At 44.0% G+C, this 288358-nt stretch overlaps 2 protein-coding genes across 3 annotated transcripts in view; both read left to right on the top strand.

The window, feature by feature from the left end:
• Positions 1 to 37138, top strand: part of CPNE4 (copine 4) — a 662462-nt gene extending 625324 nt beyond the window's left edge. For both annotated transcript variants that reach the window (XM_073569453.1, XM_073569446.1), the window contains one exon: positions 35473 to 37138. In XM_073569453.1, coding sequence (XP_073425554.1) covers positions 35473 to 35604 — 132 coding nt within the window. In that variant the 3' untranslated portion in view covers positions 35605 to 37138. The remainder of the gene's footprint in view (positions 1 to 35472) is intronic.
• Positions 37139 to 117179: 80041 nt separating this feature from the next.
• MRPL3 (mitochondrial ribosomal protein L3) lies at positions 117180 to 270405 on the top strand. The gene is made up of 10 exons (XM_073569428.1): positions 117180 to 117451; positions 119385 to 119566; positions 151745 to 151836; positions 179007 to 179105; positions 181331 to 181430; positions 190309 to 190369; positions 242138 to 242246; positions 246190 to 246267; positions 246380 to 246457; positions 269972 to 270405. The coding sequence occupies exons 1-10, from the start codon at positions 117375 to 117377 to the stop codon at positions 270119 to 270121; spliced, it is 1026 nt and encodes a 341-aa protein (XP_073425529.1). The 5' UTR covers positions 117180 to 117374; the 3' UTR covers positions 270122 to 270405.
• Positions 270406 to 288358: the final 17953 nt, after the last annotated feature.

The following is a 288358-nucleotide window of genomic DNA, read 5'->3' as shown; positions in this document are numbered from 1 at the left end:
TTCGTTGATATAACAGTGGGATTCCCTGACTGCTGTGGCCTTGCAACGACACCTCAACATTTGCTGCTGTGCTAACCGGTGTGCTTACAGTGGGGGAAACAATGTAGCGTTGCTGACTACCTTCGTTGTGATCAGTTGCACATGTGGCACTTGAGGTTTGGTGTTGTGTCCACGCTTGCAAGTGCATGCTGGTTAAATGTCTAAGCATGCAACTGGTATTCAAATTTTTCAGATTTTTCCCTCGGCACTTCTTACAGATAACCTTGGCCTGATCATGAGGATTTTGTTCAAAAAACTGCCACACTGCACTCTTCCTACTTTGGCAGACATTTTGCGGCCTAGCACGCTGTGATCTTTTGACCCTCTGGACAAGCTGTCCAGCAACTCTTTTGATGTTTGGAACCTGTCTTTGGAGTGCTCCGGGCCTGCCAGATAACAGCTGTTGCGATGTCGATGTCTGCTGTGGATGCTCCTCATCTGAGCTATTGGAAGCAGCACCCTCTTCCCCCAATGGATGCCAATCTGGGTCAACAACTGGGTCATCCATCACCTCCTCTTCTATGTCATGTGCACCTTTCTCTGTGTCACCGTGTATGGTGGTATAGTGTGCGGGAAGGGGCACCTGAGTCTCATCAGGGTCAAAATCTGGCTCTGTACACTGCAAGGACAATGTATTGCTCTGAGTGAATGTACCAGCAGAATCATCCATCAGCGGCTGTGCATCAGTGCACTCCATGTCAGATTCATCTTGGCCTGGGTAATTCACCATTTGACTTGATAATCCAGGCATGGTATGTGAAAACAGCTCCATGGAGTAATCAGTAGTGTGGCCTGCGTCATCCTTCAATCTTGGTTGGGGTGAAGGACACAAGGAAAGGTGTGGTTCATGAACATGAGCCTCCAATGACGACTCAGTGCTTTTACTTTTTACAACTGAAGAAGAGGAGGCGATAGAGCTGGAGGCTGAGTCAGCAATGTAAGACAAAACTTTTTCCTGATGCTCTGCCTTTAAAAGCGGTTTGCCAACTCCTAGAAAACTAAGCGTTCGAGGCCTTATGTAGACAGACGATGACGCAGGGTCAGCACCTCCTGCATTTGGTCCTATTTTGCTCTTGCCACTACCATCAGATCCACCACCAACACCATCATTACCAGCTGCCAACCCCCGCCCAATTCCACGGCCTCTTCCACCAGCCTTCCTCATTTTTGGTAGAAATGTAGACAAAATCCAACAAACTATATAGTAATGTAAAACAAGGTACAAGGTGTCTATAGGACAGGGGAGTTTTAGAATTTCTGCACACACTTGTGGACAGTGGACACTTGTGGATTGTGTGCGGCCCACTGATATCTGAGCGCTATGTGACACGCTCGATGGCACAGCTGCCTGTGACCAAAGTGACGAGAGGATAATGGAGATTTTGAATCTCTGCGTACACTTGTGGACAGTGGACACTTGTGGATTGTGTGCGGCACACTGATATCTGAGCGCTATGTGACACGCTCAATGGCACAGCTGCCTGTGACCAAAGTGACGAGAGGATAATGGAGATTTTGAATCTCTGCGTACACTTTTGGACACTGGACACTTATGGATTGTGTGCGGCCCACTGATATCTGAGCGCTATGTGACACGCTCGATGGCACAGCTGCCTGTGACCAAAGTGACAAGAGGATAATGGAGATTTTGAATCTCTGCGTACACTTGTGGACAGTGGACACTTGTGGATTGTGTGCGGCCCACTGATATCTGAGCGCTATGTGACACGCTCGATGGCACAGCTGCCTTTGACCAAAGTGACGAGAGGATAATGGAGATTTTGAATCTCTGCGTACACTTGTGGACAGTGGACATTTGTGGATTGTGTGCGGCCCACTGATATGAGCGCTATGTGACACGCTCGATGGCACAGCTGCCTGTGACCAAAGTGACGAGAGGATAATGGAGATTTTGAATCTCTGCGTACACTTTTGGACACTGGACACTTGTGGATTGTGTGCGGCCCACTGATATCTGAGCGCTATGTGACACGCTCAATGGCACAGCTGCCTGTGACCAAAGTGACGAGAGGATAATGGAGATTTTGAATCTCTGCGTACACTTTTGGACACTGGACACTTGTGGATTGTGTGCGGCCCACTGATATCTGAGCGCTATGTGACACGCTCGATGGCACAGCTGCCTGTGACCAAAGTGACGAGAGGATAAGGGAGATTGGATTGCTTTTTAAAAAGCAGTTTGCGGAGCAGTGGGTAAACAGCAATGCCAGCGTGTCAGGAAGCCTTAGAAGGCAGCCCAACAACCAACACCACTGATACACCACAATATAGCCTCCCCTTGCACTGCACACACAGTGACTTGTGTGTTGTGCAGGCCAAATCGCTAGCAGCAGAAGCAGTTTTTTTGTCTTCTTCCCTGCCTAATGCTCTCCCTACAGAATCAGCAGCAACCTCTCCCTATACTAAGATCGGCAGAAGTAAGATGGCGGTCGGCGTGCACGCCCTTTTATACCCCCTGTGACGACCACCAAAGCAAGCCAATCACTTGCATGCCCTTCTGAAAGATGGTGGTGACCCGTGCCTATGTCATCACGTTGCCCACAGTGTCCGTGGATCCTGATTGGCTGAAAAAGAGCGCAAAACAAACTTTTGAAACGCGACTTTGGCGCGTAAGTCGCCGACCTCGTGGCCGACCCCATCCTAGGGTCGGGTTTCGTTTCATGAAACCCGACTTTGCCAAAAGTCGGCGACTTTTGAATTTTTTCGACCCTTTTCGCTCAACTCTAGTGGCAAGTTCAAAGTCTGCTCCTGCATATAGATGACTGGAATAGAGATGCTGATGACTGTGTTGTCAGCGCTAACCATCTTAGTAGTCATTTCGAAACTGTGCAGAAGGGTGCAGAGGTCCTTAATCTGTCCCCACTCTGTAAAAATGATATGCGCCACCTTCTTACCGCATTGGCCCAGGCTATAAGACATGTCATACTGCATGAGCGCTCAATGCTGTTGGCACAGTTGCTGCTAACATGTGCAGAGTGGAATTCCACTGTGTCGGCACATCACATATCAACCTGTTAACTGGCATTGACAAAGACCTCTGTATCGATGCAAGTCAATGACCAGAGGGGTGCAAATGGCGGAAATGAGCACACAGCTTACATTATTTCTGGAGCAGCTCACCCAGGCCAGGATAGTGGCAAAGAAAACACTTTACCACCAGGTTGAGGAAGTGAACCATGCAAGGCACGTGTGAGAGGTTACATTGCCGTAGGGCCGCCACCAGGTTTGCACAGTTACCGGACACGGCCTTCCCTGGATGGAGGTTCAGCGGAGACAGCCATTGATCAAACTCAGACTGGAGAGCTGTCGACAACTCTTCAGCTGTATGACTGCGATCTCCAAGGCATATCAATTTTAATATTGGCTGATTGTGGTGAGCCCTGGCTGCGCAGTACGGAGGTGTTGGGGATTCGTTCTGCACTGTTGGAACGAGTGTCTCATTAAGGCAGAGGTTGAGGGTAGAGGTGGAGGCCCTAGAGGAGATAGAGGAGGCAGAAGCAGTGGAGAGAAGTGCTAAATGTAGAGGTTTGTCCTGCAAGCCTTGGGGATTCCAAGACTTCTGGAGCAGTGCCTGTCCCCACAGCCACCAGAGTCACCAAGTGCCCAGTCAACGAGACGTAATGCCCTGGGCCATGCTTACTCATTCAAGTGTATGTGGTGATATGCACCCTGGCAGACAGAGATTTAGTCTCTGAAAGAGTGATGGTGTCTGCGACATGCTGGTGTAGCGCAGGCACAGCTTTCTTAGAAAAGTAATTTCGACTGGGCAATTGATACTGGGGGACTATGACGGTCATCACCTTTCGGAAACCATCTGTATCTACCAGGCGGAAAGGCAGCATTTCTGTTTCCAATAGATTGGAGATGGTAGAGTTTAACCTCTTCGCTTTGTCATATGTAGGAGGAAACAATCTTTTACGTGACCACAACTATGGATCCGCGTGCTGACAGCAGTGCTGAGAGAGGGCTGAGTACGGTGAACCAGACAATCTGCTGGACCATGAGAGAGATGCAGGCGGAGATGTTACAGTGGATTGAGAAACTTGTGGTGTGCTCACTCTCTGAGATCGGTCAAAAACAGCAGGCATGTTTGCTTCCATTACAGCTGATGACAGCTCTCAGTTAGCGTGACTGGAGTGGGTAACGATCCCGAGGTTCTGCAGTCGAAGACCTGCGTCACCATAGTTGGCATAGTAACAATGGAGGAGGAAGAAGCAGCAGATGCGATTGATGGAGAGGCTGATGGTATTGATATTCAGTTCATACATGTAGTAGTCAAATTATTGCACTTTTTCCTCGACTGTTTTTTTTTTGCAGTTAGATTACGTAAGTTTTTTGCCACCCCTGCGCGCTGCAGACCCACAGATGCTGCTGGTCACAGGCACAGTTGTCGCTGAAGATGCATTGCTCGTCGTGGCTGCATAACTACATGTCTGCGATGTACGGTGCAACGTAACCTCCTCGTCTTCCTCCTCAGATGACCTACTCAGCTGTGTCACTCTATGTTCACGCCAACTGGGATCTAACACCTCATCATGATCATCCTCTGTGTTATCACATTCCTCGCCCTTGGAGTCACCCTCTTCCTGTTCTTGCCCTGACAGCACAGTACAGTCCGCGTGAGCCTCAGATATCTGAGTCTCATCGGCATCACCTCCCCCAGGGGCTAACGTCTGATGACGAGGGACAGGATGCTGTTCAGACCTTACTTCGTCCTGCCCTGGATCCAATCTAAAAAATTTTGGGCACAGGTGCAGATTAAAATTAGATTTTAAACTCTGCCCCTCTTCTGCAAACAGCTGAATTTCAAAGACAGTAAATTCCAAGTTGAAATATGGCTTGATGTATCATGCTAGTCACAAAAAAAGAATTGTTTGAGTGTGGATAAGGCTTGTATGACAAAGAAGTTATGCTACAAACAATTTGAAAGTCAGTTCCCCTACTGTATGACACTAGAAACAGAAGGATTTTTTGGTGGCCTCTGGATCAGGCCTCTATAAAATACTAGCTGCTACAAACAATTTGAAAGTCAGGTCCCTTATTGTATGACACTAGGAACAGAAGGATTTTTTTGTGGCCTCTGGATCAGGCCTCTATAACACACTACATGCTACAAACAATTTGAAAGTCAGTTCCCTTACTGTATGACACTAGGAACAGAAGGATTTTTTGTGGCCTATGGGTCAGACCTCTATAACACACTACATGCTACAAACTATTTGAAAGTCAGTTCCCCTACTATATGACACTAGAAACAGAAGAATTTTTGTGACCTATGGATCAGGCCTCTACAGCTTAATTTCAAACCAATGAAATGACAAAGCGTGATACGGAGGGTGTCTAACTTTTTGCAACAGAAAAAATTATATTTTTTTTAATGTGCCTTAGGTCTGTAGACAGATTCATATCACCACAGCACTAAACGACAAGGTGGCATATAGCAGGCTGTTTCACATTTAGCTAGTGAAAAAATATTAATTAGAATGCTATATTCATGCATTGAGCACAATAGAAGCAGTGCACAGCACACTTGTAGGACATGTGCCCTGCTGGTCTGTGGACCTCAGTAATGGCAAAAAAAAGTGCTGGAAGGTAAATTTAACAGCTACGCTGGACACTAGCTAGCTACACTATCTGACTGATATACATCCGCCTAACTAGCTAAAATCTTGCAACTAACAGTGCCAGCGTCAGGTGCCGCCTCTCTGCGCTTGTTACAGTGTCAAAATGGTGCTAAAACAAGATGTCCACTATTTATATGGAGACATGTGATTTCAGCAGCCACTGACACAAGCTGTTGTGTCAGGACATTGTGGGTGTTTCATGCGCCCTGATTGGCAAGCCACAATGTGCACACATAAAGTTAGGGGAAAAAAATGACTTTTTACAAGAACGCCAGGCCTCTGAACTCTGAAATCCCCCTCCCTTTATCAAACACGTGCCAAACGCTCATGGTACACCACTATTATCATTGCTAAAGTGCTGAAAATACTTTTGTGGCAACGCAAATATTTTCCTGCACTTTTACCAAATGCTAGAGAAAATCAAAAAAATGTCCTCAAGGACTGGGAAAAGCCATTAAGTGCAAACATATATTCCCATTAAAACATCAATTTTAATAGATATTGGCTAAAAATTCACCAACCCAGTGTAATAAATAACACAAGCAAAAAAACACAATAACCTGTCCAAAATCCCTACAATAGCCTGCTGTCCCTTCCTGACATTGGAGGTTGGCACCCTAAAAAGATACGATTTTTTGGCGCCCCCACTCCGCGGCAGCTATCCCAAGCTAACCCTGTTTGCACCTAATGATCTATAGGTTGGAAAACAATGGGCATAGTAAAGGGCAATAAAATGGCCCACTCATCCGGACACCTCACATCACTGGCACTGCTAGGTTCCTCATTAGGGCCAGTGATAGACAGCAGGCTATTGTAGGGATTTTGGACAGGTTATTGTGTTTTTTCGCATTGTGTTACTTTTACCAAATGCTACCAATTTTTTCCGATTTTATAAATTTTGCTTATGTTTCCAATCACGAATCCGAATGTGCCATATTCGTGTCGAATTTATGTTTGGCGATCATTTTCCGAACAAATTTACTCATCACTAGTTATTAGTCTACTAGGCTATTTACTCAACAGTCACTTTAAATCACTTTAGCTGGCATGTGTCGGGTAGGTTGGATTATCAGTGTTCTTTAATAAATTTAGACCAACAATGCAGTAGCAGATGGGGATTTAATTGGGAAAATATGAAGACTTATTTATTATTATTATTACACTACTTATACTATGAGCTGATACTGATAGAAAACCTCTTTAGCTTTGACCATATATGCTAAAGTGCCTATAGACATACAAATACTGTCTGGACAATCATTCATACAACAAAGGCCCTCTCTGTATGCCATTTGTATTTGCCTGTCAGTACATCACTAGCAAGCAGAAATATACAGGAGATTGTAGTTTATTACTAAAGTGTACAAAAGATCACAAAGACAAAAGGACTAACAAACAATAAGAAATAATTAAAGCTTATTATGAAACAAAACAGCTTTAAATAAAAAATAATAAGTATTTTCCCTGGGACAGTGGTGTTGGTAAGCCAAACCTCCAACTCCGAGTCCTCAATTTACCTGAATCCCCACTCCATCTCCACGACTCCGACTCCACAGCACTGCTTCACTACTGAGCATGCACATAAAGTGCAGCACAGATTCATCTCTACAGCACTGCCTCACTACTGAGCATGTACATAAAGTGCAGCACAGATTCATCTCCACAGCACTGCCTCACTACTGAGCATGTACATAAAGTGCAGCACAGATTCATCTCCACAGTCCTGCCTCACTACTGAGTATGTGCATAAAGTGTAACACAGATTCATCTCCACAGTCCTGCCTCACTACTGAGCATGTACATAAAGTGCAGCACAGATTCATCTCCATAGCACTGGTCACTACTGAGCCTGTTCATAAAGTGCAGCACAGATTCATCTCCACAGCACTGCCTCACTACTGAGCATGTACATAAAGTGCAGCACAGATTCATCTCCACAGCACTGCCTCACTACTGAGCATGTACATAAAGTGCAGCACAGATTCATCTCCACAGCACTGCCTCACTACTGAGCATGTGCATAAATTTCAGCACAGATTCATCTCCACAGCCCTGCCTCACTACTGAGCCTGTACATAAAGTGCAGCAGACTTATCTCCACAGCACTGCCTCACTACTGAGCATGTACATAATGTGCAGCACAGATTCATCTCCACAGCACTGCCTCACTACTGAGCATGTACATAAAGTGCAGCACAGATTCATCTTCACAGCAATGCCTCACTACTGAGCATGTACATAAAGCGCAGCACAGATTCATCTCCACAGCACTGCCTCACTACTGAGCATGTACATAAAGTGCAGCACAGATTCATCTCCACAGCACTGCCTCACTACTGAGCATGTACATAAAGTGCAGCACAGATTCATCTCCACAGCACTGGTCACTACTGAGCATGTGCATAAATTTCAGCACAGATTCAGCTCCACAGCACTGCCTCACTACTGAGCATGTACATAAAGTGCAGCACAGATTCATCTCTACAGCCCTGCCTCACTACTGAGCCTGTACATAAAGTGCAGCACAGATTCATCTCCACAGCACTGCCTCACTACTGAGCATGTAAGTGTAGCACAGATTCATCTCCACAGCACTGCCTCACTACTGAGCATGTGCATAAAGTGTAACACAGATTCATCTCCACAGAACTGCCTCACTACTGAGCCTGTACATAAAGTGCAGCACAGATTCATCTCCACAGCACTGGTCACTACTGAGCATGTGCATAAATTTCAGCACAGATTCATCTCCACAGCACTGCCTCACTACTGAGCATGTACATAAAGTTTAACACAGATTCATCTCCACAGCACTGCCTCACTACTGAGCATGTACATAAAGTGCAGCACAGATTCATCTCCACAGCATTGCATCACTACTGAGCAAGTACATAAAGTGCAGCACAGATTAATCTCCACAGCACTGGTCACTACTGAGCCTGTTCATAAAGTGCAGCACAGATTCATCTCCACAGCACTGCCTCACTACTGAGCATGTGCATAAAGTGCAGCACAGATTCATCTCCACAGCACTGCCTCACTACTGAGCATGTACATAAAGTGCAGCACAGATTCATCTCCACAGCACTGCCTCACTACTGAGCATGTACATAAAGTGCCGCACAGATTCATCTCCACAGCACTGCCTCACTACTGACCATGTACATAAAGTGCAGCACAGATTCATCTCCACAGCAATGCCTCACTACTGAGCATGTACATAAAGCACAGCACAGATTCATCTCCACAGCACTGCCTCACTACTGAGCATGTACATAAAGCACAGCACAGATTCATCTCCACAGCACTGCCTCACTACTGAGCATGTACATAAAGTGCAGCACAGATTCATCTTCACAGCAATGCCTCACTACTGAGCATGTACATAAAGCGCAGCACAGATTCATCTCCACAGCACTGCCTCACTACTGAGGATGTACATAAAGTGCAGCACAGATTCATCTCCACAGCACTGCCTCACTACTGAGCATGTACATAAAGTGCAGCACAGATTCATCTCCACAGCACTGGTCACTACTGAGCATGTGCATAAATTTCAGCACAGATTCAGCTCCACAGCACTGCCTCACTACTGAGCATGTACATAAAGTGCAGCACAGATTCATCTCTACAGCCCTGCCTCACTACTGAGCCTGTACATAAAGTGCAGCACAGATTCATCTCCACAGCACTGCCTCACTACTGAGCATGTAAGTGTAGCACAGATTCATCTCCACAGCACTGCCTCACTACTGAGCATGTGCATAAAGTGTAACACAGATTCATCTCCACAGAACTGCCTCACTACTGAGCCTGTACATAAAGTGCAGCACAGATTCATCTCCACAGCACTGGTCACTACTGAGCATGTGCATAAATTTCAGCACAGATTCATCTCCACAGCACTGCCTCACTACTGAGCATGTACATAAAGTTTAACACAGATTCATCTCCACAGCACTGCCTCACTACTGAGCATGTACATAAAGTGCAGCACAGATTCATCTCCACAGCATTGCATCACTACTGAGCAAGTACATAAAGTGCAGCACAGATTAATCTCCACAGCACTGGTCACTACTGAGCCTGTTCATAAAGTGCAGCACAGATTCATCTCCACAGCACTGCCTCACTACTGAGCATGTGCATAAAGTGCAGCACAGATTCATCTCCACAGCACTGCCTCACTACTGAGCATGTACATAAAGTGCAGCACAGATTCATCTCCACAGCACTGCCTCACTACTGAGCATGTACATAAAGTGCCGCACAGATTCATCTCCACAGCACTGCCTCACTACTGAGCATGTACATAAAGTGCAGCACAGATTCATCTCCACAGCACTGCCTCACTACTGAGCATGTACATAAAGCACAGCACAGATTCATCTCCACAGCACTGCCTCACTACTGAGCATGTACATAAAGCACAGCAGATTCATCTCCACAGCACTGCCTCACTACTGAGCATGTGCATAAAGTGCAGCACAGATTCATCTCCACAGCACTGCCTCACTACTGAGCATGTACATAAAGTGCAGCACAGATTCATCTCCACAGCACTGCCTCACTACTGAGCCTGTACATAAAGTGCAGCACAGATTCATCTCCACAGCACTGCCTCACTACTGAGCCTGTACAGAAAGTGCAGCACAGATTCATCTCCACAGCACTGCCTCACTACTGAGCATGTACATAAAGTGCAGCACAGATTCTAAAAGCCGAGATACTTAGATCAGGAACAGAACAGACATTTAAAGGACATTTCATAACTTTCACAAATTCTTAAGAAAACATTTACAGCACATTCTGCATTGTACCACTATACCCAATGTATTATATATTTTAGGAGTTGAAGTTGGTCTATTTTATACTGACTCCTGCTCCATCAAAAGGGACACTGACTCCACAGCCTTGATTTTCCCCATTAGAAATCTGTATGTAGCACTAGAATTGTAAAATACATACATATGTATACAACTTATATATGTATATATTGTAGGGATTCACGCTCCCAGGTAGGCAGTAGGTTGTGTTCACACATGCACTGTATAATTATATCAAAACAGTGTGATGTTTATTTTTTCACTGGTAAAGTATAGGAGTAACCCCGGCACACTAATAACATGAAAGTAAAGTCTTCTCAACGACAGTCTTTAATTGTTGTGATTTTATTGATTGTGAAAAAAAGGGTGGTGTTACAATCCAAAAAAGGGTGGTGTTACAATCCAACGTTTCAGCTCTACATCTCGAGCTTTCATCAGGGATATGACTACAATATATACAATAAAAGAACAAAAATCAATAAATAAACTTTATAAAGTATTATAAAACCAAAAATCTAGTGATAGGTGATACATAAGGTGGGGACAGTGTCATACATCCTTTGTGAAGGTGTGTATGGATCTATAATGTGAGGCCAATGAGTATGTATTGTGGTGTGATACGGTGAACATGTGAGAGGTTGAACAGAGGAATAGAGTGAAGGTGTAAGGAGTTGAAAAGCATGAATGTGTAGGTAGTGTTGAGAAAGGGCCCTTTCTCAACACTACCTACACATTCATGCTTTTCAACTCCTTACACCTTCACTCTATTCCTCTGTTCAACCTCTCACATGTTCACCGTATCACACCACAATACATACTCATTGGCCTCACATTATAGATCCATACACACCTTCACAAAGGATGTATGACACTGTCCCCACCTTATGTATCACCTATCACTAGATTTTTGGTTTTATAATACTTTATAAAGTTTATTTATTGATTTTTGTTCTTTTATTGTATATATTGTAGTCATATCCCTGATGAAAGCTCGAGATGTAGAGCTGAAACGTTGGATTGTAACACCACCCTTTTTTGGATTGTAACACCACCCTTTTTTTCACAATCAATAAAATCACAACAATTAAAGACTGTCGTTGAGAAGACTTTACTTTCATGTTATTAGTGTGCCGGGGTTACTCCTATACTTTAGTCTTGTTTTTTTTCCCAGAGCACCTAAGTTGGGGTTTGAGCCTGTCATATCTACTTTATATTTTTTCACTGGTTGCACAGTACCAAACAAAACCATAAATATAAATCCCTAGCCTTGTCAATGTACTAACAACATAGACTCTGGGCTACTCAGGCATGGTTGATCTATTCCCAATCTAGTCTAACAAAGCAATTATCATCCATAGCAACAATTGATAATTGCAGTTTGATGCACATGACTTGTTCAGACTATTCTCAGAGAGAGATTCTGGCTTGTCTCTCTTCAGCTTCAACACAAATCCACTCTGGTCAGCTTCCCAGGCGTCCGGGCTAGCAGCGGATACTGCGTCCAGGTCTACACGCCCAGGCACTACACCTGCACGCGTCCTATGTAACCTGACCCATCAATACAAGCCTAGCAAAACGCCAACAGTGCTGCATGAAACCTGCTCTTCTAATACAAGCCTGATAAAGCAACAACAGGCATTAACCTGTACTAACCAGGCATATATTCCTACAGGCACAGAGCCTCAGAAATTCAATCTCCATGACCAACATTAATTTCTCCTTGATTTACCAGAGCACAATACCTCTCATAGACGGTGGGATAATGCAGTAGCTTCCAAACCACTGCCTCATAATAGGACCTTACACAGTTTTTCATTCTACCCTCATTATATACAGCAGTCGGCAGACTGACGAAGGCCAATTGTAGGCCGAAACGTCTATTGTGACTGCCAAAATAAAAACCTTGTCTTGAAAAGGATCATTCAGTTGAGTGCCAAGTTACTTTATTATTCACTTTGGTCTGGGTAACCTACTTGTGCACCCTGTAGTAGTGCCACGCTATACTTTACACAGTCGCTGGTAAGTGTCACACACAGCGATCTCGCTGGTGAGATCGCTGTTGCATCACAAAACTTGTGACTCAGCAGCGATCTCGCTAGCGATATCGCTGTGTGTGACGGGGGACTTTGGTTTCTGGTATTTTTGGTCAGATCTGCAATGGAAGCTCTGATTGGAACCTCCAGAACTGATCCTGTGTAAACAAAACCTAACCTTATTATCACTAAGTGATTACATATTACAAGGACTCATGCAGAGAACCATATTTTTGGTCCAAGTGAAAACTACAAAACTTTGGATCGCACTCGGACCAATGTTTTTCTATTGGGCTGTAAACATGTCCGATTTCTTTTCTCGGACCAAGCTGGCCCAAGGAAAAAATTGCAGCATGTCCAAGTTTGATCCGATTATCAGATCGCACTTGTCCACGCAACCAATGAGTTTGTGGAAAACATCGGACTGCACTTGGATAACATCTGAGTGCAGTCCGATTTTCACAGACTGGAAAAGATGGAGAATTTTTTTTCCACCATCTTCTCCTCATCCAAGAAAATCTGATCACTCTGTGATCATACTCTGAACAAAAACTGAGTTTGATCAGAGTGGGATTTTCAAACTTGACCCAATTCAATCTGATCAGAGATTATATGCTCGTGTGATCCTAATCCAAAGGTACATGATTACAAGTTGGATGCTGGAGACAAGATCAGTATTAAGGGCCTGTCACACTAAGCGATATCGCTAGCAATATCGCTATAACGTCACTGGTTTTTGTGACGTTATAGCGATATCGCTAGCGATATAGCTATCTCTGATACTTACCTCCGACCGGCTCCCCCGCTGGTTATCGCTGATCGCACGAGAACGTCCAGGACCGTTGCTCGTCGTCAGCTTCCTGCTGGGCTTCCTGCTGTGACGACGAGCGACGTGTGGATGCGGGTGGGAGGACGTCAGGATCGCCTCGTCTGACAGGTAAGTAGCGACCCCCGACCCCAGCGATGTCACTGGTGAGATCTGCCTGTGTAGCAGCTCACTAGCGACCACTTAGCGATGTACCAGCGATCCTGACCGCGTCATATCGCTGGTCGGGATCGCTGGTACATCGCTAAGTGTGACAGTACCTTTACTGTTGGCATTGGTAATAATTAGATTATTTTTGCTACAATATGCTGATGTTTTTCACAGAAAAAGGGTACGAAGCCATGGAAACTCCAGTCAAAACCACCTGAATTTGACCATTACAACTTCAGCTCTTCATCTAAAATCACCCCAGTGTTACTATATATCACATAGATGTCACAGTGTTCTAGCTTCTGTTATATATCTAGATTGATTAAAATACTAAGTACATTAGCTCCCTGGAGGAATTTGCTTGTCCAAGGCCATCCCATAATTACATTGGTCATTCTTCAATAAAACAAAGCATATCGGATTCAATTAGTCTTATATTAATATCACAAAAATGACCAGGCTATACTGTGCCCATTGAATATGAGAATGGATAAGGCACTGCATCCCCTTTCTCTTTCAAGTATTTTAATTAAAAATGGTCTACAAATCTTCAAATTAACTCTGTTTATCTTTTCACATCCATGATGATTGCTGTTTAGTCATGGATAACCTCATTCGATTCACAAACTAGATGTTTACATTTTATATTCAATATAATCTGCAGTTGTGCTTTATCTATAGAAAAGCCTTGTAGTTTAGAACAATTAATATGGATGAAAATGTATTTATTCAAATATTAGATATTATCCCTCAAGCGCTGGAACAGAATTTTCATTTCTTCTCATGCAATATAAATATTGACAAGAAGATAATAATTATTTATTTTCTATCAGGTTTCTAATCAGTGTTACATATCAAGATGCTTAGAAAAAGTTCTAATTATTTTCCACTTTGTATAATTTCTAGGTTACTAAAAGCTCATGAGGTAGATATATTATCAAGAACTTGAAGATGATATCACCAGGGCCCTTCACCAGGAAAACTAAGGGTGGTAATGACTGTTTCGCTATAGGGTCTTCTGGGCATGGCTTAAACATCTAAAGTAGTGGCTATTTCCATTTTGCTAACACTCAATGATATCATTAGCGTCATTTATTTCAATTAACTCTTCCTTCAAGCAACAAGCCAGTAAGGGTCTATGAGGATGATTAGAAGGGTAGTAAATACCCATTCTCATCTAGTAAATTATGGTAATTGTTTTATCTGGTAGTGAAGCAGGATAGTTTACATATAGGTTGGTAAAGAGGGTCCCACAAAAGTTCTTAGCTAACATTTTGATGACAACATAAAAGACCACTGTCATGTAACAGTGAGCCCAACATTAAGTCTTTAGCCTGCAAGGCGAAGCGTTGTACAGCAACCACTGCCCAGGAACACTTCACCAGCACAAGGAGTGACCCAAGTGCCCCACAGCATCCATGATGTCAGGCAAAGTCCCCATGGCTCCGAGTCACACCACCTGACAGGCAAAGCAATAATGGCATAACACCAAGTGAAAAGAACTAAAAACCCACCTTCCACGTGGTCTCAGACTAAAGGCTAAGAGCAAAGTAGGCAACATCCCTTATGAAGTCTTCTGCTAATTCAAAAACACCTAGACCAAATAGAAGGATAGCTGGTACCAGGTGAAGCAAAAAATGATGGGATACACTATGCGGTATAACATGAGCGTAGAAAAAGACATGCACCGCGCATCCAAATATTAGACATTGAGCTACTGTAGCTAAGCAAAACTTGTAAAACCGAAAATGTGGGTCTTAGAGGGTTTTTTTTTTTCAGGAGATCACTGCAAAATTTCCAACAAAAATAAAGTGCTCAAAGTGAACAACTCCTCCATATTTCCAGATGTTTAGTGATGACTGATCTCTATTGGTATAAGGGTATGTGAAATTTCATTATTTCAGTGTACTCAGTAAGGAAGGAGGTAGATTGTAATTTTTTGGTATCTTTACTCTCAAGTGTCTAGTGGAAGGAAAGGTTCATTCCATAATTGCATGAATGCTTAGGATAGACTTAGGATAGAAAGATTGACTTGTTTATTGAGTAACACTAAAAACACAAATCCAGCAAGTTTGCTCCACTGATTTATAAGACAAAATATATGAAATTTTACCTATATTGAAAACAACTCCCCACACTAACCTTTAAAGCAATACTAGCTGCATTGCATTCTAAGTTTATCCTTAGGGTCATAGTAAAACCTGCTTCTGATATGATATAGATTAAAGTGTATCTATTGGCTAATATCACCCTTCAAAAACTCAGAAACACACTAGGGCTGCACTTTTACAGCTTGTGGACTGCGATGACCTTATTTGTTTTCACATATGATGCAAAGACAAGTCTCTCTAGTGATTCAGTATTGTGGATCTAAGATCTTATTTGGCAATAACTCTCTTACTGTTCAGGAAATTATTAGTTCTACACATTTTTTGCCAATCGAATAGAATATAGACTTTAGTATCTATTCTGTGCTACTAATTATATGATATCAGTACAATATAATTATAAAACTATATTGTATTGGTGGTATACCAACACAAAGTAGCAAGTATTTTTGAAGTGTAAAGGAAATGAAACATGGTTTTCTAAATATTTTCACAAATCTGACCAGAGCATCTTTTTTTCCACATGCCAGCTGTGTTCCCTACAAGGCATGTGGAAGAAAGAGCTCTGGTCAGATGAATCAAAGTAGAACTTTTTGGGATAAGTGCAAAATGCTAAATGTGGAGGAATACTAACACTACACATTACCCTGAAACACCATCCCCACCATCTAACATGGTGGTGGCAGCAGCATCCTGTAGGGATGCTTTTCTTGAGCAGGGACAGATAAGCTGGTCAGAGTTGCTGGGAAGATGGATAGAGCTAAATATAGGGCAATTTTGGAGGAAAATCTGACTTGAGACTGGGGCATATATCCACCATCCAGCAGGACAGCAACCTTAAACATACTGCAAGAGCTACAGTGGAATGGTTTAGATTAAAGCATATTCATGAGTTTCAATGGCCCTGTCAAAGTCCAGATCAAAATCCCATTGTGAATCTGTGGCAAGACATGAAAATTGCTGTTCACAGACACTTTCCATCCAATCTCACTGAGCTAGAGCTAGTTTGCAACAGCTAGTAGAGACATACCCGCAAAAGACTTACGGCAGTATTTGCAGCAAAAGGTCATCCTAAAAAGGGTTTTCTAAGAGATACTATACTGGAGTATCTGGAAAAGAATAACCTCATGACCCAATATCAACATGGGTTTACGAGGAACCGTTCCTGTCAGACTAATCTGATAAGCTTTTATGAAGAGGTAAGTACCGGACTGGACCGAGGGAATTCAGTGGACGTGGTGTACATGGACTTTTCAAAAGCTTTTGATACGCTGCCACATAAAAGGTTGATACATAAAATGAGAACAATGGGGATAGGGGAAAATATGTGTAAGTGGGTTAAGAGCTGGCTCAGGGATAGGAAACAAAGGGTGGTTATTAATGGAGCACACTCGGACTGGGTCACGGTTAGCAGTGGGGTACCACAGGGGTCAGTTTTGGGCCCGCTTCTTTTTATCATATTTATTAGTGACCTTGTAGGGGGCATAGAGAGTAGAATTTCAATATTTGCAGATGGCACTAAACTCTGCAGGGTAATCAATACAGAGGAGGACAATTTTATATTACAGGAGGATTTATGTAAACTAGAAGCTTGGGCTGATAAATGGCAAATGAGCTTTAATGGGGATAAATGTAAGGTCATGCACTTGGGTAGAACGAACAAAATGTATAATTATGTGCTTAATTGTAAAACACTGGGCAAAACTGTCACTGAAAAAGACCTGGGTGTATGGGTGGACGACAAACTCACATTTAGTGGCCAGTGTCAGGCAGCTGCTGCAAAGGCAAATAAAATAATGGGATGCATTAAAAGAGGCATAGATGCTCATGAGGAGAACATAATTTTACCTCTATATAAGTCACTAGTGCGACTACACTTAGACACTTAGAATACTGTGTACAGTTCTGGTCTCCGGTGTATAAGAAAGACATAGCTGAACTGGAGCAGGTGCAGAGAAGAGCGAACAAGGTTATTAGGGAACTAGGGGGTCTGCAATACCAAGACAGGTTATTACACTTGGGGTTATTTAGTTTGGAAAATCGAAGGCTTAAGGTACTGTCACACTAAGCGATATCGCTAGCAATATCGCTATAACTTGTGACATAGCGATATTGCTAGCGATATCGCTGTGTGTGATACTTACCTACAACCCGCTCCCCCACTGGTTATCGCTGATCGCGCGAGAACGTTCAGGACTGTTTCTCGTCGTCAGCTTCCTGCGGCGCTTCCTGTGGAGAGACAAGCGACGAGCGTGGAGCCGGGTGGGAGGACGCAGGATCGCCTAGTGTGACAGGTAAGTAGCGACCCCCGTCCCCAGCGATGTCGCTGGTGAGATCTGCCTGTGTGGCAGCTCACTAGCGACCACTTAGCGATGTACCAGTGATCCTGACCGCGTCATATCGCTGGTCGGGATCGCTGGTACATCGCTAAGTGTGACAGTACCTTTAGGGGTGATCTTATTACAATGTATAAATATATGCGGGGACAATACAAAGACCTTTTTAATAATCTTTTTACTCTTAGACCTGTGACGGGGACAAGGGGGCATCCTCTACGTCTGGAGGAAAGAAGGTTTAAGCATACTCACAGACACGGATTCTTTACTGTAAGAGCAGTGAGACTATGGAACTCTCTGCCATATGATGTTGTAATGAGTGATTCCCTACTAAAATTTAAGAAGGGACTGGATGCCTTTCTTGGAAATTATAATATTACAGGGTATATACACTAGTTTCCTTAATATTGCGTTGATCCAGGGAGCTAGTCTGATTGCCGTATCTGGAGTCAGGAAGGAATTTTTTTCCCCAATGTGAAGCGTACTGTTTGCCACATGGGTTTTTTTTTGCCTTCCTCTGGATCAACATGTTAGGGCGAGTTAGGATAGGATATGGGTTGAACTAGATGGACTTAAAGTCTTCCTTCAACCTTAATAACTATGTTACTATGTAATATACAAGTGCTTCTCACAAAATTAGATCATCATCAAAAAGTCAATTTATTTCAGTTCTTCAATAATAAAAAAAGGAAACTCATTATATAGAGTTATTACAAACAGAGTGATCTATTTCAAGTGTTTATTTCTGTTAATGTTGATGATCATTGCTTACAGCCAATGAAAACCCAAAAGTCAATATCTCAGTAAATTAGAATACTTTATAGCACCAGCTTGAAAAAAGATTTTAGAATCTGAAATGTTGGCCTACTGAAATGTATGTTCAATAAATGCACTCAGTACTTGGTCGGGTCTCCTTTTGCATCAATTACTGCATCAGGGAAAGAGTCCTGAGGAGATAATTTGCATATTCCCAGTGCCTTCTGGGATAAGTGAAGAGTCTCCGCTGGATTTTGGCCGCTGCAGCTAAAAAGAGGAAATCGGTAAACCAGAGGAAGAGTCCTGAGGAATCATAGAATCATAGAATCGTAGAGTTGGAAGGGACCTCCTGGGCCATCTGGTCCAACCCCCTGCTCAAAGCAGGATTCGCTAAATCATCCCAGACAGATGTCTGTCCAGCCTCTGTTTGAAGACTTCCATTGAAGGAGAGCTCACCACTTCTTGTGGCAGCCTGTTCCACTCATTGATCACTCTAACTGTCAAAAAGTTTTTTCGAATATCTAATCTGTGTCTCCTACTCAGTTTCATTCCATTGCTTCTAGTCTTTCCTTGTGCAAATGAGAATAAAGAAGATCCTTCTACAATGTGACAGCCGTTGAAATATTTGTAGACAGCTATTAAGTGTCCTCTCAGGCTGTGTGCACACGCTGCGGATTTTGCTGCGGTTCCGCAGCGGTTTTGGCCGCTGCGGACCCGCAGCAGTTTTTGCTGCGGTGTACAGTACCATGATTCCCTATGGGAATCAAAAACCGCAATGCAGACGGTGCGGAATTTTCCACGCGGATTATCTGCGGTTTTCAATCCGCAGAAAGAATTGACATGTCAATTCTTTCTGCGGATTCTCCTGCGGTTTGCCATCTCCTCCATTTGAGGAGATGGAAAACCGCAGGGCAAAACCGCAGAGCAATCCGCAGGAAAAACCGCAGGTCTTTTGACCTGCGGTTTCACCTGCGGATTTTACAAAATCCGCGCGGATGAATCCGCACCTAATCCGCAGCGTGTGCACACAGCCTCAGTCTTCTCTTTTGCAAGCTAAACATTCCCAAATCATGCAACCTTTCCTCATAAGACATTGTTTGCAGACCGGTCACCATTCTGGTCGCTCTTTTCTGAACTTGCTCCAGTTTGTTGATGTCTTTTTAAAATGTGGTGCCCAAAACTGGACACAATATTCCAGATGAGGTCTGACCAAAGAGTAGAGGGCAATAATGACTTCACATGATCTAGACTGTATGCTTCTGTTAATACATCCTAAAATTGCATTTGCCTTTTTTGCTGCTGCATCACACTGTTGACTCATATTCATTCTGTGATCTATTAGTATACCCAAGTCTTTTTCACATGTGCTGTTGCTTAGCCCTATTCCTCCCATTCTGTATATGCTTTTTTCATTTTTATTGTTCAGATGTAGTACTTTGCATTTTTGTCTCTGTTAAAAACCATTCTGTTAGTTGCTGCCCACTGCTCCAGTTTATATCTTTTTGAATCCTCTCTCTTCTCTAGTATTAGCTATCCCTCCTAGCTTTGTGTCATCAGCAAATTTAATCAGTTTACCCACAATTCCTTCATCTAAATCATTGATAAAGATGTAGAACAATACAGTGCCCAGGACAGAGCCCTGTGGTACCCCACTTGAGACATTCTTCCAACTGGATGTGCAGCCATTTACGACCACTCTTTGGGTCTGATCACTAAGCCAGTTATGAATCCACCTAACAGTTGCCTTGTCCATTCCATACCTAGTCATTTTTTCACTCTGAACAGCCAGCTTCTTTAGCAATGACCTTTTGAGACTTACCCTCCTTGAGGAGTGTGTCAATGACTGCCTTCTGGACATCTGTCAAGTCAGCAGTCTTCCCCATGATTGTGGAGCCTATTGAATCAAAATAAGGGACCTTTTAAATGCTTAGGAGGCCTTTGCAGGTGTATTATTCTAATTTACTGAGATAATGACTTTTTCGGTTTTCATTGGCTGTAAGCCATAATCATCAACATTAACAGAAATAAACACTTGAAATAGATCACTCCGTTTGTATTCACTCTATATAATGAGTTTCGCTTTTTGTATTGTAAAAGTGAAATAAATTAACTTTTTCATGATATTCTAATTTTGGGAGAAGCACCTGTATTTCTAAAAGTGCTATTGACATGAAATTCTCACCAGATGTCAATAACCCATTCAATCCACATAGGCAAAAACACAAAGAAATCAAACCATTGATGTAAATAAATTAAGTTGTGTAGTAATGAGAAATGACACAGGAAAAAAGTACACATGAAGCAAGAGAAGTGACACCAGCAGAAGTCATGACACCAGCAGAATTCTATCAGTAATTAGAAAGAAATCCGACCACTTAGTGAAAATAATATCTTCTGGTTAAACTGATGGCCTATAGAAAGGTGTCTCATTATCAAGGTGCCACACAAGAAACATCTCATGATGGGTAAAACCAATGAGCTGCCTCAATACCTTATTGTTGCAAATCTTACTGATGGCACTGAAAAAAGAATTTATAAGCTACTGATGGTTCCAGTGACCACTGTTGGGCTGATAAACCGGAGATGGAAAAAACATAATTTCACCAAAAACTGGCCACGACCAGATTCTCCCATCGAGATTTCAGACAGAGATGTGAAAAGAATTATCATAAGAGATATTCAAGAACCAAGACCCATCTATGGAGAGCTAAAGAAAAGCCTGGAATCAGTAGGTACAATTGTTACAAAGAAACCAATAAGTAATGCACTCAACCCCCATAGCCTGTGTGCACCCTCACCACACAAGGCTCCAAAAAGGAACAAAAAGCATGTTCAAGTGCATTTAAAGTTTGCTCATCAACATTTAGACAAACCTGTGAAATACTGGGAGAATATAGTCTAGTCAGATGAGACCAAAATGTATCTGTTTGGATGCCATAATACACAGCATGTTAAAATACCATACTAACAGTGAAGCTTTGAGGTGGGAACATCATGATGAGGGGCTGTTTTTCAGCATATGGCACTGACAAACTTCAAGTAATTGAAGCATGGTTGAATGGACAAATATACCCACACATTCTTGATAAAAATCTGTTGCCATCTACCAGGATGATGAAGGTAAAACAAGGGTAGACATTTCAGAAAGACAATGATCCCAAACACAAAGCTAAAACTCTCAATTGGTTTCAGAGAAAGAAAATAAAGTTGGTAGAATGGCTCAGACAATCACCTGACCTGAATCCAATAGAGAATTTATGGAATGAACTAAAGCTCAAAATTTCATAGAAGGAGCCCATGGAACCTTCAGGATTTGAAGAGTATTTATGTGGAAGAATGGACCAAAATCAAACCTGAGCAATGCATGCGACTAGTTTCTCATTGCTGGAGGCGTCTTGAAGCTGTCATCACAAACAAAGGCTTTTGTACAAAGAATTAAATACATTTCAGTAATTGTATTTGATACTTTTTCCGTGTTATTTATCATTATTAAATATAACTTAATTTACGAACATCTATAGTTTGATTTCTTCGCCTGTGTGGATTGGACGGGTTACGATGAAAAATGAAAAATCCATAATAGGGGACATATCACCCTCACATTGAACTTATTGGATTAATTGGGGCTGTGGGAGACAGGGCTGTGGAGTCGGTAAGCCAAACCTCCGACTCCAACTCCTCAATTCCCATGACACCGACTCTGACTCCATGACTCCGACGCCCTCATATATGGCTCATGTTTAAGTGATAAATTTACTGTAGTAAAGTGGTAATATCAGGCTTTTAATCTTTATTATGATACAATAATCAAGCCATTTAGATACAGAGTGGGCCATTTATATGGATACACCTAAATAAAATGGTACTGGTGATAGTTTTCTTGCGTAGGGTGTCTTGAATTGACATCTGCTGCAATGACCCAGTTACTGCGTTCATCAGACATCAACACAATTTCTATCCGCTCCTCACGTGATAACCTCCGCGACATGTCAATGGCTGTAAACAAAGAGAAACTTGTAAATAACTCATGAAAAAATAAAGTTATGTTAAAACCAAGTATGCCATTATTTTTTTGTGAAATTCTCAATAAGTTTTTTGTGTCACATGACCCTCTTCCCATTAAAAAAAATGAAGTTAGATACAAAATGGCCGACTTCAAAATGGCCACCATGGTCACCACCCATCTTGAAAACTTTTCCCCCTCCCATATACTAATGTGCCACAAACAGGAAGTTGATATCACCAAACATTCCCATTTTATTTAGGTGTATCCATATAAATGACCCACCCTGTAGAACATAAAACATATTTATTGGAATACAACTTTAGAACAAAAAACTTTGCATATTTACAATTTATTATACACTCTGCAGTAAGTGGAAAAAAGTTTTCAACAAAAACATACTGAATAGCTTTTGTGCAGTCTATGAATTTGTTCTGAGAAATAGTATCGCCTCCATCAGATCCTTCTTTATAGATTACCTCAAATCTGACCTAATAATTTTAGGCTAGAGAACAACCTCTCTACACTAACTTGGGTTGGTGGCAAAGCAGTAACCACATGGGCACCATCGCTAACAATTTCAGGCTATAAAAGATTTCCCTCGTGCACAGTCAGTTTTGATGAACGATTGAACTCTCCTAATTCTTTCAGAGCAAGTGAAAAATTTTGCTGGAATGTGGTCACTGTTTTCTATGGGAGTGAAATATTTTTCCCTGCAGCTACTCTTTGCCTGCTCTATGTCGTCCAAATACTTGTCAAAATCAAACTCCTCATCTGACGAGGATGAAGGAATGGTAGCAGCAGCACTGGCAGGACCCGAGTCCTCTTGCTTTTGGCCATCCTGTAGCCCACTCATCCTAACTGCTACCTCAATCAGAGCTTCTTTTTTACTTTCCAAAAACAGTGTCTCTCTCCATTTCATTGAAGCAGCAATGCCATCTGCGATTAAACCTCCTCTTTGGGACAGGCAAAACAACAAGTTCTTCCACTCCTTTATAAAAATGCCAAGATTTAAATCCTCAGCTTGTAACTTTTTAGTCACTGTAAATAGGTGATTAAGTAATTTCTTCATTTCAGCCAACTGTGTCCATTGACCTTCATATAGTGTTACCTGAGGGTTGGCTATATCTACAAGGAAGGGTTTCAGCACAAGCAATTGCTCAGTCACTAAATAGGTGCTGCTCCACCGAGTGGCTTGATCCACAATTGCCCGTTTTCCAGCACGTCCCTTCAAGATTGAATCAATTTTAGGGGTTCTGGCAGCAATAGCCAATTTCCTCACTTTGCTAATCAAAGTTCAAGCATGTCTCTCTTGCAGACTATCTTTTATTGCCAGCTGCAGTGTGTGCACAACACAGCGCATGTGCTGAATAGGAAAGGGGTGTGAAGCAGCTTCAACAAGATTATCTAATTGTAAAGAATCATTTTGCTGTTCTTCTGTAGAATCTGTTCCTCTGTTATGGTAACAGGACTGTGGCCTTTCATCTCCAACATACTGAATGTGAAATGTTCTTCTAGCTGCTGTTCACCTTCATTATTCTTATTCATCAATTGTACTTATCATGTTTGAAGCATTATCAGTTACTATAGCAAGAACCTGTTCATTTTTGAGTTCATAATCTTGAAGAACTTTTTCCACTAAGGTCTGGAGAAACTGGCTACTGTGATGAGTTTTAGTATATTTTACCTCCAGTGTCTTAGTAACAATTTTTTGTTGTCACAAACATATCGAACTTTGATAGCAAAATAGTTCACTCTGTGACGTGTGCAGGCATCCATTTTAAGAATACAAAGTGTCTCTTGAGAGTCTTTTTAAGATCTTCCTTTTGGTTTCGTCAGTCACTAATTTTCTAATACTTTCTTTTTCCAGAGAAACACCAAGTTTGCGGGCCATTTCTCCATTAAGAGCTGTAAAAGCTGGTCATGCAAATAATTATAATGGTACACAGTCCTTCACAACAAGCTGTATTAGCTGTCTTTTAAACACAACTGCTGTGATTATTACAGTAGTCACTTACAAAATATCTTTTTCAGTCACAGCTTTGTAAACTTCTGGGTGGCAGCGTTGTAAATGTCTTTTTAGATTGTAAGCTCTTGAAGGAGCAATTTTACCACTGCCTGAGTATGCACTGATTTTGGCATAATAATAATAATCTTTATTTTTTATATAGCGCTAACATATTCCACAGCGCTGCTTTACAGTTTGCACACATTTTCATCACTGTCCCGGATGGGGCTCACAATCGAAATTCCCTATCAGTGTGGGAGGAAACTGTAGTGCCCAAAGGAAACCCACGCAAACACGGGGAGAACATACAAACTCCTTGCAGATGTTGTCCTTGGTGGGATTCAAACCACTGAGCCACCGTGCTGCCCTTGGCATCACAGCATTTGTTTTCATCTGGGTCACTTATACACTGACACACAAAATGTTTATTATCTTGTGTCATTGTGAAATGCTCAAATGCAGCTGACCTCATAAGTTGCTTCTTAGACATTTTGTAATTATGTAAATTAGCTCTCAAAATAATTTTGTCCTGTAAGAAAAACAAAGTATATTGTAATTCTTGCAAGAATAGGGAATCATGTATAAGTTGGGATAGAAATAAAACAATCTTTGCATAAATCAATAGGACAGATCATAAGTATAAACTTTGTAAAATGTGTTGTTAAATAGCTTTACTCTGAACTTTCAATGTCAAGGCTTGTCTCAGCAGGGTACAGCTCACTAAATGCGTCACATCATATTTCTTCACAGTCTATGAAGAGGGGAGGAGGGAGGGAGCATGTTTGTGCTGAATCACTTTCCACACACACAAACACATTTGTGGTCAAAAGTATTGACACCCCTGCAATTTTGTCAGATAATACTCAGTTTCTTCCTGAAAATGATTGCAAACACAAATTCTTTGGTATTATTATCTTCATTTAATTTGTCTTAAATGAAAAAACACAAAAGAGAATGAAGCAAAACATTGATCATTTCACACAAAACTCCAAAAATGGGCCAGACAAAAGTATTCGCACCCTCAGCCTAATACTTGGTTGCACAACCTTTAGCCAAAATAACTGCGACCAACCGCTTCCGGTAACCATCAATGAGTTTCTTACAATGCTCTGCTGGAATTTTAGACCATTCTTCTTTGGCAAACTGCTCCAGGTCCCTGATATTAGAAGGGTGCCTTTTCCAAACAGCCATTTTTAGATCTTTCCACAGGTGTTCTATGGGATTCAGGTCTGGACTCATTGCTGGCCACCTTAGAAGTCTCCAGTGCTTTCTCTCAAACCATTTTCTAGTGCTTTTTGAAGTGTGTTTTGGGTCATTGTCCTGCTGGAAGACCCATGACCTCTGAGGGAGACCCAGCTTTCTCACACTGGGCCCTACATTATGCTGCAAAATTTGTTGGTAGTCTTCAGACTTCATAATGCCATGCATACGGTCAAGCAGTCCAGTGCCAGTGGCAGCAAAGCAACCCCAAAACATCAGGGAACCACCATGTTTGACTGTAGGGACCGTGTTTTTTTCTTTGAATGCCTTTTTTTCTCCTGTAAACTCTATGTTGATGTCTTTGCCCAAAAAGCTCTACTTTTGTCTCATCTGACCAGAGAACATTCTTCCAAAACGTTTTAGGCTTTTTCAGGTAAGTTTTGGCAAACTCCAGCCTGGCTTTTTTTATGTCTCGGGGTAAGAAGTGGGGTCTTCCTGGGTCTCCTACCATACAGTCCCTTTTCATTCAGATGCCGACGGATAGTACGGGTTGACACTGTTGTACCCTCGGACTGCAGGGCAGCTTGAACTTGTTTGGATGTTAGTCGAGGTTCTTTATCCAACATCCGCACAATCTTGCGTTGAAATCTCTTGTCATTTTTTCTTTTCTGCCCACATCTAGGGAGGTTAGCCACAGTGCCATGGGCTTTAAACTTCTTGATGACACTGCGCACGGTAGACACAGGAACATTCAGGTCTTTGGAGATGGACTTGTAGCCTTGAGATTGCTCATGCTTCCTCACAATTTGGTTTCTCAAGTCCTCAGACAGTTCTTTGGTCTTCTTTCTTTTCTCCATGCTCAATGTGGTACACACAAGGACACAGGACAGAGGTTGAGTCAACTTTAATCCATGTCAACTGGCTGCAAGTGTGATTTAGTTATTGCCAACACCTGTTAGGTGCCAAAGGTAAGTTACAGTTGCTGTTAATTACACAAATTAGAGAAGCATCACATGATTTTTCGAACAGTGCCAATACTTTTGTCCACCCTCTTTTTTATGTTTGGTGTGGAATTATATTCAATTTGGCTTTAGGACAATTCTTTTTATTTTTTCATTTAAGACAAATTAAATGAAGATAATAATACCAAAGAATTTGTGTTTGCAATCATTTTCAGGAATAAACTGAGTATTATTTGACAAAATTGCAGGGGTGTCAATACTTTTGGCCACAACTGTATATAAGTCCTCGTCGATCCTGTTACTATTTTTCTGAATTTGAGATGTTAGAAAACATTTTTCCCCTTATATTCTAAGTATAGTGAGTATAATTCATCAGAACAGCTAATGTCTCCAAACATGAGCTAAGAGGAAAAACAAACTAAAACATCAAGCAGAGACAACATATACTGGGCTATTGATTTATGCAGTTTATTGGAAGTTTAGATATGCTTTAGGAAGCACTTACCTTCTTTAATCCTGCTTTCCTGTTCACTCCAGAAATTCTGAGATGAATGTAGGCTTTTCTTCCCTGTTCGTTTATTTTTTCCCCTTATCTGTAGAGAAGGAGCTTCACTACTTATCATGAATATAAACTGCAGTACAGATTCATCTCAGCTAAAAGTCTAGACCTTAGATCAGGAATAGGGCAGACATTAATAGGACATTTCACAACTTTCCCAAATTCTTATGAAAATTTTTTCCCCACAAACTGCATTGAACTACTGTACCCAATTTATTATATATTTTAGGAGTCAGAGTCAGCCCATTTTATAACAACTCCAACTCCGACTCCACCAAATGGGCTTCGACTTCACAGCCCTGGTGGGAGAACTAATTATAATTAGGAAAATAAGAGACCTGACACACAAACCTCCTTTGAAATGGGGACATCCTGCAGTGACCAGGTTATTAAAATAGGAATATCTGCTTGGTAACTTCATACCAAAATTGTAAAAGGGCTTCCTCTGATCAAAAGGTTTTCTTTTTGTGGTCAGTAATGAATATTGAGATTTGCATTCATCCTATATGTATCGGAGATATGTTTTCACCATTGTAGAAAAGGGAAGAAGGGAACACATTCACGCACATCACCGTAAGCCGATTATAATCCTTCCAACTCAATAACAGTCTGATGGATGATGCTATCAAGGCCATGTTTAATCTTTATATACAGGTAAAATCACAATAACAAACATGACAATATCTACTGCCTGGGACCTCAAGGGTTGAAGATATCCTGAAAGTTAGGGATTTCATATAATTCTGGAGGTCCTAGCACATCCCACAACCAGCCCCCACATGAGCTCACGAAAGGGATAAACCAAAACCATTATTACGCGCCCCGACGCTCACCTGGGGTCCTCCTCCTCCCGGTGCACCCCTTCTTCATCCTCACGCCGTGCCCTGTCTGGCTTTGCAGGGTCACGGCGCGTCAGAGGCACGCACATGCGCACTCGCTCGTTTCTGACCGCGGGGCATCCTGGGAGCACGTGACCCGGTTGCTCCGCCCCAACATGGCGGCGCCCACCGGGTATTTCTGTCTGGCGTCTTGAGTGGTAAGACGCCTGTTTGTCTTTCTCTGTGGCGCTTAGCGTTCCTGCGCAGCGTCGCCCCGACTCTCAGGTCCCCCCGCTCTCCTAGTCTGCGCTCTGCTCACCGCTCCATAGCCCCGTCTGGGTCCCCCGCTCAGTTCCCTCTGCTGCCTCCCGTGCCTGTCCCTCGCCTGGTCCTCCCCTGCTGCTGTCTTCGGTAGCCCCTTAGCTAGGGTTCCGTCTGTACCCCTAGGTTAGTTCCCCCTAACCTTCCTTCCTTCTTCCTTCCAGCGTTCCTGCTCCGGCTCCGTCCTGATCGGTCCTGGTTCCCTACGTTCTGTTCCCTCCTGCTCCGGGTCTACTCTAGTCAGTATCCTTTGGTCTTTCCCTCTGTACACTCCCTGGGTCGTCCCTTTGGTTCCGGCTGTCGTGGTCTCACCCCCTTGGGCCTGCCCCTAACACTCCCTGTATAGGGGGTGGTCATCACCTGGGCCGCTCGCCCTCAGGGGCTCTGGAGCCACAACCCAGAGGGTCCACTCTCGGGTTCCTACTCAGAACCCTCACAGAACAAACAGGCCAAGGACCCCGCTGGAGCCGCTGTGGCTCAAAAGGAGTTGCTGTTTTTGCGGGAGAATCAAACTCGTATCATGGCTTTCTTGAAATCCATGGATTCTCGTCTTTCCGGGCTCCAGTCCTCTGACCCTGGGAATGCCTCCCAACTGGCTGGACTGCAGCAGGAACTGGCCCAGCAAAGAGATACCCAGACCCATATCCTCAGTTATATGGCCTCCATAGATGACCGCCTACTCTCCTTACAGTCGGCCGCTGCAGCCCCCGTTCCAGCCCAGGCACCTCACCCGCCACCCCGTTTAGCTAAGCCGCCCCGCTATAACGGGGATCCCAAGCTGTGCCGAGGTTTCCTGAATCAGTGCCGCCTCCATTTCGAACTCCTGCCCCTGCAATATCCCACTGAGCGGGCTAAGGTGGCTTTTATTGTCTCCCACCTTGAGGGAGACGCTTTAGCGTGGGTTAACCCCCTCTGGGAACGTGATGATCCGGTAGTCTCCCAGCTAAGTACCTTCTTCGAGACGTTTCGTCGAGTGTTCGACGAGCCGGGTCGCCTGGCCTCTACTACGGAATCTTTATTTAACCTCCACCAAGGGTCCCAAACCGTGGGTCAGTATGCCATCCGATTCCGAACCTTATCTTCTGATTTGGGATGGAATAACGAGGCCTTGGTAGGGGCCTTTTGGCGAGGCCTCGCGGGTCGAATTAAGGATGAGTTAGCTGGGCGTGATACTCCCACTGCCTTAGAAGATCTCATTTCGCTAGCCACACGTATTGACCTTCGGTTCCAGGAACGTGCTCGCGAGAAAAGACTTCCCCGTGCTTCCCCAACCATCCGCGGTCTACCCTGTCTCCGGCCCGGAATATCCGCTTCTGCTTCCATGCCTGAACCCATGCAAGTAGACTGGCTTAAGGTATCTGGACAATGCCGGGAGGAAAGACGCACTCACGGTCTCTGCTTCTACTGTGGTAGTGACTCCCATCTGGTCCGTACCTGCCCGGAACGTCCGGAAAACTCCTCCGCCTAGGTCAGGTAAGAGAGGCCTCCCTAGGTGTGTATGATACCTCTCTACCCCTCACTCTGTCTGTCTTGTTGCACGTTGGTGGAAAACGTTTTTCTCTGGCAGCCTATGTGGATTCCGGCGCAGCGGGAAATTTTATTAGGCTCAAAGAGGTCCTTAAATTTTCGGTCCCGGTCAAGACCTTAGAAACTCCACAGATCCTTGCCTCCGTGGACGGTAAACCTCTCCAAGAGACCATTACCCTGGTCACCCATGAGGTAGAACTCCAGGTAGGGGCCCTACACAAAGAGAGGATTGCCTTTTATGTCCTAGCGGGCATCTCTCACCCTATCCTTCTAGGCCTTCCCTGGTTACGTGCCCACGGCCCTACCTTAGACTGGCATAAGGGTAATATCCTGCGCTGGGGGGAGTCCTGTGGGTCTAGGTGTCTGCTGCCGGTGCGTCCCGTGGGTGGTTCTCCTTCCCCCTCCTTACCCTCCGGGTTGCCCATTGCTTACAGCTCTTTTTCGGATGTTTTTGACAAGAGGGAGGCCGAGAACCTTCCGCCTCACCGACCCTATGATTGCCCCATCGAGCTCGTCCCTGGAGCCACCCCTCCGCGGGGTAGGATTTATCCGCTCTCGCCAGCAGAGACGCAAGCCATGTCGGAATACGTTCAAGAGAACTTAGCCAAGGGTTTCATACGGAAGTCTTCCTCTCCTGCGGGCGCAGGTTTCTTTTTTGTCAAGAAGAAGGACGGGTCGCTCCGCCCGTGCATTGATTACAGAGGTCTGAACAGCATCACGATTAAGAACAAGTACCCGTTACCCCTCATCCCCGAACTCTTTGATCGCCTGAGAGGGGCACAAATATTTACCAAACTTAATCTTCGAGGAGCCTATAACTTGGTCCGAATTCGTGCTGGGGATGAGTGGAAGACCGCGTTCAACACCCGTGACGGTCACTATGAATACCTGGTGATGCCGTTTGGCCTCTGTAACGCACCAGCGGTATTCCAGGAGCTCGTTAACGATATTTTTAGGGATCTCCTTTACTCCTGTGTCGTGGTTTATCTTGACGACATTCTCGTCTTCTCTCCAGATCTCTCCACCCATCGACGAGATGTACGGCAAGTGTTGCAGCGTCTAAGGGAGAACCACCTATTTGCCAAGTTGGAGAAATGTGCCTTCGAACAACCGTCTCTGCCGTTCCTTGGGTATATCGTTTCGAAGTCTGGATTGAGGATGGATCCCGAGAAAGTGTCCACGATCCTGGCCTGGCCCCGTCCCCTTGGTCTCAAAGCCATTCAACGCTTTCTCGGCTTTGCTAACTATTATAGGCAATTCGGTCCTCATTTTTCCACCATAACCAAGCCCATCTCTGCTCTCGTGCGCAAAGGAGCCAATCCCCGCCTCTGGCCTCCCGAGGCAGAAGACGCCTTTCAAACTCTGAAAAGAGAATTCGCTACAGCGCCCATTCTCCACCGTCCTGATGCCGAGAGACCCTTCATTCTCGAGGTCGACGCATCTTCCGTGGGAGCGGGGGTGGTTCTCCTGCAAAGAACCTCCTCTGGCCGGACTGTCACCTGTGGTTTTTTCTCTAAAGCCTTTTCTCCCCCCGAACGCAATTACTCCATTGGGGACAAGGAACTACTGGCAATCAAACTGGCTTTAGAGGAATGGCGTTACCTTCTCGAAGGAGCTGTCCATCCCTTCACGATATTTACCGACCACAAGAATTTGGCCTATGTTCAGTCTGCCCAAAGGCTCAATCCTCGGCAAGCCCGATGGTCCTTATTTTTTGGACGCTTTGATTTCGAGCTCCGCTTTCGTCCGGGTAATAAGAACATCAGAGCTGATGCCCTATCAAGATCATTTCTCCTGACCGATGAAGAGGAGAGCCCCGCTCACATCATCGATCCAGCAAAGATCGTCACCCTAGCCCCTCTAAGTTTGGTCAACCCTCCACCAGGCAAGACCTTGGTATTGGACCATGACAGAGTAAGGGTTCTGCACTGGGGACACTCTTCTAAGGTCGCCGGGCATGTCGGAGCCAAGAGGACTCTATCCCTCATCTCCCGCCATTATTGGTGGCCTTCACTCCTCCAGGACGTCCTGGAATTTACCGCTTCTTGCTCATCCTGCGCCCGGAATAAGATTCCACGACAGCTACCCTCTGGTCTCTTACATCCTTTGCCGGTTCCATCAGTTCCCTGGAGCCACATCACCATGGATTTCGTCACGGATCTACCTCCATCTTCCGGCTGCTCTGTCATTTTGGTGGTGGTAGATCGTTTTTCCAAAATGGCTCATTTCATCCCGCTACCTGGTCTGCCTTCTGCGCCCGAGTTGGCGAAGATCTTCGTGCATCATGTTTTCCGACTTCATGGTTTTCCCCAGCACATCGTGTCTGACCGTGGTGTTCAATTCAGCTCTCGTTTCTGGAGGGCTCTAGCTCAATGGGGTAGTCGTGGATTTCTCCTCCGCCTATCATCCACAATCCAACGGCCAAGTGGAGCGAATCAATCAAGTGTTAACCACTTATCTTCGACATTTTTCTAATGCACACCAAAGTAACTGGGTCTCACTGCTTCCCTGGGCGGAATTTGCTCACAACAATCACCCCAACGAGTCCTCTTCCAAATCTCCCTTTTTTGTAGTTTTTGGGCAGCATCCGGGCATTCCCCTTCCCGTGTCCCCCACCTCGGGCGTGCCGGCGGCGGACTCCTTGTCCTCAGAATTCTCTAAAATTTGGGAGGAGACTAAAAGGTCCCTTGAGAGAGCTAGCGATCGGATGAAAAGATACGCCGACAAGAGGCGCCTGGACACCCCTCCTTATCATCCAGGCGATAAGGTCTGGCTGTCCTCGCGCTTCCTCCGACTTAAAATCCCCTCTTATAAGTTAGGTCCACGTTACGTTGGCCCCTTTGAGGTTTTGAGTCGCATCAATGATGTAACCTATAAACTAAAATTGCCTGCCTCCCTGCGGATTCCCAACACTTTCCATGTCTCACTTCTCAAACCCGCAGTGTTTAATCGCTTTCAGCCAGCCTCGTCCCACGCTCCGCAACCTAGCTCCGCTGGGGACATCTTTGATGTCAGGGACATCCTGGCAAAGAGGACTGTCTGGGGTAGAACCTTCTTTCTGGTAGATTGGGAAGGATTCGGTCCTGAGGAAAGGTCATGGGAGCCCCGGGAGAACATCAATGCTCCTCATATCATGAGAAGGTTTCTATCCCGCCTGAAGAAGGAGGGGAGTAAGAGAGGGGGTACTATTACGCGCCCCGACGCTCACCTGGGGTCCTCCTCCTCCCGGTGCACCCCTTCTTCATCCTCGCGCCATGCCCTGTCTGGCTTTGCAGGGTCACGGTGCGTCAGAGGCACGCACATGCGCACTCGCTCGTTTCTGACAGCAGGGCATCCTGGGAGCACGTGACCCGGTGGCTCCGCCCCAACATGGCGGCGCCCACCGGGTATTTCTGTCTGGCGTCTTGAGTGGTAAGACGCCTGTTTGTCTTTCTCTGTGGCGCTTAGCGTTCCTGCGCAGCGTCGCCCCGACTCTCAGGTCCCCCCGCTCTCCTAGTCTGCGCTCTGCTCACCGCTCCATAGCCCCGTCTGGGTCCCCCGCTCAGTTCCCTCTGCTGCCTCCCGTGCCTGTCCCTCGCCTGGTCCTCCCCTGCTGCTGTCTTCGGTAGCCCCTTAGCTAGGGTTCCGTCTGTACCCCTAGGTTAGTTCCCCCTAACCTTCCTTCCTTCTTCTTTCCAGCGTTCCTGCTCCGGCTCCGTCCTGATCGGTCCTGGTTCCCTACGTTCTGTTCCCTCCTGCTCCGGGTCTACTCTAGTCAGTATCCTTTGGTCTTTCCCTCTGTACACTCCCTGGGTCGTCCCTTTGGTTCCGGCTGTCGTGGTCTCACCCCTCTTGGGCCTGCCCCTAACACTCCCTGTATAGGGGGTGGTCATCACCTGGGCTGCTCGCCCTCGGGGGCTCTGGAGCCACGACCCAGAGGGTCCACTCTCGGGTTCCTACTCAGAACCCTAACAACCATAAAGATAAGATCCATACCTGCAACATCAGGTTTAGTAATTCTATTTCGTTATTCCTTTTTTATGTTACATAATTGTATATACCATATTGTTTTGTTCACATTTTGTATCAACTTTATATATTTTTTTATAAATACCGCCTACCTTTCAATGATAAGATATATAAAATGTTATAGCTTCTGTTGCTCTTGCTCTGTAAACTGCACTCCTGAAACCATATACTACTTGTAACCGGTGTTCAGTTGGCCTGTATAAATGATTGGTGGTGGCAGCTAACCAGCTAGTAATGGAAGGTACTGCAGCTTCGCCCATACCTTGTCTGTCAGTTGCGTAATTTTCCTGGGAACTCTCAGATGCTGGCAGCCATTACACACAGCCACTTCACATGCTGTTAGCCAGGAAGCCCCATCTCAGCGGGACCTTCCACACTGGACCAACCGGGTCCCAGCATTCACCACATGTGACCTATCCTGGCCACCATATATGGTCCGTAGCCACGCCCACCAGATCACATGGCTATGACCTCATCATAGGTCCTTCACACTCTCATACACTCTACCATAGTGTTCTAAACACACCCCCTAGGTGGGTTTGTAGGTAACTAGGCTTGCCCGTCTCCCTAGTTACCTGGAGACTTCTCCCTGACACATTGACACAGCACCTCAGCCGTATCACTGCTGCTCAACACACGCGTCAGTCTCCATCTCAAGGCCACCCACCTTGAGATACATAACGGTCCTTCCATATTCTGCCACTCATCCTATGTCTTGGGACATCCATACAGCGCCCCCTAGCGGACACAGTGGTCATTACACCACAATATACACACACACTTACTGACTGAAACAAAGCAAAGTCAATAAAGTGGCAGATTTTATAATTACAGAACACAAACGTGTGAATATATATCCATAATAAACATGTTTATCATAAGCAGTTGTTAAATTATTTTCTGAAGGGGATTATCTAAGGAAAAATTATTTTGGTATATGTACATTGATGTCCAATAAGTCAGCGTTTGACCTTTGTGACCCCTTATGATTAAAATGAAATGGCATGGATACTAGGAAAGGACTTTGCCATTTCTCATCCTCATGACCCCGCTGAGCTCGACCTTGTTGTCAGTGGTCCACAGAAAGTTCTTGCCATTTTTCTGTGAGATTTGGATATGACTGTGAAGATGAAACCTGACATAGTCTTGTGTCATAGTCACCTTGGGTTCATAGGTTGTGAATTTCATTATGAGCAATTTTCTCTGCATTCTGAAATCTATCTTGGGATAGGATGTTATGCTTGTGCTTTTGATACCTTCACTCCCATCTACAATTTAAGTGTATATATTGTTAATAAAATAAAATTACAGACTGAAACGGTTTTGTCCTTTGTTTTTTTATCGTAGGCTTCTCCAGCTGCTCTTGCAAAAAGTGTTTTGGCTGAAGTTCCAAACCAAGTTGTGGACTATTACAATGGCAAAGGGATCAAACCAAAATGCGCGTCTGAATACGAGTCTTCCAGAACACTAGGACCTTGAACTTCTTTGCATACTTTTACGTCTGAAAAAACAATAATCATTATCATAAAAATATATAGCACGTTTTAGTGATTTTTAACTTACCAACTTATTTTTTCTTGCATGTATTGCTGGAGGCTTGGATCAGCATAGCAATTGTATTGTTAAAAACTTTTTATGGAAACAAAAAAAAAAGTGGAGCATGTTGTCTGAAAAATGGTTGTTTCTGTTTTTTTATACAGATTTGTTGAAATTTTGCTAAATTTCTTATCATATTTACACTCTAAAAACCTTTTGAAGTACATCTTGAAAGCTCATAGATACTACACCATTTTTATCTGCTGGGAAACAAATCTTTTTTCTTTGTTAGACTGTAAGTCCATGGTGTTTTGCATGTCAGAAAATACAATTCCGATTTTACAGATTCTTTTAAATTACCTCTTGATACAAGTCGCCTACTTTAAATTTTGTAGCCATTTTAAAAATACAGAAATGTGGTGTTTTGTAAAAGGAGTTGATGTTTATAACAGCAAGTCCAGACAGATTTTTAATATGATAAACTCATTATTATTTCTATAGCGGTCTAATCTAATGATTAACATTGTAACACAGGTTATCGTATTTACATAGTCACAATGATTGAAAGATTTCAAGGTATAACTTAGCTCTTTAGAAAATGTATTCTGACAGCCCTGATGTTGGTAGACCATATATTTCTCAGTTCTGCCTCACAGATCTTCTTGTATTGTTTTGGAAATACTCTGTAAAGCACATTTCAGCTCAAAGATAGCTAACATCTGAAGTAAAATGTCAGCTCAAGACAAAAAAGCACAAAATGAAGCTATTTATATATTAAAATTCTAGTTTACAATTTAGTGTTTTAAGTTCCTTAAGGAGCACTCAAGCCAAGATACTTTTATACTGACATCATACTGTATATTTATCTGCAGTACATCTGGATACTATTTGCAGCACTGGTGGACACAGACAGAAAAGAGCCTTTTGCAGTCTCATAGCTTGACAAAATGCAAAGCTCCATCTGCTTTGGTGGTGGAAATGGACCCCCTTCTTGAGCCCCTGCGCGGTCGCACAAGTTGCATCAACGGCATGTCCACCCCTGGTCAGCAGTATACAGTATATAGTAGACAGAATACATAACATAAGGATTTTGAAGCAGGGTTCTTTAGAAATGGAGGCTGCTATTTACCCATGGCTAAGACTTATGTTCTTCTGTAACTGGATTGTGAGATTGTGGCAAGTCTTGCACTAATACGTAGATAGTAAAATGATTTGCCCTATCATTAGGATGGGCTTTTTTAAGAAAAAAAAGAACTTGCTATAGATTAAAATAACAACCTAATGGAAACATTCTATCCTTGATCATTGACAGTCTATATTAGATAACTTTATATTATAGAGGTACAGTAATTGTGGTTGGTGTAATTTACGCAGTCAAGTGATCCTATGTTGTGTAACATTATACTTTAACATTTCTTATCACTGCTTATACAATACCTCTGCAGTAGTGATTAGCGAGTATGCTCGTTACTCACATTTTCCGAGCAAGCTCGGGTGTTCTCTGAGTATCTTGGGAATGCTCGTAGATTATGTTTGTGTCTCCACAGCTGCATGATTTGCGGCTGCTAGACAACCTGAATACATGTGGGGATTTCCTAACAAACAGGAAATCCATGCTTGTATTCAGGTTGCCTAACAGCCGCAACTGATGCAGCTGCAGAGACACAAACATAATCTACGAGAACGCCCAAGATACTCGGAGAACACCTGAGCATGCACTGAAAACTCGAGTAACGAGCACACTCTCTCATCACTACTTTGCAGAAGCACATGGCAATCAGCATACAATCACGTTATCATGATGGCATATTTCAAGGCTGAAACCCATTTTTATGTACTGATAACTACTCAGTTAAAGTAGTATTCCCATCGTATTGTTGGAATATTCCTAGTTTTTTTATAACCCCTCAGAATAAAGGGGGTTTCAGCTCTATTGTAGTATTTATTTCTAAATGTTGCTTTTACAGCAGTACTACAGGCCACTTAGCTGTGCAGAAAACTGCAGCAGTCCCCAAGGAGGATACCAGTCCTGTGATCCCTTCTTTCCCCAAGGAGGATACCAGTGCTGTGACCCCTTCTTTCCCCAAGGAGGATACCAGTGCTGTGACCCCTTCTTTCCCCAAGGAGGATACGAGTCCTGCGATCCCTTCTTTCCCCAAGGAGGATACGAGTCCTGCGATCCCTTCTTTCCCCAAGGTGGATACCAGTGCTGTGACCCCTTCTTTCCCCATTGAGAATACCAGTGCTGTGACCCCTTCTTTCCCCAAGGAGGATACCAGTGCTGTGATCCCTTCTTTCCCCAAGGAGGATACCAGTGCTGTGATCCCTTCTTTCCCCAAGGAGGATACCAGTGCTGTGATCCCTTCTTTCCCCAAGGAGGATACCAGTGCTGTGATCCCTTCTTTCCCCAAGGAGGATACCAGTGCTGTGACCCCTTCTTTCCCCAAGGAGGATACCAGTGCTGTGATCCCTTTTTTTCCCCAAGGAGGATACCAGTGCTGTGATCCCTTCTTTCCCCAAGAAGGATACCAGTGCTGTGATACCTTCTTTCCCCAAGAAGGATACCAGTGCTGTGATACCTTCTTTCCCCAAGGAGGATACCAGTGCTGTGACCCCTTCTTTTGCCAAGGAGGATACCAGTGCTGTGATCCCCTCTTTCCTCAAGGAAGAAAATTTGTAATTTTTGGGGGGATTTACCTTCAGTATCTGTTTCGTCTACTAGTTTGTAATGTACCCCCGCTATGATGGCTGTTCTTCATTAGGGGGAATCTGTAGATGCTTTCCTAGCACATTTTAATGTGAAATGTTGCATTGATAAAGGGGCATTCATTGAAATAAGTCCAGACAGGACCTTTACTTAAACTCCTGTATCTCACTAATTTGTTTACTGGAGATACAATTTTGGCAGTTCTATATAACTATTTTTCATTTTTGTTTCTTTACACCCACTCTACAATGACACAGAGTTTGCTCTTCTACATATCAGAATTTTGTTCATGGCAGGACGGTAATGTTCATCTTATCAATCTCTCATGTTGTTATACCTGAGAATGGACCTGATGTCTGCCCTATCTTAAAGATTTACTGTCTGTCAGCAAGTTCCTCTGATTGTTTCTTCTCAGTAGGAATATAAATGACATGCGATGTAAGGTGTATGGAGCTATGTGTACCTAGTTCTTGCTGTGCTTTGGCATGCTGAATTCTTATGTTTGATATTAATATTGCACTATTTAGGCTTTTGTACTATGTTGCTCCAGCTTTCCAAGCTCTATGTAGTGTGATTCTTGTGGTGAACTATGCAGAGGGCAGCTGGTGACTGACAATAATCAGTATGACTGTGTAAACACTTTTATATATCTAGAGATTTGCGTAGGTGAAATGGATGGGTTTTCTCTTTGTATAATTAAATGTTGTTAGAGATTCATGTAAAAGTTTACAGTCCCTGGAATCTAGGCATAAAAAATGTAACCTAGAACATATCATGGAAGGCAGCTAGTTCATTTTCTTTGACTGTAAATTTAATTTTTGCAAATTTCAAAAGGTAAAATAACTTATCAATTATGTCACCAGAACTCTATTTCCATGGACAGAGTGCTTGTTACATCCTGCTGGCCTTTGCAGGAGAGTATAGGTAGTCGATAGACATGGCCAAAAACATTTACACCACCCTTGTCCATTTTCCAATCAGAGCAGGATAGTGCAAACTTCTCCAGCTGGCACTTTAATGCCAGCTTCATGGGTGTCTTGCGATTCCTGCTGAGGAGCAGAGCTCTGGTCCATCTGCCATGGAGTACCTAAGTTGATGCAGGACAGGGTAGTGAAAATCTTTTTGCTTATCTCTAATGTTTGACCTTTGGATACATGACCCCGGCAGCACACAGTTTGCTGAAATAGCAGTTGAGGGAAGAAAGGAAGTCCTTCAATTATTATCAACCATGTCAAGTAGGCCACTCCTAGCAGAATCCACTATTGTACAAGTGTACTTGAGGCACAGCAATGTTAACAACAAGCTTTTGTTGCAGAAATGGTCATGACTGTCTATGTATGCCATAGCTGTACGGAAAGACAATGACCGCATATCCAAAAATCATTGATCTAATGCCACTAGGGAAAAATTTGCAAAACTGAACATGAGGTTCATCATTTGATATTCTGATCAGATCGTATGATCATATGAAGCCCACTGCCATGTCACTGCAAATCTCTCATTGGGTCCCTCATCCGTATTTTTCGCTTTATAAGACGCTCCGGATTATAAGACGCACCACAAATTTTGAGGAGAAAAATAGGAAAAACGTTTTTTTTTATAAAATGGTGGTGCCTCTTATAATCAAGGTGTCTTATTGCCTACCGGGGGTGGTGGGTGCGGTGAAGTGGGGTCCCAGGGTCGCTGCTGGAGGAGGCAGGAGTGGGGTGATGCTGCAGGAAGGGATGAGAGGGTGCTCCGATGTGCAGCGCGCTGCCAGGGGGCTCGTGCTGCTACCAGGGGGGCTCGCGCTGCTGCCAGGGGGGCTGTACTGCTGCCAGGGGGGTCTGTGCTGCTGCCAGGGGGGCTCATTCTGCTACCAGGGGGCTCATGCTGCTACCAGGGGGGCCTGCACTGCTGCCAGGGGGGCTGTACTGCTGCCAGGGGGGCTCATGGTGCTACCAGGGGGGCCTGCACTGCTGCCAGGGGGGCTGTACTGCTGCCAGGGGGGACTCCTCATGCTGCTACCAGGAGGGGCCTGCACTGCTGCCAGGGGGGCTGTACTGCTGCCAGGGGGGGCTCATGCTGCTACCAGGGGGGCTTGTGCTGCTGCCAGGGAAGCTGTATTGCTGCCAGGGGGTCTGTGCAGCAGCCCAGGGCTCTGCCCACATTTACCGGGTGTCCGTCGGCGCTGTGGGTGTCTCCGGGTGCCCAGCCGCGTCTCCACGTGCCCAGCGGTGTCTCCAGTTCCAATCCCGGGGCTCTGGCGACATTTTGTGACAGGCCAGAGCCCCGGGGCTCCCTCTCGGTTCCCTCTGTTTTGGCTCCGGAAATATGGCGGCCGCCGCTGGGGGCGGCTCATACGCTGATGGTGATCTCGGGACTGAGATCTCGAGAGATGAGATTTCAGCGCTGAGATCTCGAGAGATGAGATTTCAGCACTGAGATCTCATCTCTCGAGATCTGTCCCGAGATCACCATCAGCGCATGTGCCGCCGCCATATTGCCGGAGCCAAAGCAGAGGGAACCGAGAGGGAGCCCTGGGGCTCTGGCCTGTCGCAAAATGTCGCCAGAGCCCCGGGATTGGAACCGGAGACACCGCTGGGTACGTGGAGACACGGCTGGGCAACCGGAGACACCCACAGCGCCACCGGACAGCCGGACACCCTTGCGGCCTACACCCGGTAATGTATATCCTCTTTGTAAAACGCACCCCCATTTTCCCCCCAAGTTTGGGGAAAAAAAGTGTGTCTTACAAAGCGGAAAATACGGTAAATGGTGTGGTGCTGCATGTGGATCACAGCCAAAGTGACAATGAACCAGATGCGACCCGATGCCCCACAGCACCCATGCTGCAAGGCAAAGCCCCATGTCACCAGGCCACATGGCCCCACAGACAGGCCAAGCAGCACCAACACAAAAAACCTCACCTTCCACATATTCTCAAACTATGAGCTGGGATCAAAAAGAGGCAGAACCCCAATTGCTCTCTCCTGCTAATTTAAAATAACCTGGGTCAAACAGCAGTGTTGGTAGTAGCTTTGGCTATATATGCTTTTGCACTGAATTTTTGATTGTTCATTTGCATCCTAAGTGAAAAATTAAGTTATCTTTTTAAATGGTCATAATAAAAAAATCCCAAAAATGTTGCTGCTGCAGAGTAGTTTACTTAGCTAGTCTGCAAAGTCTGATACAAAAGCTCCTACCCTGGCTCTGGCGACTTTTTCTCTGTTCTTCCTCCATTCTCTTTGTATTAAACATACCAGCGGGGAGAAGCTGGAGAGAGTACTTACAAATCAGATTGGAGAAAGGGAACAAGGCATTCATTTTAATAGGGAGGTAACTCAATCAGATATTAAATAGGGAGGAGGAACACCTGATCCTCCATGAGCTGTAGAAGGGGAAATCACTCCAGGAATGAAGCTGTGCTTATACATATGACAACAGTATCATGGAAACAAAGACCTCACATTCGACGTATATTAATGAAAGGTAAAAACATCTACAAGAAAAATTATGAACAGGTGCAAACTGCATCAAGGGGTCTGAAAATGAATGAAGGATTAAAGACTGTTGTAATATATCTAAAGATTATGGTTTCTATGTTAAGGTGTCCATAAAAGTGAAAGTCTTTTGGGCAAGCTGCTATCATGCTTTTACCAGTCATACATGTATGTTATGGACCAGTACTTGTAAGGATTTACTTTCTGCCTTTCCCTCTGTTATAAAAACATTTTCTGCGATCATTGTTTTTGGAGATATAATATTTTTATAACATTTTTGTGGGTAATACCTTTAGGCTCGCTTGAAAATAAATACCGAACCTAAAACAAGCAATAGTTTTCTGTTGTAAATAAGCAGTGTGCAACATGAGGCTAGGTGTCTTGTTGTGATAGTTTTTTTTTTTTAAAACACAAATTTTATTTCAAATTTTCATAGACATTGCTTCATTTCACATGACAAGTCATTTTTCCAATAAACAGACAATAACTCAGCCTATCATCCTCCCTTCCTACCCTCCCTTAAACAAACCCTCTTCCTCTTACATTTTCAATGATCTCCCCTAGCAACTTCGCACACATGTTATGTCTAGACCACTTGTGAAACACAGATTGCAAGCATCACCTCTGTAAAATATCACCACACATTTTTCCTTTTTAACTCCTGTCCCTACCAGGACCTTACACCTCGCCTTAATTAGCCAACTTCAGATTCCCCAAATTGTTTTGGATGTCTTCCAGTAGGTACCATTCAGTATATTTAAAGGGCCCTACTATTCTCCTTATTTCCTCTTCATCACATTGTCTTACTATAAAAAGCCTCCATTTTTTAAAGAATTTACCCGTCAGACCCTCCTTGTTCCTTTCCGCCTCCAGCTGTTCGATTCTGAGTAAAGATTTAATCTGTCCCATCACCTCTTCCATCGACGGCACACTTCCCTCAAGCCATTTGGACAGTAGAGCCCTCTTACCTATCATAGCCACCCCATGAAACAATTTTGGTAATTTGGGCCTCTGTTCCTCTCCTCCTCTTACTACCTGTCCCTTGTTCCTATAATGAAAGATCCACAGCAATGGATCCATTTCAATTTCCACACTCCCCACTATTTGCATAAATGATTGCAATCCTTTCCAGAATTTCTGGCTCTCTGGGCATTGCCAGATCCCATGGAACAGGTCTGTTTTTGGCAATTTACATTTGGGGCACTGAGTCACTCTGTTTATCTGTTGTGTATTTGGGATGTTAAAACCATAAATTGCTCTATGCATCAGTCTATATTGAGTGTCCCTCCAACCTTCATTAATCACCTCCTTCCTCATCTTCATCCACCCCTGTAATATCTTATCCCCTGCTTCAGAGTCACCCAATTGTCTTGCCCATGCTCTCCAGACTTGTTCTGGGCATATTGGAATCAAAACCTCCCTCAAAGCTTTATATAATGCGGAGATAGAATTCTCATGTCGGTCTTTCATAATAATTCTGTCCAAGTCATTCGTCACCTGTTCTATTCTAACATCCCTCAGTTGTGACATTAGCCCCTTTTCTATCTGTTTGTATTGGAGGATTTGACATGTGGATAGCCCATATTTTGTCACAATTTCCTGGTATGTCAGCCATCTATTCTCCACCTCATGTATTAGATCTGTCACCCTTTTTATCCCTTTGTTCTTCCATTCTGAAAATAATTTGTTGTCTCTTCCTGCTGGGAAATCTGGGAACCTCCATGTATCAAGATGTTTGGATATTCTCCAAGACAACTTGAATTTTTTCCTCACTGCTTTCCAGGCCATCACAGTATCTCTACATACCAGTGAGTGTTTAATGTTCCTTGGTATGTTGGCCAATGACGTGTGTAATAGTGCCCCTAAATCCCAGGGTTTACAAAATTCACTCTCCAAACGTATGTCAGAATGCCCATTTGTCTTCCTCAACCAGTCTATGGCATGCCTCATCAGGCATGCCAAATTATACCCTCTAATATTTGGCAGTTTAATGCCTCCTTGTTCCAAAGATTGCATCAATTTTTCCGTTTTAATTCTCGGTCTTTTCCCCCTCCATAGGAATGTCGAAAATGCTTTATTCAATCTATTTATGTCTGTGTGTTTCAACAACATGGGGATGGTCTGCATTGGGTAGAGTAACTTTGGAAAGCACATCATTTTCAAGAGATGATTTCTACCTAGCAAAGATAACGGTAGCCCTTCCCACAACTTCAATTCCCGTTCTATTTTCTGTATCAAAGGTTTGTAGTTTAATTCATATATCGATGCTGACGTACATCCCATCTGTATTCCTAGATATTTAAGATGTGACTTTGCTATTGGTATCCCACAGATTTCCCCCCTTGTTCCATCTGCTACCATTAGTGGCATCTTTTGCCCACAGAGAAATAGTATTTCACACTTTGTTCTGTTCAATTTAAAACCTGACAAACTCCCGAACTCCTCTATCTGTTTTATCACTTTCGGTAGGTCCCTCTGAGGATTGTTCATGAATAATATAATATCATCCGCAAATAGCGCTGAGTGCAGTCGTTCCTTCCCAACACTAATGCCTTCTAAACAATCTCCTTCATTTAACAGTTGAGACAATGGCTCAATGGCAAGGTTAAACAGGAGAGGTGACAGTGGACATCCCTGTCTAGTCCCTTTGTTCAAAGGGAAAGACTGCGACAGGAACCCGGGCGTTGCCACCCTCGCCTGAGGATTCGCGTATAATACTCCTATAAATGTACGAAAGACTCCCTCTATCCCCATATTGTCTAGTACCGTTTCCAACCATGTCCACCCCACGCTGTCGAACGCTTTTTCAGCATCAAGCGTGACCATGGCTGGACATTCCTCCTTTCGAAGATCCCTGTGTCTAATAGCATCCATTACCAACATGGCCCTCCGCACATTTGTCACCGCTGCCCTCCCTTTAACAAACCCCGATTGTGCCGGTGAAATTAAATTTGGTATTATCTCCGCCAACCTATTGGCCATCAATTTGGCCAAGATTTTAAGATCCTGATTTATTAATGAAATTGGTCTATAGTTTGCTGGATTGTCTAGATTCTTATCACCCTTGGGTATCAATTTTATGTACGCAGTGTTGAGATGTCCCGAAATTCCACATCCTCCCAGTATTTTATTGTACATTCTAGTCAAAACCGTCGCTATCTGCTCTCCCATTTCTTTATAAAATTCCCCATTGAACCCGTCAGGTCCCGGTGCCTTGTGTATATTCAAATCCCTTATTACCGACTGTACTTCCTCTATTGTTATTTCCGCGTTCAATCTAGACAGCTCTTCCGAATTTATTTGCAAAAGTTTTATTTTTCCCAACAGATCACTTCCCCTGTCACCCGTCTCCTCCCCCCTGCTATATAAATTCGCATAATACTTCCCCAAAATCTCTGTAATCTCCTTTGGGTTTGAGGATTTGCTCCCGTCCGGTCTAGTCATATTAGTTATCAAGGTCATTGGTCGTCGTCCTTTCGCCAGATTGGCCAATAATTTCCCCGCTTTATTGCCAAATTTGTGTAGATCAACTTCCTGTTGTGATCGTATCAGATCCTCTCTTTTCCCCACCCAAGAGTGAAATTCCTGTCTCGCTGCCTTCCACTCCTCTTTCGCACTTTGTGTCTTGTTTGCTAAGTATCCCGCGTATTTCTCTCTGAGGGCCTCGCTTGCGTTTTGGTATTGTTTATGAGTATGCTTTCTAAGTTTAGCTACATGTCCCATCAATCTACCTCTCAGTACTGTTTTTGCAGTTTCCCAGAACATTACATCCGCCGCATGTTCACTATTAGTACTGCTATAATCATCCCACCATGCGATCAGAGTTTTGGCAAATTCCTTGTCTCTAAGCAAAAACGACGGAAACCTCCACAGATAATCTGTCCCCCTCTGTATTGTATCAGTGATGTCTAAAAGCACTGGGCTGTGATCCAATATCACCATATCCTCAATAACCACATCTCTAACCCTATGCATCAGAAGTTGGTCAACCAAAATGTAGTCAATCCTGGACCACGCTTCATGAGGATGTGAATAGTGAGTGTACTCCCGGTCATTTGGATGATGCAATCTCCAGCTATCTTTCAAATTTGTGTCCTCCAAAAGCTTGGCCATTAAATTTTTTACCTCCCTAATCGGCCTACCATCATCCCTGCTATATCTCTTGTCTTCCCCCCTTGAAACCACCGCATTAAAGTCCCCTCCAACCACCCTTTTGAGTTCTGTATCCTTTTCCAATTCCTGAGTGATGAAGTTAAAAAAAGAAGTTTGTTCATTATTGGGGGCATATATGTTATGTATACCAAATTCTCCCTGTGGACTGGAAAGCTTGATGTAGATATACCTCCCTTCCTCGTCATTGGTCTGAGACACTATCGTGTGGTTAAAATTTTTGTTGATCAAAATCATCACCCCTGCCTTGCGTCCCATGGAGCCTGACCCAACTACTTTTCCCACCCATAGTTTTTGCATACGAAAGAAATCTCCCTGGGGTAGGTGAGTCTCCTGTAATAATGCTATATCCACTTTCAATCTTTTGAGGTGCCTCAATATCATCATACGTTTATGTGGTGACTTCAATCCTTTCACATTCCATGTCACTATTTTAACCATTATCCCAATTCCTCAAATATGTCAATTCGCCATGTGGTCTTTCATATGTGTGGTGTTGTGCTTCCTTCAAGCGTTCAGTGCGCTTATGCCGTTGCATTCCCTGTACCCATCCAACCTTCCTGTATCCATTAACAATTAACAACCCCTCAACTATCCCCCCCTGTACAATCAAATGTCTCTGCACTCCCATTTTTTCTGTGATGCTCCTGGCTCCGCTATTCCCCCTCAGCCATTTAATTAAGAATTATACGTAGTCTATCCCTCGTTAATTTATTACCCAACTCACCCAGACAAGGCCTTCTTGGACAGTAGTCTAGCCAACATATAGCACCCCCTCCCTCCTTTCCCATGCATAATATTTGTCATTACTGAACCCAGCATCTTTCTTCTTCCCAGCGTTGTGGATACCTCAACATCCAACAGAGGAGTTTGTCAAATAAAAATATAAATACGAAAGAAGCCCGATCCCCCCCAGATATTAGAACTCCCCTACCCCTACCCCTCAGAGTAAGCAAAACCCCAAGATCAATAACATCTGGAGAGACGAGAGGAACCAAGAAGAGGCCACTTCAACCCCCACTATCCGTCAATCCCTCCTCCCATAAATCCCTCAGTTCAGTCTTCAAACCCACTCCCCAGAGTCTCTCTCAAGGCACTCCCCTGCCCTGGTTTCCCGACTTGTGCGGCGGCGATCTTCGTGCCTTAGGGTTCTCCATGTGAGGCTCCTTCCCTTCCTCTCTCCTTTCAGTCCATTCGTTCCAGCCCTCCTCCCGAACCTCCCCTTCCCTCTCCCCGTGTCGACCACCCCTCCTCTCCAGAGATTCACTTGTCAGGTTTCTGTCCTCCATCTCCTCCATCCATCTCTCCGCCTCTCTCAAGTCCTTTGTCACAAAAAAAGATCCATTTCGTTTTGTCACTCTCAGAAGAGCAGGATAGAGTAATTGAAACTTTATACCCTTGCGGTACAGTGTGGTGCATATCTTGCTGAAGGACTTCCTTTTCCGGGTGACCTCTGCCGAATAGTCCCCAAAGATCAATATTTTATGTCCTTGAAGAGACAGTGGGGTCCTTCGTCCTCTAAATGCTCGCAACAACTCTTCTTTGTCCTTGTATTCCAAATATTTTATTATGACTTGGAGCGGTCTGGCTGATCCAGTCACCCCTGCATTACCCTCCTTCCCGTCCGCTCCCCATGCGCCCGTGTTTTCTCTTACAGGGCCCACTCTGTGCGCTCTTTCCACTCTGCATCTGTGTGTCAGGCCCAGCGCCTTGGGAAGCTCTGCTTCACAAATGTTATCCAGCTGCCGCATGGTTATTGATTCCGGTAACCCCACCAGTCTTAAGTTGCTTCTCCTGGACCGGTTTTCTAGATCTTCCAGTTTGTCTTTCATAGCCTGGGAACCCTCCTCCATCTCCTCCATTTTCCCCTTTAACATTGTCACCTCATCCTGTATTAGATAATCTTTGTTCCAGCTCTGCCACTCTGGCTCCCTGCTGTGTGACCTGTTCCTTAATGGGGGATAGCGCCACCCCCACCATGGCCTCCAGGGACTCCTTTATCTTGTCCGCCAGGTGTGCTGCCACTGCTCCTGCCAGGCGATCATAGTCTATGAGCACGTCCGTTAACTGACTGCTCTGCTGGGCTGCCAGCTGCTCATGCTGCCTTCTCCCCTCCTCCTCCATCAGGCTCTGCTCACCTCTCTGCAGACCGCTGTATCCCGCGTCTGCCGCGCCCGCCGCCATTTTGAGATCTCGTGCTGCGTGGTCTTCCCCAGCAACTTCTGGCTTTAAGTGCTTGCCGCCGCTCCGGAGAAGGTACCGCTCCATATACCGGCGTCTCCTACTTCTTATCCCTCACTTCCCGCTGTCTCCCGCAGCCTTGGGGTGATCTTTGTCGGTCTTTGTAGCTGAGGGGAGCGCGGAGCTCTGTCTCCTGCGTCCTCAAATCACAGCGCCGGAACCGGAAGTTGTGATAGTTTTTGATAATGCCCTAAACTTGATATCACTTAAGGCCCTTTTACATTTAGCGATGCCCCAGCGATTCCGACCACGATACCAGCCGGTCAGGATCGCTGGTGCATCACTAAATGATCGCTAGTGAGCTGCCACACAGGCAGATCTCACAGCGATGCAGCAGCGATACTGCGGACGATACTTACCTTTCAGACGAAGTGATCCTGACGTCCGCCCGCCTGCCTCCACACGTCGCTCGTCGGCGCCACAGGAAGCCCAGCAGGAAGCGCCCGACGAGAAATGGAGCCGGCCGATCTCACACGATCAGCGATGGACAGCGGGGGAGCCGGTCGGAGGTAAGTATCACACATAGCGATATTGCTATAACATCACAAAATCGGTGACGTTATAGCGATATTGCTAGCGATATCGCTATGTGTAAAACCCCCTTTAGAGTACAAGTTGAAAGCTAAAGATAGTTGTTAATACAAAAAGCAAACTTTAAAGTAGCATTAGAGCAAATAAAGAAGTCAAAAACGTGCGGCCAATACAGTCTAGCACAGGGCTACAATACAGATCTGTTCTGCACAGATTTGCACTTCTTGACCCAGAGTTAAAAGGCCTCTTTTATAAGAAGACACAAAGGGTTTTTTCAAGGACTCATACAGAATTTGTGAAAAAATCTATAGCTTGTTCCATTGCACGTCATAATAAAAGGTTATTTTCTCCTAGAAGCATTGCCTCACGGTAAGACTTTTTGTGTTAATATACAGGTTCTGTGATCTCAGATGTCCTACATGCATGAGGACTAAGGTAGGCTACATAAATGAGTTTACATCCAGTGCTTGCCTAACAGTTTCAGTTGTTGCACTGTACAGATTACCTTAATTGTAGCCACTGACTGAATAATACTGCAAAGAATTAAAGGGATTGTTTCATGATCCCATCGTCAGGAGTTCACCACTCCCTTGTCTTCTGCTTGCCAGGGGCGTTGCAATCCTGAAGATTGACAGGATAGACGACATAACTGAACTGCTGGCCTGAACTGTGTGCTGTACCATGTTACAAGCAGAGGCAGTTTTGCCTCTGTAGTATGGGAGAAATGCAGCCAGATACAGCATTGGAAGCTTAAGAGTGCAAGCCCTCTGCCTACAAGACAGGCCACCTCGGAATCTAACCTCAATGAGCTGTACGCTAAAATTACGGTTAAATTAAAAGTAAATTGCAAAGTTAACTGTTTTTACAAACACTTTGCAATTTTAGACATTTAATAAGTAATTTTGCATAGAAAATCAACTGGATATAATACCTTGCTGGCAAATATACAGTTAGGTCCATATATATTTGGACAGAGACAATAGTTTTCTAATTTTGGTTCTAGACATTACCACAAAGAATTTTAAAAAATAAGCAACATATTCAAGAGATTTCAGAAATCTAATTTATTTTGCTGGCTCTGTAAATTGCAGGTTTTTAAGCCTTGAAAAACATGCAATAAAATGTGGAAGAAATGCAACGTGTGAACGAGCCGTTAGGGTGATATAACTGATCTAGTATCTGTAGCTTATTACCCTTTCCCTTGTAAAATATCTTGTGTACATTAAAATCACTTGTCTATCTAATACAGTTAGGTCCATATATATTTGGACAGAGACAACATTTTTCTAATTTTGGCTTTAGACATTACCACAATGAATATTAAACAAAACAATTCAGATGCAGTTGAAGTTCAGACTTTCAGCTTTCATTTGAGGGTATCCACATTAAAATTGGATGAAGGGTTTAGGAGTTTCAGTTCCTTAACCTGTGCCACCCTGTTTTTAAAGGGACCAAAAGTAATTGGACAGATTAAATAATTGTAAATAAAATGTTCATTTCTAGTACTTGGTTGAAAACCCTTTGTTGGCCATGACTGCCTGAAGTCTTGAACTCATGGACATCACCAGACGCTGTTTCCTCCTTTTTGATGCTCTGCCGGGCCTTCACAGTGGTGGTTTTCAGGTGCTGTTTGTTTGTGGGCCTTTTTGTCTGAAGTTTAGTCTTTAAAGGGAATCTGTCACCCCTTTTTTGAGATATCATATAATGATATCATTCAATTGTGTCACATAAGGATTCTCTTAGTACTTTTGCTTCCCCCTGACCCCGCACCTTTCATGTATAAATACCTTGTTTATATCGGTTCAGATGTATGTAAACTGCCACGGTCCGGTCCGATGGGCGGGGCTTATTCAACTGCTCCCCCCCTCCCTGTCTTGCTCTACACAAGAAGAAATGCGTAGAGCAAGACAGGGAGGGGGGAGCAGGCGAATAAGCCCCGCCCAGCGGACCAGACAGCGGCAGTTTACATACATCTGAACCGATATAAACAAGGTATTTATACATGAAAGGTGCGGGGTCAGGGGGAAGCAAAAGTACTAAGAGAATCCTTATGTGACACACAATTGAATGATATCATTATATGATATCTCAAAAAAGGGGTGACAGATTCCCTTTAACAAGTGAAATGCATGCTCAATTGGGTTGAGATCAGGTGACTGACTTGGCCATTCAAGAATATTCCACTTCTTTGCTTTAATAAACTCCTGGGTTGCTTTGGCTTTATGTTTTGGGTCATTGTCCATCTGTTTTATGAAACGACGACCAATCAGTTTGGCTGCATTTGGCTGGATCTGAGCACACAGTATGGCTTTGAATACCTCAGAATTCATTCGGCTGCTTCTGTCGTGTGTCACATCATCAATAAACACTAGTGGCCCAGTGCCACTGGCAGCCATGCATGCCCAAGCCATCACACTGCCTCCGCCGTGTTTTACAGATGATTTGGTATGCTTTGGATCATGAGCTGTACCACGCCTTCGCCATACTTTTCTCTTTCCATCATTCTGGTAGAGGTTGATCTTGGTTTCATCTGACCAAAGAATGTTCTTCCAGAACTGTGCTGGCTTTTTCAGTTGTTTTTTAGCAAAGTCCAGTCTAGCCTTTTTATTCTTGATGCTTATGAGTGGCTTGCACCGTGCAGTGAACCCTCTGTATTTACTTTAATGCAGTCTTCTCTTTATGGTAGACTTGGATATTGATACGCCTACCTCCCAGAGAGTGTTGTTCACTTGGTTGGTTGTTGTGAAAGGGTTTCTCTTCACCATGGAGATTATTCTGCGATCATCCACCACCGTTGTCTTCCATGGGCGCCCAGGTCTTTTTGCATTGATGAGTTCACCAATGCTTTCTTTCTTTCTCAAGATGTACCAAACTGTAGATTTTGCCACTCCTAATGTTGTAGCAATTTCTCGGATGGGTTTTTTCTGTTTTTGCAGCTTAAGGATGGCTTGTTTCACCTGCATGGAGAGCTCCTTTGACGGAATGTTTCCTTCACAGCAAAACCCTCCAAATGCAAGCACCACACCTCAAATCAACTCCAGGCCTTTTATCTGCTTAATTGAGAATGACATAGTGAAGGGATTACCCACACCTGTCCATGAAATAGCCTTGGAGTCAATTGTCCAATTACTTTTGGTCCCTTTAAAAACAGGGTGGCACATGTTAAGGAGCTGAAACTCCTAAACCCTTCATCCAATTTTAATGTGGATACCCTCAAATGAAAGCTGAAAGTCTGAACTTCAACTGCATCTGAATTGTTTTGTTTAATATTCATTGTGGCAATGTCTAGAACCAAAATTAGAAAAATGTTGTCTCTGTCCAAATATATATGGACCTAACTGTATTAGATAGACAAGTGATTTTAATGTACACAAGATATTTTACAAGGGAAAGGGTAATAAGCTACAGATACTAGATCAGTTATATCACCCTAACGGCTCATTCATACGTTGCATTTCTTCCACATTTTATTGCATGTTTTTCAAGGCTTAAAAACCTGCAATTTACAGAGCCAGAAAAATAAATTAGATTTCTGAAATCTCTTGAATATGTTGCTTATTTTTTCCCTGTAGATTTTAACCATCAGTTTTTTCAAATCTGCAGCATGTCAATTGTTTCAGTGTTCTTGCAGTGCTCTTTACCCATTCAAATAAATGCAAAAATGCAATTAAAAACACAGCTAAAAAAACATTAAAAAAATAAAATAAGCACATTTTTTTACATAGCTTTTTTTTCTAACAACATTTTGATGCAGAAAAATGTGCTGAAAATACTCAATGGGTGAACAGACCCTACAAGAGCCTATATGACTTTTTATATGATGTGGCAATAAAAATATAAGTAGTGAAACATTAAACGAAGTCATCTGTAAAGCACATTGGAAACTTTGCCAATTAATGTGCCAATAAATTTGAAAAAAAGGAATAAAATGCTAAATTATTGGTGCAATATATCATGTACCCAAGGAGTATGTTTAGATTTATTTTCATAATAAAAAAAAATACTCAATTGACCTGAACAATGAAAAATGTCTCCATATAAAAAAGGCCTTGGGTCACCCAATAAGAAATCAGCTTTTATTTTACGCAGACATTAGGGATAAAAAGGAATTAAGAAATATAATAAATCCATTGTACACTTAGTGGGGTGTAATGTAGCAAAGTGGAACAGCTTTCGCTAAAGATTTATTATTAAAGTGACCAAGGATTTATAAAATTCTGCAAGGAAAGATGGAGAGTAAGAGTTATGTAATTTATATTCTGTTCTAAATGTGCAACATTTGCAGTCAGTTCTAGTTCATGTCTTTATACATTGTCATTTCCAGTTTTATAGCTGTAAGCCACATAGAAAACCAGCACAAATATATTAAAAAAGCCCTGCATGCAAAAAATAAACTTGTATAATGGTTTAGCATGTTGGTTATTGCATACACTTAGTGCATTGGATTGCCAAGAGAGAGAAAGTTATTTTAAGAGAGAGAACGTAAATGTAAAAAGTGATTTTTCATCGCACCTTGATAATATTTGGACTAGAACTAGGGCCAGCAAGTTTACAATTTCTTCTGGAGTGAAGTTGGTCCTTCTAGGTGCTTGATCCCTTTATTCCTGTGTAGGATTCCTCTGAATGTACCGCAGTCTATTGTCAAGTTCAGTGAACAAAAAAAAATTGTATCCTCTTTTTTTGTGGTTTTGATCCAGTTACATTTTGCATGAAACAATACCTTGATAAACTTTGGCATGGAATATTTTGTGAGGTTATTGAACTGCCTATGCTTTTATTGTAAATAAAACCTATGAAATAAGAGAGCAGAAGTATGAATATATTTAAGAATTTTCTCATACGATGTGTCGTTGGCTTGAGTCCTTGTCTCAAGCAGATGCTGAATCTTTCTTTTTTCTATTTTTCTTTTTGAAAATTTATGTAATGAATCTTCATTTTATTGGGGGGTGGCTGTAAAGCACATTTGAGGATAATGTATAATTCAAGGGGGTGATATACTACTGTGATAAACAAAGATTTACAATAATTTTACATTGGTGGATTTTATGAATAAATTAAGCGCCTGTTAACCTGCTAGTGTTGTGACTTTCATTTATTTCTGTTGTGTAAAAACAAAAATAATAGTTACTGTATATAACAGGATAGAAACAAGTCCCCTATATGCAATATGATGCTCCCACAGCTCGACTATACACAGTATGATGATCCTAAGAGCTCCCCTATGTGCAATATGATGGCCCCAGAGTTCCATATATACAATACAATGTCACCACAATGCCTCTTTATACAGTATGTACAGTCATGGCCAAAAGTTTTGAGAATGACACAAATATTAATTTTTACAAAGTCTACTGCTTCATTTTTTCTAATGGCAATTTGCATATACTCCAGAATGTTATAAAGAGTGATCAGCTTAACAGCAATTACTTGCAAAGTCAATATTTGCCTAGAAAATGAACTTTATCCCCCAAAACACATTTCAATATCATTGCAGCCCTGTCTTAAAAGGACCAGCTAACATCGTTTCAGTGATTGCTCCATTAACACAGGTGTGGGTGTTGATGAGGACAGGGCTGGGGATCAATCTGTCATGATTAAGTAAGAATGACACCACTGGACACTTTAAAAGGAGGCTGGTGCTTGACATCATTGTTTCTCTTCTGTTCACCATGGTTATCTCTAAAGAAACACGTGCAGTCATCATTGCACTGCACAAAAATGGCCTAACAGGGAAGAGTATCGCAGCTAGAAAGATTGCACCTCAGTCAACAATCTATCGCATCATCAAGAACTTCAAGGAGAGAGGTTCCCTTGTTGCCAAAAAGGCTCCAGGGCGCCCAAGAAAGACCAGCAAGTGCCAGGACCGTCTCTTAAAAGTGTTTCAGCTGCGGGATCGGGCTACCAGCAGTGCAGAGCTTGCTCAGCAATGGCAGCAGGCAGGTGTGAGTGCATCTGCACGCACTGTGAGGCGGAGACTCTTGGAGCAAGGCCTGGTCTCAAGGAGGGCAGCAAAGAAACCACTTCTCTCCAGGAAAAACATCATGGACAGACTGATATTCTGCAAGAGGTACAGGGAGTGGACTGCTGAGGACTGGGGTAAAGTCATTTTCTCTGATGAATCCCCTTTTAGATTGTTTGGGACATCTGGAAAACGGCTTATTCGGAGACCAGGTGAGCGCTACCACCAGTCTTGTCTCATGCCAACTGTCAAGCATCCTGAAACCATTCGTGTGGGGTTGCTTCTCAGCCAAGGGAATGGGCTCTCTCTCAGTCTTGCCTAAAAACACAGCCATGAATAAAGAATGGTACCAGAATGTCCTCCAAGAGCAACTTCTCCCAACCGTCCAAGAGCAGTTTGGCGATCAACAATGCCTTTTTCAACATGATGGGGCACCTTGCCATAAAGCAAAGGTGATAACTAAATGGCTCAGGGAACAAAACATAGAGATTTTGGGACCATGGCCTGGAAACTCCCCAGATCTTAATCCCATTGAGAACTTGTGGTCAATCATCAAGAGACGGGTGGACAAACAAAAACCTTCAAATTCAGACAAAATAAAAGCATTGATTTTGCAAGAATGGACTGCTATCAGTCAGGATTTGATCCAGAAGTTGATTGAGAGCATGCCAGGGATAATTGCTGAGGTCCTGAAGAAGAAGGGTCAACACTGCAAATATTGACTTGCTGCATTAACTCATTCTGTCAATATAACCTTTTGCTACTCATAATATGTTTGCAATTATATTCTGTATGTGATAAAAACATCTGACAAACACACCTAAATACTAGAGACAAGCAGATCATGTGAAAATATAATATTTGTGTCATTCTCAAAACTTTTGGCCATGACTGTAGTACCTCACATGGGGCCCCTTATATACAAGTATGGTGGCCACATAACTCCTCTGTATATGGTATGATGGACCCGCAGATCCAGTAAATACAGTATAATGACCACCACAGCCTTCCATATACAGTATGATGGCCTCAGCCAACCTTATGGTGCTCTCCTCCTCAGATGTGGATTGTTTCCTGTTTAGCCCTGTTGCATGCACATCCTCACAGGTGAGTGCTAGCAGTGCATGCCCTCAGCTACTGTAAATAGAGCCTAGATGCATAAATTTACATTTGGCCACATTAAATCTCATTTGCTAAGGAGATGGTGATGAACTCAGTCTGTTCATCAGTGTGTAACTTATGAATATCTTCCAAAACTTAACTACAGTATACAACATATCTTCGTGTCATCTGCAAATATTAAAACAATGTGACGCTGAGTCACTTCTCATGGACAAGCCATGAGTAGGGATAGTCAAGGAGTCTGAGATAAAAAACCAGGAGGGTGAAGGAGCTGTAGACTGTGGGGACAACCCAGATTGACGTAGGGCCCTGAATCCTGAGCATCGTGAGGACGTGTTCCATCCAAAGTACCATTATTCCACAGCCTCTCCTCTGTGCCAGGCCCTTCACTGGCTTCCTATTGTTCAGAGGCTACAGTTCAAATCCCTGACTATGACATACAAAGCCATCAACAACCTGTCTCCTCCATCTGGGACACGGTCTCACAAGGTCTGCCTGGGTCCCGGCTTCCACTATGTTAACAGAGTGTGCCATCAGCAAGATGTACTGTCCCTGTCCACAAGCACTTATCCACGTGTCTATGGTTAGGTGAATTTTCCCAGTAACAGCATGCTTGAGTGCCCGGGTAATGTTGTGGAACATGAGATTGTGTAATGCCGGAACAGCACAGCATGAGAAATAGTGGCGGCTGTGGACCGAGTACTTTGGGACGGCCGCCGCATTAATGTTGTGGAAAACTTACATCTCCACGAGCATAAAAGGCAACATTTGGAGCACAAGCAGTCGAGAAATTGTCGGAATTTAGCAGCGTGGCCTGCGGGGCGTTGGCTGCATGTTTTTGCTTCCGTGCCAAGGACTAGGGTAGGGACAAATGAATGCTGCGCCAGGACAAGAACATGGGTGTGCTTGTTGATAGTGCTAGTTGAGTGTGTGCAACGACATATACAGGGCAGGAGGCATCTTCGCATGCACCATGGACAGGGGATTGGCTTGCACACACAACAGCGGAAGAATCAGTGGCATCACCCGCAGACACTATTTCCGGACCCTGGGGTTCGGCCAAAATAGTCGGGTACTTTGCTGCCATGTGCCTGATCATGCTGGTGGTGGTCAGGCTGGTATTTTTGATAGCCCTGCCGAGGTGGGTATGGCAGGGGGTACAAATGGACTGTTTGGGGTTATCGGCAGAGTCTAGAGACTCTGAGAACAGACTAGAGAACACCTAACAGTTGTACTGCCAACTTCTGTTGTGTTGGTGTTACAGGGAAATTTAGTGTCTCTCTCTCCCACACCACCTCCTCACCTCGCCCACTTGTCTGTCTGTGTTCCCCAAGGATCAGTTCTAGGACCCCGACTCTTCTCCATCTACACCTTTGGACCGGGACAGCTCATACAATCCCACGGTTTGCAATATCAGCTCCATGCCGATGACAAGCAGATCTACCTATCTGGAGGACCTGACATCTCCTTCCTCACCAAAATATCACAATGTCTGTCCGCTATTTCATTCTTCTTTTCTGCTCGCTTTCTAAAACTGAACATGGACAAAATAGAATTCATCATCTTTCACCAATCTCACTCTTACCTCCACCAGACCTATCCATCAATGTCAATGGCTGTTCACTTTCCCCAGTCACGCATGCTCGATGCCTCAGGGTGATCCTCGACTTTTTCCTCTCTTTCAAGCTACATATCCAAGCCCTTGCCTCCTCCTGAAGACTACAACTCAAAAATATATCATGGATCCGTACATTCCTTGACCAAGAAACTGCAAAAATGCTTGTGCAAGCCCTCATCATCTCCTGCCTCGACTATTGCCACCATTTACTTTCTGGCCTCCCCTCTAGCACCACTCCAATCTATCCTAAACTCTGCTGCCCAACTAATCCACCTGTCTCCACATTATTCCCCAGACTCTCCTTTCTAAACGCTAAAACTATGACATACAAAGCCATCCACACACAACCTGTCTCCTCCATAAATCTGTGACATGGTCTCCTGGTACTTGCCTACATGCAACCTTCGATCATGTCAAGATCTCCCCTCTTATCTCTTCTTCCCACAACCGCATACAAGACTTCTCAAGTGCTTCACCCATATTCTGTAACTCTCTACCCCAACACAACTGATTTTTACCTACAACAGAAACATTCAAAACAAACCTGAAGAACCACCTCTTCCAAGAAGCCTACAACCTGCAGTGATCCTCAGTCTACTGAACCACCACACGTTCAGCTCTGCCCTCCAATAGTCTATCCTCACCCAACGCCTGTAGACTGTGAGCCATCGTGGGAAGGGTCCTCTCCTTCTGTACTTGCATGTGCCTTGTATTGCTCATGTTTAATGTACTTGTCTATGTATGCCCCTTTTTCACATGCAAAGCGTCATGGAATAAATGGAGCTATAAAAATAACTAATTATAATATCACCCACCACCTCGTATTGCACTTACGCACCCTGGTCCTCCTCCTTTCTGGAAATTGAGTCTCCTCATCGTCCACCTCTTGCGACATGTTCACACCGTCACCTTAGTGTGACAGTGGCTGCTCAAATATTTGGGCATCGCAACATGCGATATCATCTTACCCCGCTTCAAGTGGACAGGGCGAGAGGCCTGAATCTATAAATGGAAAAGTGAAAACAGTTCTTCAGAGTGTCCAAGTGTGGGATCAGTTGTCTCCAGGCACTCGGCATGGTAGGTGGAAGGAGGCTCAGGGTGAAAAATATGTGATCCAGAGTCACGGCTACTCAGACTTGAACGTGTTGAAGACAGGGTGCTGGTGGTGGTTGCAAAGTGACTGGAAGTATTAACCGCTATCAACCAACAACCTTTGGACACTGCTCTGGCTTCAATAGTGGTGTGCTGCTGCGGTTCCCAAGTAACTGGGAAAGGAAAGTGGAGCAAGAAGATGTGGGTGTTTGCTGTGGTCAAATTTCAGCTTTCCCACAGCCTTGGCCTCTACATGCACCATCACCATCACATCCACTTCCCAGTCCCTTGCCATGTGGCTTGGCCATTTTAAACGGACTACAATTTTTTCCACGTTCACTACAAATGGCTGAATTTTAAGCCAACTGATATGTGATCTATGTGCATTTAAACCACAGTTTAAATATCTGTCCTGTTGGTAAAAAAAATTTTCAGCAAACTGTTGTCAATAACTAGAGTAAGACACAGGAAAAACAGTTCAACGGAGGATTCAAATGCCACAATTTGTATCCCACAGATAGATGAGGCGTCTGACGGAAATCACCCATCTTTCCTGTAATTTTTTATTTTGGGGGCAGAAAAATTGTGTGAATAAGTGTGCTAAGACACAACAACAAAAAAATTCTATGGAGGCATGAAACCTACTGCATATTAAAACAGAGCTGGGTCACCTGATCAAGCCTGGAAGAAAATTAACCCTTCTTGTGCTGCCTGTCAGCAGGTCACACAAAGTATGTAAAATGCAGAGTCAACATAAAAATGCACAGCATTTACATGAAAACTCATAATATATCTGGTATCCCATAGAAATGGCCACTTTGTGGGATACCACACATCCTCCATGTCTCTTCAGACACCACCACTAGAAAACCAGGGTGAACATGTTCTGTGATGCAACAGCCACGTTATTGTTTGCAAAGAGGTGATTGTGGTCTTTGCTGAGTTCACCTATCGTTTGTGTCTCCAACCCCTCCCAATGAGTTCAAATAAATATTAATTTTAAAAAAATCATATGATTGGACAGAAAGAGCAAATAGATAATTGTGCTATGGCACTGCGCCCTGCCAACACTAGAGTAACTTTTTTTTTTTTAATTACCAGCATTACATAAAAATTTTTACATGCAGATGAAGTTGATAGAAAACCACAATCTGTGTCCTCCCAGCATTCCTCTGTACACATCTCAGTATTTAGATCACTACTACTGTGATCTCTTTCCCTTCAGCATTTCTTTGTCTTCAGATCTCAGATATCACAAAATGCTTCAGCCACAGGGCAATAAGTATTGCCTATGATTGAACAGTTCTGGATTACATTTGTACAGTGTGAAACATTAATTAGGCCTAAAAAATTGATTTGCCTAAAACACAGTCAGTGGACACTTAGTAATTACTCCCCCATTTAAAGGAATATGAAGGTTTTGAGATCCATTTGTAGGAATCCAGATATTAAAACTACTAAACAAAGAGTTGAAAAAGATTATTGAAGAAATGTAAACAAGTTATTCAACATTTAGCCTTTCTTGACAGAAAAGTAGAACCATAATTGTGTTGTATCACAATACCAGAGCAAGGGGAAAACGGAAATTCATGATGCAATAACGCAAATGCCCCTGTGATGGACTCAGCTTCTGCTGAACCGATTTTTTGAGTGGACCCTCTGGGTCGTGGCACCCACCCACCGAGGGCGAGCTTACCTTGTGAGAAACCACCCCCTATACAGGGAGCGACAGGGGCAAGACCAAGGGGGTGAGCCACCATGACTGCTGGGACCAGACGTCCGGCTCAGGGGAACACTATGTGCAACGACAAGGACGAGCAGGAAGCAAGACAACAGGTAAGTTCAAGGTATCTTCATTAAGAACTTCAGGATAACATTCAGTGCGAACGTGAAAACAAGCAACACGGCAGGGTGCGTGTGTGGGCACGCCAAGGTCCATAGCACGGTACGGGCCAGGAGGCACGCCTGGGTACAGGTAAAGGCACAATGGCATCGGACTCCGGACAGCTGGCAACGATCGACACGATCAGGGAATCAGGCTGCGGACATCAGCTCCGGACATCAGGCTGCAGTCATCAGGCCTTCGATCTCTGGCAGCGATCGGCAGGTTCCGGGCATCCGGCAGGCAAACCAGGGTTCAGGCAAGGAGGCATGACAGATCTCCAGGCATGGTACGTGTTAGAGAACACGCCGAAGTCCAAGGCAGGATTCCAGGCAGGATGTGTGTAGGGGGCACGACAGGGTACAAAGCAAGGTGCGTGTGTAGGGGACACTCCAGGGTTCAAGGCTTAACAAATGAGACAGGACGCATGTGTAGAGACACGCCAAGGCACAAGGTACAAGACACAAGGGTTCAAAGTACAACAAACAAGACAGGGTGCGTGTGTAGAGACACACCAGAGCACAAGAAACAAAGCAGAGTCCTGCGCATGCAAAGAGACACGCCAGGGTCAGGGTTCAAGGCAGAGTCCTGCGCGTGCAGAGGGTATGCCAAGGTTAGGGTTCAAGGCAGGGTGCGTGCTAGGAGCCACGCCAGGGTTCAAGGCAGGGTGCGTGCTAGGAGCCACGCCAAGATTCAAGGCAGGGAGCGTGCTAGAAGCCACACCAGGGTTCAAGGCAGGGTGCGTGCTAGGAGCAAAGTAGGAGGCACGCCTCACTGGCCAGTGCACGCGGCTGTACACAAACACGAGGCACGACCAAGGCACAGGAGGCGGCGAGGGAACCCACGTCGGGGTTCAGGGAAGGCAAGACAGGGAGCGAGGTAAGGCACGGCAGGGAGCAGAACACGGAGAGGAACAGAGACAGGAACACAGAGTCAGATCAGAGCGAGAACAGAGCTAGCAGCGGAGCGTAGGCCGAAGCCCAGAACCGGGGTTAAGGCAGAGACTTGGGACTAGCCAGGAAACGAGATATAGAACTAGCAGTGGAGCGTAGGCCGAAGCCCAGAGCCGGGCCAAGGCAGAGCCTTGGGATTAGACATAGAAGTGTGCAAGAGAGCACAATAGAACAGAGTATGGAAAACCAGGCTGAGACAAGAAACATGAGAAGTACTACAAGGCTCAGAATAGCAAAAACCAGACATGGCAAGGCAGAGCAAGGACTCAACCTGGCGAAAACAGGCTAAGGCCGGGGTCACACTGGTGATTAAATCGGACGAATGCAATGTGACAAAAAATCGCATTGCATTCGTCCCAATGTTATTCTATGGGGCAGCTCCCATCATGCGATTTTTGATCAGATCCGATCCTCGGACCGAGACTCCAAAAAAAACAGGCAAAACAAAAACAAAACTGAAATGTACAAAGCAGAGCAGAAAAACTTAGCTTTGAGACGCAGGAATCAGACTGGCCTCCAAGAATCCAGCAGGATCACCAGCAAGGCAGAAGGGCGTCGACTGCCTTATATCCAGTCCTCAATTCCAGCCACCCAGTCATGATCTATCTGCCCAGGTGTTTGGTAATCAGCCTCACTACCTTCCTTCACCAGAGGAGGGAGTTCATCAGACCTCAACGGTGAAGGGAAAAATGAACTCACAACAACCCTCATTACTTAGCTGATAAGTAAACACAAACACATTGTCACCAGCCTATGTAGGAGCATTAACAGAGCAAACCTACATAGGCCGTAACCAAACAGCAACTGTTAATTTTGAAGGAAAAAAAATGAAAAAAAATTGCTTCGGCTCCCGCATAATTTTAATAACCAGCTGAGGGAAAGCCGTTGTGATACTTTATGAGAAACTCCTGGAGTGGACCCACTGGACCGTGGCAACGAACCTCCCACGGGCGAGCTGACCAGGTGGACCACCCCCTATACAGGGAGTGTTTGGGGAAGGCCCATGGGTAACTATAACCACGGCAGCTGGTACCCAGGGCAGGATACAGGAGGCACGACAGGAGGGTGGAGAGGCTGGTGGAAGATCTCCCCGGGACGGGAACCAGGACGGTGAACGAGACTTGAATGGAGGCTAAACGGCAGGGTGCAGACGTAGACAGGATGGCGCAGCTGCAAGACAGCACAGGACGGAGTGGAGCCACGGACTAGCAGGACCTAGAAGAGAAAGGAGCAGAGATCATGGGTAAGCAGAGGACTGGACAGAGAAAGCTGCAGGCAGAGGGGTGCACAGGGGAACGAGGAGCCAGAGACACTAGCTGGGCACAAGTGATCATCAGGCACCGCCAGGAGGAAGAGGCGGCCTGATATAGGGAATGTGCCTGGGACTTCCGGTTATGACCCCCTCCCAGAGCCGAGAGGAGGAGGCGCGCACCTTCAGGGGAAACGGAGAGTCCGCGCCCTCCTGAGCAAAGTGGAAGCGCGCGCCCGGGGAGCAGGACACCAGGCAGGGGCACGCGCCCGACGGAGTGCAGGAGACGGGCGCGGCAACGGCCGCAGCAGCGGCATGACACGGGACTGCTGGAGCGGAGGTGAGGGGGCCGAGGAGGAGTGTGGCAGCGGCCGCAGCAGCGGCGTAACCCGGGCCTGCTGGAGCGGAGGTGAGAGGACCGCGGAGGGGCGCGGCAGCGGGCGCAGCAGCGGCGTGACAGTACCCCCCTCTCTTCGCGCTCCCCTCCGCAAACTGGAAAGAAACTTAGCCAAAATCCTGGGAGCCTGGATATTCTCCCGGGGCTCCCAGGATCTCTCCTCGGGGCCAAAACCTTTCCAATCAACTAGAAAAAAGGTTCTCCCTCTTTGCTTTTTCATGGCCAAGATGTCTTTAACTTCATCACATCGTCAGCGGAGACAGGTTGTGGAGAATGGGTAGGAGAGGCATGGAAGCGATTGAGAACGACAGGTTTTAGAAGGGATACGTGAAAGGAATTGGGGATGCGAAGCGAGGCGGGAAGCCGTAGTTTGTAGGAGACATCGTTGATGCGAGCCACGACCTGAAAAGGACCAATGTACCGGGGTCCCAGTTTGTGCGAGGGAATCTTTAGGCGAACGTACTTGGAGGATAACCAAGCCTTATCACCCGGATGATATAGTGGGGAATCCAAGCGCCTCTTGTCTGCGTGTCTCTTCACCCTATCACGAGTTAACTCGAGAGCGGTCTTGGTCTCCTGCCAGATCCTGGAGAAATCCCCAGACAGAAGATCTGCTGCCGGTACACTCGAGATAGGAGGAACCGGTAAGGGTAAACCCGGATGTTGCCCGTAGAAGACAAAAAAAGGTGACTTGGTAGAAGATTCGCTGATGTGGTTGTTATAGGCGAATTCAGCCCACGGGAGTAAGTCAGCCCAGTCATTCTGGTGAGCATTAGAAAAATACCGGAGATAGTTCACCAAATTCTGGTTAGTCCACTCTGCTTGACCGTTGGACTGAGGGTGGTACGAGGAGGAAAAATCAAGTATGATGTCCAGAGACCGGCAAAGTGCTCTCCAAAATCGAGAGGTAAATTGAACTCCTCTGTCCGAAACAATATGCTGGGGTAATCCATGGAGACGAAAGATGTGATGGATGAAGTCAGGTGCTGAGGGTAGCCCAGGAAGAGAGACGAAGTGGGCCATCTTGGAGAATCTGTCTATGACCACAAGGATGACGGTGCAGTTTGCAGACTTGGGTAGATCAGTGATAAAATCCATGGCAACATGTCGCCACGGAGCCGACGGAACTGGAAGCGGATGTAGAAGGCCGGAGGGCAGCTGCTGCCTAGGAACCTTGTTCTTAGCACAAGACAGACAGGAGGCGACAAAACTTCAGACATCCTGGAGAAGGGTAGACCACCAGTAGTAGCGGGACACAAGGACAAGCGTCTTCTTTAGGCCGGCATGACCTGCAAGTTTGGAGGCATGACCCCAGAGTAAGACCCGTCTCCGGACCTTCACAGGCACAAAAGTTTTACCAGGGGGGGCAAAACTAACGTGACAGGTGCCACCGTTATAAGCCTGGAGGGATCCAAGATGTGCGTTGGTTCCTCCTCAATATCTGCCGAAAGGAAAGACCTGGACAAAGCGTCAGCCTTGAGGTTCTTGTTACCGGGACGGAAGTGTAGATCGAAGTCGAATCGTCCGAAGAACAGAGACCATCTGGCCTGCCGAGGGTTGAGTCTCTGTGCCGATCGAATGTAAGCCAGATTTTTATGGTCCGTGTAGATAGTAAACGGATGTACGGCTCCCTCCAATAGGTATCTCCATTCCTCCAGGGCTAGCTTGATGGCTAGCAGTTCCCGATCTCCAATGGAATAGTTCCGTTCCGAGGTGGAGAATGTCTTGGAGAATAATCCGCATGTAACAAGCCGACTGGAGGAGGATTTCTGAGAAAGCACAGCTCCGGCCCCAGTTGCCGAAGCATCCACCTCGAGGACGAAGGGTTTGTTAGCCTCCGTGCGATGGAGCACAGGAGCCATAGCGAAGGCTCGTTTCAGCGACAAAAAGGCGTTCTCGGCCTCGGGTGGCCAGACTTGGGGATTCGCTCCCTTGCGGATCAAGGAGGAGATGGGACCGGTCAAGGAGGAAAAGTGGGGAATGAACTGCCGGTAATAATTCGAGAAGCCAAGAAATCGCTGTATTGCCTTAACGCCATGGGGACGCGGCCAATTGAGCACGGCTGACACCTTCTCTGGGTCCATTCGTAAGCCTGAGTCGAAGATGATGTAGCCTAAGAACGGAAGGGAGGACTGTTCAAAGGTGCACTTCTCCAGCTTAGCATACAGGCGGTTCTCTCTCAGGCACAACAATAATTGACGAACATTTCGCCTGTGGGCAGACAGGTCAGGAGAGAAGACGAGGATATCGTCCAAATACACTACCATGCAGGAGTACAGAAGGTCACAGAAGATGTCATTAGCAAACTCCTGGAATACTGCGGGAGCGTTGCACAAACCGAAGGGCATAACCAGGTAGTCGTAGTGCCCATCCCTGGTGTTGAAAACGGTCTTCCATTCATCTCCGGAGCGAATACGGATGAGGTTGTAGGTCCAGTTTGGTAAAAATTGGCGCCCCATGCAGTCGATCGAATAACTCAGGAATAAGAGGTAGTGGGTACTTGTTTTTGATCGTGATCTCATTAAGACCCCGGTAGTCAATACAAGGCCGAAGAGACCCATCCTTCTTCTTGACAAAGAAGAAGTCTGCTCCGGCGGGTGAAGACGACTTCCGGATGAAACCTCAGGCCAAATTCTCCTGAATGTATTCGGTCATGGCTTGGGACTCAAGAGGATTCAGAGGATAAATCCGCCCTCGGGGTGGAGTAGAACCTGGAACCAGATCGATCGGACAATCATAAGGCCGGTGTGGAGGAAGACTCTCTGCCTCCTTCATGTCGAAAACGTCGGCGAAGGCCCAATAGGCCGAAGGCAAACCAGCTGGGGCAGAGGCCGGTGGTGAGGTTTTGGGAGGCAGCACAGGAAGGAGGCACTTAGTATGACAGGACTGGCCCCAACGAAGAATGTCCCCAGATCGCCAATCCAGGACAGGTTCATGTATCCTTAACCAAGCAAGACCTAACAGCAAGGTATGGGATAGTGAAGGCAGTACGAAGAAAGCTATCTTCTCTCGGTGCAAGGCTCCAATCTGTAACTCCACCTCTTTGGTGACCAAGGTTACAGTCTCGCGCAGGGGAGCACTGTCCACAGAGGCTAACTGCTGGGGAAACTCCAAGGACCTGACAGGTATCCGCAATCTTTCAACCGCCTCGAGTTGGATGAAGTTCCCCGCGGCCCCCGAATCAATATAGGCTACCTCGGAAAGACGTTTGGAACCCAGGATCAACAAAACAGAAAGGGTCAAGGGTAGAGAGGTGTCACTGACACCTAGGGAGGCCTCTGTTACCTGTCCTAGGCGGAGGTGTTTCCCAGCCTCACTGGACAGGAACGCAGGAGGTGGGCGGCACTGCCACAATAGAGGCACAGGCCATGCGTGAACCTCTCCTGGCGACGCTGCTCTGCTGGCTTAAGATGGTCCACCTGCATGGGTTCCGGGGCAGATGCCGCAGCAGAAAATCGTGGGCGAGAGGGGCTGCGTGTAGAGGGAGATGAACGGAAAGGTGGCCTCTCCCTGGTGGCCTCGCGGGAGCGTTCCTGGAAACGGAGGTCGATTCGAGTCGCCAGGGAAATGAGGTCATCCAAAGACGTAGGCGTGTCCCTCCCTGCCAATTCATCTTTGATTCGAGCGGACAAACCGTGCCAAAAAGCCCCCACCAGGGCCTCGTTCCATCCTAGCTCGGAGGACAACGTACGGAACTGGATGGCGTACTGCCCTACAGAGAGGGAACCCTGGCGGAGGTTGAATAAAGCCTCGGTGGTTGAGACCAGGCGACCGGGTTCGTCGAAGACCTTCCAAAAAGTCTCCAGGAAGGCAGCAAGCTGAGAGACTAAAGGATCGTCCCGCTCCCACAAGGGATTTACCCAGGCCAGCGCCTCCCCCTCTAAGTGGGATACCACAAAGGCTACTTTGGCTCGGTCGGTGGGAAACTGCAAAGGCGACAATTCAAAATGGAGCTGACACTGGTTAAGAAACCCCCGACACAGCTTGGGATCTCCGCTATAGCGCGGGGGTTTAGCCAAACGGGGTGGTGGAAGCGGTACTGCTGCCTGGGCTGGGACAGCAGTCGCGGTCTGGAGGGCTAGCAGGCGGTTATCTACTGAGGCCATGTAATTTAAGATGTGGGCCTGGGTATCGCGCTGCTGAGCAAGCTCCTGCTGGAGAGTGGTGATCTGAGAGGCACCTCCCGGATCAGATGCCTGTATAGATGACAGATGGGACTCCATGGACTTAAGAAATGACATTATCATCACCTGATTCTCCCGGAGGAACAGAAGTTCCTTTTGGGTTGGGGTCTGTGAATCAGCGGGATCCATGGCCTGATGATACTGTGATACTTTATGAGAAACTCCTGGAGTGGACCCACTGGACCGTGGCAACGAACCTCCCACGGGCGAGCTGACCAGGTGGACCACCCCCTATACAGGGAGTGTTTGGGGAAGGCCCGTGGGTAACTATTACCACGGCAGCTGGTACCCAGGGCAGGATACAGGAGGCACGACAGGAGGGTGGAGAGGCTGGTGGAAGATCTCCCCGGGATGGGAACCAGGACGGCGAACGAGACTTGAATGGAGGCTAAACGGCAGGGTGCAGACATAGACAGGAGGGCGCAGCTGCAAGACAGCACAGGACGGAGTGGAGCCACGGACTAGCAGGACCTAGAAGAGAAAGGAGCAGAGATCACGGGTAAGCAGAGGACTGGACAGAGGAAGCTGCAGGCAGAGGAGCGCACAGGGGAACGAGGAGCCAGAGACACTAGCTGGGCACAAGTGATCATCAGGCACCGCCAGGAGGAAGAGGCGGCCTGATATAGGGAATGTGCCTGGGACTTCTGGTTATGACCCCCTCCCAGAGCCGAGAGAAGGAGGAGGCACGCGCCTTCAGGGGAAATGGAGAGCGCGCCCTCCTGAGCAGAGTGGAAGCGCGCGCCCAGGGAGCAGGACACCAGGCAGGGGTGCGCGCCCGATGGAGTGCAGGAGACGGGCGCAGCAACGGCCGCGGCAACGGCCGCAGCAGCGGCATGACACGGGACTGCTGGAGCGGAGGTGAGGGGGCCGAGGAGGAGTGCGGCAGCGGCCGCAGCAGCGGCGTGACCCGGGCCTGCTGGAGTGGAGGAGAGAGGACCGCGGAGGGGCGCAGCAGCGGACGCAGCAGCGGCATGACAGCCGTCGGCTGAGGGTTGATGTCAATATTCTGGGAAGGAGCCAACAGCCATAAAGGTTCACAGGCTATTAATATCAGCTCACAGTTGTTTGCTAAGCCTTTATTGACTAGTTTACAGGGGGACCCCAGAAAAAAATGACATCGGCTCACCCTATAAAATCTAACCAGCAAAGGCTAGGCAGACAGCTGCGGGCTGATATTAATAGCTTAGGAGGGGGCCATGAATATTGACCCGCTCCAAGACTAAAAGCATCAGCTCTCAGCAGCAACAGAAAATGCGCATCTATAAGATGCTCCAAATCTGGTGCTTAGCCTCACTGTTCCCACTTGCCCTGAAGTGGTGGCAAGTGGGGTTCATATTTGAGGGGTTTATGCCACCTTTGTATTGTCAGGTGACATCAAGCCCACAGCTTTTTAATGGAGAGGCATCTATAAGACACCTATCCATTATTTACCCCATAGTGATATTGTAAAAAAAACACAAACCCGGAATAAAGTCCTATATTTGAAATAATGACACAGACTCATTTAATGAATCTTAATTAAACCATGCTAAAGCCTAATCCACCTAAGTCAACGTTTCCTGCAACAAAAATAAAATAATAAACCACAATATTTCTCACCTGTCCACAGAGAAGATAATCCATAATGACCCATGACTAGAGTTGAGCGAAACAGGTCGGCCAGATTCATAAGTCGCCGACTTATGGCAAAGTCGGGTTTCGCCGACCGAAATCCGACCACATCGTGAAGTTGGCCATGCGGTCAGCAAAATGAGCGCCAAAGTCAGATTTCCCAGAATGCTTGCACGTGACTTTTTTCAGCCACTGAGCAAGGACGTACACTGTGGGCAACGAGATGACATGTGCAGGAGAGAGAGATTTCACGCACTTTAAAAAAGCGGTCCGGCATGTAGGTGTGTTTTCTGTCCTCCACTCCCTGCCAACTTTTCTCCCCCATTGACTTGCATTGGGTTTCGTGTTTCAGTCGGAGCTTCGACTTTTCCCGATAGTCGGCTGATTTCGTTCGACTCGACTTTTGAGAAAGTCGGGTTTCATGAAACCCGGCTCGACCCTAAAAAAGGCAAAGTAACTCATCTCTACCCATGACGATCCTGATGACTTTGGGAGTAGTCACTAATGTGACTGCTCTCAAAGATAACCGTCAATACACTGACAGGAGGAAATCGCCTTCGCAGTGTATTACTGAGCTGCCGTGAGAAAGTTCTCACGCAGTGGTGCCATGAGAGCACCAGAGCTGATCAGCTGATGAACTCTGGTGACCTCTCTAACGGCAGCTCAGTGATACACTGCAGGAGCAATTACCTCCTGTCAGTGCATCGCCAGCGGCCGGGTAGAGCAATCACATCTCCCGATGTGACTGTTCTATACGTGAGATCACCATGAAACACTTGGAATTACATGGACTATGGCAGACAGGTGAGTAAATAGGGCATTGGCGATTTGGTGTTAGGGGAGTATAATTGTTTTTATTTTTATTTGAATATGTATGTAGTATTTTACTTTTTTTAACTTTGAACACAGGCATCGGCTGATGAGACTACGCACCTGCTGTCACCGTTGGGAGCAGTATCCTCATCAGCCTAAGCCTGCTGACCTGCGGTAAGCTTCTTACCGCAGGTCACCGCTGCGGCTAACAGACACAGCTGCAGGGTCACACTGACAACTGACAGCATGACCCTGCAGCTCTCTGACAGACACAGTCTTACCAACGGTAGCGTTACCGCGGGTTAGTCACAGCTGCGGGGTCACACTGACATCTGAATGAACTGGTGATAGCCGGGAAACACAAATTACAGAGTCAAGATAAGTTCACCAATGATCGTCAGTCTCTCTCATGATTCTGGAGCATTTTGTGTTGAAAATCAAAGGTGACTCAGGTAGTTGAGATTCTATCAGTAATTCTTCCTTGAGACAAAGTTTTAGATGGTTTCTGTGTACCGTCTAAGGTTTTCAAGTAATCTTGGATATCTCATATATGTCAAGTGATGGAAAAGGTATAGCAGTGTATGGTTCAACTTCCCAAAGAGGATCCAATTTTCCGGTCCGATGTATGATTTGGAGCCAGACTCTCTTCAATTTGTAAGAGCTTAGAATGTGCACGTTTGTTATAGTCATCTTATTGCCTTTGTGCATCTTCCATGAGAGAATCCACAATTGTCTTGGCTTCCACCATGCATCTGCGATGTTCAATCACCCAGTCTCTTTTTGGAAAAAAATTACTGGTGTCAGGTATTTTTACACCTAGAACCAAGTCTGATGGCAACTGACCTTATCGGCAGAACATCAAGTAAAATGGAATGTGACCAGTTGAACAAAGGGTGGTATTATTGTACATGTGGACAAGATCTTTCAGAAGTATGGGCCACTCAGTTGCCTTGGTTGCAGAAGCAGGGTACAGCATATCAATGGTGACTTTGGTTTATTCTGTCTCTTGTGGATGGTAATTCGTGGTACGCAGTTTATTGCCATCTCTGTACTTGAACAGCTCATGCAAAAGTTCAGTTTCAAAGACAGGTCCACGATCAGTAAGTATGTGGTCCAGTCATCCATAGTGTTGGATGAACTCTGTATAGAAGACTTTGGCTGCAGTTTTGGCTGTAAGATCTTTGACAGGAGCAATAGCAGCAAGCTTTCTGTAATGATCCACTATTGTGAGGGCATATGTATAACCAGAACAAGTTGGACCAAACTTCAAATGGTCAGGAGCAATAATTTCTCCTGGTTTTTGAGATTTGATAGGGTGTAGAGGCACTTTATGATCTCTGCAATTAGAGGCACTTTATGATCTCTGCAACCATCTTTAGTGATGTTACAAGTGGGACATTCTCTGCACAAAGTTTCAATGTCTTCCCTCATACAGACTAAGTAAAACCTTCACCGGATTGTAGCTTCAGTTTTTTGAACATCAAAATGGCCGGAACAATCATGACAGGCTTCAAGGACGACTTGTGCATGTCTCCGCAGAATGAGTATTTGGTAAGGTCTCTTACCTGAGACAGGATCCAAAGTGATTCTAATTATGCGTCCTTTCTGGACAATTAGGCATGTTCTCTGTCTCAAGAGGCGGGTAAGTTCCACATCAGGATAAGCTTGTCGTAATCTGGTCGGAACTCTTCCAGTGTTAAGGAAGTCATGAAGTTGTCCCAGGGAAGATTTTTGTTTTCCAAACGTTTTATTGGAGTTTTAATAAATGGGGAAGAAGGTGTAGGGGAGGGAAGGAAAGATGAAAAGGAAAAGAAGGAAAAGAGGAAGGACAACAATGTCCAAACGTAAAGAATACATAAAATGTAACATGTTAATGCAGAAGCATATTATACAATGAACTATTACAAAGGTAAGTATTTAAGCATATAATATATTAAATTTGTTCCAAGCCAAAGACCTAACCCCAAAGGGGCCTAGGTAGGCGCACTCTGGTTGAAGACCTTAAGAGAACAGCTCCAGCCATCTAGACCATTTCCTAGCATGTTTGGCAAGTTGATCATGCATATGTGCAAATTTCTGATCAAAGGAATGATGAAGGCTAATTTTGTCCATAATATCGTTAATTTGTGGAGGTTTTGGATTTTTCCAAAGGAAAACGATATTGTGTTTGGAAACTAGTAAAATGTGCATAATCAACAGCCTGTTAGTAGGGTCAATTTTGTCAGCGTCTAGAGAAAGAAGGGCCAGAGGAGGAGACAAAATAAGTCGTGTTCCTAAGATAAAATCGATAAGATTTGAAACCTTTCTCCAAAAGGGAACAATTTTGGGACATTGCCAAAATATATGCAAAATATTTCCTGGCTTTCCACAACCCCTCCAACAGAGTGGAGAATTGTCAGGGTTGATTCTATGGAGTCTTAAGCCCCCGTTACACACTGCGATATCGCTAGCAATATCGCTGTAAAGTCACCGATTTTGTGACGTTGCAGCGATATTGCTAGCGATATCGCTACATATGATACTTACCTCCGACCGGCTCCCCCGCTGGTTATCGCTGATCGCGCGAGAAGCTCCTGGATCATTCCTCGTCGGCCACTTCCTGCTGGGGCTTCCTGTGGCGCCGACGAGCGACGCGTGGAGCCGGGCGGGAGGATATCAGGATCGCCGCGTCTGACAGGTAAGTAGCGACCCCCGACCCCTGCTATGTCGCTGGTGAGATCTGCCTGTGTGGCAGTTCACTAGCGACCACCTAGCGATGCACCAGCGATCCTGACCACGTCATATCGCTAGTCGGGATCGCTGGTGCATCGCTAGGTGTAACGGTATCCTTACAGGGGTATAATACCATCTCGTTAAAAGTTTGAAGTGGGTCTCTTGTAGTGATAAGGAAATGGTAGAGGCATACGAGAGGGAGCATGCCTGTTCAAGGTCAGGAGGGTCAATTATTGTATGTAATTCGTTTTCCCATTTGATAATATTTTGAGTCTTGACCACTGCAAAGCTATTATTACACCACTTGTGAGTATACTCAAAACTCCAGAAAATATTATGGTCTATATTACAAATAAGATTAACTGCTGGTTCAGAAATTCTTGGTGAAATAGCAAGGAACTCATGGAGTTTGTCTTTAAGGATGACATATTGTAAGAAAGCAGGAGTAGTAGATTGAAATCTATTCTTGAGTTTGTTATAAGTTGTACAAAGAGCACCATCGTATAAATCTTTGAGTCTTTTGAGACCAATTGCAGACCAAACGGGGTCAATAGTCTGATTGGATGCTTGAAAAATAACTGATAAGGTCAAATTTTTTAATGTGACTTCTTTATTAGAGCCTCTTTTTGGAACAGAAATTTTTTTCCAAGCTTCAGAAATAGCTTGAAAAATTGGATGAGAGTTTTCAATTAATTTTTTATGAAGAGTTGGTTCAGAATTAGTAGATGAAGAGGTTTATAATTGTTAAAAGACAATTCTAGTTCATGCCAATCTGGTGCCTTATCATGTGGCCACCAGAATGCGCTTTGTTTGACTAAATTTGCAGTGTAATACGCCGTGATATTTGGAGAACCAGCTCCACCATACAGTATTTATGAATGTAGAGAATGTTTTTTGCTATTCTGGGTCTTTTGTTATTCCATATAAAAGGAATTCAATGAGGCTTGGAGATTTGTAAGAGAAGAAGTGGGAACTTTTAAAGGAAGAGAGCGAAGTAGATATAGGATTTTTGGGAAGATGTATGATTTAACCATCATGATTCTTCCCCACCGAGTCCATCATCTCTAGATATACAAAATTCATTAAAAAGCTTTTTGGTAAGAAATTCGAATCTGTAAGTTTAATTTTATTAGTGAGTTTATATTTTTGACAAATTTTAGGTCTAGGTATGTAAGCCCATCAGTATCCCAATCAAAGGCGAGAGGCCCTCAATTTTTCCTTGGTCTATTCCCAGATTAAAGCCAAGTATTTGGGATTTAGAGTCGTTTATTTTAAAATAAGAGACCTTGGAAAAAGTCTGGATTAAAGTTTGTAAGGCAGTGATAGAGTTGCTTGGATCGGTAAGGGTAAGAATTATATCATCTGCATATAACGCTATTTTAAAATCTCTATGCAAGGTAAATTCCTGAGATCTTTGTACTATTCCTGACTAATTGGGCCAGAGGTTCAATGGCCAATGCAAAAAGCAATGGTGACAAGGGGCAGCCCTGTGTAGTCCCATTATCTATATTAAACTTAGGGGAAAAATACTCCCGTGAGTCGAGAATTCATTCCAAATTTTTTGAGAGTCGCTTCGAGATAAGACCAATTAAGGCGGTCAAACGCTTTCTCACCATCAAGAGAGATAACAGTAGCTTTGAGGTTTTTCGAGGAAATGAGCTTAATTATGTTAATGAGCCTTCTGGTACCATCTATGAATTGTCTTCCTTTAATGAAGCCTATCTGATCGTTGGAAATTAGTGTCAGGAGAAATTGATTTAGTCTATTAGCCAAGATTTTTGCGTAAATTTTTACGTCTGTGTTGATGAGGGATATAGGTCTATAATTAAAAACTTGGCTAGTGTCAGAATTTGGTTTAGGGATTACGACAATAGTCGCTTCCAGCATCTCTTTGGGAAATTGACCTGATTGGAAAGCTGAATTTAATACTTTTACAAGGTAGGGGGTTAATATATTACTAAAAGACTTGAAATAATCATTACTAAACCCGTCTGGTCCAGGTGATTTAAATGTTTTAAGTTTTTATTATAGTTTCCAGGATTTCTTGTTCAGTGAAGGGAGAAGACAAAAAAGATAAGTCTTCAGGGTTTAGTTTTGGAAGGTTCATGCTGGAAAGGAATGATCCAATCTCTGAGGTAGTTTGCTGCAAATTAGGGTTATCCTGATTAATATTATACAGATTTTTGTAATAATCGGCAAAAGCCTTTAAAATATCTTTAGGGTGGACCAGAGACGTACCATTAGAGGAAGTTATAGTGTCAATTCTATTCCGTTTCCGTATATTCTTAATTCTGTTTGACATGTATTTTGAAGGGCGATTTATAGATACAGTAAGTAATGCTTGCATTTTGCCGATCTAATAGCTGAGTCGTAAAAATTGAATATGAGTTTCCTTAATTGCATTCTAAGATCGGTAAGTTCTGATAATACAGCATGTTTGCTAGAGGAAACAGAGGATCGACAAAGTTCCTCTTCTTTAGATTTAATTGACTATTGTAGGGTAAGGATTTTATCTCTGTTAACTTTTTTTTGTCTGGAGGAAATTTGGATCCAAACTCCCCTCAATACCGCCTTGTGAGCGTTCCAACAGGAAAATGGATTTAGGAGGACGGAGTCATTTTCACTAAAATAATTCTGTAAGGCTGAGCTTATTTCAGATTTGGTGGAGGGGTTATGAAGCAAAGAGGAGTTGAATTTCCACATGAATTGGGGGTGAGTTGGAGGCCCTATTGTCAACTCTGCAGTTACCGGAGAATGATCTGAAATAGATTTATTAAGTATGGAGACGGAGGAGAACCTTGGCAAGGAGAAGACATCTGTGAGTATCAAGTCTATTCTAGAGGCCGACTGATGGCCATCAGAAAAATGAGTAAATTCTCTAGATGTGGTGTTCAAACAGCAGAATGAGTCGAATAGCTCGTGATTATAAATCCAGCTGTTCAAGGATTGCGATCTTTGTCTGCTGGGGGAGGTGGAGTCTAGTGTATTATCTGGCACCATATTAAGGTCACCTAATAAAAGTAGAGTTCCTGAGTGTAAGGTGTCGATTTTTTTCATTAGCTTATTTAGGAAGCTAAGTTTGCTGATGGTGGGAACATAAGTATTAACTATTGTGAAGGTGTGGCCGTTCAATTTGCATAGGAGAATATGATAGTGACCTTTTACATCCTTGACGTCAGAGAGAAATTCAAAGGAAATTGAATTACCAATCAGGGTTAAAAACCCCAGCTTTCTTTCGTGGGCCGCAAGACTCAAATACAAATGGGAAATTTTTGAGATTTATAGAAGGGTGGTTGTCTTTTTTGAGCTTAGTTTCTTGGAGGCATACAACCTCAGGATGTAACCCGTTAATTTCTTTACCAATGGAAAATCTCTTCCAAGGGCTATTTAGCCCCCTGACATTATAAGACACAACTTTTATTTTCATGTTACAAGAGTGGCAAGGACCGTATGAAGTGGGGTAGATGAAATAAGGAAACCAGAGGGCACCTACCTTTGAAGAACTTGGTTAACAAAAAAAAAACAAAAACTGAAGACCTGTTTAAAACCGAAAACAGAAAAACACAAAACCGTAAAAACAAAATTGGCCTTCAGAAAGAGCCTAGCCGGTAGGCTCTAATTCCTTAGTGGGGAAAGTTTGTGTAAGGATCCCATTAGAGGCATCCTTTAGCTGTCAATCATAACTGCACTGTTCCTAGAAGGAAAATAATCTCATGTGATATATGAGTCTATAAAGAAGTAGAGAAGTAAGAAAACCTGTGGAAAGCAGAATAATAAGCAGAGTAATACACTGAACAAATAATCAAAAAGTGTAGAGAGGCCTTTTAACCAGGAGAGAAAATATGTAGGCAGGGTCTTTCAGTTGGATCATCCCGTCTCTGAACAGGGCCTGGTGTCTTGAGAGTTAGAGTTTCTATGACGATCGGGTATCCTGCAGTAGGACACGAAATCTCTTCCTTCCTTAGGCGAGAATAGGACTGTCGTCTTTCCTTTGTAGAATACCAAAAGTTTAAGTGGAAAGCCCCATTTATAGGGGATATTATTTTCCCTCAAGGTGGAGGTGACTGGCTTAAAAAACTTTCTTCCTTCAATCATTTCCTTTGAAAGATCCGTGAATAGTTGAAGGTGAGCATAGGGTTCTGGAAAACCTAGATCTTTAACCGATTTTTGAATTTTTTCCTTGATCTTGAAGAAGTGGACCCTTAAGATGGTATCTCTAGGTAGATCTTTATCGATATTCCGTGGTTTGGGAAGTCTTTGGATCCTATTTATGATGAGATCCTGGTCTGTAAGTGTCGGTAGTAATTTTTTGAAAATTGTCTTGACGAAGTCTTCTAGTTTATCCGGTGAGATAGATTCTTGTATTCCTCTTATTTTCACGTTGTTTCATCTGTTCCTGTCTTCTATATCCGCAACTTTAATTTTAAGTCTGTGAAATTCAGATTTGAGGTCATGGGTGTCTTTTGATAAATCATCAGTGTATTCTTCCACAACAGTTAGCCGTTTTCATGGTTGTCTAACCTGCTGCTAAATTTATCCAAGGTGGACTGTAAAATTTTATTTTGGTTTTCAAATGATTGAGACATACTGGACGTGGAGAGTATCCATGTAAGAGTGTATGGATATAACATCCAGATTTTGGGAAGGAGAAGGATTGGTGTTATCCATCTTAAATTTTGACCTTTCCGTCGAAAAGTTTGGTGAATTATCTCCAGACTCAGGACTTGAAGCGTCGGCTGGCGATGTGAATTTTTCAGAAGTTTTACCAGGATTTTTCCTTTTTGAGAGAGGATTTTTCCTGATGAGAGAGATGTATCCATGACCTCTTTATAAGGAGATTTGGCCTTAAATGGGTTAACGATATCCACTTGATCTTTAAAGTGAGGATTGTAAGAATTCTAAAATTTTTGTGCTTTTTGAGGAGTCGTATTAGACACTTTCGTTGATTTGGACATTGGAGTAGCCTTGTGACTCATCTTGTGTCCTTTTCTGAATCCTGCCTTGCAGGGATTATATTAGAGAGAATTGATATTATTGGTGATGTTTATACTGAATAAACTTTAAAAATATAGAAAATTCTTGTGTCTTCCTATGCCTTTTTATAAAAGGGACCGTGAGGAATGAGATACACCACAGAATCAGATGGCACTTTTAATATTGTATGATGCATACAGTAAAATCCTTTCGCGCTCCCTGTGACTTTAAATGCAGCCGTGACAGGCGGCTAGTCTTCACACAGGGCTCAGTGACGTCAGTCCCCGCTCATAAAATATGCAACAGGGGAGCCGGCAGCTGATACACGGCACCGCTGAAGAAAGGCAGATCACCCCAGTGGAGCCGCACAGGAGCGGTGGGGAGTGGAGGTAACATAGAAATAGGCACAAATCACAGACTATTTTGTGTGCTTCCGCCTCACAGGTCTGTTATGACAGGAAAAAGGCGTACTTGAGATAGGACGTTGAGATGAACGAGATCCCTCCGCAGCTGTTATAGCTCCCGCAGCCTCGCACAAAGCAGGGGAATATAGCTAAATTAAGACACCCTGGGACTTCCAAAGGGTCTAAAACAGACAAGAGGAGATTCCAAAAAAAAAGTCAATGTCTTTTAATTATGCAACGAGAAATCCTGTCAGATTAGGCACAGGGTGGGGACTATTTTGTATCCTTCTGCCAATCAGCTGGTATATGACAGGATTTTTGTAAAAAAATATCTCCAAAAGACAATAAAAATCTTTAAAATGTGGTAGACAAGCGTGAAGATACTTTTTCTGAGGACAAGGACAGCCGGTTGTAATGGAGGGAGCAGGGAAAGGATTTTTTCACTCACGGTTCAAAATGGTGTCACCTTGCAGTAAAATGGCGGGAAAAGGCCTCAGATTTCAAAAATGTCTTTTTTAATGTCCAAAGCTCTGACAAGGGGCATCAGAATGTACCTCTGAGTAACGAGAAAACAATCCTTCCGTGGGTTAGCGAAGAGAGCTATTTTCTTTTGCTTTATTTGTCGCTTTATGAGATGCCTCCTCAGACATCCTGAGCCGTGCGTGTTACACCATCGCCAGCTCAGGCCACGCCCCCCAGGGAAGGTTTATGAAGAGGTTCAGTAGGTGACTTGAAATGAGACTTTTCCTTTTCGGCAGAGGCAGTGATGACATTGTGTTGGGCGAACCTTGAGAAGAGAGGACGCATTAATAACCAACACTAAAAAGACCCTCATACTATTTACGAATGTTTTACGCATAATTAGCATAAAAAGGGGGACTTAAGGTAATAAAGTCACAGGGGTGGCGGAGAGATTGTCCTGACCCTTCCGCAGCCTCCTGTTTTGCCCCTACCTTGCTGCGGAGATTGGCACTCTAGTATTGCGATGTGGCACCACCGCTACTCGTCGGACTTTCCCTCCCTGACCCTATAACACCCTAGATATAAACACCAAAAATAAAAAATGTGAAAAAATAATATCAAAATATTCAAGTATCAAAAAAAAGCCATCAATAAGATGGTTTTAAGCATCAGAAAAAATATATTTTGGTCACTTTTGCAAAGAAGGCCCAAATCAGCTTAACCCCTTCCTGACATCTGACATACTATCCCATCCACGGTTCCCGGGCCCCTATGCTCATGGACGGGATAGTATGTCATAGTGATCAGCGGCGGCACGTTAACCCCTGGCACACTGCGATTGTGAGCCCCATCGGGGACAGTGATGAAAATGTGTGCAAACTGTAAAGCGCTGCGGAATATGTTTGTGCTATATAAAAATAAAGATTATTATTATTATTATTATTATCAAACACGATCGCAGTGTACCGGGGGTTTAGGGAAGCATCGGCAGGGAGGGGGCTCCCTCCGTGCTTCCCTGAGACCCCCACAGCAGCACGATGTGCAGCGCTGCTGCGGGGGCCTCCTTCCCTGCAGGTCACCGGATCCAATATGGCGGCGGGGACCTTCGGGGGTCTGCAGGGAGACATCTTTCTCAGTGCCTGCTGAGAGCAGGCTCTGAGAAAACCTGCAGCAGCGCCTGTCACATCGCTGATCTGACAGAATGCTGTGCAACCTGTTAGATCAGCGATCTGACATATTACAGTGATGTCCCCCCCGGGACAATTTAATAAAGTAAAAAAAAAAGAAAAGAAGTGTAAAAATAATTTAGAAAAAAATCGCTAATAAATAAAAAAATATTCCCTAATAAATTCATTTTTTGGAAATGAAAAAAAGAAAAAAACCAATAAAAGTACACATATTTAGTATCGCCGCGTCCGTAATGACCCACCCTATAAAACTGTCCCATTAGAAAACCCCTTTAGCAAACCCCTTAAAAAATATAAAAATAAAAAACAAAGCAAAAAATAATGCTTTATTATCATACCACTGAACAAAAAGTGCAATAACGCGCGATCAAAAAGACGGATATAAATAACCATGGAACCGCTGAAAATGTCATCTTGTCCCGCAAAAAACGAGCCACCATACAGCGTCATCAGCGAAAAAATAAAAAAGTAAAATCGGAATAAAAAGTGATAAAAAAATGTCACGTACCCATAAATGGTACCAATAAAAACGTCAACTCGTCCAGCAAAAAATAAGACCTCACATGACTCGGTGGGTCAAAAAATGGAAAAATTATAGCTCTCAAAATGTCGTGATGCAAAAACTATTTTTACAATAAAAAGCATCTTTTAGCGTATGACAGCTGCCAAACATAAAAACCTGCCATAAATAGTAAATAAAATCCCCCTTTATCACCCCCTTAGTTAGGGAAAAACAATAAAATAAAGAAAAAAATTATTCATTTCCATTTTCCCATTACGGTTAGGGCTAGGGTTAGAGTTAGGGCTAGGGCTGAGATTAGGGCTGGAGTTAGAATTGGGGGGTTTCCACTGTTTGGGCATATCAGATGCTCTCCAAACGCAACATGGCGTCTGATCTCAATTCCAGTCAATTCTGCGTTGAAAAAGTCAAATGGTGCTCCTTCCCTTCCAAGCTCTGCCATGCGCCCAGCCAGTGTTTCAGCCTACTCAGGACAAATTGCAAAACAACTTTTGGGGTCCAATGTCTCCTGTTACCCTTAGGAAAATAAAAAATTGGGGGCAAAAATATCATTTTTGTGGGAAAAAAAATATGATTTTTTTATTTTCACGCCCGGGCATTCCAAAACGTCACTACTTCCCTTCCGAGTCCCGACGTGTGCCCATACAGTAGTTTTCTCCCACATATGGGGTATTATCGTACTCACGACAAATTGGACACCACCTTTTGGTGTCCAATTTCTCCTGTTACCCTTGGGAAAATAAAAAAATTGGGGACTAAAAGTTCATGTTTGTGGAAAAAATATGATTTTTTGTATTTTCACGCCCGGGCATTATAAACTTCTGTGAAGCACTGGGGGAGTTCAAAGTGCTCACCACACATCTAGATAAGTTCCTTGGGGGGGTTTAGTTTCCAAAATGGTGTCATTTGTGGGGGATTTCCACTGTTTAGGCACATAAGGGGCTTTCCAAACGCGGCATGGTGTCCGATCCCAATTCCAGCCAAAAAAGTCAAATGGCACTGCTTCCGAGCTTTGCCATGCGTCCAAATAGTGGTTTACCCCCACATGTGGGGTATCAGCCTACTCAGGACAAATTGCACAATAACCTTTGGGGTCCAGTTACCCTTGGGAAAGTAAAAATTGGGGGAGAAAAGATCATCTTTGTGGAAAAAATGTGATTTTTTAATTTTACGGCTGTATGCTATATACTTCTGTGAAACCCTGGGAGATTCAAAGTTCTCACCACACATCTGGATAAGTTCCTTGGGGGGTCTTGTTTCCAAAATGGTGTCATTTGTGGGGGTTTTCACTGTCTTGGCACATCAGGGGCTTTCCAAACGCGACATGGCGTCCGATCTCAATTCCAGTCATAAAAGTCAAATGGCGCTGCTTCCCTTCCGAGCTCTGCCATGCGCCCAAATAGTGGTTTACCCCCACATATGGGGTATCAGCGTACTCAGGACAAATTGCACAATAACTTTTAGTGTTCTGTTACCCTTGAGAAAATAAAAATTGGGGGTGAAAAGGTCATTTTTGTGGAAAAAATATGATTTTTTAATTGTACGGCTGTACGTTATAAACTTCTGTGAAGCCCTTGTGGGTTCAATGTTCTCACCTCATATCTAGATAGGTTCCTTGGGAAGTCTAGTTTCCAAAATGGGGTCACTTGAGGGGGGTTTCCACTGTTTAGGCACATCAGGGGCTCTCCAAACGTGACATGGCGTCCGATCTGAATTCCAGCCAATTTTGCATTGATAAAGTCAAACGGCACTCCTTCCCTTCTGAGCTCTGCCATGCGCCGAAACAGTGGTTCCCCCCCACATATCAGGTATCAGTGTACTCAGGACAAATTGCACAATGACTTTTTCAATCCAATTTCTCCTGTTACCCTTGGTAAAATAAAAAAAAATTGGACCTGAAGTAATTTTTTTGTGAAAAAAAGTTAAATGTTCATTTTTTAAAAAAAATTCCTGTGAAGCACCTGAAGGGTTAATAAACTTCTTGAATGTGGTTTTGAGCACCTTGAGGGGTGCAGTTTTTAGAATGGTGTCACTTTTGGGTATTTTCTATCATATAGACTCCTCAAAGTGACTTCAAATGTGATGTGGTCCGTAAAAATAAAATGGTGTTGCAAAAATGAGAAATTGCTGGTCAACTTTTAACCCTTATAACTTCCTAACAAAAAAAAAAAAATTTGTTCCAAAATTGTGCTGATGTAAAGTAAACATATGTGAAATGTTATTTATTAAGTTTTTTGTGTGCCGTATCTCTGTGATTTAAAGGGCATCAAAATTCAAAGTTGGAAAATTGTGAAATTTTCAAAATTTTCACCAAATTTCTGCTTTTTTCACAAATAAATGCAAGTTATATCAATTAAATTTTACCACTAACATGAAGTACAATATGTCATGAAAAAACAGTGTCAGAATCACCAGGATCCATGGAAGTGTTCCAGAGTTATTACCTCATAAAGGGACAGTGGTTAGAATTGTAAAAATTGGCCCGGTCATGAACGTGCAAACCACCCTTGGGGGTAAAGGGGTTAAATGAAAAATAAATCACTCAGAGGGTCAAATTCCCTAGATAGTTTTATCAAATTACTTACTAGTCGCTGGTATACAGATCAGTTCTATTAGATCAGATAGTGTTGCCTGATAGTATAAGCAACAATAATATTTCAAGGTGCAAGAATTGAATAGTCCACCTACATTAGATTAGGCAATACAAATATATCTTTTATAATTAACCAGCAAATTATACAGTGACCAAAAAGTCTTCCTGGGATCTCACAAAATAGACAAAAAATCTAGTGTATTCAATTACCTCCCACAATAGATACCGTATATACTCGAGTATAAGCTGACCCGAGTATAAGCCGAGGCCCCTAATTTTGCCACGGAAAACTGGGTATGCTTATTGACTCGAGTGTAAGCCGGGCATAAATTGTCCCCTCATCCCTGTCCTGGTATGTGTGGCTCTTCCCCTTCTCAGTATGTATGGCTCGGCTCCCTGTCCTCCTCAGTGTACCCCCCGTCCTCCTCCGTGCTCCTCCTGTCCTGCTCCATCATACTCACCCTCCTATGCAATCGCTGAATGTCCCCTGCATCCTCCGTTGTCCCAGGGCTGACAGCTTCTTCCTGCATTGAGCGGTGACATGGTACCGCTCATTAAGATTCATGAGTATGGACGCCACGCCTATGAGAGTGGAGTTGCGTCCATATTCATGACCTTAATGAGTAGTACCATGTGACCTCTCAATGCAGGAAGAAGCTGTCAGCCCTGGGACAACGGAGGATTCAGGGGACATTCAGCGATTGCACAGGAGGGTGAGTATGATGTCCCAGCCACCTGCTCCTGCAGCCGCTCTCCCTCCCCTTCTGGTTTCTGCACAATGACTCGTGTATAAGCCGAGGGGGCATTTTCAGCACAAAAAAAGTGCTGAAAATCTCAGCTTATACACGAGTATATACGGTACATATATTACTCAGGGAGTCTTATGCACCATTGTGTAAGGCGTGTATATTGTAGATATAAATTTACAGATAGAACAACATGCGTCTTACTAGAATCAGGTTAATGCACAACAGCAGTAATCAATGACAGTAATGGTGCATATATAGCATAATCAATTTTATATATATAAGCATGATACTTATCATTTATATCTTCAGAGTATGATATATAAACCATATTTCCCAAAATGTTTCCCCCCTCTATTTCAAAGGGTTCATCAGGAAAAAGTATCAAGTTGATAGATAAAACGACCAACATAATTTAGGTCCCACTAGTTAATTGATGCTTCATTGTCACCTAAACATACAAGATATCAGGTATAAGTCCGAAGCCAAACTTAAATCATAACCCACGTCATTAATTTTTATGGCGTTGAACACAAACCCCCCTATCACTTAGAACTCACTTAGTACTCACTTAGTGTCCCTACAAACATGCTTCCGTATAGCTGATGCGCTCCATACTGATGTCTATGTGACCGGAAGTGCCGATCACATGTTTAAAAAGGTCCTAATGGAACGCATCTGCATTCCACTGTGCGCTGCGACGGAAATATTGGCGTACACGTGACCAGAAGCAGCTGATCACGTCAGGAATGTCCTATAGGACCACATACATCCCAAGTAGCACACATTACAGAAAAGTCCTAGCATTTTTTTCATCCTGGAACGCAATTGCGTTTCATGACATTGATAATATGGATGCTAAGTTAGCATCCATACATGTCATGATGTGACACAACCCAATAGGGGGTCGGTAAGCGGAAGACACAACACTCCAACAATGGGATGTAAAAGGGGGAGGAAGGCCCTTTCAATAGGGTAATGAAGGAAGTGACACCCTTAAGCTCAAGCATGAGCCTGTCCCTGCACTCCCCTAACACCGTACGTGGGTCCTTCCCCCCACCGCCGTCAGGATACCTTGTCCCTAACTGTCACCTATCCCTCCCCTGGCTAGTGCACTGGCCGGCGAGGGGCGCTAGCCTCACCACTGCAGATATTACCCACAGGAGATAGTAACAAACACGAAAGGGACAAGGAAACAACACTTACCTTTCTCTGCTGCAAAGCACTGCATAGCAGAATAAAGGCACCAGGATAATGAACGCAGCAGAAGCACCACTCTACCCAGAGACCTCCACACTCAGGCTTGGTCACTGAAGATTGCTCCATCACCGACAGTCAGCTGATACATCAGGTGACCATTTAAAGGATGGTGGGAGTGGTCACCACCCACATTAGCTGACCCAGCAGCTCTGCAGTTACACCAGATTGCCAGCGGGGAAAAAACGACATTAACCCCCCGCTGGCCTGAAAGGAAAAAAAGCTACATTTAAACTGAGTGGAACCAGAGCTGCCACAAATCCAAAAATGGATTGTGAAAACACAACTTAGAAGGAAAAATGCACTTCATCTGATTCAAAGACATGCACAGCACAACAAATAATGGATCAAATGAAGCGGGGATTAATGAAGAATACGGCCTTAAATGTCCAATTATATCAAGGCTTAAAATGCCCCCAAATATTAATGGTAAATAAAAGATATATTCCAGCATATTTGCCTCACAATGATATTGACAAAAAAATGGCACAGTTAGGAAATCTATACACCAGAGACTGTAACTAACTTAAAAACCTGAATTAATAGACATAGACAGAGGTTACAAGTAACTGACAAAACACAGCTGTTCATTAATCTCCGTGGGGGCCATGGACTCTAGCCAGAACATCCACCTTGCCTCACGCTGAAAAATATTTATATTCCAATTTTCCATTATAACAGAAGGGGGAAAACTTCAATGATCTTAAATTAAATTTCCTTAGTATCCCCACCATGTGCCTGGACAACATGCATGGCACGGGGGGTGTCCTTACCATTGCAAACATCCTCTAAAATGCTCACGTATACGAGTAAGTACTCTATGCTGTCTCTTATTCTTGCCCACATAATCCATAGGGCAAGAACAAGTACAAACATACACCACTCCTACTGTTCTGCAGTTAGCAAAATCTCTCATGTTATAAGTCCTCCCAGTTGTTGAACTTTTAAATGTTTTACTAGGTGTTACATATTTTCAAAAGCTAAATAAGCCGCATCTGAACATGCCCAGTGATCTAAGGTCAAGCAAGTGCCAGTCTGCTTAGGCCTGTTTCATACCTCCGTCATCGGCGTTCAGTTGAAATCCGCCAAAGGTTGAAACCAGCGGATCTGTGACGGACGGACGGATGTCAGCGGAGCACGTAGGATGAAGGATCCGTGGGAGAAGCGATGCGGCCAAATTTAAAGCGACCGCGGCAGTCACGAATTGCATGTAGATCGTGTGAGGTGGAGCGCAACCGGGAGAGGGACATCGCGGGAGCCGGAGGAGCGCGATATCGCGGGAGCTGGGCCGGAGGAGCGCGATATCGCGGGAGCTGGGCCGGAGGAGCGCAATGGAGGATCGGGATATCGTGGGAGCTTAGGAGCGCGATATCGACGGGTGAGGAGAGAGAGAGAGAATTTTATCGGCTCCCGGAGCGGCATTTAGGGTTAATGCTGAAATTAGCGGACCGTCAACGCAAAAAAAAAGTTGCAGGGTCCGTTTCATCCGCCCGGGAGCCGCTAAAATCTTGGCGGATCCGTAAAAAAACGGGTGGGACGGAAGACCGTCAATCATCATCCGCCAATAATGTAAGTCTATGGGGAAAAAACGGATCCGCCCTTTTTTTGGAGGATCCGTTTTTTTAAAATTTGGCGGATTTTGACAGAAGGGAAAAAAACGGATGTGTGAAACAGGCCTTAGGGGGCGTATAGTTATTCTGCACCAGTTATTCATTTAAGGACCTAGTCCACCTGAATGCCATAAATGGTTGTACTGTTATACAATGTCCAAAATCAGGATCAGACCTCAGTATGCCCCAAAACCTCCTTAGAATACCCATAATCTTATCTGTATGACTGTCAAATGTTACAATACGTCATGTGACAGCCTCATCCTTTTGTTTTGGTCGGTGTACAAAAAGGGTTCGTCTGTCAACTGTCAATGCATGGTGAAAAGCAGCATTGACCACATTGATGGGATAACCCCTTTTCCTAAATCTCTTTTTTAAAACATCCTCTTGTTTGCAAAAATCTGCAAAGTTTGAACAGTTTTGTCTGAGTCTTAAGAATTGGCTCTTGGGTATCCCTCTCTTTAGGTTAGTCAGGTGATAACTTAATAAGATGGGAAAGTTATTTATAGATGTCTTTTTCCTAAAGATGGAAGTACCCAAGGAGCAATAGCTTGGATATCATAAGGTCCAGAAAGGCAATTCTGTCACCCCCTATCTCACAAGTAAATCTTAAGATAAGGTGATTAGAATTTAGATCCTTGACAAAAGATTCAAAATATGTCCTAAAACCTGACCATACTACCAGAATATCTATGTGGCAGCCACAATAGATGATCCAGGGGCCCCATATAACATCCTCTTCATGAAACATGACCGTATCCTCTCACCAACTCAGGAGCAAACTTGCATAAGTGGGAGCACAAGGGCTCCCCATTGCGGTGCCCCTGAGTTGTTAGTAGTATTTTCCACCAAACAAGAATTTATGACTCAAGATAAAGTCAAGAAGATCCAAGACAAAGGAATTGTGCAGTCTCAGATGAACACCCCTTGCACTAAGGTAGTATTTTATAGCAGATAAACCAGCCTTATGAGGGATGCTACTATAGAATGATTTGACATCAATTGATGCCAAAATCATCGCATCCTCCTGTATCATACCCTCAAATTTGTTCAATAGATCAGTCGCGTCTCGTAGGGACATAGAAATTGGTCAAGGTAAATACTAAGGAATCAGCAAAGGATATTATGAGGCATACTTTCAGGGGGTGAACCCCCTTTGTGGACCTTGGGTAGGGCATATCTTTTTTTTGGGAAATAGGAAATCAAATTCACGAACTTCATTTAATAATTTGCTCAGTCCTAAATAATATTCATTAAGGGGATTTTTTTGGAAGTTACTTGTATGTGGATATAGCCGATAGGATTGAACCACACATCATTACATATTTGTTATCCATTACCACATTTCCCCCTTTGTCTGTTTAATTGTGATATTGGAATTATGTTTAAGGTCCATAAGTGACTTTCTCATATCCAAGGGTAGATTTGGGGCCATGCCAGGGGACCTAGGTTCAATTCTATGCATTTCATCAGTCACAAACTTCGTGTAGATATCAATATTACTATAATCACCTAATGGTGGCATACCGTACTTTTAATCCTAAGATAGGAGAAAGGGCCTTCACCCTCCCTAATACTACCACCCCCAAACATACTTTCCAGTAGGGCAACAACTGACTGCTAATCCATTGATAAACCCAATTCATTACATTTCCGCTTATCATTCTCAAAGAATTTATTCCATTCTAGTTTTCTTATAAATATATTGATGTCCTTAACCAAATTAAACTGATCAAAATTGGTAGTGGGGATGAATGCCAAGCCTGCACTTAGGATAATTTTCTCTTTGTCTGTTAGTTCATATTGTGGTAGATCGGCTCACTCGACTGCACACGGAGGTAGACACGGGAACACTTTGGCTTGAAAGATGCATTAGGTTAATTAAGTACGGCATAAACCAAGGGTTAAGCTCAAAACAAATATAGCCCTCTGGGCAAAACAGCACAGTAAAACAAAACAGTAGCTCTAGGTACAGTCCTTGCTGTAGCGCGGTCAGCCACTCAGGGTTAGCACAAACCACGATTCAGGCATAAACCACAGCACAAAAAACACTTCTCTGGAGTGCTCCTTTCCAGACACTCGACACCCAAACTACCTCTGGAGTCCAGCTATTTAAGCCTAGATCACGTAACTCTTCACTCATGTGACTGATCACATAACTGTGACATCACACAGGTCCTGTCAGCACATGGTGGTGGCGGCTCTGCAGGTGGAGATAAGGTGGACACCCTCCCACCCATTCTATAGATGTCCACATAAAACCAGCCAATTTATGCATCTTTTGCTTAAGCTTCACAACACTTTAGTGTACTGGATTAAAATACTCTGGCTTTATATCACTGACGCCATTAAACGTAGTGATATATATCTCCCCTCCAGTATTTTACCAGTCACTTTGTCACAATATGAAGACAAATTAATAAGGCAATTCCCATAATTGGTTCTGAATATCTGAGAGTCCCCTAATTCTATTTGCACATGGTCCGACCAGATCTGTCTCTCAGGTCATAGGGAATGGCATCCCTCCCCTCTAAAAAAGATGAAGCTGCTGACAAAGAAGCTGATGCAGAAGAAAAATGAGGTTGTGTCTAGATTCCTTTGCCATCTTCTCTGTTCCCTTCTTGAACTACCCCTTTGTCTGAATCTATTATCGGGGGTGTATTTTTTGGATTAGTGGTCAGTGTCCGAGGACTTGATATCAGAAGATGAGATTGCAATTGGTGTCTTACTCGGTTCAACTAGAAAGCAATATGCTCGTTTTTATTTAAATTCCGCAAAGGTCCTTTATAAACCTTTTATGTTTTCTATCTTTAAGATTTGTCTGATATCGCTCGATCGCAGACTCTAAAGCTTCCTCTTTATTATTAAATTCTGGTTCTGTCTTAAAATTTTAACGCCTCCTTTATAAGGCCCTTTAATTTGGTTAACAATGTTTCTAGAGTGATTTTTTCCACATCAAGCAGTATCTGCATGAACTGGAGTGACAAAGCCACAGATTCCTCCTCCCAAGAGCTGAGAAAAATGTCTCAACAGAGGAAACGGGGAATTCTCAGGCAAAAAGAATGCACAAGCCTATGGATCTTCATGCAGTAAAGATGAAACAATGCATTGTGAGGAGCTGGCCTTGTTCTAAAGACTATAGAACTACTGCACAGAGCGGGGTCTGCGGCTCTAATAGGATGCAGACTTTTTCCAGCATGGAGCACCAGTTACGTCAGTCTTATTGTTGTGTTCTATTAGAGATTTGCCTGCTCGTCAGTTCAGCCTTAGGAAGAAATGTCTCCATTAAGTGACAGTAAGCAGAGGAAGACAAGCAGTCTGGATCTTATGCATACATAAGGCCAAACTCAAGATTGGTAATCAGATAATGTAATCATTCCATTACTTTCGTCAGTGTCTCAGGGGCCATTTTTCTCCACGCCACTAGTCATATTATGTTGATAGGGATAGTGGACCCAGCAGAGCCGTCACTACAGGGAGTTCTCACATGGAGTTCCAGGTGATGGCTCGGCCTGAGGAAAATGCCTCAACCAATGCACAGTTAGCTTTGGGGGGGGTTCAGGGGGCTGATCCCAGGGAGGGAGAACGATAAGTCACATGTTAATTGAAGGTGTTGGTGCAGTGACACGGTGTGATGAGGATCTGTCGGTGAGGTCCTGGTGTCATCTAGATGTGAGGAAGTATCTCAAGGATTGTTATTGTTGCTCCTTGATGCAGGGGTATATCCGTGCTGCCGTCATGATATCTGTTGTCTGGAGTAATTTAGGCGGTGACTTCAAACTATACTGGCAGGAGACACCAAAAGCTGTGGGTCAACCAAAATTTGGGAGACAGTGGGTATCACCTGGTACGGAGACAGTGGAACTACCAATCCCGAATTGGGAACTTGTGGTTTGAGGGCATTGTTTTTTGGCCCTGTATCTTGGAGCTTCTGTATGATCGTGGATGGAAGAAATAAAGCTAGCTGCATTGCTAACCTGCTTAGGTGACTATTACAACCCACAACCTCAAATATTCGCATCTAAGCCTGTGGATCTTCACGGAGTAAAGTTGAAACAATGCCTACTTTTTGACTCTCTGACCCTGCTGCTACAGGACGTAGGCGAAAGTATAATTTACATGATGCAGAAAAAACAGAAAACTTACTTCTGTCCCCATTTAAGTAATCCGTGAACTTTATCTGGGGCTTAATATTGAAGCTCTGTTGGCCCAAGTACCCCATAACAGTAGATCCTGCGAGCAGTTGGTGTTGCTTTATATCCACAACTTCCAGTGATAAAGACTGCAGTTGTGCGGCCAAAGGCGTCTGCTAGATCCATGCTGATGCCTCAGAACGCACTAATGGACTGGCTATATTGTTATGAATGTGTTCACACTCACACCAGAAAACCACACCTACTCCCAACTGGTCCCTGTACAGACTAGAAAGACCCAGCCACACAACTAAAAGACACCACCTCGGACCTGGCTCCCTGAAATTCCATTAACTCTTGATGAACGAGAGAGGAGGCCTCAGTACACTATCATGAAGGGGAAAGGAAAGTGTGAGAAGAGAAAAAAAATTTCCTTTTTGATTACGTCACCTGTAATCAGCATTGTGTTGTTTGATCAACCATTTAACACTGGTTTGGCCTGGCTAGTCTAACCTTCTATAGATATACCGAGATATTACTCTATTGTCTCTGTGGTGTAAATTAGGCCTAGCATCTGTCTATCATAACTTGCTACTGATTGATTTTCTTGATTAAATTATTAGCCTAATATTTACGGAAATTTTTCAATAAAAATTTAATTTTTCCCTTTGTACATAGCCCTTTTTTCCCAAGATTGTCTTTCTTGCGTAGTGTTTCCATGAGATGCTGATACATTCTATTGGGTCTAGTAGAGTAAACAAGAACTTGCTCATAGCAATAATTGTGATTACTACTTTAAAAAAAAAACACAGAAGCTGACAATATGGCTGCTGAACATATGGCAGTTATAGGGAGGACATTAATTTCTTGCCTGTCCTAGTTTTTATATAAGAACCCAAAATATCATGGAGTCTGTTGTTCTAGAGTCTTGTGCTATCTAATTGATAATATACTTTCATCATGTTGCAATGCAACATCACGAGATTGTGATCTTTGGCCATGCAACTTGTATCAAGCAATCTGAGGGTGGTTTCACATTAGCGTTTCAGGGCGCAGCGACGGCTTTCACACGGCCGCCGCTAAGCCCCGCCCCTGCCATGCCTCCTCCGGTAGCTCCACCTACCGGCGCATGACGCTGCATGCGTCCTGCGTCTCCTATCTTTATCACTGGGGACGCAGGCCGTGCGCACTATGCGTTTGGCGGTGCATGCGTCCTTTTGACGGTGCGCCGAGCGCAACCAAATTGCAACAGGCTGCGTTTGGCGCTGGTCGGCGCACCGTCAAAAGGACGCATGCGCCGCCAAGCGCATACTGCGCACGGCCTGCGTCCCCAGTGATAAAGATAGGGGACACAGGACGCATGCAGCGTCATGTGCCGGTAGGCGGAGCTACCGGAGGCGCGGCAGGGGGCAGGGCTTAGCAGCGGCCGTGCGCAGGCCGTCGCTGCGCCCTGAAACGCTAATGTGAAACCACCCTTAATCATCAAACTTGCCGGTACTCAAATTCTACAGTCATGTTTGACACCATTTTATCTGACCCCTCTTCTCGTTAATACATGGTGGAAGAGAAGGATCAAATAAAATGCAGTAACACTTTCTTCAGAACTGAACTACACTCTGGTTTGTTTGTTGTCTGTTACCATAGAGACATATATAACTGAAAATATTCTGTAAACACAAAACAATCATATTTTAAAATTAAGAATTTATAATTGTGTTTGATTTTAATTTTTAATACTGTGGATCATTATAAAATGTTGGAAAATTGCATATTCTTTAGTTCTCTAAATATACAGTTGTGGCCAAAAGTATTGACACCACTGCAATTCTGTCAGATAATACTCAGTTTCTTCCTGAAAATGATTGCAAACACAAATTCTTTGGTATTATTATCTTCATTTAATTTGTCTTAAATGAAAAAACACAAAAGAGAATGAAGCAAAACATTGATCATTTCACACAAAACTCCAAAAATGGGACAGACAAAAGTATTGGCACCCTCAGCCTAATACTTGGTTGCACAACCTTTAGCCAAAATAACTGCGACCAACCACTTCCGGTAACCATCAATGAGTTTCTTACAATGCTCTGCTGGAATTTTAGACCATTCTTCTTTGGCAAACTGCTCCAGGTCCCTGATATTAGAAGGGTGCCTCCTCCAAACTGCCATTTTTAGATCTCTCCACAGGTGTTCTATGGGATTCAGGTCTGGACTCATTGCTGGCCACCTTAGAAGTCTCCAGTGCTTTCTCTCAAACCATTTTCTAGTGCTTTTAGAAGTGTGTTTTGGGTCATTGTCCTGCTGGAAGACCCATGACCTCTGTGGGAGTCCCAGCTTTCTCACACTGAGCCCTACATTATGCTGCAAAATTTGTTGGTAGTCTTCAGACTTCATAATGCCATGCACACGGGCAAGCAGTCCAGAGCAGGAGGCAGCAAAGCAACCCCAAAACATCAGGGAACCTCCGCCATGTTTGACTGTAGGGACCGTGTTCTTTTCTTTGAATCCCTCTTTTCTTCTCCTGTAAACTCTATGTTGATGCCTTTGCCCAACAAGCTCTACTTTTGTCTCATCTGACCAGAGAACATTCTTCCAAAACGTTTTAGGCTTTTTCAGGTAAGTTTTGGCAAACTCCAGCCTGGCTTTTTTATGTCTCGGGGGTCTTCCTGGGTCTCCTACCATACAGTCCCTTTTCATTCAGACGCAGACGGATAGTACGGGTTGACACTGTTGTACCCTCGGACTGCAGGGCAGCTTGAACTTGTTTGGATGTTAGTCGAGGTTCTTTATCTAACATCCGCACAGTCTTGCGTTTAAATCTCTTGTCAATTTTTCTTTTCCGTCCACATCTAGGGAGGTTAGCCACAGTGCCATGGGCTTTAAACTTCTTGATGACACTGCGCACGGTAGACACAGGAACATTCAGGTCTTTGGAGATGGACTTGTAGCCTTGAGATTGCTCATGCTTCCTCACAATTTGGTTTCTCAAGTCCTCAGACAGTTCTTTGGTCTTCTTTCTTTTCTCCATGCTCAATGTGGTACACACAAGGACACAGGACAGAGGTTGAGTCAACTTTAATCCATGTCAACTGGCTGCAAGTGTGATTTAGTGATTGCCAACACCTGTTAGGTGCCACAGGTAAGTTACAGGTGCTGTTAATTACACAAATTAGAGAAGCATCACATGATTTTTCAAACAGTGCCAATACTTTTGTCCACCCTCTTTTTTATGTTTGGTGTGGAATTATATCCAGTTTGGCTTTAGGACAATTCTTTTTGTGTTGTTTCATTTAAGACAAATTAAATGAAGATAATAATACCAAAGAATTTGTGTTTGCAATCATTTTCAGGAAGAAACTGAGTATTATCTGACAGAATTGCAGGGGTGTCAATACTTTTGGCCACAACTGTACAATCAGGAGGTAGAACAAGAACAATTTATTTTGCTTACAGGATTTGGATAAGAAATGTATATTATTGCTTTTTATGCTACACTTTTAAATGCAGTACACAAACATATCACACAAACTAATAAAAACATCATTTCAAATGAATATTTTAAATCCCCCTTATTTACTGTAAATTCTACCTAGAAACACACAGCTTTTTAGAAAATTTGCAGATGCTCAAGTGAATCATAACAATAAAATCTGCTCTGGTCCCTGACTTTTATTGTATTGATTGATTTCCTGAAAAACAACCACAAAGCCTTAGACAGCGGTTCACATCTGAATCCTCATTAAATATTTAATCTGTGTTCCCACTGCCTCCTTCTTTATGGGGGTATTCACTTTTATTTCCTGGTCATGTTCATTGGAGAGAACCTGTCTGGATTTTTCAAAATAACATTTGCTAATGGAGCAGTTCTTCCCCTTCATTTTATTGATAAACTAGGTTTGTACCGTTACATCCGAGCAGTCACATAATGACATTTCCCTTGGGCAGCCTGACATTTGAATGACAAACTATGCCTCTTTTCGGTATGAAACCTGTCATGGTGTTGTTGCCGAGCTATTATTGTAAGAGTTCAATAAGTCAGTCTTTGTAAGCTTTAACTGCTAAGTTAATATTACTTACTTTGTATCCTTCTTTTACTTACTGGCTCACTATAAACACTTGTGTGTCTCTGCTTTTTGACAGGAGATTGACATATGAATCAGCATTGTCAGTGTTACAGACCAAAAGCTTTGGGCAATGCAATAACAAAAATGCAGTGGATTTACCAGCAGCCCTATGCTAAACTACTGAGAATTAATAGTTTCACAAAATCACCTCTGTTATTTCTGATGATAGTGGTAGTTACTGGAAATGATCTATTTCTTACTGGTGGTTTAGTACTCTGTACTTTGTATTCATTCTGTTGTTCATTTACATGGTTACTGGCATTTAAAAAAATTTAAATGATGTCAGATTTCTCTTTGGAGATTGGGGGTAGGAGTAGGTGTGAACAGAATGCCGCACAGTGATAGACAAGCAGACAGGCAGACGCAATCAGATGGCTCTGCAGCTTCAAGCAACTGTTATAGTATACTTTGGTGCTGGTTTCACAGCCACACAGCTCAGTACTACTGTATCATGTCTAGCATTCTACTGTAGCTGCTTCTGTCTCATATGCTACAGAAAAAGGAGAGCTGGAAAACCTTGTGTTTGTGCATCCTATGTACAGTATAGGAGACATCATAAAAGCTAGTTTGTACAAAAATTCAGAGAGAACTGAAAATCAAAGAAAGAGCCATCGGGGAAAAAACTGGCCACAGGTCTCCTGACCGGAGCAATACAACTTCCTAGATTTCTATCAGGCTGTACATTGCAAGAAAAAACAAACTGATCAGCACCTTCCAACAGAATAAAGCAACTGTGAGCTTGGTGCATAACAGACAAATCTACTGCAGCATTCTGAAAGTGCTAACATGTATGCAAACACTGAATATATGAACTTTGGACTGCATTACTGTTATATAGAATCCACTTATAAAATGAAGATATAAAGGTGTAATTTGTTACCAGATCATAGACAAATTCTAGTAACAGATCATACCTTTCCATAATGAAGATTATGGACAGGATGGACACAACTTTTTGGAGAATTTAAATAAGACAGGACATTTATCTACATGTTTTTCTTCACTTTTAGACAGGTTACAAACCTTAAGAGCACTCAATATGTACAGAGTAAGCAGGGTGGGACTGGAGTGACTAGGCCCCACAGGTGGAATTAACTCCAGGGACCCACCCTACTTCTACTGTATTTGTTCATATTTAAGCACAGTGTATGTGAGAATTTTATCAGACAATATAATGGGCAAAACAGAACAGTTTTATCCGTTGCACTACATCAAAGTGCATTTTCCCTTAAAGCGATTATGCTAAGTTTTGGAAGTTATCCCTTATCTCTCTGGAGGTGCTATCCTTTGAGATGCACATGCCGAACCTCTGCTCTGTTCAGACATGGCTCTTTAGATTCCTTGCCATATGAAATTCAACCTAGGGGAGGCAACAAGGAAACCAGGGGGACATGGGATATGGTCCCTGTGAACAGCAGGAGTCAAGTAGGTGGTGAGTTTATAATTCTTTTTCTTACAAGGGATGTAAACATTTTGAACAGAGCAGCAAAGCACCTATGCTAAAGACGCTGTTCTGCAGTACCGGCATTAACCACTACTCTTTTAATGGAGCTGCCTATTCCTGATCCAATGTTTACATCAGACCACGGCTGAAGCAATTAAAGGGAGTCTGTCACCCAATTTTAGGTCTATCAGCTGCTGGCACCACCATCAGGGGCTTATCTACAGCATTCTGTAATGCTGTAGATAAGCCCCCGATGTAACCTGAAAGATAAGAAAAAAAGAGTTAGATTACACTCACCCCGACGTTCGGTCCGGTCCAATGGAAGTTGCCGTCCTGTCCTGCGCCTCCCATCTTCATATGATGATGTCCTCCTTCTTGCTTCTCCCTCGGCTCCTGCGCACGTGTACTGCAGTGCACAGGCACCGGACCTTTCTGACCTTTCCCGGCGCCTGCACACTGCAGTACTTTGCTCTGCCCTCAATAGGGCAGATAAAGTACGCCTGCACAGGAGCCGAGGGAGAAGCAGGAGGAGGACATTATCGTATGAAGATGGGAGGCGCAGGACCGGACCGCGACACCCACCGCCCCCGCCCCCCCGGTGAGTATAATCTAAAGTGTTTTTCTTATCTTTCAAGTTTCATCGGGGGCTTATCTACAGCATTACAGAATGCTGTAGATAAGCCCCTGATGGCGGTGGCTGTATCTTATAGGCTGAAAATGGGGTGACAGATTCCCTTTAACATGTGATAATTGGTGTGCAGGTTATCAGACACTCATTAATCTAATATTGATGACTTATCCCTGTCATGCAGAGCCGGGACAAGGTATTTTGGTACCTTAGGCAGATGAAGTTGATGGCGATCCCTCACCCCCACAATGATGAACCCACAACACCCAAGTAAATGAATGAGTCAGAGACTAAGGTAAAAGAACCCCCAAAATAACCACCCTTGTTCAGCAAAAAATACCGGCAAAAGGTACAAAAAAAAGAAAAAGATGTACTTTTGGGGTGAGGCTCAACAGAGAGTGTGTTTTTCAAGGTTATATATAGAATCAGCCATTGTGGATTATTTACACAATACAAGGGACAAATAATGACATTAATCCCTGATATCCTGTATGTTAAATGCAGGGCTGTGGAGTTGGAGTCGTGGAGTCGGAGTCGGAGTTAGTTTTGGTTGGAGTCGGAGTCGGTAGAAATGTACCGACTCCAGCTTTAAAAAAAATGTATTAATATTTCATAATTGAACTTTCATATGAATTTTATAAATGTTACTCACATATATATGTTCTATCAAACTATGAACAACAGTGATAAGCAGTTCTGCTGGAGATAGAGACATTTCTTACTTCTTGTGTGTCACTGTTCTCCACTGCCCTTATCTAATCTTATACTTGGTTAACCTCATGCTGCCCCAACCCCCCTACTTACAATGTATAAAACTGAAAGTGAAAATGTGTTGCAAATTCTTAGTAGTAAAGCTCCTCCTCTAGACTAGATCATACTAGGTGTGCGTCTTCCAGGCATCTCACAGCTGCCTGCTACTCAGAAGAGGAAGACTGTAAGAAGTATTATCCTTTCAACAAACTTTGCATCAGTTAACTGTGAGTACATGAGGAATAATAACAGTATTACTGACCACTATATCAGTTGTACGACCTGGCAATAATTTTGTACAATTGTTTTTAGGAAAAACAATTGTCATTTGGATTGTGAATGCAGAATTATAAACCTGAGAATGTCAAAGAAGCATCACATTAAATCAGCTGTATTTGAACATTTCACCATCACTCAAGATAGAAAACATTATGTCTGTCAGTGTATGACAAATGATCCAGACGAAAACAAATGCTGTGAAGCCAAGATGAGTGCATATTCAGGCAAAGATAAAAATGCTCCTACCAGAGCTTCTAATCTAAAGAGACATTTACAGCGCTTTCATCCAGAAGTACTGAAAGCAGTGGATGAGAAAGACTGCATCCAAACCAATGAACCAGTGCCCAGCTCTTCCAGCCAAACAAAGGAGCAGAGAACTTTGCAGCCATCAGTTGCAAGATATTTTGTCAGTGACAAAGTTACTGTGACAATGACAGTAGATACATTTAAAAAACAGATCATAGAGCTTGTTGTAAAGGATAGTGTGCCTATTTCATTATTTTCACGACCAGCTTTTACGTGTCTGAATGGGGAAATGGCCCGCAAGCTTGGTGTTTCTCTGGAGAGAGAGAGTATTAGAAAATTAGTAATCGAAGAAGCTTTTAAACAAAAGGAAGAACTTAAAAAACTCTCAAGGGATGCTTTCTGTTTCTTAAAATGGATGCCTGCACATGTCACAGAGTGAACTATTTTACCATCAATGTCCGATTTGTTTGTGACAAAAATGAAATAGTTACCAAGACATTGGCAGTAAAAGACACCAAAGCTCATCACACCAGTGAGTTTCTCCAGGTCTTGATGGAAAAGGTTCTGCAAGACTATGAACTTAAAAAAGAGCAAGTTCTTTCTGTCGTAACTGACAATGCTTCAAATATGATAAGTACTATTAAGCTAATGAATGAGAGTAATGATGGTGACCAGCAGCTAGAAGAACATTCTGGGTCCACAGACACAGAAATGTTTGAAATAGAGGAACACAGTATTGTAACTGAGGAGCAAACTGAAGTTGCTTCAGATGAACAGCAACATGATAGTTTAGATGATCTTGTTGAAACTGTGTCAATATGTTCTTTCATTCATCACATGCGCTGTGTTGTGCATACGCTACAGCTGGCTATAAGAGACAGTCTGCAAGAAGGACATGCTGCTGCACTGATTGGCAAGGTGAGAAAATTGGCTACTGTTGCCAGAACCCCTAAAGTTGACTCAATTTTGAAGAGACGTGCTGGAAAAGGGGCAATTATTGATCAAGCCACACGATGGCGCAGTACTTACTTAATGATTCAGCGCTTGGTTGAACTGAAAACCTTTCTTGTAGACAAGGCTAACCCTCAACTGACGCTAAATGAAAGTCAGTGGAATCAGGTGACTGAGCTGGAAAAATTGCTAGAGCACCCATTTACAGTGACTAAAAAATTACAAGCAGAGGACATAACTCCAGGTATTTTCTTAAAGGAGTGGAAGAACCTGATGTTTCGCCTGTCCCAAAGAGGAGGGTTAATTGCAAGTGGCATTGCTACATCAATGAAACGGAGAGAGGAGCTACTATTACAAAATAACATTCTTTTGGCAGCTGTTTATGTAGACCCAAAGCATCGGATTCTTCTGGATGATCAACAGCTAAGTAAAGGAAAAGAAGCTCTGTTTGAAATAGCAGTAAGGATGAAAGGGTTGCAGAACAGTCAGGAGGAACAAGAAGAATTTGGTCGTCCTGCCACATCTTCACCCTCCTCATCAACTGATGAAGAATTTAATTTCGAAAAATATTTGGATCACAAGGACCGTGCAAAGCGTTCCCGCATAGAAGAAGAGTCATCCCCATCAAGGAACAAAGCCAGTACATTTCAGCAGAATTTTTCATGTGCACTAAAAGAAATTGAGAAATTTGACCGTTCATCAAAAATAACAGTGCAACAAGCGATTCCTCTGTATCCTGACATTGTCAGAGATGTTGCCCGAGTGGTTACTGCTTTGCCACCAACACAAGTTAGTGTAGAGAGGTTGTTCTCTGCTCTCAAAATAATTAGATCAGATTTGAGGGCATCCATGAAGGAGGATCTGACAGAGGCAATACTTTTTCTGAGGACAAATTTATAGATTTCTTCTCATTAACTGCATAAAAGTGTTTATTGCATATTTACTTACAGTTTAGAAAAGTTTATAAAAGTTATTTGCTATATTCTAATTGTATTCTAATAAATGTTGTTTTTGCTCTAAGTGGTCTGATTACTTATATGATGGTGAGAAACTGAATAAGCACGATGTTTAATATTTTACAACAGTAAATTTGTTGTTATGAATTGGCCATTTATGAAGGAGTCGGAGTCGGAGCCGGAGTCGGAGCCGGAGTCGGAGTCTGATAAAATCCAGGAGTCGGAGTCGCAACTGTGGCTTACCGACTCCACAGCCCTGGTTAAATGTCAGACCCAAGGACAGTCATGGAAACTAATGACAACTGTTTGGTGTCAATTAAAGCATCCAGCATTTGGCAGACGCCCTAAAGTTACAGGCCGAAATTTTAGCACCCATGGGTGTGACTATGTTGGTTAGAGCCCAACGAGTCCACCACTGGGCATATGCCGGTGACAAACCCTCTAACTAGCAGATGTTTTACTTGCTGCATCTGGTACAAAATTGGTTGCAGCCAGAGACTTCCACTCCTGTTCAAATGGTTGAGCATGTGGTGATGGAGAGATTCATATACTCTCTTCCCAGGCCACTGCAGACTTGGGTTGCCCATGTCAACCCTCGGAACGCAGACGACCTGGTTGGTCTAGTGGAGTATTACCACGTTGTTATGAAATCCCTAGGGAAACGGGACACCATCACATCCAGGTATTGGAATACCAAAGAGGGGGCGGATTCTCCACAGAGTGGGTCAAGAGTCACAAACGGGGGGCATCTAAGTTCCGCTGAGGGTCCGCCAAAGACTGTTGTTAAGGATGTGGTCTGTTGGCAATGTCACAATCCTGGACACATAGTCGCCCGATGTCATATGTCCCCAGAACCGGTGTGTGACTTATCTGCAATTTGGCCATTTTTTACAGCAAAATCACAGCTCGAAAACACGCAGTTCACACAGATCTTTTAATTCACATGTTTTGCCTCAGAATTGCTGCACGACACAATGCTGGGCAGCCTCAGTCTTAAAAGATGCAATTCCTAAATCTGGCTGATATATTTTTTGCATAGTTTATTATACCAGATTACACCCACTTTTTTCAAGGGGAAAGATTGCCATAAAATATCAAAAAGTCACAAATTTTTGGACAAAAAAGGCATGTGACAAAGGCTTACTACATTTACCCCTTAATAATACAAAATAATACATGCTTTATAGTTGCTAATCTGAAAATTCACCTGCACAATCACATAAATGTGTTCAAATAAAAACCCTTTCGTATATGCATCGAACTTTGGAGCGGAAAATAGAAAAAGCAGGCAAATGTTCTAAGATCAAAGCATTTGGTTGGGAAACACAAGTTCTGCAGAAGGTGTTAGGTTTCTAAAAAAAAAAAATCAGCCTCTTCCAATTAATTACATGACAGATGAGCGGACTTGTAACAGGAGGTGAATGTTAAAACTACACAGAAATCATATTTTTATCTTTATCAGATAGTTTACATACTCTGACTGCAGCTTGCCTGTAAACCAGAACATATGCCTCTTTGACCTACTTTGCAAAAAGATTATTGTCTTAGGAAAAAACAGTAAAAATTAAGCTATATTTTAAGAATGATTTATCTGAGTTATAAAAACGCCACTATAAAACAGGCCAAGCTGATCCAACATCAGCAAGAATATACTGTATGTTCCAAATTTGTGGCAATAATATATAGAAAATATAAATTTGAGATCTTTGTTGTTACCTAGAAATTTCTTCACAACTTCTTTAACAGAATTCCAAGCCCTTTACACAACAGTTTTCATTTTTGTTTCGAACATGTCGTCCTTCATGTGTTTCCGAACCCACAAAAATGCCTTTCTTCAGTTTTGCTTCAGAAAGTCCCTGAAACTTGGTACACAGGTACTTAAAAGTCTCTCCTTCTTTCTATAGAGCTTTCATAAACTGCTTAATCAGTCCAAACTAAATGTGGAGTGGTGGCAGGGGAACTTTAGTGGGACCTACTAAACTTTTCGCAGTTATGTTCTTGAGCCCATGTTGAAAAGACATTCTCATTGGCAAACTTCTTTGGCTTCAGTGATCAGTCCTATTCCGGCTCTCACATTCACATAAAATGCATGGTTACTTTGTGTATCCACCTTGCTACCCAAGGAACAAAGAGAGAACTTTCAGATCACCACATATTGACCATCCTTGATCATCGTAGCTATGTTACTTAAGAGTAAAGTCTAAATTCTCATAGCTTTCCTTCAAATGCACTGAATGTCCTACAGGTACTGAAGAATACTTGCTGCCATTGTGCAGTAGCACAGCTTTCAGACTTTTCTGGATGAATCAATAGTCTCCACTTGCTCACATTGTACTCAATGTAAAATTTTTCCATCAGCCCAGGAACATCCCTGCAATACACTAGATCACCGTTTTGAGAAAAGTATGGAAAGAACTCCTTTTCTCTGCTTCTGTACCATGAAAAACAGGTACCAGGAGCTAGCAAGTTCTTTTTCTTTAGTCTAGAGCCTAAAAGTTCTGCAGAATGTTTAGGAAAGTCCAAGTCCCTGATTAAATCATTTAATTCCAGCTGTGAAAAAAGCTGAGGCTCATTGGGACTAGTGTGAAAGTCTTCATCAGAATCCTGGTCTCCATGTTCTGAATCAGGTGCATCTTAAGGTTTCTCCAGAGGTGAAGTGACAGGTATTCCTTGACCGTGAGGCACAGGGCAAGTCACTGACGGGAGGTCTGGGTATTTAATTTCCTTATTATTTCTAAGGTTTCATCCTTCCACATTGCACGTACAAAAGTAGCAGTCATTACTATTGTTCTGCGGTTTCCTCCAAATCATAGCTACACCAAAATGAAAGCTTGCTTTCTTCCCTTTAGACCAATGTCGTAGTTCTTCTACATAAACAGAACCCACTACATGTGGCGCCCACAACTTGTCCTGATCACCTAGTTTGATGCATAAAACACTTTTGCTAACAAAGTCCGTAATGTTCCTTCGTTGTTTCTTTACTACAAGAAAACCGCACATGTAGCAAAAGTCGTGCTAAACAATCTAAATACATGAGGGGGTTTCCTAACAAACAGGCAAACCCCACATGTATTCAGCCTGTCTAGCAGCCACAAATCATGCAGCTGCAGCGACACAAACTAAATCTCAGAGCATGCCAAAATACTCGAAGACCAACCGAGTAAGGCTAGTTTCACATTAGCGCTTTTGAGCGCAGCGACGGCCTGCGCACGGCCGCCGCTAAGCCCCACCCCCTACCGCACCTCCGCCGGTAGCTCCGCCTACCGGTGCATGACGCTGCATGCGTCCTGCGTGCCCTATCTTTATCACTGGGGGCGCAGGCCGTGCGCAGTATGCGTTTGGCGGCGCATGCGTCCTTTTGACGGTGCGCCGAGCGCAACCAAACTGCAGCAGGTTGCGTTTGGCGCAGGTCGGCGCACCGTCAAAAGGACGCATGCGCCGCCAAACGCATACTGCGCACGGCCTGCGCCCCCAGTGATAAAGATAGGGGACGCAGGACGCATGCAGCGTCATGCGCCGGTAGGCGGCGCTACCGGCGGAGGCGCGGCAGGGGGCGAGGCTTAGCGGCGCTAATGTGAAACTAGCCTAACCAGTATACTCGCTTATCACTACTTACAACACAACCTTATAGCCATTTCAATCACGTTGATAGAAACAGAAGCTTAATCCACCACAAACACTAAATACTGAAAGGAATCAGTGGTAAGCTTACCGCCACACTCTTATGAACTCTGTCTAAAAGAAAATCTGCCTTTGTTCCCCATAGCAACCAATCACAGTGCAGCTTTCAGTTTTTATACTGCTGAGATAAAATGAAAGCTGTGCTCTAATTGAACGCTATGGACACCACCACACTGTTTGGAAGCTGGGTTAAGAAAATACTTTCTGCCCACAGCAGCCAATTGCAGCACAGGGTCCATTAATTTCTATTCAATCAACAGTAATTACACCAAAATCATCCACCAAAGGTCACCAAAGTATGGTACAAGGAACAGCATTTGGAGTCAGAGTTTGTGAAAAAAACCGTGCGTGATGGACTTTTTTTTTATATATTTTTACTGAAATCAGCAAAAGTATATAAAAATCACCTCTTACTTTTCAAACAATTTTACCATTGCAGACCTGTGATAATTACATAGTTATATAAGGTTGAAAAAGACATAGGTTGAACTTGATGGACCTTTCTCCACCAGTTACAGTACTTTGAAAACGTATTCATACCCCATGAACACTTGCACAGCTTTTGACCTTACAATCTATAATAATAAATGCCCTAAGCAACTTCCGGTTGTAACAACTTCCGTCCAGTTGTAACCGGTGACGTCACCGCACACCTCTTTCCATGTTAACCCTCAACACACACACTCCTCTCACCTTTCACCATCTCCACTCACTCTTTCACTCCACATACGACCCTTTCTCTCACTCCGTCTCTCATACTCACGCTGTCATCGCCGCTGATCCACGATCCCCGACATCTTCTTCCGCCGGCGCCATCCTGGATCCAGACGTCCTCCACGCCGGCGACATGTTCTTGTTTGTTAGGGAATCCCCATGTCATGATACCAGTGCTGGGTGACCGGCACTGCTGGGGTTAATGTTCTGACCTCAGTGCATACTCTCACCTGCACACCTGGGACCTATTATGGTGGCCTCTCATTGGTTCTGAGGAGGCTTCTTATAGCCTCAGGAAGCTCCCATCCCCCGTCAGTTATATTTTCGCCCTTGGCATTGTGTGGTGACCCCTGAGTGTGTTAGTGCGGTGTTCTGGTTGCATGATTCTCTGTGTATGACTCGGTCTGTTCTCTGGATTCTGCTTTGGATTCTGCCTGGTACCTTCTACGTCTGTTTGGTTTTGATCTCTGCTTGGCTCTGACTATCCGTTCTGTCTCATCCCTGGTACTTTACTGAGATCTTGTGTATGACCTTTGGCTTTGTCTGATCTCCCGTCTGTTTATCCCTCCTGTACCTCGCTTGCCTGTATTGTGCATGACCCCCGCTTTGCCCGACTTTGAGTTTTCTACCTTCTTTGAAAGCAGGACGCTAAGCCCTGCCCCCTTGTAGTCACATGACCGTAGGTCCTGTGCCTGCTTTCTAAACTTCTACATTCAGGTCCCGTGCATCTTTATTTTCTGGCTGTTCTTGTCCCCAGGGGTCCCTACGGTGCGGGTGAGTCCCTGCTTAGCGGAGGCTGTACGCCAACGCTGTCAGGACCCTGACACCCCACATGTATTCAGGCTGTCTAGCAGCCACAAATCATGCAGCTGCGTTGACAAAAACTAAATCTCAGAGCACACCAAAATACTCGGAAGACATCCGAGCAATGAGTATACTCACTCATCACTACTTACAATCACAAATTTAAATTCATTGTATTGTAATGTCATGTGATATAGGAAAAATAAGTCCAGTGCTGTAAGTCCATAAAATCCATTTTCTTTTATTACATCACTTCCAGTTGTATAAAAGCAATTACGTTATAGTCCAGAACATTAAAATCAAACGCGTTCCAACGTAAAACCGTGCGTCTTAATCATTGACAAAGATGATATACCAACACAAAGTAGCAAATATTTGTGAAGTGTAAAGTAAAAAATACATAGTTTTCTAATTATTAAAAAAATATTGATCTGAAAATTATTATGTGTATTTGTATTCAGCGGCCTGTAATCTGATACCCTTAAACAATATCCTGAGTGACCAATTACCTTCAAAAGTCATATAAATTGGGTCCAGCTGTTCTGTGAACACCTGAGAGGTTTGTTTGAGAACCACAGGGACCCAACAGCATCATGAAAACCAAGGAACACCCCAGACAGGTTAGGGGTTAAACGATGTAAGCAGGGTTAGGTTCTAAAAAAATAGCCTAAACTCTGAACATCTCATGGAGCACTGTTCAGTCCATCATCCAAAATGGAAGGAGTATGGAACATCTGCAAGATATGGCCATCCACCTAAACTGACATTCATTCCATGCAAGAGGCCAATAGTCAACCTTTAGGAGCTACAGAAATCCACAGCTCAACTGGGAATATCTGTCCAGAGGACAACTATTACTCATATACTCCACAAGTCTGGTCTCTATGGAAGAGTGGCAAGAAGAAAGCCATTTTTGAAAGCAAGCAATAAGAAGTCCCATTTTCAGTTTGCAAAAGTCATGAGGACAAAGCTACCATGTGGAAGAAGGTGCTCTGGTCACATGAGACCATAGGAGAACTTTGGGGCTAAATGCAAAACGCTATGTGTGGTGGAAAACTAATACTACACATCACCATGAAAACAACATTTCCACCATCACACATGGTGGTGGCAGCATCACTCCCCATTCCAGAGCTGGCACTGGAATGGGGAGTTTACTAGCCGGCTTATTTTACATGCTGTGTCACATCCTTAAAGGGAAAGACCCCTTTAACATCCTACAAATGTGTTCAAATTCCTTCACTGAATGCTGTTTTGTGCATCATGTAATAAAATAATGTTTACTATACTTTTACATGGCGTTTCATCCAGAGGTATTTTGTTGGATAAACATTGTGCGGTATTACCATGGAGATCTAATAGTTGCACGGATACTTATTTTAATGATGCTGACAATGTTCTACATCTTCCCATCTAGAAGCCAACAGCAGGACAGTAGATGTATTTCACTACCTAAAAATAGGGAATTTTACTTATTTAGGGGGTTGAAAAGATAAAACATGCTAAGAGGAGAGTTTAAAATGAACCCATCACCAGGTTTTCTCTATATATGCAAAGTCTACCAGTTAAAGCGAACCTGTCAGCTGGATTTTCTTAAGTAAACTATAGACACTGTCAGGTTGGCACTGTTAGACTGATTAAAATGATAAATGGGGTGAAGAAATCCATCTTGTGGTTCTTGTGTAATCAATGTTAGAAGTTTTCAGTTAAGGCTATGCCTGTGGTCCGGGGCGGGACTGTAAGCAGAGTATTATCTTCCTGCTTTAAGCCAGAGAAGCCAAGGAGAGCCTGCCCACAGGTCCACCCCAAAGCATAAACAGTCTGGCTCTCTCTCAGTCTCTTTGATGAGGAACATGTTTGTACTTCGGGGGGCCTGTGGCCAGGTCTCTCCTTGGCTTCGAGCGGGAAGATAAGACTCTGCCTACAGATGGATCTCTTAACTCCAGATATTATTTTATTCAGTGTAAGAGTGCCAACATTACAACGTCTGTAAGGTAAAAACATAAGAAATTGAAAGAATTGGCGCACTCACCCAGATCCTTCTTGATGTGCAATTTTATTCCACGGTGAAACGAGACATCAAACCATATTACAGTGCGAAGTGTAGGTAGCAGGGGAGCTATGTAGATAAGCTAGGACCCGTAGAAATGCTAAGCAAGCGCAAAACGGCCGTAGTCTGTTAGGCTCTCTTATCTGCATAGTTCCCCTGCTACCTGCACTTTAATGTGTTTTGATGTCATGTTTCACCATTGAATAAAATTGCACAACAAGAAGGATCTGAGTGAGTGCTCCCATTCTTTCAATTTCTTATGTTTTACCTTGATGATACCTATGTAAGTGCACCACCCTACAGAGATCCTAAGGAGGCGCATTGAGGTGTGAACCAGTGAACATTGCTTGATTGCAGCAACTGATGCTTAATTCTCTTTTTTCAAATTAGAATGTCTGTAGATAACTTAGCAAAATCCTGCTGACAGGTTCGCTTTAAGTTTTCTTCAACAGCACAGAAAGAGGTCAGCTTCCCAGCATATAAAAAACACTTTTTATGATCCTCCCGTGTATGCCAATTAGTGCATGTCGGATCCGATGAGTTTTGCTGATCTGTGCTTGGTTCCTCCTCTATCCCTGCAATCGCACAGAGTCTGTTGAGCCTGCGCAGCTCTTGTTTCCTACTGTGCAGGCATAACATTTGAACAGACTGTGGATGAAACAGGAGACATAAGGCAGGAGGTTTAATTGCGCAATTGTGGGGACAGAGGAGGCACCAAGAACAGATTTTCGACACCCATTGGACTGGACCATGTCTTTTAGCATATGGCATTGGAGGATTATAACAGGTATTTTCTACCATAGTCAGTGGAGGTCAGCTTATAAACTGGTTGCTGAAGTGCTACTTAAGACAACTTAAAGGTGAAAACCTAGTGACAGTTTCCCTTTAACACAACCATACACTGGACAATTTTTTTTACTCTGAAAAGCTGCACATACCGGGCCAGCAGCATTGTCATTTACAGTATATACCGTAAACACATACCCAAGTGGACTCATCCATACTGTATAGTGAAACTACAATGAAGATCAAAGCAAGGATTATTAAACATGAAAGTACAGTTCATAAGCAGAATACAGAATTACCTGTCCCACAACAGTTTCATGCTGTCAACCCATTGAGAGTGTCACCAAATGTCACCACTGATGAAAGGCAGATAACAATGATCAAAAAGAAAGTATTACACTAGATTTACCAATGGCCTGCATCCAAGGGTGATAATTGGGAATAGGAAATGTATGTGTACATTTATCTCAATGAGAATCATCAAAGATATACAAAGGTAAATTGTATAGCTATATAAAGCATAATATATTGGCAAATATCCACACTGGCACTTAAAATGTGCATGTGACAGCACAACCCTAAATCGCTGGGAACATACAGTTTTCATGTAACATTATCAGGAGCTATTGGCTTGGACAATGTCACTTGGTTAGGCAATTGCAAAAAAAAAAAAAAAAGATGTTTCTTAGCAGAGGAGTCACAAATATGTGCTGTTCCTGGGGTTATAAGCACCATATGAATCTGTAAGCACGAAAAATATTTGTGGCAATCACAGGGAATGGTCCATTGGAGTTAGCAGTGTAAGAAGAAAGCGAAAGTCCCAATGATTGCACTTAATCTACAGTGTAACAAGTTTATTTACATTAAAAATATGTTAAAAAGATACAAAGCATTTCTGCTTCAAGTTGGAGCCTTCGATAGGCACTGATCTGGAGCAAAAGCACATTAGTTAAAAAGAGTTTTAGATTTAAATTTTATTCTATCATTTTGTTTTATTGTGTTGTTGTTTTCCTAACAATCAATACCTCCCACTATGGTGTCATTCCAACACTGCCTGCAATGATATTTCCTAAGGCCTCTTTCACACATCCGGTTTTCAGCATCAGGCGCGATGCGGCGAAAAGTGTAAAAACCGGATCCGGCGCCGGTTGCCACCGGATCCGGTTTTTCCCCCATTCAGTTTCATTATTGCCGCATCGCGCCGGATACCTATGCGGCGTATCCGGTTTTTGCCTGATCCGGCAAAAACAGCCTGTCCGGCGTCTGGAAAAAACGTTCCATGTAACGTTTTTTTGCAGCGCCGGACCGGCTTTTTCCACAGCGCATGCCCGGACTCTGTGAATGTTAACCCCACAAGTGCCCGGCGAGAGAGAGAGAGATCTCTCTCTGTTACCCGGACACTTGTGAGAGATCTCTCTCGCCGGGCACTTGTGGGGTTAACACTCACAGTGTCTGGGTGAGAGAGAGAGATCTCTCTGTGGGGTTAACCCCACAAGTGCCCGGCAAGAGAGAGAGATTCTCTTGCCTGGACACTAAGTGTTAACCCCCCATGTCTCTCTCTCTCCACCCCCCTCCCCTCCCCTCCCCTCTCCTCCCCTCCCCTCTCCTCCCCTCACCTCCCTTTCAGCAGCTGTCTCATTGGCTGCCTCTGTCCACCTCGTCCTGCGGCTCCTTTAATAATGTCCGAGCCGTATCGTCTCGCCGCACACACATCCGGTGTCACGGCTGCAGGCCGGATCCGGCGGCCCGGCTTTTCGCCGCACGCCGCCGGACCCCACACACCGGATGTGTGAAAGTAGCCTTAGGGTTGCAAGACATTGCTGTGTCATGTAACCGCTGCAGCTCATCAATATTCTATAAGAGCAGTCTGACATAATAGCAAAAGCTGCAACCGATCAGCAGACGGTTAAAACAGTCATGAGACACAACTATGTCATGTGATCTGTCGGGAATAGTAGCGCCAACATCGCTGGAACGGCACCGCTGTGGAAGATGAATGCTGATTGTTTCCATTTTCAGTGGGGCCCTGAAATTAGTAAGTATAGTCCATTAGCCAGGCCAGATATCGGTACCACCCGGAGTGACTAATTCTCTTTGGTGTTTTTAGGTAGATGCATGTCTGTAGTTTATGTTTTGATATGATAGCCCTTGCACATCAGTAGCTTAACCCCTTCAGGCCTATTTGTACCCAAATGCCTAGGCCATTTTTTGTAAATCTGACCTGTCACTTCATGCGGTAATAACTTTGGGACGCTATCACCTACCCACGCCATTCTGAGACTGTTTTCTCGTGACATATTGTACTTCATGGTAGTGCTAATTGTGAGTCAATAGATTTTACCTTTCTGCATAAAAAATTACAAAATACACGAAAATTTGGGAAAAATTCGCTATTTTTGAACTCTGAAATTCTCTACTTTTTACAAAAATGCTGATACCCCCCATAACAGTTATTAGTTTACATTCTCCACATGTCTACTTCACATTGGCATCATTTTGGAAATTAAATTTTATATTTTTCGGATGTGATAAGGCTCATAGTTTTATACGCAATTTTTAAAGTTTACGACTAAATTTCCAAAACCCATTTTTCCAAGGACCAAGTCAGTTCGGACGTCACTTTATGGGTCTTGTATAACAGAACCCACCCATACATTACCCCATTTTGCAAACTACACCCCTCAAGGTGTCCAAAACGGATTTTCAAAACTTTGTTAACCCCTTAGGTGTTGCACAGGAATTCAAGCAAAATGACAGTGAAATATCAAAATTTCAATTTTTTGGCAGATATTCCATTGTAATCCAATTTTACCTGCAACCCATCAAGGGTTAACAGCAAACCCAAACTTGGTTACCCCAATTCCGCAGTTTATAGAAACACCCCACATGTACACGTAAACTAAATTATGGGCGCGCAAGAGGGCTCAGCACAGAAGGAGAGCTAGGCGGTTTTTGGGATAATAGATTACACTGGAAGAAATCCAGTGGGCCATGTCGTTTTGGAGAGACCCTGAGGTACCCCCAGAGTGGAAACCCCCAAAAGGTTACCGCATTTTGGAAACTACACCCCCTAAGGAATGTTTTAGGGGGTATAGTAACCACTTTGACCCAACAAGCGCTCCATTGGAGTTTCATGCACTTGGTTGAGGAAATTGAAAAGTACGTTTTTTTACCAGAAAAAGTCGCTTTAGGCCCACATTTTTCATTTTGAAAAGGGGGACCAGGAAAAAGTACACCCCACTTTTTATTCCCCATTGTCTCCCGAACACGGCAATACCACAAGTGTTGTCTAAAACCACAGTATTGGCGCATATGGGAGGGGGAGGGGGGGGATGTGTAGTGTAGTGTTTTTGGTTTTTTTAACTTTCTTTTACACTTTTTGCCTGCCTGCCCAGACTTGCTGGGACTTGTGGTACCACAAGTTCCAGCGAGTGCAGGCAGGTCCGGCCAGCCTGCACAGTGCAGCGATCGTCCCTGTATGAGACCCTGTGCTGACAGGATCTCATACAGGCAGAGGCGACACTGTGTCGGCCCTGCTACATCGCTGCTATGGCTAGAACGATGTTCTAGCCAATCGCAGCACAGGGGGAGGAGATCAGACACTGACATCCTCCCCCTGGCCTGTGGAGTGACTGGTAAATGCACCAATCGCTCCACAGGCACGAACCCCTGCAGCGAATCACTCCATGTTTTACAAGGCATGCTGCGATTCGCTGGGCTATATAGCCCAGCGAATCACAGTGATTCTAGCTGCAGGGGGTCATCGCGATGGCCACACACGGCGAGGGGACAAGCCCTGCTGCCGGTAAGTGCGGCCATCTACCCCCGATCCCCGCGCGATTAGCGGCGGGGACGCTAAAGGGGTTGTGCCGTACTAGTACTGCTCTTGTCCTTTGGTCCAGAACGAGAGAGCAGTACTCGTACGGCGCTCGGTGCCAAGGGTTTTAATGTTTTTCTTTGTGTTTACTGACATATCTAATGGCATGATGGAAGTACCAGCGAGGAAGAAATCACGGATCGACTGTATCATACACTGCTCTAATGATGACAGTGATGATCTGGCGTCCCTACAGGATTTGGACTCCTGGAAAACATTGCTTAGGGCTGCAGAGATCAGACAGCATGAATCCGTCCTGGAAACAGCTAAGGGCCTTGAAGAACGAGAAATACCACACATACAATATCACCGTAAATTTCGTAGTCTCTTTACAATGAAGAAGTCACTGGATTCTATCCTTGCCAAGGGTGTCAATGTCGAAACAGCAAGCGAAATCCCCAGGAGGAGGCTACCGAGGGGTACCCCCAGTGATAGCAGGGTGTATGCCAAAGTATGTATGTTCTGCGAGAAGTCAAGCAAGTATCTCAAAGGAGAAAAAACAAGGGAGCCAATCGTCCAGTGTGTTGAGCTACGAGCAGGAACAAGGCAAGTCTCCAACAAGGCAAGTCTCATAAAGTTTCTGGTAGAAGAATGGAAGGCGAAACACCACAGGGAGAAGCTTGAGGAGAAGGAGATGTATGTCACATGTGAGCAGCTCTGCTTTAAGATCACAAAAGAACAGTGGGAAGAGGCTGCTGACCTTAAGTCAAGTCAAGAAGAAGCAGACACACGCCTCCTTCTCCATGCTCTTCATGCAGCAGAATCTGGTTACAAGTCTGTCATCATCACTTCAGAGGATACTGATGTCATGGTCCTGTGTCTGGGCATGTGCCACAAAATCCCATGCCACCTGTTCCAGAAATGCGGTACACAGAACCGGACAAGATTCCTGGATATCACCACTCTGAGCAGAACATTGGGAGGCAGCGTGTGTGATTCATTGATTGGTATGCATGCATTTACAGGCTGTGACACAGTCAGTGCATTCGCTGGCCGTGGGAAGATGACGACACTCAAGCAGTTGAAGATGAACAAGACATACCAGGATGCCTTTCAGGAAGTTGGTCGTTCATGGGAAGTGTCTCCCGAACTCTTTGAGAAGTTACAGGAAATCACCTGCCACATGTACCTGCCAACTACCCAAACAACTGAGGTAAACAGGCTCCGGTATCAGCTGTTCTGTGCCAGACGTGGAGTGGTAGAGTCAAGTCAACTCCCTCCTTGCCAAGACTGCCTTTTCATGTATGCACTGCGTGCAAACTACCAGGCTGCGATCTGGAGGAGAAGTCTGCAGAGCCAGCCATTTGTTGCAAACCCAACAGACTGCGGTTGGATGATAGATAATGACGGAAAGCTTGTTGTCAAGTGGATGCGAGGGGCACCAGCACCAGAAGCTATTATCCAGCTAATGTCCTGCAAGTGTGTGCGGTCATGCGAACTTCCTCAGTGTACTTGCCTCAGCAATGGCCTGAAGTGCACGGACATGTGCAGGTTACAGACATGCCAGAACAAGGGTATTGAAGACGAGCCAGTAGAACAACAGTCAGATTCAGAGTCTGATGTTGAAGATATTATGGAGTAACGTTATATAATTATACATACACACACAATATATATATATATATATATATATATACACACACACACACACACACACACACACACACACATTAGTATGGACAAGCCCATGACATGTTCAGTGTGTATTTACATAACTTGGATTAAATTTTGTTACAAATACTACATGCATTATATTGACATTTTGGCATTTCCCCTAAATCGACCTTTAATCATTATTTTTTGGAAATATAGGTAGGATTTATTCAAAAGGTGAAAAATACCATTAACCCCTTCGCGCCGGCCGCCGTAGCGGTACGGCGAATCGTACCCGGATCATATGCAGGGCGATCGCCGCGGGTCGGGTGCCGGTTCCCGGTGCAAAGTGGTTACTGTACCTCCTAAAACATTCCTTAGGGGGTGTAGTTTCAAAAATGGGGTCACTTTTTTGAGGTTTCCACTGTGCGGGACCTCAGGGTGTCTCCAAATGTGACATGGCCCCATAGATTTCTTACAGTGAATTTTGCCGCAGCTTCGCTTACGAAGCCTGCCGTGCGCCAATACTGTGGTTTTAGACAACATTTGTGGTATTGCCTTGTTCGGGAGACAATGGGGAATAAAAAGTGGGGTGTACTTTTTCCTGGTTCCCCTTTTCAAAATGAAAAATGTGGGCCTAAAGCGACTTTTTCCGGTAAAAAAACGTACTTTTCAATTTCCTCAACCAAGTGCAGGAAACTCCAATGGAGCGCTTGTTGGGTCAAAGTGGTTACTATACCCCCTAAAACATTCCTTAGGGGGTGTAGTTTCCAAAATGCGGTAACCTTTTGGGGGTTTCCACTCTGGGGGTACCACAGGGTCTCTCCAATACGACATGGCCCACTGGATTTCTTCCAGTGTAATCTATTATCCCAAAAACCGCCTAGCTCTCCTTCTGTGCTGAGCCCTCTTGCGCGCCCATAATTTAGTTTACGTGTACATGTGGGGTGTTTCTATAAACTGCGGAATTGGGGTAACCAAGTTTGGGTTTGCTGCTAACCCTTGCTGGGTTGCAGGTAAAATTGGATTACAATGGAATATCTGCCAAAAAATTGAAATTTTGATATTTCACTGTCATTTTGCTTGAATTCCTGTGCAACACCTAAGGGGTTAACAAAGTTTTGAAAATCCGTTTTGGACACCTTGAGGGGTGTAGTTTGCAAAATGGGGTAAGGTATGGGTGGGTTCTGTTATACAAGACCCATAAAGTGACGTCCGAACTGACTTGGTCTTTGGAAAAATGGGTTTTGGAAATTTAGTCGTAAACTTTAAAAATTGCGTATAAAACTATGAGCCTTATCACATCCGAAAAATATAAAATTTAATTTCCAAAATGATGCCAATGTGAAGTAGACATGTGGAGAATGTAAACTAATAACTGTTATGGGGGGTATCAGCATTTTTGTAAAAAGTAGAGAATTTCAGAGTTCAAAAATAGCGAATTTTTCCCAAATTTTCGTGTATTTTGTAATTTTTTATGCAGAAAGGTAAAATCTATTGACTCACAATTAGCACTACCATGAAGTACAATATGTCACGAGAAAACAATCTCAGAATGGCGTGGGTAGGTGATAGCGTCCCAAAGTTATTACCGCATGAAGTGACAGGTCAGATTTACAAAAAATGGCCTAGGCATTTGGGTACAAATAGGCCTGAAGGGGTTAAGCTACTGATGTGCAAGGGCTATCATATCAAAACATAAACTACAGACATGCATCTACCTAAAAACACCAAAGAGAATTAGTCACTCCGGGTGGTACCGATATCGTCAAAATTGGCTCTTGGCTCATGGACTAGTAGGAGCTATCTCATAGAAGACAATCCCTTCAAATGGTTCATATTAAGATTACAACTCATTTTGCAAAAAAAACTAAATTCTTATCTGATATATAAAGCTCAATGTGTGTGTGTATGTCCGGGATTGGCATCTGCACCGTCGCAGCTACAGCCACAAAATTTTGCACAGTCACACGTCTGGACCCCGAGAGCGTCATAGGATATATTGTGAGGTGAAATTTTAACCCCAAGCGTGCCAATTCACCAAACAATTTTGCCTATTATTCTTATTATTTTTATGGTGTTATCATCCTTCTGTAAAGCTGGAAATAACACAAATTATTACCGTGCCAACACAGACCACCCTCTGACACAGACTGCAGGGGAAGCCCAGTATCACACAGGATAGGGTTAGATACACGGCTCAGCAGACGGTATCACACAGGATAGGATTAGATACACTGCTCAGCAGTCAGTATCACACAGGATAGGATTAGACACACCGCTCAGCAGTCAGTATCACACAGGATAGGATTAGACACACCGCTCAGCAGTCAGTATCACACCGGATAGGATTAGATACACAGCTTAGCAGTCAGTATCACACAGGATAGGAATAGATACACGGCTCAGCAGACAGTATCGCACAGGATAGGATTAGATACACAGCTCAGCACACAGTATCACACAGGATAGGATTAGATACACGGCTCAGCAGTCAGTATCACATAGGATTAGATACACAGCTCAGCAGTCAGTATCACACAGGAGAGGATTAGACACATGGCTCAGCAGTCATTATCACACAGGATAGGATTAGATACACAGCTCAGCAGTCAGTATCACACAGGATAGGATTAGATACACAGCTCAGCACACAGTATCACACAGGATAGGATTAGATACACAGCTCAGCACACAGTATCACACAGAATAGGATTAGATACACGGCTCTGCAGTCAGTATCACACAGGATAGGATTAGATACACGGCTCAGCAGACGTTATCACACAGGATAGGATTAGATACACGGCTCTGCAGTCAGTATCACACAGAATAGGATTAGATACACGGCTCAGCAGTCTGTATCACACAGGATAGGGTTAGATACACGGCTCAGCAGACGGTATCACACAGGATAGGATTAGATACACTGCTCAGCAGTCAGTATCTCACAGAATAGGATTATATACACGGCTGAGCAGTCAGTAATACACGATAGGATTAGATACACAGCTCAGCAGAAAGTATCACACAGGAGAGGATTAGGTACACAGCTCAGCAGACATTATCACACAGGATAGGGTTAGATACACAAATACACATGTTGTTTATCAAAAGGCCCCTGAGTGAGTTGACAATAAAATACCATCAATACTTGGGTAATTGTTTAGTTAATTTGTGTTGCAAATCTGTAGTGTTGAATATATGATGTGAAATGTTTTTATGTGCAATATAATCATTATAATTTGTTATAACTAACCACAGTTGGTTACTATGCCCAGGCAACGCCGGGCTCTTCAGCTAGTTTCACATAAAAGTTGACAGATAATGGCCAAGATCACACATTCAGTATTTGTTCAATATTTTTCACAAATATTGTACGACCAGGAGTGGGTGATAAATGCAAGACGTATTTCTATTAGACTTTTCCTCTGATTGCTCCACTCCTGATTTTGGCTTACAGATACTGAGGTAAAATACTGGACGTGTGAACGTGGCCTTAGAAGGTGAGGAAAAGAATTAAACTTAAAAACAAAAAGTGGCAGTGGGAAGGAGTAAAATGTACACCAATGCATAAAATCATGAAGGGGGCGTCCAGGGGTCACGCTCACCTCAGCCGCTCTGTACCCTAACCAGTCATGGTTGTAAGACCGGTGATTGGAGCTGTACAGACCACTTACAATCAGTATGACCCCCACAACCCACCCAGTCGGTACAGTGTACATATCAATAGGTTAGGCCTGAAGAGCAAATCTATCTGCAAGGCGGCATCAGTGCTGGCAGGTGTGCCATTCAGCACTAAAGGAAAGCTGGGTGCTTTTACAGGAATGGAAGACTGTTATAGGTCACTTACTACTGCTTACACCCTATTGGTGTGGGTGCTCTGTTATTGTTTAGTGTGAAGCATTACTAAGCTTCTATGGAGGACTCAATAATAATAATATTATTATGCAAGCATAGAGTGGTATTATTAATAATATTATTATTATCATCCCTAACCGTATTACACACTGGTCACCTCTACGTAGGGAAGAAGCAGGAGAGCAGCACAGCTACAGCGCAGCCGGAACTTCCCTCCACGAGCGGCGTTTCCGTGCGGAGGAATAGAGTGACGGACAGGAAGTCTCTGGTGACTTTCTCATGCCTGCGCAAAGGACGAGATTCTTGTGCCGGTAGAACTGACACCTGTGCCGGGCATAGGAGTGAACCCACCGGGTGACAATGGCAGCGGGGCTGTGCTGGAGGCTGCTGTCTGCTCGGTGCGCGGCGCTGGGAAGGAGCCATGCTTGTACTGACTGGTGAGTGGCGGGCGGCATGTCTGAACACAGTGGTGTGTGTGTGGCACACGGAGGACGGTACAGTGCTCACTCTTTATACTGTATGTTCTTCATGGATATTTGTCCAGGGAGCAGATCTCATGGTAGTAATGCATCGCTGGGTCATAAGGCTGCCAGTCATAGCCCAGCTAGTGCCCCCGGATTTGTCATAGCCGCTGCCCCCCTTTCTGACTCCATGCTCTGCCAGCAGCCTGCATCCCATGGCTGGTAATGAGGTTTATACAACCCTGATGACATGTAATGGAAAATGTCTTTTGTCTGTATGGCGGAGAGCAGTCTGCTATAGAAATAAGTACCATTTATTTCACATGGAAACGCTGTTGCAGATCTGTTGCGCTTCTGTGGGTCAGTTTCCATCTTCTGCTCCAGAATTGCATGTCTCATTTTAAGCGCTTGTTCACTACATTTATATTGAGGTCTAAATCTGAGGATATGTCATTAATATAAGCTCAGTGGTTGTCTGTCACTTAACACCCTGCTAATCAGAAGCTGGATGCAACCAGTGTATGGTATAGAACAGTACAGCTGTGCCCATTGCTGCATGGTTCTGCTTCTTTGGTAATCTCTTCAATAAGCGCTCATCTCCAGTACCCAGCAGTATCAGCCAGTAATTGCTATGTAATCTGAGGACAGCATGAGGCTGGGGTTAAAACACCGAATTCAGCAATGTGACACTTATCACGCTGTGTGCTGTTGTTTACTTATAATGAAGGTTTTATCACTAGGACATTATCACTGCCTGGATTACGGCTCATGCACCTGCTAGACTAACCACGTCCCCTCCTCTGACAATGGAATAACTTTAATCTGCTTAAGTTAGTCAACCGTCACCCTTTGTGACTACAGACACTTGTGAATCCTCACATTGCATGTGATGTGTCAGTGCTGGGAATGGCAGTCATGTGACCACATTCTGACTAGATGGTCGCAGCCCGGATACAGTCTAGTTGGATTGTGGCCACAAGTATGCAAATCGCTTACTTGCGGTCATATGACATGACATCACTGGCAGTGGAGAATCCTCACAGCACATTGTGAGGATTCATAAGTCTGCGGTCACATAGAGTGCATGACTGCAGACTTGTCGTTTTAGACTGGACAACCCCTTTATGGCTGGGTTCACACAAGTATATGCAAAATTGCATGTTTTACGTCCAGGAACAATGCAGACATTTCATCCATGTGCCTATTTTTTATGTTTATATGGCATCTGTTTTTTTTACATGATCAAATTAATAAATAATAAAAGTACAGCACAGATTCCTATCTTTATTATTGTAAAATATTCGTGAAAAGCGCATGACATGGTTAACATGTTTGTGATCCGTTTTTTTATGCACCCATTGCCTTATGATGGGTGAGCCTGATCTAGAACACGGATCAAAGTAAAGCATGCTGCAATTGTTGTTATTTATTTTTTACATGCAGTCCATTTGTCCTTTTGTAAAAACATTCATGTGAACTACCACATTGACTTGCGTCAGTCAGTGTGATGTCTGCACGATATCCGTGTTTGCACACAGGCATTTAGCGTAAGGCTATGTTTCGACGTTCAGTTTTTGCTACAGATTGGACGCTGCATACAACCGCAGCGTCCAATCCGCAGCCTCCAGATGTTACAGCATAGTGGATGGGATATTATTAAATCCCATATCCACTATGCGTGCAGAGACGCAGGTGGCGCGTCTTTATAAGACCGCATCATGTCTATCTTGCAGAGACGCTCAGTCTCCGTAAGATATCACCGTCTATGCGGGCGGGTATCTGCTGCGTTCAAAGCCCTGCCAATCCGGAACGTGGAGACATACTTAATATGTTTGTCTGAACGAGCCCTAAGTATGATATGTTGGGATAGCGATTCCTTGGTGTTGATTCTTTTCCTACCTCTTCACAGCTGTACCACCAGTGTGTTGCTAGCCCGATACAACAGCACAGCTACCTGGTGGGATGAACATCTCTCGAAACAAAATAGAGAATATATGAAACGGGTGACTTCAGAGGAATACAAGAATATGACCGCGAGCAAACTTTGTCCTCTGAAGGATGAGCCATGGCCTTTAAAGCCCTGGGAGCCAGGTAGGTCAATGGGTTTACATCATATATGAGATTATAGGTAAAGCTTCTTTTTTGTTTTTCTAATTTTATACAATCAATTTAATATAGTTGAATCCAATGGGAATTGGCAATGTCTTGTCTTTACGTTGCCCAATTCATATGTAGGGCACTAGCAAGTTTTGTGTTGTGAGCTACTTGTACATATGCCATTGTAAAGTGTGAGAGCATTAATATTGAGTTCACACCTTGTTTTCCTCTCCACTTTGCACTCCATCAGGGGGTCTCTATCCCAGTTCTTTAAAAATGGAATTGAGAGGTTCTCCAGACAAAGCCGTTGTCCTTCAATGAGGCAAAACAATAACAATATGACATTTTAGACTCTATTTGGTGACCTTTCCATCAGTGTCTCAGTTTATTTGTCCAACACATCAGTATGGTAGACTTTGTTATTGTGGAACTAAAAAAAACCCATATTTTATTTTGACTTCTTTGGGTTTTTTTTGGTAGGTTTTTTTTTTCTGCTAAAATTGAGCATACAAAGTTCATCAAACTGCAACTGTAAGGACTCTTGATATGACCTGCAGCCTCTTCCTCCCTCCAGGAGGGGAAACGTATATATTATAGCTGGAGGTGGGAGGATATCGCCTCGATGGTATGCACTTAAGGAGAAAAGGACGCCAAAACATTAAAGTAGGGCACAATTTTTTAGATGACAGACTTTTAGGATTTGCTGGGCATACTGCATTTATGTAAGCAGTTAGGGTTCTATACACTTGTATACACATTCTGTGGAGTTTCAGAGTATGTTAAAGGGAATCTGTTGGATGGATCAAACACTCTAGAGTGCAAATTTGGGCATGCAAGTCTTGAAAGCTAATTTCATGGGCACATTTTTATCTTTTCATTAAAAGTGATCCTTTAATTCATATACAAGTGAAGCATCAGGTTCTCTGGGCGTAACATAGCACTTCTTGAGCCTCTGCCTCGCAAGGTTGTTTCCCTTCCAATTGTCAACCTTGTTAGCTTGATTGATAGCTCACTGATTTCCTTGCCGGGCAACTAATGTCACACATACATGGAGCTATCAATGAAGCTAAGAAGAAGGAGCCAGGTGGGGAAACAACTTCAGGAGTCAGATGTTTGAGGTGTGCTCTGTCATGGCAAGAATATGTAACACCTCATTTGCATATGAATTAAATAGCTGATTTCTTGGGAACACAGGAACAGAACATAAAATTGCCTATGTAGCATTCAAAGACCAACATTACCAAATATGCGGTGTAGGAGAGTTAATCTTACTGACAGATTTCCTTTAAAGAGATTACCTTGTGTTCATAAATGGTTAAAATTGCAAAATGATTGTAAAAATAATAAACTTTGCGATCTACCTCTTACTAACCCCTTCATGACCTATGCCGCATAGGTATGTAATAGACCGTGTATCCCCCTTTAATGCGTGCTCCAGCGCTGAGCCTGAATCTTTTTCAGCACATGACAGCTGATCTGATCAGCTGTCATGTTTGTGCCCCTAACGGCCACGTGTGGAATCGCAATCCACCAGCGACTGTTAACTTGCGCTTACCGGAAGCCTGTCACTAACCCTGCCCTTCAGTGCCCCTGTCACATGATTACGGGTCGATTATGGGTTGGAATGGCAACCGGGGGCCTGCCAAAGACCCCCTCCGTGCTTGTCATTGCTGATCTGCAATGGACGCCGACCTCTGGCCAGCGTTTATAGGAGATAATGATTTTTACTACATATAGCAGGACTGAAGCACTGCTATGTGTAGCACAAGCGATCAGACAATTGTAGCTTCAATTCTCCTAAAAAGACTATTGAAGCAAGTAAAAAGTAGGAAATAAATGTTTAAAAAAAAATAAAAGATCAAATCACCCCCTTTTGCCCCATTCAAAATAAAACAATAAAATAAATACACATGTTTGGTATCTATCAAGATATAAAAATAAATCTGACCAGTAAACGGCATAGCGAGAAAAAAAATAAAAATGGTATCAATAAAGCCGTCGGCTTGGTGCGCAAAAATAAGCCATTACACAACCCCAGATCCTGAAAAAATGGAGATTCTACAAGTCCTGGAAAATGGTGTTTTGTTTTCTAACTTTGGCATTTGTTTTCACCACATAAAAAAGAATCTTCGGTATACATGCTTGGTATCTGCGTAAACAAAAAAAACAGTTGTGGAATTGCACTTTTTTGCAATTTCTCCGCACTTGGCATTTTTTTCCCGTTTTCCAGTACATTATATGGAAAAATCAATGGTGTCATTCAAAAGTACAATGCTTCAGTTATGTCTCTGGGAAGAAGGGGAGCAAAAATGGAAGATCACAAAGTTGTGAAAGGGTTAAAAATCTTCTCCCTTCTCCCGAAAAGAGAGATTATTTATTCTAAAGTTTACTGCTGGCTTGCTATGTTACGGACCACCTTAGTGTAGCTAGTCTCCTAGGTAAGGAGCCTACAAAGCCTGCAAGGTCTGCTCTGAAGCTGGTCAGATGGATGGATTCGACCAGCTTCTGTGTTCCAGTACCCCTTTTTTATGGACACGTTCTATGTGATGCTAGGAGCTTTTCCCATGATACATCCTAAAATAAAGAAAAAAAACAGTACTCATCATTGCAAACCATCAAACATCTAGCGCAATTACTGGTCACACCGATCGTGTCACGCTTATTTGTGAAAATGTAAGTGCACCAAGCTGACCCCAGGTTAGGACAACTCAAAATGAACTGCTATTTCTGTAGAAATCGCCATAGTAACCTCTTAACTCCACATCCAGGTAACCGCTGTGATAGGTGCTATCTCTGTGATCACTAAAAAGACAACAAAAAGCCTTACAACGGCAGCCAGGATAATTTTTGTACAGCCGCTTCACCGATGCCTTCACCATGTGCCAGTCATTGCAGTGTTTGCTCACCCTCAGTAGATTACAGCATAAAGGTATCACAATCACTCACAAAGCTCTCCATAATTCTACACCGCCCTACATCTTCTCTTTTGACTGTCTACCATCCTATCTGTTCCGCTAAAGACCGAAGACTAACTCCCTTCATAATCAAAATCTACCACTCTCGTCTCCCGAACTTCTCCTGTGCTTTTCCACTTCTTTGGAATGCTCTACTCCTGACAATCTGGGTCATTTGTACTATCGATGGTTTTGCCCTATAAACACATTTCTTTAGACTATCACCTCACTTCCCGAATTTAACAATTCCCTGTTCTCTTTTCCAAAATATTTTTCAGAATCTGGTCCTTTCTATCATTGGTTACCACAACTTTCATGCACTCAGTAGCAATTTGTGTCTGTACTTATAAAGATACTTGTTTATGTCCGGTTCATGCAGCTTGAGTTATATGCCTGTGTATTATTTTAACGGCTGGACCACACATCACAAGCACTTTTTAGCTTTTTTGTTGTTTATTTCCTCAGAGTATAAACTTGTGAGCAGCACCCTCAGTCGTCTTCTGTACGTTGCCTAATTATGTGTTCCTCTGTAATATATGATATTGTTTATACAGCTCTGGCAAAAAATAAGAGACCACTGCAGTTTTATAAAAATCAGCTTCTTTACATGTCTGACAGCCATTCCATTCCAGTGTCAGTTAGAATGACACTGGAATGGAATGGCTGTCACTGTTAGAATGAGAGTACACCTCATTCTGATTAATGTGCTTCTGATTAGGTGATCACCTGAACCAAATCTTATTTAACGAAGGAAAGTATAAAAAACCCTGCTGTGGTGTTCAAAATCCTCTTGCAATAGGACAAGCTGGATGGCAAAACAAGTGCTAGTAATATCCCAAAAGTAATAGGTATGAAAAAATAAATTTTAACCATGCCAAAGGAGTTGAAAATAAATGACTTGAGTGAGGAAAAGAGGGGCTCAATTCTGGCTTTACTAGCGGTTATAGGAAGTTTCGCCCCCAGGTACATTTTGTCTCTATCATTTCGCATGCTGGGGACAAAATGTGCGGGAGCGAAATGTACCCGGGGGTGAACTGCGGGAGGCGAAACATCCAAATCCCCTTTACTACCAGAGGGATACAGTGAGCGTCATGTTGCCTCCATCCTTAAAATTTCGACAGTCCATTACAACAATGTCAAGCAGTAGACATTGGGGAATATAAAGCTACAGTGGCAGAGGGCGAAAACAACTCTCCACTGACCGGGATGACCATCGTCTTATTCGAATGTCACTCAGCAACCGCAGGATGACATCAAGTGACCTACAAAAGGAATGGCAGCTGTAGTGAATTACATGGCAAGAAAAGTTTGTAACAGGCTCCTAGAGGCAGGGCTCAAGTCATGTAAAGCTAGAAAAAAGCCTTTCATGAATGGAGAAGCAAAGGAGAGCCAGGCTGAAGTTTGTCAAAGACCATAAGGATTGGACCATAGAGGACTGGAGTAAGCTATTCTTCTCTGGTGAGTCTAATTTTCACCTTTGCCCAACACTTGGTCTTCTAATGGTTAGATGGAGACTTGTAGAGGCGTACAAGTCACAGTGCCTTGCACCCACTGTGAAATTTGGTGGATGATCTGGAAATGCTTCAGCAAGGCTGGAATTGGGCAGGTTATTCTTTGCGAAGGGCGTATGAATCAATCCGCATACAAGGTTATCCTGTAAAAACAGTTAATTCCTTCTGTTCAGGCAATGTTCCCCAACTCTGAGGACTGGTTTTTCCAGCAGGACAATGCGCCATGCCACACAGGTAGGTAAGTCAATGTGTGGATGAAGGACCACCACATCAAATCCCTGTCATGGGGAGCCCAATCTTCAGACTTGAACTCCATTGAAAACCTCTGGAATGTGATCTAGAGGAAGATGGATAGTCACAAGCCATCAATCAAAGAAGATCTGCTTACATTTTTGTACCAGGAGTGGCATAAGGTCACCCAAAAGCAGAGTGAAAGATTGGTGGAACGCATTCCATGATACATGAAAGCTGTGATTAAAAATCATGGTTATTCCACAAAATACAAAATATTGATTTCTGAACTCTTCCTGAGTTAAAACATTAGTATTGTTGTTTCTAAATGATTATGAACTTGTTTTCTTAGCATTATCTGAGGTCTGCAAGCACTGCATTTTTTTTGTTATTTTGACCATTTCTCATTTTCTGAAAATAAATACAAAATTTAGCTCTTGGAAAGTCATCATTAGGTTAAATGTTTTTGAATATCCATATTGAATCAGGAGCCCCATACAATGCTCCATACAGTTCATGTTGGGCCCCATAAGATGCTCCATACAAAATGCACCCCATATAATGCTTCACAAGGTTAATAATGGCCCCATAGATATATATGCCCGATATGCTGCTCCATAAAGGTTATGGCCCCATAAGATGCTCCATAGATTATGCCCCCATAAAATGCTCCATAGATTATGCCCCCATAAAATGCTCCATAGATTATGCCCCCATAAAATGCTCCATAGATTATGCCCCCATAAGATGCTCCATAGATTATGCCTCCATAAGATGCTCCATAGATTATGCCCCCATAAAAAGCTCCATAGATTATGCCCCCATAAGATGCTCCATAGATTATGCCCCCATATGCTGCCCCGTAAGATGCCCCCATATGCTGCTACATAGATTATTCCCACATATGCTGCTGCAAATAAAAAAAAAAGACATACTCACCTCTCCGTTGCTGGGGTTAGGTTCTGGTGTCACCACTGGCTACGGGCCCCGGCACCTGAGATATTCACCTGTCCCCGGTCCAACGCTGTCAGTGACTGTTCAGACAGCAGGGGGCGCGGCGCGCACTAACCACATCACCGCGCCCTCTGCTGCCTGAACGTCATTGACAGGATGCGGCAGGCAGCGGCGACCAGCGTTGGATCGGGGACAGGTGAATTTAGCATATACTTACCCCCTCCTGGCGCGATCTCTACAGCCCCCCCCCTCTCCCACGGTCTTCCTTCATGTGCATATTCATGACTTTAATGAGCGGTACCACGTGACTGCTGAAGGAAGGGAGACCGTAAGAGAAGTGGGGGGGCTGCAGAGACGTGCCAGGGGGGGTCAGTATGATCTGACACCCCCGCTCCCCCTCCCCTGCCGACCCCCTTGTATATCCTTGTACATGACTCGCGTATAAGCCGAGGGGGGGACTTTCAGCCCCAAAAAATGGGTTGAAAATCTCGGCTTATACGCGAGTATATACAGTAACATTTCCCACATGTCTGCCTTACATCAGCACCATTTGTAATAAGCTAATTTATTTTGTCAGCCTTTTTAGAAGGTTTAAAAATGTAGCAGTAATTTTTCATTTTTTCAAGGTAATTTTAAAAATTTTTTTTTTTTTTGAGAGACCTATCCAGGTTTGAAATGACTTTGGGGGTGCTATATATTGGAAAACCCCAAAAGTGATACCATTTTAAAAATAGCACCCCCTGACATATTGAAAACTTCTGTCAGATAGTTTATAAACCCTTCAGGTGATTTTCAGGAATTAATGCAAAGTGGTATAGCCGGAATGAAAAAGTGTTTGTTTACCACCTAAATGTCGCTAACTTCTGAACTGCCCGCTATAGCCGGGAGACTCTAAAGGGCTCGTTACACATAGTGATATCGCTAGCAATATCGCTATAACGTCACTGGTTTTGTGACGCAGCAGCGATATTGCTAGCGATATCGCTACATGTGATACTTACCTCCAACCGGCTCCCCCGCTGGTTATCGCTGATCGCGCGAGAACGTCCTGGGCCATTTCTCGTTGTCAGCTTCCTCCTGTGGCGACGAGCGACGCGTGGACGTGGGCGGGAGGACGTCTTCATCACCTCGTCTGACAGGTAAGTAGCGACCGCCGTCAGCTGCTATGTCGCTGGTGAGATCTGCCTGTGTGGCAGCTCACTAGCGACCACTTAGCGATGCACCAGCGATCCTGACCGCGTCATATCGCTGGTGCATCGCTAAGTGTAACGGTACCCTAAGGCCGCTATTTGGCCCTGAACTGCTATGGCAAACATCAGGACCACACAATCATGATCTCGGTGTGTCAATTAGATTAAAGCGGAAGCCCCCACAATCTATTAACCATTTTTTTGATGTAGTCACTTTTGACAGCAGCAACTAAGGGGTCAAATAGATATGGATGGTGTCAACACTGATCGTTTGTGATACAGAAAGTTGTCAGCTATAGTGTACAGCCGACAGCTGCTGGATTGTCACCTGTATGGGGATGATATTCTCTTATATCTCAGGTCAGTAAAAAGATGTATTAGCGGTCATTAAGGGGTTAAAGTAGTGTGTCACCTGGGAAAATAGGGGAAATAAGGAAGCGCTATGTTAGTGTAGTGTTAAAAGATATATAGCCAGAATAAGGTGAGGAAAGGTTATGCTCACCTTGTAGAGTTGTGCAAACAGGCACAACTCTGAAAATAGCGAATCTCCAGAATTACTTCTCGGTGGTGGCTTTCTGTCAGCATGGTTACCTTGGAGAATTCCTTGAAAAGGTTCCAACGTGCAGTGAATAAAGAAGATGAAAGAAACCAAGTTAAGGGTGCTTCAGTGAGTGATAATGAACCACCCCACACAAAAGCTGCAACAAGAATGCCGTAAGGTATCTACAATCATACACAGTATGATATTACAGTATTGCCCATACCAGCCAACCTTGAAAGATAAGAAAGAGGGGCACATACTGTGATGCACAAAGTGGTAATTTTTATTCTTTCTTTGATTTTTACTTGCAGCTCCCCACATGCAGTATGATACCCCCACAGTGCATTCTTCCTCACAGCCTCCCCCACGTACACACAGTATGGTGCCTATCACAGTACATTTCCCCACACAGTATGAGGTCTACACAGTCCTCCACACAGTATCATGGTTCCACAGTATAATGCCTCCTTAAGTTCTCCCAAACACAGTATAATTTCCCTCACAATCCTGCACATACAGTATGATGCATCTTGGTGTTCTTCTAGACACAGTATAATGCCCGTCACAATCCTACACACACAGTATGATGTCTCCTGGAGTTCTCCCAGACACAGTATAATGCCCCTCACAATCCTACACACACTGTATGATGCCTCTTGGTGTTCCTCTAGACACAGTATAATGCCACTCACAATCCTGCACACACAGTATGATGTCTCCTGGAGTTCTCCCAGACACAGTATAATTCCCCTCACAATCCTACACACACAGTATGATGCCTCCTGGAGTTCTCCTAGACACAGTATAATTCCCCTCACAATCCTACACACACACAGTATGATGCCTCCTGGAGTTCTCCCAGACACAGTATAATGCCCCTCACAATCCTACACACACAGTATGATGCCTCCTGGAGTTCTCCCAGACACAGTATAGTGCCCCTCACAATCCTACACACACAGTATGATGCCTCCTGGAGTTCTCCCAGACACAGTATAATGCCCCTCACAATCCTACACACACACAGTATGATGCCTCCTGGAGTTGTCCCAGACACAGTACAATGCCCCTCACAATCCTGCACACACAGTATGATGTCTCCTGGAGTTCTTCTAGACACTGTATAATGCCCCTCACAATCCTACACACACAGTATGATGCCTCCTGGAGTTCTCCCAGACACAGAATAATGCCCCTCACAATCCTACACACGGTATGATGTCTCCTGGTGTTCTTCTAGACACAGTATAATGCCCCTATCCTGCACACACGGTATGATGTCTCCTGGAGTTTTTCTAGACACAGTATAATGCCCCTCACAATCCTGCACACACAGTATGATGTCTCATGGAGTTCTCCCAGACACAGTATAATGCCCCCCAATCCTACACACACAGTATGATTCTTTGTGTTCCCCCTCCATCCCCTCACCACATATACACAGTTTGGTGTCCCACACTCCCACATACAAGCATCCCATTTGCCTCTACACTGGGTGCAGAATTATTAGGCAAATGAGTATTTTGATCACATCATCCTTTTTATACAGTGGGGCAAAAAAGTATTTAGTCAGTCAGCAATAGTGCAAGTTCCACCACTTAAAAAGATGAGAGGCATCTGTAATTTACATCATAGGTAGACCTCAACTATGGGAGACAAACTGAGAAAAAAAAAATCCAGAAAATCACATTGTCTGTATTTTTTTTCATTTTATTTGCATATTATGGTGGAAAATAAGTATTTGGTCAGAAACAAAATATCATCTCAATACTTTGTGATATATCCTTTGTTGGCAATGACAGAGGTCAAACGTTTTCTGTAAGTCTTCACAAGGTTGCCACACACTGTTGCTGGTATGTTGGCCCATTCCTCCATGCAAATCTCCTCTAGAGCAGTGATGTTTTTGGCTTTTCGCTTGGCAACACGGACTTTCAACTCCCTCCAAAGGTTTTCTATAGGGTTGAGATCTGGAGACTGGCTAGGCCACTCCAGGACCTTGAAATGCTTCTTACGAAGCCACTCCTTCGTTGCCCTGGCGGTGTGCTTTGGATCATTGTCATGTTGGAAGACCCAGCCACGTTTCATCTTCAATGCCCTTGCTGATGGAAGGAGGTTTGCACTCAAAATCTCACGATACATGGCCCCATTCATTCTTTCATGTACCCGGATCAGTCGTCCTGGCCCCTTTGCAGAGAAACAGCCCCAAAGCATGATGTTTCCACCACCATGCTTTACAGTAGGTATGGTGTTTGATGGATGCAACTCAGTATTCTTTTTCCTCCAAACACGACAAGTTGTGTTTCTACCAAACAGTTCCAGTTTGGTTTCATCAGACCATAGGACATTCTCCCAAAACTCCTCTGGATCATCCAAATGCTCTCTAGCAAACTTCAGACAGGCCCGGACATGTACAGGCTTAAGCAGTGAGACACGTCTGGCACTGCAGGATCTGAGTCCATGGTGGAGTAGTGTGTTACTTATGGTAGGCCTTGTTACATTGGTCCCAGCTCTCTGCAGTTCATTCACTAGGTCCCCCCGCGTGGTTCTGGGATTTTTGCTCACCGTTCTTGTGATCATTCTGACCCCACGGGGTGGGATTTTGCGTGGAGCACCAGATCGAGGGAGATTATCAGTGGTCTTGTATGTCTTACATTTTCTAATTATTGCTCCCACAGTTGATTTCTTCACTCCAAGCTGGTTGGCTATTGCAGATTCAGTCTTCCCAGCCTGGTGCAGGGCTACAATTTTGTTTCTGGTGTCCTTTGACAGCTCTTTGGTCTTCACCATAGTGGAGTTTGGAGTCAGACTGTTTGAGGGTGTGCACAGGTGTCTTTTTATACTGATAACAAGTTTAAACAGGTGCCATTACTACAGGTAATGAGTGGAGGAAAGAGGAGACTCTTAAAGAAGAAGTTACAGGTCTGTGAGAGCCAGAAATCTTGATTGCTTGTTTCTGACCAAATACTTATTTTCCACCATAATATGCAAATAAAATGAAAAAAAAACAGACAATGTGATTTTCTGGATTTTTTTTTCTCAGTTTGTCTCCCATAGTTGAGGTCTACCTATGATGTAAATGACAGACGCCTCTCATCTTTTTAAGTGGTGGAACTTGCACTATTGCTGACTGACTAAATACTTTTTTGCCCCACTGTACATGTTGTCCTACTCCAAGCTGTATAGGCTTGAAAGCCAACTGCCAATTATGTAAATCAGGTGATTTGCATCTCTGTAATGAGGAGGGGTGTGGTCTAATGACATCAACACCCTATATAAGGTGTTCTTAATTATTAGGCAACTTCCTTTCCTTTGGCAAAATGGGTCCGAAGAAAGATTTGACGGACTCTGAAAAGTCAAAAATTGTGAGATGTCTTGCAGAGGGATGCAGCAATCTTGAAATTGCCAAACATTTGAAGCGTGATCACCAAACAATCAAGCGTTTCATGGCAAATATCCAACAGGGTTGCAAGAAGCGTGTTGATAAAAAAAAGGCGCAAAATAACTGCCCATGAATTGAGGAAAATCAAGCATGAATCTGCCAAGATGCCATTTGCCACCAGTTTTGCCATATTTCAGAGCTGCAACGTTACGGGAGTATCAAAAAGCTCAAGGTGTGCCATACTTAGGGAAATGGCCAAGGTAAGGAAGGCTGAAAAACGACCACCTTTCAACAAGAAACATAAGATAAAACGTCAAGACTGGGCCAAGAAATATCTTAAGACTGATTTTTCTAAGGTTTTATGGACTGATGAAATGAGAGCGACTCTTGATTGGCCAGATGGATGGGCCCAAGGCTGGATCAGTAAAGGGCAGAGAGCTACACTCCGACTCAGACGCCAGCAAGGTGGAGGTGGGGTACTGGTATGGGCTGGTATCATCAAAGATGAACTTGTAGGACCATTTCGGGTTGAGGATGGAGTGAAGCTCAACTCCCAGACCTACTGACTGTTTCTGGAAGACAACTTCTTCAAGCAGTGGTACAGGAACAAGTCGATATCGTTCAAGAAAATCATGATTTTCATGCAGGACAATGCTCAATCACATGCATCCAAATACTCCACAGCATGGCTGGCCAGTAAAGGTCTAAAAGAAGAAAAAATGACATGGCCCCCTTGTTCACCTGATCTGAACCCCATAGAGAACCTGTGGTTCCCCCATAAAATGTGAGATCTACAGGGAGTGAAAACATTACACCTCTCCGAACAGTGTCTGGGAGGCTGTGGTGGCTGCTGCACAAAATGTTGATCGTAAACAGATCAAGCAACTGACAGAATCTATGGATGGAAGGCTTTTGAGTGTCATCGTAAAGAAAGGTGGCTATATTGGTCACTGATTTTTTTGTTTTGTTTTGTTTTTGAATGTGAGAAATGTTTTTCTAAATTTTGTGTTGCTCTGTTGGTTTACCTGGTGAAAATAAACAAGTGACATGGGTATATATTTGGTTTTTATTAAGTTGCCTAATAATTCTGCACTGTAATAGTTACCTGCACAAACATATATCCTCCTAAGATAGCCAAATCTAAAAAAAACCCACTCCAACTTCCAAAAATATTAAGCTTTGATATCTATGAGTCTTTTGGGTTGATTGAGAACATAGTTGTTATTCAATAATAAAAAGAATCCTCTCAAATACAACTTGCCTAATAATTCTGCACATGGTGTATGTCCTTTTCTGCTGAGCATGTCTCTGCAACCAGTCACATGACCTCAAGGTCCTTGCAAGTTCTTCAGTCTGGGCCCAGACTGAAAAGTGGAGTAGGCATCTGATGACTCTGCCCCACCGAGTATTCAGCTGTAACCGAATGCTTAGGACACAGACACAGTTGAAGTCAGAACATCCCCCCTGAGCTCCAGGGTCAGGTCCCCAAATTTAGCACTGTGCTGTTGGATGAAGAATGGTTGGAATGTATACCATGTGTATTGTGCAAGCGATCAAACAGGTTCAAGTCCCCTATGAAGACTAATGAAAAATTAATAATAAAAAATAAGTTACTAAATTTTTTTTAAATTTATGCAAAGTACAAATATCCTCCCTTTTTATCAAAAATATCTGTAAACTATTAAAAAAAGAGAAAAAAAAATTAAATTATATATATATATATATATATATATATATATATATATATATATATATATATATATATATAGTGAGGTGCCAAGGGGAGAGGTACTAGAAAACAGGTATATTTCTCCCCGTTTCATTTCATATGTCTCCCTGTACTGATGATGAAGCCAGTTTATTTCACTGTAATCCAGTGGTTTCCTTAGTGATCAGCATGGAAAGGACTGGTAGTTCCCCCTCCACTTATTCAATCCAGGTTTTGGTTTCCTGACTGGTCCAGCTGATATAATCAGGAGGAGCTGGGATCTCTCAGTCTATCTCGTCTGCTGAGCTGGGAGCTGACACAGTAAGATTACATGGACTTGTTTGCTGTTATATAGGTTTATTTTGTAGTTAGCCTTCTATTGTTAGTTAGTGGCCAGACGGCCTTAGATGTTTTATTTCATGTTTGGCATGTGTAACATTGAATAACAAGTGTGCACAATAAATATGCCGTGTCCATATTCATGTGGAACTTGCTAGTCTGCTTAAGTGACTTCATAGCCACACGCTTGTGCCAAAGCAAAGATCCCAGCTGAGCTATCTATTCCCCACAATAAATATATATATATAGTAAGGTAGCGCCTTCATTCAAGGTTGGGGACACTCGCTTGGTAGCCAAATAATCACGTCCGGCACGGGTTTTCCATAAAACAATAACAATCCATGCGGTTTATTCAGGCATCATAAACCCACAGCAGCAACATAAAGTTCATATAATCAGCATAGCATTCATGACAGAGCTTCCCTCTGTTAAGCCTGTGGTCACACAGGTTACGCAATGTCCAGTACTCAGGCTCTTCTGCCTCACAGATATCTCACCCCGTCAGGGTTACCTCATGGCTGCTTCAGCTCACTGCAGACGTTCATTCCCTCTCCCTGGGAACTGTCAGATGCTTGCAGCCGTTACTCACACCATTCACGTGCTGTCAGGCAGGAAGCCCCATCTCCCAGTGGGACCTTCCACAACAGACCAACCGGGTCCAAGCATTCACTCATGTGACCTACCCTGGCCACCTTATATGGTCCGTAGCCACCCCCACCGGATCACATGGCTAAGACCTCATCACAGGTCCTTCACTCATTCACAGTCTTTTCTATAGGTGTTTTTAGACACACCACTAGGTGGATTTGTAGGTAGCTCTCCCTGGCACATTGGCACGAAAGATCAGCTCTGCTGATCAGCACATAATCAAGCCTTCATCCCAAGGCCACCCACCTTGAGATATATTACGATCATTCAGCATCCTACTCCTATCCGGACACTGGAAATGCTTATACGCCTGTCCTGGACCACCCACACAGTGCCCCCTAGTGGGCACAGTGGTCACTACACCACAATATACTGTGTGTGTGTGTGTATGTATATATTATGTAAAAAATTAGTTATATATAGAAGGTGATGCTAAAGGTGACACCTTTAGTATCACATTGTATATAACCATCCGAATTCATAAAGTATTTTTAACCATCCTCCCACCATATGATGAACATTGAATAGAAACTGGTAGAAATAAAAATAATTCTGTCCACAGGAGAAAAAAATCTCCTGCAGGGCCATTCCATAGTTACAGGTGTCACATTCACACAGCGTAAAATGTATAAATTATAAAGAAATACAATTGTTTTTATGGTGGAAACAGATATGTATATTTTCAGATCGTGGTGAAATTGCAGTTTCTATTTAAATAGTAGTGAAAACATTTTTTAACCCCTTAAGCCCCAAGGGTGGTTTGCACGTTCATGACCGGGCCAATTTTTACAATTCTGACCACTGTCCCTTTATGAGGTAATAACTCTGAAACGCTTCCATGGATCCTGGTGATTCTGACATTGTTTTCTCATGACATATTGTACTTCATGTTAGTGGTAAAATTTCATTCAAATAACTTGCGTTTATTTGTGAAAAAAAGGAAATTTGTCGAAAATTTTGAAAATTTCGCAATTTTCCTACTTTGAATTTTTATGCCCTTAAATCACAGAGATACGGCACACAAAAAACTTGATAAGTAACATTTCCCACACGTTTACTTTACATCAGCACAATTTTGGAACCAAAATTATTTTTTGTTAGGAAGTTACAAGGGTTAAAAATTGACCAGCGATTTCTCATTTTTGCAACACCATTTTATTTTTACGGACCACATCACATTTGAAGCCACTTTGAGGGGTCTATATGATAGAAAATACCCAAAAGTGACACCATTCTTAAAAATGCACCCCTTAAGGTGCTCAAAACCACATTCAAAAAGTTTATTAACCCTTTAGGTGCGTCACAGGAATTTTTTGAATATTTAAAAAAAAATGAACATTTAACTTTTTCACAAAAAAAATACTTCAGGTTCAATTTTTTTTATTTTACCAAGGGTAACAGGAGAAATTAGTCTGCAAAAGTTATTGTGCAATTTGTCCTGAGTACGCTGATACCTGATATGTGGGGGGAACCACTGTTTCGGCGCAGGCAGAGCTCAGAAGGGAAGGAGCGCCGTTTGACTTTTTCAAGGCAAAATTGGCTTGAATTCAGATCGGACGCCATGTCGCGTTTGGAGAGCCCCTGATGTACCTAAACAGTGGAAACCCCCACAAGTGACCCCATTTTGGAAACTAGACCCCCCAAGGAACTTATCTAGATATGTGGTGAGAACTTTGAACCCACAAGGGCTTCACAGAAGTTTATAACGTATAGCGGTACAATTAAAAAATCATATTTTGTTCACAAAAATGATCTTTTCACCCTCATTTCTTAGTTTTCCAAGGGTAATAGGACCCTAAAAGTTATTGTGCAATTTGTCCTGAGTACGCTGATACCCCACATGTGGGGGTAAACCACTATTTGGGTGCATGGCAGAGCTCGGAAGGGAAGCAGCGCCATTTGATGTTTTGGGCTGGAATTGAGATCGGACATCATGTCGCATTTGGAAAGCCCCTGATGTACCAAAACAGAGGAAAACCCCCACACATGACACCATTTTGGAAACTAGATCCCCCAAGGAACTTATCTAGATGTGTGGTGAGAACTTTGAACCCCCCAGTGCTTCACAGAAGTTTATAATGGCTGGGCGTGAAAATAAAAAAATCGTATTGTTTCCACAAACATGATCAATTAGTCCCCAATTTTTTTATTTTCCCAAGGGTAACAAGAGAAATTGGACCCCAAAAGTTGTTGTCCAATTTGTCCTGAGTACGCTGATACCTCATATGTGGGAGAAAACTACTGTATGGGCACACGTCGGGGCTCGGAATTGAAGTAGTGACGTTTTGGAATGCAGACTTTGATGGAATGGTCTGTGATTGTGTCATGTTGCTTTTGGAGAGCCCCTGATGTATCTAAACTATTGAAACTCCCCACAAGTGACCCCATTTTGGAAACTAGACCCCCTCACGGAACTTATCTAGATGTGTGGTGAGCACTTTGAACCCCCAAGTAATTCACAGAAGTTTATAACGCCCGGACGTGAAAATAAAAAAATCATTTTTTTTCCACAAAAATAATATTTTTGCCCCCAATTTTTTATTTTCCTAAGGGTAACAGGAGAAATTGGACCCCAAAAGTTTTGCAATTTGCCCTGAGTAGGCTGATACTCTACATGTGTGGGTAAAGCACTGTTTGGGCGCATGGCAGAGCTTGGAAAGGAAGGAGCACCATTTGACTTTTTCAACGCAGAATTGGCTGGAATTGAGATCCGACGCCATGTTGCATTTGGAGAGCACCTGATGTGCCAAAATAGTGGAAACCCTCAATTCTAACTCCAACCCTAACCCCAACACACCCCTAACCCTAATCTCAGCCCTAACCCTAGCCCTAATGGGAAAATGGAATTAAATACATTTTCTTTTAATTTTATTATTTTTCCTTAACTAAGGGGGTGATAACGGGGGGGGGGGGGGGGGTTTGATTTACTATTTATCGCGGGTTTCTATGTTTGGCAGCTGTCATACGCTAAAAGACGCTTTTTATTGTAAAAATAGTTTTGCATCACCACATATTGAGAGCAATAATTTTTCCATATTTTGACCCACCAAGTCATGTGAGGTCTTATTTTTTGCTGGACGAGTTGACGTTTTTATTGGTATCATTTTCGGGCACGTGACATTTTTTGATCGCTTTTTATTCCGATTTTTGGGACGCAGAATGAACAAAAACCAGCGTTTCATGAATTTCTTTTGGGGGGTGCGTTTACACCGTTCCGCGTTCGGTAAAATTGATAAAGCGGTTTTATTCTTTGGGTCAGTACGGTTACAGCGATACCTTGTTTATGTCTTTTTTTATGTTTTGGCGGTTTTATGCAATGAAAACTATTTTATATAATAAATAATTATTTTTGCATCGCTTTATTCTGCGAGCTATAACTTTTTTATTTTTCCGCTGATGACGCTATATGGTGGCTCGTTTTTTGCGGGACAAGATGGCGTTTTCAGTGGTACGATGGATATTTATGTGCGTCTTTTTGATCGCGCGTTATTGCACTTTTTGTTCGGCGGTATGATAATAAATCATTATTTTTTGCTTCGTTTTTTATTTTATAAGGGGCTTGCTAAATGGGTTAACTAATGGGACAATTTTATAGGGCAGGTCATTACTGACGCGGCGATACCAAATATGTGTACTTCTATTGTTTTTTTCTTTTTTTATTTCCAAAAAATGATTTTATTGGGTATTTCACCGCGATTTTACCGCGATTATGATCGCGATTTTGCCGCGATTTTCGCATGCGATATTCAATCACTTTCCAAGCGATTTGAAGCATCGCTTGGAAAGTGATTGACAGGTTGGTCACACTCGTCAAACATAGTGTTTGACAAGTGTGACCAGATTTTTACTATTGAGGCTGCCTATGCGGCATCAATAGTAAAAGATAGAACGTTAAAAATGATATAAAAAAATAAAAAATCGGGGTATATTTACCTTCCGTCGTCCCGCGCTGCCATCCCGGGCCTCAGCGTTCCCAGTAATGCCTTGCGAGACCTGTGATGACGTAGTCTCGCGTTGCTATAGCGATCTCGCGAAACCACATCATTACAGGGCCTTGCCGCAAGGCATTACTGGGAACGCTTAGACCGGGAATGCAGCGCGGGACGACGGAAGGTAAATATACCCCGATTTTTTTATTTTTTATTCTTTTTTTTTACAGGGGTATGGTACCCAGGGCCTGGAGGACAGTCTCCTCTCCTCCACACCGTGGGTACCAACCGCACATGAGACGCTTAACTTCCCGCATGGTGGGCATAGCCACATGCGGAAGGAAGTAAGCGATTCTCATGCATTCCTATGGGTGCGGAATCGCGGCAATTCTTTGCGATTCCGCACAAAAGAATGAGCATGCTGCGATTTTTTCCGCGATGCGATTCCGCCGCGGAAAAAAGCGCAGCATTAGCACAGCATGTGCGGAATGCCATAGGAATGCATGGGGTGCGTCATGTACACGATTTTTAAACGTTTTCGCACCGAAAATCGCGGCAAAAACGCTTAAAAATCGCTACGTGGGCACACAGCCTTATGGAGAGTGTGGATAGGCACGCAATCCAAGCTGCTTGAGGTCTAGTGTGAAGTTTCTATAATCAGTGATGGTTTGTGGAGCCATATCTTCTGCTGGTGTAGGTACACTGAGTTTTATCAAGACCAAAGTCAGCGCAGTCATCTACCAGGAAATTTTAGAGCACTTCATGCTTCCCCCTACCGAGAAGGTTTTTGGGGATGGAAATTTCATTTTCCAGCAGGACTTGACACCTGTCCACACTGCCAAAATTACCAGTGCCTGGTTTAAAAACAACAGTATCACGGTGCTTGATTGGCCTTAAACCTATAGAGAATCTATGGGGTATTATCAAGATGAATATGAGAGACACCAGACCCCACAATGCAGACGAGCTGAAGGCTGCTATCAAAGCAACCTGAGCTTCCATTACACCTCAGCAGTGTCACAGGGTGATCACCTCCGTGCCACGCCGCATTGATGCAGTAATTAATGCAAAAGGAGCCCCAACCAAGTATTGAGTTCATTTACTGAACATACATTTCAGTAGGCCAACATTTCGAATTTCAAGCTGGAGTTATAAAGTATTCTAATTTACTGAGATAATAATTTTTGGGTTAACAGAAATAAACACTTGAAATAGATCACACTATTTGTAATGAATCTATATAATGAGTTTCACTTTTTATATTGAAGAACTAAAATATCTTTTTGATGATATTCTCTTTTAGTGAGAAGCACCTGTATACAGCTCTGGCAGAAATTAAGAGACCACTGCAGAATTTTCAGTTTGTCTGATTCTTCTCTTTATAAGTATATTTTTGAGTAAAATGTAAATTGCTCTTTTATTCTATAAACTACTGACAACATGTCTTCAATTTCCAAGCACTAAATTTTGTATTTATATTCAGAAAATGAGAAATGGTCAAAATAACAAAAAAATGCAGTGCTTGCAGACCTCAAATAATGCTAAGAAAACAAGTTCATAATCATTTAGCAACAACAAAACTAATGTTTTAACTTAGGAAGAGTTCAGAAATCAATATTTTGTGGAATAACCATGATTTTTAATCACAGCTTTCATGTATCATGGAATGCGTTCCACCAGTCTTTCACTCTGCTTTTGGGTGACCTTATGCCACTCCTGGTACAAAAATTTAAGCAGTTCTTCTTTGATTGCTTGTGACTATCCATCTTCCTCTTGATTACATTAGAGGTTTTCAATGGGGTTCAGGTCTGGAGATTGGGCTGGCCATGACAGGGATTTGATGTGGTGGTCCTTCATCCACAAATTGTTTGACTGGGCTGTGTGGCATGGCGCATTGTCCTGCTGGAAAAAACAGTCCTCAGAGTTGGGGAACATTACCTGAGCAGAAGGAATCAACTGTTTTTCCAGGATAACCTTGTATGCGGCTTGATTCATATGTCCATCAAAGAATAACCTGCCCAATTCCAGCCTTTCTGAAGCATCCCCAGATCATCACCAATCCTCCACCAAATTTCACAGTGGGTGCAAGACACTGTGGCTTGTACACCTCTCCAAATCTCCGTCTAACCATTAGACGACCAGGTGTTGGGCAAAGCTGAAAACTAGACTCATCAGAGAAGATTGCCTTACTCCATACCTCTATGGTCCAATCCTTAAGGTCTTTGGCACACTTGAGCCTAGCTCTCCTTTGCTTCTCATTGATGAAAGGCTTTTTTTCTAGCTTTACATGACTTGAGCCCTGCCTCTAGGAGCTTGTTACAAACTGATCTTGCCGTGCACTTCACCCCAGCTGCCATTTGTCATTCCTTTAGTAGGTCACTTGATGTCATCATGCGGTTGCTGAGTGACATTCGGCTAAGATGGCGGTCATCCCGGTCAGTAGAGAGTAATTTTCGCCCTCTGCCGGTCTGTACCTTGTACTGGACTGCCGTCTTAGAAATTTTAAGGATGGAGGCAACATGACACTCACTGTATCCCTCTGCTAGTAAAGCCAGAATTTAGCCCTTCTTTCTCGTTCGTCTCATTGGGGGACACAGGAAAAGTGGGTGTGTGCTGCTGTCACTAGGAGGTTGAGACTATGCATGAAAAAAATGTTAACTCCGCCTCTGCAGTATACACCCCTCCGACTGACTGTAGGACAATCAGTTTTGCTTAGTGTCAGCAGGAGGTGGACAGAGGTCTCTCGCAGACCCATGCCTACCTCAATATGCGTCGTTCCTTTTCAGGTAACCATGGAGGGATACAGAGTAGATATGCTACATCTGTATTCCCACACCGGGATTATGAGTACGGCTTGTAATGCCACCCCGTATCCTCATGAGTCCCGCGGGCAGGACCCTATCCCCTAACACAGGACTCGTGTTCAGGTGGCAGCTCCTGGTCCTGACCTTCGTCTCCCATCACTCGCCCACCAGAGCCTGATGATCGAGAGAGACGCCCTGCAGAAAAGGTTTGGGACAGCAATCTTTTCATGCAGGTAAACCGACCCCTGTTACAGGTGAATTGGAGGTAAGAGGCTGCAGCGTTGTATGATCTGCTCACCAGCCGCTCTGGCTGAATGTGACCACTGTAATCAGCACTCGGGCTTGCAGCCCATGGCTCTATACTTAGTTTAAGAGCCAACACTTACTTTCAAGCACGCGGTGCAGCTCGGTTCCAGCCTCCTCCCGTGGCAACGTTATGGCCCTGGGCTCCAGCAGGAGCCCAGCACGGCCGACGCCAGATTCCGGCTCCCGGCAGGCTCCTCCCCCAGCTTCCTCTTCCTGTACCAGCGCTATCTTGGTGCTCCAGGAGGCCAGAGCAGGGCCCCGCCCACCACTTCCGGGCGGGGATGTCATAAGGCTTCTAGGCAGCGGCAGGGCTGTTCACTTCACACTCTCTCTCTCATCAGCCTTCGGGCGGCAGCTGCGGCGGAGACACAGGTCGTGGATATGTGACTACTGCACTACAGGTTGCTCCCTCACTCCGCTCTCTACCGCCGACGGTCGGCACCAGGTAAAACCTGTCAGTATACCCAAGGAAGAGCAGTCCCACTCCTCCTCCTCATCCCCTTCAGTGACCTTAGTCAAATATTTTGTATGTACCAAATGCAATGTCAGGCTTCCTTCAGGTCAGTCCTCGCCACTCTGCTCAGATTGCAGCAGACCTACGGTGTCACCCACGCTAGAGAGCAGGTGCAGCCCCCCCGCTTTGCCGGTCAGAGCTCCCACATTACCCCTGGAGCAGGAGGAAGCCACCATGCCTGCCGCCCAGGGGCCATCCATCGCCACGGGACACAGCGAGTGTTCAGGATGGGCCTCTTCCTGATCTAAGTCCGTGGCCGACCTTACCAAGGTATCACAGACCTTGGTAACGGTGCTTAACAGAATGTCACTTCAGACTGAAGTGGACACAGGAGCACCAAAGGAGCCTCCTTTTGGGCCTTCTAGAGGCCGTAAAAGGTTTAGACAGGACCACCAACCCAGGTCCCCTTCTAACTCCATCTCACCGCCAGAATTCCTCTTGCCGTCTGCCTCCTCCCGGTCCCCATCCCCGGAATCAGGCGAGGCCTTATCAGAGTCACACTCAGAGGAGGGTTCTGAGTACGGACCAGAACAGTCCCAGGTCAAGGAAGTGGTCCAGGGCCTTATTGCCGCAGTCAATGAGACTTTTAACATTGGGGACACCTCATCAAAATCTAATGATTAGGTTTTTTCATAAGTCCCCCTCTAGGGTCTTCGCCTCCCACAAGGATTTTGAGGAAGTGTTGGCCAGGGAAAGGGAAAACCCAACCAGGAGGTTTCAGAGAGGAGATCGTTTTGGGATTCTATATTCCCTCCAGATCTCACCGCCAACTGGACCCCCTCCTCTTCGGTGGACCCACCAGTGTCCAGACTCGCTACCAATACAGTCCACCCACTCGCAAGTGGGGCAGCCCTAAAAGATCCCAATGATAAGAGGATAGAATCCCTAGCAAAATCCGCCTTTGAGGCAGCAGCCGCTACATTGTGTCCAGCCTTCGCCTCAGCCTGGGTAGCTAAGTCTCTTACAGAATGGGCCAAACAGCTTAGACAGGGCATATTGGCCGGGGCACCACCAGTGGAACTGGCGGAGTTCGCAGATTAAATCTCTCATGCCGGGAGGTATATGTTATCTGCAGCCCTGGATACTGTGCCTTGCGCAGCTCAAGCATCCAAATAACATGGTAGCCGTCCGGCGGACGGTCTAGCTAAAGGCTTGGCAGGCTGATTTGTCCTCAAACAAATCACTGACCAATCTGCCGTTTCAGGGCACCCGGCTCTTTGGGTCAATGTTAGATCAAATCATTAAGGATGCAACGGGGGGTACAAGCTCCCTTCTCCCTCAGGCCAAACCTCGTTGATATGTTTTCAAACGTAGGGCTCAGCCCTTTCGCCGTACCCCAGCGACAGGCACTTATGCTCAGGGCCCGCAGAGGTTGCAAGCACCGAGAGATAGGAGAAAGGTATCATTTCGGGCCACCCCGTCATGGCATTCCCACAGTTCTAACAGCAGAGCTACCAGGTCAGGGCCGGGCAGAGCCACTTCAGCCTGACGCCAGCAGAGAGTCCAACTCCCTTCCCAGTACCTCTCCCAGACTAGGAGGCCGCCTTCTCTTCAGAGATGTCTGGCAGAATTCAATAGAGGATATCTGGGTAAAGGAGGCAGTATCAACAGGATGCAAGATAGACTTCAACACGCTTCCGCGAGATAGCTTTCTATCGCAGCCACCAAAAGACGCTGCTATGGCTCTAGGTTTTTTGCGGCAATCGACTCTCTCCTCAATGCAGGAGTAATCGTCCCTGTTCCCGAGCAGGAACGTTTACCGGCTTTTACTCAAACCTGTTCCAAAAAAGGATGGCTCAGTTCGTCCCATACTAGACCTCAAAAGGCTAAACAGATGGGTCCGCTTACCCCATTTCAGGATGGAATCGACTCTGTCGGTAATTACGTCTATGGAGGATCAGGAATTCCTATGTTCCATAGATATCCGGAACGCCTACCTACACGTCCCCATTTTTCAGGGACATCAGAGGTTTCTGCATTTTGCTGTCCAAAAGCGGCATTTCCAGTTTGTGGCCCTGCCATTTGGGCTGGCCACAGGCCCCAGAATTTTTACAAAGATTATGGCAGTGATGGTAGCTATATTAAGGGTCAGAGGCATAATATTGGTACCATATCTCGACGATATTCTCGTCAAGGCGCCCTTCTTCGCTCAGGCCCAGGAAAATCTAGCGGTAGTTTTAAACACGCTCTCCCGGTTTGGTTGGATCATAAACAGGGAGAAATCCCACCTAACGCCAACACAACACCTAGAATTCTTAGGAATGGTAATCGACACCCGCCGCTAAAGGGTCTTTCTCCCATAAAGAAAGTGGATTACCCTCCAGCAGGGAATTCGCTCTCTGTTGAAATTCCGGCTTCTATCCTTTCTCTCTGCCATGAGAGTCCTGGGAAGAATGGTGGCAGCTTCAGAGGCGATACCCTTTGCCCTGTTTCGTTCCAGGGTACTGCAGAGGAACATCCTCCTTCAGTGGGACAGGTCCATCTCTTCGCTGGATCGCCCCTTCCTCCCCTCCATTCAGACCAGGGAGTCCCTCAAGTGGTGGCTGACCTCCCCCCTTGTTCATCTGGGATGGCCTTTTTCCCCCTGTCCACTGGCAGGTAGTAACTACAGATGCCAGTCTCCTGGGCTGGGGTACGGTATTCCGCCACCTGACTGTCCAGGGACAATGGTCGAGGCAAGAATCCTCACTGTCCATCAACATTCTAGAACTGAGGGCAGTCTTTCTAGCACTTCTACATTGGGAAAGATACCTCAACAACCAGCCAGTCCGGATTCAAACGGACAACGCCACGGCGGTGGCATACATCAATCACCAAGGGGGAACCAGAAGTCCCCGGGCACTGGCCGAGGTATCCGGAATCTTCAACTGGGCAGAAACCACAATTCCGGCAGTTTACATTCCCGACACAGACAACACGGCCGCCGACTTCCTAAGTCGGGAGGCGCTCGCAGCAGGGGAATGGTCCTTACACCAGGAAGTGTTCTGTCAGATATGCCAGCTATGGGGGACTCCAGATGTGGACCTCCTGGCATCGCGACAGAACAGAAGGGTCCAACAGTTTGTCTCAAGATACCGCGATCCTCTAACAATAGGGGTCAACGCGCAGGTCATTCCCTGGACACAGTTCAGACTCCCTTACCTGTTCCCTCCCCTTCCTTTCCTGCCCAGGCTGCTAAAGAAGATCAAGGCGAAAGGGGTGCCGGTCATATTGGTCGACCTGTACTGGCACAGGAGGGCCTGGTTCGCAGAAATCAATCTTCTCACAGGCACCCCCTGGAGACTCCCCGACAGACCAGATCTCCTGACTCAGGGGCCGTTTTACCACCCGAATTCTCTGTTGCTCAATTTGACGGCAAGGCCGTTGAAACCACAATACTGAGAGCAGCGGGTTTTTCGGACCGAGTCATTAATACAATGATCCAGGCTAGGAAGCCTTCCTCTTCCAGGGTCTATTATCGAGCCTGGAAGGCCTATTTTGGCTGGTGTGAGTCTAATTACATCACACCTATGCCCTGTTCCCTGCCATCTGTCCTAGCTTTTCTCCAGGCAGGGTTAGATGGCGGTCTGGCCTTAAGTTCCTTGAAAGGCCAGGTATCTGCTCTCTCTATTCTTTTTCAAAAGAATTTGGCCTCCTGCTTACAGGTTAAGACCTTTCTGCAAGGAGTGGCACATGTGGCCCCTCCTTACATATCCCCTGTGGCTCCATGGGATCTTAACTTGGTCTTCGAAGCCTTGACAGGTTCACCCCTTGAACCCCTACAGGAAGCTCCCATGTCTTTGTTGTCCTGGAAGGTGGTATTTCTCGTAGCCATCACCTCTGTTAGGCAGGTTTCAGAATTGGCGGCATTGTCCTGTCTCCATTCCTAATTATGCACCAGGACAATGTTGTTTTGCGGCCTCCTCTTAACTTTTTTCCCAAGGTGGTATCGGCCTTCCACCTGAACGAGGATATAATCCTTCCGTCATTTTGTCCCGCTCCAACCCATCCCCTGGAGCGTTCTTTGAATAAGCTAGACCTGGTCAGGGCGATAAGGATCTATCTGGCCAGGACCGCTCCTTTCAGGAAGGCGGACTCGCTCTTTGTTATCCCCAATGGGGTGAGAAGAGGCCTGCAGGTCTCAAAGGCAACAATTGCCCGCTGGATCAGAATGGCAATTCTTAAAGCCTACCGGGTAAAGGACAGGGTCTCCCCTGCTGGGGTCAAGGCCCATTCAACCCGGGCGGTGGGCGCCTCCTGGGCTGTATACAACAGGGCATCAGCCATGCAGTTGTGCAAGGCTGCCACATGGTCGTCCATGCATACCTTTTCAAGGTTCTGTACGGTCCATACCTATGCTTCAGCGGACGCTAGCCTAGGCAGAAGAATCTTGCAGGCGGCAGTGGTGAGTTCTCCGACCTGAACAAGGTTTCTCTCTTTTCCCACCCCAGGGACTGCTTTTGGACGTCCCATGGTTCCTGTGTCCCCCAATGAGATGAAAGAGAAAGCAGGATTTTGGTTGCTTACCGTAAAATCTGTTTCTCAGAGTCTTCATTGGGAGACAGCACCCTCCCATGATTTTATTACATGTAATGAATATATGATGACTTACATGATAATGTCTCCTCCTACTGCTTTTTCACTAACTGATTGTCCTACAGCCGATCGGAGGGGTGTATACTGCGGAGGCGGAGTTAACATTTTTTTCATGCATAGTGTCAACCTCCTAGAGACAGCAGCACACACCCACGGTTCCTGTGTCCCCCAATGAAGACTCTGAGAAACAGATTTTACTGTAAGCAACCAAAATCCTGTTTTTCCTCGCTCAAGACTTTTCAACGCCTTTGGCATGGTTAAAAGTTATTTTTTCATTCCTATTACTTTTGGGATATTAAAAATTCTTAATAAATATAATTCTGGATTAATTGTTCAACGGCTCATATACAAAAAAATCAGTCCTTAAAAGATACTTTATTGACCAATCATTAAAAAGTTTTCAAAACTTCAAAAAACAGGCAAACAAAAATAGGCTTATTGCTGATTTTCAAGATCCAGCCACAAACACTAGAGAGTCGTTCCAATGTCAGGTAGAGGGTCACAAACCTATTTGTCCCTATAGGGCCCTATATCTCTCTCCTACCTGACAGCGGAGGTTGGCACCCTCTTGATACGCAAATGGCGCCCCCGCTCCTCGGCGGCTCTCCCTAATCACCCTGTTGACTCCTATGTAAATAACATCAGCTTGGAGTACAACAGATGGCCGGGGACAAATATATAATAGATAATAACCCCATGCCACAAACCACCAAGACAAAAATGTAAGGAATAATAACTGGAAAAAACTCTAATTTTTGGCAGATTTGTAAACATTTGCTTTGGGAGGAAAAGGGGTCTAAATAACCCTATTTAGGTGTCTCCCTGCCTGACAGCGGAGCTTTTACACCCTACGTTACTCTGGTGCCCCCGCTCCACGTGGGCTGACCCTTACTGACCCCTACACTTCTCACCCAGAAAGAGGAAAGAGGGTGTCAGAACATATGGCCAAGGGAGACAGGAGTAATAACTTAGAATTATCACTGAAAAAATCCCCCCCCCCCCCCCCAAAGACAAAAAATGTTTTAATAATAATAAAAAAATGTATCTGCAAACCGATGTGTACGGGATAATAGTGCATTAGCAAAGGCAGTTGCAAGTAAAGGGGGTAAGATATCAATCAGAACAGATACACACTCATTTAAATGTTCTTAAGCAGCATTAATGTACATTTCTCACATCACAGAACGCTGCTATTACCTCTAATCCCCAACAACACACTTTTCATATTGCATCATGCCCAAAACAATGAGCCATTGATCGCTCAGGCTCAACATTGCACTGTCCCAAAAAAAAAAAAAAAAAAAAAAAATCAGCACATTAACAAATATGTAAGAACTTAGCTCATGGCCACTGAAAAATCACCTCAATATATATAGTAGGCGGGGTGATAGTACTTTGACAAAGGCAGTTTCAAATAAAAGGGGGTAAGGTATCAATCAAAACAGATATACAACCATCTGAGTATTCTTAAACAGCATTAATAAACATTTCTCAAATCACCAACCGCTGCTATTACCTCTAATCCCCCATAACAGCATATTATCATATTGCTTCATGCCCAAAAACAATAAGCCATTGGTCACCCGGCTCAAATTGCACTATCCCCAAGTATTAAATCAACAAAATTGACAAATATGTAAGGATACCTGCAACCAGGCATGACATCTGATGCTCGGAGGGAGCATTCATAACACATCATGGGCCTCCTGATGAACTCCTTTTATGGGAGGGAAACGCGTCGAGGCGATTTTTCATTGGCCATGAGCTAAGTTCTTACATATTTGTCAATACTTTTGGGATATTACTAGCACTTGTTTTGCCATCCAGCTTGTCCTATTGCAAGAGGATTGTCAACACCACAGCAGGGTTTTTTTTTTATACTTTCCTTCGTTAAATAAGGTTTGGTTCAGGTGATCATCTAATCAGAAGCACATCAAGTAGAATGAGGTGTACTCTGGTTGGAACTCAACTGACACTGGAATGGAATGGCTGTCAGACATGAAGAGAAGCTGATTTTTATAAAACTGTGCAGTGGTCTCTTAATTTTTGCCAGAACTGGATATACAGTGGGGCAAAAAAGTATTTAGTCAGTCAGCAATAGTGCAAGTTCCACCACTTAAAAAGATGAGAGGCGTCTGTAATTTACATCATAGGTAGACCTCAACTATGGGAGACAAACTGAGAAAAAAAAATCCAGAAAATCACATTGTCTGTTTTTTTTTTCATTTTATTTGCATATTATGGTGGAAAATAAGTATTTGGTCAGAAACAAGCAAACAAGATTTCTGGCTCTCACAGACCTGTAACTTCTTCTTTAAGAGTCTCCTCTTTCCTCCACTCATTACCTGTAGTAATGGCACCTGTTTAAACTTGTTATCAGTATAAAAAGACACCTGTGCACACCCTCAAACAGTCTGACTCCAAACTCCACTATGGTGAAGACCAAAGAGCTGTCAAAGGACACCAGAAACAAAATTGTAGCCCTGCACCAGGCTGGGAAGACTGAATCTGCAATAGCCAACCAGCTTGGAGTGAAGAAATCAACTGTGGGAGCAATAATTAGAAAATGGAAGACATACAAGACCACTGATAATCTCCCTCGATCTGGTGCTCCACGCAAAATCCCACCCCGTGGGGTCAGAATGATCACAAGAACGGTGAGCAAAAATCCCAGAACCACGCGGGGGGACCTAGTGAATGAACTGCAGAGAGCTGGGACCAATGTAACAAGGCCTACCATAAGTAACACACTATGCCACCATGGACTCAGATCCTGCAGTGCCAGACGTGTCCCACTGCTTAAGCCTGTACATGTCCGGGCCCGTCTGAAGTTTGCTAGAGAGCATTTGGATGATCCAGAGGAGTTTTGGGAGAATGTCCTATGGTCTGATGAAACCAAACTGGAACTGTTTGGTAGAAACACAACTTGTCGTGTTTGGAGGAAAAGGAATACTGAGTTGCATCCATCAAACACCATACCTACTGTAAAGCATGGTGGTGGAAACATCATGCTTTGGGGCTGTTTCTCTGCAAAGGGTCCAGGACGACTGATCCGGGAACATGAAAGAATTAATGGGGCCATGTATCGTGAGATTTTGAGTGCAAACCTCCTTCCATCAGCAAGGGCATTGAAGATGAAACGTGGCTGGGTCTTTCAACATGACAATGATCCAAAGCACACCGCCAGGGCAACGAAGGAGTGGCTTCGTAAGAAGCATTTCAAGGTCCTGGAGTGGCCTAGCCAGTCTCCAGATCTCAACCCTATAGAAAACCTTTGGAGGGAGTTGAAAGTCCGTGTTGCCAAGCGAAAAGCCAAAAACATCACTGCTCTAGAGGAGATCTGCATGGAGGAATGGGCCAACATACCAACAACAGTGTGTGGCAACCTTGTGAAGACTTACAGAAAACGTTTGACCTCTGTCATTGCCAACAAAGGATATATCACAAAGTATTGAGATGAAATTTTGTTTCTGACCAAATACTTATTTTCCACCATAATATGCAAATAAAATGAAAAAAAAACAGACAATGTGATTTTCTGGATTTTTTTTTCTCAGTTTGTCTCCCATAGTTGAGGTCTACCTATGATGTAAATTACAGACGCCTCTCATCTTTTTAAGTGGTGGAACTTGCACTATTGCTGACTGACTAAATACTTTTTTGCCCCACTGTATGTTTGTGACTCATTAGGCATTATATTCTCTTTATATACCGTATAAGCCGAGGCACCTAATTTTGCCATGGAAAACTGGGTAAGCTTATTGACTCTAGTATAAGCCGGGAATGCATTGTCCCCTCATCCCTGTCCTGGTATGTGGTTCCCCCTGTCCTGTATGTGGCTTCCTCCCATCCTGTCTTGCTATGTGTGGCTTCCCCCATTCTGTACTGCTATGTGTGGCTCCCCCTGTCCTGTATGTGGCTTCCCTCGTTCTGTCCTGGTATGTGTGGCTCCCTCTGCCTCGCATTCCTCAGCTCCCCCATCCCATCATGCATGGCTCAGCCCCCTGTCCAAACTTGTATTGCTCAGCCCCCGTCCCATCGTGTATGGCTCACCCCCCGTCCCATTTTGCATGGCTCCACGCCTCTGGGAGTGGAGGCGCGTGCATATTCATTACCTTAATGAGCGGTACCAAGTGACCGCTCTGCACAGGAAGAAGCTGCCAGCACCGGGACAAGGAAGATGCAGGGATGGATCCAGTGACGCCAGGAGGGTGAGTGTGATGTTTTCTGTTAGCCGGCGGCTGCAGCTGTCACTGTGCCACAGCCGCCGACACCTGTCGCTCCCCTTACCCTGCCAGCAATAGCTCGTGTATAAGCCAAGAGGGCCGTTTTCAGCACAAAAAAGTGCTGAAAATCTCGGCTTCTTCACGAGTACCGTATATACTCGAGTATAAGCCGAGATTTTCAGCCCATTTTTTTTTTAGGCTGAAAGTGCCCCTCTCGGCTTATACTCGAGTCATTGTCCCAGGGGGTAGGCGGGGGAGGGGGAGCGCAGGAGCCGGCGTCTGTCAGATCATACTCCCTCCCTCCTGGCGCGGTCTCTGCTCTTGCCTGCTTCTCAGATGGTCTCCGGCGCCACAGCTTTTCCTGTATTCAGTGGTCACGTGGTACCGCTCATTAAAGTAATAAATATGCACGCCACTCCACTCCCATAAGCGTGGAGCGCATGTTCATTACTTTACTGAGTGGTACCACGTGACCGCTGAACATTGGAAGGAGCTGCCGGCGCCGGAGACCATCGGAGAAGCAAGAAGTGCAGTGATCGCGCCAGAAGGGGGTTAGTATGATGGGGAGGATGGGGGGGGGGGAACCATACGATGTTCACCTTTCCCGTTCCACCGCCAAGTGCCGCTCTGTCTTCCGCGTCCTCTGGCTCTGATGTTCAGGTCAGAGGGCGCGATGACGTGGTTAGTGCGCGCCCTCTACCTGAATAGTCACTGAAGAGATATGGAAGACAGAGCGGCGCGCGGTGGTGGAACAGGGACAGGTGAGTATCGCAGGTGCCGGGGGCCTGAGCCAGCGGCGAAACCAGCACCTCGCCCCCATAGCGTGCTGGTGTCCCCGGCACCTGGCTCCCAGCGATGAGAGGTGAGTATGTCATTTTTTTAATCGCAGCAGCATATGGGACATATATATCTATGGAGTATCTTATGGGGCCATCAACCTTTATGGAGCAGCATATGGGGCATATTATTCTATGGAGCATCATTAACCTTTTATGCAGCATTATATGGGGCATATTTTAATATGGGGCCATCAACTTTTATGGAGCAGCATATGGGGCATATATATCTATGGAGCATCTTATGGGGCCATCAACCTTTATGGAGCAGCATATGGGGCATATTCTATGGAGCATCTTATGGGGCCATCATTAACCTTTTATGCAGCATTATATGGGGCATATTTTAATATGGAGCATCTTATGGGGCCCATCATGAACTTTATGGAGCATTATATGGGGTGTATTTTGTGTGGCGCATCTTATGGGGCCCTTCATGAACTGTATGGAGCATTATATGGGGCTCAATATGAATATTCAAAAACATTTAACCTAATGATGTCTCAATTAATTTTACTTTTATTGGTATCTATTTTTATTTTTGAAATTTACCAGTAGCTGCTGCATTTCCCACCCTAGGCTTATACTCAAGTCAATAAGTTTTCAGTTTTATGTGGCAAAATTAGGGGCCTCGGCTTATATTCGGGTCAGTTTATACTTGAGTATATACTGTACTTGTTTTCACATTTTTTTTCATATATTACCTGCTGAGTCTAGAACTTGTTTTTGTTAATTCTGTAGAGATAAAGCAGAGCTCAGGTCATCACAGTCTGTATGGGGGAATGGTGAGAGGTGACAACACTGTGAGATGAGATTTGGATGGGTTTGTAACTATACGTAGCTCGGCACCTCTATGTTCTGTGTCACAACAGCTGCAGAGATCAATAAGGAGGGCAGGGCATGTTCTTTTCTCCTCTACAGGACACTACCTACTTATGATTGGTCAACATCATGCAGGATAAGACGTACACATCACCAGAGAAAATCTCTGGTAACGCCCAGAAAAACTATAACAAAAAATTATAACCTAATCTTTACAAGGCAATATCTCTGCAAAGGACAGGTGAAATTAAAAAGTAGAAACTACATTTTGCTCAGCTCTGCAACCACTATTCTATGATCCTTCCAGTTTAACATGATCAAGCTGGCGAAAGATCCTCTTTTTAAGAGAAATAAAATATGTACCACATATACATCCACCATGGTCTTTCATAGCAATAACATGACTTAATTTCTAAAGACAAGCTTTATGTCTTACTTATAGCAATCTCTTCATGGTTTAAATTTGCTGACCCTGTTTGTTTCTTTATGATGATCCTGTGTGAAGCATGAAGTAGCGTTTTAAGGGCATTACATGAGTGCCCTCATTCCTTGATTCATTCAGCCTTGTTCCTCATCACCAGGTCCTGCATTATGTCTGTCACAGTGTATCAGTTTTGGCTCAGTCTTTAATACATCTTCTATCACTGAGTCTATTGTGTAATTTGTGATTCGCACATCCTAATATAACACCACTTTATATTACAGGCTCTAACAGGGTTGGTGTAATAGCAGTTAAGCTAGGAATGATGCCAATATGGACCAAATCTGGGGAAAAGCATGCAGTTACTATGTTGCAGGTAAGAGAATTTTTAATTTTTCAGTGTAATTTTTTTTTTGCTAGCCAAAAGTCTTGCTAAAGAAGCCCTCCCAAGAACTTTTTTTCCCTAAACCTGTGTTAATGTGTACAGTACAGACCAAAAGTTTGGACACACCTTCTCATTCATATAGTTTTCTTTATTTTCATTACTATGAAAATTGTAGATTCACTCTGAAGGCATCAAAACTATAAACTATGAATTAATACTTGTGGAATTATATAATTAACAAAAAAGTGTGAAACAACTGAAAATACTGTATGTCTAATATTCTAGGTTTTTCAAAGTAGCCACCTTTTGCTTTGATTACTGCTTTGCACACTCTTGGCATTCTCTTGATGAGTTTCAAGAGGTAGTCACCGGAAATGGTTTTCACTTCACAGGTGTGCCCTGTCAGGTTTAATAAGTGGGATTTCTTGTCTTATAAATGGGGATGGGACCATCAGTTGTGTTGTGCAGAAGTCTGGCGGATACACAGCTGATAGTCCTACTGAATAGACTGTTAGAATTTGTATTATGGCAAGAAAAAAGCAGCTAAGTAAAGAAAAACGATTGGCCATCATTTTAAGAAATGAAGGTCAGTCAGTCTGAAAAATTGGGAAAACTTTGAAAGTGTCCCCAAGTGCAGTGGCAAAAACCATCAAGCGCTACAAAGAAACTGGCTCACATGAGCACCGCCCCAGGAAAGGAAGACCAAGAGTCACCTCTGCTGCGGAGGATAAGTTCATCCGAGTCACCAGCCTCAGAAATCGCAGGTTAACAGCAGCTCAGATTAGAGACCAGGTCAATGCCACACAGAGTTCTAGCAGCAGACACATCTCTACAACAACTGTTAAGATGAGACTTTGTGCAGCATGGCCTTCATGGTAAAATAGCTGCTAGGAAACCACTTCTAAGGACAGGCAACAAGCAGAAGAGACTTGTTTGTGCTAAAGAACACAAGGAATGAACATTAGACCAGTGGAAATCTGTGCTTTGGTCTGATGAGTCCAAATTTGAGATCTTTGGTTCCAACCACCGTGTCTTTGTGGGACGCAGAAAAAGTGAACGGATGGAGTTACATGCCTGGTTCCCACCGTGAAGCTTGGAGGAGGAGGTGTGATGGTGTGGGGGTGCTTTGCTGGTGACACTGTTGGGGATTTATTCAAAATTGAAGGCATACTGAACCAGCATGGCTACCACAGCATCTTGCAGCGGCATGCTATTCCATCCGGTTTGCGTTTAGTTGGACCATCATTTATTTTTCAACAGGATAATGACCCCAAACACACCTCCAGGCTGTGTAAGGGCTATTTGACCAAGGAGGAGAGTGATGCGGTGCTACGCCAGATGACCTGACCTCCACAGTCACCAGACCTGAACCCAATCGAGATGGTTTGGGGTGAGCTGGACCGCAGAGTGAAGGCAAAAGGGCCAACAAGTGCTAAGCATCTCTGGGAACTCCTTCAAGACTGTTGGAAGACCATTTCCGGTGACTACTTCTTGAAGCTCATCAACAGAATGCCAAGAGGGTGCAAAGCAATAATCAAAGCAAAAGGTGGCTACTTTGAAGAACCTAGAATATAAGACATATTTTCAGTTGTTTCACACTTTTTTGTTAATTATATAATTCCACATGTGTTAATTCATAGTTTTGATGCCTTCAAAGTGAATTTACAATTTTCATAGTCATGAAAATAAAGAAAACTCTTTTTGAATGAGAAGGTGTGTCCAAACTTTTGGTCTGTACTGTATATAATAATTTTATTTCTATAGCGCCAACATATTCCGCAGCACTTTACATTTTAGAGGTGACTTTACAGCATAACAATAATCACATATATCAACAGATACCAAGAGGAATAAGGGCTCTGCTTGCAAGCTTACAATCTATGAGAAAATAGGGGAGACACAAAAGGTGGATGGTAACAATTGCTTTCATTGTTTGGACCAACCATAATGTAAGAAATCGGGTGTTCATGTAATGCTGCAAGAACCTGTTATCAGCCAGAATATGTAAAAGTACAAACGTATAGAAGGCTATTAAATGCATAAAGCTTGTGAGAACATGATACGAGAATCCTGGTTATGGTAAAAATTTTGACTGGGTAACACAGGGATAGTTAGATTGATGTGTTGAGGTGGTAGGCCAGTCTGAAGAAATGCGTTTTTAGGGCACACTTAAAACTGCGGGTATTGGGGATTAATCTAATTATCCTGGGTATGCATTCCAAAAAATTGGCGCAGCACGTGAGAAATCTTGGATGCGGGAGTGGGAGGTTTTGATTGAGGATGAGGCTGTTAATCTTAGGTCATTAGCAGAGGGCACGGGTAGGGTGGTAGACTGAGACGAGGGAAGAGATGTAGGGTAGTGTTGAACTATGGAGTGCTTTGTGGTGAGGGTAATTTATATTGAATTCTGGAGTGGATGGGTAACCAGTGCAATGACTGGCACAAGTTAGAGGCATCGGTGTAACAGTTGGTGAGGAATATGATCCTGGCTGCAGCATTCAAGACAGACTAGAGAGGGGAGAGTTTGGTAAGAAGGAGACCGATTAGTAGAAAGTTACAATAGTCTAGACAAGTATTAATAAGAGTTTTTGCAGAGTCAAAAGTAATCAAAAGTCGAATTCTAGAAATGTTTTTGAGGTGCAGATAACAAGAGCGAGCCAGTGATCAGATGTAGAGGTTAAATGAAAGCTCTGAATCAAGTATGACCCCGAGACAGCGGGCATGTTGCTGGTGAGTAATGGTAGATCCACATACGGAAATGGCAATGTCGGGCTTAGGTAGGTTAGTAGAGGGTTATGGTAACAATTTTGGGAGGAAACACAAGGAATTCAGTTTTTGACAGGTTCAGTTTCCAATAGAGGGAGGACATGATGTTGGGAGACAGCGGTAAGACAATCAATGATGTTTTCTAATAATGCAGGCGTGATGTCAGGAGTAGAGGTGTATAATTGGGTGTCATCAGCATAGAGATGGTACTGAAAACCAAATCTACTGATTGTTTGTCCAATTCGGGCAGTGTACAAAGAGAAGAGGAGGGGGCCTAGGACTGATCCTTGAGGAACCCCAACAGTAAATGGAAGATGAGAGGAGGAGAAGTCAGCAAAAGATACAGTAAAGGAGAGGTCAGAGAGATAGGAGGGGAACCAGGAGAGAACGGTGTCCTTGAGGCCGATGGAACGGAGCATAGCGAGGAGGAGCTGATGATCCACAGTGTCGAATGCTGCAGAAAGGTCCAGGAGAATTAGCATGGAGTAGTGACCATTAGATTTAGCTGTTAGTACAGGGTGGGCCATGTATATGGATACACCTTGGTGGGCCATTTATAAAGTTCCATCCAAAATGGCCAACTCCAAAATGGCCGCCATGGTCTCCACCCATCTTTTAATAATAATAATAATAATAATAATCTTTATTTTTACATAGCGCTAACATATTCCGCAGCGCTTTACAGATTGCACACATTATCATCACTGTCCCCGATGGGGCTCACAATCTAGATTCCCTATCAGTATGTTTTTGGAGTGTGGGAGGAAACCGGAGGAAACCCACGCAAACACGGGGAGAACATACAAACTCCTTGCAGATGTTGTCCTTGGTGGGATTTGAACCCAGGACCCAGCGCTGCAAGGCTGCAGTGCTATTCACTGAGCCACCGTGCCAACCTGTTGAAAAGTTTTCCCCCTCCCATATGCTAATGTGCCACAAACAGGAAGTTGATATCACCAACCATTGTGATTTAATTTAGGTGTATCCATATAAATGACCCACCCTGTAGATCATTAGAGCCTTTAGTGAGGGCAGTTTCAGTAAAGTGTAAAGAGCAGAAACCGGATTGAAGAGGGTCGAGAAGAGAGTTATCTGAGAGATAGCAGATAAAACGGGAGTGGACCTAACGCTCCAGCTCCAGGAGTTTAGAGATGAAGGGAAGATTAGAGATGAGTCTATAGTTAGCAGCACAGTTTTGGTCGAGGGACATTTTTTTTTAAAGTAATGGATGTATGGTGGCATGCTTAAATGAGGAGGGAAAGATACCGGAAGAGAGAGTTTGAATATTTTTGTTAGGTGAGTGGTGACTTTAGGAGATATGACGGAATAGGGTCACTGTCCAAGTAGTAGGGCGAGAAGATGCAATTAGCCTGATCACTTCTTCTTCTATGACTGGTTCAAAATGAGAGAGTGAGCTAGATGCTGTGGGGGAGGGAGGACAGTGCAGGGTTTGAAGGGGGAAAAAAAAACTGAATAAAAAAACTGGAGTCTGAACTGAGAAAGTAAATTAATGTGTATGCACAATGTAAGTGCATATTAACACATGACCATTAACCAGAGAAAACAAAAAGCACAAATATCCTGAAATAAAAAAAGGAAAAATAAACTGCAAATAATGCATAAAGGTAATAATAAGGGTATTTAGTAAACATAATTTTGATCAAAATAATGTACAAGCCATCCCGCCACGTCACGGCAACCCTTGTGGGACAGTCCTACTCTAGTATTTAAAACCTTTTCACTTGCCAAGTGGCGTGAATGTGAACAAGGATCGAGGGACTGACCCACTAGTAAAAGTATAGGCCAGACTGGATGGCTTTCCCAGCTCAGAAAGAGGGCGGTCACACCCTTATATGCACTGAATGCACAATGAAATGAATAAAAAAACTGGAGTCTGACCTGAGAAAGTAAATTAATGTGTATGCACAATGTAAGTGCATATTAACACATGACCATTAACCAGAGAAAACAAAAAGCACAAATATCCTGAAATAAAAAAAAGGAAAAATAAACTGCAAATAATGCATAAAGGTAATAATAATAATGGTATTTAGTAAACATAATTTTGATCAAAATTATGTTTACTAAATACCCTTATTATTACCTTTATGCATTATTTGCAGTTTATTTTTCCTTTTTTTTTTATTTTAGGGTTTGAAGGGATTGGGAGGAAATGTTCTGTCCGATACGGTCTATTTTTTCTTTGAAATAATTGGCCAGATCATCAGCGTGGAGATCCATATTTGGGGCCTGCACTCTTGGATTGAGTAAGGAATTAAAAGTGTCAGAGACATTTAGGGATATTGGATAGTGAAGTGATGATGGTGTTGAAATAGGTTTGTTTGGAGAGGTGAAGTGTATATAGTGTAGTGTGTTAATATAGTGCCCTATCGCCATCTTGTCCAAAATCCAGCGCCACTCCTGTCCTCTTCTGAGTGACATAATTGCTTTTAGACTCTAACTTGCTCTATGTGTGAGCCTATAGGTCCTTGTTCTGACGCGCCATAGTCTTACGATCTTTCACACGTCCGTATCTCCGGTTACATGTGGTGACGGTTTTCACACATCCCGGAGACACTGACACACACAGACGCATTGAAATCTACATTGCTGGGCACATGTTCGTGTGTTTCTACGGACCATGTGTCAGTTAACTCACACGTAGACATGTCTGTTTTTTACCGGCAGCACGGGCCGCAAATCGTCCCGCACTCGAATGACACACTGGGATGTCATCCGTGTGATGCTTCCTGGCACCTGAGAAACAGCGGTACAGTAAGCGCTGTTCCCCAGCACTGGGTGCTGAAGATGGCTGTTATCATTCTCCCCTTGCTCTGCTGGTGATCAGCGAGAGCAGAGGAGAATGATGAGTTACATTCAAGTGATAATAACAGTGACAGCAGGCGGCGGCTGAATGGACTATTACTCCCATCATCCTACATGTGCTGCCACTAATAAGAGTGACTGGAGCCGCTGGTGGGAGCATTCATCACTCGCTGCCTGCGCTATAAATAAATAATCCGGCATGGGTTCCGCTGTGTGTGTGTGTGTGTGTGTGTATGTATATGTGTGTGTATATATATATATATATATATATATATATATATATATATATATATATATATATATATATATATATATATATACAGTGCCTACAAGTAGTATTCAACCCCCTGCAGATTTAGCAGGTTTGATAAGATGCAAATAAGTTAGAGCCTTCAAACTTCACACAAGAGCAGGATTTATTAACAGATGCATAAATCTTACAAACCAAAAAGTTATGTTGCTCAGTTAAATTTTAATAAATTTTAAACATACAAGTGTGGGTCAATTATTATTCAACCCCTAGGTTTAATATTTTGTGGAATAACCCTTGTTTGCAATTACAGCTAATAATCGTCTTTTATAAGACCTGATCAGGCTGGCACAGGTCTCTGGAGTTATCTTGGCCCACTCCTCCATGCAGATCTTCTCCAAGTTATCTAGGTTCTTTGGGTGTCTCATGTGGACTTTAATCTTGAGCTCCTTCCACAAGTTTTCAATTGGGTTAAGGTCAGGAGACTGACTAGGCCACTCCAACACCTTGATTTTTTGCCTCTTGAACCAGGCCTTGGTTTTCTTGGCTGTGTGCTTTGGGTCGCTGTCTTGTTGGAAGATGAAATGACGACCCATCTTAAGATCCTTGATGGAGGAGTGGAGGTTCTTGGCCAAAATCTCCAGGTAGGCCGTGCTATCCATCTTCCCATGGATGCGGACCAGATGGCCAGGCCCCTTGGCTGAGAAACAGCCCCACAGCATGATGCTGCCACCACCATGCTTGACTGTAGGGATGGTATTCTTGGGGTCGTATGCAGTGCCATCCAGTCTCCAAACGTCACGTGTGTGGTTGGCACCAAAGATCTCGATCTTGGTCTCATCAGACCAGAGAACCTTGAACCAGTCTGCCTCAGAGTCCTCCAAGTGATCATGAGCAAACTGTAGATGAGCCTTGACATGACGCTTTGAAAGTAAAGGTACCTTACGGGCTCGTCTGGAACGGAGACCATTGCGGTGGAGTACGTTACTTATGGTATTGACTGAAACCAATGTCCCCACTGCCATGAGATCTTCCCGGAGTTCCTTCCTTGTTGTCCTTGGGTTAGCCTTGACTCTTCGGACAAGCCTGGCCTCGGCACGGGAGGAAACTTTCAAAGGCTGTCCAGGCCGTGGAAGGCTTACAGTAGTTCAATAAGCCTTCCACTTCCGGATGATGCTCCCAACAGTGGAGATAGGTAGGCCCAACTCCTTGGAAAGGGTTTTGTACCCCTTGCCAGCCTTTTGACCCTCCTTATCTTGTCTCTGATGGCCTTGGAATGCTCCTTTGTCTTTCCCATGTTGACCATGTATGAGTGCTGTTCACAAGTTTGGGGAGGGTCTTAAATAGTCAGAAAAGGCTGGAAAAAGAGATAATTAATCCAAACATGAGAAGCTCATTGTTCTTTGTGCCTGAAATACTTCTTAATACTTTAGGGGAACCAAACAGTATTCTGGTGGTTTGAGGGGTTGAATAATAAATGACCCTCTGAATAAACTTTTCACAATTTAAAAAAAAATTAAACAAAGAAATAACATTCTTTTTTGCTGCAGTGCATTTCACACTTCCAGGCTGATCTACAGTCCAAATGTCACAATGCCAAGTTAATTCCGAATGTGTAAACCTGCTAAATCTGCAGGGGGTTGAATACTACTTGTAGGCACTGTATATATATATATATATATATATATATATATATATACGCCTTATCATGTCTGTCTGTAACAGAAATCGCGGGTCGCTGACCTATCAGCGACAGACGCAGCTGTTTGTAATGGTAAGCTGCGCCTGCCGCTGAGCGGTCGCGGCCGCCAGGCAGAAACCGCGTCACAGGACACACATCAGCGCAGCTGCGCTTGTAAAGCCTCTATAGCAGCCACTGACTGTAATCAGCTCTAACAAACCTGCATATTAAGATTACCCCTATATTGCCACAATATATGTGACCCTTTCACATGAACGCTTACATTTGTCCTAATACACTGTTGAAGGTCTAGCAAGACCGAAATGTTTGGTACTAGTGACTACTGTATGTATTAAATATAATTTTTCGCATCACAACCCCATGAGTGTGCTCAGTACTTGATATATACTCTTAAGGTTTGGGAACCTACTGACTGGCACCTCCACCACGGCTGTGCTATCATTTCTCTACATATAACCTCTTCATTACTAATCCTATAGTTTATAGTCTTTTATAATAAAAAAAAAAATAAACACACTTTTCCATTTTTATTTAAAAATATCAAGCACAGTTATTCACTCCTAACTCACTGAATCTTTCGTCTCCTGTAATAAAACAAAAATAAAAAAACAACAAAATCCCTCACCTGTCCGTCCTGTTTCGTGCCGTAATTCATGTCTGGGGGATAAATAGTTTTCAACCTGGACAGTGCCAAGATGCAACCGTCCAGGCTAAGAACCTCTGGTGAATCAGCTGCTGCGAGCACTGCATCATTGACCAGCAGTGACATCATCGTGCTTACCACTTTACAATGAGGCTACGTTCCCAGCAGGGCTGATCTGCAGTGACCTCAGCATCGTGGGAAAAAGTCAGTGATGAGGTCACAGCAGATCACAGTGAGAATTTCTCACCTTGATCTGCGGTGACCTCATCACTGACTTACGGCACTTAGCTCGGGGAACAGCGCTTACTGTAACTGCTTCTTCCCTGGTGCCCACACATGTGCCGCAAGTATTACACACATGTGAAAACCAGACTGAAAGCCAAGACTCTGACAAATTACTCACAAGAGGACTGGAGCAGCTCTGGATACTGGAGAAAATGGCAGAAAGTTAGTAGATTAATACACTAACAGTACACTACATACAAAGTCAAAGGGGGGAAAAACCTTATAGAAGTGCTTCTTTAAAAGGAATCTGTCAGTAAGATCAACCTTCCTAAATTTTTATGGGCACGCCTACTATAGAAAATTTAATGAAGTGGCACTTAAAAAAAAAAATCACAAAATAATTTAAAAAATATATTGTACTCATAAATAAATATTTTAACGAAAAATGTACACATCTTTGGTATCGCCACATCCAGAACAACCCAACCAATAAAACTGTCCCAATAGTTAACCCCTTCAGTGAACACCATAAAAAAATAAATAAAAGGCAAAAAACTATTCTTTATCAATCATCGCCTAATAAGAAGTGCAATAAAATGCGATCAAAAAGACAAATGTAAATAAAAATGTTACCGCTGAAAATGACGTCTTGTCCCACAAAAAACAAGCTGCCATACAGCTCCATCAATGGAAAAATAAAAGTTATAGCTCTCAGAATAAAGTGATGCAAAAATAATTATTTTTCTATAAAATAGTTTTATTGTGTCAAAGCTCCAAAACACAAAAATAAATGTGGTATCGCTGTAATCTTACTGACCTGACCCGAAGAATTTTGCTTCCTTATCAATTTTACCACATGTGTTATGATACACACATAAAAAAAATTCCTGCATTGTTGGTTTTTGTTCATTCTGCCTTCCAAAAATCTAAATAGAAAGCGATCAAAAAATGTCATGTGACAGAAAATGGTACCGATAAAAACGTCAACTTGATCCGCAAAAAATAAACCCTCACTTGACTGTCTACAGAAATATGGAAAAATTACAACTATCAAAATAACGGGATGCAAAACCCCCGTTGCGGGAGAGGATACGTGGAGGGACACTCGCACGTGCTCGCCCGTTGTTGGTTTGGGGAGATCGGACCCTTTCAATAGGGTCCGTCGCCCCTGTCTTATCTTCATGGGGAAAAAGAAAAAGAGAAAAAAAAAAATCAGTCCGACGTGTGCCTCCAACAGACACTAAGCAAAAAAACTGGTTTCCGCCCGCAATCGGGGCGAGGGTGTATACGGCAGAGGAGGAGCTAACCTCTTTTTTTCACTTAGTGTCAGCCTCCAGGCAGCAGTAGCATACACCCACAGTACCTGTGTCCCCCAATGAAGCGAAGGAGAAAAACTTTTTTTTTTTTTTTTTTCCCGGATGTTCAATTTTCTCACTTGAAGATGAGATAGGGGCGACGGATCCTATTGAAAGGGTCTGATCTCCCCAAACCAACAACGGGCGAGCACGTGCGAGTGTCCCTCCACGTATCCTCTCCTGCGACTTGGGATATTGTCAGACCACGGAGGTGAGATACGGGCGACGGACCCTATGGAAGGGGTCCGATCTCCCCAAACCAACAACGGGCGAGCACGTGCGAGTGTCCCTCCACGTATCCTCTCCCGCACCGTGGGTCATGATGCCGGACTTAGCCCTGTCCACCCTAGGGTATTGAAACCCTTGGCTGCACAGAGGCACAAGCATAGCCCGTGCAGCCCCCACACCAATGCTAAAGACTGCGGTGGGGCAAGGTGGCGGACGGTCCCTCTCCTCACCCCTTGAAGGAGTTAGATGGAGCTAGGGTGCCTGCACCATCCTTACTTCACATGGCCCCCCTCCCCTCTACCTGAGCTGAACGGAGGTGGATGGCCAGGGAGGGCTCCTGCAGCGTCCAGCAACCGCGGATCCGGTCCCGGCCGTGATTCTGGCGTCCGGCGGTACCGGCGATGGGGGAAAAAATCGAGGCCGCGGCTTCAGCCAGCGCTAGGCCGCGGTCGGAAGTCTCTGCCCCCGGCATCATGTCACGGCGGCGGCGCCGCTCCCCCGTGGCCTGGGCAGGCACCGAAAGAAATTTAGGCCCTGGCTTCAGTTCGAAGCTAGGCCACAATAGGAAGTACCGCCCCCAGGATCCTTTTTTCTTCCAGGGGCCGGTCTGCAGTGGTGGTGCGCAGATTAAAGCGACACCTCGCACGCTGAGGACACAGGGAACACAGGACTAGGGTAAGTGCTGCCCCAGCCCCACGGAGAGACCACGCTAACAGGAATAAAGAGCACCCTCCCCCGGCGTGTTTTTTTTTTTTTTTTTTTTTTTTTTCAGCACGGAGCCCTGACAGGTACAGCATGTCAGGAAAACCTAAGGCACATACGTTCCTATACGCTACATGCTGCTTTTCCACGGGTGCAGACCAAGCGAGTATGCGAAGCCTGAGAGTCCGAACGCGCTCAGGAGCCCTCCCCTGCGACCGAGCCCAGTGTACCAAGTCCCCTGGAATGGGCATTATCACTGTCGCAATCTATGGTGTTACTTACGAGAGCAATCGAGTCCCTTCAAGCCCCAGATAGGGACAGGGGCTCACCTGTCTTAGAGGAGTCCTCTACCTCACAGAAGCCTCCGGCCTGCAGGGGCCGCTCTCCAGGCAGACGCGAGGGAAACGAACCCACATGGCGTCTCCCGGTCCATCCGGTGCCTCAGCATCCGTGAGCTCTGCTTCTCGCTCCCAGTCACCAGCAGTCGATAGCGAACAAGGCACGGACTACGACTCAGACGAACCCCTTGACCTAGATACGCCAGGTGGTCAGGAAACAGTTGACAGTCTCATAGAAGCCGTCAACCAGACTCTGGGGATTGAGGATGATTCCACTCTGGCTGTGGGCCATAAGGTGTCATTTAAGCGGGTCAAGCGTCCCCATGGAGTATTTTGCACTCACCCTGAATTTGAGGACATAGTGCAAAGACACAGAGAACAGCCGGACAGGCGGTTCTCGGGCCAGAAGGCACTCGAAGCAAAGTGCCCCGGATCTCCGTAAAAGTGGACAGAATCCCCAACGGTGGATCCACCTGTGTCGCGCTTGGCTACAAAAACTCTACTATCCGTGCCTACTGGTTCTTCTATTAAGGATCTCACTGATCGTCTCATAGAGAACTTGGCTCGCTCAGTGTTTGAGGCATCAGGATCAGCACTCTCTCCCTCGTTCGCAGCAACGTGGGTAGCCAAGGCCATGATTTCTAGGTCAGAAACTTTGAATAGAGCCTTGCAGGACATAGACCTACCAGTGAAAGTATCAGAAATCACAAATCAGATAGCCATGGCGGGGGACTACTTGATTAATGCATCTTTAGATGCGGCCAACTGCGCTGCGGCCGCAAATGCAATCTCCATTAGGAGAGCGCTATGGTTAAGGACATGGCGGGCCGATTCAGCCTCAAAAAAGTCCTTGACAGCGCTACCATACCAGTGTGGCCGCCTGTTCGGAGAGAAGTTAGATCAGCTCATCTCCGACTCCACAGGAAGAAAGAGCGGTTTTCTTCCTCAACAAAAGGTCAAACCGCCGTTTCGTCACCAGTTTCAGGTGTGTTTTCAGGCCTTTCGCACCCCCGGGTAGACGAAAGCGGCTAATTCCGCCGCATCAGGGCGCCCCAACCAGAATAGGGACCGACAGGTCTCAAATAGAACCAACCCATTGGGAAGGATGCGTGCTATCCAGTCCAGGTCGAGGGGATCCAGGTCCCAAAGATCTTCAGCCAAATGACTCGGGGCATTTGTCAGGCGACACCTGCAAGGTAGGCAGCCGCCTACTCCGGTTTCACCACACCTGGCTCAATGTGGCACACGACACATGGGTGAGAGAGCTGGTGTCCACAGGGTACAAGATAGAATTTGTCAGGTACCCCCAAGACGATTTTTTCTTTCCGTCTTCCCAAAGTGGATGCCCGGGCAAAGGCTCTACTGGGAGCCATCGATTCACTAAGCCACAACGGAGTTATCATTCCGGTACCGGAAAACGAGAAGACGCAGGGCTTCCATTCCAATCTGTTTGCAGTCCCCAAAAAGGACGGGACTGTCAGGCCCGTTTTGCATCTAAAGCTCCTGAAAAAATTTATCAGGATCAGACATTTCTGGATGGAGTCTCTCTGTTTAGTCATATCGGCAATGGGGCAGGGAGAGTACTTGGCCTCTATCAATATACAGGACGCCTATCTACATATCCCCATTTTCCCTCCGCATCAAAGGTTTCTATGCTTCGTCATCAACGGTCTAAATTTTCAGTTTGCAGCACTGCCCTTCGAGCCAGCCACTACCCCCTGAGTGTTGACAAAGGTCATGGCAGTCCCCATGGCCATCCTGCACTCCCGGGGCATAGTAGTATTCCTATACTTAGACGACCTCTTGGTCAAGGGCCCTTCAAGGCGGGCATGCGAGGAAAGTGTCAGCATTACGCTAGATACTGTTGCCCGCTTAAGGTGGTTGGTCAATGTAAAGATGTCATCCCTTGTGCCAGCTCAGAGAATTTCCTTTTTAGGGATGGGGTCATTCCATGTCAAGTGAACCAATGATTTTTACCTCTATATTTTTAATTCTTTTGAGATTTTGTTATTTGGTAATAGTGTGTCAGAGAATGCAAAATGTGAAGGGAAAAAAAATTCTAGATTTTTTTTTTTAATTTTTTTTATTGATTTTCAAAGTTCAGAAAAAGTGCTAATTTCGGTGTTGCCTGCCTTAACATTTCTCCTCATAACTCAGGCTAGAAAAAAGATAGACAAACAAAATAAACACCAGTCTACCCAGAACTGTACAGGCTTTGACCAGATATGTCACAAGAGTATCTTTGTTAATATTTTACCCATGCGAATGCAAACGCAAAAGTTTAAAACACATTTCTAAAAAAAATGTTTAATTTAGAAATTTCAAAAACTGCACATGTACCTGCTATGCTCCTAGCCACATCTGTACCAAAATTCAAGCTGGGATCATGATGGGATCATATTTTAAAAAATTAAACTATACAGTGTCAATTCCAAAATCTGGAATTCAGATCTGTTCAGCCTGTGGTCTAGAAGTGTGGGGTCTATATTTACCAAATAATCCATGATTTTTAGATATTACTGTATTTATTATTATGTTACAGCTTAGAAGCAGGAGAGGGCAGAGGAGAAAGCTTTGTTAGGGCTCAACCTGAGAATGAATAGAGGTAGACAGTGAATGCAGAGCAAATGACAGGCCAGCAGCTCTGTCAGTCATGTTGAGTATCTGCCCACCGCAGAGTCAGGAAGTAAGACAGAGCTTTCATGTCCTGACATGTTCACTCTTGAACAAACAATAGTCTCTATGGCATCAAGGGAGTCTGTGTGCTACAATATTGGTGAGTGTGTAAGTTTGAGTAAACTTATATTAATAGTTTAATGCTTTTCTTATTAAGGGCTAATACACACACAGCGCTCTTCTGAGTGATCATCGTTCAGAAAAATGCCCCCCATTGATTTCAATGGAGTTAAACACATGCAGTGTTTTTTGAAACACAGAGTGAGTAAATCACTGCTTGCACTACTTTTTGATCTGCAATAAACGTATTTATCACTATTTATATAAAAAGCTGCCATCGTTTTCACTAGCGATTAAAAAGACTAATGCAGATATAGTGAAAACTCGGTAGAAAAATGTGCCAAAACCGCAGCGTTTATCCGCAGACAGAAAAAGATGTCTTGTCCTGATCCTAAACCAGGCAAAACATTAGATGAAGCTATAGTGGGTAAAGTGAAAGATTTTTACAATAGTGATGAAGTGAGCCGAATTATGCCTGGCAAGAAAGATTGTGTGTCTATAAAAGTGAACGGTAAGAAAACTTCTGTCCAGAAGAGGCTGGTTCTTACCAATTTGAAAGAAACCTATGAACTTTTTAAAGAAAAAAATTCCACTTCTGCCAAAATAGGATTTTCAAAATTTGCTGACCTGCGATCGAAGAATTGTGTCCTGGCTGGTGGTAGTTGTACACACTTAGTATGCGAGTATGCGTATGTACAATACACCAGAACACTAAGCTCATGATTGAAGGGGGTAAGCTGAAAGATATTCAGATTGGCGAGTCCAACCTTGGCGATTACAAAGTATGTCTGTCTCAAATATTGTGTTCAGAAAAGAGTTGTAGTTGTTACCTCAATATTTGCAAAAAATGTCCTTCAGTATTGACTCTCAAAGAAAAAATATTAAATTATTTTGAAGAGGCTATGGTAGATAATATAACTTATAAACAGTGGATATCTGTTGACAGATGTACTTTTGACACGGTTTTTAAAAGTGCAGAACTTTTTGTAGAATGTTTTTGTGAACAGCTGATAGTAACACTCGTTTATAGCTCGCCAACAGTCTGACTACTACAATCACCTCAAAGAAAGCATCAAACAGAATGAGGCAGTAATAAGCTTAGACTTTTCAGAGAACTATTCCTTTGTTGTTCAGGATGAAGCACAGTCATTTCACTGGAACAATGAACAAGCAACTGTGCACCCTTTTGCGATCGATTACAATGAGAATGGAGAAATAAAGTACTAAAGTGTAGTTATGATATCTGAGTGCTTACTTCATGATTCAATAGCTGTTCATTTGTTCCAAAAAAAATTGATTTCAGTGATAAAAACAGACATCCTACCAAGTTTGAGCAAGGTCTACTACTTCTCGGATGGCTCTTCTGCACATTATAAAAACAGGAAAAACTTTATAAATGTATGCCATCACAAGAAAGACTTTGGAGTGGAAGCTGAATGGCACTTTTTTGCCACTGCTCATGGCAAAGGTATATGTGATGGTTTAGGAGGCACCGTGAAACGCCTTGCAGCCCGGGCTAGCCTCCAGAGGCCATATTCAGACCAAATCTTAACACCCATGCAACTTTTCAAATGGAGTGAGAAAAATATTCTTAACATCCAGTTCATGTATTGTACAAACCAGGACTACAAAGAGGAGGAGAGTTTGTTAAAGCATCGGTTACAGGAAGCAGAACGCATCAAAGGGACTCAGCAATGCCACACTGTCATTCCATGTAGTGAAACAGAAATAAAAACAAGGATTTTTTCATTCAGCAAAGACAGTGAAGTGCATGAAGTGGTAGAAGGCGGCACAAGATTGGCAATGGATGACATAACTGGTTATGTGACCTGTGAATATGATCGGCACTGGTGGCTGGCTACTGTACTCTCCAAAAATTGTGAAAATGAAGAAGTAGTAGTGACTTTTTTGCATCCTTCTGGCCCAGCGCCATCCTTTGTGTATCCAAGAAAACCAGACATTTTAAAAGTTAGCAAAAAAGAGATATTTACTCAGGTGGAGCCGAACACCATGACCGACCGCACATACTCTTTGACACAAAAGGAAATGGCCATTGCTAGTAAGCGCTTATGGACCAGATTACATTTCACCCACTAGAAGGGACAAATTGATGATAAAAGGCCAGTTTAAAAATGTACTATTAATTGTTTGATTAGTTCATATTTTATAGAACGAGGATTTAACTACTGTACTATTCTTAAACACTTCATAAATGACATGTTTAGTGATGAATTGTTACATGTATAAATAGGTGGTAAAAATATTGGTTCTTTTAATCTTGTTTTTAACATATAATTAGGATGAGACCACTTAGAAAATCACACTTGAGGATATGATCACCTTTTTTCTTTTGGTTTGTTCAATGTATTCAGGTTGAAAATGCTGAGCAAGTTGTGTTATGATGATTAAGATGGATTTATTCTGGCACTTCGGGATTTGTTTTTTGTGTTTCTTTATTGTTACATATAAATGTTGAGTTCAATACGTTGTAATTTGAAAAGAAAAAAGGAATAAACTCACAAACATAAAATCAGATGATTCAAGGCTTAAGAAAAAAAATACAAATTTGATAGTTCCCAAGTTGAATCCTTGTACAAATATAAACAAGAACACAAGTAACGCACATGCATTTTTTCACCATTTTAAAACATACAGTTGTGGCCAAAAGTATTGATACCCCTGCAATTCTGTCAGATAATACTCAGTTTCTTCCTGAAAATGATTGCAAACACAAATTCTTTGGTATTATTATCTTCATTTAATTTGTCTTAAATGAAAAAACACAAAAAGAATTGTCCTAAAGCCATATTGAATATAATTCCACACCAAACATAAAAAAGAGGATGGACAAAAGTATTGGCACTGTTTGAAAAATCATGTGATGCTTCTCTAATTTGTGTAATTAACAGCACCTGTAACTTACCTGTGGCACCTAACAGGTGTTGGCAATAACTAAATCACACTTGCAGCCAGTTGACTTGGATTAAAGTTGACTCAACCTCTGTCCTGTGTCCTTGTGTGTACCACATTGAGCATGGAGAAAAGAAAGAAGACCAAAGAACTGTCTGAGGACTTGAGAAACCAAATTGTGAGGAAGCATGAGCAATCTCAAGGCTACAAGTCCATCTCCAAAGACCAGAATGTTCCTGTGTCTACCGTGCGCAGTGTCATAAAGAAGTTTAAAGCCCATGGCACTGTGGCTAACCTCCCTAGATGTGGACGGAAAAGAAAAATTGACAAGAGATTTCAACGCAAGATTGTGCGGATGTTGGATAAAGAACCTCGACTAACATCCAAACAAGTTCAAGCTGCCCTGCAGTCCGAGGGTACAACAGTGTCAACCCGTACTATCCGTCGGTGTCTGAATGAAAAGGGACTGTATGGTAGGAGACCCAGGAAGACCCCACTTCTTACCCCGAGACATTAAAAAAGCCAGGCTGGAGTTTGCCAAAACTTACCTGAAAAAGCCTAAAACATTTTGGAAGAATGTTCTCTGGTCACATGAGACAAAAGTAGTGATTTTTGGGCAAAGGCATCAACATAGAGTTTACAGGAGAAAAAAAGAGGCATTCAAAGAAAAGAACACGGTCCCTACAGTCAAACATGGTGGAGGTTCCCTGATGTTTTGGTGTTGCTTTGCTGTCTCTGGCACTGGACTGCTTGACCGTGTGCATGGCATTATGAAGTCTGAAGACTACCAACAAATTTTGCAGCATAATGTAGGGCCCAGTGTGAGAAAGCTGGGTCTCCCTCAGAGGTCATGAGTCTTCCAGCAGGACAATGACCCAAAACACACTTCAAAAAGCACTAGAAAATGGTTTGAGAGAAAGCACTGGAGAATTCTAAGGTGGCCAGCAATGAGTCCAGACCTGAATCTCATAGAACACCTGTGGAGAGATCTAAAAATGGCAGTTTGGAGAAGGCACCCTTCAAATATCAGGGACCTGGAGCAGTTTGCCAAAGAAGAATGGTCTAAAATTCCAGCAGAGCATTGTAAGAAACTCATTGATGGTTACCGGAAGCGGTTGGTCGCAGTTATTTTGGCTAATGGTTGTGCAACCAAGTATTAGGCTGAGGGTGCCAATACTTTTGTCTGGCCCATTTTTGGAGTTTTGTGTGAAATGATCAATGTTTTGCTTTTTGCTTCATTCTCTTTTGTGTTTTTTTTTCATTTAAGACAAATGAAATGAAGATAATAATACCAAAGAATTTGTGTTTTCAATCATTTTCAGGAAGAAAGTGAGTATTATCTGACAAAATTGCAGGGGTGTCAATACTTTTGGCCACAACTGTACGTTTTTTTCACAATTGCGCATCAAAATTATGAATTTGATTTCTCAAACAAAATGTAAAGAAACATAGTCTTGTGACATATCAAATGAAAGCCGTTACCGTTCTGAGAAAAATGATGCCTCTCCCACCTTTTTATCTTAATTCTAGCCCAAGATATGATAAAAAATGTAAAGACATACCAGGCCAAAATTCGCTCTTTTTCACAACTTTAGAAGTCTGTAAAAAATTAACTGATGAAGAAAAAAATTCAAAACTTTTAATTTGTAATTAATTAAAGTTGTACTTCATAAAAAACAAAAAATAAAAACAATCTAAAGACGTCAGGTAAAAAAAATATTCATTTTTGGATCACTTGATATGGAATGACCCGATGACCTTCGACACTTGCCGAGGGTTGGTAATTCTCCCTCGAGACAAGGCCCTAGCCCTCCGGCAGGGTGCGCGGGTACTGCGCCAACCAGTCCCTCACACCATCCGTTTCTGCATGAGGATTCTAGTGAAAATGGTGGCAGCAATGGAAGCGATCCCGTTCGCCCAGTTCCATCTTCGCCCCCTGCAGCACGCCCTCTTTTCAGCCTGGGACAAGAACCGATTCACGCTCGATCATCGGTGCCGGTTGTCTTCTCAGGTCAGACAGTCACTAGAGTGGTGGACAATCAGTTCCTCCCTTCTTCAGGGGAAACCCTTTCCCCGGAGCAGTGGCTGGTGGTCACAACCGATGCCAGCCTTCTCGGCTGGGGAGCGGTTTTTCGCCACCACACAACCCAGGGACGGTGGTCGCCGCAGGAGGCACGCCTTCCGATCAACTTGTTGGAGATACGGGCGATCCGGCTGACTCTACAACGGTTTCATCACCTTCTAGCAGGCCGCCCCGTCCGGGTTCAGTCGGACAATGCCACGGCGGTGGCTTACATAAATCACCAAGGGGGCACCCGAAGCAGGACAACCATTTACGAGGTAGGGCACGTGCTTAGCTGGGCCGAGAGGAACCGCTCGCTGATATCGGCGGTCCACATCCCAGGGGCAGAGAACTGGGTGGCAGACTTCCTCAGCCTGCAGGGGCTTGCGTCCGGGGAATGGTCACTACACCTAGAGGTCTTTCAGCAGATTTTCCAATGGTGGGGAACACCGGATGTGGAACACCGGATGTGGATCTGATGGCCTCCAGGGTAAACGCCAAGGTGTCCATATTTGTCTTGCAGTCCCGGGACCCGCAGGCAATCGCCATGGATGCGCTGGTTCTGCATTGGAATCAGTTTCGCCTCCCATACCTATTCCCCCCTCTGCCACTTCTGAGGGTCATCAAGAAGATCAAGGCAGAAGGGGTGTCAGTGATTCTGCTGGCCCCAGACTGGCCTCTTCGGTCGTGGTACGGAGATCTAGTACAGCTGCTCGTCGACGTGTCATGGTGACTGTCAAAGCGCTCAGATCTACTTTCTCAGGGGCCGATCTGCCAACTCGGGCCCTGTGTTTGACGGCTTGGCCGTTGAATCTTGGATTCTGATGCAGGCGGGGTTTGGGCACAAAGTGGTTGCTACGATGGTCAGCGCCCGGAAGCCTGCCTCAGCATGAATTTACCACCACACCTGGAAGGTGTTCTTTGCATGATGTCGGGGCAACGGTTGTTCGCCACTGAGGTTCTCTATCCCTACTATCTTGGCTTTTCTCCAGTCTGGCCTAGACTCGGGCTTGGCCCCCAGTTCTCTCAGGAGACAGATATCGGCTTTATCCGTCCTTTTTCAGCGCAAGATTGTTACCAACTTGCAGGTAAAGACTTTCATCCAGGGGGTCGCCCACTTGGTACCTCCCTATAAGGCACCTATGGACGCCTGGGACCTAAACCTGGTCCTAAGTGTTCTGCAGGAAGCTCCATTCAAGCCGCTACAGGATATCTCTTTGTCATACCTTTCCTGGAAGGTGGTGTTTCTGGTAGCTATAACATCAATCAGGCGGGTCTCGGAGCTGGCAGCGTTAACTTGCCGAGCCCCGTTTCTGACCTTTTACAAAGATAAGGTGATTCTTAGACCAGCCTCCTTTTTTGCCAAAAGTCGTTTCCTCATTTCATATTAATGAGGATATTGTCTTACCCTCTTTTTGTCCAGCCGTACACCGTGTGGAAAAGGCCCTGCATACGTTGGACCTGGTGAGAGCTCTCAGGAGGTACGTGTCGCGGATGGCACCCTTTCGTCAGTCAGACGCGCTGTTCGTGCTCCCTGAAGGTCGCAGGAAGGGACTCGCTGCCTCCAAATCTACCATAGCCATATGGATTCGTTTGGTTATTGAGGAGTCCTACCGCATCAGAGGCGCGCCAGCAAGGATCAGAGCACACTCTACTCGGGCAGTGGGAGCGCCCTCTTGGGCGCTTCGGCACCAGGCTTCGACGGAACAGGTTTGCAAGGCAGCGACCTAGTCCAGCCTGCACACGTTTACTAAATATTACAATATCCATGTCAGGCTTCGGCGGATGCGAACCTGGGTAGAAGGATTCTCCAAGCAGCGGTGGCGCACCTGGAGACAGGAGGGGTATATAGCTTAGATCTGTGAGTCAACTTCCCACCCAGGGACTGCTTTAGGACGTCCCACAGTACCTGTGTCCTCCAATGAGGCAAAGGAGAAGCATGAATTTTTGTGATAACTCCCAGTAAAATCCTTTTCTCTGAGACGCTCATTGGTGGACATAGCACCCACCCTGTTAGCCAAGTTGGCTCCTGTTTATTTAATATGCTCTCTGTATGAGTTTAGGGTGGTTATTTTCTAGACATGTTGTTACCTGCATTAAGGATGATGTTTGATTTTTGTTTGTTCTCCTACTGCTTTTTTCCCCCTAACTGGTTTCCGCCCACAATCGGGGCGAGGGTGTATACAGCGGAGGAGGAGCTAACCTCTTTTTTTCACTTAGTGTCAGCCTCCAGGCGGCAGTAGCATACACCCACATTACCTGTGTCCCCCAATGAGCATCTCGGAGAAAAGGATTTTACGGTGAGTTATCACAAAAATCCATGTTTTGCAATAATAAGCGCTGTCTTTAGTGTGTGACAGCAGCCAAGCAGAGAAAAAAAACCTATGATAAATATGGTATCGCTGTAATCGCACCAGCCCGAAGAATAGAGTTGCCTAATCACTTATACGCACGAGGAATGGCGTAAAAAAATATAGAACCAATTCTTGACCTACTGATTTTTTTTCATTCTGCCTCCCAAAGATTGCAGTAAGACTCGGCTCACATTTGTACTGCACTCTACGCTGAGCGCTTATACTGGGGTTTCACTGTAATTATCTGAAATGCATTATTCAGACGGAACTGCCGGCGGAAGATTCCCTATAATGAGGCAGATGGAGGCACTGTGGACGCTGTCTGACCTATGATCTGGCGGTGTCCATCTTATGCGTACATAAAAGCTTGGTCGGCCATGGTTTTGTGCACTTCTGAAAAGGACACCACTGAACAGAGGCCACATTGAGTCCAGAGTAACTTTTCTGCCTCCCTATACTGAATGGATCCCTCAGAGGTTTCATCTTAATCTTGGAGATTTATATGGAAACCTCAAAGCGTAGAGCGTCGGATAAATGTGATCCCAAATGTTATGTAAAATGTTCCCAATAAAAGCTTCAATCAATCCACAAAAAAAGCAAGTCCTCACTCAAATCCGACACCTGTCAATGGAAATAGAGGGGGCTTCCACATTACTGGTAGCACAAAGGCTCTGGAAAAGCGTAATGGGTTTTTGCCCCCCAAAAATTAAGCAATTTCTGCGCTCCCACATCCAAATGCCCCCCCACCTTCTGAGCCCCAGTGTGCCTAAACCACATATAGCATCCACATGTTAGGCATTTCTGTAGCAATGAGAACCCACCTATTTTACGGGTTGTTGTCTCCAGAAGCATGAGCTGGGGACTACCACGCACTGGTCACTACAAAGACAGTTTGCAGTTTTCACTCAGCAATATCCACTGCTTCTTGTTTCTGGAAAACAGGCATGGAGTCAAAATAGTCACTACACCAGTAGATAAATTCCCAAAGGGGTATAATTTCCAAAATGGGGTCACTTGATGGTGGATTCTGCTCTAGCACTTAGAGGCTCTGTATAGAGTCCACAAAGGAAAATCTGCACTCCAGGAGGCAAATAACGCTCCGTCCCACCCGAGTCTCGCTGTGTGGCAAAGCAATAGTATACAGCCACATATGGTGTATTTCTACATTCAGCAGAAATTATGGGTCACATTTTGGTGCCATTTTTACCCATTTTCCAGTGTAAAAATGTAAAATCTGGGACTAAATCAAAATTTTGGTGGTAAAAATGTAATTATTTTTTCATCACTGCCCAATTGTGTAAAATTCTGTAACACACTGGTGGTGTCAGTATGATCATTGCACCCCTATATTTGTTCTTTGAGAATAGTTTGTAAATTGGGGTTACTTATGGGGGGTTCTGCTTTTCTGGCACTTCAAGGGTGACATTACACCCTCAAGTCAGTCCAGCAAAATCTGAACTCCAATATGGGCGCTCCTTCCCTTCTGAGCTTTGCGCTATGCCTCAAAACTTTTCGGCAGCATATGGGGTATGGGTGTAATCAGGAGAAATTGCACAACAAATTTTGGGGTCCATTTTTTCCTGCTATCCTTGCAAAAATGAAAATGGGGGCTAAAACAACATTTCTATGGGAAAAATATTTTTTCTCTTTTTCATACATCAGAGTTGTAATATTCTGTGAAGCACCTGTGGGTTCAATGTAATTACAACTTGTTCCACAGTTTAGGCACATTAGGAGCTCTCAAATGCAACATGACACACACAGACCATTCCATCAAAGTCCGCATTCCAAAACGTCATTCCTTCCTTTCTGAGCCCTGCTGTGCGACCCTACAATAGTTTTTCCCCACAACAGATTTTGTGGTCCATTTTCTCCTGTTACCTTTGTGAAAATAAAATTTTTTTGGTCTATCCATCCTTTAGTTCCATTCCTGTGGCACATAAAGGTGTTTAGCTTTGTTTAACCTAATAAATCTTTTGTGATATGTTCGTAAAAATCGGACTGCACATGTATGGTCCATGTGCTGTCTGATTTTTTTTTTTTTCCTCAGCCTTTTTACATCTGATGTCTTCTCGCATTGCACTTGTCCAATTTATATGCTTGCATAGAAGGTCCCTATATACAGTGCCCATAGAAGGAAGGAAGATGTATGGATTGTGGAGGGAGTGCAGGGACAGGTGCAGGATTCTGGTGCCACAACTGATGTTCACGGGAGGGGAGTGGTATTACCATGAAGACAGGAGGCAGGGATTTCTTCCAGGCACCGCATGCCCCTGAACCTGTATGAAATCATTAGTATAAGGAAATAAAATATGATTTCTCAGCAGTAAGGGCCCCGTCACACATAGCGACTCACCAGCGATCCCGACAACGATATGAACTTGTCAGGATCACTGGTGTGTCGCTACATGATCGCTGGTAAGCTGCCAAACGGGCATCTTCACCAGCGATCAGCACCAGCGACGACGAACGCTCGCGTCGCTGTGTACCTTAGTTACCAGCGCGCTGGTGCAGGGAGCTGGTAACCAAGGTAAACAGCGGGTTTCTAAGAGCCGCACGGCACTTAGAAACCCGATGTTTACCAGCCCCCTGCATCAGCGCGCTGGTAACTAAGGTACACAGAGGGTTTCTAAGCGCCGTGCGGCGCTTAGAAACCCTCTGTTTACCTTAGATATCAGCTCGCTGATCGCTGCTCTCCCGCCTGCCACACGCAACAATGCATGCTGGCCAGCGGGAGACCAACGATCCAGAAAAAGTCCAGGGCATTCGAGCACAATCAGCGATACCCTGCAGGGGGGGCCGGTCGCTGATCGCTGTCCCACACAGCGATCTCGCTGGTGAGATCGCTGTTGCATCACAAAACTTGTGACTCAGCAGCGATCTCGCTAGCGAGATCGCTGTGTGTGACGAGGTCTTAAGACCGCTGATATGAGGCATGCAAGTAGGGCTAGATTAACATTTCTTATACCTGCATACACATATTAATAAATCATATACGTCCCGGGCGGGGGTTACAGATTCCCTTTTAACACTTTTTTTTTTTTTTTTTTTTAGATCATACACTTCAAGTCCTTGAACCTGTGATTTTATTGCTTATACTATATACTACGCTGTTGCAGTATATAGACTGGCGCTTCATAGCAGGACCAGTGTGGCGGCTAGCTCCCTTGAGGGGGGCTAGTGGCGCTAGGAAACTGCAATCTCTGCTGTTACGGGCAGATGCCAGCTGTATAACAAAGATATTTATTTTGAACCCAGGAGCCCAGTGCTACAAGGCTGAAGTGCTAACCACTGAGGGTTCCATGAAAATTGTGTACAAGATAATTGTGTACGGACAATTGTGTACAGAAAATTGTGTCCAAGGCCAATTGTGTCCAAGGCCAATTGTGTACAAGGACAATTGTGTACAGGGCAATCGCCTTGTACACAATTGCCTTGTACACAATTGTCATTGTACACAATTGGCCTGTACACAATTGTCTGTACACAATAGTCCATACACAATTATCTTGTACACAATTGTCCTGTCACCCCACTGAGCCACCCTGCTGCCCAGTCTTCTGGGTGTGGTATGTTCCTGATCCAACTCTGTACACCCCCTTGAACCTATATGATCTAAATTTTTGTTATATGATCACAAAGGGGTTAATAACATTGTCCGTATCTGATTTTCTTATTTTTTAATTTTTTTTTATTTTATTTTATTAGTGTTTAGTAGAAAAATTATCTGTTCCTACATTGAAACCACCTTGTTTTGTTGTGGTAATGATCTGGACTACAGGGGGGATTAAGGTCGTAAGGTAGACCCAAACATTAACGTTAAAAAAATCATATGCTTCTAGAATTCTGTTATTCATCTATGTGGTGACCACGTCTTGGAGAAGAAATCCGAGTATTAGCAGTTGGAGTACAGTAATCAAAGGCTCAATCGTTCCTTTCATTTCTCACGACAATGCTGACAGCAATGACTGCTGCGGCTATGGATGAAGGATTACATCGTTCATCACAACATAACCGCAAAACTAAAGTTTTCCAAAAGTCGACACTGATTAAAAGTGACACTTTTTTTATTTGTTTACTGCAAAATGAAAAAGCTGCTTTCCATACCTCTGCTCCTGAGACATCTTCGGCTGTAAATGATTGGCAGTCACATTTAGTCTGGCAGGTTCCCAGTGAATGCTGCTGCACACGGGTTCTGGGAAATGGAAGTGTGAAATCTTCTATTGTTACCCAGCTTCATATTTTATTCCTGTTTTAATCCAGAGATACTGTATCTGTAATCGTGCTTTGTCACATTTGGTTAAATCCAAAAGGAAATTAAGTCTGAAAAAATAATTTAAAGCAACAGTGCCACCTACCTGTATGATCATTTCGGTATAAAATGCCAAGGCAAAGAGATAGGAGGTCCACAATGTTTTACCTTTTGAATTTTACATTGGGGAATTGCATAACTTCCAGTTCTGTTACTTCTAATTCTGTAATCATTGTTTTGAAGCTGGGATGACTCTGGTAATAGAAAAGAGCAATTGCCATAAAATCAAATCTGTGACTGCTTTCTTGTTACCTCTTCACAGCCACAGTGGCCTGTCATCGTAAAAAGTGACTGACAGTGTGGGGTTGGCCATTGCTGCAGCCTTTCTGTTCTCTGTATGTATAGTGGTGTATACAAGCTCAGTGAAAAATATCTGTATTCTGCTGATGGCACTGGAGAGACCAGGCATGACTTATTTGTTTCTCCATGACTATTCTCATGGCTCATAATTTAATTCCATAATCATATTCTTTATATTTGCATTGCACAGCCAGATTGCAGGGTTATAGAATTAGATGGAATCTGTCAACAGGTTTTTTCTATTTATTCTGAGAGCTGCATAATGTAGGGTCAAAGAGCCTGATTCCAGTATTGCATCACATGATCAGCAGCTTACTGTTGTTTCAATACAATATCTGTTTTATCAGCAGGAGATTAACATTGTAGGACTAGGTCTCATGTGCAGCGTAGTCCAGCTAATCAGTGTAACCCCGCCCCCAGCACTGGATGGGAGGCTGACAATCGTGTGTATGTGGATGGTGATATACACAGCTTAGCTTTCATAGCACTGCTACATCTACAATGGTGAAAATGGGGATTTTATCAAAACTGCACCAATCGGTCCAGTAAGTGGTACATCGCTGAAATCGGGCTCTCTGTCACTACATTATGCTGCTCGAAGATTCTATAGAAAACGCCTACTGACAGATTCCCTTTAAAATGGATTTGTTTCCCCTGTAGAAATACTATTTAGTTAAGAAAAATAAATGATCTACAGACTTTCTTACTCTATTGTATTGGTTCAAGAAGTATAGAGAGAGGTAAAACTGCTCCTGTATATGAGGTGGTGGTTTTGGTCTACTATAATAAGCCGTATTGACGTGTTCTACGTTTTGCAATGCATACTGCAATTTATTACCACAGTGGTCACATGTTACACCCCATTAAATGAGATATTATGAAATCTCATTCGTGTGGTGCACTTGAACACTTTACTGTTTTTTGAGTGAGATGCAGTTTTTAAAGCTACATGTAACCTACTGGTTATTGACTTGTGGCTTTTGTTGTGATTTTCCACTGTTTTACAACTGCTTCCTTTACACAACCATAACCACCACTGCTTCTCTTCTATAGGCAAAGAGACCCTGAATCCAACTATGTATCACTTGATTTACTTGGTGCAAGGGTTCTGATACAGAGTGTTTACATTTAGCAATGTAGCAGAGCTCAGAAAGTTTCCCCCACCAGGCTCTCTATGTATATATTCTATTGACAGTGAGCTGCTTATCAACAGAGGGGGCAGAGTCAGACTAGCACTAGCCACATCAGACCTGTCAGTGATCATGTTCTAGTGATAAAACCTTCATTGTAAGTAAACAGCACGCGGTCTGATAAGTGATTCATCATTGAATTCTGTTTTTTAACCCCCTACCAGATGCTGTACTCAGGTTACATAGTTGAATCCTGCTGACAGATTCCCTTCAATTGCTTTTTAATTTGAAGCTTTTAACTTGCCGAAAAATTTTTTCCTAGGTCCAAGACTGCCATGTGATTAAATATACAAGTAAAGAGGATGCTGGTGGAAAAAGTGCTACTCTCACTGTAGGAGGAAAAAATGGATCTTCTTTCTATGTAAGTAACACTGACACATCGGCTGACGGCTTATTTCAGGGAGAACATTGCGATTGGTAGTCCCTAATCAGAAATGTCTGATTGACATCTCTCCCGATCATCAATCGGCTGGCACCCCCATACTCGTCAGATCATCAGCCGAACCAGTCAATATCATGTATGGGGGCCTTAACAGTAGAGATGGGCGAACCCGAACACTAAAGTTCGGCGTCAATACTGAACACCTACTGTTCGGGCACGGACTTCACCAAGGAGTCTGTGTTACTTTTCGGGTTCGGCTGCCTGAATATCTTGTGTCTTGTCATGCTGTCATGTGTATGACAGCTCGGCAAACACAGTTTCTGATCGGCGGTGAAATCATCCCCGCTGGTCAGATAGCCACAGTTCCCACTCTGTCAGAAGACAGCTTGAACACTCAGCTGTGATCGGAGGTATAAAGTTTACCTCCGGTCACTCGTGTCAGCTGATGGGACTACTGCTCCCATCATCCGATGCCTGCTGTCGCTAATAACAGCGAGAGCAGGAGCGGTTGCTGCAAGTATTCATCAGCCGGCTCCTGCGCTTTAAATAAATAAATTATAAGAAAAAACGGCATGGGTTCCCCTGTATTTTTCATAGCCAGCCATGTAAAATTCGCAGCTGGAGTCTGCAACCCTCAGCTCTCGGCTTCAGCAAGGCTGGTTATCAAGAATAGAGGGGTCCCCACACCATATTTTTTAATTATTTAACTAAATTAAAAAAAAAAAAACAGCGTGGGGTCCCCCCCATTTTGATAACCAGACAGCTGGAGGCTGGTATTCTCAAGCTGGTAAGGGGCCATGGATATTGCCTTCCCCTGAGCCTAAAAATAGCAGCCCACTACCGCCCAGAAAAGATGCGTCTATTAGATGTGCCAATTCTGGCGCTTTGCCCAGCTCTTCCACTTGCCCTGTAGTGGTGGTAAGTGGGGTTGATATCACCGTTGTATTGTCAGGTGACATCAAGCCCATGGCCTCTCCATTACTAATCCTATACTTGTATTGTAAATAAACACAGCCAGAATAAAGTCCTTTATTTGAAATAAAAACAAGTAAAAAACACAGTTATACTTGCCTAACGCCCATGCCATTGAAGCCAGGGTCTCCTGTAATAAAACAAAAATTAAAAGCAACAATATCCCTCACCTGTCCATCGTTCTGCCCCACATCGTAATACATGTCTGGGGATAAACTGTTTTCATTCTGGACGGTGCCAAGATTCAACCGTCCAGGCTGAAAACCACTGGGGAATGAACTGCTGCATGCGCAGCCTCTGTGAGCAACGGTGACGTCATCGAGGTTACCGCCGGTCAATGAGGCTGCCTTCCCAGCTGGGCCCCTGAACTGTAGTGACCTCCGGTGAGATCACCGCTAGTACAGTGAGAAGAGAAAAAGTTTCATGGTGCAGAGGTTAGTTCATTTAGAGAAATGAGAAATTTATCCCTGTGAACTGTAGTGAACTCACCTCTGCATCGGCATTGAGAACCACGGCTGTCTGATCAGCAGAAATGATTTTACCACCGATCAGAGGCAGATCTTGCACCCAATGTTTGGTAGGGGTGGGCAAACCAAAAACAGTAACACAGACTTCCTGGTGAACTCCATGTTCCGTGTCCATGCCCGAATAGTAGGTGTTCAGTACGGACGCCAAGCCTTATTGTTCGGGTTCGCCCATCTCTACTCATAAGGTCCATCACCTGTACACCCAGTGGCGGAAGGCGCTATAAAGTGCTGTTTCTGCTTGTCCTCACTACATTATTTTTTCTCCTGGCATTTACCTTTATATATAGATAACATTTACTTCATTTTACATCTAGCTCGATCTGCTACAGCAGACTTTTTTTTTTCTCCCTGTGACCTGTCTTAATAAATGGGATTATCCATGTGTGACTCCACAGACAGCCCACTAAATTGCTTCTTGGGAGATTAGGAATTTGCTTCCAATTCCTGTTGCCCTGGCTCAGTATCCCATGGCAGACCAGTAATTAGAGACCAGTTACAGCAAGTGTTCTTGTGCGGTCTAGAAAAAAGTAACTTGCCTGTCTGTGTGAGTAAGGACGAGGCTCCTTGTGCAAGGCTGCACTTTCAACGTTTTGTGAACAACTTACCTCCCAGCTTTTTTCCCTAGTTACTATCAGGTACCAAGAGAAGCAACCGATTCCTGAAATGTGAAAGTTTTTTTTTGTTTTGTTTACTTCAACATCACAGAAACCAGAATCTAGGCTGGAATTTTACAGAGAAGCTGGAGTCCCACCTAAGCAAAAAATCAGCATTTTTAAAGTGTCAGACAATGCCATTCTCAAGCCAGGTATTATACCATTCTTTTTATACATTTATTATATACTATGTGTACTTTACAACTCTTTGTTCATTGCCCTGTTACATCTGAAATGGAAAAAAGAAGTCATTCTGGCTCTTCAGTCCCTTCCTTCTGCCACAATGCATTTGATTAGCAAAAAGAGCTAGCAGATATGACCGATTGACTATATGACAGACTACACAGTGATTTGTTTGCATTCTGTTACTATAGAGATGAGAAATTGGTGTGGGAGCCATAGTCACATGAATAAAGGATTTAAAAATATTTGCACAATTTTTTAAGCTTTGTTTCAGTTTGTAAAAAAACAAAGTAGACAGAGAATTGTAATGAACTTTGCTTTCAAAATCTTATTTCTGTAGCAACAAATGTTGATGTGCCATTAAAGGGAATTTGTCAGCTCCTCTCCCCATCTTAAATCTGCATCATGACTTTGTATAAGTCTATTCATGTGCTATATAGTTATTTCTAAGTCTCGCTTGCGGTTTGCACAATAGTCAGGACTAGTCCGGCGGGGCATTGATTCCCTTAAACTAGTTCAGCTTTGGATCTTGTATACATGACCTCTGGCCATGATCCACATTCAGTACAGTGGCGAGATCACCATCGGCTGCCTCTAAATCTTGCTTTTGACTTCTTCCTCCCTGATATGCAATGTAGCTGAACGTATGCTCCCTGGCTTCATGGGCGCTATGTGCATGTCCACAGAGGTAAAATATCGCAAGCAGGGGCAAGATTTGGAGAGACCCCATGGTGACGTCGCTACTGTGCTGAATGTCAATCCCATACCCAAGACTTATAAGATCTGAAGTTGATCTAATTTGAGGCGCCCCCACTAAACTAGTCAGAATTTACATAGCGTAAGGCCTCTTTCACACTTCAGTTTTTTGCCATCAGTCAAAATCCGCCAAAATTTGAAAATGGCGGATCCGCAAAAAATGTGTAAAAACGGATGCAAGCTGATGGAACGGATCCGTTTTTTTAAGGATCCGCTATACCGATTTTAGTGCGGATCCTCAACAAAACGGATCCGTTCCATCAGCTTGCATCCGTTTTCACATCCGTTGGATCCGTTTTCTTGCGCATCCGTTTTTCCACTCCTCCAAAATGGGATGCTCCCAAATATGATTCGGTCTTGGAAAATGCTCTCAAATGTGATTGGATACTGGAAACTAGGGAGAAATATATCTAGGGTGTTGTGATACAATTTCTTTGAAAGGTTTTAGAGCTAGTGGCAGCGATGGAAGGAGTTAGTGCGAGTCTGGAAGGAGTTATTGCGAGTATTGACAGCTTCTGTGTGGAATTGGATCTTCACTTGAATCGGTTGGCAATTATTGCTCTCCAGAGGGAGAAAAGAAGATTGCGAATCCTGCGTATGAGGAGACGGCGCCAGTGGATTCATCCCATTAATGCGCAGAGGTTCACCCGTGGCGTTTTTTCCACATTGTACCTGGAATTGAGGGATAATCCGGACAAGTTCTTCAACTACGTGCGCATGAGGCTGGAATTCTTTGAGATATTGGTGGATCGTGTTGGAGAACAAATCCGGAGAAGGGACATAGAAATGCGGTTTTCTATATCACCGGCGGAGCGTTTGATGGTGACCCTTCGGTAAGTTGTCTACCTTTTAAAATGTTTCAGATTCTGCAGGCTTTTATTGTTATGTTATGGCTTGTAGTTTGTATTAATTTTACTTTTTTTTTCCATTTTTTTAACAGATTCCTGGCAACTGGAGAATCCTTCACCTCCCTCCATTTCCAGTTCCGGATTGGGATTTCAACTATTGCTGGAATTGTACAACAGACTTGCCGGGCATTGTGGGATTCTCTACAGGAGGAATACATCCCAGAGCCAACACAGGAGAGGTGGCTGGAGATTGCCGACAAGTTTCAAGAAATCTGCCAGTTTCCAAACTGCATCGGTGCCGTGGATGGCAAGCATATCAGGATTGTGAAACCTATGGGATCTGGTTCACAGTTTTACAACTATAAGAAATACTTTTCTATTGTGCTTATGGCCATTTCGGATGCAAACTGCAAATTCATTGCCGTGGACATCGGTGCATACGGTCGTTCTAATGACTCTCAGGTATTCAAGATTTCCACCATGGGCCGTCGCTTGTATGGAGACAATTTTGACTTTCCACCTCCAAGACCACTCCCTGGAACAACAGGCCCACCAATGCCTTTTGTGTGCGTTGGCGACGATGCTTTTCAGCTTTCTAAACACCTACTCAAACCATATGGTAGTCGTGGATTAACACACCTGAAAAGAATCTATAACTATCGGTTAACCAGAGCACGCAGAGTGGTGGAGTGCGCGTTTGGAATTTTAACTGCCAAATGGAGAGTCCTGTTAATGGCCATGAAAATGAAAACAGAGACTGTGGATGAGGTGGTGAAGGCCTGTGTAATCCTGCACAATTTTGTCCTTTCAAAGGAACCAGTTTCCATCAATGAAAATCTGTCTGAAACCACCTTGTGGGATTATGAGCAGCAAACTTTGTACTGGCTCAGTGGCAAGAATGAGTGACACCTTTGCAGACTATTTTGTGACACCAGAGGGACAAGTGGACTGGCAAGATGACATGATATAATTTTCTATACCAATTGTGAGTAACTTTTTTTTTTTTTTTTTAACTGAAATTTTACCAAGTGTTTGGTTTTCCCAAGCATTGTTACCATGTGATTTGGTTTACCAATTTTTTTTTTTTTTTTCAAGTTTTACACTTTGCAGTGTTACCAATTGTTGGGTACCAAGCATAAAGTTTTACCAAGTGTTGTTTTGCACTTACAAATGTTACCAGGTGTTGTGTACCAAGCGTTTTACACTTTGAAATGTTCACATGTGTTGTGTACCAAATGTTGTGCTACCAAGTGTTTTTTTGTACCTTGTACACCACCGGTGTACTGTGAAAGATTACCCAGTTTTTTTGTACCTTGTACACCACCGGTGTACTGTGAAATATTGTTGTGTGTTGTGTTACAAAGTGTTGTGTTTACCTTTTACACCACTGGTATAATTTGAATATTTCCAAAGAAAGAAGCAAAAAAGAAACAACACAATAAAGTTTTTTGAAAAAAAAACAGTTTATTTCTGAATTTGTAATAACTGTATATTTTTTTTGGTATCTTAAACCTTTTTTGTAAGTTTTTTTTTTTTTGCTATATATTACCTTTTTTGTAACTTTTTTTTGGTATATATTACTTTTTGTAACTTTTTTTTTGGTATATACTACCTTTTTTGTAACTTTTTTTTTTTTTTTTTGGTATGTTTTTTGGATAAGAAAACATTACAGAGTGTGATAATGTTGGGTGGAGATAGTATTGGAGGGGTTAACAGGGTTGACCACATCGAGGGGGTGGGGGGGTAGAGGACTGGGGAGGGAGTTGGTGAGGACCAGAAGTGGAAGGGGGGTTTAACACATGTGGTTGGGACGGGAGTGGATGGACAGACGAGGTTTGTGGGTACATTGAAGGTGTATGTGGGGGTGGGTATGGTGAGGGCATTGGGGTATAATGCAATGGGGAAGGAAGGTACTGGGAAGAATGGAATGGGGAACTAGAGAAAGGAGAGGGAGTGGTAGGAGGTGGGACGGCTGTATGATGGATGGTGGTGGAAGGATGGACGGGGGAAGGATGGACTGTGGAAGGATGGACAGAGGGAGGATGGACAGGGGGAGGATGGACAGGGGGAGGATGAGATGCTTCAGCAAGCACTTCCACTAGAGCATTCTGACAGGCTTGCATCACACGCATCTGCTGGTGAGTACTTAAACCTTCCATTTGCCGGACAACAGATTGGAAAAAGGTATGTCTCCGTGTCTGGTTTGATTCTAAATTCATCTGTTCCATGTATCTTCTGAGTTCCATGATACTTTGATTGATCATGGTCAACCCAGAAGATAACCGTTCTCCATAAGTGTGGAAACCGTGCTGGACAGATGATTTTAGACTCAAACAGTCAGACAAGGTCATCCTTTCCTGACTCCTCAGACGCTGCCGGCCAGAACCAAAAGTTGGTCGAGATGTTGCGGCAGTGTCAGAGGGGTGGGGAACAGGGAACAAGTCGTCACCAGCAGCTTCATGTGATGAAGTCTGCCCTGCTGCTCCAGTGCTGGTGGAGGGGATAGAGGGATGAGACAAGAAAGTAGGTAGAGAGGGGTCGGATACCTCGATGTGGTCACCGGGGGCGGTCTCACTAGGGATCACTCCAGAGGGACGCAACTCTGATGCAGACTCCCGAGTGCTACAGATGGTGCTTAAAAAAAAAAAGGAGAAAAAATGTATATTAAAAATATTGATATTTAATTTAAGTCTGCTGAAAAAAAAATTTGGTTAAACATTTCTACTACAGAAATGGTTTGGGTAATATTTACCTTCTGCACACCATTGTTGATCGCAGGAACGCCAGGGCTTTGTAGTTTTTGTACTGGGGTCCTCGGCGTCCTCCCGATCCACTCGGGGTCTGCATCTCTTTGTTGTAGTCCCTCTTGAAGCGATCCCGGAGCGACCGCCACCGTGTGATAAGCCTGTCACCTGTGAAGCAAAAAAAAAAAAAGGGGTTTAGTATTCGACACTTCACATGCTGGAATATAAGTTACTGAAGTTGTAATACTTACGCACAAAATCCCTGGCCCTCGCATTGAGTTCCTCCCAGTTCTCAATAACTGAAGAACAGACCTCATCCCAGAGCCGTCGGGTGGTTGGTTGGTCGGCGTGTAGACGGTTTGCCGTGTTCCACAGCGGCTCCCGGTTTTCCACCTCACGGATGAGTTCGTCAGTATCAATCATGATACCCTCCTCCATATATCTCCGGGGAGCACGCTGTGAAACCTGTGAAGATAAAAAACAAAACAAAGGAAAAAAAAATTACATTCTATTTAAACACATGATGTTCATTTAAACAATTATCCAAATAGGGTTACTTACCTTTTGCCGACCAACAGATGCATCACCTTGACGACCCTGGGATGTCCTGGGAGTCACTCTAGTGCGGGCACCGGACTCTGAAGACTGTGGTAAACAAAAAAAAAAATTTGTTTGGATGGATGCGTAGTTATTGTATGTGCACTGTGATGAATGTTTGTGTTGGGTGTAGCATTATGTATCTGTGTATGTGCTAAACTTACACTCTGCGCACCCCCTCCTTGTGTCTCTCCACCCTGCACGTCTCCTCCTGGAAGCTCCTCTGAATCATCTTCCTGTTAAAACATAATACATGGATAGTGTTTTTAACAAACAAAAAAAAATATTTTAAATAAAAAAAAAAAAAAATTTTTACCTCAGCTCGCTGATGATGTGAGGGGGAGCTTTCAGGAGAAGACATTATGGTTTGGGGCAGCTGCGGTGCTTCCTGAAGTGATCTGCAAGTATAAAGACACTTGTTAAGCTACTATGCAAAGGATCATAATAAGCTTTCAGGCCTTTATACTTACAGGGAAAATAAAGGTTGGCTGGCCGTCTCTGCTGCGGCCTGTGCGACCGTCTCCGCTGCGGCCTGTGCGACCGTCTCCGCTGCGGCCTGTCCGACCGTCTCCGCTGCGGCCTGTCCGACCGTCTCCGCTGCGGCCTGTCCGACCGTCTCCGCTGCGGCCTGTCCGACCGTCTCCGCTGCGGCCTGTCCGACCGTCTCCGCTGCGGCCTGGCCGACCGTCTCCGCTGCGGCCTGGCCGACCGTCTCCGCTGCGGCCTGGCTGGTGGTGCTTGCTGAAGTGATCTGCAAGTATAAAGACAATTGTTAAGCTACTATACAAAGGATCATAATAAGCTTTCAGGCCTTTATACTTACAGGGAAGCTAATCGTTGCCTGTACTCTGCCGCGGCCTGGGTGTTCATCTCTGCTGCGGCCTGACCCGGTCATCTCTGCTGCGCTCTCGCCGGTCGTCTCTGCTGCGCTCTCTTTCACCATCCCTTCTGCGGTCTGGCTGGCCGTGTCTGCTGCTTTTCTGGTGGCGCTTCATTATTAAGTGATCTGCAAGTATTAAGAAAATGATATGAAAGTTTTAAAAAAAAAAAAATATTCAGTATTTTAAGTGTTTGCATGTCTACATTTCCTTATCTCTCACCGAGTGTAACCACAGTGATTGAAGGTGTGTAATATTTTGTGTAAACCCACTTTTTTTTGCATGTGAATTCCCTGAAAAAGTGTAACCAAGTGTAACCAGTGATTGAAGGTGTGTAATTGCTGTGTATACCAGTGTTTGCATTCCCTCAAACTCTCACCGAGAGTGTAACCAGTGATTGAAGGTGTGTAATTGCTGTGTATACCAGTGTTTGCATTCCCTCAAACTCTCACCGAGAGTGTAACCAGTGATTGAAGGTGTTTAATTTCTGTGTATACCCACACTGTGTTTGCATGTTTTTGAATTCCCTGAAAAACTCAGCTGTGTATACCCAGATTATTTTCATGTTGCAATCTCTCACTTTTAACCACACTTGTATACCAAAAATTTAATGTACCTTTATGGTAACTTAATTTTACATTTTTTTTTTAAATGATACAAAGGAGATTTTTTCAAAACAGTTTATTATATTTTTTTGTTATTATTATTTTTTTTTCCAACAAATAGGAGCTACTCTGCTCTTTATTTTAAATACCACAATAAATGAAAAATAAAAAAACACCAATTTACAACAGATACATTAATAACACCACAATTGCAAATCTGAAAATAAAATCTAATAAACATACAAAAGAAAACAAATTAAATTATTTAGAAAAACCCACACAAACATGCATAACACACAGCCAGGCCACACACACACACACACACACACACACACACGGTCTTGCAGGTGGAAGATTTGCAGCTGAGTTTGGTAGTCAGGCTGGTGTTTGATGTCTGGTTCGGTGTCTTCAGTGTGGCTGTTGCCAGATGTCCGGGCCCAATTACACCACATACAATACCAGTTAGGTCAGTTTCACATTTGCACTTTATAGCGCAGCGATGACCTGCACACGGCCGCCGCTAATCACCACCCCATCCGGTCATCACCGCCTACTAGCACACATGGACGCTTGGGATCTGCGCACCCTATGTTTAGTATGGGGTGCGCAGATGGTGCGCTGGCAGGATTTTACTGTGTGCTGCGCACTTTTGAAGGTGTGCCATGCGCGACAAAATGCAACATGCTGCATTTGGCGCACAAGGGCACACCTTCAAAAGTGCACAGCACACTGTAAAATCCTGCCAGCGCACCATCTGCGCACCCCATACTAAAGATAGGGTGCGCAGATCCCAAGCGTCCATGTGCGCTAGTAGGCGGCGATGACCGGATGGGACGGGGATTAGCGGCGGCCGTGTGCGGGTCATCGCTGCGCTATAAAGTGCAAATATGAAACCGGCCTTACACCTCACAATCACAGCAAGAAATACAATATTACAGTTGTATGAAAATAAAATGCAGTACACATGCAACAGAAAAAAAAAAAGATGGAAAAAAAAAATAAAAAATGCATTACACACACACACACACACACACACACACACACACACACACACACACACACACACACACGCACACACGCTCCAGGGGTCTTGCAGGTGGTAGACTTGCAGCTGGGCAGGCAGGTTTTATAGCTCTAGTTCAATCTTCTATCAGGCTGCAGTCAGATATCTTGCTTGGTGTCTTCAGTGTTGCTGGTGCCGGATTGTCTGGGCCCAATTACACCACATACCATACACCACTCAATCACAACATAAAAAATACAATATAATTACAGTTGTATGAAAATAAAATGCAGTACACAAGCAACAGAAAAAAAAAGTATGAAAAAAAAAAAACAGACATGCAACACTCGCAGGCCATACACACACACACACACACACACACACAGAAATGTCATAAATAGGTATACTCACACTTGTAGGTGAGCTGGAACTGGCAGGCTTGGTGGGTGTCCTCTGGCAGAGGCTTGGTGGGTGTCCTCTGGCAGAGGCTTGGTGGGTGTCCTCTGGCAGAGGCTTGGTGGGTGTCCTCTGGCAGAGGCTTGGTGGGTGTCCTCTGGCAGAGGCTTGGTGGGTGTCCTCTGGCAGAGGCTTGGTGGGTGTCCTCTGGCAGAGGCTTGGTGGGTGTCCTCTGGCAGGCTTGGTGGGTGTCCTCTGGCAGGCTTGGTGGGTGTCCTCTGGCAGGCTTTCTGGCTGACTGCTACTGCATGTCTGGGCCCAATTAGCCCACCTTATATAGTTTTGGGACTGTCTGGAAAAGTATCTTTTTTCTGGGCATGCCCAGTGTGATTTTGCGGATCCTGCCGGCGGATTCCGCAAAATCGCGGATCCCGGCGGATCCGCCGCCCATAGGCGGCCATTCTACTGCATGACGGATTACGGCGGATCCGCCATTTTGACGGCGAAAAAAAACGTTACAAGCTCCGTCCTCCTCAGACAGAATCCGCAAAGAATTTTGCGGATCCGCCGAATATCGGACGCCACAGACGACCATCCGTCAAAATCCGCCACTAATGTATCCCAATGGGGAAAATGGCGGATCCGCAACAAGAAAAAGCGGATCCGCCATTTTCAAATTTTGGCGGATTTTGACTGATGGCAAAAAACTGAAGTGTGAAAGAGGCCTAAGCAAGCAAGAGAACACTTATTTCAGTTAATTTATGCATAGTTAAATTCTTTCCCTTTCAATATAATACACGGGAAGATGTTTCCATTCTGAAACCAAAATGAGGCAGTTGCATGAGAATAAATCAGATTTCAGCTGTTATTTTTCAGAGGCCCCTCTTATAAATTAAAGCTCCAGCGTGATTGATTGGATTAAGCAATTGAAACACTTTATGCCAGTCTTGATAAGTTATCCAGTTTTTCTTGATCAGCATTCCAGTAATTGTTTTAAAGGTTTTGTATATTTTATATTAGGTACTCCTCTTTATGCCGCACATTTCAGACCTGGACAGTATATAGATGTCACTGCCAAAACGTAAGTATCTTCTCTATGTTTTCGTTACATCTTTCTTTATACATTTAGCCTATTATATATCCTTGCATTAAGTGTAGCTTGTCCTGGGAAAGTGCTTGCGCGTACAAATTAAGAATCTGCAGGATCCACAGCATGTCAGTTCTCTCTAGTAGATTTCTCAATATGAAATGCATTGTGTCAAAGCCACAGCAGTTCTGCAGCAAACGTGAAAAGCCAGGGTAGATGGAAAAGATATTTAATGTTTCTTTGAATATCCAGCAGCGGTTCATCCTAGTTGTATTTATTTGACTCTATATTTAAAGGGAATTTTTCACCAGGTTTTTGCTACGTACTCTAAAGGTACTGTCACACTTAGCGATGTACCAGCGATCCCGACCAGCGATATGACGCAGTCAGGATCGCTGGTACATCGCTAAGTGGTCGCTAGTGAGCTGCCACATAGGCAGATCTCACTAGCGACATCGCTGGGGACGGGGATCGCTACTTACCTGTCACACCAGGCGATCCTGCGTCCTCCCGCCCGGCTCCACGCGTCGCTCGTCCTCACAGCAGGAAGCGCCACAGGAAGCTGACGACGAGAAACAGTCCTGAACGTTCTCGCGCGATCAGCGATAACCAGCGGGGGAGCGGGTCGCTGGTAAGTATCAGACACAGAGATATCGCTAGCAATATCGCTATAACGTCACTAGTTATAGCGATATTGCTAGCGATATCTCTTAGTGTGACATGCCCTTTAGAGCATCATAATGTAGAGACAGAGACCCTGATTCTGCAGTATGGCACTTACTAGACTGCTTAGCAAAGTTTTGATAAAATGACTGTTTTATCAGCAGATTATCAATAGAGGACTAGTAAACGTGCTACCATTTAGTCCTCAATCTTCATGCTCTCCATATACTGTGCATAAGCGGCAAGCTGCCAATTAGTGGTGTGGGCAGTGTTATGCAGATTTCAGCATTCAGAGAACGGCTAGATCTGCAGCACATAAAACAGTGATTTTATCAAAATTGTAGCAAGCAGCCAGTAATGATAAATTGCTGGAATCAAGGTCTCTGTCCCCACAATATGTTGTTCTAAGATAGGATAACAACAACCGGGTGAGAGATTCCATTTAATAACCAGCCTGTGAGGTAGCGCTGTCATTTAAATAGGGGATCACTCGCTTGCAGCCACAAAAAACAGATCCGGCATGGGTTTTCCATCAAATCATAACAGTCCATGTGGTTTATTAGGCATCATAAACTATGACCAGCAACTTAAAGATCATATAAACGGCATAGTGTCCATGACAGAGCTTCACTCTGTTAGCAATGTCCAAAAGACAGGCTTTTCAGCCTCACAGTTATATCTCACCCCATCAGGGTTCTCTCATGGCTGCTTCTCCATACTGCAGACATTCATTCCCTCCAGGGAACTCTCAGGCACTTGCAGCCATTACTCACAGCGTCCACACGTACTGTCAGGCAGGGAGCCCCATCTCAGCGGGACCTTCCACACTGGACCAACCGGGTCCAAGCATTCACCCCATGTGACCTACCCTGGCCACATTATATGGTTCATAGCCACGCCCACCGGTCACATGAATCTGACCTCATCACAGGTCCTTCAAGCCTTTACACACTCTTTACAACCGTGCTTTAAACACACCCCCTGGTGGGTTTGTAGGTAACCAGGTCCGCCCATCTCTCTAGTTACCTGGAAACTTCTCCCTTACACATTGAAACAACACATAAGTCTCCATCTCAAGGACACCCACCTTGAGATACATAACCGTTCTTCCATATTCTGCCACTCATCCTCTCTCTTGGGACATCCACACAGCGCCCCCTAGCGGGCACAGTGATCATTACACCACAAGCCCTTAAAGGGCCTTAAATGGTCACCCTTTTTTTTTATTTACATTTTTGCCTTTCCGCTTCTAATCCATCATAACATTTTTGTTTCTCACTCATATGTCTGTGTGAGGTGTTTGATGCGGAGGACATTGCATTAGTTTTACCCATTGTTTTGGGGAACACATATATACATTTTTTAAATATACAGTTGAAACCAGAAGTTTCCATACACTATATAAAAAGACACATACATGTTTTTCTCAATATCTGACATGAAATCAGAATAAGCCTTTCCCGTTTTAGGTCAATTAGGATTACTATATTTATTAATATTTGCTAAATGCCAGAATAAGAGAGAGAGAATGTTTTAGCCATTTTTATTACTGCAAAGTCAAAAGTTAACATACATTTCATTAGTATTTGGTACCATTAAGCTTTAACTGAATGACTTGGGTCATACGTTTGGGATATCCTTCCACACGCTTCCTTAATAATTCCTATAATAGTTTGATCTGAATTTGGGCTCATTCTTCCTGATAAAACTGGTGTAACTGATGTAAGTTTGAGGGTCGCCTTGCTCGCACCTGCCTTTTCAGCTTTGTATATAAGTTTTCAATAGGATTGAGATCAGGACTTTGTGATGGCCACTCCAAAACATTGACTTTGTTATCTTTAAGCCACTTTGTTACCATTTTGGCAGTATGCTTCTGGTCATTGTCCATTTGGAAGACCCATTTCCACCAAAGCTTTAACTTCCTGGCTGATGTCTTGAGATGTTGCTTCAGTATTGCCACATAATCTTCTTTTCTCAAGATGCCATCTATTTTGTGAAGTCCACCAGTCCCTCCTGCAGCAAAACAACCCTACAACATAGTGCTGCCACCCGCGTGTTTCACAGTTGGGATGGTGTTCTTAGTCTTCCAAGCTTCTCCCTGTTTCCTCCAAACGTAACGATGGTCATTATGCCCAAGAACTTCAATTTTAGTTTCATCGGACCACAGGACACGTCTTCAAAAATTAAGGTCTGTGTTCCTGTGTGCATTTGCAAACATTATTCCAGCTTTTTTATGTTTCTTTTGGAGTAATGGCTTCTTCCTGGCAGAGTGGCCTTTCCACCCATGTTGATATTGACACAATCTTACCAGCTTCTGCCATCATCTTCACAAGGTCTTTTGCTTTTGTTCTTGGGTTGATATGCACATGTCAGACTAAAGCATGTTAATTTCTGGGACTCAGAACCTGTCTCTTTTCCTGAGCGGTATTATGGCTGAACATTCCCATCTTGATTGTACTTGCATATAACAAGGCACCTTCAGCTATCTTGAAATTGTACCCAAGGATGAGCCAGGCTTGTGCAAGTCCACAACTCTCTTCCTGATATCTTTGCTGATTTCTTGAGACTTTCCCATGATGCTACAAAAAGAAGCAGTGTGTTTCAGGTTTGCATTAAAGTACGTCCACAGGTATGTCTCTAAGTAACTCAGATGTTGCCAAAAAAGCTTCCAAATACATGACATCATGATATGTGCATTCCAGAATTGTTTAAAGGCATAGTAATCTTAGTGTATGTAAACTTTTGACTTTGCAGTAAGTAATGAAAAAAAACATTCGCTCGACTGGCATTTGGCAAATATTAATAATTATGGTAATTCTAATTGGCCTAAAACGGGAAAGGATTATTCTGATTTCATGTCAGATATTGAGAAAAACATGCAGATATGTCTTTTTATATACTGTTTGTAAACTTTTGGTTTCAACTGTGTGTGTGCTTATGGTCCAGGAACTGTACGCCACTTGGCTGCTATCAGGATAATAATTTTTTCTGTCTCTTTAAGGCTGTGTGCCCACGATGCAATTTTTAAGCGTTTTTGCCACGATTTTCGGAGCAAAAACGTTTAAAAATCTTGTACATGACGCCCCCCATGCATTCCTATGGCATTCCGCACATGCTGTGCTAATGCTGCGCTTTTTTCCGTGGCGGAAACGCATCGCGGAAAAAATCGCAGCATGATCATTCTTTTGTGCGGAATCGCAAAGAATTGCCGCGATTCCGCACCCATAGGAATGCATGAGAATCGCTTACTTCCTGCATGTGGCTATGCCCACCATGCGGGAAGTTAAGCGTCTCATGTGCGGTTGGTACCCACGGTGTGGAGGAGAGGAGACTGTCCTCCAGGCCCTGGGTACCATACCCCTGTAAAAAAAAAAGAATAAAAAATAAAAAATCGGGGTATATTTACCTTCCGACGTCCCGCGCTGCATTCCCGGCCTAAGCATTCTTAGTAATGCCTTGCGGCAAGGTCCTGTGATGACGTAGTCTCGCGTGACTCTAGCGGTCTCGCGAGATCGCTATAGTAACGCGAGACCAACGTCATCACAGGTCTCGCAAGGCATTACTGGGAACGCTGAGGCCCGGGATGGCAGTGCGGGACTTCGGAAGGTAAATATACCCCAAATTTTAATTTTTTTTATCATTTTTAACATTTTATCTTTTACTATTGAGGCCGCATAGGCGGCCTCAATAGTAAACAGCTGCTCACACTTGTCAAACACTATGTTTGACGAGTGTGACCAACCTGTCAATCACTTTCCAAGCGATGCTTCAAATCGCTTGGAAAGTGCTTGAGAAAATCGCGGAAAAAACTGCGCGATTTCTGGGAAGGAGTCCGGTTTTCACTGTGCATATTAACACGCAACGTGGGCACATAGCCTAAGAGTTCCATTTCAAATTTATTATGCAATTCCAGGAATATTGATGTTGTCAGTGTGAGAAATCAATAATAATGTTGAGTAGCATTTTCATGCAGCACGTGATAAGAATGTCCACCTTTACCTTGGAGCGAAAGGTTGCTTTGCTTTCTTCTATTTAAAATGTCACTGCCTATTAAGGTTCTGTATATATATCTTCCTGTCATGCCCAAAATGTTGGTAATTGACCAGTTTAACATTTCTTGAACATTGGATTGTGCTTTTTCAGGAAGATTCTTCATGCTCATATAGTTCTGACATAAACCGTGTAATTAGATGAATGGGAGCTGTTAACATTTCTGAAGTCTGAACGTGTGGCCTCGTTTTTTTTCTTGAAATTACATGTAAACGTTACATGTGGTTGTGATGGATATTGGTTTATCAGTGTTCTCACTTCCAGTGCAATCCATGCTACATTAGTTCACAAATTTTGCCTTCTGCTAGAATCCTGTTGGAAAAAACATTTTTAAAACCGACGACGATGTCCCACTGCCTGCTCCAGCGATACAGTCCAGATGTTTTCTCCTTCGTCTCATTGGGGGACACAGAGACTGTGGGTGTGTGCTTCTGCCGTCTGGAGGCCGACACTAAGTGTACAAAAAAAGAGTTAGCTCCTCCTCCGCCGCATACACCCTCGCCCCTAGGCCGGGCGTAACTCAGTTTTTTGCTTAGTGTCTGATGGAGGCACACGCAGTCTGGAATTCCAGACTAGATTTTTTTTTTTTTTTCCTCCCTTTTTTCTATGAAGATAAGATAGGGGCGACGGTTCCTATAGAGAGGATCCGATCTCCCCAAATCACCAACGGGCGACCACGTGTGAGTAACCCTCCACGTGTCCTCTCCCGCACCGAGGGACACATCTGGGACTTTTTTCCAGACATCTATTTTTTTTTTTTTTTTTTTAACGAAAGAGGGGCAACGCGTCCTGATTAGAGGACTCGGTTTCCCCACAACTTCATCAGGAGCACGTGTGAGCAGAACCAGGGGTCAGACTCCGCGTTGCTACTCTCCTACAACAGCAGTGTATGGAGGACCCGTCCACCCCTTGGTAGTGAGTCCAGGGGGTTGAATCGGAGGCGCAGGTGAGAGCGTACAGGGGGAAGAGGCCGCGGGTAAGACCGACAGAGCCCCCCCCCCCCCCCTCCCCCCCTCCCCCCCCCGCGCCTGCACGGCGGATGGCCCTGCTCACCTGTTTGGTATATGGGGGATCCGCTCCTGGAGCGCACCGCAAGTTGGCGCTGGTGGGTAGCGGTAGCCAGGGCGTTGCAGGACAGCCCAGTGGGTGACCCGGGCTCCGCACGCCGCGTGTATCGCGGCCGGAAGCCCGCCGGCGGCCGCGGCCCCACTGCAGAGCGCGAGTATCGCGCGAGGCCGCGCGCCGACTTCCGGTGGTAGCCGGAAGTCCCGCCCGCTGACTTCCGGTGGTAGCCGGAAGTCCCGCCCGCTGACGCGGCGGTGACAGCGGCGATGGTGGAGACGCGCGATATAGGGCAGGAGGTCAGAGGCGCAGATCCCGGAGAGACTTCCGCCCTAACACATTGCATCCACGCAAGGACAGCCCGGTGGGTGAGTGTAACTCCGTTTGGAGAACCACGCTGCTTGTCAGGGAAGAGGTTACCCTCCTCCTCCTTCTACTCTGCCTTCAGCCTGTGCAAGTATGTCTGCAAAGGGGAAGCTCTGTACAGGAAAAGCTCACTCTTTCCTTTACGCGGTTTGCGTGTCCTGTGGGGTCAGGCTGCCAAAGGCACAGGCGGGTAAATATTGTGAAGCCTGTGAGTCGGAGCGCGCCCAGGAGCCCCCCACTGTTTCTGAACCAAGGGGTCAGGACCCCCCGGAATGGGCGGTGTCCTTATCGCAGTCTATGCTGTCCCTTACGAGGGCAATTGAATCCCTTCAGGGCCCAGGCGGGAGCAGGGAGGGGGGTCTGCCAGCGGAAGAGAGCTCGTCCTCGTCTCAGGACCCTCCAACCATTAGAGGTCGCTCCAGTACCAGGCAAGCTCATATAAAGAGGGTTCGTTCCCCGTCGGCCGGACCCTCCGGGGCTTCGGCGGCGGGTATTAGGGCATCCCGTTCCCCGTCACTGAGCTCTGGGAGCGATCAGGATGAAGGAGAAGAGGAAGGAGCCTGGAATCTAGAAAGTCTGGGGTTCCAGGATTCGGTGGACAGTCTCATTGAGGCAGTCAACCAGACATTAGAGATCGAGGACGATGTGCCCACAGCCTCAGGTCACAAGGTCTCTTTTAAGAAATCCAGGCGACCACATAGAAGATTTGCCACGCATCCGGAGTTTGAGGAGCTAGTCCAGAAACATAGAGATCACCCGGATAAGCGCTTTGCAATGCAAAAAGCGCTACAGGCAAAGTATCCGTTTCCTCCTGAGCTCCATAAGGCTTGGGTAGAGTCGCCAGTAGTGGACCCTCCCGTGTCACGTTTAGCATCTAGGTCGCTATTGTCAATACCCAGTGTTTCCTCTATTAAGGACCCAACTGATCGCCTCATGGACGGGCTTGCCCGCTCGGTATATGAGGCAGCAGGGTCGGCTCTGGCCCCCTCCTTTGCGGCGACTTGGGTGGCTAAAGCCATGGTTTCGTGGGGGGAAGCTCTGTATAAGGCCCTCCAGGACAGGGATCTGCCCGCGGAGGTCTTAGAGGTGGCAAATCAGATGTCAGGGGCAAGTGATTATCTTGTCAGCGCCTCACTGGACGCGGCCGAGTGTTCGGCGGTGGCAGCGGCGAATGCGATCGCCATTAGGCGTGCATTATGGCTGAGGCTGTGGAAAGCGGATTCTATCTCTAAAAAATCCTTGACCTCATTGCCTTTTCAGGGCAATCGATTGTTCGGTGAGAAGCTGGATAGGCTTATCTCAGAAGCCACTGGGGGGAAGAGTAGTTTCCTTCCGCAGCAGAGAAGTTGCCCGGCATTCAGGCAAACGCAAAGGCGTTTTCGACCCTTTCGTAGCCCCTGGGGGGGGACTCCGGCCAGGACATACTCCTCCGCAAACGATGGCCAGAGTAGGGAAAAACAAGTCTCTTACAGGGCCAATCCGCTGGGTAGAGGCCGAGGCCATTTACCCAGAGCGAAGGGGGCCAAGCCCCAAAAGCCTCCAGCTAAATGACTGGAGGCGCTCCGTACCTACGGACGACAGGGTGGGCGGACGCCTACTAAGGTTCAGCCACGTTTGGGTCGCAGTGACACGCGACACTTGGGTGGCAGAACTTGTATCGTCCGGGTACAAGATAGAGTTTGTCGGACGGCCACCACAGCGATTCTTCCGTTCACGACTTTCCAAGACAGATTCGCAGGCGGAGAGTTTGTTACAGGCTGTAACGACGCTAGAGCACAAAGGAGTTATCGCCCCAGTGCCGCAGGGCGAAGAGTCGCAGGGGTTTTACTCCAATCTTTTTTCGGTCCTCAAAAAGGACGGGACTGTGAGGCCGGTTCTGGATCTAAAGATCCTAAACAGATTCATCAGGGTCAGGCGATTCCGGATGGAATCCCTCCGCTCGGTCATTGCAGCCATGGATCCAGGGGAATTCCTGGCCTCAATCGATGTGCAGGATGCATATCTGCATATTCCGATATTCCCCCCACACCAGAGGTTCCTGCGATTTGCGATCGGAGGACGTCACTTCCAATTCGTGGCTCTGCCCTTTGGTCTGGCCACTGCCCCCAGAGTCTTTACAAAGATAATGGCGGTGGTTATGGCCATCCTGCATGCACGGGGCATAACGGTGTTTCCTTACCTGGACGACCTTTTGGTAAAGGGGCCGTCGTTTCAGGAGTGCCAGGACAATGTCAATATTACTCTGGATACCCTGGCCCGTCTGGGCTGGCTGATCAATTGGAGCAAGTCGTCCTTGTTTCCAGCCCAAAAAATCGTGTTCCTGGGCATGATTTTCGACACCTCCCGGGGGCTGGTGATCCTCCCTCAGGACAAGGCGCAAAAAATCAAGCAAGGGATACGGAACCTTCTACAGCCGGGCTCCAGATCCATCCGGTATGGCATGAGTGTGTTGGGAAGAATGGTGGCGGCGATAGAAGCAATCCCGTTTGCCCAGTTCCATCTCCGTCCGCTTCAGCATGCGCTCTTGACAGCATGGGACCGGAGGCTGCTGTCTCTCAGTCATCGGTGCAAATTGTCTCCGCTAGTACGGAGTTCACTCCGGTGGTGGACTCGCGACTCGTCTCTGGTCCAGGGGAAGCCTTTTCCCCCGGAACAATGGTTGGTGGTGACGACCGATGCAAGCCTGCAGGGTTGGGGAGCAGTTTTCCAGAGTCACATAGCCCAGGGGCGATGGTCGGTTCAGGAGGTAATTCTCCCGATCAACATTCTGGAGATACGGGCAATACGATTGGCCCTGCGACATTTCCAGTGTTTCCTGAGACACCGGCCGGTGCGCATCCAGACGGACAATGCTACAGCAGTAGCATATGTCAACCATCAGGGGGGCACACGCAGCCAGGCAGCCATGCGCGAGGTCGGACTGGTACTACGTTGGGCGGAGAAGAACCGCGTGGTAATTTCAGCGGTGCACATTCCAGGAGTCGAAAACTGGGCGGCAGATTTTCTCAGCCGACAGGGGGTTGCGGCAGGGGAATGGTCCCTGCACCCCGAGATCTTTCAGCAGATCTGCCAACGGTGGGGGACACCAGACGTGGACCTTATGGCATCCAGAGAGAATGCCAAGGTACTAAGCTTTGTCGCTCGATCCCTCGATCCGCAGGCAATCGCAGCAGACGCACTGGTGCTCCCGTGGGGCCAGTTTCGTCTCCCGTACTTGTTCCCCCCGCTGCCGCTGCTTCCAAGAGTTATCAGGAAGATAAGGAGAGAGAAGGTTCCAGCAATTCTGCTGGCCCCAGACTGGCCCCGGCGGGCCTGGTACGCAGATCTGGTCCAACTAGTGGTGGACGTACCCTGGCGTCTTCCAGATCGGCCGGACTTACTGTCCCAAGGGCCGATCTGCCATCCGAACTTAGGGGCCCTGTGTTTGACGGCGTGGCCATTGAATCTTGGCTGTTAACACAGGCAGGATTCAGACGCGATGTGGCGGCCACGATGGTGAGTGCCCGAAAACCTTCCTCGGCGAGGGTGTATCATCGGACTTGGGAAGTATTCTTCCGTTGGTGTAGGGATCGTGAAGTGGCTCCTCTGGTTTTTTCGATCCCCAACGTACTGGCTTTTCTACAAGCAGGGCTGGACGCAGGGTTGGCCCCGAGTTCCCTCAGAACGCAAATCTCGGCCCTGTCGGTACTTTTCCAACGAAAAGTCGCTTCCGTCTGGCAGGTTAGGACGTTTATGCAGGGGGTCGCACATTTAGTACCCCCCTATAAGGCGCCGACGGAATCATGGGACCTGAATTTGGTGCTCAGAGCCCTTCAGGAGGCCCCTTTCGAACCATTGCAAGAGGTCTCCTTACCTTACCTGTCCAGAAAGGTCGTTTTTCTAGTAGCCATAACGTCTATTAGGCGGGTTTCGGAATTGGCGGCCTTATCTTGTAAACCACCGTTCCTAACTTTTTATAAGGATAAGGTAGTTTTAAGGCCAGCTCCTCCCTTCTTGCCGAAGGTTGTGTCTGCTTTTCATATCAACGAAGACATCGTCTTACCCTCGTTTTGCCCGGCACCGGTGCACAGGGTAGAGAAGGCTTTGCACACTCTGGATCTGGTAAGAGCTCTTAGGAGGTATGTGGCGAGGACGGCGCCATTCCGCCAGACAGACTCTCTATTCGTGGTTCCAGAGGGACGGCGGAAGGGGCTCGCTGCGTCCAAAGCGACTTTGGCCAGATGGGTTCGCCTGACGGTTCAAGAAGCTTATCAAATCAGTGGCACGCCAGTTCCGGCAGGGATCAAGGCTCACTCGGCACGGGCAGTGGGTGCCTCATGGGCACTACGACACCAGGCTTCAGCGGAGCAGGTATGCAAAGCAGCTACCTGGTCCAGCTTACATACGTTTGCCAAGCATTATAACGTACATACCCAGGCATCCTCGGATGCAAGCCTGGGAAGAAAGATCCTCCAGGCAGCAGTTGCGCACCTCTAATCAGGGGCGCAAATTAGCATGGATTGGGTGAGTTAAGATCCCGCCCAGAGGACTGCTTTAGGACGTCCCACAGTCTCTGTGTCCCCCAATGAGACGAAGGAGAAACATGGATTTTTGTGAGTACTCACCGTAAAATCCTTTTCTCCGAGACGCTCATTGGGGGACACAGCACCCACCCTATCAGCCAGTTGGCTTTTACTTATTTTGAGTTTTACAAATCCTTGTACAAGGTTTAGGGTGGTCCCCTTTTTCAGACATATAGTTTCTTGCCTGAGTTTAAGGCGCGTTCTCCTACTGCTTATGCACTAAACTGAGTTACGCCCGGCCTAGGGGCGAGGGTGTATGCGGCGGAGGAGGAGCTAACTCTTTTTTTGTACACTTAGTGTCGGCCTCCAGACGGCAGAAGCACACACCCACAGTCTCTGTGTCCCCCAATGAGCGTCTCGGAGAAAAGGATTTTACGGTGAGTACTCACAAAAATCCATGTTTCTAACACTTCAAAACAATACACCTCTAACCTGCTCTCGCTGTAATATTGGTGGGCAAGCCAACAAGCATTTTATTGAGATATAGTATTTTTTTCCATGTGTAATCTAGCATGTCGATGGTCGAATTGATCACATGAATGATGTGACATGGCCACCAGTAGTAACTGAATCAATCTGTGCTATGATTTTTGATACTTTTTCTTAAGGCAATTCCCAAAGATTGTTCAGGTTAATTTTTTTTTTTTTTTTTTAGGTGAGAGAGGTTAACTATTTGGGATGCAGTCAGACTGTCATATTGCTCTATTTCTATGTAAATTGGAAAACGACAAACATTTCCAAGACATTAACAGAAAAAGCTTTAGGTTTATGTGATTCTGTGCTTAGGGTACAAGTCTGCAGTCACAGAGTGATTGCAGTCTTGTAAATACTCACCACGCGTGCACTGTTCGATGTGAAGATTCTCTATTATTGGCGCGGGTAGTGGTGTACATGTGACCACAAGTATGTTATTTTCATACATGTGGTCCTTGCCGACTAGACTTGTCCAGCCTGTTTAAAACCCCTTCGTGACCGGGCCAATTTTTTAAATTCTGACCAATGTCACTTTATGTGGTAACTCTGGAATACTTCAACAAATCCCAGTGATTTTGAGACTGTTTTTTCGTGGCACATTATAATTTATGATAGTGGTAAATTTAGATTGATCTATTTTGTGTTTATTTATAAAAAAAGAAACTTGACAAAAATGTTAAAAAAAATTGCAATTTTCAAACTTTGAATGATTTCTTTAATCCAGATAGTCATACCACAGAAAAACATTAATAAATAACAGTTCCCTCATGCTTGCTTTACATCAGCACCATTTTTAAAACGCTAATTTATTTTGATAGCCTTTCAGGAGGTTTAAAAATGTAGCAGTAATTTTTCATTTTTTCAAGGAAATTTACAAAATTTATTTTTTTGATGGACCTATCCATGTTTGAAGTGACTTTGGGGGTGCTATATATTGGAAAACCCCAAACATGATACCATTTAAAAAACTGCACCCCCTGACTTATTGAAAACTGCTGTCAGGTAGTTTATTAACCCTTCAGGTGATTTTCAGGAATTAATGCAAAGTGGTATAGTCGTCATGAAAAAGTGTTTACCACCTAAATGTCGCTAACTTCTGAACTGACCACTATATCCGGGAGACTCTAAGGCCGCTATTTGGCCATGAACTGCTATGGCAAACATCAGGACCACATAATCATGATCTCGGTGTGTCAATTGGATTAAAGTGCAAGCCCCCACAATCTATTAACCATTTATTTGATGTCACTTTTGACAGCAGCAACTAAGGGGTTAAACAGATATGGATGGTGCCAACACCGATCATTTGTGATACAGCAAGTTGTCAGATATAGTGAACAGCCGACAGCTGCTGGATTGTCACCTGTATGGGGATGATATTCCCTTATATCAGGTCAGTTAATATACGTATTGGCTGTCATGAAGGGGTTAATGTAAGTGTATTGAGTGAGCCTGGACCCTTCTATTCGGATTGTGAACGGAAATATGTATATTTGCAGTCACATGACCACCCGCTCCCGACGCCGGCACCGGATAACACTCACAATAGCCAGGGCACACACTGAGGATTCGCAAGCCTGCAGTCTCCTGAAGATTTGTACCCTAAAGCCAGACATCCCCTTTGACGTTAAAACACTAGCAAAGAAAAGTCTAGAAAACTGCACAGAAACAGCATTTCCTGAAGCTGTTTCCACTTGAAAAATTTGTCTTTCAACCTCGTAGAAAAAAAAATAAAATCTACATGTGCGCATACCCCAAAAAGTTGTTCACATAGTCATAAGTGGTTAAAATTGCAAAGTGCTTGTAAAAACAAGAAGCTTTGCAATTTGCATGTACTCAAAAACAGACAAATTTTCAATTTTGTGTGCTGCTCTTTGCCTAGGTTTCTAGCCATCTCTCCTGTCAAATATCAAAAGACTGGCCATCACGTCCAAACAGAAATCAGGTGTGAACAGGTGCTTACTAAGAATAGCCATTTCCATAAACAAATAAAACAGCACTCTGTAGCGCTATATCATGCAAACATGAAATTTGAATTGCATTACTGCACCAGAAAATATGAAAAATTGAGAATAATTAGCGCGTAAATTGGCCAATTCATGTGTACCTGGCAGCCAAGATAAGGCGATTCTTGTTGCTGGGAACCTATCTAATGTGATTCCTCTCTTAGACTAAAGTCTACATTCATATTAGATAGGTTCCCAGAAACTTATTTAGACACCTCGCCATTACTAATTCGTGGGCTTGAGGTCACCAGACAATACAAAGGTGACATCAACCCGACAAATATAAACCTCACTTGCCTCCAGTTGGTGAAGCGCCATCTAATAGATGTTCCATTTCAGGGCGGCTGTGGGCTGCTATTTCTCTAGTCACCTTCCACAACAGCAGCATCGGAGGATGTCTCCCCGCCCTATTGGGGGACAGGAAATGCACAAGAGGTTAAATAACCCTCCCCTTCCTACTACCTCCAGTGTTTTTCCTGTCACCTATAGGGCATAAAGAGGTCCGGATAGTGCTGCCGTGGCCGGCGACCGGAGGCACTTTCCTAATTACCTAGAAGCCGGGCGGCCGACAGTCGGGGGCCCCGCTCTCCTCCGTCTGGCAGGCCGCTCCCGTCTCCGCTGCGTAGTGACTTGGGACCCCGACCCGCCTCTCCTGCGCCCCCCCCCCCCCCAGCAGGGTAAAGCGAGGCAGCGACGTGCGGCCTGGGTCCTCGGTGAACTCCCCGGCGTCCTCCTCCCCACGGCCGCTCCGGAAGTGACGCGGCGCCGAACTTCCGGTTCACCATCCCAGCGTTCCGGTGGAGCGCTTAAGCGGCCAATATGGAGGCTGCCGATAGGGGCTGGCGGCGTCTCGGGCCTGAGCTAATCCAGGGCCCCCCACCGATCGGCCACCAAGGCGAACCGGGACCAAAGGGGCGGAACCAGCGACCCCAGGAGGGGCGGAGAACGGGTCGACCGCGGACAGCTGCGTAATCAGCCGCAAGGAGGGGTGATCTAAATTACCACCACCTGTGGACCAGGGGACGAGGAGCACAGAACACGCTGATGGACCTCGACTATTAAAACCCTGGTCGAGGGCGTCCAGGTAAGGCCATTTCTGCACTGGTGACTGTGTCAGGCTGACCATGGACGGTGATAAGCCTTCTCGATCTGCTTCTGCGGAGCCCAACGTTCACCCTCCTACTGTAAGTAGCGGGGTGGGTCCCCCTTTATTCTGTCCGGGTGGTCTCTGAGGTGACTTAGCATGCCTTCTCTCTCTCTTTTAGGGAGACAAGGCCCCTGACCCCATAAAGAAACCAAGCCGCAAGTGTGTGTGTGGTACCAAACTTCCCTCAACACATAGGAAGAAACTATGTCAGCCCTGCACGGATGACGTAATACATGCAGAGCAGCCCTCCCTACTGGACAGTATAAAAACCCTCAACAAACAAGAAGTCCAAACTTCTATGATGACTGTTGCCCAGGCCCCGACACCACAGCCCCCTCCTGCTAGGAAAAGGAAAGCGGCCCCGGTGGAATCTGACTCGGACTCGGGCGAAATTGATACCTCTAACTCAGAGGATGCATGGGAGAATGAGAGTTCCACTTCCGCCCCCAAACCCGATAACAAGAAATACTACTTCTCGTCTGCGGACATGGGGGATTTAGTTAGTATGGTAAGGGGCACCATGGGATTGGAGGAGGCGGAAGTGGAATTCTCTATTCAGGATGAAATGTTTGGGGGACTAAAGTCCAAAGACCAAAAGGGGTTTTCCCATTCACGAAAACATCCGAAACCTGGTTTTGCAGAAATGGGCCCTCCCCAAGAAAGGACTTAGTATTCCCTCAGACCTGAGGAATCGGTTTCCCTTAGAGGGAGATTGCTCCCTATGGGGAGTCCCTAAAGTGGATGTGCAGGTGTCCAGGGTGACTAAGAAAACGGCTCTTCCATTTGAAGATTCATCTCAGCTCAAGGATCCCATGGATCGGAAGCTGAGAGCCTGCTCAGGAAATCCTGGGATGCATCCACAGCCCTGCTAAAGGCCAATATAGCCTCTACATGTGTTGCCAGGTCCCTATTCCGCTGGCTGCGTAGACTGGAAGACCACCTCACTCAGGGAACCTCCAGGGAAGAAATCCTTGACTCTCTTCCACTATTACAAAAGGCAAGAGGGTTCCTAGCCGATGCTTCCGCGGAATCCATACGAGTAGCAGCAAAGTCGGCAGTCCTCTCCAACTCAGCCACGAGAACACTGTGGCTGAAGTCTTGGGGAGGAGACGTTACGTCAAAAACAAAACTCTGTGCGATTCCCTTCAAGGGGAATTATGTGTTTGGGCCAGCTCTGGATGATATCCTGGAGAAAGCCACGGATAAGAAGTCGCTTCCAGAACAAAGGAAGCCTAGGAAACGTATACCGAATGGAAGCAGAGGCAGAGATGGTGAAGTTCACGTTCGTTTTTATTTTTTAAGTGGAACCTCGGGACCTCGGTCCGGGGGGATCCGAAGGGGGCGTGACTAGTGAGCCCCGGGCACCCGTAGTAAAGCCCCACAGGCAGGGCCAGAGTGGAATACCCGGAGGACACAGGTGCTACCTCCAGTTAGACCCCGAACACGTGGCAGCTGTCCAAGCGGGACCAAAAGGGATAACAAAAGTTACAGCAGAGTCCGTAATGCGCTAGGTCCTGGATCCGGGTAGTTGGTAAGGAGTCGGTTCCAGTGACCTTCACACAGTCCTTGGACTCGGATGACTGTAGGCGGAACGGGATGGCTTAGGCCCAGATGGTTGCTGATATAACCAGGTAACATAACACAGGATACTGATATGCTGTGGAGACAGAGAGCATTAGACAATGCACAGACTGCAGATGCAGTGCAGACAGGTTAGCATGAGAACCGGATGTGGCAATGATAGATACTCGTTGCTCCGGCGCTCTCCCTATGGAGGAGAGGCCAGAAATAGCAGCCAGTGCGCTGCCATTGGTTGATTGCACTTTTTGAATAATGCACGCCGCCCCTTTAAGAAGCAAGAGAGCGGGCGGGCGTGCCCTAATAGCCTTAGCTACAGATCTCCTCACAGGACGCCAGGAGGAGGAGGCAGGAGGGAGGACAGAACGGTGAGCAGCAGCATGAGAGGCTTGAGGTGAGTGCCCAGAACGGAGAGCAGCTGCAGGCCTGGACGCAGCGCCAGGGCGGGGGCCAGGTGTAACTGTGGCAGACCTGGGCGCAGCGCCAGGACGGGGACCGGGTGTAACAACGATTTTTTCGTCCCCCCCCCGTGACCAGCCCTCCCAGAGAGATTTTAAAGGGAAGGACAAAACGGGCCGGTGGAGTTATCCAAAAGGAGGTAAGGGCAGAAATATTCTGGCCCCACAGCAAAACCCTACACACAGGCAATGACAATATTCCGGTCGGGGGCCGACTCTCAAATTTCATAGATCAATGGCAGTCCATAACCTCAAACCAATGGGTTCTTCGCACCATTCGCAACGGACTGAGATTGGAATTCGAGAGTCCTCCCCATCCATGCCTGAGAATAACCTCTCTACAGGCGCACCTCCAGAGATCCCTGCTGTCAGCCATAAAAACACTTCTGCAAACAAGAGCTATCTCCCCAGTCCCACATTGGGAGGTAGGCAGGGGCCACTACTCTCACCTCTTCGTAGTTATAAAACCCTCAGGGAAACACAGGGTTATTATAAACTTAAAGCCCTTAAACCAAGTGGTGAAGTACAGGCGATTCAAGATGGAGTCGGTCAAGACAGCATTCCCTCTCATAGGACAAGATTGGGTGATGGCTACAATAGACCTGAGGGACGCTTACTACCACGTCCCGATTCATCCAGACCACAGGAGATTCCTCAGGTTTGCGGTTTCTCAGGGGTCCCAGGTCAACCACTACCAATTCAATGTCCTACCGTTTGGAGTGTCATCAGCCCCTCGTGTATTCACCAAGGTGATGGCAGAGGCAATGATCTTCATTCGCCAGCAAGGGATCTGCATTGTCCCAAAACTAGACGACCTTCTAATAATAGCTCCATCCGTATCTCGCCTGAACCAGGATGTAGGGAAATCTCTAGAAATTTTACAGTCCTTGGGTTGGATCCCCAGCCTGGAGAAATCAGACCTTCATCCCTCAACAAGGAAAAAGTTCTTGGGGATACTCCTGGACTCGGGAAAACGAACATCTTTTCTACCCAGGGAACGACAACTCGACCTGGTTCAGAAACTCTCCAAGTTCAGAGCCCAGAGAGCGCCAACCCTGAGAGACTCCATGTCCATGCTAGGTTCGCTTACAGCATGTATCCAAACCGTCTCCTGGGCCCAAGCCCATACTCTGGTCCTTCAGTCCTATGTACTCCGGTGTTCATGGAAACACCCGGAATACACTGACCAGGAGAACCCCTCTTCCCGGTCATGTGAAGGCGTCTCTAATATGGTGGCTGAACCACCAGAATCTCCAGCAGGGGGTCAGCTGGGATCAGCTTCCCCTGAAAATCATCACCACAGATGCCAGTCAGAGAGGCTTGGGTGCTATAGTGGAGAAATCACACTTCCAGGGGGTATGGCCCCCAGACGTCAGAACCAGCTCCTCAAATGTGAGAGAACTAAGAGCAGTAGAGGAAGTACTGAAGGCAGCATGCGCCCTTGTCCAAAATCATCATATACGTGTCTGCTCAGACATTATGACTACAGTGTCCTTCATCCGTCACCAAGGAGGCACGAAATTTTCCAACTTAAAATTGGTGGGTGCAAGAATCTTTTCTTGGGTAGAGAAACATCTACTGTCCATATCGGCAGTGCCTCTAAGAGCGTCGGACAACGTGGAGGCAGACTTCATCAGCAGGAGGGATGTTCATCCTGGGGAATGGAGCCTAGACCAAACAGTCTTTTTGTCTCTGGTCTCAAGATGGGGACATCCCGAGGTGGACCTCTTTGCCAGTGGTCAAATACAAAGGTGGAAACATTTTTCTCCCTCAGCCCCACCGACGGAGCATGGAAAGTAGATGCCTTCTCCCAACCTTGGCGCTTCAATTTAGCTTACGCCTTCCCTCCGGTTCCCATGATAGCGAGAACACTACAGAAGATACGGGCAGAACAAGTTACTACAATTCTGGTGGCTCCTTTGTGGCCAGGGTGAAGCTGGTACGGAGCCCTTCAAAACATGGCTCAAGAAGGTCCAATACTTCTGCCCCAAGAGCCAATCTTCTTCGCCAAGGCCCTCTACTGCACCCAGACCCGCACAAAATGAACATGGCCTGGCTACTGAAGCCAGAATCCTAAAGGCTAGAGGCCTATCTGAAAAAGTAATTTAAACCCTACAAAAGAGTAGGAAACCAGTGACTAACGCCATCTATGGTAAGGTCTGGAAGGAGTTCTCATCTTGGTGCTCCCCAAATTTTCCAGATCCCTTCCATCCTAATATTGCACAAATTTTAGAATTCCTTCAGGACGGGCTGGATCTGGGACTCACACCCAGCACTTTAAAGGTGCAGGTTTCAGCCCTTAGCTCATTCTACGAACAGGACCTGGCAAGTCATCGATGGGTCAAACGGTTCATGACCTCAGCGTCTAGGATCCGTCCCAGACTCCGTAGCCAGATCCCCCCTGAGACTTGAACCTAGTTCTCAGGGGCCTGACCAGTGAGCCATTTGAACCACTGTCTTCCACAACTTCGAAAAACTTAACGCTAAAAACCGTGTTCCTAGTAGCAATTACTACCACAAGACGCATAGGGGAATTACAGGCCCTGTCAATACAGGAGCCATATCTAACTATCATGGAGGATAGCATCATCCTGAGATTAGATCCCTCCTTTATGCCTAAGAAAGTCTCAAACTTTCACAGGTTCCAGGACATTGTATTGCCTTCCTTCTGTCCAAACCCCTCCAACACGAAAGAAGTAGTGTTCCACACCCTAGATGTCCGCAGAGTAGTTCTCTTCTACCTACAGCAGACAGAGAGTTGGAGGATTGACCAGAATTTATTCATTCAGTTTTCAGATCGAAATAAAGCTAAAAAGGCGGCAAAAAATACAGTCGCAAATTGGATCAAGCAAGCGATCAACCTCGCCTACTCATCACAGAACGTTCTCCCTCCTACATCATTGAGAGCCCACTCTACTTGTTCAGTAGCAACATCGTGGGCAGAAAGAGGGAATGCATCTTCGGAGCAGATATGCAGAGCCGCCACCTGGTCATCTGTCCATACATTCACCAGACACTATAGACTGAATTTCAACAGGGATTTAATGTTTGGCAGACGTGTTCTGCAGGCTGTTGTCCCTCCCTAAGAAATTAGTTGTTGGTATTTCTCCGATGCTGCTGTCGTGGAAGGTGACTAGAGAAAATAGAATTAGTCTTACCGGTAATTCGGTTTCTAGGAACCTTCCACGACAGCACTAATTTCCCTCCCTATCTGATATCCTACTGGATGTTTCCTACACTTGGTGGTAACTATACATGCTAGTGTGTACAGAAAAAACACTGGAGGTAGTAGGAAGGGGGAGGGTTATTTAACCTCTTGTGCATTTCCTGTCCCCCATTAGGGCGGAGAGACATCCTCCGATGCTGCTGTCGTGGAAGATTCCTAGAAATCGAATTACCGGTAAGACTAATTCTATTTTTTAGGCTGGGGGGCCAATATCCATGGCCCCTTACAAGCCTGAGACTACCAGCCCCCATCTATCAGCTTTAGCAAGTCTGGTTGTGAAAAATGGGGGGAAACCCCACACTGGATTTTTATAATTATTTATTTAAATATTTAAAAAAAATAAATAAATAACAGCGTGGGGACCCCTCTATTCTTGATAACCAGCCTTGCTAAAGCTGTTAGCTCAGGGTTGCAGCCCCAAGCTGTGAGTTTTGCCTGTCTGTTATCAAGAATACAGGGGAACCCACGCCAGACTTTGTCTTTATTTTAGCAGCAGCAGGCGTCGGCTGATGGGAGTAATAGTCCCATCAGCCACCTCCTGTTGTCGCTATTCTCAGTTAAATATAACTCATCATTCTCACCTGAGAATGATCGCCGACACAGCAAGGGAGAATGATGAGAGCAGTCTTCAGCACCAGAGAACAGCCCGTATGATACCGTTGCTTCCCTGGCAGACCGTGCGTGTGGTACTGATGCGGCACACGGTTGCCACACGTGTGCCGCAAGTATTACACACACAGACACTGACATCTCTAGTACCGTTTTTTCTGGTACCGGAAATTTCAGGACGTGCGAAACCGGCCTAAGATTGGTTCCCAGCAACAAGAATCGCCTTATTGTGGCTACCTGGTATACATGAATTGACCAATTTGGGCGTTAAGCATTCTCAATTTTTCATATTTATAGTGCAGTAATGTAATTCAAGTTTCATATTTCATGTTTGCATGCACTAGCGCTACAGAGTACTGCTTTATTTGTTGGTCATCTTTACCGTCTGTCAGCAGTAGCCAGTCATCTAGGCAAGGAGCTTGTAAGAGCTGCTCTGAAACTGTCTGGATCCAGCGATCATTGCCACTTTGCGCCACCGACGACGCAGAGGTAAAGCTGCCTCTGCTTACATTATTGGACAGTACACCGTTTAGGCCTGTTTCACGCTTCAGTTTTTGGCCAATAGTCAAGATCCGCTGTTTTGCGAAAAAAAACGGGTCCGCCATTTTGCTTGGCGGATCCGTTTTTTTTCCCCATTGAGTTGCATTACCGGCGGATCTTGACGGATGGCCATCCGTTGGATCCGTTTTTTTGCGGATCCGCCAAAATTTTGACGTCCGCCTACATGCCCGAACGGAGCATGTAACGTTTTTTCGGGCGGCAGGATCCGCACTTCACACTGCGCATGCCCGAAAGACTTCACTCAGCCTGAAATTTAACCCTAAAGTCTGTTCTGGCGGCTGGAAAAAAAAATCTCTCCCTCTCCTCCCCTCCCCGGGCTAGGGTTCCTTTAAAATTCTTCATTCATCGGATCCGTCAAAAAAAATGGTCTGGTGGCATCCGTTCACATCAGTTTTGCAATGGATCCGCTTTCTGCCATTTTGGCGGATTTTATCTGACACAAAAAACTGAAGTGTGAAACATGCCTTAGGCAAATAGTGCGATGATGACGCTTTCATGAGCTGTCAGTCATGCAGGAAGCTGGGAGGCAGGGGAGCAGTGTGCTACTGCTGAAGAAGGAGCAATACCACCTTTCATCTACAATGAGGAGACGTATCTCTTCTTGAATGAAGAGTACATGTCTAGATAGTGTGGCCAACAAATCACATGCAGTCGGGAGAGAATCTGAAATGCACAGCAGCAATGGGTTTTACTATACTACAGCACCATGGTTCTGTTCATGGAGCCAGGCCTTTCATTTGCCATATTGACCTATAGTAATACTAGTCAGATGCAAAGTATCTAATGCTGTCCACACAGGTTGTAATATTTTAATAGTAATATCTGTGTATGAATGGAAATGCTCACACTGGAATCTTCACTTTGTCATGGACCACATAAGGCATTTTTCTATATGGAATCTACAAGCTGTGTGCCAGAGAATTCACCTAAACGATCTCAATATAAAACATTTTCCATCAGTAATTTGTCAGTCATCAGACGTATTTCATCTTTGATTTCTTTTGATTTTTTTTAACATTGTAGTTCTTTTTCAACGTATGTGCATAATCCAAACAATGAAGGTTTATAGCCTTTAAAAATCCACCTTCATCTGTAACGTGAACATTTTTCAGCATTTCTTGGAATATTCCTGGCCGCCTGCTGTTTCCTTGATTATTATCCTTGAATCACGCAAGACGAGGGCTGCAATAAGCTGCTCTAGTGGCTGATGGAGTCTGGCAGATCATTTCTATTTTATGAAGGTTTTCAGTCTTACAGAGTGAACACTGACAGTAGTTTTACCAGGCAGACAAATCATACTGTAAAGATGGCCGAGCATGCACAGTGCCCAGAGGAGTTCACACTGTGCTGTGCTGTTCAATGGAAACTAAATGGATCAGGCCTAGAAAGTGCCAATGTGGGGCTGGGAAATGAAGATTATTTCAGGTATTCTACAGCAGCTGGCATCACTTCCAGGGTATTCTTCTGTAAATCACATTAAAAAACAACAATAAAATCTAGAGCTCTACCCCATTTACAAGTGTTTGCAGGACGTTGTCTTCTGTAGCAGAGACTGCCTATATATGTTGCACACTTGCCATAAACAATGGATATTCTGTTAGGCTAACCTCTTTATCAACAGTTTGTATAATTAAAGGGAATCTGTCACACTTTTATTCGACTATGAGCTGCCGCCACTGACATCAGGGGCTTATCTACAGGATTCTGTAATGCTGTAGATAAGCCCCAGGTGTAACCTGAAAGATTAGAAAAAAGAGTTAGATTATACTCACCCCGGTGTTCTGTCCGGTCCGATGGGCGTTGCGGTCCGACGCCTCCCATCTTCATACGATGCCGTCTTCTTCTTTCCTTCCCGTTGCGGTTCCGGAGAGGTCCGGCGCTTGCGCACTGCAGTATTCTGCTCTGCCCCCAACAGAGGCGAAGAAGATGGAAGGCGCCGGACCGCAACACCCATCAGACCAAGACCGGACCGTCCGTCCACCCCCCCGGTGAGTATAATCTAACACTTTTTTTCTTATCTTTCAGGTTACACCTGGGGCTTATCTACAGCATTACAGAATTCTGTAGATAAGCCCCTGATGTCAGTGGCGGCAGCTCATAGTTGAAAAAAAGGGGTGACAGATTCCCTTTAATTGCTGGACTTGCTTACAGCGAATCACCACGTTTTGGAGGAACTGTAGTGAATGGCTTGGGGAATTGCATGAGAAGCCTATAGTCTCTGCATGGTTGTGACTGCAGATGGCCCTGAGGGCCGGGAATTCGAAATCGCCCATTGCCGTACTGGGTCACTTCCAGTGGCTTTTTAGGACCCATATTGTTTCTTAGCCATCAGTACATGTATTATGTGATTTCTATCTTCTCCTTTTATTATGCAGTGTACATGATGCTGTATATATGGATTAATATTTCTCAGTGCTGACTTGACAGTATTTGCTGTAGATCAATACGAGACAGAATTGAATGGAGCGGAGGTCATGCTGTCACAACTACTCATCACAATTTCATTTGTATAGGTCATCCTAACACAAATGAAGAAAAAAAGAAATTGTTTTTCCTCATCCCAGCATTTTTTCTCTGTAACATGCAGATTTGTTGCCCTGTGCTGTAGGAATGCCGCAGATTCCTATGTTGTGCTGGCAAGAAAAGGTATTTTTGCAACAGCACGGGCTTTTTCAGATGTGAAAATATTCAGCAAGACCTGATTTCCATGCAGTTTTCTTGCTGCACATGGATTCCGTTTCTAAAACCTTATCCTCATTCATTATGCTGTAATTAGTCATATTCTTTTTTTGCTGTTGTTTTTACAAAGGAATATTTTTTTTTTTAACATTGACATATTGTTAATATAGGACATCAGTGTTTAATCTGCACCGGTTTATCCACCTGCGATCAACAGAATGAAGAAGCCCCTTGTTTGCACCTTTTGTACTGTCGCCTGTGCCTGGTATAACTCTGTCCTATCGCATTCCCAGTCACTCCAATCCTCCAATGTATAGGCACATTTTTGCATTAGTTAATAGAATTTTACATCTTCCACAATATTTACATGCTCCATATTGTCAGCCAATTACCTTTAGACAGAAGAAAACTTACATGGTCATTCAGCAGATCACTGGTTGGGAAGTATACTTCATAGCGTAAGATACCCCTGTCCAAATCTGTTGTACCGGTAGTTGCAATAGCTCCAGAAAGTCCTACAAATTTTAGTAATTGATAAATGAGTATGTACTAAATGTCTGTGATAAAAATGATATATATATATATATATATATATATATATATATATAGCATAGTTTTCTGGCGCAGCGCCTCCGGTTGTAGCAGCTGTTTACCTACAATGAAGGTATAAAAGAGAAAGGTCATATCCCCATGGTGGTTCTGTCTTTCTGGGTGAATGTGATTGTGCCAGTATCATGCCGTGCTTTGGAAACATTGTGATAGTGCGGAGGTGACATTTAGCAGGTAATGTCTTTGATGTATAGTAGAACAGAATCTCACTATCCCTGCGCGCCACTGCTGGAAGTGTTTACTCGGATGAACCTTGTAAACAACCGAGCTGGCGAGGAGCACTGTGTCAGCTCATCTTATGAAGCGTTAGTGTTTGGACAGGGAAATGGTATTGGCACAATAGTTTGCTCTTTCCTATCCTCAATAAATCCTGAAAGAATCTTTAGAGCCATATGTTTGACTGTTATGCTTCCATATACAATTTTTGTCCCGCAATTGAAAAATACAGTTGGACCTTTTCTTTAGTTTTGTTTTTAAAATCATTAAAAAAAATATGCAATTATATTGTGACTGTCTGAAACCATCAGGGAACTGAATCAAGTGTGAACAGCGCAATAAATCATAAACTACCATATATAGAGTATAAGCCGAGGCACCTAATTTTACCTTAAAAATAACTGGGAAACTTTATTGACTCGAGTGTAAGCCTGGTATGCATTGTCCCCTCATCCCCATCCTGGTATGCATGGCCTCCTCATCCCCATCCTGGTACGCACGGCCTCCTCATCACCATCCTGGTACGCACGGCCTCCTCTCCCTATCCTTGTCTGCACGGCCTCCTCGTCCCTATCCTTGTCCGCAAGGCTCCTCGTCCCTATCCTTGTCTGCAAGGCTGCTCGTCCCAATCCTTGTCTGCAAGGCTCCTCGTCCCTATCCTTGTCTGCAAGGCTCCTCGTCCCTATCCTTGTCTGCAAGGCTCCTCGTCCCTATCCTTGTCTGCAAGGCTCCTTGTCCCTATCCTTGTCTGCAAGGCTCCTCGTCCCTATCCTTGTCTGCAAGGCTCCTCGTCCCTATCCTTGTCTGCAAGGCTCCTCGTCCCTACTCTTTGTATGCAAGGCTCCTCATTCCTGTCCTTGTATGCATGGCGCCATCCCTATCCTTGTATGCATGGCACCATTCTTATCCTGGTATAATTGGCCCCCATCAAAAAACAAAAAAAATTAACCATTACACTTACCTTCCTGTGCTCCCTCACAGCGTCTTGTTCCGGTGCCAGCAGCTTCTTTATGCTTGTAAGCAGTGCATGGCTGGGGCGTCATGCGCTGCTCACAAGCAGAGTACAGCTGCCGGAATACTCACTGCTCCCGACGCCGGAACTATGTTCGTGGAGGGCAGTGAGTATTAAGTAGCGCGCACAGTGTCAGCCGCCGGGCTGTCTTGTTTTGCTACTTAAAGAGAAATGAATATTAACCTCTGCACACGTGACCGCCCGGCAGCTGCAGGACCCGGCTGCTGCCGCTGACACTGTGTGCGCTATTACAGAGAAATGAATATTGATTGCCAGTGCAGTGAATATTCATTTCTCTTTAGCAGCGGGCACAGGAGTTGGCCGCAGCAGCCGGCTCCTGCCATTGTGACCCGCTGCTCCGCCGCTGCCCCTCCCCCTCAATGTTCTGGACTCCTCACTCAAGTATAAGCCAAAGGGGGCGTTTTTAGCACAATGAAATGTGCTGAAAAACTCTGCTTATACTCCAGTATATACGGTAAATAAGACTTTTTTTTTTTTTTAGAGGCTACTTTTTAAATAATATCTGTCCATAGCGTTCTATGCTGTAAAATAAGATAATCTAAGCACAATTTTCAGTATTATCTAATTAGATCTTGCACACGTGGACTAGATAGACTTAAAAAGCACCTATTGCCAATCTGAGGCTGACCTCTTTATGTAATAAAAGAATGGGCAGCCCCAGATGTGTGATTTTTCTAAATATAATCTGTTAACTAAAGCCCTTGGTAGGGTCCATAATATATCCCAAAAGAGCCCGACTTTCTAACAAATGCTTCGGCATTAAGAGCGAGATCCCCCAACCCTCTGCGTCCGCTCTCGCTGTGACATCATTAAAGAGGTTACTGTTCTGTAACAATTTAGTAAAGAATGCAGTAGCACTAGCAAAAGTTCTAGGGATCTAGGTGTTTACTGAGCATTAAAGAAGCACTTGCATCAAAATTTTCATCATCTTAATATACTGCAATCATCACATTATATGGCACTGTGTACTTACAATTGCTCACGTTGCCTTTCTACCCAGTAAATTTATTTCTCTTCTCTGCTGCCTCCTCCCCTGCCATTGTCTTTTGCAGTGTCTGATGACTCATACAGGGAAAACCGCCTCCCTGTTTCTACATAGAGCTTAAAATGGTGCAGCTAGTCAGTTATTAATCACATGATATCACAGACCTAATGGAAAACAGAAGAATTAGCTGGGTACAAAGGCAAAATGAGCAACTGTAAGTACAGAGTACTATAGAACACGATCACTGCAGTATATTAAGAGGATAAACATTTTGATGTGAGTGCTTATTTAATACTAGAGGTGGGCCCGATGCTATCGCATCGGGAGGGCAGTGTGTGTATGGGGTGTGTGTCCCGCCGCTATGTGCCCACCCACCTCCATGCAGTCACAACCGGCAGGAAAGATGGTGGTTTGTGGCCTGTGCTGGAGATGGGGTGCGGGCGGGATCCTGCGCGTGTAGTCTGGCGGCGTGGGTCCAGCGGCGTGGGTGTCCTGCTGGTGGTACTGCTGAAGGGCCTAGTACCACCAGCGGGTGCCATATTGGAATACCCATCACTTGGGTATTCCAGTATCGCTGTCGGTGTACTTCCGGCGCGGTGGATTGTGGGATACGAGGATGTCCGGACGGAAGTGGATGACGGGCAATTTTAGATAAGTATATTTAATATATTTAAATTTAATATTACTATAGCTGCTAGTTTTAATTCAGTTGTATAGGGAGGATATATGACCTCCCCTAGTAGTACCCCCATTGGCCCTGAACAAAATGGAATGGTATTTATTTCAGTTTCTGCTCATTACTTACTATCTAATCGCTTTATGGGTACAGAGTACAGCGAATGGATCAGCAATATATCAGGAGAATGGATTGCAGGCCACTTAAGAAGGAGAAAAAAATCACTTGTTGAGAATTGCCTTGTAAGAGTGTTTAATAATTCACTCTTTTCCATCTCCACACAAATTGCAAAGTGCTCAAAGACACTGGTTGTTTATCGCACCGTGTTAGCCCATTCCTCTAAATATAGAACACATGGTAAGGGCTAGATCTCATTAAGCTGTACATAAATTAACAAGAACACTATTGCTCGGCACTGTTTCCATAGTTGGCACCAGTTTTTGTTTTTTTTTAATCATTTTTTAGCAAACGCCTAGTTCATGGCTAGTTTTATTGTAGTTGCATTCTTGAGCAACTTATCTTGAGGAAAACACACTTGGTGTCGATACGCGGGTCCATGTTCCTTAATCAGCTGGTTTTCTTGCATATGCTAAGTATTTGCTAAGTATTGAAAGCACTCTTTCCCTTCCTATGCTGTCATTTAGTTGCCTCTTTATTTTTACTTGTTGGTTTTTTTTTTTTTTAAAGCACATGTTCATCATTCATACTGTGCTGACAGCATATATGTGTATTGTAACTACTAAGTTCATTTTGGCTCTTTTTGCTGTGTTGACCTAGGCTTATTAAACTGATTGACTATTAGTACAGACTACAATAGGGATTATGAAAGTTTAATATTGCTAACTGTAGTATTGTTAACTATATTATTGCTGCGGTTATTATAATTATACGGCTATAAAGACTATGAGTATTGCACTTTATATTGTGGATCAAATACATTCAAAGAGTATGGCTGTTTTTAATTGTTTGTTTGTTTGTTCTCTAATAAAATGTATTCTTTAGTGATCCCTGGCTTCTTGCATGTACATTTTGTTGACTATGTTCCAATCGGTATGCAATAGGTGATCTCAGTCAGGGTCTGGCCTGGCGGGGTACTGGGTAAATGCCCGGTGGGCCTTGAGGGTCGCGGGGGCCCTTTAAAATTGCTGCCCCTTTAATGATGATGGTGATGGCCCTTTAAGAGGTGCAGCCTCGCGCCGTGCGCGTGCACATACCTTAGCGCGCGGTCGGGCGGCGACACCCTGGATGGCTGGCTCCGGCCGCCGGCGGCTCCTGGCTGTGATGACTCACCTGCTCACCCTGTCCGCAGCGCCGCTGCGTGACCTTCAGCGGCCTGTTCTTGATGGGTGGTGACAACTGCCCCAAGCGACTGAGTTCCCGTTTTGTAGCTGGCTGCTGCTGCCTTGCTAATAGCAGCGCCAGCACACAGACAAGAGGAAGAGGCCGCCGAACTCTGCAGTGCACTGTGCTCACCCTGCTGCTCCCGCTCCCTCTGCGCCTCAGTGTGTGTGTAAACACAGCCCTCCGGTCCGGTGAGTAGTAGATGGATGGGAAGTTCAGGCTCTTTTTTTAAATAGATTCCACGGTGCTCGTTCTAGCCTGGTCTTTGCCTGTAAAGTGAGAGCCTCATTCATTATACACACATAAGATCTAGTGACGCAGAGTAGACTGTTATTCAGCATTGCTTTTTCCTCAGATTGTCAGCTCTTGTGATCAGGCCCCGGCTCCTCACTCCGGTCTCTCCTGTACAGTGAGGCCTCATTATACCCCTGGGCCCTGTATAATGATCTAATGACGCAGTGTAGACTGTTATCAGCATTGCCGTTTCCTCAGATTGTCAGGTCTTGTGATCAGGCCCTGGCTCCTCGCTCCGGTCTCTCCTGTACAGTGAGGCCTCATTATACCCCTGGGCCCTGTATAAGAATCCAGTGACGCAGTGTAGACTGTTATCAGCATTGCCGTTTCCTCAGATTGTCAGCTCTTATGATCAGGCCCCTGCTCCTCGCTCCGGTCTCTCCTGTACAGTGAGGCCTCATTATACACCTCTATAAGGATCTAGTGATGCAGTGTAGACTGTTATTAAGCATTGCTGTGTCCTCAGATTGTCAGCTCTTGTGATCAGGCCCCTGCTCCTCGCTCCGGTCTCTCCTGTACAGCGAGGCCTCATTATACACCTGTATAACCTGTATAAGGATCTAGTGATGCAGTGTAGACTGTTATTCAGCATTGCCGTTTCCTCAGATTGTCAGCTCTTGTGATCAGGCCCCGGCTCCTCGCTCTGGTCTCTCCTGTACAGTGAGGCCTCATTATACCCATGTATAAGGATCTAATGACGCAGTGTATACCATGTGGGGCTGTGCTGTATACCATGGTGCTGTGCTGTATACCATGTGAGGCTGTGCTATATACCATGTGGTGCTGTGCTATATACTGTGTGGTGCTGTGTTATATACTATGTGGGCTGTGGTATATACTATGTGGCTGTGTTATATGCCATGGGGGGTACATTATACATTATATTCTATGGGGGAGGCTGTTATATAATATGGGGGGCTACGTTATATTCTATGGGGAGGTGGGCTGTATTATATTCTATTCGGGGTTACATTTTATTCTATGGGGGGGCTGTATTTTTATTATATTCTATGGGGGGTGATCGCATCATACTATATGATGCGATCTACATCATACTATACTATATCATACCTTCCCCTTACTGTTGGGGTCCCCCAAGGATCGGTTCTAGGCCCCCTCCTCTTCTCCTTGTACACTGCCCCTATTGGTCAAACAATCAGTAGATTTGGTTTCCAGTACCATCTCTATGCTGATGACACCCAATTATACGCTTCTTCTCCTGACATCACGCCAGCCTTTCTAGAAAACACCGGCGATTGTCTAAACGCTGTGTCTAATATCATGTCCTCACTATATCTGAAACTGAACCTGTCAAAGACTGAACTCCTGGTGTTTCCTCCCTCTACTAATGTACCTATACCCGACATTGCCATTTCTGTGTGTGGTTCCACTATTACTCCCCAGCAACAGGCCCGCTGTCTTGGGGTCATACTTGATTCCGAGCTTTCCTTTGCCCCCCACATTCGATCACTGGCTCGCTCTTGTCATCTGCACCTCAAAAACATTTCTAGAATTTGACCTTTTCTTACCTTTGACTCTTTAAAAACTCTTACTGTTTCTCTTATTCATTCTCGTCTCGACTATTGTAACTCTCTTCTAATCGGTCTCCCTCTTACCAAACTCTCCCCTCTCCAATCTGTCTTGAATGCTGCAGCCAGGATCATATTCCTCACCAATCGTTACACCGATGCCTCTACCTTGTGCCAGTCATTACACTGGCTACCCATCCACTCCAGAATTCAGTATAAACTTATTACCCTCACCCACAAAGCCCTCCATGGCTCAGCACCACCCTACATCTCCTCCCTTGTTTCAGTATACCACCCTACCCGCGCCCTCCGTTCTGCTGATGACCTGAGGTTAGCATCCTCAATAGTCAGAACCTCCCACTCCCGTCTCCAAGACTTTACACGTGCCGCGCCAATTCTTTGGAATGCACTTCCCAGGTCAATACGATTAGTCCCCAATCCCCACAATTTTAAGCGTGTCCTGAAAACGCATTTATTCAGACTGGCCTATCGCCTCAACACATTAACCTAACCTATCCCTGTGTGGCAGAGCCAAAAGTCTTACCATAACCAGGTTCCCCGCATCATTCTCCCACATGCTTTATGCATCCATTAGCCCTCTGTGTCCGTACTGTCACACACCTAACATTATGGCTGGTCCATACAATCAGGGCAACTGTTACCACCCACCTTTCGTGTCTACCTCTTTCCTCATAGACTGTAAGCTTGCGAGCAGGGCCCTCTTTCCTCTTGGTATTTGCTATAATCTACTGTATGTGATTATTGTTATGCTGTAATGTCTATTGTCTGTACAAATCCCCTCTGAAATGTAAAGTGCTGCGGAATATGTCGGCGCTATAAAAATAAAATTTATTATTATTATTATTATTATATGAAGGGGCTACATTATACTATATGAGGAGGCTACATTGTATTCTATGGGGGGCTGCATTATATTGTATGGGGACTTTATTATACTTTTTGAAGGGGCTGCATTATACTATGAGGAGGGCTACATTGTATTCTATTGAGGGGCTACATTATACTATATAAGGGGCTGCTATATATTCTATGGAGGGGCTGCATTATACTATATGAGGGGGGCTGCATTATATTCTATGGGGGGTTACATTATATTCTGTGGGGTGGCTTCATTATACTCTAAGGGGTGGCTGCATTATATTCTATGGGGGTTACATTATATTATATGGCGGGGCTGCATTATACTCTGGGGTGGCTGCATTATGCTCTATGGGGTGGCTGCATTATACTGTATCGAGTACTATGGGGAATATATTATACTATATGAAGAACTATGGGGTGCATTATACTATGGGAAGTGAATTGTACTACATGGATCTGGATGACTGGTGGTGTATTATACTATATGGAGCACAATGAGGAGTGTATTATACAATATGGAGGACTGAGCAGTGTATTTTAATATATGGAGGAGTGTATTATATTCTATGGAGGACTGAGTGTATTTTAATATATGGAGAGCTATGGGGAGTGTATTATACTATATGGAGGACTATGGGGAGTGTGTTATACTATATGGAGGACTGAGGAGTGTATTACACTCCCCATAGTCCTCCATATAGTATAATACACTCCTCAGTCCTCCATATAGGATAATACACTCCCCATAGTCCTCCATATAGTATATTATACTATATGTAGGACTGAGGAGTGTATTAACCTATATGGAGGACTATGGGGCACATTATATTATATTGAGGACTATGGAGTGTAAACTGTAGATGTGCTGCTGATAACATGATACTGTATGGGGACAGATTGATCTATTAGTGATTGTTCTGTCTCCATCATTCTTTCTCAGACGGTGGAAAGAGGCAGGGAAACAAGTGTTGAACGACTTCAATATTGTCGATCACACTCATTTAGCGTCCTGAACTCAGCGCATATGAATACAATCGAAATGCTTCTGTGTGATGTGCAATATGTTAGCATTTGGGGCCCCATTTTAAACTTTGCCTAGGGCCCCACTTTACCTAAAACCGGCCCTGCTCATACACGTGACATGATGCAGCATCACAGATCACAATTTCTGCCAGTGCCTTCTATATAAGATACACACACACACCACACTCTTATATGGCCTAATATGTCATATGAGGCCTGTATACCAACCGTACAGACCACACTATCATCCTCCTGTATGCCGTACATAGGCAGAGAGAGCGGTCTGTGCAGTATCTAAGAGGCCAATACTCTGTATGTCTTATAGGGGGCACAATAGGAGGCCGACACTCAGTATGTCTTATAGGGGGCCTAATAGGAGGCCGACACTTTGTATGTCCTATAGGAGGCCTAATAGGATGCCGACAGTCTGTATATCTCATAGGAAGCCTAATAAGAGGCCGACAGCCTGTATGTCATGTACGAGGCCAATATGCCTTATATACCACAATATCGGCATCTTATATACTGTACATACCACATTCTCAGCCTCTTATAGAAAGTATCTGTTATAGGAGGCTGAGAATGCTGTCTGTATGTGATATAGGATGCCAAGAGTACAGTCTGTACTATATATAGGAGGCTGAGAGTGCTATCTGTACGATATATAGGAGGCTGAGAGTGCGGTCTGTGTGATATATAGGTGGATGAGAGTGTGGTCTGTACGATATATAGGAGGCATCTGTACGATATATAGGAGGCTGAGAGTGCGGTCTGTACGATATATATAGGAGGCTGAGAGTACGGTCTGTATGATATATAGGAGGCTGAGAGTGCGGTCTGTACAATATATAGGAGGCTGAGAGTGCGGTCTGTACGATATATAGGAGGCTGAGAGTGCGGTCTGTACGATATATAGGAGGCTGAGAGTGCGGTCTGTACGATATATAGGAGGCTGAGAGTGCGGTCTGTACGATATATAGGAGGCTGAGAGTGCGGTCTGTACGATATACTGTATAGGAGGCTGAGAGTGCGGTCTGTACGATATATAGGAGGCTGAGAGTACGGTCTGTATGATATATAGGAGGCTGAGAGTGCGGTCTGTACAATATATAGGAGGCTGAGAGTGCGGTCTGTATGATATATAGGAGGCTGAGAGTGCGGTCTGTACAATATATAGGAGGCTGAGAGTGTGGTCTGTACGATATATAGGAGGCTGAGAGTGTGATCTGTACGATATATAGGAGGCTGAGAGTGTGATCTGTACGATATATAGGAGGCTGAGAGTGTGATCTGTACGATATATAGGAGGCTGAGAGACTTGAGAGCGTTCTCTTTTGCTCTTTCGCATACTGTACAGCTTGCTAAAAGGCACACGTTTTAGTGGGAGAGGCCAAAAAATGAACACAAAATAAAACCGTTTATGGTAGCCATAGGGTGGGCCCCTAGAGTCAATTCCCCTGGTGGGCTCTGATCTCAGCTATATATATTTGATGGTGCTCGCTTGCACATATTTGTACTCAAAACTGCAACTGGCCGCACAAAGGCCAAGCCCATATGCAACTATGTCAATGGAAAAATATCAAAGTTATGTCTCTTGGAGGTAGGGAATCCAAAAAATGAAATCACAAAAATTATCTGCGTCCTTGCGTTATGTCAGAACACATTTTATTTAATGGAAATAACTATTTGCACACACTTTTATTTTGCACAAACATATACCTGGACTACATAGTCCTTTTGGGAGTGCAAGCTGTGAGGTCTTTTTCATTGGACATGCACATTAGTGCAACCTAATCCAGAAACAAGAGTACCTGCCAGTTTGTATCTCGACATCGGTGCACAACTATCACACATCAATAAAGAAAATGTTACTTTCTCCTTCGTCTCATTGGGGGACACAGGTACTGTGGGTGTATGCTACTGCCATCTGGAGGCTGACACTAAGTAAACAACACAAGGTTAGCTCTTCCCCCGCCGTATACACCCTCGCCCCGATTGCGGGCGGAAACCAGTTTTTTTACTTAGTGTCTTTGGAGGCACACGTGTCTGGGTCTCTCCAGAATTCTTTTTCTATGAAGATAAGACAAGGGCGACGGACCCTATTGAAAGGGGCCGATCTCCCCAAACCAACAACGGGCGAGTACGTGTTGAGTATCGTCTCCACGTATCCTTTCCCGCACCGTGGGACATATCTAGGCCATTTTCCCCAGACTTTTTTATTTTATTTAATTATTTTATTTTTTCTATGAAGATTAGACAGGGGCAACGGATCCTATTGAAAGGGTCCGATTTCCCCAAACCATCAACGGGCGAGCACGTGCGAGTATCCCTCCACGTATCCTCTTCCGTGACGTGGGACACGATGCCGGACTTAGCCCTGGCCACCCCTAGATATGGAAACCATGGTGTCATGATCCAGGGTGGATCTGACAGATTAAATGCACAAGTAACCTTTTTTTTTCCTGTGAGCTGTTTTGCTCAGGGTTGGTTTTGTCCCCGGTGGCCAGTATGGTCATTGCACTGGTGTTTTTAGAGATAGTTTGCCCCCCGGTGGTGGCTAGAGTAATTGCACGGGAATCACTAACAGGTGTGTTTGCTCTATAATGGTGTGTCAGTAGTGCTCACTCAGGTTGGTGATATTATTATTGTTGGTCTTTTCCAACCATCCTGGGTGAAGGAAGGAGCTGGATGGGGAGCTGGAGGAGAGTCCAGGGCGGCTCATTCAGAGTCCACGAGTGGCAGCCATGGTGTCAGCGAGGAGTTCGTGTAAAGCATGGTGGAGTGGCAGCTATGGTGTCAGTGAAAAATTCCTGCAAAGCTTGGTGGAGTGGCAGCTATGGTGTAGAGCTGCACTTAGTTTGCTGGACTCTGTTACTGAGATTTGCACTCGGTTGCTGGACTCTGTTGCTCCAAGGCGGCACTCAGTGCTGGACGCTGTTTGTTATGAGCTCATTTTCTGCTCCACCAGCTGGGAGTTCTCCTTCCGTTCTCCCTCTGGTAGTGACAGGAGGTAGTGAGGTTAGTTTAATTGATAATGGTCTGCCACATGACGAGGAGGATAGTGATTGGATCTCTGGAGTATCGGACTGGATATAAGACAGCCAATGCCCTATCCTGTTGCTGGTGATTCAGTCTGTTTCTCAGGTCTTGGACTTCAGCTCTGCTCCAGTCATCTCAAGTTAAGTTTGTTTTTTGCTAATGTTCACACTTGCTCTTGTTGGTTAACTCAGTTTTTGTGTGGTCAGCCAGCCCGGCTGGGCTGTGCTGAATTTCCACTCTTATTTATCTGTATTTGCCTTTTTGTCCTTAATTAGATTGGCCTCTTTTTGCTCTGTCTCAGAATATTCCAGAGTGCTGACATAGTGGGAGAAGTCTAGTGACTTCAGGGTTAATTTTGTTATCAGAAGCATCGGACATTATTTTTGGTAGGGTTTTTTGGCAGATTGCAGACAGTATCCTTCCTTTCCTGTCCTTTCAAGTTAGTTTGGCCCCATCGTTTGCTCAGCCTATTTTTCTGCCTTTGTTTGTGTTTTCATCTTGCTTCACCGTCAATACATGTGGGTGGCTGTCTTTCCTTTGGGGTCTGCTCTGGGGAGTTAGTTTTCCTCTTTTCTTGCTTTAGGCTTATTTAGCTCTCTGGTTGTGACGAGGCGTCCAGGACCACCATAGGCACGCTCCACAACTGCTTCTAGTTGTGTGTAAAGATCAGGGCTCTGCAGTCTGCATAGTTACCAACCTCTCTGGTTTTCTGAGACTTAGCGTGTGTTGCTTTTTTCCTCCTCGGTGACCCATTCATAACAGCTGTTGCTGTAAAGCTGCACCCAGGTGTTGGACACTGTGGAGGAAGATGCACTCAGGTGTTGGTCTCTGTTGCCAGGAGCAAGTGCATCAGAGCAAAGCTAAGTGTTTCCCTGTTTGTCACTTTTCCTCATGTTGGTGTTAGTGCAGCGGTGCGGCCAGTGCCTGCGCCACCCAGCTCCCTAGCAAGGGATAGGTGTACGGTGTGCCAGGGCTACAGGTTCCTTAGCGGTGCACGGTGCGGAGCCGGCATAGGGAACGTTAGGAGCGTTAGGGACACTGACTCAGGGGAGTGCAGGAGGTCTCCACGTCCCCCGTTCCCTATCACGGGACCCTCCGTTGTAAATGTTTCCCTATCCCCCTTTGTCTTGTTGTATTAGTTACCGGCCTGCGGGCCACGTCACACTGCACACTTACACATGCCGTGTCCTGTTGTATTAGTTACCGGCCTGCTGGCCGTGTCACACAGGACGGGGCACGTGACACATGGGCTGCACAGAGGCACAAGACTAGTCCGTGCGGCCCCCACTGCTCCACCAACGCTAGACGGCGGTGCTGCAAGGCGGCAGACGGTCCCTCTCCTCAACCCTGGAAAGTGACGGAGCTAGGTTGCCGGCACCATCCCGGGATATCACCCCCCTAACCTCTACCTGGTCGTATCAAGGCGTCAGTATCCAGGGCACGGATGGAGGTACAGGCAGCGGGGAGGGCTCTGTGGCGTCCGAGGAGTTCTTGGCAGGTGGCGGCCAGGTGGAGCGCTTCATGCGGCAGCAGGGTCCAGCACTTCCCACAGTCCTTCGTCTTGCCCCCAGACGGCGGGACGGATGCTGTTCAGTCAGCCCCTGCTTGTCCGAGATCATGTATAGAGCCGGGTACTGTCCGGCGCCATCCTCGGGTTGTGGGCCTGTTCGCCCGCTGGCGCCCCCAACCTAAAAATCTAAAAATCCAGCTCGCGGCTTCGGCCGGTGGTAGGCCGCGGCCGGAAGTCCCGCCCTCCCGGTGTGACGTGACGTCCGCCGACCCGCCCTCCGGAGAGAGGAGAGGCAGCTCGGCGGGCACCAGATAAATTGAGCCCCTGGGTTCGTGTCGGGGTAGGCCACGACCGGGAAAAGACGGTCGGCCCGCCCCGCAGCATATCAGCGCACAGGATCAGAGAGGAGAGGCAGCGTATGCGGGGGACACAGGATCGGGTAAGTGCGGCCCCGTCTGCGAGGCACACTACAGCTCGAGTGGTGCCCCCCCTACTCAGGTCCCCGGCAGGGCAGTGTTGTCACCTGGCGGATACAATATGGCTGGGAAAGGGAAGATGCACACATTCCTTTACGCTGCATGCATCTCCTGTAGGGCTTCGTTTCCGCGGGCTAAGGGCAGCAAATTGTGTGAAGCCTGCAACTCCGAACGCGCCCAGGAGCCCTCCCCTGCGATCGAGCCCAGTGATTCAAATCCTCCGGAATGGGCCTTATCACTATCGCAGTCTATGGCATCGCTTACAAGGGAGATCGAGTCTCTTCGCGCCCCAGATAGGGGCAAGGATAGTGGCTCGCTTATCTGGGAAGGGTCCTCCAACTCACAGGAGCCTCCGACCTGCAGGGGCCGCTCTCATTCCAGGCAGGCGCACAGGAAACGAACCCACACAGTATCTCCTGGCCCATCCGGTGCCTCGACATCGCGCTCTCCTTCACCAGTTGTCGGGAGCAGACAGAGTTCAGATTGTGACTCAAACGAGCCACTGGACCTAGATACCCCCGGGGTGTCGAGAAACAGTTGACAGCCTCATTGAAGCTGCTAATCAGACCCTGGGGGTTGAGGATGAGGTCACCCTGGCCTCAAGCCATAAGGTATCCTTTAAGCTGGCTAAGCGACCGCACAGAGTGTTTGGCACTCACCCAGAATTTGAGGACGTAGTACAGCGTCACAGGGAACGGCCGGATAGGCGTTTTTTCGGGTCATTAGACAATAGAGGCGAGATATCCGTTTGCCCCAGAGCTCCGTAAGAAATGGGTGGAATCCCCAGTGGTGGATCCACCAGTGTCACGCCTGGCCTCGAAAACCTTGTTATCTGTACCTAGTGGCTCGTCCATTAAGGACCCCACTGATCGTCTCATAGAGAGTTTAGCTCGCTCCGTTTTTGAGGCGTCAGGATCAGCTCTCCCTCGTTCGCGGCAACATGGGTAGCCAAGGCCATGATGTCATGGTCAGAGTCATTAAATAAAATCTTGCAGGATAGAGACCCGCCTGCGGAGGTATCAGAAATCACGAGTCAGATTGCTATGGCTGGGGATTACTTAATAAGTGCTTCCTTGGATGTGGCCAGTTGTACGGCACTTGCAGCCGCAAACGCAGTAGCCATTAGGAGAGCCCTATGGTTAAGAACATGGCGGGCTGATTCTATTTCCAAGAAGTCCTTGACTTCCCTGCGTTATCAGGGAGACCGCCTGTTCGGGGAAAGGTTGGATCAACTAATCTCCGATTCTACAGGGGGAAAACGTAGCTTCCTTCCGTAGCACAAGATTAAACAGCCGTTTCGTCAGCCTCCGGCACGGTTTCGGGCCTTTCGCAACTTCGGATGGTCGGCAGGAGCTAGCTCTGCCGCTCCAAGTCACCCCAATCAGGATAGGGAGCGACAGGTCTCATATAGAGCCAACCCATTGGGGAGAATGCGGGCTCGCCAGCCCAGGCCGAGGGGATCCAGGGCCCAGAAGGCCTCAGCTAAATGGCTCAGAGCGCCGTTTAGGCGACATCAGCAGGGTAGGCGGCCGCCTGCTCTGGTTTCGCTATGTCTAGGTCAAGGTAGCACACGACTCATGGGTGGCGGAACTGGTATCCTCGGGGTACAAGATAGAGTTTATCAGGTATCCCCCAAAATGTTTTTTTCTGTCCCAACTTCCCAGAGGGGAGCCCCGGGCCAAAGCACTGCTCGGGGCCATCAATTCACTCCAGCACAATGGAGTCATCGTTCCCGTACCAGAGCACGAGAAGACTCAGGGTTTTTATTCCAATCTGTTCGCAGTCCCCAAAAAGGACGGGACAGTCAGGCCAGTTTTGGATCTAAAACTCCTGAACAAGTTCATCAGGATCAAACATTTCAGAATGGAATCTCTCCGTTCAGTTATATCGGCCATGGGGCAGGGAGAATACCTGGCCTCGGTCGACATTCAGGATGCCTACCTGCACGTTCCCATTTTTCGTCCTCATCAAAGATTTCTACGGTTCGCCATCAATGGCCAACATTTCCAGTCTGCAGCACTGCCCTTCGGGCTAGCCACCGCTCGCAGAGTATTCACAAAGGTGATGGCAGTCGTGATGGCCGTCTTACACTCTCGGGGCATAGTCGTCTTGCCATACTTAGACGACCTCTTGGTGAAGGGCCCCTCATTTCGGGCATGCAAGGAGAGCGTTAGCATCACGCTGGATACACTCTCCCGCTTAAGGTGGTTGGTCAACAGGAAAAAAATCATCCCTTGTCCCAGCCCAGAGGATTTCCTTTTTAGGGATGATCTTCGACACCTCCCGAGGGTTAGTAATTCTCCCTCAAGACAAAGCCCTAACGCTCCGGCAAGGTGTCCAGAAGCTTCGACAGCCAGTCCCTCACAAAATTCGGTTCGGGATGAGGATACTAGGGAAGATGGTGGCAGCAATGGAAGCAATTTCGTTTGCCCAATTTCATCTTCACCCCCTACAGCATGCTCTCTTGTCATCTTGGGACAACCCATTCACACTCAATCATCAGTGCCGCCTATCCTCGCAGGTCAGACAGTCACTAGAGTGGTGGACGATCATGTCCTCCTTTCTTCAAGGGAAGCCATTTCCCCCGGATCGGTGGCTGGTGGTCACAACCGACGCCAGCCTCCTCGGCTGGAGAGCTGTGTTTCGCCACCAATCGACTCAGGGACAATGGTCGCAACAGGAGGCGCACCTCCCGATCAATTTGTTGGAAATACGAGCGATCCGGCTGGCGCTGCAGAATTTTCAGCACCTTCTAGCAGGACGCCCTGTTCAGATACAATCAGACAACGCCACGGCGTTGGCTTACGTAAGTCATCAAAGGGGCACGCGCAGCAGGGCAGCCATGCGCGAGGTGGGGCACGTGCTTCACTGGGCCGAGAGGAACCATTCGGTAATATCGGCGGTCCACATCCCAGGCGTGGAAAATTGGGCGGCTGACTTCCTCAGCCGGCAAGGGGGCCTGCGCACTGCAGTTTTCTGCTCTGCCCTCAACAGGGCAGAGCAGTGCGCCTGTGCCGGAGCCACGACAGGAAGGAAAGAAGAGGACGGCAACGTATGAAGATGGGAGGCACCGGACCGCGACACCCATCGGACCGGACCGCCCCCTGGGTGAGTATAATCTAACGTGTTTTTCTTATCTTTCAGTTTACATTGGGGGCTTATCTACAGCATTACAGAATGCTGTAGATAAGCCCCTGATGTCGGTGGCGGCAGCTCATATTCGAAAAAAGGGGTGACAGATTCCCTTTAACTCTACTTACAACCAGCAGCACCTGCGGACACAACTCTCCTAAAAACGGAAAACACTTTTATTAAGTTTATAAATCATTATTGGTTTTTATGTTTAATTCACCACATTTTTATATCTTACATTAGATTTTTTTCTTTGTCCTTTTGCTAGTCTTGAGCTGCATTTACTATTTAAAGATAATCATGAACAAGTGCTCATAAAAACTCTTGTTTCACGATTTTCATACAGTGTAAACGGCAACCTATCGCCCAATGAACGAGTAAAATGTTCGCTCATAAGATGACATGATCTTTTGTAAACGGGACTCGCACTGCTGAGATCCATAGCGGTCTATGAGCCTTGAGCGACCTATTGCAGATCGTTTGGTGCGCATCATTTACAGGGGTTGGACAAAATAATGGAAACACCTGGAAACATCAACAAAAGTTAGTTTATTATGGTGTAGGTCCACCTTTTGCGGCGATTACAGCCTCAATTCTCCGAGGTATGGATTCATATAAGGTGGGAATTGTAGCCCATTCTTCAGTTAAAACACCCTCCAGTTCTTTGAGCAATGATGGGGGCGGAAATCGACATCTAACTTGAATCTCTAAAATCGGACATAAATGCTCAATAATGTTGAGGTCTGGGGATTGTGAAGGCCAGATGAGATGCTCAACTTCATTACAATGTTCCTCGTGCCATGCTTTAACGATTCTAGCAGTATGAATTGGTGCACTATCATCCTGAAAGATGGCGTTCCCCTCCGGGAACAGTGCTTGAACCATAGGATGCACTTGGTCGCCCAAAATGCCTAAATAATAGCGGCTGTTAATTCTTCCATGAAGGGATATCTTTGGCCCGGCGGATCTCCACAAAAGAGCACCCCAGATCATCACAGAACCTCAGCCATGTTTTACAGTTGGGAGAAGGCAGTCTGGATGGAATGTTTCTTTCGGCTATCTCCAAACGTACACTCGGCCGGAGGTCGGAAATAGGGTAAACGATTCGTCTGAGAATATCACGTTTCCACTACTTGAGGGACCTATTTTGGAGGTTTCTACACCACTCTAAACGCTTGGAAACATTTGTCATTGAGAACAGCGGTTTTCGAATTGCAGCTCTTCCGTGGAATCCAGATTTGTGCAGCTCCTGACGAACATTTTTTCGTGGAAACTGGGTTCTGTAGGTGTTCATTGAGCTCAGCAGTAATTTTCGGAGCCGTGGTCTTGCGATCCTCTCTCCCAATTCACTTTAGAGTCTGTCGGTCTCTCTCAGTCAACTTCGACTTTCGGCCGGACCTGTGCTTTGCTGCGGACGTTTTTCCTTCTCTTTCATACGCAGTCATTACTTTGAAGACAGTACCTCTTGACACGCCAAGCATTCGGGCACTTTCTGTTACACTAGCGCCTGCCATACGAGCACCAACAATTTGGCCTCTTTGAAAATCCGAGAGGTCTGCCATTGGTATCAGGTTTTCATCAATGTTCTTACAATTCTGCAAAACAAACAGTTAATTTGCATACACATCTCACATAACACAAATAATCAACTACAAAACATTACCATATGTCACAGTTAGCATGTTTATAACATGTTCGAAGATTATGATGCCAAAACGTAAGGTGTTTCCATTATTTTGTCCAAACCCTGTACTTTGGCCTCCCTGCGTAAACAGACATTTAAACGATCAGTGGTTATATCGTGATCCATGTACATAGATTCTTTAAGTAAGGAAAATACCCAGTATATCTTCCTTTTTTGCAGTCTTTTTATTGTACTTTTACATATGAATGCATACAATTCTCCAGGGAGCCTGATTAACCTAACTCTTGGGAGAAGAGATGTAGAAAGAACTTGACTATAATTGATTGGACTTTTCTCTAAGGTTATGTTGGGCTTTTTTTTTTTCTAAATTTGACATTCTCTGTTTTAAAGGAACACATTATGTATTCCTACCCAGATTTTTTCAAAAAATCAGATAAATTTACCATAATATATTCTGTATACCTATTTTATTTGTAAAGCACCTGAATTATACACTAGCCACTAAGATAATATTTGACATATTATGCTATTGATAATACTGCAAAACGATTCAGTTTTGTTTTAGTCGATTTAGATATTATTAAAAAAAGAAAGAAAAGAAAAATACAACCTTAGGGCTCATGTAGACGTCCTTGCAATTCAGTCGAAGCACGGATCACAATGCATGGACTGGTCGCAGAACCTGGCTCTGAATTGTCATAGGCAGCCATTGAGAAGACTTTAAAAAGTGACCTCCACTTCGCACAGCAACCAAACCAATGTGATTTGGCAGGTCACAACTTCACTACCATGGTGCCAAAGAAAGGCGGAAAACAGGTGAAACCGGCTACTGGTGGGTATGGGACAACGTGCATTACACTCGCATAAATACTCCTTATTTTCATACAAATTACGTCGTTGTTTTCTCAAGCTCTGCACCACTGACAGGACAGTGCTAAGCCCCATACAACACAGTATACTAATTTTTATTTCTACAGCGCCAACATATTCCACAGCACTTCACAATTCAGAGGGAACTTGTACAGACAAAGCATTACAGCGTAACACATAATTCAACAGATACCAAGAGGAGTGAGGGCTATGGTCGCAAGCTACAATTTATGAGGAAATATGTATTCAGCGATGACAGACTTTCCCATTACTATTCTAAGTAGACAGGAGAGGGGTGGAGCTCTGTGCCGGTACTGTGCAGTAAGGTCACCACTGCTCTGTTCCGGAACTGTACAGTAAAGTCACCTCTGCTCTGTGCCAGTACTGTGCCGTAAGGTCACCACTCCTCTGTGCCGGTACTATACAGTAAGGTCACCACTGCTTTGTGCCAGTAAGGTGCAGTAAGGTCACCACTGCTCTGTGCCGGTACTATACAGTAAGGTCACCACTGCTCTGTGCTGGTACTATACAGTAAGGTCACCACTGCTCTGTGCTGGTACTATACCGTAAGGTCACCACTGCTCTGTGCCGGTACTATACTGTAAGGTCACCACTGCTCTGTGCCGGTACTATACTGTAAGGTCACCACTGCTCTGTGCCAGAACTATACAGTAAGGTCACCACTCCGCTGTGCCGGAACTATACAGTAAGTTCACCACTGCTCTGTGTCGCTACTATACAATAAGGTCACCACTGTTGTCGCTACTATACAGCAAGGTCACCACTGCTCTGTGCCGGTACTATACAGTAAGGTCACCACTGCTCTGTGCCGGTACTATACAGTAAGGTCACCACTGCTCTGTGCCAGTACTATACAGTAAGGTCACCACTGCTCTGTGCCAGTACTATACAGTAAGGTCACCACTGCTCTGTGCCGGTACTATACTGTAAGGTCACCACTGCTCTGTGCTGGTACTATACTGTAAGGTCACCACTGCTCTGTGCCGGTACTATACAGTAAGGTCACTACTCCGCTGTGCCGGAACTATACTGTAAGTTCACCACTGCTCTGTGTCGCTACTATACAGTATGGTCACCACTGCTTTGTGCCGGTACTGTGCAGTAAGGTCACCACTGCTCTGTGCCGGTACTATACAGTAAGGTCACTACTCCGCTGTGCCGGAACTATACAGTAAGTTCACCACTGCTCTGTGTCGCTACTATACAGTAAGGTCACCACTGCTCTGTGCCGGTACTATACAGTAAGTTCACCACTGCTCTGTGTCGCTACTATACAGTAAGGTCACCACTGCTTTGTGCCAGTACTGTGCAGTAAGGTCACCACTGCTCTGTGCCGGTACTATACAGTAAGTTCACCACTGCTCTGTGTCGCTACTATACAGTAAGGTCACCACTGCCCTGTGCCAGTAGTGTACAGTGCTTGAAGGAAACCTGCAACATGATTTTAAAGTGTTTTTATTTTATATTACAGCTATTTTTCTCTGTATGGTTGAAAAAGTGCTATTTTTTGTGCAATATGTCTTGGTATTGTAATATGTGAGGATTATTTGTACTTACTGTTTGCACAAGTTCACATTACTTTTCAATAAAGTGAGTAAAAGAAAATAATCTTTAGACACAATGCTTGACTACAAATGAAAAAAACAAATGTTACGGGCACAGCCAAGCACCTCATCATTTATTGTCCATTGCAGCCTGTTTTTTCACATAAGTGCAGTTTGTAGCTATAAAATCCTTGTATTTCAGACAGTATTGCCTCTACAGTGTAAGTGTAGCCATCAGTACAATGGTTGGGCCTTGCTGCTGACCCATATGTGCATACCACAGATTTTTTTGGCATTAATGGTTCAATATGACTGCTGTACCCAACCATAAACAGCTATCTATATGCGTCTAGGTAGATGCCTTTATATGCACCTATATTCCCTTCATATTTACTATATCTCTCCAGAAGCAAGAATAAATCTTTAAAACATTTGTTTTCACTTTTTTTTTTTTAATGGTCAATGTGACCTCAAAATCAAGGGTGTATGATTGACGGAGGGGGGGATCCTCCTGTCAGGCCATTCTCTAGACCTGTCTCAAGACCTTCCTGTGTCCATCTACTAGACATTGAAGTTTGTACTTCGTTAAAAGGAGTAGTGCAGGACTATTAGTTTATAGTCCTGTAGTAAAAAAAAAAAGCAGGTAGGTGCTAACAAAGTCAACTACCTGCTTGTTCTACCCAGTGCTGGCTTAAGACTGGTCACCGACTGTTCCATGTCAACATAGTAGCTCTTTCTCTTCCAGGCTGCTCTGTCAGTGGGATGTGACTGCTGACGTCATGCTGATTGACAGCCAGTTTGCTACAATCAGGCAGCGGGAGGCGGCTGTCAATCAGCATGATGTCCACCGTCACATCCCATCAACAGAGCAGAGTGGAAGAGAAGCCTCTGCTCTGTTGTCTCTGCTCTATGTCAGCAGAAGTCGGCATCAGGCACAACAAGCAAGTAGTTAGCAACTACCTGCCTGTTAGTTCTTAGACCCATAGAAAAAAAATCTGGATAGTATAAACCAGTTTATTTATGCTGTTTACATGCATATGGTAATTTTAGATGAATCTGTAGTTTTCTATTTCTTATTTATATTGTGTATTGTTCGGTTGCATTCAGTGCTATATAGGTGCTTATTTCCATGAGTTTTCAGCACATGGTGTCTTGCACATGTTCATGTACAGCTGATTACAGGCAGAACATTTGAAACTTTTAAGCTCTTAAACACTTTGCTAAGCCTGAAGCTGATGTGCCTGCAATCTCCTGTCTAAAGCCCCCGTCACACACAGCGATCTCGCTAGCTGATCGTCCTTGAATGGCCTGGACATTTTTTTGATTGTTGGTCTCCCGCTGGCCAGCACGCATCGCTGCATGTGGCAGGCGGGAGACCAGCGAGCTGGAGCTGGTAACCAAGGTAAACAGCGGGATTCTAAGTGCCGCGCGGCTGTTAGAAACCCGCTGTTTACCTTGGTTATCAGCTCCCTGCACCAGCGCGCTGGTATCTAAGGTACACAGTGACGCCGCGCGCTCGTCGTCACTGGTGCCTGTTTGGCAGCTCACCAGCGATCATGTAGCAACATACCAGCGATCCTGACAAATTCATATCGTTGTCGGGATCGCTGGTGAGTCGCTATGTGTGACGGGGCCCTAATACTCGGCATTATCTACTGTTAGATCTTGTGTGTGGAGTCCTCTGAAATCCTATTGAAAGATGATCTCTCAGCCTCATCACTTTGTCTCACAGAGCTTACTTGTAAATACTACTCCTGTGTTAAAGTACGTGGTTTTTTATATGAATTGGAATAACCAAGTCACTTTTGGTAGCTGTTTTGTTTTTTTGTCCTTTTTTTTTCTTTGTTTATCCCCAAGTTAAATATTTGCCTTGGCACTGGCAGTGAGACGTCTGATTTGGCTGGCACGGACTGTCATTTTATGGCAGGAAAAATCCTTTGTTCTGTATTTGGTCTCCAAATGATTTTAATATCTCATATTTAGTTTGAGGCATTGTTCTAAGCAAATGTTATCTAATCTGTTGTAACTACACGAGTCGTCATTATACTTGTTGATCTAGCCCAGTGGTTCCCAAACTCCAATCCTCACGGACCCCAACAGGTCATGTTTTCAGGATTTCCTCAGTATTTCACAGGTGATGGAAGTATCATCAAGGCATCAGGAATTCTCTCACATATGTAACACTATGGAAATCCTGAAAACATGACCTGTGGGGTCCACGAGGACTGGAGTTTGGGAACCACTGATCGAGCCGGATATAAAACTGCATGTTTAATTGTAGATATACATATGGTATATCAAATGGCAGTGATCCTGTACTCAAATAATATCCATGCCATTGTTGTTATAATTATATAATAATGTATTGAAAAGGCACAACATATAAACTTTAATTATCCTAATTTATTTTTTCAATCATGAAGAATAATCCAGAATTTTATATAAAAAAAAGTTTAATCTGAAAAAGACCTATCAGTCAAGTTTTAATGTTAAATGCATTTTTTTTTTTTTTTTTTTTTTTAATTTTCAATGTCATTGTAAAAAAAATATTGCTATTTTCACACCAGCTATTAGGCCTAATACGGTATTAGGCTGAATCTTCCTGTTCTTACAGAATCTGAATTGGGTAACGGTCATTGTACAGATGGGGAGGAGAAGGTGAGGTGTAACCATCGGCTATTGTGAAAGGTCGTTTTGTCACCATCAATCGGAGGCGCCTGCATTCAAAACATCTATATCCGAAACATAATGGAAAGTGAGGCCGGGGACAACGTGATTAGTCAAAGACAGATCTCTGCCCACTCTGTCAGATCTTTTCCTATACAGATGGGGGAGAGACCTGTCAGTCTGAGGAGATCATAAGTGGACTTGTCTCGCTGTCGAGTTATCGTGTTCCCAACTTTAGTTTCAATTGTGTTTTTTCTCTGCTGTTTCAGTTTAAAATATAGATGTTTAGAACGCAAGAGCTGGTCTCTGATTCATGCTGCCCGTCATTCAGCCAGCATGAATCGGCTCATATTTTCCCTGTAAAGGGAATCTGTCAGTAGTATCAACCTTCCTAAGTTATCTATATGGACATGTAGGTCTTGGGAAGCTGCATAAAATGATACCTTGATATCTGTGATCCAACGTTGTTTTTCTCGTATCTAAACGAGCTGTTAAGAACTATGGGAGAATCCGCCTGCAGTGCTTATTTTGATTAAACGGGCGAGTTACCAGTGTGAGACAAGTAACTAACACAGAACAGCAGAACTGACCTTTGTTTCATTACACATTTTTGCAGCTCTCACATGTCTTCTTTATTGCAGCAATAGTGTAACCCTGTCTGCCTGTGAGATGGAGGCTGAAGCTGAGAGGAAACTGCAGATGTGTCCGTTATAATCACACACAGCTCTGCATTGAGATCAGGAGAGCGGCCATTACTAGGGATGAGCAGACCTATGGAAGTTCGGGTTCTTGTACCCCACCCAAACTTTATTCCAAAGTTCAGTTGTACTTAAACCAGAACCTGAACCCCATTGAAAACAATGGGGACCTTAACTTTTGAGTTTGTTCTCCCTCTCTCCCGGAACTCCGAACATTGCAACTGACTTCCATAAGAAATCCGTGTTCTAGCCATTGCACTTCTAACTGGTAATGTGTTAAATAAGCTCTGGAGTCAGATTCTCAGGGAGATCTACACCGCTCAAAAAAATAAAGGGAACACTAAAATACCACATCCTAGATATCATTGAACGAAATATTCCAGTTGCAAATCTTGGAGGAAGAATTTTTTTATTTCTCTAGCAAGATTTTGCCGCATGCGCAGTAGCACCTATTGAATCACCTTTATGTACACTGACAGCAGCTACTGCGCAGGCACGGCTGGTGACATTTTCAATTGGAAGTTTGTTTTTTTTAAATATCATGATAAACCTAAGCCATAATAATTATAAACATAGTATGCATGCCATTATGCTGCAGCGCAGATGCCACGTCTGGCACCTGCCTACAGAAAGGTTTTTATTTTTTCACTATGTATATTATGTTAACTAGGGGGCAGGTCAGTGAGGGATCAAAACTGAAAATAAAGATTGAGGCTATGTACCCACGTATGCAGAAAATTCCTGACTGAAAACCGGACTCCTTCCCAGAAAACGCGTTTTTGTTTTTCCACACGTTTTCCGTGCAATCTTTGCGTGTTTTTTATGTTTTTTTTCCCGGAGCATCCCCAATCTCATAGAAAATAGTTAGAAATGTGGATTTTTCCGTTTTTTACCGCAGTGAGTTTTTTTCGCGGAAAATACTAATCAATATGCACAAAAAGTGCAGAATTCATTAAAATGAATGGGATGCTTCTTGTAAGCGGTGCACACACCCTAAGTATCAGCCTCAAGACGGATTTCATCAACCAAGGTATCATTTTATTCAGTATAAAGGCGCCAACCTGACACTGTGTAGGTTACTGTGCACAATCCTGCTGACAGGTTCACTTTAAGGCTATGTGCACACGTAGTTTTTTGGGGGTGCGGATTTTGTAGAGAAAACCGCAGGTAAATCCGCAGGACAAAAGTCCTGCGGTTTATCTGCGGTCTTGCCCTGCGGTTTTACACCTCATAAAGGATGAGGTGTAAAATTGCAGCGTTTCTGCACCAAACAATTGACATGCTGCGGTTTGTAAACCGCAGCAAAACCGCGCGGAAAAAAACGCAGCATGTGCACAGCTTTTTTTTATTTCCATAGGAAATAAAGGTACTGTACAGCGCAGCAGAATCTGCTGCGGACCCGCAGGTGCAGAAACGCTGCGGAACCGCAGCAGAATCCGCATCGTGTGCACATACCCTAAGAGTAGCACACCAGTTAGTAAATCTGGCAATCTTAAGTAGCATGTATGCTCCTAATCTTATTTTTATTGGTATGACAAGACAAAAGTATAAAAACAATAAAAATGCCAATAGGCTACATTTACAAAACTAGGTGTGCCCCCAATAGAGCAAACACTTATCCTCATCTGCCAAAGTAAGTGCAATAAACAGGATATGTTGAATACTTAACTAACACATCTATCAGTAGAAATGTTCTAACATCATGAAGTGATGGTTAACCTGACATGAAAAGGACAATATCAAAGTCTAATAACCACAAATAAAAATAATTACCTTAAATAACTCCCACAGAAAAGAAGTAATAATAGAAAATGAGAGAGTGCCAGTGCAACCCATTCACCAGTTCAAATGAGCATAAAGCATTTAGAAAATAAATGACAGTGTAAAAACCAAAGAACCAGTGAGGTAGACAATAATAAGATGAGGAAATGAGGACCCCATGTGTATCGCCACCAAAACTGTGGTTTCCTCATCCATGTAAAAGGGGAGAGGACATGAAAAACGGATACCTGAAAAGGGTCTTGGAAGGCTGGGAGACAGGCATTCCTGCCATATTGGTTGTCATTCAGGTTTTTCAGAAATGGAATACAGACGGTCTTGGGTTTTTTTTCCCCCATTTTTTTTAGACTTTGAATCTTTGTAGGTTCACATTAACAAATTAATCACATTGACAAATTAATCAGTGTTAGTGTATATATGAATTATTCTAAAAACCGAAACATATAGTGCATGTTTAGCATACAATAAAGGAAGAAAGCCACAGAGAGATCCAATTAATTGAGGACATCCAGCTTTCTCCGCTCTGTGTGCCATTATATAATGAGCACTTTCTCTGCTTAGGTTGGCATCATCAGGTGAGCTCTCCCAGTGGGCATCATGCCTGCTAGAATACATCCATATATTTACCGAAGCAGCAGTAAAGAACCTTGGTCGCGGCGTGCCCTAATTGGCATTTTACTGCTGTTCAGCACTGCTCCATTACAGTACAGGCTTCAGAACAAAGCAGATACGTACAACGCATTTGTAATGTTACAGTGAACAATTAAATGCTGCATGCTATGTCACTGACCTAATTTATGGCACCTGATGCCAGCTTATATGCACCTGAGAAACAGTCAGATTTTCTGATTACCTAGTTATTGGGCACAGCAATTGTTTGTAAATGGTCACTAATAAACTGACTCCGCCTTTGGGACAGTTTCCTACCAGCCAGTTGTAGTTTCTTCCATAGTAGGAATATTTCACAATGGTGAATATTGAAACGCAAAACTAGAAAGAAATCTCAAGCTCTAGTACAAGTAACTCTGCAACTTTCCTGCAAACTTATAGATGCACTCCCCCAACCAATTTAGTTACATCTTATGACGTTTTGATTGTTTTGCATTACATTTAGGATGGAGTGATGTCTAAAAAAGCTATCATTTGGCATTTGATTTCTTGTCTCTCTACTTTTACTGTATTTTAGATTTTAATAGACCAGAGACTCAACACGTGTTGTGTTTTTTTTTGTTTTGTTTTGTTTTTTTAAGTCTAGTGATGTATTACACGGCAGTCTGCATGCTACAATTTTCTCTGCTGCAGATCTACCAGATCTCTGATTGCTGAGCTCTGTATAGCCCCACCCACACACTTCTGATTCACAACTTTCTGCCTATGCACAGTATACGCAGAATGCTGGCAATCAGAGATAGGGTTAAACAGAGCTCTTGAATATGGTAGACTACATTCCAGCAGGTTCACAAGTACGCTAGTGATACACTGTATAATCAACAGCAGATTATTAAAACTACAACAAACAGCCCAGTAAGCGACGCATCGCTGGAATCAGAGTATTTGTCTCTACATTATGCTGTTCTCGGATTAGGTGGCAAAAACCTGGTGACGGATTTCCTTAAATTTTTTTTATATTTTTGACATTATTCTTTTTTTCCCTTTATTTTAAGTCAACTTAGGGGACTAAAATCTTTGTCTGATTACTTATACTGCATATATGGCTGAGCTTCACATCAGTACCAAGATGACAGTGACAGGATCCTTTAGTAGATCGCTGACTGCCATGACAATTCATCTGTGCACCGCGATCGTGTCGTTGAGGGCTGATGTGCTGTAGCGCGTCAGCAATTTCATTTAAATGCCACTATCATTGGTTGACTGTGGTATTTAAATTGTTAAAAGCTCAGGACCTGTGTCTTCTGTCAGACACATGTTGGCTCTGTAACATAGCCTGCATCTACCGCATGTATATGTAGCTCAACTCCTTAACCCTATCCACACATTCTAACTGCAGCTCAAATGTACGTCATTTTGTGCTAAGATTAAGAACCAAGTGATGTTCTCGTTTACGTCATCATCGTATTCCAAAAGCAATTTTTTATTTCTCCGTTTTTAGGACTTGTTTTCTGTAACATAAATTTTATTTCTGAAGTACATAACTGAATCATTTTTGCTAACTATTTTCCATGTGAATTTGGGATAAACTGCACTGTATAGGTACTTTTTGTCATCTAAATCCAGAACAATTTCGCGACACTGTGTAATTAATCTCAGATATATACTAACGTGTTATGGTTACAATTTTTTTATTCTAAAACATAACTGAAAAATTACTTTCTATGTTTCCTTTTCTTTCAGAATTGGTAAAGGATTTCAAGGAGTCATGAAGAGATGGGGATTTAAAGGCCAGCCAGCATCTCATGGACAGACTAAAACACATCGTAGGCCTGGAGCTATTGCTGCTGGTGTAAGTCAATAAATAAGTCTGATGGTGTATGGGGGATAATATGCTTTTTTTTTTTTTTTTTTTTTTACTTATTGAAGGGGAGATGAAAAAAAAAATTGTACTGTCCCTGTCCTCATAAACTATAAACATGACCTGCCCAGTGCCCTTCTATTATCTTTATAACACTTGTAATTCTGTGTAACAGGAGCTACTCCTTACTGCTCCCCCTTCCTGTCTGGGACATTATGTTGTACAGCAGTGTGAAGCTCTCCACTGTGATTAATAGTCAGTCCGAGAAGAGGTGTCATGGCCACAGATATTATAAGGAGCACATCGCCCCGTGATAGCCTCCTTGTCTTCAGTCCGGGGGGTGGTGGTGGGAGCACGGCCTGCTCCCTGTTAGTAGCCCTGCAGTGGATATTTTCTATCAGGGGGCTGGCTGCTACTAGACATCGGGGAGGGTGGGGGTCAGCCAGGGAGGGGTTGATGTGAAAAGAGCTGCTCTTCACTGTTCACCCCAACTGTTTAAGACGTTATATCAGTGTGAAGCTCCCTGCTGTTACTGTCATCAGGTCTCCTGATAATAGATGTTTCTATGTAAAGAACAGGGAGGGTGGCCATGCCCCCCTCACCTTAGACTGGCTGTTAAGGGGGCTTTACACATAGCGATATCGCTAAAGCGTCACCGATTTTGTGACGCAGCAGCGATATTGCTAGCGATATCACTACATGTGATACTTACCTCCGACCGGCTCCACCGCTGGCTATCGCTGATCGCGCGAGAACGTCCTGGGCCGTTTCTCGGCGGCAGCTTACTGCTGGCGTTGACTAGCGACGCGGGCGGAGGACGTCATCATCGCCGCGTCTGATAGGTAAGTAACGACCGCTGCTGCGATCTGCCTGTTTGGCAGCTCACTAGCGACCATTTAGTGATGCACCAGTGATCCTGACGGGTCATATCGTTGTCGGGATCGCTGGTGCATCGCTAAATGTAACGGGGCCCTTACAGTAGGGAGATGAACACTGGTGTGTGACTTATTGTCCAGGATTTGAGGGGGGAGCTGTGAGGAGCAGCTTCTGTCACATGGAATTACAAGTGTTCTGTAGATAATAGAATTGCACTGGGTATTTAATCTTTATAGCTCGAGGGCAGGGCCAGTACAAACATTTTTTTTTTTAATCTCCCCAAGGTACACCTTTAAAGCATACCTGTCATTTCAGAATTTTTTTTAAATAAGCTATCGTATGTGTGTGTGTATACACAAGGAAAAACTTTACTTCTGGCCATTATATGCCTGTTTCCTGCATTTTCCACGAAATTTACCCACTGTGGGCTTTATTATTTTTACTTCTCACTGAATTAGTGGAAGACAAGTTACTATGATATATATCGTACACAGTGACAGAGGAAAATCTCTTTTTTCTCTGTGTATCACAAAGACAGAATTGGCAAATGGCATGAAACAAATTACACAGCACTACTGAGCTGTGTGACTGTAGAGTTGCTTGAAGCTGCAGCATAATCTCCCACAGTTTGGGCAGCATGAATGAGGTGACAGATTCCCTTCAAGTACTGTTGTAAACAGTGGTATAACTAAAGTCTGATGGGCCCTGGTGCGAGATTTGGAACGGGCCCCTCTCACCATATTAACACATTATTCATGATTTTAAAAAAAAAAACAGACACTTCATTTGCAGACACCTGCTTAAGGATCTTTGCCCCTAATTAGTGCAAAACAGGAAGTTTGATTTGGCTGGGTGAGTGGCCTTTAACAGGGGATCTAAGGAATATCATAGAATCATAGATCATTTTTTTCAATAAGAAAAGTATGAAATACTTTATCAAATTTGAAATATACTATATCTACCGCATTTCCCTGGTCCACCCAGTCAGTGATTCCATCATAGAAGGTAATTAGAGTAGTCTAGCATGGCTTGTTTGCTACAAATCCATGCTGGCTTTGGTTAATTAATGCATTCTTATCCAAGTACTTACCTACATGCTGTTTAATAATTTGTTCATAGATCTTTCCTGGTATTGAAGTAAGGCTCATTGGCCTGTAATTTCCTGGCTTCTTCTTTCCTTTATTAAAGATAGACATACCATTTGCCCTTCTCCAATTTTCTGGGACTTCTCCTGTTTTCCAGGATTTTTTAAAGATTTTGGCTGGTGGTTCTGTAATTTCCCCTGCTAACTCTTTCAGTACCCTAGGATGTAATTCATCTGGACCAGGAGATTTAAATTCATTTAAATTTAGCTAATGTGTTCCCTCATCATCTCTCTGTTTATAGGTTGTGTGGATTCTTTTATTTCGATAGCACCATGAAGACCAGTTGATGTTGCAATTACTCTCTAAGGCCGGTTTCACATTAGCGCATTTTCAGCGCGCGCACGGCCGGGGGTAGCTCCGCCCCCGATCCGGCTCTCTGCCCGGCGTGCCCGCCCCTTCCTTGTAGCGCCGCCTCCTAGCGGACAGCGGCGCCTGCGATCGGCGCACCCTATCTTTAGCATAGGGTGCGCCGATCGTGCGCAGGCCGTGCGCTAGTTGCGCTTTGACCTGCGCTGCGCACTTTTGACGGTGCGCCGTGCGCGCCAAAATCAAACTTTTCGGATTTTGGCGCGCACGGCGCACCGTCAAAAGTGCGCAGCGCAGGTCAAAGCGCAACTAGCGCACGGCCTGCGCACGATCGGCGCACCCTATGCTAAAGATAGGGTGCGCCGATCGCAGGCGCCGCTGTCCGCTAGGAGGCGGCGCTACAAGGAAGGGGCGGGCACGCCGGGCAGAGAGCCGGCTCGGGGGCGGAGCTACCCCCGGCCGTGCGCGCGCTGAAAAAGCGCTAGTGTGAAACCGGCCTTAGACAACACAGATGCAAAATAGAAATGTAAAAGTTTGGCCTTGTCAACATTACCACTTCACTCTTTGCATTAAAATCCTATAGGATCTTAATTTTTTTTATATACTCCTCAAATCCTTTTATATTGCTTTTGTCTCCCTTGCAAGCCTCGCTTCATTACTGGCTTTAGCTCTTCTAACACTTGCCCTGTGTTCCCTGCAGACAGCATTATATTCTTCTTTAGATATGCCCTCCTCATTCCATTTGATATACATTTCTTTTTTTCCTTTTTAGCAAGTGTTTAAGTTCTGTGTTCATCCATCCTGGTCTCTTTAAATGCTTCCATTGTTTCCTTCTTGTCAACAAGAGATCAAGAATTTCCTGGACCCATTACTTTTGCCTGAGAGCGTTTCCCAACAAATATCTGGATAATTAAAATCTCCCATGATCACTATGCTGTACTTTTTTGAGTACAAAGACCTCTTATGCAAAAATAGTTTGTCCATATCTTCAGTCTGTCCAGGTGGTCTATAGTAAACACCTTCAATAGTGTCCTTTCTGTTCTTCTCTCCTTGTGTTCATACCCAACAGTTGCTACAGAGCTACCATTCTCTGAAGCTTGGATCTCTGTTGAGATATACCCTTTCCTAACATACAGAGGCAGAGTAGTGAAACTCCAGTTCCACCTCCTGGAAGTAGCAATTTGGAAAATCAATTTCAACCCTTTAGTGAGCTTTGCCACATGACTTAGGATACAAAGGCAGACCAGAAACTACACTTGGGTACAAATGTTTTGGGGGTGTTTGCCCTTCATCATTGCAAAGCAAGGAGGTCTGATTTAGCTAGGTAAGAATTCTTCGACAGGTATTCTAAGGAGTAATGTCACTCCTTATTTTATAACAATTGTGTAATGTTGTTATCCTTCAGTGAACTTTATTTAAAAAAAAAAAAAATTAAATTGATACGAATTGTGCACGCATTCATGTGACCATGACAATTTTAACAATTTATCACGTTTGCTAGCTGCTCCATAATTTTAGTAGTGAATAATCAATACAAACTTTATTTTTATATAAATTTGATTTTTGAAGAACTTTCTAAGTGAATGCATTCATGTTTTTCTCAACAGAATCCAGCTCGTGTTTTCCCTGGTACAAAAATGCCTGGTCCGTTGGGAAACTTCTACAGGACTTCTTATGCACTTAAGGTCCGTTGTTCTCTAGTTAAGATTTCATGGTCAGTTTTAATAAAAAGTGTCCTCCAAAATGCAACCTTTTTCAGTTTCCATCAAAATATTTGTGTATTATTCTTTTAATTAGGTGTGGAGAGTGAATACGAAACACAACATCATATACGTCAATGGTTCTGTCCCTGGGCATACAAATTGTTTAGTTAAGGTAAGATTTAATGTTTTCTTGTTTCAATTAAATTTTGGAAATGTGTTTTTTTTTTTTTTGTTTGTTTTCAGAGAATGGTAGTTATTGTAGTTATGTTTTTTTAACAGTATGATTGCAACACTTTGCTTCAAACACAAGTTATTGCTTTTACCTGTGAAGTCCATTATTTGTTGCACAATATTACATTTTGACTAGAAGAACTTTCATGATTATTAATTTGATAAGGAGCTGATTTGCAGTATCCAAGCAGGGTGTGGCTGGATCTTGTAAAGGCTGATCGGTAATGTTGCTGGGTGTCAGACCCTTATGATCTTATTTTTTTAATAATCTATCCTATGGATAGGTAATCAATATAATGGTAGTGGTTAACCCCTTTAACCCCTTCACGACCTTTGACGTCACATAGGCGTCATGAAAAGTCGTGCCAAAACGACCCATGACGCCTATGTAGCGTCATGACTTTAAAGCCCCCCTGCGGGTCGGGTGACCGGGGTCACTGAAAGGTCATCGGACCCGCAGATACAGGGGGCTTTGTTCTTCACCACAGGGGGCATGGCTTCGCCCCCACGTGGCTACGATCGCTCTGAATGGCTGTTAAAAGTGAAACAGCCAATCGGAGCGATAGTAATATTTTATCAATGAAAATTGATGAAATATTACAATCCAGCCATGGCCTATGCTGCAGTAGCATCGGACATGGCTGGAGACCGTGATCCGACCCCCCCCCCCACGACTCACGGGGCCGATCGGCCCCCGATACCGACTGACGGCGGCAATGTGCCGCCGCCGTCATCATCTGCTCCCCTCCCCCTTCTCTAGGCACTCCCCACCTTCCGACCCCCCCACCCCAACCCCCCCGGTACCTCCAATGTCCCTCTCCTGCTCCCGGTGTCCCGCGGTCCTGCTTCATGGGCGCCACCGTCTTGGAAAATAGCGGGCGCATGCGCAGTGCGCCCGCTGGCTGCAGATTCATTCATTCTATTTTGATCACTGTGAGAGTTTATCACAGTGATCAAAATAGAATGAAAAGTAAATAAACCCCCCGTTTATCACCCCCATAGGCAGGAACAACTAATAAAATAAAGAAATTATTTTTATTTTCCATTAGGGTTAGGGTTGGAAAGAGGGTTGGGGCTAGGGTTGGAATTAGGGTTATGGTTGGAATTAGGGTTAGGGTTGGAATTAGGGTTAGGGTTGGAATTAGTGTTAGGGTGGAATTAGGGTTAGAGTGGAATTAGGGTTAGGGTTGGAATTAGGGTTATGGTTGGAATTAGGGTTGGAATTAGGGTTAGGGTTGGAATTAGGGTTAGGGTGGAATTAGGGTTAGAGTGGAATTAGGGTTAGGGCTAGGGTTAGGGTTGGAATTAGGGTTAGGGTTGGAATTAGGGTTAGGGGTGTGTTGGAGTTAGGGTTATGGTTAGGGTTGGGATTAGGGTTGGGGTTAGGGCTGTGGTTAGGGGTGTGTTGGGGTTAGGGTTGGAGTTAGAATTGAGTGGTTTCCACTGTTTAGGCACATCAGGGGGTCTCCAAACGCGACATGGTGCAACCATTGATTCCAGCCAATTTTGCGTTCAAAAAGTCAAACGGTGATCCCTCCCTTCCAAACCCCGACGTGTGCCCAAACAGTGGTTTACCCCAACATATGGGGTATCAGCGTACTCAGGAAAAATTGCACAACAACTTTGGTGGTCTAATTTCTCCTGCTACCCTTGGGAAAATAAAAAATTGGGGGCTAAAAAATTATTTTTGTGGAAAAAAAATGATTTTTTTATTTTCACGTCTCTGCGTTATAAACTTCTGTGAAGCACTTGGGGGTTCAAAGTGCTCACCAGACATCTAGATAAGTTCCTTGGAAGGTCTAGGTTCCAAAATGGGGTCACTTGTGGGGGGGGGGTTTCCACAGTTTAGGTACATCAGGGGCTCTGCAAATGTAACATGACGACCGCAGACCTTTCCATCAAAGTCTGCATTTCAAAACGTCACTACTTCCATTCTCAGCCCTTACGTGTGCCCAAACAATGGTTCCCCCCCACATATGGGGTATCAGCGTACTCAGGACAAACTGGACAACAACTTTTGGGGTCCAATTTCTGTTATCCTTGTGAAAATAAAAATTTGCGAGCTAAAAAATCATTTTTTGAGGAAAAAAAATCATTTTTTATTTTCACAGCTTTGCGTTAGAAACTGTGAAGCACTTGGGGGTTCAAAGTGCTCACCACACATCTAGATAAGTTCCTTGGGTGGTCTAGTTTCCAAAATGGGGTCACTTGTGGGGGGGTTCCACAGTTTAGGTACATCAGGGGCTCTGCAAATGTAACATGACGCCCGCAGACCATTCCATCAAAGTCAGCATTTCATAATGTCACTACTTCCCTTCCGAGCCCCGACGTGTGCCCAAACAGTGGTCACCACCCACATATGGGGTACCACCATACTCAGGAAAAACTGGACAACAACTTTTGTGGTCCATTTTATCCTGTTACCCTTGTGGAAAAAAAAATTGCTGGCTAAAAATCATTTTTTTAGGAAAAAAATGATATTTTATTTTCACGGCTCTGCGTTATAAACTTCTGTGAAGCACTTGGGGGTTCAAGGTGCTCACCTCAAATGTAGATAAGTTCCTTAGGGGGTCTAGTTTCCAAAATGGGGTCATTTGTGGGGAGTTTCCACAGTTTAGGTGCATCAGGGGCTCTGCAAATGTAACATGATGTCCGCAGACCATTCCATCAAAGTCAGCATTTCAAAATGTCACTACTTCTCTTCCAAGCCCCGACGTGTGCCCAAACAGTGGTCCCCCCCCACATATGGGGTACCAGCGTACTCAGGACAAACTGGACAACAACTTTTGTGGTCCAGTTTCTCCTGGTACCCTTGTGAAAATAAAAAATTGCACACTAAAAAAATTTTTGAGGGAAAAAAAAATATTTTTTATTTTCACGGCACTGCATTATAATCTTTTGTGAAGCACTTGGGGGTTCAAAGTGCTCACTATGCATCTAGATAAGTTCCTTAGGGGGTCTAGTTTCCAAAATGGGGTCATTTGTGGGGGTGCTCCAATGTTTAGGCACACAGGGGCTCTCCAAACACGACATGGTGTCCGCTAACGATTAGAGGTAATTTTCATTTCAAAAAGTCAAATGGCGCTCCTTCCCTTCTGAGCCCTGCCGTGCGCACAAACATTGGTTCCCCCCCACATATGGGGTATCAGTGTACTCAGAACAAATTGCACAACAACTTTTGTGGTCCAATTTCTCCTGTTCCCCTTGTGAAAATAAAAAATAGCGTGCTAAAAAATCATTTTTGAGGAAAAAAAATGATTTTTTTATTTTCACTGCTCTGCGTTATAAACTTCTGTGAAGCACCTGGGGGTTCAAAGTGCTCACTACACATCTAGATAAGTTCCATAAGGGGTCTATTTTCCAAAATGGTATTACTTGTGGGGGGATTTCACTGTTTAGGCACACAGGGGCTCTCCAAACGCGACATGGTGTCCGATAACGATTGGAGCTAATTTTCCATTCAAAAAGTCAAATAGCGCTCCTTCCCTTACGGACCCTGCCGTGTGCCCAAACAGTGGTTTATGACCACATATGAGGTATCGGTGTACTCAGGAGAAATTGCCCAACAAATTTTAGCATCCATTTTATCCTGCTGCCCATGTGAAAATGAAAAAACTGAGGCTAAAAGAAAATTTTTGTGGAAAAAAAAGTACTTTTTTTTTACCGATCAATTTGTGAAGCACCTGGGGCGTTCAAAGTGATCATTATGCATGTAGATAAGTTCCTTGGGGGGGTATAGTTTCCAAAATTGGGTCACTTGTGGGGGTGGGGGAGCTCCATTGTTTAGGCACTCAGGGCCTCTCCAAACGTGACATGGCAACCGCTAAATATTCCAGCATGTTTTCCATTCGAAAAGTCAAATGGCGCTCCTTCCCTTCTGAGCCCTGCCATGTACCTAAACAGTGGTTTATGACCACATATGAGGTATCGGTGTACTCAGGAGAAATTGCCCAACAAATTTTAGGATCCATTTTATCCTGTTGCTCATGTGAAAATGAAAAAATTGATGCTAAAAGAAAATTTTTGTTGTAAAAATTAAAATGTCCATTTTTTCTTTCCACGTTGCTTTACTTCCTGTGAAACACCTGAAGGGTTAATAATCTTCTTGAATGTAGTTTTGAGTAGCTTGAGGGGTGCAGTTTTTAGAATGGTGTCACTTTTGGGTATTTTCTGCCATATAGACCCCTCAAAGTGACTTCAAATGTGATGTGGTCCCTATAAAAAATGGTTTTGTAAATTTTGTTGTAAAAATGAGAAATCGCTGGTCAACTTTTAACCCTTATAACTTCCTAACGAAAAAAAAATTTGTTTCCAAAATTGTGCTGATTTAAAGTAGACATGTGGGAAATGTTATTTAGTAACCACTTTGTGTCACATAACTCTCTGGTTTAACAGAATAAAAATTCAAAATGTGAAAATTGCGAAATTTTCTAAATTTTTGCCAAATTTCTGATTTTTTCACAAATGCAAACATTATCGACCTAAATGTACCACTAACATGAAGCTCAATATGTCACGAAAAAACAATCTCAGAATCGCTGGGATGCGTTGAAGTGTTCCTGAGTTATTACCTCATAAAGGGACACTGGTCAGAATAGCAAAAAATGGCCAGGTCATTAAGGTCAAAATAGGCTGGGTCATGAAGGGGTTAAGGGATGCCTCCAGAGATGCTGGCTATGTGTCCCATTTTATGTTTAAAATTGATGGCAGCTGAGTCTTGTTTCTCTTTGGACGCATTCTACAATTAATTACAACAAATAAGAAGTTCTCCTGTGTTTATCAATAAGTATTGTGTTGTATGCCCCAGCCAAATGGAAGGACTGGTGAGGCTTGTACTTGGAGATCGGCATCCTAAATTTTACTCTTCTTTTATGGAAAGGTATTTCTTTTATTACTTATGGTCTGCATATACTGTGGAAATACCTTGTCATTTGCTCTTTTGGCCAGTTTCCACTGCTATATCATTTAAAAGACACTTTAACGTGTACTTTTGTATATGTTTAGTTCATATGTTATCTATTACGCTTTAGATGTGTACGCCAAGCACAATATAGGCACAACCCAACCTTACGGTAAACTAGACCACAATTGCTAAGATCTTCGATTGTAAATGCTAAGAGTAAGACAAAGAAAACGTTTTGACCATTGTGCATTTATTTTCTCATTTGTTTGACTTTGTCCTCTTGTCTTGTATTGTGGAAAGGGACTCTTTTTTTTTATTTTTTTTTTTAGTTTCACCCAGGACAGCTCCAGTGTTGATGAAACAAGTCTTTTCACAATAAAAATGGCTATTCACTGCTTACAAAGGTTTGTTCAGTGAATAGCCAGTGACCTGGTTCCCTCTATTAACTGGCAATTGCCTTGCTAAAACTCTGCTCAGCAATTCTGTTTCCATGTATATGGTTTTGCTGAGGGCAGACTTCATTGCATTTTTCAAGGATTGTATAAATGCTTGCTTTGTAATTTTTAAAAAATTGGATGCACACATGGTATTCAATTAAAAATAAATGAAAATAGGATAGAAAATGGCTTTCAATGTAATAATTTTTTTTATATATGGTCTGTCATTAAATATTAAGAGTTTTATGTTTAATGCACATCACTAACTGTGTAGTAATGTTAGGCCCTACTGCACTGTCATTAGCTGAAATACCCATTGTAAGCTGGTCTCGTATGTGGTCTCATGTTCAAGCTCCGAGATCTTTACCTTCCTCACTAGGAAGTAGCAAGTTTCACCTGCTGTCCAGCAGAGAAGTTCTTAGCGTATGTGCACACGTTGCAGATTCTGTTACCGATCCGCAGCAGATTCTCCTGCGGTGTACAGTACCATTAAAGTCAATGTAAAATGAAAAACGCTGTGCACATGCTGCGGGTTTTTCCGCGCAGATTTGCTGCGGTTTTGAATCTGCAGCATGTCAATTCTTTATGCGGATTCCGCAGCGTTTTTACACCTTTTCCATTATAGGAATCCATAGGTTTAAAAATGCAGGTGAAATCCGCACAAAAACTGCAGAAAATCCGCAGGAAATCTGCACTAAATCCGCATGTAAAACGCAGGTCATTTTACCTGCGAATTTAGCAAAATCCACGCGAAAAAATCTGCAGGGTAATCTGCAATGTGTGCACATACCCTTAGGGTGTGTGCACACGCTGCAGATTGTACTGTGGAATTTTCCGCGCGGATTTGTCCAAACCGCAGGTAAATCCGCAGGTCAAAAGACTTGCGGTTTATCTGAAGTTTTTCCTGCGGTTTGACACCTGTCATGGAACAGGTGCCAAACCGCTGTGGAATCCGCACAAAGAAGTGACATGCTGCGGTGTCTGCACTGCGGTTTTCATTTTACATAGGTTATAATGGTACTGTACACCGCAGCAAAAACTGCTGTGGATCCGCAGCAGAATCCACAGCGTGTGCACACACCCAAAATGTACGGTCTGTGAGGACAGTGAGCTATTATGGCACGCTAATAAAGCGGGACCAAGGAAACTGTAAGTAAAGGCAATGTTTGAGAGAAGGGAATAGAATCTTTACATTGGTATTCTTTCCCAAAAGCATGCACTGAAAGCATTAAAATAACTGTGCTGCACAGGGCATACAAGATACTGGAAATTAAAAATACTTCCACAGAATGGCAGAATCTGATGAGCACTGAGACACAAACAAATCACATTGGAATAAACTGGGAAGAGAGAAAGCGCAATAGGGTATTATCCAATGACAATAGGGTGTCATAATTTTTTTTTTTTTTTTTTTAAATGAAATATAAATTGTTACTGCTAACTGGCATGTAGCATGATCAGCTAATTGTTAGCTAGCACAATGTATTATCCATTCATTGTTTATAATCTTGTTTACATTTTTTATTTTTTATCTTTACGAGCTGATATTTTCTCTGTTTATTAACCCCTCTGCGATGTGCGCTGTGCTACCACGGCGTATGTTGCATCTCCCCCTTTTGAAGTGAGCTCCGGCGGTGAACCCACCTCAAAGCTGGGACCACCCGGTGGTCGGCGCTCATAGTAATGCAGTAATTCAGCTACATAGAGGCGATCTGAGCATTGCCTCTATGTAGCAGAGCCAATCAGGCTATGACAGCTTCTAGCCTGCCATGGAGGCTATTGAAGCATGCCAAAAGTAAAAATAAAAAAGTTTTTAAAAATGTTAAAAAAAAAAAAAATACAAAATTTCAAATCACCCTTTTTTGCCCCATTCAAAATAAAACAATAAAAAAAATCAAACATACACATATTTGGTATCACCACGTTTAGAATTGCCCGATCTATCAATAAAAAAAAGATTAACCTGATCGCTAAACAGCATAGCGAGAAAAAAATTCAAAACGCCAGAATTACGTTTTTTTGGTCGCCTCGACATTGCGTTAAAATGCAATAACACACATCTGCACCAAAATGGTATCATTAAAAATATCAGCTCAGCTTGCAAAAATTAAGCCCTCACCCAACCCGAGATCACGAAAAGTGGAGACGCTACGGGTATCGAAAAATGGCACAATTTTTTTTTTTCTTTTTTTTTTTTTACAAAGTTTTGGATTTTTTTTCACCACTTAGATAAAAATTAAACCAGACATGTTTGGTGTCTATAATCTCGTAATGACGTGGAGAATCATAATGGCAGGTTAGTTTTAGCATTTAGTGAACATGGTGAAGAAAATAAAAACAAGTGTAGGATTGCACTTTTTTGCAATTTCACCACACTTGGAATTTTTTTCCTGTCTGCTAGTACACGATATGGTAAAATCAATGGTGTCTTTCAAAAGTACAACTCGCCCCGCAAAAAACAAGCACTCACATGGCCATATTGACGGAAAAATAAAAATGTTATGGCTCTGGGAAGAAGGGGAGCGTAAATCAGAAACTCAAAAATGAAAATGGGTTCCAGCACGAAGGCGTTAAAGTTTTAATTTCTATAATGACATTTCAAATGTACCTTGATATCTTTGGTGTTAATAGAAATTCGTCTTTGTAATTTTAAACAGTGCTGACATCTGTGTTCATCCTCGTGACATGTTTGAACTTCTACATGCCATGTGCCTTGTTTGCATTTTTTTCAAGAAACACAGTATAAAAGAGAGCTATACCTTATAATGTCACTAGGTTTGTCCCGATGAAGGGGCCCTGTGTGACCCTGAAACGCGTTGACTGTAACCTGTTCCAATAAGTGTTTTGATTTGAAGAAGTTTTCATCTCGGCAGCCATTAAGTGATACCTGCCTTCGTTTTTCCTTCAAAATAACATTAGTATAATGTTCTGTTATGGTCATCATGTAATTTTCTTTATTTTTTTTAAATTAAAGTACCACTCCAGCGGCTATATTTATTGCAGCGCTGGAGTGGTGCAACCAATGTAAGTTCCCTGCATTATAGTTACCAGCCGCCTACTTATTCTGTTCTCCGGCCCTCTGGTTGGTCTCCTGTAGGTTGTAACCTGATAGATCACTCCTCAACTCAATGTAAGTCTATGAGAGCCAGAACGGGGATGTCATAGACGTACATCAAGAGCTTGTGAACGTTACCTCTGACTTCTGGTCAGTTGGAAGTTGCAGTCACAAGATGGCGACTGTGGACTAGAGTGATGCCGGGAACAGCTGAACACAGCATACTGAGTATAATAGTGTGGTCAGAAAATTTACAATGATTAATAGCACCACTCCAGCATTGGAATAAAAGAAAACACTGGAGTGGTGTTTAAAAAATGTAATTGGGTTGAGAATGTCAAATGTTACTACAAGATCTTAATGTTATTTTGTATTGTAGTAAATGGCACATTTTAGTTGGAATGTTCTCTTTGGCTAAAGTTTTGTGCCATATTGGCATTCATGGGTCTACATTTCAGCTGCATCAGAACCTCTCTTTAAAATGAAGGCTTCACATGAATCATCTAATATGACATACCGTATATACTCGTGTATAAGCCGACCCCCCCTAAATTTGCCACAAAAAGCTGGGAAAACTTATTGAGTCGCGTATAAGCCTCGGGTGGAAAATGCAGCAGCTACTGGTAAATTTCAAAAATAAAAATAGATACCAATAAAAATAAAATTAATTGAGACATCAGTAGGTTAAATGTTTATGAATATCCATATTGAATCAGGAGCCCCATATAATGCTCCATACAGTCCGAGATGGCCCCATAAGATGCTCCATACAAAATATACCCCATATAATGCTGCACAAAGGTTAATAATGCCCAAAATGTTTCCCCATAAAGGTTATGGCCCCATAAGATGCTCCATAGATTATGCTCCCATAAGATGCTCCATAGATTATGCCCCCATAAGATGCTCCATAGATTATGACCTCATAAAATGCTCTATAGTTTATGCCCCCATATGCTGCTCCATAGATTATGCCCCCATATGCTGCTCCATAATTATACCCCCATATGCTGCTCCATAGATTATGCCCCCATATGCTGCTCCATAGATTATGCCCCCATATGCTGCTCCATAGTTATACCCCCATATGCTGCTCCATAGATTATGCCCCCATATGCTGCTCCATAATTATGCCCTCATATATTGCTGCTCCATAGTTTATGCCCCCATATACTGCTCCATAATTATGCTCCCATATAGAATCAAATTAATAGTTTGCTCATGACAAATGTCATCCTAGTTGAGGATTACATCAATTATAGAGATCGCTTAATAGGACATTCATGGATACAATTAGACCTATCGCACAGATATATGAAACACAACGTGAGCAAAGGAGCTCCAAAGAAGCGATAAATAGATCCACACATAATATGGTAAAAAAAAAAAATTTATTAGCAATAATATATTAAAGAATCAAATACAGATCCATAAAAGGGGATGTAGGAACAATTAGTGTCAAATCCAAGACAAAATGGGCTAAACAGCAAAGGGAGACAGAGCTGGAGAGCCAAACATCCCCTTTTATGGATCTGTATTTGATTCTTTAATATATTATTGCTAATAAATTTATATTTTTTACCATATTATGTGTGGATCTATTTATCGCTTCTTTGGAGCTCCTTTGCTCACGTTGTGTTTCCCATATAGAATCATAGAATCGTAGCGTTGGAAGTGACCTCCTGGGCCATCTGGTCCAACCCCCTGCTCAAAGCAGGATTCGCTAAATCATACCAGACAAATATCTGTCCAGCCTCTGTTTGAAGACTTCTATTGAAGGAGAACTTACCACCTCTCGTGGCAGCCTGTTCCACTCATTGATCACTAACTGTCAAAAAGTCTTTTCTATTATCTGTGTCTCCTCCCTTTCAGTTTCAATCCCATTGCCTCTAGTCTTTCCTTGTGCAAATGAGAATAAAGATGATCCTTCTGCAGTGTGACAGCCCTTGAGATATTTGTAGACCGTTAAACATTCCCAAATCCTGCAACCTTTCCTCATAAGACAGGGTTTGCAGACCGGTCACCATTCTGGTCGCTCTTTTCTGAACTTGCTCCAGTTTGTTGATGTCTTTTTTAAAATGTGGCGCCCAAAACTGGACACAGTATTCCAGATTAGGTCATTTTTTCAATAAGGATTGTGTGAGATACTTTGTCAAATGCTTTACTGAAGTCAAGATATACTATATCTACAGCATTTCCCTGATCCACCCAATCAGTGATTCTGTCATAGAAAGAAATTAAGTTAGTCTGACATGACTTATTAGTTAGAAACCCATGCTGACTCTGTTTAATCACTTCATTCTTGTCCAGGTACTTACATACATGTTGTTTAATAATTTGTTCAAAATCTTTCCTGGTATAGAAGTCAGACTCACTGGCCTATAGTTGCCTGGGTCCACCTTCTTCCCTTTTTTGAATATAGGAACAACATTTGCTCTTCTCCAGTCTTCTGAGACTTCTCCTGTTCGCAACGAATTTTCAAAGATTTTGGAGAGCGGTTCAAAAATTTCTTCTGCTATCTCCTTCAGTAGTACTCTGGGGTGTAATTCATCTGGACCTGGAGACTTGAATTCATTTAGGTTAGTTAAGTGTTTCCTCACTATATTTCTGTTTATAGATATCCTGGATTCTTCTATTCCCTTAATAGCACAGTGAAGAACAGTTGATGTTACATTTCCTTTCTGAGAGAAAACAGATGCAAAATAGGAATTTAAAAGTTCGGCCTTCTCAACATCCTGTCTTACCATTTCATCATTTTCATCCTGTAAAAATCTATAGCATCTTAGACTTTTCTTTTACTTTTGACATATCCCCAAAATCCTTTATTATTGCTTTTGACATCTCTTGCAAGCCTCAATTCATTTTCAGGTTTAGATAATCTGATTTGTGCCCTGCAGGTTTTGCAGACAGCATTATATTCTTCTTTAGATATGCCTCCCTCTTTCTATTTTATAAACATTTTTTTCTTCCTTTTTAGCATGTGCTTAAGTTCTGTGTTCATCCATCTTGGTTTCCTTAAACGCTTCCTATTCTTCCTTCTTTTTGGAATTCTTAACAATTGTGCTTTGAGAATTTCATTTTTCAAGATTTCCCATCCTTCCTGGATATTTTTGTCCTTAAGGATATCCAGCCATTGGATCCCTCCAATTCTCTTTCTGAATCCCTTAAAATCTGCCTTTATGAAATCTAACCTTGACGTCTGAGTCTTCACAGGTCTTCCTCCTCTAGTTATCCAAAATTCTAAAATAGCATGGTCGCTACCTCCTAGGGTCCCAGCCACTCTTACCTCCTCAACCACTTCCTCCCTGTTTATAAGGATTAGATCCAAGGTAGCAGTTCCCCTTGTTTTCTCCCCTACCTTTTGGAAGATAAAGTTGTCAGCAAGAGAGGATAAGAATTTCCTTGACCTGTTAGTTTTTCCTGAGAGAGATTCCCAACAAATGTCAGGATAGTTGAAATCTCCTATGACAACTATGTCATGTTTTTTGGAGAACTTGGCCAATTGATGCATAAAGAGTTCATCCATATCTTCAGCTTGCACAGGCGGCCTGTAGTAAATGCCTACAATGGTGTCCTTTCCATTGTTCTGTCCTTGTATTCTTACCCAAACAGTTTCCACAGAACTCCCAGTTTCTGAAGCTTCAATCTCTGTGCAGATATACGCATTTCTAACATACAATGCGACACCTCCTCCTCGTGTATCAAGTCTGTTTCTTGCAAATAAATTGTATCCTTCTAGCCTTGTATTCCAATCATGTGTATTGTCCCACCAAGTTTCAGTGAGTCCCATTACATCATATTTCTTTTCTTGCGTTAGTAGTTCCAATTCTCCTTGTTTGTTGCCCATGCTTTGTGCATTTGTATAGAAACATTTTAGTTTGTGATTGGTTTCTCTTTCTCCAATATTTTTATTATTTAGATTCTTTTGTCTTTGTTCTTCCTTTCCACTTCTAATAGCAGAGTTCTCAATAGCATTTGTCAGGTGTATGGCTTTTTCTGGCCTTTTGCTTGCTTCCCTTCCCACATTGTTCTAGTTTAAAGCTCTCCTGATCAGTGTAGCAAGGCGACTTCCAAATACATGTTTTCCAGTCTTCATAAGGTGCACCCCATCTCTAGCAAGTAGTCCATCGTATTATGCTGCTCCATAATTATGCCCCCATATGCTGCTCCATAGTTATGCCCCCGTATATTGCTGCTCAATAGTTATGCCCCGTATATTGCTGCTCCATAGTTATTCCCCCGTATATTGCTGCTCCATAGTTATGCCCCCGTATATTGCTGCTCCATAGTTATGCCCCCGTATATAGCTGCTCCATAGTTATGCCCCCGTATATTGCTGCTCCATAGTTATGCCCCCGTATATTGCTGCTCCATAGTTATGCCCCCCATATATTGCTGCTCCATAATTATGCCCCCATATATTGCTGCTCCATAATTATGCCCCCATATATTGCTACTCCATAATTATGCCCCCATATATTGCTTCTCCATAATTATGCCCCCATACAGTTGTGGCCAAAAGTATTGACACCCCTGCAATTTTGTCAGATAATACTCAGTTTCTTCCTGAAAATGATTGCAGACACAAATTCTTTGGTAGTATTATCTTCATTTAATTTATCTTAAATGAAAAAACACAAAAGAGAATGAAGCAAAAAGCAAAACATTGATCATTTCACACAAAACTCCAAAAATGGGCCAGACAAAAGTATTGGCACCCTCAGCCTAATACTTGGTTGCACAACCTTTAGCCAAAATAACTGCGACCAACCGCTTCCGGTAACCATCAATGAGTTTCTTACAATGCTCTGCTGGAATTTTAGACCATTCTTCTTTGGCAAACTGCTCCAGGTCCCTGATATTAGAAGGGTGCCTTCTCCAAACTGCCATTTTTAGATCTCTCCACAGGTGTTCTATGGGATTCAGGTCTGGACTCATTGCTGGCCACCTTAGAAGTCTCCAGTGCTCTCTCTCAAACCATTTTCTAGTGCTTTTTGAAGTGTGTTTTGGGTCATTGTCCTGCTGGAAAACCCTTGACCTCTGAGGGAGACCCAGCATTCTCACACTGGGCCCTACATTATGCTACAAAATTTGTTGGTAGTCTTCAGACTTCATAATTCCATGCACACGGTCAAGCAGTCCAGTGCCAGAGGCAGCAAAGCAGCCCCAAAACATCAGGGAACCTCCGCCATGTTTGACTGTAGAGACGGTGTTCTTTTCTTTGAATGCCTCTTTTTTTCTCCTGTAAACTCTATGTTGATGCCTTTGCCCAAAAAGCTCTACTTTTGTCTCATTTGACCAGAGAACATTCTTCCAAAACGTTTTAGGCTTTTTCAGGTACGTTTTGGCAAACTCCAGCCTGGCTTTTTTATGTCTCGGGGTAAGAAGTGGGGTCTTCCTTCCTGGGTCTCCTACCATACAGTCCCTTTTCATTCAGACACCGACGGATAGTACGGGTTGACACTGTTGTACCCTCGGACTGCAGGGCAGCTTGAACTTGTTTGGATGTTAGTCGAGGTTCTTTATCCAACATCCGCACAATCTTGCGTTGAAATCTCTTGTCAATTTTTCTTTTCCGTCCACATCTAGGGAGGTTAGCCACAGTGCCATGGGCTTTAAACTTCTTGATGACACTGCGCACAGTAGACACAGGAACATTCAGGTCTTTGGAGATGGACTTGTAGCCTTGAGATTGCTCATGCTTCCTCACAATTTGGTTTCTGAAGTCCTCAGACAGTTCTTTGGTCTTCTTTCTTTTCTCCATGCTCAATGTGGTACACACAAGGGCACAGGACAGAGGTTGAGTCAACGTTAATCCATGTCAACTGGCTGCAAGTGTGATTTAGTTATTGCCAACACCTGTTAGGTGCCACAGGTAAGTTACAGGTGTTAATTACACAAATTAGAGAAGCATCACATGATTTTTCAAACAGTGCCAATACTTTTGTCCACCCTCTTTTTTACGTTTGGTGTGGAATTATATCCAATTTGGCTTTAGGACAATTCTTTTTGTGTTTTTCATTTAAGACAATTTAAATGAAGATAATACCAAAGAATTTGTGTTTTCAATCATTTTCAGGAAGAAACTGAGTATTATCTGACAAAATTGCAGGGGTGTCAATACTTTTGGCCACAACTGTATATTGCTGCTCCATAGTTATGCTCCCATATATTGCTCCATAATTATGCCCCCATATATTGCTGCTGCTGGCTCTGCAAATAAAAAAGAAAAATTATATACCTCTTGTCGCTGGGGGCCCGTGCCGGTGTCCTGAGTAGGCGGAGACAGGTTCTGATGTCACCGCTGGCTCAGGACCCCAGCACTGGCGATATTTACCGATCCCCGCTCCATGGCTGCGTGCTGCTCTGTCCTCTCCTCCGTGTCCTGTCAGTGACATTCAGGCAGAGGGCGCGCACTAACTACGTCACCGAGCCCTCTAACCTGAACATCACAGACAGAGGACACGGAGAGGACAGAGCAGCGTGCAGTGATGGACCCGGGACAGGTGAATATAGCTTATACTTACCCCCTCTTGGCGCGGTCTCTGCAGCCCCGCTTCTCCCGGTCTCAGGCTCCTTTCAGTGGTCACATGGTACCGCTCATTAAAGTAATAAATATGCGCATATTCATGACTTTAATGAGCGGTACCATGTGACCATTGAAGGCAGGAGCCTGAGACCAGGAGAAGCAGGGTGGGCTGCAGAGACCGCGCCAGGAGAGGGTAAGTATGACCTGACACCCCCGCACCCCCTACCCCACCGACCCCCTGCTATATGACTCGCGTATAAGCCAAGAGGGGGACTTTCAGCCCAAAAAATGGCCTGAAAATCTCGGCTTATACGCGAGTATATACGGTACTCTTTTAACCCTTTAGTGACAACCACTGTACATGTATGGAGGCTGTGCTCTGTCAATGTATGGAGCGGGATCAGTTGATGTGTCTCATCAATTTCAGTATTCTCTTCTATTGTATAGGCGATCAAGTGAATGTAAGATCAAGTTCCCTAAGGGAACTAATCAAAACATATAAAAAAAATGAAAAAAGCTGAAATCACCTCAAATGTAAATGGCAAAAAAAAAAAGAAAACATTTTCAGTATTGCCAAATACATTATACCAAATAGCCAGTATAAAAATGTATTCTGTACAATGAATATGAAACAAAAATCAAAATACTGGGATTTGCTTTTTTTTTTTTTTTGTCTTCGAACTTTAACAAAAACAAAAACTCAATTAAGCGCATTCACAATTTGGTTTGTACATCAAAATAGTATTAATGAAAATGTCAGCTTAAAAAGGCCTCAAACATGTCTGTCGGAGAAATGAAAAGTTACAGATCTAAGAAATGGTGATACAAACCCAATTTTTTTTTTTTATAACAAAGCTCTTAGTTTGGTTTTGAACCACTAACCATATAAGTTTTGTATCACCATAACCAATCTTTCCTGGAGAATGACATTAGCAGGTGATCTTAACTGCACAGTGAACGCCGTAAAAACAAAATAAAACAATGGTGGAATTGTGAGGGGTTTTTTTGATAATTTGTCTGTTTTTCGGTATGTTATTGTATGGTATAGTGAAAGAGATAAAAAGAGGTGCCTGAGGAAATTCTGTCCATAGTTTCTGGCACAATACTTTGCCTTATATTGCTGCTCAGCCTCTCAAACTTGAATGGGACTGAACTGCCATATGAGACATGACCTACAGACAAGAGGGGCACCGATTCTGGTTACAAATCAGGCACTCTATCACGATTTACAAGGCGATTGAAGGGAATACTGTTTTCAAGGGTTGACTTACTAAGTTTTTCATATTTTACTGTTTGTACACAATTACTTTGCGTGTTACAGTTTCTAGGAAGCACAGCAGTAATATCCACTGTAAAAATCAATAGAAGGAGTTTATGCACATCATCCTGATACTGTTCCACCTCCTGAAACCTGTGAGTGCTGAATTTAGAAGTGTAGACATTGTGTCCAAAGCGGGATTATTACTTTCCATTCAAAAGTGCCACAGGAGTACAAAACTGCCAATCTCCTGTCAGCCCTTTACTTAGAGAGCGAACACACAACTCCTCTTCCTTTTGAAACTCTCTTCCTGGCAATATAAGTTGCATTCTTTAAGAGAAAAAGCCATTGATTCGTGATTCTATAGACAGTCACTATTTCTCTTTCCTTATTCTGGGGTTTGTTAGAGATGATGAATTGATTTTCCTTTTTTGTCTCCGAGATCAGCACCGACCTGCTAACTTGTATTGTTAGTGAGATGAGCCTGCTGACCTCTATATATTTTCACTGCCAAGTCTGGTAAAATACTGTTTTATCTCATCTTCTACATGAGACATTTCTGTCCTGTAGTCCACAAATCAAATAACACATCCATTCCCTTACTTTCTAATAATGTCCTGTTAAGATATATATACACCACAATTCTGCATTTTTATAGGTATTAATGTCCAAAAAAACAGAAAAGTGCTTATGCAGGTGCTTTTTAAAGTGATTCTTCCAAAATGTTGTTAAATTGTACATTTTACAAGTGTCTATGATCATAAACCAGGTAAAGTGACACTGTCAGATCTCTTTCTATTAAATTACCGATGTTCACAGAAACCAGAGATTTGTTACTGTTAAACATCTGAATGACAACCACATTGGAGGGGGGAAAAGGAATGATTGGTAGTGGTTCCCCCAGGGCTCTCAAAGGATGGGCACATGGTGAACAGCTGAGCACCATGGCAATATAACAATGGGTTTAAACCATTTTGATCATTGAGTAGCTTTTATTTAAAAGTTGGGGCTTAGTATTATTTTCAAGTAGACTAAGTAGATTTTATTCAAGAGAGCTGGAACTGATCTGCAGTTCTGAGCAGTGGCTGCTACACACATTGAGCAAGCTGAGCTACAGTGTCAACCATCTGACTCGTCCACAGAAATGCACACTTGACTTGGATGAGCTTTCGGGTGAAAAGAAGAGTGGACACGTGCACTTGTCTGGTGTCAGATGTTAACATTAATGGTATAGTTTATATAGCAGCAGAATATATGAACTCATGGTAGATTTACAGTTTATTGTGCTATAGTAGACATCTTGTGTTGAAGTCTGGTTCAGTTTTAAAGGTCTGCTGTCCACTAGTTAACAACATACATTGTCGGTTGATTAAAAGGAATCTGTGAGCAGGTTTTTGCTACACCATCTGAGAGCAACATGATTTAATGATGTAGACCTTGATTCCAACATTGTATAATTTACTGCAGTTTTTGATTAAAAACTGTTTTCTCTGGAGCAGATCTAGCAGTTCTCTGAATGCTGAGCCCTGTAGAAGTCCACCCACACCTCTGACCGCTTTCTGTGTATACTATGCATCAGCAGAAATCTGCCAATAAGTGGTGGGACATGGCTGGACCTACGGCAGGTTCTCTAGTCCTCTACTGAAAAGCTCTTATTAATAAAGTAGTGATTTTATAAAAACTACACTATGTGGCTCAGTAAGTGATTCATTGCTGGAATCGGGGTATCTGCACCTACATCAGGCTGCTCTCAGTTTAGGTAGCAAAAACTTGGTAACAGATTCCCTTTAATAGTATATAAATGTTTTTTACCATTACATCAATAATTTATTATTTAATTAAAAATCATTTCCCGACGGATCTGCTTAGAATTTTAAAAAATAGTGAAATGTAAAGTTTTTATTGGACTCATTTTTTCTACACTCAACAGTATTGAAATTGCAACACCAATAAGGAAAAGTTGTGGAATTATCGCAATTCCACAATTTATAGACATGTTAGCGATATACAAATGGAAAAAAAAAAATTAAATTATGGAACCAAACATCTCGATTTATTCAGTATTAAGCATAAGCACCACATGTAGAAATACACCCACTTAGACACCTTGTCTGCTATCATTGAGGTTATTAACAGACTTTGGCACCAAAGTGATCAAGATCCACTGCTGGCAGCTCACTTTGCAATTGTCGACCAACCAATGATGTCACATTCATTGCAGGTTAATAGCGATTTTTCTGGTGACAGATTTCCTTTAAAATCTTACTTTTCAAGGGGTGTGCACATTTATGCTGAGCACTGTGTGTGAGCATGCGTGTGTGTGTGTATATATATATATATATATATATATATAATGTGTATGTGTGTATATATATACATATATTAGTCTTTTCAGAGAGGAAGAGGACTTTAACTCTAGTGCCACCTATCGGAAGTAGCAATTTTAGTCAATCAACCCTTTTATAATAATCCTTGTCCCATGACTTAGGATAAACGCCAAAACCTGAATATATGTATACATTCATTATGCAGCTTTTGTAGATTTCTTGCCATACACTCTGCTTAGCACAGTCTCTTTCATATGTCACTACGTTCAATAGTATTTTTCCTGTGTGGAACGATTACTAAAGTTTCCATGCAGGGTGCGGAAAAAAATTCTGTAGTAGCTACAAACCTAAAAGTTTGTGACAGACATGAATAGATTTCAGATTGCACAAGCTGTGCTGTTCTCTGGCAGCTGGGGAAAGTGGCTTCCCTTTGCTGTCACATTCTGAACAGTTTTTGCAAGAAGGCTGTTTTGAGACATAGAACAGGTGGTTGCTTGAGATTTTAGAGAAGATGTTGCATTTGTGTATTTTTTTTCTATTTTGTGAAAAATTGAGATCATGCTTTGTATCGTCTAAGAACTGCCATTTCTCTGCTTAATTTCAGGGGTTCTGTATGCCCCACTTACAAAATACAAAGCAATATTATTAATAGACTTTTGCACATGGGTGCATCCTGAACACCTTTTACATACTGGATTGCACATTGCCTTAGTTGTAAACCTTGACTTGCAGTCTAGATCTGCAACTACGATTGTATAGGTTTCAGTAAGAGTTGAGAATCCTCTTCCTTCGTCTGGAGGCAACCATAAGGCCGGGGAATGCTCCCTGAGATAATGGAATGTGGTGAAGCATGAGACCCAGCAATGGGAGACCAATGATCAGTAACAGTTTGGCACACATTATTATTTATGGTAATCCTAATTAACCTAAAATGGGAAAGGTTTATTCTTATTTCATGTCAGATATTGTGAAAAACATGCAGAAATGTATTTTTCTATAGTGTATGTAGCATTCTAGTTTCAACTGTATCACCCATCCTGAGGATTGGTGATGAGTTGTAATTTTAGGACAACCCCTTAGGTAAAATATATACCCAAGACTCCTAGAAGACGAGATTACGCCTTTTCTCAAATGCATGTCATTAATCAGTTCATTTCTCTTAGTATTGCAGCAAGGCAGGTTTTAGCTTCAACTTACTTCAGTGAGCTCAAAATCCAGTGAGATTTTCTTTTCTGAGATGTTTCAACTCTGAAAGGAGGATCAAAGTGGTAAATGGAACTTTGTGACTAGAAGTACATTAGATTGTAATTTTTTCAAGTTCTGGTACATTGAATAAAATGGAGAATGAATTAACCTATAACCTATTAGACTCAAATTTACTTAACACTGAATATTGTTATATATTAGACATGTAGTAAGCTGTCCCTTAGTGTTCTGCAGACCACCTTCAGGAGGTGGGCATTGTTAATGTGAAACTTACAGTATATACTGTATAGCGCCATCAGCAAGCTGACTGCACAAAGATTTTCCTACACTTCTATCTCACTCCTCCTGCTGATCAATAATATACAGTGATTCGTCTTACATTTTACAATGGTTATATATGTAAGAGACTCTTCTGCATTTTTCTCATTATCTCAGTCTACTTCCATACAAAGCAGCGAGTCTCACACAGCTGTGAAAATATTCAGTGGAGAGCCCTGACTTAATCAGACTTCACTTATCCCCTTAAAGGCAAAGGTTTTACTGAATTAATGAGAAAATGTTCTATTTTTTCATTCTGTACATTTGAGAAATGTTTATATTTCCCTGGCACACCCTGCAAACACGTTTCCTGCAGCGGTGCTCCAGGTGCGCCGAACGTCTGTGGAGAAAATCCAATCTACATAAGTTTATGCTTAGAACATTCAACACTGCCCTTCACCTCTCCAAACAAACCTATTTCAACACCCTCATCACTTCACTGTCCAATAACCCGAAACGTCTCTTTGACACTTTTCATTCTTTACTCAACCCAAGAGTACAGGCCCCAACCACGGAGCTCAGAGCTGGCGATCTGGCCAATTACTTCAAAGAAAAAATTGACCAGATCCGACAGGAAATTATCTCCCAATCACCTCTTACCATGCACTGTCCTCCCTCCCCCACTGTATCTAGCTCACTCTCTGATTTTGAACCAGTCACAGAAGAAGTAAGCAGGCTCCTTGCATCTTCTCGCCCAACCACTTGCATCAGTGACCCATTTCCGTCACATCTCCTCCAGTCCCTTTCCCTTGCTGTCACCCCTCACCTAACTAAAATATTTAACCTCTCTCTCTCTTCTGGTATCTTTCCCTCATTTAAGCATGCCATCATACATCCACTACTTAAAAAACCATCCCTCGACCAAAACTGTGCCGCTAACTATAGACCTGTCTCTAATCTTCCCTTCATCTCTAAACTCCTGGAACGCCTAGTCCACTCCCGTCTTATCCGCTATCTCTCTGATAACTCTCTTCTCGACCCTCTCCAATCCGGTTTCCGCTCCTTACACTCTACTAAAACTGCCCTCACTAAAGTCTCTAATGATCTACTAACAGCTAAATCAAATGGTCATTACTCCATGCTAATTTTCTTGGATCTCTCTGCAGCATTCGACACTGTGGATCATCAGCTCCTCCTCACTATGCTCCGTTCCATTGGCCTCAAGGACACCGTTCTCTCCTGGTTCTCCTCCTATCTCTCTGACCGCTCCTTTACTGTATCTTTTGCCAGTTCCTCCTTTTATCACCTTCCCCTTACTGTTGGGGTTCCTCAAGGATCGGTACTAGGCCCCCTCCTCTTCTCCTTGTACACTGCCCCTATTGGTCAAACAATCAGTAGATTTGGTTTCCAGCACCATCTCTGTGCTGATGACACCCAATTATACACTTTTTCTCCTGACATCACGCCAGCCTTTCTAGAAAACACCTACGATTGTCTAAACGCTGTGTCTAACATCATGTCCTCACTATATATGAAACTGAACCTGTCAAAGACCGAACTCCTTGTGTTTCCTCCCTCTACTAATGTACCTATACCTGACATTGCCATTTCTGTGTGTGGCTCCACTATTACTCCTCAGCAACATGCCCGCTGTCTTGGGGTCATACTTGATTCCGAGCTTTCCTTTGCCCCCCACATTCGATCACTGGCTCGCTCTTGTCATCTGCACCTCAAAAACATTTCTAGAATTCGACCTTTTCTTACTTTTGAGTCTGCAAAAACTCTTACTGTTTCTCTTATTCATTCTCGTCTCGACTATTGTAACTCTCTTCTAATCGGTCTCCCTCTTACCAAACTCTCCCCTCTCCAATCTGTTTTGAATGCTGCAGCCAGGATCATATTACTCAACAATCGTTACACCGATTCCTCTACCTTGTGCCAGTCATTACACTGGCCACCCATCCACTCCAGAATTCAGTATAAACTTATTACCCTCACCCACAAAGCCCTCCATGGCTCAGCACCACCCTACATCTCCTCCCTTGTTTCAGTATACCACCCTACCCGCGCCCTCCGTTCTGCTGATGACCTGAGGTTAGCATCCTCAATAATCAAAACCTCCCACTCCCGTCTCCAAGACTTTACACGTGCTGCGCCAATTCTTTGGAATGCACTTCCCAGGTCAATACAATTGGTCCCTAATCCCCACAATTTTAAGCGTGCCCTGAAAACGCATTTATTCAGACTGGCCTACCGCCTCAACACATTAACCTAATCTATCCCTGGGTGGCACAGTCAAAAGTTTTACCATAACCAGGTTCCCCGCATCATGTTCCCACATGCTTTATGCATCCATTAGCCCTCTGTGTCTGTACTGTTACACACTTAACATTATGGCTGGTCCATACAATCAGGGCAACTGTTACCACCCACCTTTCGTGTCTACCTCTTTCCTCATAGACTGTAAGCTTGCGAGCAGGGCCCTCATTCCTCTTGGTATTTGTTATATTCTATGTGATTATTGTTATGCTGTAATGTCTATTGTCTGTACAAATCCCCTCCGAAATGTAAAGTGCTGCGGAATATGTCGCAGAAATAAAATGTATTATTATTATTATATTTTGTCTTCATCAATTTTGAGCTTTCCCAGGATGTGTCAGTGCTTACGGTTAACGTTTTAACAAAGTTTTCTAGTTTTATGTAAATAGAAAAGAATTGGAGTATAGATAGAAGTTCTATATACAACAGTCCATGGCACCACCAAAATGAATTGCTTAAAGCTTTAGTTCAGCATACAAAAACATAAAACAGTACATTCCTTTAGATGTTATATTTTTTACATTTTTATTTTATACTTTTTTTCTCCCTCAATGCACGAAATGCTTGAAATTGCTTTATTGTAAGACTTTTATAAAATCTCTACAACTACAATTGATGAAAAAAATGGATACGAGAAGTTCAAGAGACAAAACATATAAGCATGTGAAATTACCCTTAGGGCATGAACCCAAAACAATAGCACTTTGGAGCAAATGAAACAAATTCTGAGCCTGAGAAATTGCCCATAGCAGAGTTTAAGGATACATCCAGCTTCAAGCATCTTTGAGTAAACCAGTTTTTCTCTAGTCACAGAGCCATAGCCTTGAATAAATATCAGGTATGCGCTAGTGCGTCGAAAGATAAAGGGTACATATATTACAAAGAAAACTTGAGAAATACTGAATTTGACATGATGCAGAGTCCTATATTGTGAGCGAATGTTTGGCGCGCATTATTTGGTTAGATAAAAACAGGACAGGCATGGGAGTTTTGAAAGGGGAAGTGGCCACACATATAGGATTCTATCAATTCTGATACAAAAATTGCCGAGTAAGCCTGCTTGTCAGTTTTTGAATTCCCGTAGAAGTAAATGGAGAGAAATATGCATGCACAACCACCTCTTCGTATCTATATACATATATTTTTATCCTTATGTCTTCTAGGTCACAGACACAAAACTTGCAGTGAAACAAAAAGGCTTTGAAAATCTTCCATTCCCTACGTATTTTGCTGATGGTGATGAAGAGCTGCCAGAAGACCTTTACCACGAAGATGTATTCCAGTTCAATGAGCCCTCTGTCACATACTCTTAGCATTTCTGACATCTTTATTAACAGTCGTTGTCATCAGATCACCGTTCTCGTGCTTCTGTAATATCTGAAGGACAGAGGTTTCTAACAGGTTTCCCTTTCTGCTTCTGCCACTTCTGTTTTTGAAGGGCAGGTTTTATCATAAGCAGCACTCCAGTTTGCTTCTGTAATTACAGCCTATGCACAGTGGATTTTTATGGATCTAGTGGATACTTAAAAGCTAGTGCTTTATATGTACCATCGCTCTATTGCTCTCCCTAGAGAAGGAAATAAAGAATATTTGGTAATGTTTGCGTTTTGTTCATCAGAAGACAGTACATGGTATATTTACATGGGATTGGATTTACAGTTCATGTCAAAATCTCCAATGCTTAGAAGCATCTGCAGTGGTCTCTGCAAGGCAAATGTTAAATGTCAGCCATTAGGATAAATGGCCATCCATGTAATCAATTCATCAGGAGCTGTTTGCTAGAACAATACTGGAAAATATAAGGCCAAATTCAAGCCCAGCATTTGTGATGTTTATACGCCCAAATAGGTATGGACAGTGTTTTCTGATTCTTTTTTTTTAATGGGAAACCCATTTAAGCCCTTTATTCTCCATGTCAGATATTTCTGTTGTGGGTCTAGGTGCATGGAATGAGCTCCGGAGCTGAGCTTGCTCAATGAAGAACAGATAAGTGGTTGTGTTATAGAGCCGGCACCCACCCCTAATAGCATTTAGAGCTAAATGCTGCTTGATCCTGCTTGGGTGTCCTTTCTGAGCTTGCATCATTTTTCTTGTTGGCAATGGGTTGCTAGAGTAGCCTGCTGAAGGTCCCCTTTGCTGTCGTGTTGGTGCTGTTGTAAACTGGCTTCTTAGAATGCCTTGATAAGGACTATATATTGAAATATTCAAATATATAGTACAAGCAAATTAACAGGTTGATCGCAGGTGCAAGTCCTTTATAGGGACTAGAAAAGTGACTTTGTGCATGATCAATGACCACATCATTCTCCTGGGGCTCTTTAAACTGGAGACAATACTGTTAAGAGATCCAACCTAGGTTATGTGCACACATTGTGGATTTAGATGCGGATCCGCAGCGTTTTTGGCTGCACGGATTCGCATCAAATCCACAGCCAATGTTAGTGAATGACAAATTCTGGTTTGTTGTGCACATGCTGCAGAAAAATCTGTGCAGATTTGCAGCGTTTTCCACAGCATGTCAATTCTTTTTGCGGATCTGCAGCATTTCTGCACCCATTGACTTCCATTGAGTCAGGCTCATCCATAGTAAAACCGCAGATGTAAAAAGATCTGTGGATGTGGGTGCGAGAAAAGCTGCAGATCGGGAGGAGGAAGAATGTGTGGGTGGAGACTATGTGCGTGTCTGTGTGTGGGGGTCTACGTGCGTGTGTGTGAGCGTGTGTCCCTGTGTGTGTGCTGGTGTGATGTCATTGTTTCCTGCAAGAGAATTAAAATAACAATATTCCTCACCTGTCCACTGAGAAGATAATCCATTTGTCCCATGACGGGTCTAGCTCTGCTACATCTAGATGGCAGGCTGCATGGTTGCCTGATGAGACCATACAGCATGCCCTCCAGCAGTGAACTCCTGTAACCTGACGTCACCACGAGCGTGAGAAAGTTGTCATGCTCGCGGTGCTGTCAGAAAAGTCCTGGGAGTTCACAGCCAATGAACTCACTTAACTGACATCAGCTCTAGTGCTATTAGAAATGTTTCCACAGTGCTCATGCTGACATTCAGGTGAAGCGAGTTCTTTGGCTGTAAATTCCCAGGACCTATCTGAGAGCACCGCGAGCGTGAGAACTTTCTAACGTGCGCGGTGATGTCGGATGGGTTATAGGAGTTAACCATGAGACACTGGGCAGCGGTAGCAGATGCTGCTCAGTGTCTCTACTGGATGACAAGCTATATGGTCGCTTCATGCAGCCTGCCATCTAGATGTAGCAGAGCTAGAGCTGTTGGAGAACAAATGGATTATCATCTTAGCAGAAAGATGAGGAAAATTGATTATTTTAATTCTCTTGCAGGGGTTAATAACGTCACTAGAAGGGGCAATGCAGTAAACATGGTTTAATTAAGATTTATTAAAGGAGTCTGTGCCATTCTTTCAATTAACCCCTTTCCTTCATTGGACGTAATATTCCGTCCATGTGCCCTGGGCCCTAATTACCATGGACGGAATATTACGTCATAGCGATAAGCGGCGCCCACGTGGTGAGTGCCGCTTATCGCGGCCGGGTGTCAGCTAATTATCATAGCTGACACCCGGCACATGGTGTCAGGGGCGGTCATGGACCGCCCCGACACGTTAACCCCTTGTACTCCGCGATCAAACACGATCGCGGCGTACCGGGGGTTAAAGGGAAGCATCGGCAGGGAGGGGGTTCCCTCCGTGCTTCCCTGAGCCCCCCACTGCAGCGCAATGTGCAGCGCTGCTGCGGGGGTCTCCTTTCCTGCAGGTCCCCGGATCCAATATGGCGGCGGGGACCTCCGGGGGCCTGCAGGAAGCTGACTTCCTCAGTGCCTGCGAAGCGCAGGCAAGGAGGAAACCTGCACACTGCCTGTGACAGATTGCTGATCTGTCACAGCGATCTGTGATGTGACAGATCAGCGATCTGTCACAGGACAGTTATGTCCCCTCTGGGACATTGTAATAAAGTAAAAAAAAAAAGTGTAAAAATAATTTTAAAAAAATCGCTAAATAAATTCAAGAAAAAAAAATATATTCCCCAATAAATTCATTTTTTTGGAAATAAAAAAAACAACAATAAAAGTACACATATTTGGTATCGCCGTGTCCGTAACGACCCTCCCTATAAAACTGTCCCATTAGTTAACCCCTTAAGCGAACCCCTTAAAAAATAAAAATAAAAAACGAAGCAAAAAATAATGATTTAGTATCATACCGCCGAACAAAAAGTGCAATAACGCGCAATCAAAAAGACGCATATAAATATCCATGGTACCGCTGAAAACGTCATCTTGTCCCGCAAAAACGAGCCGCCACACAGCATCATCAGCGAAAAAATTAAAAAGTTATAGCTCGCAGAATAAAGCGATGCAAAAATTATTTTTTATATAAAATTGTTTTCATTGCATAAAAGCGCCAAAACATAAAAAAAGACAAATGGGGTATCGCTCTAACCATACTGACCCGAAGAAGAAAACCGCTTTATCAATTTTATCGCACGCGGAACGGCGTAAACGCACCACCCAAAAGAAATTCATGAAACGCTGGTTTGTGTAAATTCTGCGTCCTAAAAAACAAAATAAAAAGCGAACAAAAAATGTCACGTGCCCGAAAATGGTACCAATAAAAACGTCAACTCGTCCCGCAAAAAATAAGACCTCACATGACTCGGTGGGTCAAAATATGGACAAATTATAGCTCTCAATATGTGGTGATGCAAAAACTATTTTTACAAAAAAAGCGTCTTTTAGCGTGTGACAGCTGCCAAATACAAATACTGCCATAAATAGTAAATCAAACCCCCCCGTTATCACCCCCTTAGTTAGGGAAAAATAATAAAATTAAAAAAATGTATTTATTTCCATTCTCCCATTAGGGTTAGGGCTAGGGTTAGGGGTGTGTTGGGGTTAGGGTTGGAGTTAGAAATGGGGGTTTCCACTATTTGCGCACATCAGGTGCTCTCCAAACGCAACATGGCATCTGATCTCAATTCCAGCCAATTCTGCGTTGAAAAAGTCAAATGGTGCTCCTTCCTTTCCAAGCTCTGCCATGCGCCCAAACAGTGTTTTACCCCCACATATGGGGTATCAGCCTACTCAGGACAATTTGCAAAACAACTTTTGGGGTCCAATTTCTCCTCTTGCCCTTAGTAAAATAAAAAATTGGGGGCAAAAATATCATTTTTGTGGAAAAAAAAATGATTTTTTTTATTTTCCCGCCTGGGCGTTATAAACTTCTGTGAAGCCCTTGGGGGTTCAAAGTGCTCACCACACATCTAGATAAGTTCCTTGGGGGGTCTAGTTTCCAAAATGGTGTCATTTGTGGGGGGATTCCACTGTTTTGGTACATCAGGGGCTTTCCAAACGCGACATGGTGTCCGATCTCAATTCCAGCCAAAATCGTCAAATGGCGCTGCTCCCTTCCAAGCTCTGCCATGCGCCCAAATAGTGGTCTACCCCCACATATCGGGTATCAGCGTACTCATGACAAATTGCACAATAAATTTTAGGGTCCTGTTACCCTTGGGAAAATAAAAATTGGGGGTGAAAAGATCATTTTGTGGAAAAAATATGATTTTTTAATTGTACCGCTGTACGTTATAAACTTCTGTGAAGCCCTTGTGGGTTCAAAGTTCTCACCACATATCTAGATAAGTTCCTTGGGGGGTCTAGTTTCCAAAATGGGGTCACTTGTGGGGAGTTTCCACTGTTTAGGTACATCAGGAGCTCTCCAAACGTGACATGGCGTCCAATCTGAATTCCAGCCAATTTTGCATTGTAAAAGTCAAACGGCGCTCCTTCCCTTCTGAGCTCTGCCATGCGCCGAAACAGTGGTTCCCCCCCACATATCCGGTATCAGCGTACTCAGGACAAATTGCACAATAATTTTTGCAGTCCAATTTCTCCTGTTACCCTTGGTAAAATAAAAAAAATTGAACCTGAAGTATTTTTTTTGTGAAAAAAAGTTAAATGTTCATTTTTTTTTTTAAATATTCAAAAAATTCCTGTGAAGCACTTGAAGGGTTCATAAACTCCTTGAATGTGGTTTTGAGCACCTTAAGGGGTACAGTTTTTAGAGTGGTGTCACTTTTGGGTATTTTCTATTATATAGACCCCTCAAAGTGGCTTCAAATGTGATGTGGTCCGTAAAAATAAAATGGTGTTGCAAAAATGAGAAATCGCTGGTCAACTTTTAACCCTTAGAACTTCCTAACAAAAAAAATTTTGATTCCAAAATTGTGCTGATGTAAAGTAAATATGTGGGAAATGTTACTTATTAAGTTTTTTGTGTGCCATATCTCTGTGATTTAAGGGCATAAAAATTCGAAGGTGGAAAATTGCGAAATTTTCAAAATTTCCATTTTGTTCACAAATAAACGCAAGTTATATGAATGAAATTTTACCACTAACATGAAGTACAATATGTCACGAGAAAGCATTGTCAGAATCACCGGGATCCATGGAAGCGTTCCAGAGTTATGGCCTCATAAAAGGACAGTGGTCAGAATTGTAAAAATTGGCCCAGGAGTTAACGTGCAACCCACCCTTGGTAGTGAAGGGGTTAAAGAACTTTATTCTGGGTGTTTTTATACAATATGACTATGGGGTTAGTAATGGCGGCCTCTTATATTGATGTCACTTGACAAAACAAAGGTGACATCAACCCTCCCAACTACTACCCCATTTGCCACCGCATCAGGGCAAGTTGGAACAGCGAGGCTAAGTGCTAAAATTGGCACCAGCCTTCGACTTTCCCTTTGCTGGTTAAGAAAATTACGCAGGAGCCCATGCCATTTTTTTTCAGAAAAAAAATCTTTTAATTAAATACGTGTACAGTAAGCCGCATACACACTGTACTAATTGTATATGTCACTGACCTCTATATATCTAGTCTGTGTAAATACTATATGTAATCCATCTATTCTATCAGCTCCTGCTGTGATTTTACTGTACGCAGCTTCTGAATTGCCGGCTTTTCTTCTATATCTAGTGCTCCAAATCTGTCAGATTGCTTCGGCATCTACAGGGGTTGGACAAAATAATGAAAAAACCTGGAAACCTCAACAAAAGTTAGTTTAATATGGTGTAGGTCCACCTTTTGCGACGATTACAGCCTCAATTATCCGAGGTATGGATTCATACAAGGTGTGAATTGTTTCCAAAGGAATTGTAGCCCATTCTTCAGTTAAAACACCCTCCAATTCTTTGAGCGACGATGGCGGCGGAAATTGACGTCTAACTTGAATCTCTAAAATCGGCCATAAATGATCAATAATGTTGAGGTCTGGGGATTGTGGGGGCCAAATGAGATGCTCAACTTCATTACAATGAATGTTCCTCGTGCCATGCTTTAATGATTCTAGCTGTATAAACTGGTGCATTATCATCCTGAAAGTTGGCGTTCCCCACCAGGAACAGTGCTTGAACCATAGGATGCACTTGGTCGCCCAAAATGCCTAAATAATCGCGGCTGTTAATTCTTCCATGAAGGGATATCATTGGCCCGGCGGATCTCCACGAAATAGCACCCCAGATCATCACAGAACCTCAGCCATGTTTTACGGTTGGGAGAAGGCAGTCTGGATGGAATGCTTTCGGCTGTCTCCAAACGTACACTCGGCTGGAGGTCGGAAATAGGGTAAACGATGATTTGTCTGAGAATATCACATGTTTCCACTGCTCGAGGGACCTATTCTGGAGGTTTCTACACCACTCTAAACGCTTGGAAACATTTGTCATTGAGAGCAGCGGTTTTCGAATTGCAGCTCTTCCGTGGAATCCAGATTTGTGCAGCTCCCGAAGAACAGTTTTCATGGAAACTGGGTTCTGTAGGTGTTCATTGAGCTCAGCAGTGATTTTCGGAGCCGTGGTCTTGCGATCCTCTCTCACAATTCGCTTTAGAGTCCTACGGTCTCTCTCAGTCAACTTCGACTTTCAGCCGGACCTGTGCTTTGCTGCGGACGTTTTTCCTTCTCTTTCAAACGCAGTCATTACTTTGGAGACAGTACCTCTTGACACGCCAAGCATTCGGGCACTTTGTTACACTAGCGCCTGCCATACGAGCACCAACAATTTGGCCTCTTTGAAAATCCGAGAGGTCTGCCATTGGTATCAGGTTTTCATCAATGTTCTTACAATTCTGCAAAACAAACAGTTAATTTACATACACATAACACAAATAATCAACTACAAAACTACCATATGTCACGGTTTGCATGTTTATAACATGTTCGAAAATTATGATGCCAAAACATTAGGTGTTTCCATTATTTTGTCCAACCCCTGTGCTTGTGTGCAGTGCCTTTTTCAGGTTACCCCACAGATTTTCAATTGGATTCAGGTCTAGGTTCTGATTGGAACATTCTAATCTTCTGTCGAAGCCGTTCCTTTTTTTCATTTATTTGGACATGTTTGCAGTCATTGTTGTCCTGAAAGATGAAATTCATCATTAGCTTTTTTAGCAGAGGCTTAAAAGTTTTGATGCAGAATTGGCTGATTTTGTTTTAACTGTTCATAATTTCCTCGACTTTGAGTGATGCCCTAGTTCCAGCTATCGAAAAACAGCCTGAAACCATAATGCTACCTTTACCATGCTTTACTGTGGGTATGGTGTTCTTTTGGTGATGTGCAGTATTGGATTTGCACCAAATATATCTTTTGGAATAACATGTTTTCTCAAATTCTTTTGGCAAAACATAGCCGGACTTGGATGATTTTCTTTGTGAGAAAAGGGATGGCACCCTACTCCTTAGCCCAGATATATGAAGAATACTTGACATTGTTGTCACATACAGTGCACTACCAGAACTTGGCAGAAATTCCTGCAGCTCCTTTAAAGGGGTATTCCTGTCTCCAAGATCCTATCCCAATATGTAGTAGGTGTAATAATAACATTTGCAAATACCTCCAATTTGGAATGCAGTATAAGCTCTTCTGATACAGAATGGGGCAAGCAACATAGCTTATCTACCCTTAAAGGTATTTTAGTGGCATGCCCACAAACATTATATAGATATAACCATATAAAATAGGTGCATTATATGTGTTCATATTAATTTTCCATTACAAAGTAGTTTCATAATTATGTAATGTAAAATTGCTCAGTGTCACATTGTCCAAAAAATGTTGATACCAGTATACTGTGTCTGCAGTCCATGAGTAGCATAAGTGATATTTGAAGACAGATCTCAATTGCCATCTGCCAGTATTTTATTTTTGGTGCTCCAGTGTGATAGATTTTTTCTTTAAGTACTTAATTACCCTGACCCAGATTGCAGGAAATGAGTTCATTTCTTGTCTTTTTTTTTTCCTGAAATGATTCTATATTTGTTTCATAAATCTTTTTCTTATTCAAACCGTGAAATCCACAGGTACATCTATATCATAATTCATCATGAAATCCACCTAGAATACATAAGCACTTCACTTTGAATTTTGGTGCTGATTTTTAGACCGAAATTGTTATATGGTTTGTGATTTTATTCTGAATTACAGGTTTCCCTTGCTCGTTAGCAATTACCTAAAAATCCCAACACCCAAAAAACTTTACCACGATGTGGTCATGTATTCTTTACTTCAGCGACTACATGCCATATAAACTGAGCCCCCCTCCACTCTCACCACTCCCTCCTGTGGTCTTTGACTGCATTTGTCAAGCCGTGTAAACAATGGTGGACGATGGGGCTGGTGCAGAAGAGAACTGAAAGGAAAGTTGTCACATTGTACATGCAGTCCCAACTGTGGACAGCGCGTATAGATGGTGAAATAATACTTTTTTTTGGAGAAGATTAAGTAAAACTTGTATTTTATTCATAAAAATTCCTGGTGTTCCGATGCATTTGAGTCCTGTGGATGAGTCCTACTCAACGAATGACAGCTATCTCTGAACAGTCATTTAGGGAAGACTGTTAGTCTGAGTAGTATCGCCTTCTGGAGTCGTATGCATATGAACACCAGAGATATCAATGAATAAAATGCAAGTTGTACTGAAATTATTTCAACAAAAATTTATATCAATCTGATCAACTCCTCTTGCTCTATAACATCCTACCATTAGATCAGATACTATTTTCAGCATGAGAAGTTCCCTTTAAGCAGGAAGTATGGGATAATTTGTTTTATGACTTAAGCAGCGTCCAAAATTTACGTTCAAATGTAAAGATTAATTATTACAAGCAACTGTTATACTACTCGTACTGACTTTCTGATGGCCCATTATTATTTTAGCAGCATTTTGTAACGCTCCATTATATCGTATGTGTGTGTATATACAGTACAGACCAAAAGTTTGGACACACCTTCTCATTCAAAAAGCTTTCTTTATTTTCATGAATATGAAAATTGTAGATTCACTCTGAAGGCATCAAAACTATGAATTAACATATGTGGAATTATATAACTAACAGAAAAGTATGAAACAACTGAAAATACTGTATGTCTTATATTCTAGGTTCTTCAAAGTGTAGCCACCTTTTGCTTTAATTACTGCTTTGCACACTCTTGGCATCCTCTTGATGAGCTTCAAGAGGTAGTCACCGGAAATGATTTTCACTTCACAGGTGTGCCCTGTCAGGTTTAATAAGTGGGATTTCTTGCCTTATAAATGGGGTTGGGACCATCAGTTGTGTTGTGCAGAAGTCTGATGGATACACAGCTGATAGTCCTACTGAATAGACTGTTAGAATTTGTATTATGGCAAGAAAAACGCAGCTAAGTAAAGAAAAACGAGTGGCCATCATTACTTTAAGAAATGAAGGTCAGTCAGTCCGAAAAATTGGGAAAACTTTGAAAGTGTCCCCAAGTGCAGTGGCAAAAACAATCAAGCGCTACAAAGAAACTGGCTCACATGAAGACCGGCCCAGGAAAGGAAGACCAAGAGTCACCTCTGCTGCGGAAGATAAGTTCATCCGAGTCACCATCCTCAGAAATCGCAGGTTAACAGCAGCTCAGAATAGAGACCAGGTCAATGCCACACAGAGTTCAAGCAGCAGACACATGTCTACAACAACTGTTAAGAGGAGACTTTGTGCAGCATGCCTTCATGGTAAAATAGCTGCTAGGAAACCACTGCTAAGGACAGGCAACAAGCAGAAGAGACTTGTTTGGGCTAAAGAACACAAGGAATGGACATTAGACCAGTGGAAATCTGTGCTTTGGTCTGATGAGTCCAAATTTGAGATCTTTGATTCGAACCACAGTGTCTTTGTGCCATGGTGTGGGGGTGCTTTGCTGGTGACACTTATTATTATTATGCATTTATATAGAGCCATTTATTCCATGGCGCTTTACATGTGAAAAGGGGAAATATAGACAAGTATAGTAAACATGTGTAAGACAAGGGACACACAAGTGCATAAGGAAAGGGGACCCTGCCCGCGAGGGCTCACAGTCTACAGGGGTGGGTGAGGATACAGTAGGAGAGGGTAGAGCAGGTCTTGCTGTGGTTCAGTAGACCGAGGATCATTGCAGGCTGTAGGCTTGTCGGAACAGGTGGATCTTCAGGTTCTTCTTGAAGGTTTCCGTTGATGGTGAGAGTCTGATGTGTTGCGGCAGGGAGTTCCAGAGTATGGGGGAAGCACGGGAGAAGTCTTGTATGTGGTTGTGGGAAGAAGAGATAAGGGGGGAGTAGAGAAGGAGATCTTGAGATGATCGAAGGTTGCGTGCGGGTAGGTATCTAGAGACCATGTCACAGATGTATGGAGGAGACAGGTTGTGGATGGCTTTGTATGTCATGGTTAGGGTTTTGAATTGGAGCCTCTGGGCGATAGGAAGCCAGTGAAGGGCCTAGCATAGGGGGAGGCTGGGGAATAGCAGGGAGACAGGTGGATTAGTCGGGCAGCAGAGTGTAGGATGGACTGGAGCGGAGTCAGAGTGCTAGAGGGGAGGCCAGAGAGTAAGAGGTTGCAGTAATCGAGGCAGGAGATAAGAGCATGCACTAGTGTTTTTGTGGTTTCATGGTTGAGGAATGAGCGGATCCGGAAAATATTTTTGAGTTTGAGGCGGCAGGAGGCGAGGGCTTGGATATGTGGTTTGAAAGAGAGCGCAGTCGAGGATCACCCCAAGGCACCGAGCGTACGGGACTGGGGAAAGAGTGTCACCCGGGAACTGACATCGGGCTATCGCGCCTGCGTGTTGCAGAGCGGGATCTGGGGCCTCCGCAACATGCAGGCGCAATAGCTTAATGTCAGCTCCCGGGTAACGCGCACTGCGCATGCCGGAGAACTGTTGGCAGAGTGCAGGCGCCAGCATGTAACAGCAACACAGGAGGAGGCAGCGCACAGATGCAAGAGGGGGAAGATGGATGGCTGAGAGGTGGCTGATACAGGTGGATACACCATACCTATGGGACTCAATACAGGTATGAGGAGCAAGTTATAAAAGTCAATATTTCAGTGTTACTTGGGATCAGAAACAAGAGCTACCTTCACAAAATGCAGCCTTAGTGCTGCTGAAGTTGGCTCTTTTACTTAAAAACGCCCTGGGAGGTGACAAGTTCCCTTCAACCTCTAATCCTCTATAAGCTGTGCCTGGGAACTACTTGTAATTCATTGTGACATCTTTCATTTTAACTTCAACCGTTTTCCTATGGGTACTTGGCTTATAATGAAAGAGTAAAAGTAATTAACATTTTTGATAACTAAGCATGGTCTACCATGGCAAGTTATAAATTATTCAGCTCATTTTTTGATAAACCAACCACCAATTATAACTGATGACAGTCTTGTCATTTAGTTACTGTGATCCTTGATCAAGATATATAGTTGCATGAGACCATGACAAAGATGTGCAGTACTGTCAGTGACCGGCTATGTCATCCTAAATGTGAGAGGGAGCGCTATCGAAAGTCCTTCCTTCCTGCTGCAGTTAGGCTATATAACCAGCACTGTCCAAAGCGGAGAACGACCCAAACAGTGAACTGATAAATCCAAAGTTGTGATAGGTTATATCTTTTTTTTTTTCGTATATGTACCTACCTACTGTCAATGTAATGCCTTTATGCATCTGTATCTGTACTTGTTCCTGCCTTGCTGCTGTAATGCTCTGAATTTCCCCATGGTGGGACGATTAAAGGATTATCTTATCTTATACAGTATCATTTGTTGGCTTAGAAGCAACATAAATTCTCACATTTTAAGCAACGTAAGACTGCGTGTGTGTGTAGATGTATGTGTATATATAGAGCGTAATACTGTGCGTATGTCAATATAGATATTTTTTTTTTTTTAAAGCTGGAAGCTACACCTGCTTCTGTTCTCAACATAGATTATCACACACACTTCATGTTTCTTTCCAAAAAAATGATTAAATTGTATAGATGTATTTGAGAATTTTGTGTATCAACATTTTTGACTGTATGAAGAAGTCATGTATCATAATTATGTTGTCATAGGGTAATGGTTAAGAAAACAAGTTTACCCAGAGGCAAAACCTAATGTTGCCAACCAATTAAAACATCCATTTATCAGCTGCATCTGCCAGGACTTCTGAAGACAGTATTAGCGGAGATGCTAAGCTTTGCATTTTCAGAAATTTCTGCTCTTGTTTCCTGGATGTTTTACTCCAGAGGTGCAGTCTCCTCAGTATAACGTTAACCAAAGAAATAAAGATTATTTTAACAATTTGTGTGCTCCAAGACATTTTTGTGATGGGATGCTTGTTGCGAAGAAATCTGAACGGATAACTCCCAGTATAAATACCATTATCCCTATAGAGGACTTTAAGTTTGAAAAGTTAAGCCCTATTCAAAACATTTACTGCCAAACGATTCAAACTTTTAATGTCTGACTTCATATTTGTTCCAATGAAATACATTTACAGAATACCCATTGGATCCATGCTTCATCCGTGTGGGTCCAGTCAAAAGGGAATTGTATGGATCTCCTTTGGCACAGTTTTGGGAATGCAACAGAAACGTGGTGCAACATTTATTTTGGAAGTAGAGTTCCAACTATTCAACCCCACTAATCAGACATTTATGGCACATCCTATGTATATCCGTAAATGTATTCTATCATAGTACCTCTTTGGAAAAAAAAATGTATTTGCTAAAACCATATTTTCTTTTTCCATTACCAAAAATCACTATTAAATGTAAATTTAGGTTCATTTTTGCAAATAACCCTCTAGACCTGCTGAATATAAAGTGACATTTTTGTGTGCATATCTGATGGTCCTATATGGATTGTGATGAACCTCTAGAAGCAGAGTTGCAATTCGTGATTTAAAATGTAATGAGTAGTGATGGGCGAACCCTTGAATGTTCAGGTCCGGTGGGTTAGGACAAACAATTAAAAAAAGTTTGGTTCGGGTACTAGAACAGTACCCGAACCCATACCCCATTCAGATGAATGGGTGGCCTGAACATCCGCTGTTTGCCACACTGTCATCTGATTGACCGCATGGGAAACAACCTCTGATCAGCGGTTAGATCATTAGCAGGCATCTGTGAACGGCGGCAAAAAGTTTACCTCCAGTCACAGGCGTCTCCCAATGAGAGTAGGCTCCGCTGATAGTATTCATCAGCCTGAGAAATAAATAAATAGCACAGACCCCAGGTAATTTTTTTATTTTTGGTAACCAGCCTGGCAAAACTGACAACTGCAGGCTGCAATCAGCTGTCAGCTTTATCATGTCTGGTTATCAAGAATAGAGAGGTTCCCATGCCGTTTTAATTATGTAATTGAAAAAATGCCGGGTCATGTGCATAACAGCATGGCAAACACTGGATGTTCAGACCCCCCATTCAAGTGAATGGGGTCCGGGTAGTGTTCTGGTACCCAAACTTTTTGTAACTGTTCAGCCGGACCCGAAAATCCAGGTGTCCACCCATCTCTAATCATTACCCATTTGTAGAAGCTATCCTCTATTCAACTTCAGCTTTTTATTTACAGATGGTGTTATGCTTGCAGCAAGATTTTGTTGAAATTTCATTTAATCTATTCTTCCCTCTACCCATGAATTGTTCCCTGTGCCATTGGCTACAACACAACACCAAAGCATGATTGATCCACCCCTGTGCTTAATGGTTGGCAAGATGTTCTTTTCCTCATATTCTGTGCCCTTTTTTTCTCCACACATACCTTTAATCATTGTGGCCAAAGAGTTCTATTTGAACCTCCAAAGGACTTGTGTAACGGGTATAATAGTGGAGAGCCTGGAGGAGCGAAATTAGGTAAATGCATGACTCTTCGCTAGAGCCCCTGATGATGTGGTTAGACTTGCCTCTAGATGGACACCAAGTGCTACTCCAGCAGACCTCAGACATGCGGCAGCTGACCTCCAAAGGGGCAGATAGTTGGAATGGCCAGGAGTGGATAGACTTTGACAACTACAGGCAGGCACGGCAGGAATACTGGGATACAAAGCAGGTATAGACATGGCTGGTATACAGACTCGCATGGCAGGTACACCTGGAATACAGACTGGCATGGCAGGTGCAAATGATATACAGGCTGGCAGGTACAGCTGGTATAGAGACTGACAGCAGATGCAGGCAGGTACGGCTGGTATACAGACTGGCATTGCAGGTGCAGGCAAATACGGCTTGTATACAGACAGGCACGGTAGGTATACAGACTGGCACAGCTGTTAAACAGATGGGCATGTCAGGTGCAGACAGATGCTGAAAGGCACAAGCAGGGGCAGGCAGGAATGAGTAGGAACAAGTGGGAACTGGCAGGTACTAACAGACAGCAGACCTGAGAACTAGCAAGCGTGCAGACTAACTGACTTAACACTTTGCTCAGGCACCTCCCAACATGTGGAGGTGCCATAAATTGTGTCTCCCAACCATTGGCTATGAACACTTTTGGATGATGTGCACTGTCTCTTCAAGAGACAAGGGGGCACGCCCTAAGCACTGTGCCTGGGGATCTGCCAGGCGTGTGCAGACTGAGAGCCCGAGCGGTTAGGGAGTCGGCATCTGCTGTGGGAGGGCAGTGTGCAGGGCCCCTAAAGCTTCAGTACTTCCTCCTTTACTCCCCCTCTTCTTCAAGACTGCAAGAAATCTCTCCAGGAGGAGAGGGGAATAGATGTTCTCCTTGGGCTCCCTCAACCTCTCCACGGGACCAAACCCCTTCCAATCCTTTTATCCTCGTGGCCTGAATGTTCTCTACCTTTTAAACATCTTCAGATATGACTGAAGCAGGAGTGGTACCCGGGTCCTTGAAGAAGGAGCTGAAGACAAGCTTGAAGAGACGCACATGGAATTAATTGGGGATCCATAAAGAAGCCAGGAGTTTGAGCTTGTAAGCTACAGCATTAATCTGTTTGTTTGAGAACTTTGAATGGACTGGTGAAGCAAGGGACTCAACTTATACGAAGGTAGCTTAAAACTGACAAACTTTCAAGAAAAGCAAACCTTATCCTCATGACGAAACAGAGGTGGGTCTAGACGTTTCTTGTCCGCGTATCTCTTTAATCTGTTCGGAAGATTTCAATAGTGTTGTCTTCGTGTCCGCCTGGATTTTAGAGAAGCTCTTGATGAGAATTTCAGCAGCAGGAATTTCGGTGGTAGTTGACACAGGGAACAGAATATTGTGGTGTTGACCATACACAACGAAGAATGGAGATTTTGCTAAGGATTCACACACATGGTTATGAGAATTCAGCCCAAGGTAGGAGGCTGACAAAATGCCGTAGGAAGTTGGTTAGGATCTGATTGACCTAGTATACTTGTCCATTGGATTGGGGATGGTAGGCTGAAAAGAAGTTCAGAGTGATTAAGTAGTTTGCAGGTTGCCCTACAGAATTGAGATGTAAACTGGACACCTCTATAAAAGACTATATGGAGAGGTAATCCATGGAGGCGGATATGTTGGATGTACTTCTAGGCAAGCACAGGAGCAGACAGGAGACCGGATATCAGTGTAAAATGGACCATCCTTAGAGAAGTGATCCACAACTACCCAAATGAGGGTACATCCGGCAGATACTGGGAGATTGGTAATGAAGTCCATCGCAATGTGCTGCCAGGGAGCCGATGGTACAGGGTGAGGAAGTAACCGACCGGTTGGAAGCCATTTCGGAGCCTTATTCTGGACACAGAAGGGACAGGCCGAAACAAAATCCATAATATCTTTGTGTAGGGATGGCCACCAATAATGCATAGAAATAAGAGCCATTTTCTTCTGTTTGGTATGACCAGTCAATTTAGATGAGTGACCACACTGAAGGACCGGCTTCCTGTCTTGTTCAGCAACAAAAGCCAGTCAGACCACCTGGCTTAATGAGGATTTAGCCGCTGTTCGGACTGCAGATAGGCTAAGTTCTTCTGATAAGTGTAAATAATTACTGGATGCATCGCTCCCTCAAGCAAAAAGCGCCACTCCTCCAGAGCCAGTTTAATCACCAACAGTTTTCGATCACCTATCGAATAGTTGTGTTCTGGAGCCGAGAAGACTTTGGAGAAGAAGACACTGGTCACCATATGGCCGGAAGGAGACTTCTAGGTGAGGACAGCTCCAGCCCCTGAGAAAGAAGCATCCACCACCAAAAAGAATTGCTTATTGTTGTCGGGTTGGTGCAATACTGGAGTGGAGAAGGCATGTTTTAAGGAGACAATGGCATTTTCAGCCTCCAGAGTCCACATCTTAAGGTTAGAACTTTTGCGGGTCAGGGCAAAGATTGGGGCAATCAGAAAGGAGAAATGTGGAAAGAACTGTCAGTAGTAATTGGTGAATGAGGATCCATAGGATTGCTTTCAGACCGTAAAAACGAGATCACTTCAGGACAGCGGACAACTTCTCAAGATCCATCCTCGGTCCAGTCTGAGAGATGATGTACCCTAGGAATGGAAGAGAGGTTTGCTCAAAGATGCACTTTTCAAACTTGGCATACAAATGGCTCTTCCTCAGTCTCTGTAGAACCTTGCTGACATCCCACCTGTGTGTGGGCATAAAGGGAGAGAACACCAATATGTCAGCCAGGTAAATCACCACACATGGTCCCGAAAGATATCGTTCACTAGTTCTTAGAAGACTGCTGGGGCATAACAGAGCCTAAACGGCATTACACGATGCACATAACCATCTCGGATGTTAAAGGCTGTCTTCCACTCGTCCCTCTGGCGTATTCGGATTAGGTTATACGACCTTGCAGGTCAAGTTTAGTAAAGACTCTGGAACCTTTGAGGCAATCAAACAACTCTGATATGAGGGGCAGAGGATATTTATTCTTCATCATTATCTGGTTGAGAGGCCCCTTTAGTCAATACAGGGATGACATAAGCCATCCTTTTTCTTTACAAAGAAGAATCCTGCTCAATCCATGGAGGATGCCTTTCGGATACATCCGTGGTTAGGTTCTCTTTGATGTATTTGGACATGGCTCAATCTGAGGAGAGAGAATGCTGTGGAGGAAATGGTGCCAATCTCATTAAATACTTTGCAAAAGGCCTCAAGAAACATCTGGAGATTGGAGACAAGAGGATCTCCCCTCTCCCATAGGGCATTGAGCCATGCCAGAGCTTCGCCAGTAAGATGGGAAATGAAGAATGCCACTTTGGCTCAATCAGAAGGGAACGGATGCACCAAGAGCTCAAAGTGCAGAGTGCATTTATTAATGAATCCACGGCATAGAGTATGATCACCAACATAATGTGGTAGAGCTGACAGAACCAGGAACCTAGGTGGTAGGCTGGTGAGTCATGGCTGAGGTTGACAGACTTGCACGGTAGATGCAGGTAGGTGCGGCTAGCATACAGAAGGGCACGGTAGGTGCAGGCAAATGCTGAAAGGCACAAGCAGGAACAAGTAGGAACAAGCGCGTACTGGCAGGTATTAGTCGGAACTAGCAGACAGGGGATCTGAGAACAAGCAAGCGTGCAGGCTAACTGACTGAACATGTTTCTCAGGCACCTTCGAACAGGTGTAGGTGCCTTAAATAATAAGTGTCTCCCAGCCATTGGCTCAGGACACTTTTGGACAGTGCACATTGTCTCTTTAAGAAACAGGGCCTGTGCATATGCCCTAAGCCCAGTGGTCGGGGATCTTCCAGGCATACGCAGACCGAGGAAGCCGCAAAACGAGGATGCGTGAGATGACGGCTGGAGCGGTGAATGAGTCAGCGTCCCTGCCGGGGAAGGGGACTTTACATTGACGCTGATGCTACAACTTGCTTCCAAAATGTATCAGGTTTGTTTAGATATTCTTTTGCATGCTTCTGATTCTGAATTTTATGGTGAGGATGCAGGAGAGGTTTTCTTTTGATGACTCTTCCTTGAAGGCCATATTTGTGCAGGTGTCTCTGAACAGTAGAATAATGTGCCACAACTCTAGAGTCTGCTAAATTTTTCTGAAGTGTTCAAGCTGGGCATTCTGATTTGCCTACCTAGGAATCCTACAAGCAGCTCTCACTCTTCTTCCAGACCTTACGTTGACTCTTTGCTATCTTCTTATAGCCTTCTTCTGCTTGGTGGGCCTCTACAATTTTCCTTTTCAGAGTGCTAGGCAGCTGCTTAGAAGAGCACATAGCTGCTGTTTTTTGGCACAGAAAGCTGGGAAATTTGCATCATCTGGCCTTTCCTAACAATGATACTGAA

Source organism: Dendrobates tinctorius, unplaced genomic scaffold (genome assembly GCF_039654945.1).
Source record: "Dendrobates tinctorius isolate UK_male_01 unplaced genomic scaffold, ASM3965494v1 ptg000005l, whole genome shotgun sequence".
Taxonomy (NCBI): domain Eukaryota; kingdom Metazoa; phylum Chordata; class Amphibia; order Anura; family Dendrobatidae; genus Dendrobates; species Dendrobates tinctorius.
Note: the sequence above shows the minus strand (reverse complement) of the source record. Positions and strands in the feature narration are given on the sequence as shown.

What these genes read in the sequence shown, in the direction of transcription:
- MRPL3 (XM_073569428.1), top strand. Translation starts at nt 117,375, where the DNA reads ATGGCAGCGGGGCTGTGCTGGAGGCTGCTGTCTGCTCGGTGCGCGGCG. An exon ending in CTGGAGCTATTGCTGCTGGT is followed by an intron (nt 242,247 to 246,189) that starts GTAAGTCAATAA and finishes TTTTCTCAACAG; the next exon opens with AATCCAGCTCGTGTTTTCCC. An exon ending in GGACTTCTTATGCACTTAAG is followed by an intron (nt 246,268 to 246,379) that starts GTCCGTTGTTCT and finishes TCTTTTAATTAG; the next exon opens with GTGTGGAGAGTGAATACGAA.